This window comes from Symphalangus syndactylus, chromosome 2, assembly GCF_028878055.3.
Source record: "Symphalangus syndactylus isolate Jambi chromosome 2, NHGRI_mSymSyn1-v2.1_pri, whole genome shotgun sequence".
NCBI classification, from domain to species: domain Eukaryota; kingdom Metazoa; phylum Chordata; class Mammalia; order Primates; family Hylobatidae; genus Symphalangus; species Symphalangus syndactylus.
This window is the reverse complement of record NC_072424.2, coordinates 82,409,709-82,655,243: the sequence shown is the minus strand read 5'-3', so window position 1 is coordinate 82,655,243 and position 245,535 is coordinate 82,409,709. Positions and strand designations below refer to the sequence as shown.

The 245,535-nt window shown below is 38.0% G+C and overlaps 1 protein-coding gene and 1 non-coding gene across 13 annotated transcripts; one reads left to right on the top strand and one right to left on the bottom strand.

Annotated features, from left to right (window-relative positions):
• The first annotated feature begins 2,175 nt into the window (after positions 1 to 2,175).
• Positions 2,176 to 129,745, top strand: HACE1 (HECT domain and ankyrin repeat containing E3 ubiquitin protein ligase 1). 12 transcript variants are annotated; one of them, XM_055259995.2, is made up of 24 exons: positions 2,176 to 2,537; positions 10,056 to 10,110; positions 11,433 to 11,522; positions 13,210 to 13,314; positions 19,142 to 19,217; positions 29,582 to 29,713; positions 51,204 to 51,286; positions 65,594 to 65,690; positions 65,863 to 65,964; positions 66,930 to 67,036; positions 73,168 to 73,318; positions 79,522 to 79,856; positions 80,361 to 80,429; positions 80,674 to 80,761; positions 87,600 to 87,711; positions 87,805 to 87,902; positions 88,088 to 88,175; positions 92,552 to 92,701; positions 93,231 to 93,427; positions 114,139 to 114,270; positions 119,453 to 119,551; positions 119,828 to 119,898; positions 127,794 to 127,907; positions 128,442 to 129,745. In XM_055259995.2, exons 1-24 carry the CDS (start codon positions 2,462 to 2,464, stop codon positions 128,542 to 128,544), a joined length of 2,730 nt encoding a protein of 909 aa, XP_055115970.1. In that variant the 5' UTR covers positions 2,176 to 2,461; the 3' UTR covers positions 128,545 to 129,745. The 12 variants fall into 12 exon arrangements, 11 of the variants coding, with proteins under 11 accessions (XP_055115970.1, XP_055115979.1, XP_055116005.1 ...); XM_055260015.2 differs by lacking the exon at positions 128,442 to 129,745 and adding an exon at positions 126,707 to 126,760 and having other exon boundaries at positions 2,201 to 2,537; positions 127,794 to 127,880; XM_055260000.2 differs by lacking the exon at positions 2,176 to 2,537 and adding an exon at positions 2,555 to 2,725.
• On the bottom strand, positions 97,693 to 97,802 carry LOC129477966 (U6 spliceosomal RNA). The gene has a single exon (XR_008656142.1). It is a non-coding gene; the product is annotated as a U6 spliceosomal RNA (small nuclear RNA).
• Positions 129,746 to 245,535: the final 115,790 nt, after the last annotated feature.

The following is a 245,535-nucleotide window of genomic DNA, read 5'->3' as shown; positions in this document are numbered from 1 at the left end:
TGGTGTGATAAGTTGCCTTGTCTAATATGGTAACCACAAGGCACATACAGCTATTTAACTTAATTAATTTCATTAATTATACTTTAATACAAATTTAAAATTCAGTTGCACCAGCCACATTTCAAGCACCCAGTAACCCCATTTGGTTAGTGGATGCTATTTTGGACATTGCAGATTATAGAATATTTCTATCATTGTAGAAAGTTCTATTGGACAGGAAGTGATAAGCTGATAGTAGTACTGCAGCTTTATACATTTTGAAGCAGAGCTATTGGGGAGACTGCATCATATTGCGGAATTTGGAACTGACAATTTACTTCAGCATTCCCTGATGTTCTTCCATTATCTTCTGCTCCTGTGGTGAACAGTGACCAGCATGAGGTGCAATGCCCACCACGGAGGCTGCTGGGGGCTCCTACCCCTGCCTGCAAACTTCAGGCTTGGTCCTCACGGGACTTTGGAGGTAATTTATATAGAGCAACAGCCTAGAGAGCAATGGTGATAACAGCAGCTGAGAGAAGCTGAGGGGCCAACTTCTGCACAGCAGTGGGAATCCTGACTTTTTGAATAGTATAAGAGGCCAAGCAAGACTGGAGCATTTTTAGTTGAAGCCAGGTTGCAAACGGTTGAGCCTGGGCTAGACTGGTTCATAACTTCTGGTATTTCTTTCTTCCTTTCCTTTTTTTTGAGACAGGGTCTCGCTCTGTCACCCAGGCTGGAGTGCAACGGCAGGATCTCAGCTCACTGCAGCCTCTGCCTCTCAGGTTCAAGCGATTCTCCTGCCTAAGCCTCCCGAGTAGCTGGGATTACAGAGGCACACCACCACGCCCAGCTAATTTTTGTATATACATATTTGTAGTAGAGACAGGGTTTTACCATGTTGGCCAGGCTGGTCTCAAACTCCTGACCTCAAGTGATCCGCCTGCCTTGGCCTCACAAAGTGCTGGGATTACAGGCATGAGCCACCACACCCAGCCTCTGGTATTCTTCTGAAACTTTGACCTCTACCACCTTGTTGCCAGACTGGTTTAGGTATCATCTGATTAGGTGAAGATTACAGAGGTCTTCCCCGAGCCTGTGGCACCACTGGCACAAATGGTCACTAGCTGGAACTGATTTAGGACGGCATTGGCAGGGAAAACACATGCCAACCACCATCTGCCCCTTCATATCCTGAATGGGCAGGTGAGACTCTCTTTCTCTTGGCCAGCCAACATACATCATCAACGTACATGTGCCCATTCATTTCAGGAACAGCTTTGTGTCTTTGAGGGAAGAGAAGCTGAAAAAGACAAGCCTTTTGTTTCTCCCTCACTCCAGCATCATCTTGGCACTGGTAATATATCCAAGATATTAATAGTCAGTGGTGTTAGCCAGACTCACATTTACCGCTTTGATTGGGTTAATTTTTTCAAGTTCCAACTTCTGTTGTTTCAAGTTTCAAGTGTTCAACTTCTGTGCAGAGCTTACGAATATGATTTTTCGCCACTGAGTTCGTTTCTTCCACAATGTAGGTATCCAAATAGTTTGTAACTTACAAAGTCAAATCCTTTGGATTTCCCACTAGGCTCTGTCATCACATAGACACTTTAGCATTGTACCAAATAAATGAAAATTTTTTTTCACGTTGTCATCATTCATATCTTCCCCAGAGCTTTAAGTTTGTGCCAGGTGCCTTGTTAAGTACAGGGATACAACACAGTTCAAGATTAAATGTCCCTGCCCTCATAAAGTCGCCCGGCAGGAAAAACAACTAATTAAGCTATTGTCAAGTTATTTACAATGAAGACAAAAGCATATTGTGCTTTTGGATTTGTTTGATTTTATTACTCTTTAAATTTGACATATGAAAATACCATACTTAAACAGTTCATGTAGGGTACCTGAAACAAAGGCACTAATACAGTACTAGAAAGGTGGTGACGGATTTAAAAACAATTGTGCCAATTTCCAATCTGTTTTATAGTAAAGTTATAGAATTGGAGAAAGCTGCTCCTGTACAACTTTGGGAAAGGGTAGGAGGAGCAGGGCATGAGAATGCCTTTCCAGGAACTTAGGAGTACGCCCAGTTGCTGCGTGGCTTCCCGCACACTCAGCCCTGCGCCCGCCTCGGCGTGGCCTGGGCGCCCCCAGCGTGACTCCGCCCAGGGCGCTCGGTTCCGCCAGCTGGAAACTACAGTTCCCAGAAGGCCACGCGAGCCCGGGAGGGACGCGGCGGCGGTGGCAGCAGGAAAGGCGCGAGCAGAGGCGGCGGCGAGTGTCCCTTAGGTGGTCGGTCCGGCAGCATCCCGGCTCCCGGACGCAGGACGTGGCCCCAGGCAGCCCTCGCAGCTCAGTGCTCTAGCCAGGGCAAGCCCGCGTCTCCGCCTGCTGGACGGGCCCAGGCGAGATGTAGGGCGCTGGGCGCGGAGGCCGCCGGTGCGGCGGGGAATCGCTGAGGTTCGCGGAGGGCGCGCCGAGGATGGAGAGAGCGATGGAGCAACTCAACCGCCTGACGCGCTCGCTGCGCCGCGCGCGCACCGTGGAGTTGCCCGAGGGTGAGCCTGGTCGCGGGGCCGGGCTGGCCGCGGGGCGGGGGGCGGCCAGTGGGGCAGGAGCTCCGGCTGCGTCAAGGTCGGGTGGAAAAACTAACTGAAAGCTGAGAAAACGCCCACTTTTACTTTCCTGAGCTGAGAGGCGGCCCCGGGCCCTGAACTCCCCTGGCCCGCCGCTCCCACCCCGGCAGGTGGGAGTTTGCGGGAGGAAACTGGGTTGGTGGGGGTTCCGCTGCTGGGAGGAGCGAGACAAAGCTCTCACAACGTCTGTCGATTAGGGGTCTTGGCAAAGGGGCAGGAATACCAGCCGGAGGCCCGAGACCCGGAGTCAGAAAACATCATAATTGCGGGTCATTTAACAGTCCCGGGGGATAGAGATGATCCAAAGATGGTGTTTACTTTAAGCTGCATCGGGGGGCCAGGCGGGCTTTTATTTTTGTTATTTTTTAAAATGTGGGGCACTGCCTTGTTTTGGTAACAGGCAAACAAAGGGTTGTCAAACATCAAACAGGTACTCTTAAAGTACTGTGTGCGTAAACACAATACATTTTTCTTTAATATGCATGCCTGCCTTCATTCTTCATTTATTCATCAGGGACTAGTATTGAGTGGGCTAGCTGGGAACTAGGACGCATCTGCATCCTAGGGACTTCATGGTCCCTGAGGATCAGGACTTTTAGTTCACCGTGCCAGGGTTCCTTCAGGACAGGTAAAACTCTGCTAATAACAAGGAGAGAAAATAAGCAGTTTTGTTTGCAGCGTCAGGAATTCAGACATTTTAGTGGTGATGGGAGATAGCAGTGCTGCTTCTAAGAAGCTTCTGGCTCTTTATGCCCAAGTGAGAGAAGGGTTGGGAGGAGGTTGTAGCTGGTGAATAGCTTTTTTCTTAATTGTAGTAGTTTATCTTATTTTTTCAAAACTCTTTTTGAATTGCTGCTGGGTGGTTTGTAGGATAGGGAAGGAGACCTTGGCAGACGGTCATGAAAGAAGTGTGGGATTGGGTACTTTGGCGATAATTTTCTTTCCTTTCTTTTATAGAGATGAGGTCTCACTATGTTCCCCAGGCTGGTCTTAACTCCTGGGCTCAAGTGATCCGCACCCTGCTCCTGGCAAAGTGTTGGGATTACAGATGTGAGCCACCGCGCCTGGCCTGGGGATAATCTTCTTGAAAAAATGGTCTCTAGTCTCTATTTAGAATTCAGATTTTGGTAACTAGATTCTAGCTTCAACTTTTTCTATATTTTCTTTCCAACTTTCACATTTGAATCCATTTCTTAAGTGTAACTCTTACTTATTTTTCGTAGTCGAATTATTGGTATAGCTTGATGAAGACTACATGTATAATTTATATTGTCTAGTTTGAATCCCGATATTTTTTACATAAATGTGATTTAGAAGACTTTGATATTGTTACTTGGTTTTAAAAGTAATATAGTTTCATTGTAGAAAATTTGGAAAATAAAGAAAAATATAAAAAAAAGTCATTCCACCATCCAATTATAAACAATGTTACCATTGTTATTTCTTTTTCTCTCCCTAACAAGTTAAAATCATATTGCATATAGTCTTTTATTTTGTGTTTAGAAAGCATCCCAATTTTTTTTTTTTTTTTGAGACGAAGTCTCGCTCTGTCTCCCAGGCTGGAGTGCAGTGGCGCCATCTCGACTCACTGCAAACTCCACCTCCGGGGTTCACACTATTCTCCTGCCTCAGCCTTCCGAGTAGTTGGGACTACAGGAGCCTGCCACCATGCCCGGCTAATTTTTTGTATTTTTAGTAGAGACGGGGTTTCACCGTGTTAGCTAGGATGGTCTCGATCTCCTGACCTCGTGATCCGCCCGCCTCGGCCTCCCAAAGTGCTGGGGGATTATAGGCGTGAGCCACCGTGCCCGGCCCCAAAAGTTTTTTTTGTATTCTTCAATAGGCTTAATGACTTCACAATTTCACAGGATGCATGTAACAAATGTTGAATCTAAATACTGTTTTTAAACTGATTTTATGAGAAACAGCTTTGTATTTAAGACATAGTCTGCCTCTAAATACTTCCTTAGGGCTTATTCTTGCAAGAAGAATATCTACAATACATCTCTAAGGCTCAATGTATCAGTTTCTCAACTTACTCCTTGGAAAGTTCCACCAGCAGTCTGAGAGTGCCCAGAAACTAGAGTATTATCAGTAAAAGTAAAACTTTTCCACATATAGGCAAAAATGGCATCTTGTTTGCATTTGCTTTTCTTTGATTATAATGAATTTGTTCATTTTGTTCCTTGAATTTAATTTACCTTTGTCTCTAAGTTCTGATGAGTCTTTGAATTCTCTGAGCTTGGCTCTTTCAAATATATCATACATACTGGAATATATATATATATATATATGTTTTATATATATATGTTTTATATATATATATGTTTTATATATATATATATATATAAAACATTCCTACTGATACAAATCCACATTTGTGCTTATATTTTAAAGGCTGAATGGAAACTCTGAGATCTCTCTAAATTTAGAAAATAATCAGATTTTTTTTGCTTTGTTAGAATTCAATAATCAATAAGCATCTAATTACAACAAACTATTAAGCTTGTAAACTTTTTAGTCAGCTTGTACTCTAAAATTAATTTTGTTGCAAAGGTTGAAACTATAGATGTTTGATAAACGGAGTTGGATGTTATGTTTCTTTGAGATGATGAAAACCTGAGTATTACCCTAAGTAATGGAGTACAGGTAGTTGAGTCATCCTAGGAAGGCCTAACACAGGAATATTCTTGAGAGAAAAGGAGGTGAAGAGTAAGAAGTTACTTTAGGGATATGGATTCTTAGTAGTGTTTAAAAGGTGGAGGCCGGGCCGAGTGGCTCACACCTGTAATCCCAGCACTTTGGGAGGCCGAGGTGGGTGGATCACCTGAGGTCGGGAGTGTGAGACCAGCTGGCTAACATGGTGAAACCCCGGCTCCACTAAAAATACAAAAAATTAGCTGGATGTGGTGGCGGGTGCCTGTAATCCCAGCTACTTGGGAGGCTGAGGCAGGAGAATTGCTTGAACCTGGGAGGCGGAGGTTGCGGTGAGCCGAGATCGCGCCACTGCATTGTAGCCTAGACATTAAGAGCGAAACTCAGTCTCAAAAAAAAAAAAAAAAAAAACACATAAATAAAAGAAAGGTGTATGGTGTATGTTGTTAGTGTATGTAAAGTTTGAACTACTATATAGTGAATGCAGTTTGTTTAATAAAATAATAAAATTTGAGCCCATTTTAGCATATGTGATTAGGATAATTGTGTTTAAAAAAATTACTCCATGTGATGGTTTGAAGAGAGATTGTATATAATTAATTACTCTGAGCACCTTTTATTTTGGTAACAGTTGGGTTTTGAAACTGTAGTGATAAAAATGGCAAACATGTCTAATAAATTGATAGATTAAACTTTTCTTGTCACCCTGGAGACTTTAATTATATACCTAATTCTGAAGGTGTCTTCAAGAGTAGACAAGGAAGTATCTGGCAACAAATTTTGTTCTGTCCTTTCTTAGTATAGTATTTCTTGGATAGTCTCCTTCTAGCATCACAGTTGTGGTTAGAATTTCTTCATACTTACCTGTTAATGTATGTGACCTATTTTTTTCTTTAGGTTAGATGTGACTTAAATAAGATGTAAATCCAATTTTTATCTAAAAAATAAAAACCTTACAAATACAACCACTGTGAACCTTATTATGCTCACTAATGCTTACTTAAAATTATGCACTATCTTGATTTAAAGTTTATCTTGATTTAAGTTTAAACCCACAAATAACAGTGTTTTTTGTTTGTTTGTTTGTTTTAACAGTGTTTTTTTATGACTTTATTATGGAGTGACTTAATGGAAATTCTCATGGTTTAGAAGTTCAGATTTTTATTGGGACATGTATTATTATATGAACGATAAAGAATGTTGTCATGCCAGGGGAGGCTTAGTATAGTATTTTCAACTCCTGGTGGTGACTCATTGGTAGTTTCTGAGAGCAATTAGTGGGTTGCAGTCAGCATTTAAAAAAAGAAATATAAAAGGATAAAACAGAGTCTATTTTACATATTAAGAGAATAGTATTCTATTGTAGACCTTCTGGTTATGTAGTATATACTAGGTGCATTGTAGGATATATTATCTTTTTATTTTTTATCTTTATTTTTATTTTTTTTTTTTCCGAAATGGAGTCTCGCTCGTCACCCAGGCTGGAGTGCAGTGGCACAATCTCGGCTCATTGCAAGCTCTGCCTCCTGGGTTCACGCCATTCTCCTGCCTCAGCCTCCTGGGTAGCTGGGACTACATGCGCCTGCCACCACACCTTTCTAATTTTTGTATTTTTAGTGGAGATGGGCTTTCACCGTGTTAGCCAGGATGGTCTCGATCTCCTGACTTCTAGTGATCTGCCCGCCTCGGCCTGCCAAAGTGCTGGGATTACAGGCGTAAGCCACTGCGCCCAGCCAGGATATATTATTTGTAGAGGCTCTGGAATCAGCCACTTAATGCTGCTGTTACACAGCTTGTTACTTAACTAGTACTTCAGTTTTCTCATCTGTAAAATGAGGATAATAGTACCTACTTCATAGGGTGGTTGTGAGGAGAAAAGCAATGATATATGCAAAGTGTTTAGAAAAGTGAAACCCCGTCTCTACTAAAAATACAAAAAAATTAGCCGGGCGTAGTGGCGGGCGCCTGTAGTCCCAGCTACTCGGAGAGGCTGAGGCAGGAGAATGGCGTGAACCCGGGAGGCGGAGCTTGCAGTGAGCCGAGAGGGCGCCACTGCACTCCAGCCTGGGCGACAGAGCGAGACTCCGTCTCAAAAAAAAAAAAAAAAAAAAAAAAAAAAAAAAAATAAATAAAAAAAAAGAAAAGTGCCTTTAAGATAATGGTTCTTAAATGTTAGTTATTAATAGGATTTATTAGTATTTTACTTTTATAATGAAAAAGTTGTTGCATCTGCATACTGAACTTGTGAATGTTGACAAGGACTAAATTGCTTTTCATGTATACGCTCACAGTAAAATAATGAACAAATATGTGAAGGAATATTGATAACTTTTTTTCCATTGCCCCTATGAACAGCTCAGTTTATATTTCTAAACATATGAATTATGTTTTTCAAACACAATTATAATACCATTACTAGAGCCAATACAGTTAACAGTATTATTGTTTTATCTTGAAATAAAATACCAAGTCCATAAACAGTTTGTCCTCATCTCAAAAATTTTCTCAAAAATGTCCTTTTACAGTTGGTTTTTTTGAATCACTATCCAGATAAGGACTACATATTACATATGGTGGATGTGTCTCTTAAGTCTCTTAATGTATGACAGTTCCTCCTCCTTTTAAAAAAAGTATTTTTTAAAGTAATTTTAAACTTACAGAAAACTTACATGAATAGCCCAGAGTTCCTCCCATGTAACTTTCACTCACCTTTCCCTAAGGTTAACATCTTGTACAACCACAGTACAGTTGTCAAAAATAAGAAATTAACATTTGTATATATTATTAATTATACTACAGAGTTTATTAAAATTTCACCAGCTTTCCCAGTAATGTCATTTAAGGATCCAATTCAGGATACCACATTGCCTTTAGTTATGTTTCTTTAGTCTCCTCCAAACTGTGATAGTTCTTTAGTTTTTCTTTGTGTTTAATGGTCCTGAGACTTTTAAAGAGGACCGATCAGGTGTTTTGTGGAATTCCCTTTAATTTGGGCTTATCTGACATTTTCTCATGATTAGATTGAAGTTATGCATTTTTGGCAAGAACAGTAGTCCACCCTTATCTGCAGCTTTGCTTTCCGAGGTTTCAGTTGTGGGAGGCACAGCATAATATTTTGAGAGAGAGGGAGAGAGACCACATTCACATAACTTTTATTACAGTATAGTGTTATAATTGTCCTATTTTATTATTTATTGTTGTTAATCTCTTACTGTGCCCAATTTATAAATTAAACTTTATCATGTAGGGAAAAAAATTGTATACATAGGGTTTGGTACTATCCACGGTTTTAGGCATTGACTCGGGGTCTTGGAATGTGTCCCCTGCGGGTAAGTGGGGACTGCTGTACTGCAAAAGTGATGTGTCCTTTTCAGTGGATCATATCAGGAACTATATGATATTGAATATATATTATTTTTGGTGATGTTACCCTTTGTCAGTTGATTAAGATAGTGTCTGCTGGGTTCTTCACTATAAATTTTCTTTTTCCTTTGTAATTAGTCAATATTTTTGAGGGGTACTTGATACTGTGTAAATATCCTGTTTCTCCTTCAACTTTAACCTATTAACTGAGCAGCAGCATTAACTTTTAAAGGGCTGAGTGGGGGTTGTCAGAGTTTCATCTTTGTAAATAATTTCTTAAAAAACATAAACCTCCAAAATACATTGAATTGAGAAATGACCCTTAGTGATATATAAAAATCAATTCAAAACACTAGCTAAAATGTACATAAGTATAATATGGCATCATAGATACTGATTTTTAACCTTTTGGGTCATGTTTTTGTGAATTTATTGTGTAAAGGGTCTCTCTTAGCCTGTTTTCTGCTGATACAACAATACCACACACTGGATAACTTGTAAAGGAAACAAATGTATTTCTCACAGTTCTGGAAGCTGGGAAGTCCAACAGCGTGGCACCAGCATTGAGTAAGAGTCATCCCATGGTAGAAGGCAGAAGGGTGAGAGAGGAAGGGCTAGAGGGAAGGGGACTGAACTTCACTATAACTAACCCACTCCTGGATTAACAGAATTAATCCATTCATGAAGGAGGAGCCCTCATGGCTCAATTGCCTCCCCAAAGCCTCACCTCTTCACACTGCCGTAGTAGCAACCAAATTTCCAACACATGAACTTTTGGTAGATGCATTCAAACCATAGCACATGTGAATAAAAATGTTGTGAGTAAAGTGATAAGTACAATGAAGACTTCAGTGCTGTTTCATAAAAGCATCTAAACTAATTTCTTTTGTAATAATATTGACAAGAAGCCAGTATTGTGTATATTTAAGGTTTTAAAATTATTTTAGCATATATATATTTAATATCCATATATATTTAAAATTCCCCTAAACTACATCTAAGTATGATAAAACATGATGCCTGTAAATACCTCTTTGGAAGTAAAAGAAATTTCAATTGTTAAAGCTACAGAAAGATTTTTGGATGATGATGTGCGGGCTACCATACTACACTTAGAGAATTGTTTTTTGGTGGATAATGGGGCAAAACCTTCTGAAGAATCAGTCTTTAATTTTCCTTTTACATCCAGAAGCTAAGCTCTTTTGTAATGATGTAAAAGGGATCAGCAGTGGAGGGGATGAAAGATTCTGCACTATCATAAATTCTGAAATACCTCTGGTATTCTGCATTATTCTTTCCTCCTTCTTCCTCTCCTTTTTGCTTTTTGTATAGAGTTAGGAAAATTCTAAACTTATCTTAAGTATCACCCCTTGGACAAAGTAGGGGATAAATGAACTCTTTCTGTTTTTTTTTTTTACTCAGATAATGAAACTGCTGTTTATACATTAATGCCAATGGTTATGGCTGATCAACACAGGTGAGTGCTTGTTTCAAAAATTTTTGCTTTTTAAGAAGCATATATTGTTCTAAATGTATACCACATGCCCGCGCATGCACGCGCGCGCACACACACACACACACACACACACACAGTTTGGACATAGATGTTGTTCTGGGGCAAGTTATTTAACTTCTCTGTTGTAATTTTGTGTGTGTGAAATAAGGAATAAGATTTTCCAAGATCTATATGAGCTGTAGAATCTTATGGTGAGAGATTTTCTTAATGAATATTGAGATATTAAGTATTTGGTTGGTCACTGACATAGAAAAATACATTGTGATGATTTAGAGGTCACTACTGATGTTTATAGCAAAAGATTATGGCTGAGGGACGACTTATTTCCCTTATGTGCTACTTACTTTTGTGTTCCTTTTATTGATGTAGTGTTGACACTCTTTTACAGGGCCATATATGAAATACAATTATTTGGCTTTGTGAGGGGATCTTTACACTTAAACCAGTCAGCTCTGCCATGGCTAGCCATTGAATTTTTTGATATAATAAGAAGAATGTAAAGAGAAACTATTTTGAAACAAGTTTAAAATTTTTTTTTTTGTTTTAAATTTCCTACCTGGTATAATTAAAAAATGTTTTTTGTCTGATTTTCTTTATTTGGCCAAAATTAATAGAGCTAGGCTCAACTTTTGGCAAGGGGAGCAGCCAGTCCTACACCCTTTGTTTCTCAAGAACCTAAGGAAAGCTAAAGCCAGCTTACTCTGTTGTGTGTCCTAAGAGCAGGTAACATAGGATTATCCAAGTGGCAGATGAGGAAACCTTCAGCACCAGCTTATTGATCAAGGCATTTGGTTTTTGGATAATACTGTGCCGGCTAACATACTAAGAGAATAGTGCAGTATTTTGTGGTGGGTGTGGGACAAAACCTGAAGAATCAGTAAGAGTAGCTAAGCCGGGTGGGGTGGCTCACGCCTGTAATCCCAGCACTTTGGGAGGCTGAGGCAGGCGGATCACGAGGTCAAGAGATTGAGACCATCTTGGCCAACTTGGTGAAACCCCGTCTCTACTAAAAATACAAAAATTAGCTGGGTGTAGTGGCATGCGCCTGTAGTCCCGGCTACTCAGGAGGCTGAGGCAGGAGAATTGCTTGAACCAGGGAGGTGGAGGTTGCAGTGAACCAAGATCTCGCCACTGTACTCCAGCCTGTGACAGAGCAAGACTCTGTCTCAACAAACAAACAAACAAACAAACAAACAGAGCAGCTAAAGAGTTGTTAACTTGATTTATTGTGTTTTTAAAAACTTTTTTTTACACGTTAATTCCTCTTTTTTATTTTGGCATAGGTCTGTTTCTGAACTACTATCAAATTCAAAATTTGATGTCAATTATGCGTTCGGACGTGTGAAAAGAAGCTTGCTTCACATTGCAGCAAAGTAAGACTAAAGATATTTTGAGTTAAACTCTGATCTAGGCCAAGGATCAGTGAGCTTTGAACAGCATTGTCACACAGTATTTCTGGGGAGAGATGAGAACAGACAGCTGAGTAGTTCTTTATCCTGTTTGAGGGCGTGGTGTGCTATCCGTTCTGTCTCTAAACTGTTAACTTTGGGATTGTGTGTAAATCTCATGTCCCTCTTGTCTTAGTTTGTTTTATATCAGATCAGTAGGTTAGACATGGAGATTGTCTTTCCTGGATGTACTTACTGGTACAGTTCACCAAAATTTTCTTTTTATCCCAGTAATTTGAGATTTTATATGCTGTCTGCAGATGAAGTCATTGGCTTTATATTTTTTACATAGGTGGGATAATGAGTTTTATCTACAGTCTCCTGGTATGTAATCAATCAGTTAACTAATTGGTACCTACCCTCTTTTCAGGATTTAGGTAGGTGTGTTGAAATTAATTGTTCATGAATAATTTGGCTTATGAAAGGCCAGAAAGTTGAAAGTATCATATGGTTTCTTTGAAGTATTTGAATTTCTCAAATACTTAATAATTTTCATAGTAGAATGGACCATCTTGAAAGTAGAGAATGTTTACTATTTGTGTCAGAAGTTAAATTTGTGTCAGAAGTCAAATTATAGGTAAAAATAATGTGTTTAAAAGGCCGCGCAGAGAGGCTCACACCCGTAATTCCAGCACTTTTGGAGGCTGAGGTGGGTAGATCACTTGAGGTCAGGAGTTCGAGACCAGCCTGGCCAACATGGTGAAACCCCATCTCTACTAAAAATACAGAAATTAGCCAGGTGTCCTGGCATGCACCTGTAATCCCAGCTACTTGGGAGGCTGAGGCAAGAGAATTACTTGAACCCTGGAGGCTAAGGTTGCAGTGAGCCAAGATTGTGCCACTGCTCTCTAGCTTGGGTGACACAGCAAGACTCTGTCTCAAAAAAAAAAAAAAAAATGGCCGGGCGTGGTGGCTCACGCCTGTAATCCCAGCACTTTGGGAGGCCGAGGTGGGTGGATCTTGAGGTCAGGAGATCAAGACCATCCTGGCTAACACGGTGAAACCCCGTCTCTGCTAAAAATACAAAAAAAAGTAGCCTGGCATGGTGGCAGGTGCCTGTAGTCCCAGCTACTTGGGAGGCTGAGGCAGGAGAATGGCGTGAACCTGGGAGGCGGAGCTTGCAGTGAGCTGAGATCGCACCACTGCACTCCAGCCTGGGTGACATGCGAGACTCTGTCTCAAGTAAAAAAAAAAAAAAAAAAAATGTGTTTAAGCCCGGGCATGGTGGCTCACGCCTGTAATCCCAGCACTTTGGGAGGCTGAGGTAGGAGGATTGCTTGAGTTCAGGAGTTTGAAATCAGCCTGGGCAACATAATGTGGCCTCTTCTCTACAGAGGAAAAAAAAAAAAAATTTACCCAATTGTGGTGGCTCATGCCTGTAAGTCCCAGCTACTTGGGAGGCTGAGGTGGGAGGATTGCTTGAGCCCAGGAGGTCAAGGCTGCAGTGAACTGTGATGGTGCCACTGCACTCCAGCGTGGGCGACAGAGCAAGACTCTGTCTGAAAAACAAAAAGAAAATTGTGTTTAATAGAATATTTTGTTTTTTAATTAAACTACATCAAGTATGGCTGTATGTTGAATGTATCTGAACTGTCTTTTAATATTGTTTTAGTTGTGGATCGGTGGAATGCTTGGTTTTGCTGTTAAAGAAAGGAGCAAATCCTAACTATCAAGATATTTCAGGCTGTACACCCCTTCATTTGGCAGCAAGAAATGGGTAACTATTTAGTTTTCTTAAGTGGCTTAAGCTGTATTATCAGTTATTCAAGGCACTTTTCCTTGATTTGATGATTCCTCCTGCACCCCCGATATTTACCTTGGGAAAAACTACAATAATGGTGCATATTTTATTTTCTATATATTTTTTTGTCTCTCGAAGATATTATTGATGATATCGTTCTTCTTTATAGTGGATCTGGGGTCATTATATTCAATTTAAAAATACCTATCATATTTATTAATTTATTAGATTCTCACTAATTTTCTTCTTGAAAATATTATATGTGGAAGTTCATTATTACTTGTATTATAGTGACATTGTATTTTCTGAAAAGCATAATTTTCATCTCTATTTTAGTGTGCTTTTTTCCTGCTACTCTTTTGCCACTCCTAACTCCATGGCTCATTTTGCAAATTGCTTGTTTAGTTAATTTTATTAATGGAATTATACGTAGACTTAATATATTGTACACAGTTTATTTGTAATTATTGTGGATGAGCTGTACCAGAGTAATCTTCCTAGATACTGGGGTAGTTTACTCCTTTTAGTGCAAACATTAGTTTTTATTTGGTCTGAGAAATCAGACCAAAATGATTGGAATTATGTTTAAAATGAAAATAAATATTTTTTGTTTCAGGACTTGAAGAACTTATATTTTATAAACTCTTTCTTTTTTTTTTTTTTTTTTTTGAGATGGGGTCTTACTCTGTCACCAGGCTGGAGTGCAGTGGCACAGTCTCAGCTCGCTGCAACCTCTATCTCCTGGGTTCAAGCGATTCTTCTGCCTCAGCCTCCTGAGTAGCTGGGATTTCAGGCACGTGCCACCATGCCCAGCTAATTTTTGTATTTTTAGTAGAGACGGGGTTTTACCATGTTGGCCAGGATGGTCTCGATCTCCTGACCTCAGGTGATCTGCCCACCTTGGCCTCTCAGAATGCTGGGATTACAGGCGTGAGCCACCACACCCGGCCTAAACCCTTTCAAACACTGTAAAACTTCTTTATGGAGTCCAGGCCTGTAATCCCAGCCTTTTGGGAGGCCAAGGCGGGCAGATCATTTGAGGTCAGGAGTTTGAGACCAGTCTGACCAACGTGGTGAAACCCTGTCTCTACTAAAAATACAAAAATAATCCAGGCATGGTGGTGCATGCCTGTAATCTTAGCTACTTAAGAGGCTGAGGCATGAAAATTGCTTGAGCCTGGGACGCTGAGGCATGAGAATCGCTTGAGTGCCCGGGAGAGCTAGGTTGCAGTGAGTGGAGATTGCGCCATTGCATTCCAGCCGGGACAACAGAGGGAAACTCTGTCTCAAAACAACAACCACCACAAAAAAAAACCCTAAAAACTTCTCTGTGGATATGGTATACAAATGCATTGTGTCTTTTTTTTTTAAATTACCCTTCAAGATATTTTTGTTTCCTATTCTCAACTGTGCATCTAGATATTTGAGTTGGCTGCCTAATAAGATGGATATGGAACTAAAAATTGTCCATTACATCAATCTGAGGCCAAATTTTTGCATATAAAGATTAAAATAGAGCAAAAAAGACAACTATAGTGATGCCTAGGTTGGACAGGCATAGTCCTTTGACTCTTGCTGATCTGCTCCATTTCCTGATTTAGCATGTGAGCCAGTTTAATTGTCCACTGTTCTCATAGGTAACAATGTGCTGATTAAACAGTTGTTTTTATAATTAGCCATGTTAGGTATCTTGTAATGTGTCACACCCAAGGTCATAGAGTAAATCATTCATTCCCTTGCTGAATTGATCTCAGGTCTAGGTACATTATCCCAAGTGTTGATGGGGTGTTGACAAAGGTCTTGAAAAGGTTACATGTAGAAAAATATCTTAGAACTCTGTTTCAACAACTATGTTAATGAAAGCAGAGATTAGTGCAGAGCAGGGATAAAAACTGCTGTCATTTCAGTAGGCGACTTAGTCATAAGACTTCAGTGTGAGGAGCAAGAAATAGGTCTTAGACTTGAAAGACAGGATGTTCTTGGTCTGCTAAAAAGAATTTTCATGTACTGTTTTTCAGAAACAAATAAAGTGGCACAGAGAAAAGAAATAGTTTTGATCACTCTTTCTGTCAACAGTGATTGAAGACCATTACATTTTAAAGGTGAAGAAATATGGCAGATATTACACGATTCACATAGCCATTCAGCAAGAAGAAAAGGAATAAAAAGAATTCATGACTCTCTTTAATTTGGATGCCTTTCTGTTTCTATAAAGATTACTCTTGATATTCAATACTTAAATATTTTGGTTTTTATTATTTATTGAGTGGAAGCCTTGTACAGCTTAGAGGTGCTCAATGTTTGCTAAGTGTTTGAGTACTTCCTGTAGTGGCTGATGGTTTCAGAAATAGCTTTTTACTGTAATTTTTTTATGAATTCACATTTATCCATACTGAAGTAGAAGTCGTAGTAGAGTTCTTCCCATTTTGTTGGTCAATCTGTGTTTTGGGGCCAGCTTTTTGTTTTGTTCCCTCAGCTGTCATCAGATGGCTGCTGTATTTCTCTTGGCCTGCTTTAGCATTTTTCTCTTTGCCATTAGTGCTGTATTGGATTGTCCTTCTTTCCAAAAGAAACCCCATTAAGCTTCCACAGAGCACGTGGGTGACTGGTCCCTGTGTAATTTGGGTTGCCATAAGCTCCCTATAATTGGGCAATATCTGAGCAGGAATATAGTTGCTTCCTTGTACAGGGGGATTCAGCATTGCTCATGCTTATGTGAGAATGTTAAAAGGAGAGGCTTTAAAATTATTGTGTGTTCTTAGGTTGTGTTTTGGTCAGTTTTGAAAGAAGAGTTTTTCTTTATTTTTTAGGTGATAGGAGCTCATAAAGGGTAGGGCCCATATGTTACATAATATTTTAGTTCTGTTAGCAAAATAGCTACTTATTTATTGGGTTGATTTGACTTATTCAGACCCTGGAAAATAGTAATAATGGTTGTTCAGTAGAAAGATAGGATATATTTCTCTCCTACATTCCCTGTGCCTTTTGCAATCCATTTTTGGAAGGGAAAGCATTATAGATTACTGCTTTTCTTCAAGAACCCCTACCATAAACATTTTTTGGGCCTATTTCCCTGGCTCATTCCTACCTAATGATTTATTTTGGCATTATTGGCTTAGGCCATGGTCCATAATAGGCTTCTGAAAGGTTTTAGAAATCCACCCATATGGGTATAGACACATGAACACACATTTAAACAATGCATTTATTTTAATGGGACTTTCTGGTTTGTGGTCTCATGATTATTGAATATTTATTTCTTAAGGTTTTCCTAACAGTGTGTTAGATAAAGGAACTTTGTAAATGTTTTATCTTAAAAGTTTACCCAGAGTAGGCTGGGTGCGGTGGCTCAAGCCTGTAATCCCAGCACTTTGGGAGGCCGAGGTGGGCGGATCACGAGGTTAGGAGATCGAGACCATCCTGGCTAACACGGTGAAACCCCCGTCTCTACTAAAAAATACAAAAAATTAGCCAGGTGTGGTGGCAGGTGCCTGTAATCCCAGCCACTCAGGAGGCTGAGGCAGGAGAATGGCGTGAACCTGGGAGGCAGAGCTTACAGTGAGCCGAGATCACGCCACGGCACTCCAGCCTGGGCGACAGAGCGAGACTCCGTCTCAAAAAAAAAAAAGGTTACCCAGAGCTTTATTTTCTTCAGTTTCTTTGATTATAATGCTAATTTTAAGTGACATTTAACTTCATTACATGTACAAAAAGCAAGAAAAGTAACTTGTCAGTTCTTTTTTTCTTAAAAGTTTTATTCAATCAATGAGAATTTTAGCTATTGACTTACAAGATTGAATATTAATAATCAAAGTTTTATTGAGAGCTACTATGAGCCTGGCTATGCTTAGTACTGAGTTGATTAAAGAAATGTGATATAATCCATGGTATGAAGATGTTTATGATGTAGTTGAATAAATAGTAATATATTCATGTATACTATATACTCTGCCATTCAAAGTAATGGCAAAAACCACCATTACTTTTGTACCAACCTCATATTATATTACTACTATATTTATTATATAATATGTATACAATACATATGTATTTAATATATACACACTATATTGTATGTATTACTGTTTACTCACTGGACTATTTACCAGTGAACTATACACTTAAAAATGGTTGTGATGGGGGCCAGGCGTGGTGGCTCACGCCTGTAATTCCAGCACTTAGGGAGGCTGAGGCAGGTGGATCGCCTGAGGTGAGGAGTTCAAGACCAGCCTGGCCAACGTGGTGAAACCCAGTCTGTACTAAAAATATGAAAAATTAGCTGGGCATGGTGGCGGGCGCCTGTAATCCCAGCTACTCGGGAGGCTGAGGCAGGAGAATTGCTTGAACCCAGGAGGCAGAGGTTGCAGTGAGCCTAAATTGTGCCATTGCACTCCAGCCTGGGCAACAAAAGTGAAACTCTGTCTCAAAAAAAAAAAAAAAAAAGTTGTGATGGAGGCTGGGTGTAGTGGCTCACGTCTGTAATCCCAGCACTTTGGGAGGCTGGAGGGGGGGGTGGATCACCTGATGTCAGGAGTTCGAGACCAGCCTGTCCAACATGGTGAAACCCTGTCTTTACTAAAAAATACAAAAATTAGCCAGGCGTGGTGGTGCATGTCTGTAATCCCAGCTACTTGGGAGGCTGAGACAGAAGAATTGCTTGAACCTGGGAGGCGGAAGTTGCAGTGAGCCGAGATCATGTCACTGCACTCCAGCCTGGGCAACAAAGAGTGAAACTCCATCTCAAAAAAAAAAAAAAAAAAAAGTTTATGATGGGCCACTGTGGTGGCTCACGCCTGTAATCCCCACACTTTGGGAGGCTGAGGCGGGCAGATCACGAGGTCAAGAGATCAAGACCATCCTGGCCAACATGGTGAAACCCCGTTTCTACTAAAAATATAAAATTAGCTGGGCATGGTGGCCCATGCCTGAAATCCTAGCTGCTTGGGAGGCTGAGGCAGGAGAATCACTTGAACCCAGGAGGTGGAGGTTGCGGTGAGCCAAGATCCGCCACTGCACTCCAGCCTGGGCAACAAGAGCGCAGCTCCATCTCAGGGAAAAAAAACAAAACCCCATACAAAAATTAGCTGGCATGATGGGCACACGCCTGTAGTCCCAGCTACTCGGAAGGCTGAGGCAGGAGAATCGCTTGAACCCGGGAGGCGGATGTTGTAGTAAACCAAGATCGCGCCACTGCATTCCAGCCTGGCAAGACTCTGTCTCAAAAAAAAAAAAAGTTATGATGGCAAATTTTATATGTATTTTACCACAATACAAATAACTGAAAAAAAAAAAATCTCTACATCCCCCTCCTCACCCTCCTGAGTAGAGGTATGCATAGACGTGTATTTTATTTATATTCTGAGTATGGTTTTATAACATCTTAGTGTTATCTTTTAAATATTTTGCTGTCAAGAATGTAGGATACAATGTTGAGACATCATTTTTCTCTATCCATTCCCCTTCCATTAGACTTGTATTTTGTTATATTTCTAATGAATATTACTATTTCATGAACTTAGTCAATACTAGAAATTTCTCTACAGTTTGAATGATGATTTGTCCCAATGATATGAAAACCTGACTGTGTCATTGTTTTATCCTGTTATCTTTGAGTCATAGAAGCAGTTTTGTATCTTGCGTCAAGTAGTGTTTGTTTAAATATTGCAGATATGGCTTGATATTACAGATAAAGATGTTAGGATGTCATCAGCTGTTATTGATTGTTTCTAATATTTCAGTAAATTAATTGTCATTTGCATATTTTTTTTAGTACCAGTTATCCATGACTCTTTTTTCTTTTCAGGCAGAAGAAATGTATGAGTAAATTATTAGAATATAGCGCTGATGTCAACATTTGTAATAATGAAGGCCTTACAGCAGTAAGTGCTATCAATTTCATCTGATGTTTTAAAAGTATGTTTTAGAAAATGATATTGAATGTGACCGTTAGGCAAAGTGTAGTACAAGTGTTTCTGCGAGTTACTTTTTTCTGAGACAGAGTCTCGCTCTGTCACTCAGGCTGGAGTGCAGTGGTGTAATCTGTGCTCACTGCAATCTCTGCCTCCTGGTTCAAGTGATTCTTGTGCCTCAGCCACCCAAGTATCTGGGATTACAGGTATGCGCCACCATGCCCAGATAATTTTTATATTTTTAGTAGAGGTGGGGTTTCACTATGTTGGCCAGGCTGGTTTCTAACTTCTGGCCTCAAGTGATTCACCTGTCTCGGCCTCCCAAAGTGCTGGGATTATAGGAGTGAGCCACCGCACCTGGCCTGTGTTACTTCTTTATAGGGATTAAAAAGGTGTAGAATGATTTGAGATAAAGTTTTAAGCTATATTAAGTTATGGCTTACCATATTTCTGTCTTCTCCTTTTTAAGTTTATGACTTTCATTTATTTTGAAGCTTATTCCCCTAGCCTTTGTCACTGACTTTTGAGGGACTTCTTAGGAGCATCTCTGCTGAGGTGTGTTATGTGTTCATTCTTGGAGAGCTGTTTTTCATTATGTTCTTTTAAGTACTTTTAATATGTTCATTGTAGAATTAGATAGTCAGAAAAGAAGAAAAAAGGTAACAGAGGGAATGAGCACTCCCTGTATTCCTTGCACTCTGAGATAATCATGGTTAAAAAAAAAATAAACTTTTGTATTTTTAGTAGAGACGGGGTTTCACCATGTTGGCCAGGCTGGTCTTGAACTCCTGACCTCCGGTGATCCACCTGCTGGCCTCCCAAGGTGCTGGGATTACAGGTGTGAGCCACTGTGCCCGGCCAATAAAACCTTTTTTTAGAGACAGGGTCTCACTGTCACCCAGGCTGCAGTGTAGTGGCATGATCATAGCTCACTGCAACCTCAAACTCTTGGGCTCAGGAAATCATCCAGCATTATCCTTCCAAGTAGCTGGGACTATAGGTGTGTATCACTACCCTTGGCTAGTATATTTTATATTTTTTTATGGAGGTGGGGTCCTGCTTTGATACCCAGGCTAGTCTTGAACTCTTGGCCTCAAGCAGTCCTTTAACTTCTGCATCCCAAAAATAAAATTACTGTTAACATTTTGTCCTATTATTAGACTTACATTTTATATAAAGTAGTATTGGCCATTTTGCCATACCACTTTCTTTGCAAATATAAGTTTATATATTTTTGAATCACATGGAGGTGGTATGGGCTATTGCTAAAGAGATTGTTGAAATCCCAAAGTTTTAACCAAATTGTCATTATTTAATGGAGCATTATTAATTTTGGAAGTAGAGATAACATAGAATTATGTTACTGTTGAGCAGTTGTTTTGAAATCATGGCAGAAAATGTTTTATTTATTAAATTATACATTCCTTTGATAGTATTTATATTTTGAATCTTTTAATTTTTGAATAAAGAATAATACTGAATATTTACTTACCATGCTGGTTTTCAAGGCCTGTATGATTAAAAATTGGGGGATGAGATATAGAAAAACAACTTTCCTAAAATTTTGAATGGCTTATTATATAATAAACTCAATCATGATTATTATGTGGAATCTACAATTCCTGTAAAAAATTCAGATTTTGTTATGTATTAATAATATAATCCCACCTATTCTGTAAGGAAAGACTGTATTCTGAATATCCATAGGATGCTTAGTGACATGGTACGTGCAACAGAGGGTTATGAAACCCTAGAAATGACATAGATCTTTACTTAGGACACTAACCAGTTTAGGCATGATGGTTCAGTGTTAATATAATCTGTTTTAATTGCATAAGATGTTCTCTGTTAATTTCTTCCCTTCCTTCCTATACTTTAAGGGAGGTGGAATAGAAAATTTGTAAAAATAAAATTTTTATTTAACAAAATTATTCATGTATGTATTTAAAGAATCAAATATTCTACCTGGCTTGTAGAAAACAGTCTCTTGGGCTTCCTCCCCAACCTCCAAACTTCCCACTCCCTAAACAACTTCTTTCAGCTTTTTTTTTTGTTTGTTTGTTTGTTTTTTTGAGACAGAGTCTCACTGTCACCCAGGCTGGAGTGCAATGGCGCAATCCCGGCTCACTGCAACTTCCACCTCCTGGGTTCAAGTGATTCTCCTGCCTCAGCCTCCCGAGTAGCTGGGATTATAGGCTCCTGCTACCACGCCCAGCGAATTTTTTTTTTTTTTTTGAGACGGAGTTTCACTCTTGTTGCCCAGGCTGGAGTGCAATGGTGCTATCTTGGCTCACTGCAACCTCCACTTACCAGGTTCAAGCAATTCTCCTGCCTCAGCCTCCTGAGTAGCTGGGATTTCAGGCATGTGCCACCACGCCCGGCTAATTTTGTATTTTTAGTAGAGACAGGGTTTCTCCATGTTGGTCAGGCTGGTCTTGAACTCCCGACCTCAGGAGATCCACCCTCCTCGGCCTCCCAAAGTGCTGGGATCACAGGTGTGAGCCACTACGCCCAGCTTTTTTTTGTATTTTTAATAGAGACGGGGTTTTACCAGGTTAGCCAGGCTGATCTCGAACTCCTGACCTCAGGTGATCCACCTGCCTTGGCCACCCAAAGTGCTGGGATTACAGGTGTGAGCCACCGCGCCCCGCCTCTCTCAGCTATTTTAATGGATTTTAAAATGTTGTCTCTATATCGAAATAGCATGCTAAATACTACTTCCTGGTTTTTTGGTTTTTAGGTATCACCTGTTGACTTTCTGGAAGATGAGGCTATTCTCTTTTTCAGTCTCTCCTCCCACCTGTCCTGTATAAGCACATTAGCCTCATATCCCTCCAATACAATTATTGTAATTTTAGTTAGATCATTTTTGTGTGTTATTATTTTTTTGAGTACACGAAAACTATTCATAGTTAAGCCAAATAGTTGGTTATAGTTGCTTTCCTTTCTTGCATAACATTTTATTTTCCCTGTAGTTAATGATTTGTCTTTTTTTAAAAATTAAGATAATTGTAGATTCACATGCAGTGCTAAGAAATAATAGAGAGAGAGAGATGCCCTGCACTTTTTGCCAAGTTTCCTCCAGTGGTAACATTTTGCAAAACTATAGTGTAATATTACAGTAGGGACATGGACATTGATACAATCCATCTTACTGAGATTCCTCAGTTTTATTTTATTTTATTTTTTTGAGACGAGTCTCGCTCTGTTGCCCAGGCTGGAGTGCAGTGGTGCAATCTCAGCTCACTGCAACCTCCACCTCCTGGGTTCAAGCAATTCTCCTGCCTCAGTCTCCCGAGTAGCTGGGACCAAAGGTGTGTGTCACCATGCCCAGCTAATTTTTGCATTTTTAGTAGAGATGGGGTTTCACGACGTTGGCCAGGCTGGTCTTGAGCTCCTGACCGCAGGTGATCTACCCGCCTTGGCCTTCCAAAATGCTGGGATTACAGGTGTGAGCCACTGTGCCTGGCCTTCCTCAGTTTTAATTGTATGTGTGTGTGTATGTTCATGTATTTTAAGTTTTTTCATTTTTATTACCTGTGTAGGTTACCTGTGTAGTTTTATTACCTGTGTACATGGTAGGTTTTCACCACCATAGTCAATATTCTGAACATTTCTAACACCACAGAGATATGTCATGTTGCCCTTTTGTAACCATACCTTTCCCTTTGTCCTTCACATCCCATGGCTAACCTATAGCAACCATTAATTTGTTCTCCATTAGTCATTTCAAGAATGTTACAGAGATAGAACTATATTGTATGGAACTTTTGGGGATTGGCTTTTTTTGTTTGTCATATTCCCTGGAGACTTATCTGGGTTATACTTATCAATAGTTTGTTCCTTTATAATGCTGAATAGTATTCCATCCAGTAGTGGATATACTACCATTTGTTTGACTGTTCACCTGTTAAAAGACATTTGGGTCACTTCTGGTTTGGGGCTATTATGAGTAAAGCAGTTAAAAACATTAGGGTACACATTTTTGTGTTAACATAAGTTTTCGTTTTTCTGGGACAAATGTCCAGGAATGCAGTTGTTTTCTATAGTGACTATACTAATTCACATTCCCATCAACAGTGTATGACGGTTCCTGTTTCTTGACATCTTTGCCAGCATTTCTTATTGCCTGTCTTTTGGATATAAACCATTTTAATATGGGTGAGATGATACCTCATTGTAGTTTTGGTTTGCATTTCTTTGATGATCAGCGATGTTGAGCACCTTTTTATATACCTGTTTTCCAGTTGGATGTCTTCTTTTGAGAAGTGTCTACTCAGATCTTTCATTGTTTTTTTAATCAATTTTTTTTTTTTTTTTACTATAGAGTTGTTTGAGCTCCTTATATATTCTGGTTATTAATCCCTTGTCAGATGGATAGTTTATTTTCTCCCATTCTGTGGGTTGTTTCTTTACTTTGTTGATTGTTTCCTTTCCTGTGCAGAAGTGTTTTAACTTGAAGTGATCCTATTTGTCCATTTTTGCTTTGGTTACTTTTGCTTTTACTAAAAGCAAATTTACTCGAGAAATTTGCTCAAGGGGTATTACTTAAGAAAGCTTTGCCCAAACCAATGTCCTGGAGAGTTTCCCCAGTGTTTTATTTTAGTAGTTTCATGTCTTAGATTTAAATTTTTAATTCATTTTTATTTGATTTTTGTATATGGCAAGAGATATAGGAGCCTAGTTTCATTTTTTGTGTATGGATGTCCAGTTTTCCCAGCACCATTTATTGAAGAGATGGTCCCTACTTCCAATGTGTGTTCTTGGCACCTTTGTAGAAAATGAGTTCACTGTAGAAGTGCGGATTTATTTCTGGGTTCTCTGTTCTGTCCCATTGGTCTGTATGTCTGTTTTTATACCAGTAACATGCTGTTTTGGTTACTATAGCTCTGTAGTCTGATTTGAAGTCAGGTAATGATATTCCTCCAGTTTTGACCTTTTTACTCAGGATGGCTTTTGCTATTCTAGATCTTTTGTGATTCCATATAAATTTTAGAATTATCTTTTCTGTTTCTGTGAAGAATGTCATTGGTATTTTGATAGAGATTACACTGAATCTATAGATTGCTTTGAGTAGTATGGACATTTTACAGTATTGATTCTTCCAACCCTTAGGAATATTTTTCCATTTTTTTGTGTGTGTCTTCTTCAGTTTCTTGCATCTTTTTTTATAGTTTTCTTTTAGACATCTTTCACTTCTTTGGTTAAGTTGATTCCTAGGTATTTTATTTTATTTGTAGCTGTCATAAATGGGATTACTTTCTTTACTTCTTTTTCAGGTTGTTTGCTGCTAACATCAGAATGCTACTGATTTTTGTATGTTGATTTCGTATTTTGCAACATACTTATTTACCAGTTCTAACAGTTTTTTGGTGGAGTCTAAGTTTTTCCAAATACAAGATCATATCATCTGTGGACAAGAATAATTTGACATCTTTCTTTCTAATTTGAATGTCCGTTGTTTCTTTCTTTTGCCTGATTGCTCTAGCTAGGTCTTCCAGTACTGTTCCTTTTTTTTTTTTTGAGACAGAGTCTTGCTCTGTCACCCAGGCTGGAGTGCGGTGGCACGATCTTGGCTCACTGCAAGCTCCGCCTCCCGGGTTCGCGCCATTCTCCTGCCTCAGCCTCTCCGAGTAGCTAGGACTACAGGCGCCCGCCACCACGCCTGGCTAATTTTTTGTATTCTTAGTAGAGATGGGGTTTCACCGTAGTCTCGATCTCCTGACCTCGTGATCCGCCCGCCTCGGCCTCCCAAAGTGCTGGGATTACAAGTGTGAGCCACCGTGCGTGTTAAGAGGGTCTTTTGAAGAGCAAAATTTTAACTTTGAAGTCAAATTGATCAGTTTTTCGCATTACGGATCATGCTTTTGATATCAAGAACTCTTTGCCTAGCCCTTGATCCTGAAGATTGTCTCATATCTTTTTTTCTACAAGTTTTATGTTTCTGTGTTTTACATTTAAGTCTATGATCTTTTTTGAGTTACTGTTTGCATAAGTTATGAGGCTTAGGTCAAGGTTTACTTTTTTTTTTTTTTTTTTTTGCCTATGAATGTCCAGTACTAGCACTGTTTGTTGAAAAGGCTGTCCTTCCTGCATGAATTTGCTTTTGCATCTGTCTCAAAAATCAGTTGGGCATATTTGTGTGGACCCACTTGTGGACTTTCTATTCATTCCACTGATCTGTGTGTCTCTGCCAATCTCTCTGCTAATACCACACTGTCTGGATTACTGTAGCTGAAGTCTTAATACCAGATAGAATAATTCCTCTCACTTTATTTTTCTTTGTCAAGATTGTGTTAGCCATTCTGATTCCTTTGCCTTTCCATATAAATTTTAGAATAAACTTGTCTATGTCTACAAAAAAACCTTGCTGGGATTTTGATTGGAGTTGCTTTAAACTGATAGGTCAATTTGGGGAGAATTGTTATCTTTACTGTGTTGATTGAGTCTTTTAATCCATAAACACAGTATATCTCCAGACTTACTTAGGTCTTTGATTTTTCCCATTAGAATTTTGTACAGCACAGTCTAGGGATTTTGTGCATGTTTTGGTAAGCATATAACTGTTTCATTTTCTTTGGCATAATTATAAATGGCTTTGTGTTTTTAATTTGAGTTTATGCATGTTCAGATGGAAATGCAATTGATTTTTGGTTTTGCAATCTTGCTGAACTCACTTGTTAGTTCTGGGGGACTTTGGGCAAATTGCTTGGGATTTTTTACATAGACAGTCATGTTGTCTGCACGTAGAGACAGTTATTTGTTTATTTATTTATTTAGACAGAATCTCACTCTGTCACCCAGGCTACAGTGCAGTGGCGCAATCTCAGCTCACGGCAACCTCCACCTCCTGGATTCAAGCAATTCTCCTGCCTTAGCCACCCGAGTAGCTGGGATTACAGGTGTACGCCACCACGCCCAGCTGATTTTTGTATTTTTAATAGAGACGGGGTTACACCATGTTGGCCAGGCTGGTCTTGAACTCCTGACCTCCGGTGATTCACCCGCCTCAGCCTCCCAAAATGCTGGGATTACAGGCGTGAGCCACTGCACCAGGCCTTTATTTCTTTCTTCCTGGTTAGTATGTCTTTTATATGTTTCTTGCCCTACTGCAGCTTTATTACTTTAAAGTTTTCTTACAACTTTTTACTAATTCATTACCAAGGTCTCTCTCAGCTTTGTAAATATCCTCTTAATATGTATTTGGTACTTTTCATGTCCTTGATTATGTCTTGAAGGAGTCTCTTAGGGAGACTTCTGTGCTCTCTTGGCTGGATTGGTTGATACCTAGGTCTGCTGCACAGTTGTTTGGAATGTCTCATCATCATCCTGGGGATTCCTTTTGCTTTTTTCTTGCTTTGGGTTCTCTGTTATGTGGGTCTCATATCCATCTTTTCTGATAACTGTTCTGTCACTCTGATGGAGCACAACCCTGAGAGTTTCCTGAGAGTGTGCATGGGAGATGTGTTGCCACCTTGCATGTTTGATATGACTTGAGTCTTTGAGTCTGATTATGTAATTGACAGTTTAGCTGACAATCTAGATGAGACATCATTTTTCCTTAGAATTTTGAAAGCATTGCTTTGTTGTCTTCTAGCTTTGTTTTGAAGTTTAGTGCGATTTGGATTCTTGATTCTTTATATGAAACCTGTTTTGATTTTTCTCTCTAGAAACTTATAGAATCTACTTTGTCCTTAGTGTTCTAAAATCCTGTTATTATTATGTCTTGGTTTGGATTTATTTTATCCATTTCGCTGGATAAAATTGAGACCCTATCAACCTGGAAACTCATGTAATGGGAACTAATAAGAAATATTCATAAATTATTACTTTCATGATTTCTTTTTCTGTCTTTTCTGTTTTATTTTTTCCCCAACTTCTATTATTTAAATGTTAGACCTATTCACACTGGCCCTTTAATTTTCCTTTTTCTCATTTCTTAATTTCTTTTCTTTGTACTTTTAGGGAGACTTCCTCAATATTATCTCCTAATTCTTCTTTTGAGTTTGCACGTCTCTATCATAGTATTAATTTCCAAGAGTTTTTTTTCCTTGTCTCTTTCAAAAAACAGTATCCTTTTCTCATTTCAGGGATGCAATCAGTATGTTCTCTCTCTCCGACAGTATTAAATATAGTTTTTTCTTGAATATTCATGGTTCCTTTTTCCCCCTACTTTTTGCTTTAAAAAAATTTTGTAGTTTGTCTTTCAAATTAGATGCGTTTATCAAATGTTTGGTGGAAATGGAAAAAGCTATTTGAAGGCTGTCAGCATGAGTGAGGTTTGTTCACTAGAGGCTTCAGTGTAGGATGATCTCCTTGGACATTTGCCTCTTAGACCTTTCCAGTGTCGATTTCTTTAGGCATTTACTCTTGAGCTGGTCATATTCCTCAGAGAAGACTCTTCCAACTGCCCGGAAGATGTTAACGGTCTGCGTGCTGGATAGAGAAGAATGCTGTGTAAAATCAATCTTCAATATTTAAACTTGCACTTAATCTCCCCTTTTTAGTGTGGTATTCTTGGTTCAACGTGCCTGGTGTCTCTTACCTAGAGACTGTTCTCAAGCCTCTTGCATTCCATCTGATTGAGTGGGGGCCATTACTGGCCTTGCACAGTTGGGGAGGGGTAGAGATATGAGGCTCTAAATCTTACTAGATAAACCTTCAGCCTCTTTTCAAGAGGTGCATGGTACTTACTATTGATTCTTGAGCCTTTTGGGAGTCCTGTGATCTGAATCACATTTTTTGGGGGGTTTCTCTAATACTAGTATAGCATTCTGACAAGTCAACAAGTATAATCTGACAAGATAAAAAGCATCATCTACTTTCTTTGCTTCCAAAACTTGCTGTTCTCTCCTCTGTATCTTTATGGATTTAGTCTTTTAAGGAAATACTCTTTACTGTCATTTATGTGGGGTTTAGGGAAGAAGTAGAGACTGATGCATGGATTAAACCTGCCATTTTAAAACAGGTATTTCATGATTTTCTTTTTAATGAAAAAAAAATCATGTGGAAAATTAATGGATAGTGTAGTCCAAAGTTTTAACATTGATTATCTTTGTGTGGTAGACTTATAGGTGTTTTATATATTTTTTATCCTCCTTTTTTTATTTATGTAAGATACATGTTTACTTGTAAAATACAGGAAGTAAGGAATGTAGCATTGCTATGTTAATCACTTTTTAACTTATATTTGCTTCTGGGAAAAGAAAAATATCTAACACCTTTTCTCCAGAGACAAACTATGCATAGAGTCCAGGATCATCTGAGAAGCAGAGTATTTGATGATCGGGAGCTTAGTATACTTAATATTTTGAACCATTGTGAGTTATTTTAAAACAATTTTTTTTTTTTTTTTTTTGGAGACACGTTGTCATTCTGTTACCCAGGTAGGAGTGCAATGGCACAATCATAGCTCATTATTAGCCTCAAACTCCTGGGCTCAAGGGATCCTCCCACCTTAGCATCCCGAGAAGCTAGGACCATAGGTGTATGCCACTATGCCCAGCTAATTTTTTTTTTTTTTTGAGGCAGAGTCTTACTGTGTTGCCAGGCTGGAGTGCGGTGGCACGATCTCAGCTCACCGCAACTGCCGCCTCCTGGGTTCAAGTGATTCCCCTGCCTCAGCCTCCCAAGTAGCTGGGATTACAGGCACACACCACCATGTCCAGCTAATTTTTTGTATTTTAGTAGAGACAAGGTTTCACCATGTTGGCCAAGATGGTCTTGATCTCCTGACCTTGTGATCTGCCCACCTCAGCCTCCCAAAGTTCCGGATTAGAGGCGGGAGCTACCGCGCCTGGCTGCCCAGCTAATTTTTAAATTTTTTGTAGAGACAGGTTCTTGCTACATTGCCCAGGCTGATCTTGAACTCGTTGCTTCAAGCAATCCTCCTGCCTCAACTTCCCAAAGTGCTGGGATTACAAACGTGAGTCACCACTTGCAGCCCCACTTGAGTTCTTGATTTTGAAATCTGTGGTAATGTAATCTGCATCTTGATACAGAAATTTTCCTCATGTAAAACCTAGTTTCAGCTATTTAGGGGGCTGAGGCAGGAGGATCACTTGAGCCCAGGAGTTTGAGTCCAACCTGAACAACACAGCAAGACCCCAACTCTAAAATACCCCCAAACCTGTAAATAAAACTTAAACAAATTAAAAAAAGGAAAAAAATGACATAGACTTAAAATACCTTTAGTTTTAAACCATTACATGGACTTAAAATACCTTTAGATTTGCATGAGCAAATCACACCCAGCTGAGAAATAACATTATCTATCTGCTGTTTTTATATAAAACACTATTACACAAATGTTAAGTAACTAAATGGCTTCACAGATACATTGGCTGGCTGTGAATGGGAGGACAGAACTACTCCATGACCTTGTGCAGCATGTCAGTGATGTTGATGTTGAGGATGCCATGGGGCAGACAGCACTGCATGTTGCCTGCCAGAACGGTCACAAGACGGTAAGTTGAGCCATGAGGACTTTAAGCTGCATGTGTTTGTTTTTTAAAACTGAATTCATGAAAAGTTTTTCACTATGCATATTTGGGAACATGAAGCATTATAGCAAAATCTTATTTTCTGCATCATATGGACTTTTTTTTTTTTTTTGAGACAGGGTCTCACTTTGTTGCCCAGGCTGGAGTGCAGTGGTGGGATCCTAGCTCACTGCAGCCTTACACTCCTGGGCTCAAGTGATCCTCCCACCTCAGCCTCATGAGTAGCTGGGATTACATGCGTGAACCACTGCACCTGGCCCATATGGACTTCTGATAAATATATTCTGTATGGTTAATAGAAATAGAAAATAGTGCTTTTGGGCTGGGAGCCGTGGCTCACACTGTAATCCCAGCTCTTTGGGAGGCTGAGATGGGTGGATCTCTTGAGCTCAGGAGTTCAGCCTGGGCAACATGGCGAAACCCCATCTCTACTAAAAATACAAAAAAATTTAGCTGGGTATGGTGGCATGCACCAGTAGTCCCAGCTATTCCGGAGGCTGAAGTGGGAGAATTGCTTGAGCTCAGGAGTCAGCAGTTGCAATGAGCTGAGATTGTGCCACTATACTCCAGCCTGGGTGACAGAGTGAGAGCCTGTCTCAAACAACAACAACAACAACAACAACCAGGAAAATAGTGCTTTTCTATCTGTTCAGAATATTTGTAATTTGCATTTTGATTTTATTTCCACTTCATAGGTTTTAATAGCCAAACATACTAAATTTTTAAATGTATATTCACATTTAATTTTAACATATATAATGCTCATTCTGTTCTCAGTTTTAGCAAATAAAGCTTCATATTTTATTTTATCTTTTGCCATTAAGCCTCAGTGTTGGAGATTAGATAGTGAGGAAAGTGAGCAATGACACTGGTTAAGAGTATGAGTCAGGTTATCCTATTTTTCTACTTGCATTGTGTATGGTACAAGTAACAGTTCTTTTCTTTCTTTTCTTTCTTTTTCTTTCTCCTTCCTTCCTTCCTTCCTTCCTTCCTTCCTTCCTTCCTTCCTTCCTCTCTTCTCTTCTCTTTCTCTTTTTTTTTTTTTTTTTTTTTTGATGGAGTCTCACTCTGTCCCCCAGGCTGGAGTGCAGTGGCACCATCTCGGCTCACTGCAAGCTCCACCTCCCGGGTTCACGCCATTCTCCTGCCTCAGCCTCCTGAGTGGCTGGTACTACAGGCACCCGCCACCATGCCCGGCTAATTTTTTGTATTTTTAGTAAAGATGGGGTTTCACCGCGTTAGCCAGGATGTTCTCAATTTCCTGACCTCATGATCCGCCCGCCTCAGCCTCCTAAAATGCTGGGATTACAGGCGTGAGCCACTGAGCCCAGCCTCTTTCTTTCTTTTTTTTTTGAGATGAAGGCTTGCTCTTGTCACCCAGGCTGGAGTGCAGTGACATAATCTCAGCTTACTGCAACCTCTGCCTCCCAGGTTTAAGTGATTCTTGTGCCTCAGCCTCCTAAGTAGCTGGGATTACAGGTGTGTGCCACCACACCCAGCTACTTTTTGTATTTTTAGTAGAGATGGGGTTTTGCCATGGTGGTCAGGCTGATCTTGAATTCCTGGTCTCAAGTGATCTGCCTGCCTCAGCCTCCCAAGGTGCTGGGATTACAGGTGTGAGCCACCATGCCTGGCTATTTTCTTTCTTACTCTAGGTTTCTAAAATCATGCATTTCTTTTATGACAGTGCTTTCCGGTTATTCCTGTGTCCAGACATTTGGCTTTTGAAATTGCTATTTCTCTGTCATTAGGAGACTTTACTGTTTTATATAAAGATTGAGAGTTTAAGATTTTAGATTGAATTTCTGCTTTGCTATAATTTTCTACCTTGTTTATGTTTTTAAGTTTTTTTTTTTAACATTTAACATTATTGGTAATAGAATGTACATGTGTGTGCCAGTAGTCTCAGCTGTCTGGGAGGCTGAGGTGGAGAGGTCAAGATTAGGTGGAGAGATCCTTTTAGCCCAGGAGTTGTGAGTTGTAGTGTGCTATGCTGGTTGGATGTCCACACTAAGTTTGGCATGAATATGGTGAACTCTCAGGATGCCAGATTGCCTAAGGAGAGGTGAACCAGACCAGGTCAGAAACAGCAAGTCAAAACCCCCATGCTGGTCTGTTTGTGGGATTATGCTAGTGAATTACCACTGCACATCGTCTCTTCAAAAAAAGAAAGAAAAAGAAGAATGTAATTTATTTTCTTGCTGACCATAATAACAACAACAAAACCAACTCAAAACAAAGTCAGTACCATTAACTACAAGGATACAAAGTTTGTTTTTTTTTTGTTACAAACTTTCTGAGTCTTATCTCTTGTTGGGAGAAGGGAGAATTCCTAGTGGAATCTGAATTTTTATTTCTTCAAACACTTTTTCCTTAACCTGGTTTCAGGATGTATGGTCACAGTTCACTTGCTGAATATTGGACTTCTTCAAGATAGTAGGCAAAGGTGACATTGTCTTATGTTTAATATGGTGTTGGAAAAATGGAGGGATATAGGATCCTTTTTCTGTTTCCTGGAATTTTTTCTGGACACCATTGTTCATTTGCATTTTTTGTCTTTTATCATCTGAAAACCAATGCAGTGTTTTCAGGTATATTCTTCTCATTAGTTTTTACTTGGAGTCAATATTATTAAATTTAAAAAGTATTTTATTTGGGAAAAAAAGATGCGAAATGTTCTAATCTTGAGTGACCCAGGTTTTTAAGGCACTATTGCATATTAGAGAATGAGTCCAGCCAATAGCTCTCAGAGGACAGAAGAGCACCTACTTTAATATAAACACCCTTTGCTATAACAGATGAGCAGAGGTGTCATTTACTAAGACTTGCACACCCTACCTGTTGCCCAGGAACTTGGATAGGAAAATACTGGGATTCAGATTAGAAAAAGATTTATAAAAGCTAATTTTAGCTGCTTCGAACCAGTATAGAAGCAAGAATTACTAAGAAAACCTTGTTCAAAACGTGCATTACAGGCTGCATTAAAAATTTAGAATTGCCTTCTGAAGTTACTGAAAATTAGGTGGTATAAGTATAATATACTCCATATGGTTTACAACCTAAAGCAAGTGTGGTAAAATAATGGAGAATTCCTCATAGTCAGATGCCTTTGAACAATTGTATTCTCAGAAGATTTATAGGGAGTCTGACTTCATTGTGGTGATGAGTTTCACAGAACGAGATTTTGCAGACAGAGTAGAGGAGGAAGGGTACAAAAAGTCATGTTGACTTGTGGTTGATTATGTAATGGCCAATGGGATTTATTCTGTCATAGTTGGTCAGTTACAGTTACCTGCAATGATCATATAAACATAAAGGGAATGCTCAGCACTGATTATTTTCTGAATCGTTACCTATGATGATCATATAAACATAAAGGGAATGCTTAGCACTGATTATTTTCTGAATCATTGTATGTATCTTTATTCCTTTTTCAATTAGGACAAGAGGGAATCTTGAAAAATTAGTCTATTTCTTTGCCTCCTGGCTGAATTATAGTTCTACAAATCTGTGTTCATAGTTGTGCTAATACTGCCTGTTTCAGAATTACTCATATATTTCTGGGACACATTCACATCTCAGTGTATAAGTGTATTGTTTTATCTTGAATTGCATGTGATTTACTGGGCTATGAAATATGTTGTTATAGGATAAAGGTTACTGATTTATTAAAAACCATTTGTATATCTTTCCTTAAGTTGAACACTGAGTATATAATGCTTTGTCAGGTATCCTAGTGACTCAGTGGCAAGTCAGAATGGCCTTTTTGTTGTTCAGAACTGGTGTCCATGTAGACATATACCAGTGCATGTAAGTTTCAATGTTTTATTTTTAAGCTTAGGAGCTTACATAATTCTGATTATATATATTTTATAGAATAAAGTAGAAAACTTTAAATGGGGAAGAAATTCCATTAAGAAATAAAGCACATGAGCTCTTTTCAAAGAGGCATGGATGATAAATCCTCTGAAATTCGCCTTCTAATCTCATTTTAGAGTAAATCTGAGGAGTGCATGAAAACATTTTGAGCAACTAGCTAAGCGCCCTAAAACTTTGTAGAATGTATAGCTAAATGCTATATTCTTGCTTCGATGACAAGAAGTGCTTTTTCAAATTTATATTACCTTTTTTAAGGATAAAAGATTTAGAAGATCATTTTTGTCATAACTAAGAAATTGAGTAATCTTAGCTATGATTTCATATAGATGCAGCTGTTGCATTAGAGGTAAACATGATAAAGGTCTCATTTTCCTCTTGTTGGAAGGAAGTGGTTTGGGCAGTTGAAGAGTGCACTCTGTTTTTTGTCATTGTAGCATAATAGCACCATGATTTTAAACTACTTCTATCCCTGTTTAATAATGATCAGATGCAAGGAATCATAACAACTTCTTAATAATTTTATTTTTACATAACTTTTCTTAGATCAACTGATAAACTCCATTCTTAGCTGTATAATATCAGAATTCTGGCATGTCTTTGGATACTAATTTCAAAAAATCATTTCAAAGTTTGGTTATTCAACTGGAGATGATATAATTTTACTGGTGATATAATTAAGGAAAATGTGAACACTTTGGAAGGCATTTAACAGCAATAATACCTACTGCTATTATGATTGTTATTAATATGCGTGATGTGATTCTGTAAAAGTACACAGATCAGTGTCTAGACCCTTTATTTATTTATGCTTATACAAGAAGCTGGGCCCAGTGTGTTGTTTTTTAATTTCAGTTTTAGAAAGTTGAGTAAAACCGAACACTATTCTCTGTAGGTGTAATTTATTAACACTTTTTGGACTGTAAATTAAACCTAGTTTTTGGTAACTTTTTCTTTAAGATTTATAAATGTGTTGAATTGCCAAAAATGATTAATTACAGTCTTCTCAGAATAACGTGGATTTAGAAACCGTAGAGAACTGTCAAATAGTTCAGTCTAAATTTCTGTAAGTTAGATTACATGCCAGGATTAGTTAGGGACTAATTTGTAATTTATTTAAAAATAAATTTCACTTTTATCAGAATAAACGATTAAGTTTATGTAACTAAATACAAAGCTTCACAAACAACATAAAATGATAGTTGAACCCTTAGTATAATAGACTATATTAGATAGAACTGACTGCATTTTTTTACTAAAATCATAGACTTGTTAAGGAACAGTGCTCAACTACGTTCAGTTAGGTCTCTTGGTATCTTTAGCCAACTTCCAAGTTTTTCATCCAGTTACGGACAGCCATGCAAACTTAATTGAAAACATTTTCCAGACATTAATTAGATTCAGCCTTGAGGCACAAAGGTAGGTAGACTAACATTTCAGAGTATATTTCTAGGGTCAGAGTAATTGTATTTATTCTAATGCTAGAATTCTCCTTTAATCATTTCTAAGAAGTTGAAGCAAATAGTAGAAAGTTCTCTTACCACTGTTACTTTTATAACACAACCAGATGATAATGATTTTTGCTGGATACTGTGTAAGAGTTCAAAGTCCTCAATAGGTGAAGGTGGACAGGTTTCAAGAGAAGATGTGTGTAAACCAGTCACTGATTAGTGAGTTGGGAGTTTTACTTAGTGTATAAGTTATTTGTGCATTGCCATAACTCATGTCTTCAGAATTATTTTTAATAAAAAAATTAAGTAAGGACACATTTTTTGTTGTTTGGTCTCCTTTTAGCTAGTGATAATACTACAACTTTGATTTTTACTTTGAGTTTTATTATTGAATATCTATTCCTTTTTACTTTGATCACTGTTTTGAGAGTTGACATTGATAAAGCAGGGCTGCCTTGGATTTCTTGCTTTGTAATTTAGCAGTGTATTGGGCACAGGTGGTCTTGGTTAGTCACTGCCTTCAATTAAATGACTTGAGATTGACCCACACATTAGATTTGTACATTCGTTTTCCACTCAGGATATTGTTTTATCACTTGAAAGGTTATGAAGTCTGTTGAAATATGTTATTTCTTCTTAAGAATCTCTTGAAGGCCATATGAAAATCCCCTATGCTTTTCTTTTTCGGTTCCTCCGCAGTAGTTTCTTATTCTGTAAGGAGGAGGGAACCCCATTCTAGATAATCAATGACTAGGGGAATAGATAGTTTTTTTGGTTGGGAGAGAAGGGGCAGAATTGGGCAGGGAATTTGCAATTCTAAATTTTTTTAAAAGTCTGTTTTGTCAATCTAATTTTAGGCATATAGCTCTTAAAATTATGTATATTAATGTATCATAGCTCTTAAAATTATGTATATCAACTTGAAAAATACATAGGTAATCATTTATCAGTCACATATTTATGTTGGCATGCTTTTACGTGTTTACATTTAGTAAATTGTAAGCCACTGCACTTAATTTCAGCAAGTAAATGAGAAGCCATATAATTTTAAAAATAGAAGGTATGACCATCATTGTAAATCACAATTGTTAGGTTTTTTGGACTTCATGGCTTATAGATCAGTGCATTTTTCACAGAAGTATTTGTGGGATTTTAGGGGCAAGAAATTTGCTAAAATAAATTGAATCCAAATCATAGAAAATCCTGGTTTATTTTTCTGGATAGCACTGATCACCATCTAGTACGCTACAAATTTTGTTTATTTACATCTTGTCACTTTATCTTCCCTTTTCATGAAGGCAGGTTTTTTTTGTCTGTTTTGTTCATTGTTGTAACTCGAGTGTCTAGAGTAGCGCATAGCACATAATTTAGAGCAGTGGTCTCTAACCTTTTTGGCACTTCCAGTTTCATGGAAGACAAGCTTTCCACAGTCAGAAGTCGGGGGGATGGTTTTGGGATGAAACTGCTCCACTTCAGATCATCAGGCATTAGATTCTCACAAGGAACTTGTGCCTAGATCCCTTTCCTGGGCAGCTCACGATAGAGTTCATGCTCCTATGAGAATCAAATGTTGCTGCTGATCCGACAGGAGGCAGAGCTCAGATAGTGATGTTCACTTGCCTGCCACTCACCTCCTGCTGTGTGGCCCGGTTCCTGATTTAGAGTAGTGCATAACACATTATCTAGAGGAGGGCATAGCACATAATGGGTATAGATTTTTGTTGAAAGATGGAAGAAACTGGTGGAGGGTGTCCAGATTCTTGGCATTTTCAACAAAGAATTGGACAAAATGCACAACTAGTAAAGAATGAAGCAGCAAAAGCAGATATTTATTGAAAACAAAAGTACACTCCACAGGGTGGAAATTTGCCCCAGCAGCTGCTCAAGGTTCTGGATATAGAATCTTCTGGGGTCTAAATACCCCGTATACGTTTCCCATTGGCCACTTGGTGTTTGCCTCATGTAAATGAAATGGTGGCCTGCAATCAGAGGCTGAAGTTACAAAGGTCACACCCCTATGCAAACATCTGATTGGTTGTGGGAAGCAACCAATTAGAGGCTAAAGTGAAGTTACAAAGTTGTACTTCTATGCAGTTGAAGACTTGGCCCTCAGTCTCACTGCTTGCACATAGCTACCTTCAGTTAGTCTGATTGGTTGCTATGTGCAGCCAATGAGAGGTTGGTTGCTGAGTGCAACCAATCCGAGGGTGAAGTGAACTTATAGAGTTAGACTCCTATGCAAACGTCTGATTGGTTGCTTTTTACAACCGTCAGTGGTGCTTTCAATTTCCCATCTGCCTTGCAAAGAGGTGGGGGTTTGCAAAGGTCTCTGGTTGTTTTGTTACTTCGGCGTGGAAAGTTAGGGTTTTCCTTTCAATTTATTTCTAGGAAGTCAGGGTGAAGTGGCATTAGGTTCCCTGACTCCAGACCCTATTCTCCTGCCTCAAAACCACTCAAGTGCAGGATCATTTTTATCAATATATTCTGCCATTTTCTTTGCGTTTCTTTCTTTTTTTTTTTTGAGCCGGGGCTTGCTCTGTCCCCCAGGCTGGAGTTTTGTGGCGCATCTCAGCTCACTGCAAGCTCCGCCTCCCAGGTTCACTCCATTCTCCTGCCTCAGCCTCTCGCGTAGCTGGGACTACAGGCGCCTGCCACCACGCCTGGCTAATTTTTTGTATTTTTTTTTTTTTTTAGTAGAGATGGGGTTTCACCGTGTTAGCCAGGATGGTCTCGATCTCCTGACCTTGTGATCCGCCCGCCTCGGCCTCCCTAAGTGTTGGGATTACAGGCATGAGCCACCGTGCCCGGCCTTCTTTGCATTTCTAAATGTTAGTCACTTTTTTTCCTTTTATATCTTTAGGTGGAGTGTATATTGATAGTGCTGATTCTTACAAAAGGTTGTATCTGTTTGTATCTATTGCTGAAAATTTCTCCTTTTGAGAATCCTTAGGGATTTTAAAAGTTTAATCCAGAATTTATTCTCTTGAATTATGTTGTGCCTTATGCTTTGATACAATTTAAAACTCTCAGGTAGTGTTGTTTCTTCAAGAGCCTTTATGTATTTATTTTAGCTTAATAAATGCTCAGGGTACATTTTCTTCTATCTAAGTTTTAACCTTTGGGCACACATGAACAGTTTTCACATAGTTGAAAACATTGATTATCTTGTAGCACTTTGGAAGAGTGTATATTGGGTCTTGAAACTCCGTTGTTAAATTCCAGTTGTTAAGACCAGGCAATAAATACATCATTACAGTTCTATGTAGCTATTTATCATTCATGATATCTCAATATCATATCTGTGTATTGTCAACAAGAAAATAATTTGTTATTGTGGTTAGACCTTTTGCTTTACCACTGAAATATTGTTACTCTGGATTATTTGAGAATGAGACTCCATTTTGCACACTACTGTATGTCCAATTAAGGAGTGGTAAGAGACTTGGGAGGGCTCACCTTCCGAACAAGGCTCAGTAGAAACAGCCAGAATAGTAATAGGATGAGTTGGATAAGTGTTAACAGCCTCTGTCCCCTCGCCTAACACTAAGTAGACCTTCCCTATTATCCTTACTACTCATCACTGTGCAGTCTGCTAATTGTTGAGGTGAGTACATTTTAGGTTCCTTCTGTACTTGAATTATCTTTACTTGCTGTCCTCAGAGAAATGACTGGAGAGTTTCTTAAAACTGATTCAGGTTGTCTGTGACTTTCTAGCAGCTTTTCTTATTATGCCATTTAATCAATAATTGACTGAATTCTGCATTTTCCTTTCCCTTCCTATTTTAGAGCTTTTACAAAAAGAAAACCGCAAGCAAACATCTTTTTTTTTTTTTAATTCACAAAGGTAGATGACTTTGCATTCATTTCAGTGCTGCAAGGCAATTTTTTATTCTTTCAAATTCCTTTATACATTTTTATCCTAATTCTAAGGGAAGTAGGTTTTTCTCATTTTTTGATTTTTGGTTTTTATTGGGGGATTGGAGCAACATTTTATCTGCAAGTGCAGCTATTGAAAACTTTAAAAATATGTTTCTTTTAATAGTTGCATATTTTGAGGATCTTCATCGGGCTGTTTTTTTTAAAAAAAATAGAAAAGTAGAAAGATTTATGAATGGAAAATAAAATGCTGGAACAAGTAATTTCCAATTTTTTTTTTTTTTTTTTTTTTGAGACAGAGTCTTGCTGTGTTGCCCAATCTGGAGCAGTGGCATGATCTTGGCTCACTGCAACCTCTGCCTCCCGGGTTCAAGCGATTCTCCTGCATCAGCCTCTGAAGTAGCTGGGATTACAGGTGCCCACTGCCATGCCCAGCTAATTTTTGTATTTTTAGTAGAGACAGTGTTTCACCATGTTGGCCAGGCTGGTCTTGAACTCCTGACCTCAGGTGATCCACCTGGCCTCCCAGAGTGCTGGGATTGCAGGTGTGAACCATCGTGCCCAGCCTCTGATTTTTTAATCAAGTGTTTTTCTCTCTTAAAAAAAAATTAATGTCTTTGTAGGATATATTAAAAGTGATAGCAAAAACCACAATTACTTTTTCATGCTTTTTTTCTATGATTTGCTTCAAGTTTGTCTCACCAGTTTGATGAGAACAGTAGAGGAGTATGTTAGCCTAATGGCTAAATTGTTTTTATATTGTAAGCTCTACAGTATAAATAGAAATACAGAAGCACTATAAAAAATACATGGTTAAAAATACCATTACTTTTTTTTTTTGGAGACAGAGTACAGGCTGGAGTGCAGTGGCGCGATCTCTGCTCACTGCAACCTCCGCCTCCTGGGTTCAAGCAGTTCTCCTGCCTCAGCCTCCTGAGTAGCTGGGATTACAGACATGTGCCACCACGCCAGGCTAATTTTTGTATTTTTAGTAGAGATGGGGTTTCACCACGTTGGCCAGGCTGGTCTTGAACTCCCGACCTCTAGTGATCCAACTGCGTTCGCCTCCCAAAGTGCTAGGATTACAAGTGTGAGCCACCGCGCTCGGCCTACTCTTTTTGTTTTTTATTTATTTAGAGACAGGGTTTCACTCTGTTGAACCGGCTGCAGTGTAGTGGTGCGATCATAGCTCACTGTAACCTTGAACTCCTGGGCTCAAGTGATTCTTCTGCCTCAGCCTTCCAAGTAGCTAGGGCTACAAGCACACACCACCACACCTGGCTAATTTTTTTTTTTCTTTTTTTTTGAGATGGAGTCCTGCTCTGCCACCCAGGCTGGAGTGCAGTGGCGTGATCTCCGCTCACTGCAAGCTCCGCCTCCTGGGTTCACGCCATTCTCCTGCCTCAGCCTTCCGAGTAGCTGGAACTAGAGGCTCCCGCCACCACGCCTGGATAATTTTTTTGTATATATATATATTTTTTTAGTAGAGATGGGGTTTCACCGTGTTGATCTGGTCTTGATCTCCTGACCTTGTGATCTGCCCCCCTCAGCCGCCCAAAGTGCTGGGATTACAGGCATGAGCCACCGCGCCCAGCCCATGCCTGGATAATTAAAAAAAAAATTTATAACTTTCTTTTGTAGAGATGGTGGTCTCACTATGTTGCCCAGATTGGTCTTGAACTCCTGGCCTCGAGCACTCCTCCCACTTTGGCCTCCCAAAGCCCTGTGATTACAGGCATAAAAATAGCATTACTTTAAAACCGTACACAAGTAGCTGTCTAGGTACTTACGCTTGACTCTGTAATAGTTATTTAGTAGGGAGTTACTAGATTATCTGTGATTAATGTAGTTTATGAAGATATGTCAGATTAGCCATAATACTATTTAGTAATCTGAATTCAGAAGAATTATAATTCCTACTTTTTGATAAATAGAATAGTGATTATGAACATGGGCTTGGGTTTTAATCCCTGCTTCACTGTTTACTTATGTGTTGGGGTACAAATTACATGATCTCTTTGACACTCAGTTTCCTGCTTATAAAAGTGAAGAGAATATCACCTTCCTCACAAGATGCATTAAATGAAGTGATAAATGCTTATTAGCACACTGGGTACATATTAGTGTTATTTACGTTATATCATTACATAGTTTTAACAGTATAGTTTATATAAATAGTATATTTTGTTAAAATTACTTTATTACAGTTTCTGGATTGCTAGATTTTAATTGCATATTAATATATATTTTCAGTGTATTGAATTTCATCTCTTCTGAGCCAGTTGAGAGTTGAAGACATTTTCTATAATTTCTTTTTTTTTAAACTTTTATTTTAAGTTCAGGGGTACAAATACAGGTTTGATACATAGGTAAACTTGTGTCATGGGGCTTTGTTGTACAGATTATTTCATCACGTAGGTAGCCTAGCATACATTAGTTATTTTGCCTCATCCTTTCCCTCCTCCCACCCTCCACCCCTTTGAAAGGCCTCAGTGTATATTGTTCCCCTCTGTATCCATGTGTTCTCATTACTGAGCTCCCACTTATTAGAGAGAACATGTGGTATTTGGTTTTCTGTTCCTGTGTTAGTTTGCTAAGGATGATGACCTGCAGCTCCATTGATGTCCCTGAAAAGCACATTGTCACGTTCTTTTTTATGGCTGCATAGTATTCCGTGGTGTATATGTACCTCATTTTCTTTATCCAGTCTACCATCGATGGGCATTTAGGTTGATTCCATGTCTTTGCTATTGTGAATAGTGTAGCAGTGAACATATATGTGCATGTATCTTTATAATAGAATGATTTATATTTCTTTTGGGTATATACCCAGTAATGGGATTGCTGGGTCAAATGGTATTTCTGTCTTTAGGTCTTTGAGGAATCACCACACTGTCTTCTACAATGGCTGAAATAATTTACTCCCACCAACAGTGTTTAAGCCTTTGTTTTTCTCTTCAACCTTGCCAGCATCTGTTGTTTTTTGACTTTTTAATAATATCCATTCTGACTGGTGTGAGGTGGTATCTCATTGTGGTTTTGATTTGCATTTCTGTAATGATCAGTGATGTTGAGCTTTTCTTTCATATGATTGTTGGCCACCTATATGTCTTCTTTTGAGAAGTGTCTGTTCATGTCCTTTGCCCACTTTTTAATGGGGTTGTTGTTTTTTGTAAATTTGTTTAAGTTCCTTATAGATGCTGGATATTAGACTTTTGTCAGATGCATAGTTTGCAAAAATTTTCTCTTGTTCTGTAGGTTTTCTGTTTATTCTGATGATAGTTTTTTTTGCTATGCAGAAACTCTTTAGTTTAATTAGATCTCAACTTTCAATTTTTGCTTTTGTTCCAATTGCTTTTGGCGTCTTTGTCAGGAAATCTTTGCCCGTGCCTAAGTCCTGAATGGTATTGCCTACATTGTTTTCCAGGGTTTTATGGTTTTGGGTTTTACTTTTTTTTTTTTTTGAGACGGAGTCTCACTCTGTTGCCCAGGGTGGAGTGCAGTGGCATGATCTTGGCTCACTGCAAACTCCACCTCCCGGGTTCAAGCGATTCTTCTGCCTCAGCCTCCTGAGTAGCTGGGATTACAGGCGTGTGCCACCATGCCCAGCTAATTTTTGTATTTTTGGTAGAGATGGGGTTTCACCATGTTGGTCAGAGTGGTCTCGAACTCTTGACCTCGTGATCCACCAGCCTCGGCCTCCCAAAGTGCTGGGATTACAGGCGTGAGCTGCTGCATGTGGCCTGGGTTTTACATTTAAGTCTTTAATCCATTTTGAGTTAATTTTTGTATATGGTGTAAGGAAGGGTTTCAGTTGTTTTCCTATAGCTAACCAGTTATTACAACACCATTTATTTAATAGGGAATCCTTTCCCCATTGCTTGTTTTTGTCAGGTTTGTGGAAGATCAGATAGTTGTCAGGGTGAGGTCTTATTTGTGGGTTTTCGATTCCGTTTCATTGGTCTATGTGTCTGTTTTTGTACCAGTACCATACTGTTTTGCTCACTATATCCCTGTAGTATAGTTTTAAGTTGGGTGGTGTGATGCCTCCAACTTTTGTTTCTGCTTAGGATTGCCTTGTCTATTTGGGCTCTTTTTTGGTTCCATATGAGTTTTAAAATAGTTTTCTCTAGTTCTGTGAAGAACATCAATTGTAGTTTAATAGGAATAGCATTGAATCTATATAAATTGCTTTGGTTAGTGTAGCCGTTTTATTGATACTGATTCTTCTGTCCATGAGCATGGGATGTTTTTCCATTTGTTTGTGTCATCTCTGATATCTTTGATCAGTGGTTTGTAGTTCTCCTTGTAGAGATCTTTCACCTCCCTACTTAGTTGTATTCCTAGGTTTTTTATTCTTTTTGTGGCAGTTGTGAATGGGAGTTCATTCTTGACTTGGCTCTCAGCTTGACTCTTGGTGTATAGGAATGCTAGTGATTTTTCCACGTTGATTTTGTATTCTGAGACTTTGTTGAGGTTGTTAATTGGCTTAAGAAGCTTTTGGGCTGAAACTGTGATATTTTCCAAATATAGTGTTATGTCATCTGCAAACAGGGATAGTTTGACTTCTTTTCTTCCTATTTGTTTGGCCTTTTGTTTTTTTCTCTTGCCTGATTGCCTTGTCGACAACCTCCAATACTGTGTTGAATAGGGGTGGTGAGAGACGGCATCCTTGTCTCATGTTGGTTTTCAAGGTAATGCTTCCAGCTTTCGCCCATTCATTATGATACTGGCTGTGAGTTTGTCATAGATGGTTCATATTATTTTGAGGTATGTTCCTTCAATACCTAGTTTTTTGAGAGTTTTTTTTTTTAAACACAAATGGATGTTGAATTTTATCAAAAGCCTTTTCTGCATCTGTTGAGATAATCATGTGGTTTTTGTCTTTAGTTCTGCTTATGTGCTGAATCACATTTATTGATTTGTGTATGTTGAACCAACCTTTAATCCTTAGGTTGAAGCCTACTTGATTATGGTGTATAAGCTTTTTGATGTGCTGCTGGATTCTGCTTGCCAGTGTTTTTGTTAGGGATTTTTGCATCAATTTCATCAAGGGTATTGGTCTGACATTTTCTTTTTTTTTTTGTATCTCTGCCAGGTTTTGGTGTCAGGATAATGCTGGCTTCATAGAATGAGTTAGGGAATAGTCCCTTCTCAATTTTTTGGAATAGTTTGAATGGGAATGGTAGCAGCTTTTCTTTGTATATCTGGTGGAATTCAGCTGTGAATTCATCTGGTCCTGGGCTTTTTTTGGTTGGCAGGCTTATTTTCTATAATTTCTATAACAGTAGTGAACACTTGCTACTCTCCATCTCACTCCTATTTTGGGACCTTACAGACACAACTTCTAGGTCAATGATCAGAGGAAAGCCATGATTAGAAGGCCCACGTAGTCCTTCTCTTATAAAATAGTGACCAAAATACTTGTTTCTCTTATATTTGAAAGCTATACTTGACTACTTGTTTTCAGTTTAGAGGAATTACATAGATTATAATATAGTTTTATATAACAGTGTTTTTATTACATAGATTATAGAATTCATGTTGGGTAGAAGTAAATTTAAATAGACATGTGAATACTATGTCTTAAAAATATTTTATTAGTATTAAAATCTTCTGATAAGAATGCTAGTCCCTTAAACCACCCTTCCTCTTTGTTAAGTCATGATCACCAGAGGCAACAATTTTCAACTTTCTAAACTTTTCCTTTAATATGTATTTCCAAATAATAAGCTTCCATGGCTCTTTCTCAGTTTATGACTTTTAGATACTATTTAATCATTTCTTGTTATGGTAAATGATGATTTATAAGTTTTGATTAGACAATATTGGTTATATATAGTTAAGAAAGTATTATTTACTGCTCAGTCAAGTAGTGAACTGTAATAATGTTCTTTTTTGAGGATGACTATTTTTCTTGAAGTTAATAATTGGGTTTGCTCAATTTTCTTTGTATGAATCAGCATTTCTTTATCTGTATGCTCCCATAAAATATCTCTTCATACTCTCTTCTACAAAGACAGATTCATTAGATAGTTTGTCAGTTCCATCTTTCTTTCTCCTCTATATTAATTCATGTTCGCCTGATATAAAGCACTACCTGAGTTATGAAGAAGAATTTTAATTGACTCACAGTTCTGCAGGCTTAACACGAAACATGACTGGAAGGCCTCAGGAAACTTACAATCATGGTAGAAAGTGAAGGGGAATCAGGCAGCTTCTTCACATGGCAGCAGGAGAGAGAGAGTGTATGTGAGGGGGAAGTGCCACACTTTTAAACCTACAGGTCTTGTGAGAACTCATTCACTATCACAAGGGCAGCAAGGGAGAAATTTGCCCCCATGATCCAGTCACCTCCCCCCAGACCCCTCTTCCAATCTGACATGAGATTTGACGGGGACACAAATCCAAACCATATCATTCCACTCCTAACCCCTCCCAAATTTCATGTTCTTCTCGTATTGGAAAATACAATTATCCCTTCTCAACAGTCCTCCAGTCTTAACTAATTTCAGCATTAACTCAGAAGTCCACAGTTCAAAGTCTTATCTGAGACAGGTAAGTCCCTTCTGCCTGTGAGCCTGTAAAATCAAAAACAAGTTAGTTACTTCCACGATACAGTGGGGGTACAGGCATTGAGTGAGTGCTCCAAGTGGGAGAAATTGGCCAAAACACAAAGGCTACAGGCCCCATGCAAGTCTGAAACCTAGCAGGGCTGTCATTAAATCTTAAAGCTCCAAAATAATTTCCTTCGACTCCATATCTCATATCCAGGGCACACCGATGCATGGGTTGGGATCCTGAGGCCTTGGATAGCTCCAACCCTGTGGCTCAGCAGGGTACAGCTCCCTAGACTGCTTCCACAGGCTGACATTGAGTACCTGTGGCTTTTTCAGGTGCACTATGCAAGCTGTCAGTGGGTCTCCTATTCTTGGGTCTGGAGGGTGGTGGCCCTCTTCTCACAGCTCTACTAGGCAGTGCTCCGTGTGGAGGGTTCTAACTCCACATTTCCCATCTGCACTGCCCTAGTAGAGGTTCTCCATGAGGGCTCTACTCCTGCAGCAGACTTCTTCCTGGACAGCCAGGCATTTCCCTACATCCTCTGAAATCTAGGCAGAGGTTCCAAAACCTCATCTCTTGCCTTCTGCACACCTTCAGGCCCAACACCACGTGGAAGCTTCAAGGCTTGGGCTTGCACCCTCTAAAGCAGTGGCCTGCGCTGTACCTTGGCCCCTGTTAGCCATGGCTGGAGCTGGAGCTGGAGCATCTGGGACGCAGAGCACTACGTCCCGAAGCTGCACAGAGCAGTGGGGCCCTGGGTCCGGCCTGTGAAGCCATTTTCCCTCCTAGGCCTCCAGGCCTCTGATGTGTGGGGCTGCAGTGAAGGTCTCTGACATGCCCTGGAGACATTTTTCCTGTTGTCTTGTTTATTAACATTCAGCTCCTTGTTACTTATGTACACTTCTGCAGCTGGCTTGAATTTCTCCCCAGAAAATGGGTTTTTGTTTTCTACTGCATGGTCAGGCTGCACATTTTCCAGACTTTGTGTTCTGTTTCCTTTTTTTTTTTCTTTTAGGTTGTGGTTTTCCTCTTGTTGCTCAGGCTGGAGTGCAGTGCGGTGATCTCGGCTCACTGCAATCTCTGCCTCCTGGGTCCAAGCAATTCTCCTGCCTCAGCCCCCTGAATAGCTGGAATTACAGGTCCCTGCCACCACGCCTGGCTAATTTTTGTATTTATAGTAGAGGTGGGGTTTCACCATATTGGCCAAGCTGGTCTCAAACTCCTGACCTCAGGTGATCCGCCCGTCTCAGCCTCCCATAGTGCTGGGATTACAGGCGTGAGCCACTGTGCCTGGCCCTCTGTTTCCCTTTTAAACATATTCCAATTTCAAACCATCTCTTTGTGAATGCGTGTAAGTGAATGCTTTCAGAATAAGCCAGGTCACATGTTGAATGCTTTGCTGGTTAGAAATTTCTTCCACCATAGTCTGGGCATGCTGAGTCACGCCTGTAATCCCAGCACTTTAGGAGGCCAAGGTGGGTGGATTCACTTGAGGTGAGGACTTCAGGACCAGCCTGGCCAACAGGGTGAGACCCCATTTCTACTAAAAACAGAAAAAATTAGCTGGGTGTGGTGGCACATGCCTATAATCCCAGCTACTTGGGAGGCGCGAGAATCACTGGAACCTGGGAGGTGGAGGTTGCAGTGAGCTGAGATCATGCCATTACACTCCAGCCTGGGAGACAGAGTGAGACTTTGTCTCAAAACAAAAAAAAAAAAAAAAAAAGAAATTTCTTCCACCAGATACCCTAATTCATCTCTTTCAAGTTTAAAGTTTCACAGATCTCTAGGGCAGGGACAAAATGCTCCAGTTTCTTTTTGCTAAAGCATAGCAAGAGTGATCTTTACTCCAGTTGCCAGTAAGTTCCTCATCTCTGTCTGAGAGCACCTCAGTCTGGACGTCATTGTTGATATCACTATCAGCAGTTTGATCAAAACCATTCAACAAGTCTCTAGGAAGTTCCAAACTTTCCCACATCTTACTGTCTTCTTCAGAGCCCTCCAAACTGTTCCAACCTCTGCCCCTTACCCAGTTCCAAAGTCGCTTCCACATTTTCAAGTGTCTTTATAGGATTGTCCCACTCCTGGTACCAATTTTCTGTATTAGTCAATTTTTCACGCTGATATAAAGAACTGCTTGAGACTGAGTAATTTGTGAAGAAAAGACCTTTAATTGACTCAGAGTTCTGCTGGCTTAACAGGAAGCATGACTGTGAGGCCTCAGGAAACTTACAATCCTGGTGGAAGGCAAAGGGTGGAAAGCAAGCACCTTCTTCACATGGTGGCAGGAGAGAGAGAAAGAGCATGAGGGGGGATGTGCCACACACTTTTAAACCATGAGATCTCATGAGAGCAGCAAGGGGGAAATCTGCCCCCATGCTCCGGTCACCTCTCACCAGGTCCCTCCTCCAATTCAACAGGAGATTTTGGCAGGGACACAAATCCAAACCATATCACCCTCTAAACCTAGAAATAATCTTAGTGTCTCTTCCATGTTTGATCTCCATATTCTGGATTCCATATCTTCTATTATGGTTTATTCTCTTTCTTTGGAGGAGGATATGCTTCAGTAGCTTCTTGAGAAAAGGTGCATTGAAGGTAATTTAAAAAATCTTATAAAGTAGTTAAACATGTTTTTTATTTATAACCATCTATTTGAATAATAGTGTAGTTGGCTATAGAATTCTGCATATAGAGTAATTTATCTTACAATTTTGAAAGCTTTTTGCCTTTTAGATTTCTGTGTTGCTGTTGAGAAGTTTAATGCCCACATGATTTCTGTTTATCTCTGGAATCTTTTATCCCTGATGTTATCATGAAATTTCCTTTGACATGCCTTGTTGAAGGTCTTTTAATTTAATAGACTAGACACTTGTTGAGCCTTTTAAACCTGGCACCTGATGTCTTTCAGTTCTGGGAACTTTTTTGGTATTATTTCTTGGTTATTCCCCTTTGGTCCCTCACCCACTTTCTTTTCTTTTTTCTTATTTTCTGCAGTATGTCTCCCTTGATTCACAAATTTTCTCATCTTTCCTATTTTCTACTTTGTCTTTTTATTCTACTTTGTAGAATTCCTGAACATTTTCTTTTTAAACTTCTGTTGAATTTTTATTTATTGCTTTGTATTTTTGATTTCTCATTCCCTGAATATTTTCTACCCAACATCCTTTTTATCATTCCATAGTATAATTCTTTTCTGTTTGAGGTTATCAGTTACTTTTCTAATTTTTCTTGTTTTCTTTGGTTCCCTTTACTTTGTTATTCTGAGTTTCATTTTTCGGTTTGTTGTAATTTTTGTTTTTCAGGTTAGAGGCCTACTTCAGTTGTATTTTAAATATTGTCTGTTCATTCATGTGTAATGGTGAGGCACTCAAATGTTGGCTGGAAGCGTTGTGTACATGAGTTGAGTTTGTTGACTACTTGGTTTGACTGTACACCAATGTTTCTCAGTCTCAACACTTGATATTTTGGATCTGATAATTCTTTGTTGTGGGGGCTGTCATCTGAATTTTAGGATATTTAGCTGCATCCCTGACCACTACCCACTAGCTGCCAATAGCATTTTCCCTTCCCCGGTCATAAAAATAAAAAAGTTGCCTCATGTTCCCAGGGGAAAATTTAACCTTGGTTGGGGACGACTGCTATAGAGCCATTGTCCCGAATTGGGCTGTTTCTTTATTTTTAATTTTTATTTCTTTTTACAGATAGGGTCTTGCTTTACAGATAGTGTCTTGCATGCAGCACCATGCCTGGCTAATTTTAAAATTTTGTTGTGGAAATGGGATCTCTCTAAATTGCCCAGGCTGGTCTTGAACTCCTGGCCTCAAATGATCTTTCCACCTTGGTTTTCCAAAGTCTTAGAATTACAGGCATGAGCCACTATGTCTGGCTGAACTGAGCTGTTTCACTGGGGACTTTCTAATGCCAATATCTGTAAGATTCTTTTCTGATGCCAGTCTTGAGAGGAAGCTTTTAATTCCTTCTACTTGAGGTTTTTAAGCCTGCCTGCTGGATTTCTGGGAGCCTAGTTGGAACATGGAGGCTGGAGGTTTTCACTTAATTTGTTGTTTTCACGATGGCTCCTCATCTTTGCTCTACCTGTGTGTCTTGTCTCCCAGTCCAGAGCCTCCCTGTTCACTTTGTGCAGAGAATAAACTTCCCATCTTCTGAGACAGTATAAAGAGGGATAGTAACTAACTGGATGGGATGGGAAGAAAGGTCCTAGGGGAGAGTCTGTTTCTTTTATTGACTTTCAACTATTCCTCCTATTTTTAGCTCTACATAACCATTCCTATATTCCAAGGTACCTGGTACTTCCAATTCCTCTATTCCTTTTTTGTTTTCTTAATGTGTGTGTTCTGTAGTAAGAATTTAGTTGCTTATTGTTAGAATCCCCATTTGTGGGCAGTTAGACTTCAGCTTTCTTTGATCTGCTAAGTCAGTTACTATTTCTCCATTTGCTTGCTATCTTTCCAAAACTTACTGACTTATCCAGTACGCTGTTTTCTTTCTTGTTCTTCCTTTGGGTGTTTAGTTTTATTATTTTACTGACATTGTACTTTGTTTAAAAGCAGCAAAAACGATGAACAGATAGGTTAAATCCAGAAGTAATAAGTATCTAATTTCAAACTATTTTATTTTTTTTTTAGACGTGGGTTCTTGCTCTGTTGCCCAGGCTGGAGTGCAGTGGTATAATTCATAGTAGCCTTGAACTCCTGGGCTCAAATGATCCTCCGGCCTCAGCCTCCTGAGTAGCTAGGCCTACTACTATGATGTGCTACCATGACTAGCTCATTTTTTAATGTTTTTGTAAAAATGGGGTCTCACTATGTAGACTAAACTGGTCTCAAACTACTGGCCTCAAGCCACCTATTGCCTCATGTTTTATGTTTTTACGTTTTCTTCCTTTTTGCAGGAAAAACTGAAATGAGGATTTTAGGAATAAAACCATAACATTTTTTTTTAAAGGTTTTCAGCTGGGCCCTGTCCTGTCCTTTATCAACAGATATATATTTTTAAGATTTTATATTAGTGTTCTCTCTCTTAGTATGAGTCAAATGATTGGAGGAGTAGAGCTTAGGAGACTAAGTATGTATTAATGGCAATCAGTGAAATTGAGCCTGTATATGCTACTGTTAATAGCAAAAAGACTTCTTAGCTTTTTAAAATTTTACATTTTAATAATTATGCTCTTGACTTTGGGAAAGTTATTATTCTGGTGCTTATTTTTTTAGAGGTGAAAAATTCTGGTATTTAAAGCAATTTAAATTCAAGTATCTAAAGCAATAGGGTCCAATTCACTAGCCACATGTGGCTATTTAGATTCAAATGACCTACAATTAAATACAATTAAAATTTTAGTTCCTTAGCTGTACTAGCCACATTTCAAGTACTTGGTAGCTATATGTGACTACTGACTACTTTTGATACAGTGCTGCTCTAAAGACTTCCATATTAACCCAGTTTCTTTTACATTGATAATTCCACATATATTGTGTTGTGCCTGAGAAACTTAGAGCTTATAAAAAGTTGAATTTGCTCAGCCATAGTAATTGTCACGTGCCCACTCAGTTCCTATGTAAAGCTTCAAGATGTGGGAAGAACTTTCCTTATATGGATTAGAATTGTGGTAATCGTATCTTTTGTTTGATTCCTCTGGCTTTACTTTTAATTATTTTTTTCCCCCTCAGACAGTGCAATGCTTGCTAGACAGTGGTGCTGATATTAACAGGCCAAATGTATCAGGAGCAACTCCATTGTACTTTGCTTGCAGGTATGATATTTTATATTTCTAGATGCTATATATACTCATATATATATATATATATATAAAGAAATATATATATTTCCAGATGTATATATACTCTATTTCTAGACACACACATTTCTGTGTATTTTCCAAAGCTCTCATTTTCCCACAAATACTGTGCTCTCTTTTAAGAGGAAGTATAATCTCTCTTTTAAGTTGAAGCATTATGGTTCTATTACTTAACTGTATGAGGAAAAGTATTTTCTGTTATATTTATTTGCCATTGCTTTTATGTTACATGTGGAGCTTTTGATTTGCTTGATTACTTCAATTTTAGACCAAGTACTTATTAACAAAAGATAAATCAGTAATCTGGTAATTCCCGTCGTTTACTGTGTTATGTAACCAGGTCTTTTCCAGTGGGATAAGCTGTTGGAATATATCTTGATCCAGAGCCATGTCTTTTCTTTCTCTGTATCTATAACCAAAAAAAAATCTTGAGTCAGTCTTGTTAGATATTGTTATACATTAAGTTATTTTTGTATTTCTATATTGGTTCATTTTCTTGACGTGTACATTTTGTTCACTTATTCATTAATGTATCCAGCAAATGTTTAGTTAACACTCACTGTGTCATGCATTGTTGTAGGTGTGTAATGCAGTAATAAATAAACTCTAGTCCCTAAGGAGCTAACAGTATAATTATACACATGCTGTCACACCCACACCCACACACATATATAAAAATATATACACACCTATATATTATATATTATGTAAATGTAGTTTGCAGTTAGCATCAGTTCACAGAACACTATAGTGATTCTTTTTTATTTAAATTATATGAATTATTATATTTATTTAGGCCTTCATATTCCGATATAGAGCTCTCCAGAAAGCTCCTCTCTTCTTCTTTTTTTCTGTTTTATATCATTTTATTGGAAGTTGGTTTTAGGTTGAAAGACGTGCTTTTTTTCTTGTTTAGCTTCTTGTTGGGGGTCTCTGATGTTCCTTTGATGAGACCGATTCAGATCATCTATTTAACAACCCTGTATTAGAATTCAGGGACTTTTGGGTTTCTAGACTTCCAGATCTTTCTGATTCCAGCCATTTTCCTACATTATATGTATGATTTGGTTGCTTGGCTAGAAAACCAGTTCCTTCCATAGTGTCCTGAATTTATGAATAATATCATCATTTGATTCCCTGTAATCATATCGTATCTTGAAGGGTTATCTTTAGATCAGACCTTTTTTTGAAGCTCCAGATTTGAATGTCCATCTGCCTGATTAACATCATCACTTAGAAGTACCGCAGAATCTCAGATATTAACATGTCAAAATACAGCTTCAGATTTTCCTCCTCAAACATTTCCCCCAGTTTTTCCTCATCTTAATCAATAGAAACCTTATCCTCTCAGTTGTTTAAATTAGAAATAATTAGGCTATTTTTTATTTCTCTCTCTCTCTCTTTGTGAACTTGGAATTTATTAGTAAGTTCTATAAATTCTATCTTCAGTATATGTTTGGAATCTGAACTTCTAACTCAACCAAAACCACCTTAATGTTGTTAACTTTTGCCTAGAGTACTGCAGTAATCTCTTCACTGGTCTCCCTGATTCCTATGTTGTTTCCCTCCAATCTCTTCTTTCCTCAGCAAAGTGATCTTAAAAAAAAAAAAAAAAAGAATCGGCTCTTGTCACTTTGTGTTCAAGTCTTGTATATAAAACTTTTCAGTGCCTCGTTGTTACATTTTAAATATAATTCAAGTTCTACCTTGGCCTGTGAGACCTCCATGATTTCACTCCTGTTTAGCTCACTGTACTTGAACCACAGTGATTCTCTTTGCGTTCCTTAAATGCAACCAACTCTTTTCAGCAGGCTTTTCTACATGGTATTTGTTTTGCCTGAAATGTTCTTCCCTAGGCTTTTTACAGGGCTGACTGTTTCTTATTCATGTTACTGCTTAATTAAGTTACTTTTTAGGAAGGCAGTTCCTGACCAATCTAAGCAGGTCGTTCCCCAGATTTTTGATCGCAGTATCACAGTCATTTCCTTCATAGCACTTCCTATTTTGTAGTTGTTTATTTACTTGCTTATAGTCTGTCTCCCCTACATGCCTAAAAACTCAATGAAAGCAAGAATAGTGTTTATTTTGTTTACCATTTTATGTCCAAAGTGTAGTACAGTGTTTTGCACTTAGATGCGTAGTAGATGTTTTTGAATGAATGCATCACTATGAAAAATATCTTATAAAAAACAATGCCATTTATAATAGTTAAAATAGAGATATGTTAGTGTTGTGCAGAACTGGGATATCCCTATAGTTAGTCTGAGCTTAGGGATATGGCAGAAGGATTTTGAAGAAATACTTTCTCCTGGTACTGTATTCCCATCATTTAGTTTTAATGTAGCAAATATTAGATCTTTTTGAACAAGTATGGTTAAGCAAGTCTGTGATGAAATGTAAAACCAAAAAATCATTGTTGTAGAAGAATAATAGATATGGAACATGGTTCTTCTGCAGGCACACTTTTAATTTTACTTGTGATATCTTGATACAGGTATAAATTAAAAATATAAGTTATTCCCAATGTGTTATTTCTCATAAATGAAAGGGAAAGGAATATAGGAAATAGAACAAATTAACCCCCAGGACAAATTATAGGGCTCTAAGATAAAGGTTAAATGGAATATATAGTTTTTATTGGTTGAGAAGTATTACTAGATATAATATATTCAAGGGTCAACTACTGAAACTATTTTCTTTGTATTTGAATTTTGCAATTAAATTTAGAATGGTATTAAGATACAGGGGAAAGAACCTAGTTTGTGTAGGCAGGTTCATATCCCAGCACCAGAGCTATACAACATTAGTCAAAATTCTTGATCCCTGAAGTTTTGTTTGTTTGTGAAATGGAAGTGCTGATATCTGCCTGGTGAGATTATTGTGAAGATTAAATGTGATGGCCTCTGTGAAGCATGCTGCAGAGTATTCAACACTTAGTAGTTGATAGGTGCTCACTAAGTTCTGACATACTTCTTTCACTCTTCAGTGAGCATAAAGTCGTGTTGTCCTCATTTAATTTAATTGCTCTACAGGGGTTTCTTTTGTTTCTTGTCTAATTCTGAGCACTGTTTTTTTTTTTTAATTTTTGACACAGATCCTCAATCTGTTGCCCAGGCTGGAGTGCAGTGGCGTGATCTTGGCTCACTGCAATCTCCGCTTCCTGCCTTCATGCGATTCTCCTGCCTCTGCCTCTCGAGTAACTGGCATTACAGGCATGCGCCACCACACCCAGCTAATTTTTATATTTTAATAGAGATGGGGTTTTGCCATGTTGCCTGGGCTGGTCTCGAACTCCCGACCTCAGGTGTTCTGGCTGTCTCAGCCTCCCAAAGTGCTGGGATTACAGACATGAGCCACCATGCCTGGCCCTGAGCACTGTTTTATAATGTAGTGTTTCTGTGAGTCTTTTTCAGATGGATTTTGACCTAAAATTATGATAGAAAGGGTTTTCCAGCCAGTTTTCTTCTCTGGATACTCTGGACAGGACATCATAACTCATGTAAACTATATAACTAATGAACTCATTCCTTCTGTCATGTAAAATATAGGCACGCATTGATTTTTTTGCCCCTGCCATCTTTACACACCTTTGTTTTTAAGTCTTTTATATGACTTCTACCAGTATTTCAAATCCTGAAATTATTAGATTGATTTTATATTCAATCCTTATGTTCCCAGTTCCTTCGACTGGGTTCTTCAAATAAAGGTTGGGATGTATAATGGTTTTCAGGTATTTTCTGTGTTTGTAGATAACTTTTATTGTATTAGGAAAAGCAAGATTTGGTTAGAGCTGTATGGATACAGTAAATTAGTAAGATGTTAACAGAGTTTTAGAGGTCTCTACTAGAGTCAGAAAGGGCTAAGATTTAGAACGTGGATTTGTAGCTACTGTGAAGCAACTCGTTTAAATTAGAGTATTCAAAATCAAAGTAGCCATATAAAAGAGTTCTCAGACTGGGCCAGGCACAGTAGCTCACACCTGTAATCCCAGCACTTTGGGAGGCTGAGGCGGGTGGATCACGAAGTCAAGAGATCAAGACCATCCTGGCCAACATGGTGAAACCCCGTCTCTACTAAAAATACAAAAATTAGCTGGGCGTTGTGGCATGCGCCTGTAGTCCCAGCTAGTCTGGAGGCTGAGGCAGGAGAATCACTTGAACCCAGGAGGCGGAGGTTGCAGTGAGCCGAGATTGCACCACTGCACTCCAGCCTGGGTGACAGAATGAGACTCCATCTCAAAAAAAAAAAAAAAGACTTCTTACACTTAAAATTGTAAACTTTCAGCATAGGAATGGACCTTTAGAAAATATGATCTGTTTCATAAGCCATCCCCAATAATATTACAACTGTCTGGACTATTTACACTTACGCCAAATTCTCAAATTTATAAGGATGAAAGAGTCCAAAGTTAGGGGGCTGAAAGTGTTTGAGAAATCAGATCTAAGTGCTTTAGGAGCCACCACAAGTTTCTTATTAGTTAAATTTTTGTTGACTTCTTAGTTTTCATAAAATACATTGGCAATTTCTTGAAGAGAGTATTATCTCAATCAATATTAAAAAATTGAGACTGCCTCAAAAACAATTAACTTCATTTATAAAGAATGATTATTTGTTGAGTAATTTTTTTTAGTTATTTAAACTGAAAAATCTTTTATGCAGCACTCTGAGCAGTCTGAAAGAGGATCATTGTAATTGAATTACAGGTGAGGCACTTGAGTCCCTAACTGCATTGTGCAGATTTTATATGTTATTAGCTATTTATTGTTTTTAAATCTATTTTAAAATTTATTCTTATTTTAAATTACTAGTTTTTAGAGACAGGGTCTTGTTCTGCCACCCAGGCTGGAGTGCAGTGGCGTGTTCATAACTCACCGCAACCTCCAACTCCTTGGGTCAAGCAATTCTCTCATCTCAGCCTCCCAAGTAGCTGGGACTATAGATGTGCACCACCACACGGAACTAATTTTTTAATTTTTATTTTTAATAAAGTCAAGGTATGTTGTCCAAGCGGGTCTTGAACGCCTGGCCTCAAGTGATTGTCCCATCTAAGCCTCCCAAAGTGCTGAGATTACAGATGTGAGCCACGACACCTGGCCCTTAATCTGTTTTTGAAATGAAATGCCAACTGATCATAAATGAGATTTCTGTGTAGTTTTAGAAATTACTCCAGCTTTCTGAAAATGTTATAGTAGTATTTCTTTTTCTTCATGCTGATTATCCTTTTTAGTTATATATGGTACAGAGTTATTTTGAGGCTTTATTATTTACCTTGTGTATTAAACATTGTCCTGCTTATACATGGTGATCTTGTCTGTTCATCCTGTCTGATCCCCAGTCCATTGTTCTCATAGCACATATCCTCCTGTGTATGATACCATAATTTTTTGAGTACTAATTGTTTTTTTTTATTATACTTTTAAGTTCCAGGGTACATGTGCACAACATGCAGGTTTGTTACATAGGTATACATGTGCCATGTTGGTTTGCTGCACCCATCAGCTCGTCATTTACATTAGGTGCTTCTCCTAATGCTATCCCTCCCCCAGCCCCCTGACCTCCCGACAAGCCCTGGTGTGTGATGTTCCCCGTCCTGTGTCCAAGTGTTCTCATTGTTTAGTTCCTACCTATGAGTGAGAACATACGGTGTTTGGTTTTGTGTCCTTGTGATAGTTTGCTGAGAATGATGGTTTCCAGCTTTATCCATGTCCCTGCAAAGGACATGAACTCCTCCTTTTTTATGGCTGCATAGTATTCCATGGTGTATATGTGCCACATTTTCTTAATCCAGTCTATCATTGATGGACATTTGGGTTGGTTGCAAGTCTTTGCTATTGTGAATAGTGCCGCAATAAACATACATGTCCATGTGTCTTTATAGTAGCATGATTTATAATCCTTTGGGTATATACCCAGTAATGGGATGGCTGGGTCAAATGGTATTTCTAGTTCTAGATCCTGGAGGAATCACCATACTGTCTTCCACAACGATTGAACTAATTTATACTCCCACCAACAGTGTAAAAGCGTTCCTGTTTCTCCACATCCTCTCCAGCATCTGTTGTTTCCTGACTTTTTAATGATCGTCATTCTAACTGGCGTGAGATAGTATCTCATTGTGGTTTTGATTTGCATTTCTCTAATGACCAGTGATGATGAGCATTTTTTCATGTGTCTGTTGGTTGCATAAATTTCTTCTTTTGAGAAGTGTCTGTTCATATCCTTTGCCCAATTTTGATGGGGTTGTTTGTTTTTTTCTTGTAAATTTGTTTGAGTTCTTTGTAGATTCTGGATATTAGCCCTTTGTCAGATGAGTAGATTGCAAAAATTTTCTCCCATTCTGTAGGTTGCCTGTTCACTCTGATGGTGGTTTCTTTTGCTGTGCAGAAACTCTTTAGTTTAATTAGATTCCATTTGTCTATTTTGGCTTTTGTTGCCGTTGCTTTTGGTGTTTTAGTCATGAAGTCTTTGCCCATGCCTATGTCCTGAATGGTACTGCCTAGGTTTTCTTCTAGGGTTTTTATGGCTTTAGGTCTTACATTTAAGTTTTTAATCCATCCTGAATTAATTTTTGTATAAGGTGTAAGGAAGGGATCCAGTTTCAGCTTTCTACATATGGCTAGCCAGTTTTCCCAGCACCATTTATTAAATAGGGAATCCTTTCCCTATTTCTTGTTGTCAGGTTTGTCAAAGATCAGGTGGTTGTAGATGTGTGGCATTACTTCTGAGGGCTCTGTTCTGTTCCATTGGTCTATATCTCTGTTTTAGTACGATTACCACGCTGTTTTGGTTGCTGTAGCCTTGTAGTACAGTTTGAAGTCAGGTAGCATGATGCCTCCAGCTTTGTTCTTTTTGCTTAGGATTGTCTTGGCAATGCGGCTCTTTTTTGTTTCCATATGAATTTTAAAGTAGTTTTTTCCAATTCTGTGAAGAAAGTCATTGGTCGCTTGATGGGGATGGCATTGAATCTATAAATTACCTTGGGCAGTATGGCCATTTTCACGATATTGATTCTTCCTATCCATGAGCATGGAATGTTCTTCCATTTGTTTGTGTCCTCTTCTATTTCGTTGAGCAGTGGTTTGTAGTTCTCCTTGAAGTCACATCCCTTGTTAGTTGGATTTCTAGGTATTTTATTCTCTTTGAAGCAATTGTGAATGGAAGTTCACTCATGATTTGGCTCTCTGTCTGTTATTGGTATATAAGAATGCTTGTGATTTTTGCACATTGATTTTGTATCCTGAGACTTTGCTGAAGTTGCTTATCAGCTTACGGAATTTTGGGCTGAGACGATGGGGTTTTCTAGATATACAATCATGTCATCTGCAAACAGGGACAATTTGACTTCCTGTTTTCCTAATTGAATACTGTTATTTCTTTCTCTTGCCTGATTGCCCTGGCCAGAACTTCCAACACTGCATTGAATAGGAGTGGTGAGAGACAGCATCCTTGTCTTGTGCCAGTTTTCAAAGGGAATGCTTCCAGTTTTTGCCCATTCGGTATGATATTGACTGTGGGTTTGTCATAAATAGCTCTTATTATTTTGATATATGTTCCATCAATACCTAGTTTATTGAGAGCTTTTAGCATGAAGGGCTGTTGAATTTTGTCAAAGGCCTTTTCTGCATCTATTGAGATAATCATGTGGTTTTTGCTGTTGGTTCTGTTTATGTGATGGATTGCGTTTATTGATTTGCATATGTTGAGCCAGCCTTGTATCCCAGGGATGAAGCCAACTTGATTGGTGGATAAGCTTTTTAATGTGCTGCTGGATTTGGTTTTCCGGTGTTTTATTGAGGATTGTTGCACCGATGTTCATCAAGGATATTGGTCTAAAATTCTCTTTTTTTGTTGTGTCTCTGCCAGGCTTTGGTATCAGGATGATGCTGGCCTCATAAAATGAGTTAGGGAGGATTCCCTCTTTTTCTATTGATTGGAATAGTTTCAGAAGGAATGGTACCAGCCATTCAGAGGAATGGTACCAGCTCCTCTTTGTACCTCTGGTAGAATTTGGCTGTGAATCCGTCTGTTCCTGGACTTTCTTTGGTTGGTAAGCTATTAATTATTGCCTCAATTTCAGAGCCTGTTATTGGTCTATTCAGAGATTCAACTTCTTCCTGGTTTAGTCTTGGGAGGGTGTATGTGTCCAGGAATTTATTCATTTCTTCTAGATTTTCTAGTTTATTTGCATAGAGGTGTTTATAGTATTCTCTGATGGTAGTTTGTATTTCTGTAGGATTGGTGGTGATACCCCCTTTATCACTTCTTATTGTGTCTGTTTGATTCTTCTCTCTCTTCTTCTTTATTAGTCTTGCTAGCAGTCTAGCTATTTTTTGTTGCTGTGTTCAGAAAACCAGCTCCTGGATTCATTGATTTTTTTGAAGGGTTTTTTATGTCTCTGTCTCCTTCAGTTCTGCTCTGATCTTAGTTATTTCTTGCCTTCTGCTAGCTTTTGAATGGGTTTGCTCTTGCTTCTCTAGTTCTTTTAATTGTGCTGTTAGGGTGTCGATTTTAGATCTTTCCTGCTTTCTCTTGTGGGCATTTAGTGCTATAAATTTCCCTCTACACACTGCTTTAAATGTGTCCCAGAGATTCTGATACGTTGTGTCTTTGTTCTCATTGGTTTCAAAGAACATCTTTATTTCTGCCTTCATTTCATTATTTACCCAATAGTCATTCAGGAGCAGGTTGTTCAGTTTCCATGTAGTTGTGCAGTTTTGAATGAGTTTCTTAATCCTGAGTTCTAGTTTGATTGCACTGTGCTCTGAGAGACAGTTTGTGATTTTTGTTCTTTTACATTTGTTGAGGAGTGCTTTACTTCCAATTATGTGGTCAATTTTAGAATAAGTGCGATGTCGTGCTGAGAACAATGTATATTCTGTTGATTTGGGGTGGAGAGTTCTGTAGATGTCTGTTAGGTCCACTTGGTCCAGAGCTGAGTTCAATTCCTGGATATCCTTGTTACCCTTCTGTCATGTTGATCTGTCTGTTATTGACAGTGGTGTGTTTAAGTCTCCCATTATTATTGTGTGGGAGTCTAAGTCTCTTTGTATGTCTCTAAGGACTTGCTTTATGAGTCTGGGTGCTCCTGTGTTGAGTGCATATATATTTAGGATAGTTAGCTTTTCTTGTTGCATTGATCCCTTTACCATTATGTAATGTCCTTCCTTGTCTGTTTTGATCTTCTTTGGTCTAACGTCTGTTTTATCAGAGACCCGGATTGCAACCCCTGCTTTTTTTTTTTTTTTTTTGGCTTTTCATTTGCTTGGTAGATCTTCCTCCATCCCTTTATTTTGAGCCTATGTGTGTTTCTCCATGTGAGATGGGTCTCCTGAATACAGCACACTGATGCGTCTTGACTCTTTATCTAATTTACCCATCTGTCTTTTAATTGGGGCATTTAGTCCATTTACATTTAAGGTTAATATTGTTATGTGTGAATTTGATCCTGTCATTATGTTAGCTGGTTATTTTGCCTGTTAATTGATGCAGTTTCTTCATAGCGTTGATGGTCTTTACAGTTTGGCATGTTTTTGCCGTGGCTGGTACTGGTTGTTCCTTTCCATGTTTAGTGCTTCCTTCAGGAGGAGCTCTTGTAAGGCAGGCCTGGTGGTGACAAAATCTCTCAGCATTTACATGTCTGTAAAGGATTTTATTTCTCCTTCACTTATGAAGCTTAGTTTGGCTGGATATGAAATTCTGAGTTGAAAATTCTTTTCTTTAAAAATGTCAAATATTAGCCCCCACTCTCTTCTGGCTTGTAGAGTTTCTGCTGAGAGATCCACTGTTAGTCTGATGGGCTTCCCTTTGTGGGTAACCTGACCTTTCTCTCTGACTGCCCTTAATATTTTTTCCTTCATTTCAACCTTGATAAATCTGACAATTATGTGTCTTGAGGTTGCTCTACTTGAGGAGCATCTTTGTGGCGTTCTCTGTACTTCCTGAATTTGAATGTTGGCCTGCCTTGCTAGGTTGGGGAAGTTCTGGATAATATCCTAAAGAGTGTTTTCCAACTTGGTTCCACTCTCCCTGTTACTTTCAGGTACACCAATCAAACATAGATTTGGTCTTTTCACATAGTCCCATATTTCTTGGAGGCTTTGTTCGTTTCTTTTTACTCTTTTTTTCTCTAATCTTGTCTTTTCACTTTATTTCATTAATTTGATCTTCAATCACTGATATCCTTTCTTCCACTTGATTGAATCGGCTATTGAAGCTTGTGCATGCTTTACGAAGTTCTCTAGCCATGGTTTTCAGCTCCATCAGGTCATTTAAGGTCTCTCTACACTGTTTATTCCAGTTAGCCATTCGTCTAACCTTTTTTCAAGGTTTTTAGCTTCCTTGCGATGGGTTAGAACATCCTCCTTTAGCTCAGAGAAGTTGCTATTACCAGCCTTCTGAAGCCTACTTCTGTGAACTCGTCAAAGTCATTCTCCATCCAACTTTGTTCTGTTGCTGGCAAGGAGCTGTGATCCGTTGAAGGAGAAGAGGTGCTCTGATTTTTAGAATTTTCAGCTTTTCTGGTCTGGTTTCTCCCCTTCTTTGTGGTTTTGTCTACCTTTGGTCTTTGATGTTGGTTACCTACAGGTTAAGTTTTGGTGTGGATGTCCTTTTTGTTGATGTTGATGCTACTCCTTTCTTAGTTTTCCTTCTAACAGTCAGGTCACTCAGCTGCAGGTCTGTTAGAGTTTCCTGGAGGTTCATTCCAGACCCTGTTTGCCTGGGTATCACCAGCAGAGGCTGCAGAACAGCAAATATTGCTGCCTGTTCCTTCCTCTGGAAGCTTCGTCCCAGAGGGGCACCTACCTGTATGAGGTGTCTGTCGGCCCCTACTAGGAGGTGTCTCCCAGTTAGGCTACACAGGGGTCAGGGACCCACTTGAGGAGGCAGTCAGTCCGTTCTCAGAGCTCAAAGGCTGTGCTGGGAGAACCACTGCTCTCTTCTGAGCTGTCAGACAGGGACATTTAAGTCTGCAGAAGTTGTCTGCTGCCTTTTTTTCAGCTATGCCCTGCCCACAGAAGTGGAGTCTATGGGGGCAGTAGGCCTTGCTGAGCTGCGGTGGGCTCCACCTAGTTCGAGCTTCCGGGTCGCTTTGTTTACCTACTCAAGCCCCAGTAATGGCAGACGCCCCTACCCCCACCAGGCTGCATGCAGCCTGGCAGGATGATCTCAGACTGCTGCGCTAGCAGTGAGCAAGTCTCTGTGGGCACGGGACCTGCCGAGCCAGGCACGGGATGGAATCTCCTGGTGTGTTGTTTACTAAGACCTTGGGAAAAGCGCAGTATTTTGGCAGGAGTGTCCCGTTTTTCCAGGTAGTCTGTCACGGCTTCCCTTGGCTAGGAAGGGAAATCCCCTGACCCCTTGAGCTTCCCAAGTGAGGCGACACCCCACCCTACTTTGGCTCACCCTCCATGGGCTGCACCTACTGTCCAACCAGTCCCAATGAGATCGACCAGGTACCTCCTTTGGAAATGCAGAAATCACCCGTCTTCTGTGTTGATCATGGTAGGAGCTGCAGACTGGAGCTGTTCATATTCGGCCATCTTGGAATGGGAGTCTTGAGACTAAATTGTTTACTTTTAAAGGTCATAAAACATAAAGGGCAATCTCTGTTTATCTTGCTAGAGCAGCATGATATCATTGAAGGATTTTGGAGTCAGACTGATGCAGATTCAAATTCTGGTCTGCCATGTAACTCCTCATCATGAGCAACTCCATTATACTCTAGAGCTATGGTTTTCTCATCTGAAAAATTGGGTGAATACTGTTAAAATAAAAATTTTAGAAAAAATAAATTTAAAGTTTATTTAAATGAAAAACGATTCATGAATCAGGCAGCACTCAGAATCAGAAGCGGGGGAGAGAGCTCTTCCCAGCAATTTGTAAGTAATGAGCTTTTGTAGGCTGAATATGGAAGCAAAGTAGAGAAATCACCTGACTGGCTACCCTTATGTGTGTATTTGCCTAATTTGGTCATGGTGTGAAGAATTGGCTATCTGATTCGTTGAAACTGCTCTTTGTTGCAAAATATATACTCCCAAGTTACGTTGAAGTTTGTTACAGAGGAACTCAAAAGTATAGTGACAGTCTCAGGCTGGTGGCCTCCTGTTTGCTTAATTTAACGATGCTTATAACAGTGTCAGCATTAAGTCAGACTTTGCACAGAGGATTCAGCATAATGCTTGTTACCTAGTATATCCGAAATAAATTGTGTTTCAGGTCTCTTGTTATTTTCTATAGTGCAGCGTTGTCTTTAATACTTATTTGTCAAATGAATGGTGTCTGAAGTTAAAGCCTATAATACAATTCATTGAATGTATTGAGTACATGTTATAAGACAACTGCCATGGTTGGTGCTATGGAACAAGCCTACTGTCAAGAAGTTTACAATTTAATTGGAAAAAATTGGACACATGGATATTAAAGAACTGTAGAAGAGATATCATTAAAATTGAACTCAGCAGTTTTATAAGATGGATTCCTCAGAACCTTGGCTACTAGCAAAAGTATCACTATATCCCTAAATAAATTAAGCTCAAGTTAGTTGCTTTTCACTTGGCCTCTATTTTTAGGCATGTTAAAGAATGGAACAGTGTAAATGAAACATTAACCACTGTTAGCTATTGTTTATAACATCTTGACCAACACTTTGAGCTTAATGACAAGTGATGCTTGATGAGGAATTCTTGCTTGATGCCGGTAAAGCTGATCATTGTTGCTTTCAAAGGGATTGCTAATTTACTTTTCTGATTTTTCTAGAATAAATTAGATATTATTCTTAAGTTATGGCTTATTGGTATTAAGGAAGATAATCAGTATAATAATAAAGTATCAAGAGAGTGATAGACCTATAATAACTCTTGCAGGGTTTTCTGGCACTAGATACTATTAAGGATACTATTAAGTTTTTTTTTTTTAAAACTTTAATTCCAATTGGTTTTAAATTATTCTTCATACAGTGCCATTTTGTGAAAGAGAATGAATAGTGTTTTGTTTTTTAAGTTTCTGAGAAATCTGTGTAATGTTTTTCTTTGTGAAATGACATGCCTCTTTAGGTAATGTAGTTGTGGAAAGGGTATTGGTCTAGAAGCCCAGGTGCCTGAGTTCTAGTTTCCCCTGTGCTTTGATTACTTGCTTTTCTCATCTATAGAGTTCTTTTTGGATTCATGCTCTTCCAAACTGTACAACTTATTTGGGCATTTCTTTCTTTTCTTTTTTTTTTTTTTTTTTTTTGAGACAGGGTTTTGCTCCCAGGCTGGAGTGCAGTGGGGCATTCTTGGCTCACTGCAACTTCTGCCTCCCGGGTTCAGGGTTCAAGTGATTCTCCTGCCTTAGCCTCCCAAGTAGCTGGGATTACAGGCGCCTGCTACCACGCCCAGCTAATTTTGTATTTTTAATAGAGACAGGATTTCACCATGTTGGCCAGGCTGGTCTGGAACTCCTGACCTCAGGTGATCCACCTACCCTGGCCTTCCAAAGTGCTGGGATTACAGGTTTGAGCCACCATGCCTGGCCCTGGGCATTTCTTAAGAATCAGCCGTTAACATTAATTTCCCTGGAGTGATAGTTACACAATTCTACTTCTACAAGAAAGAGAGCAATCAGGGAATGAGGCATATGGATAGGAGAGTTCATTCTAGAGCAGAATGAATACCTATCTGCAGAAGCCAAACTGAGTGGGTTGATAAAATGAAGACAGAAAGTTAGATAGTATTTTTGGCTAATAACCCCGCTTCATGTTCCCTTTTTCCCCAGATTCTCTTACATTGGTTTTACTTTTCTCCTTCCTTCCTTTTAATTTTTTTTTTCAAAGTTTTACAAGTGTGCCATAAAATGTACTCTTGTTTTGACTCTTGAAGTTCTTTTGGATTAAGAAGCCTAGAGACTTAGATGTGTGTGGTAGGAAGAAGGTCAGGCTAAAGTTGCAAATGGTCAAGTTAAGGTGGAGAGAGGGATTAGGAAGTGAATGTAAGAAAAAAATAAAGCAGAAGCCTGAGTAGTAGTTACTTATCCCCAAAATATTATGACTTATTTTAGGAAATGTGACACAAATTCAATTCTAAAATTTAATAGGTCATGTTCTGGTCTACGTAGTGAAAGCATGGCTTAACATTGAGAAAAGTTTTTGTGATTATGAAGATGTGTTTTACATCCTCTTAATTTTTAAAAGTGATACTCTTCCATTGACTCATATTAACTATCCATAATTCATAGAGAAAGACTTTAAAAAGATTGTATTTTTAACTTGTTTCTATTTCCACACAGTCATGGTCAGAGAGATACAGCACAGATCCTACTATTACGAGGAGCCAAATATCTGCCAGATAAAAATGGAGTAACTCCTCTGGATTTATGTGTACAGGTGTGTTTTTCATTTATATTCTGAGCCCCTTATCTTTATAATAGAAACTAGAATGGTAAAAATTATTATTTTTTCAATGAAGGGGTAGGTGCAAAGATTTTTATTGTGTAAAGAATATGAACTTTAAAAGGGACTGTTTTTAAACCTGGATAATTTTAAGTCTTGTTTTTAGGGTGGATATGGAGAGACTTGTGAAGTATTAATTCAGTATCACCCGAGGCTTTTTCAGACTATTATTCAAATGACACAGAGTGAAGACCTCCGAGAAAACATGGTAATGTATTTGATAGTAGCTTGTAAATGAAGAAGCTTTATTCCTGCTCAGCATATATGACATTTTACAAATGTGCTTAGCTTAGTAATTTTGCTTATTGTCACATATATCTTAATAATTAGCTTATCTGCATTATAGGATAAGTGTGAATTAGATAATAATTAATATAGTTTTTGCTAATATTTGGCCATATAAATCTTCTGCCCTCTAGGTCTTTGGTCTCTCCTTAAGATAACTAGAATAGGCTGGGCGCGGTATCTCACGCCTGTAATTCCAGCACTTTGGTAGGCCGAGGTGGGTGGATTGCTTGAGCCTAGGAGTTTGAGACTAGCTTGGGCAACAAAGACCCAGTCTCTTAAAAAGAAAATTACAAAAATTAGCTAAGTGTAGTGGCATGCATCTGTAGTCTGAGCTGCTTGGGAGGCTGAGCTGGGAGGAGGGATTGAGCCCAGGAGGTTGAGCCTGCAGTGAGCCGAGATCATGTCACTGCCCACTACACTCTAGCCTGGGCGATACAGTGATGCTCTGTCTTTAAAAAAAAAAAAATAGTAATAACAATAATATTCCCATGGCAAGAGGAAAAGACTCTGTGGGGGAATATCATTATGATTGATAATCACTAGTTTACTCAGCTATGTGTTTGTGATAATTTTAGTCTTAGAAAAATTGCAGAGTTTAAATTTCTCTTTTATTTTAGAGGTTTAGAATTAAATTTCCAAAACTATACTTGGTGATTTTTAAATTCTATCTATATTTACTATTGTTTTGTACTGGGTGATTTTCAACAAAGATTTTATTATGTATCATCATATCTCTATATTAGCTTTTAAACTTATGCAAGACAAAATAACTAAAGGACTTGATTTAGACTAATTGGCTTTAAGATACATAATAGGTACTTAATTGTTTGGTAAGATTTAATGGATTACTATGTAATCACATTTTTTTATTTGTGAAAAATTTAGTTACGGCAAGTTCTGGAGCATTTGTCTCAGCAAAGTGAAAGCCAGTACCTAAAGATTCTAACAAGCCTTGCTGAAGTTGCTACAACAAATGGTCATAAACTGCTTAGGTAAGTGTTTCGCAATAAGAGGAAATCAATAGGTAGCAGTATCTGTTGGCTTCACCTCCTGAGTAGTTTATTCTGCGGGATGCCTTTTGTCAGTGATAACAATGTTATAAAAATTTGCTGACTTCTGGTTTGTTTTGTTTGAAAGGACCAGGGTAATCAACTATTGCTAAAGAGATTTTAGTCTCTCTAAAGAGACTATAAAGAGACTAAAAATAGAGCATACTTCAGTGAATTTGGGCATATGTGTCTAGAATTTTGTGAAATGATTACTTACCTAGACATATAAGTAAATGTACATGAAGAAGAATTGAGAAAGTTCAGGAATCTTGACCACTAATTAATAAAACTAGGTACAAGCTACTGTTTAACCTTCCAGTGTACTTTCATGACTCCTTATAAAGTTTTTTTCTCTGAACTGTCCCCGTCAGTTAAGTTCTTTATTATTTCTAAAAGATCCTGTAGTTTTATCATCACTAAGTTCATGGAGTTAATGCCTTTTATTACTTGAATTTATATATAAAGTGTTTTCCTGTAGCTACACTTCCTTCTGTGTGGCTGGCTACCCCAATTAGGAATAAGCAGCCACTGAGAAATGATTATTGTCTTATTATTTCTTAGCCTGCAAATTTGACCCCCTTCTAATTTGGATGCTTCCCCCTTCATATTGTTCGTTTTACTAATTACTTCCACTCTTAGTAGATTGACAGGTCCTGATCTTCTCCCATCTCTGTAGTTGCAACTGAAATTTTTTCCACCCAATACCATGCTACTTCTTTAAATCAGCTATATTATTAAATTTATTATTCTAGCCATTTGTTTCAGTCTTCTTTGGGACATTTCATGTATTTCAGAGCAGAATCACGTTCTGTACTGTTTACTTAAAAGGCCCTTTGCTAGGTTCCTTATGCTTCATGATTCCAAGATCACCTTCTTACATTCTTTTAACCATTTAGTCTTTCTTCAGCAATTCTACTCAATATACCATTTGTTCATTTTAAAAATTATTCTATTTCTACCTTTGAGACTACTCATAGACTCTGTCTGTAACAGTCATTGAATTCCAGCTTTCTAATGCTCTCACTAATTCCCGGTAATCCATGTATTTCATGGAACCCTTGTAAGATTCAGATGTACTAATTAAAAGCATGGGCTTGGAGTCAGCCAGACTCAGGCTTACATCCAGACATCATCATTTACTGTGTGACCTTAGCAACTAACTTTTTAGAGTTTACCTTCAATATCTACCCATCCATCGAATATATATGCACATATATATACGTGCACACACATATATATGTATGTGTGTGTGTATATTTGTATATATGTGTGTATATGTGTGCGTGTATATATGTATGTGTACATATGTACGTATGTATGTGTGTGCGTATATATGTGTATATGTGTGTGTGTATATATGTGTGTGTGTATATATGTATATATGTATATATGTGTATATATATATACACACACACACACACACACATATATATATAATTATTTTTTTTGAGACAGAGTCTCGCTCTGTTGCCCAGGCAGCACGGTCTTGGCTCACTGCGACCTCTGCCTCCCAGGTTCAAGCAATTCTCCTGCCTTAGCCTCCCAAGTAGCTGGGATTACAGGCACGCACCACCACGCCCGGCTAATTTTTTGTATTTTTAGTAGAGATGGGGTTTTGCCATGTTGCCTAGGCTGGTCTTGAACTCCTGAGCTCTGGCAATCCACTCATCTCGGCCTCCCAAAGTGCTGGGATTACAGGCGTGAGCCAATGCGCCTAGCCAAATACATATTTTTGAGGGCTTACCATCCATTAGGCCATCTGTGAGGTGATCATGAATAAAACAGACAAGATCTCTATGTTGAAATTACAGTCTAATCAGGATTTTATTGGATTTTATTCTATTTTGTTGGAAACTGGTAATATCTTTGAGTTGTGAGAGTGAAATAAGATAATTCTGTAAAATGCAAAGCAGGGGGTCCAGTATATAGTAGAGGTGATGATGGTTATAATTTTAAGTACCCCATAAAACCATTTAGCCTGTTTTCCTACATTAGAAAACTTGTTTTTTCTTCTTAAATATTTGTCATATTGTATATACTTCCACAGTAATTAGAAAGCATTTATGTTTTGATGTATCTATGTTTTTAAGTTTACCTCCATCACTTACTAAGCAGGTACTAAGCTAAGGAACATTCAAATATATTATTTCATTTATACCTTACAGTAACTTTGTAATTTAGATGTTATCTCCATTTTACGTGTAAAAAAATTGAAGTTAAATGATTTGCCAAGCTAATAAATAAACCTGGATTTATATCCTCAGTAGTAAATAGCAGATTCTAGGTTCCAATCTAGCTTCTAAAAATGACAGGGGTGGTTAGTGGAACAGGAGAAACAGGGTAGGGAAAAGGAACCCATGACCAAAACAATAGCAGTTTTTAAAAAATCACTCTGCTAAACTGTGCTCTCTCACCACTTACAGTGCTACCTTCCAAATGCTTTATAGAATCTTATTTTTATGGCCATTTTTGGCCTGTAAATATCTCATTGTTGGGATTGGTAGTGAGTATTGGTTATTAGTTAGAATTTATTGTACTGTTAAAAAGGTAATTCTTAAGATGATTTCAAATACAAATTGTTTCCCCCTGCTGATTAATGGTATTTTTGTAGAGTATTTCATTTGTGTTTATTTGTGAATCATTTTATGTTTCTTAACCCATTATGTGAAGTAATGTTGACCCTTGTTTTAATAGAAATTTTCATTAAGAAAATAACTGATTCAAATATATGTTAATTAGTGACAACTAAGGTATTATCTAGCACACTTTTGGAAAAATTGGTAGCCTATTATCTAACTGATTTCAGGAATATTTGCTAAAGATAATAAACATTTACTGAGGCGTTTGCACATAATGTTATGTTTATATTGAAATGAAATTTTATTGTCCTTTTTGTATATTTATGATTGAAAGTAAAGGTAGTTAACAATGTGGAAATGAATAGAGAAATCATAGCCATATGCTAAGTAAGACACTGAATAAGAATATACCCATATAAACCAAAGGCGAAGATTTTACAATGATAGGGGTTTGAGTTAGGAAATTAATTTTTTTTTTTTTTTTTGTGATGGAGTCTCACTCTGTCGCCCAGGCTGGAGTGCAGTAGCGCGATCTCGGCTTACTGTGAGCTCCGCCTCCCGGGTTCACGCCATTCTCCTGCCTCAGCCTCCCAAGTAGCTGGGACTACATGAGCCCGCCACCACGCCCGGCTAATTTTTTGTATTTTTAGTAGAGACGGGGTTTCACTGTGTTAGCCAGGATGGTCTCGATCTCCTGATCTTGTAATCCGCCTGCCTTGGCCTCCCAAAGTGCTGGAATTACAGGCGTGAGCCACCTCGCCTGGCCGGAAATTAATTTTTAAACTTTTATTTCGAGGCATGGTAGCTTTGGAACAAATAACCATTTTATGATCAACTGGAAAAGGGTATATGAAGTTTAGAGATACTTCACTGGTGGGAAAGTGAGAAAATGATATTTTTTACACCAGTGATTTATCTTAGAAGAAGTTTCAATTGAGTGAAGTAATACAAAATTGTTTGACTATTTGTAATTAATAATAACCAGATTCCATGGTTTAAGAAAATACCTCTTACCTTAAAGTAAGATAACCCATGATGTATTCCCTAAGATACTTAAAACAAATATTTGCATATGTGGTAATTTTGCAGAAGAAAATCAAATTCACATCTCTCTCACAGAATTTAGAGTCATTGTAGTTAACTTTTCCAAGAGCTGGAACACAATGAAAGAAGGAGATGGTTACAACCAAACTACATTTCTATTTTTTTAGTGTCAACAATCTTATGATATACAATTAGAATCACTATTTCATAAAGACAAATATGTAAAAATCAGTGCAAACTAAATCACTCTGTACACATTTGATTCAAAATTACTGAGCAAAAAAGGCTGTGCTAATGTGCTCTAGCTGTATTGACAGCAATAGCTATTGATGTTTTACGAACACTCGTAGCTGAAAGTTAATTTTTATTGACTTTTAAAACAATTTAATGAGTCTTACAATGAGAAAATAACATGACTATTAAAGTGAAAATGTCAAGAAATTTTGGTTCATATCACCAGGGTTGAAAATGCCCTCTAATTTGGTACTTATCAAACAAATACTTGAAAGTCGATGTTTGTCATTACCATCTTACTAATACTATTTTTTTTTAAATATTGGAGAAAACCTACAAATATCATGAAGGAAGATTTCAATGAACTGGGTAAAATATATATAAGGGAAGAGAGAGTAAGCTTTTGATAATTAAATTTATACAAATGTGGCTTACTGCCACGGTTACTATTTGAGACCGTCACTATGACAGTTACTACTTGAAACTGTCATTACGAGACTGAACAAAGTAGGATGAACACAGAAATGAAAACTTAAGACAAAAGAAACTATATATATATATATATATTTTTTTTTTTTTTTTTTTTTTTTTTTTGAGAGGAGTCTTACTCAGTCACCCAGGCTGGAGTGCAGTGGTGCAGTCTCAGCTCACTGCAAGCTCCGCCTCCTGGGATCATGCTATTCTCCTGCCTCAGCCTCCTGAGTAGCTGGGCCTACAGGTGCCCGCCACCCAGCCCGGCTAATTTTTTGTACTTTTAGTAGAGATGGGGTTTCACCGTGTTAGCCAGGATGGTCTCAATCTGCTGACCTCGTGATCTGCCTGCCTCAGCCTCCCAAAGTGCTGGGATTACAGGCTTGAGCCACCGCGCCGGGCCAAAAGCAACTGTTTTACAGGAAGGGGCCGGGGAATAAGAGAGCTCCGTGCTTCTAGTGAGCAAAGGCAGCAACAACCTTGAGCTTCTACAGCCCTTGGTATTTATTGGGTAGAAAGAGCAGGGAAGAGGAGCAAATGATTGGTCAGCTGCTTGATTGATCACAGGTTCATATTGTTGCTAACAGGCTTCAGATGTACCTAATCACAAGAAATACTTATGCCTGGGTCGTGACTGCCCTCGGCATTCCTTCTGGGTGGCAGACACAGTTTGTCAGTTTGCCAGCATCCTGCATTAATGAGAACAGTTTGCTGTTTACTCATATGGCCTCCAGTGGTATACTGAGTTGATCACAACCTTCACCCTTTCGGCCTCCAACATACAAAGATAAATCCTGCTGTTCTGTGCAGAAGTTCATGCAACTCTTTGCTTTGCTCCAACATTTGTGATATAAGATAACTGATGTTAGAGATTTCAAAATAAAACCACCATCAACCAACAAAAATATTGTGTTTAAAGATATATTATTAGATTCAATACAAATTTAGCCTAACTCGTACAGTTTTTCTGTGGAAACGTAATGATTGGTATTCATGATGTTGACCAATACCAAGGTACTGTGGGATTCTGAAGGGCTTTCTGATCAGTAAAAGTGAGTTTATGTTAATTTAATATGATTTAGTGTTAATTGAATTTTAGTCTTTTCTTTTTTCATGGTAGGCAAATATTTCCTATATTTGTGTATAGTCATAAGGCAGCCCATTATGTAGAGAACAAATCTAATGCAGATAGCAACTTTAAAATTTTTCAATTTGTGAATGTTCTATATGTGAATAATTGGTTATTATTCTGGGGTGGGAAGGGGATATGGGATTACGGATATAGTGGCAGAGAGTTCAGTTTAGCTTCTTCGTTAAAACAGTTGTGGGTTGGCCTAAGAATATGATGATTTATACCATTGCTTCTCTGTGAAATACAATCAGACTTCTAAAGTATAAATTTAATTTACAAATATACTTCTGAAAGTAAAAGTTTAGGGGTTGCTTTGAAGTTGTTGCCACAAGAAACCAACTATTCTAAAGGAGTGATTTTCTTCATGTTTTATGCTTTGATCACTGGTTATATTCTGGGTGCTTAAGAAATAGTAATTCATTTATATGCAAGTTAAATAATATAACTTCCTGTTAAACTGTTCTATCTGCTATCATGATAGGAAAGGAATTTTACTCTAGTTACGTTATAATATGAAACAGATGGTCAGTGGGATGAAAATGTTTTAAAATAAGTATTTTAAGATGTAATTTGTTTTACTCCATCTAATCTCATATTTTAATTTTTATTTTCAGCCTCTCTAGCAATTATGATGCTCAAATGAAGAGCCTTTTAAGGATTGTGAGAATGTTTTGTCACGTCTTTCGAATTGGTCCATCCTCCCCTAGTAATGGAATTGATATGGGCTACAATGGGAATAAAACTCCAAGAAGCCAGGTGTTCAAGGTGAGAAAAGTATATGGCATTGTTAGGAAGATAGACATAAAAGAGATGAATTTGACAAAGCATGCATTCATTAATCAGAAAGCTCATGAACAGGTTGTAAGTTTGGTTTATACCCATATCACTTAAAATTAGGGACACCTTTCTCCTCTCAACTCTGTCTAATCAATAGCAAGTTGGTGAGCTTTCTGTATTTTTCTTACAAATAAAATTTTTTATTCCATTGGTGTTTTATTCTAAGGGTAGAGATATTTAGTGTTTAAAATTAATTTTATTAAGTTATAGGTTTTTAATGTAATATGCAGCCATGCATATTACATGCTGGTAAAAGCCAGCATGCTTTTGAAAGAAATGTATTTCTTCTTAGTAAGGAAATAAAATGCACAGTTTTTATTTAGATTTTAATATGATATGTGTGTTAGGTGTGTGTCTGTATGTGTTTTCAAAGTAAGGTACTTTCATTTACTGGGTTTACTAACAGTTAATTCCTGAGATAACTGCAAGGAAGAGTTGTTGAGATATTTTCTTAAAATATTTTATATTGCTTCAGCTGCCTTTCTAAGCACATATGGATGAAGTCCTTGGAAGATTCATGTAAAAACCAAGGGAGTATTGCTACTCATGTTAAATTATAATTTTATGAAGTAAACAAAATGAATATGACTATCATTGCTGTTGTTACTGTTTTTTTGGGTGGCATTTTAAAGTAACAGATTTTAGAAAAATGTGTAATTTAATAACTTCGTGTTTTTTATTTATTCATGTATTTATTTTTTGAAATGGAGCCTCACTCTGTTGCCTAGGCTGGAGTGCAGTGGCACAATCATGGTTGACTGCAGCCTCGACCTCCCTGGGCTCAGGTGATGCTCCCACCTCAACCTCCCCAGTAGCTGGGACTAGAGGTGCATGCCACCATACCTGGCTAATTTTTGTATTTTTTGGTAGAGATGGGGTTTTGCCATGTTGCCCAGGCTAGTCTCGAACTCCTGGGCTCAAGCAGTCTGTCTGCCTCTGCCTCCCAAAGTGCTGGGATTACAGGCGTGAGCCACTGCACCCAGCCAACTTACATTTCTTTAAACAATCGTTTGAGTATAAAATATAGGTTATTTATCAAAAAAGTGATATAAATGCTTTTATGTGCCACTTCCTTGAAAACTAGTTAGGATTGACAGCTTTGCTGTCTGTAAAATTCAAAGCTAAACTAGTGTTCTATACTAAGTGATTCTTTTCTTACACGGAAAATTTTTGCGAAAAGGTAAAAATAAAGTTTGCAAGAACTTTGACACTAGTAGATTAATACTTAGAATAGATATGGTAGTCTTTTAGAAAGGTTATGTATAAATGTCCATCTGTTTTACTCTCTTTAAAAAAATCAGTCTAGGAAGGAAAGTTTTTAGCCATATATGTATGTGTTTGTGTGCACGTTGAGTGTGTATTTTTGTTTTCTTTTTTTTTCTTATTGTGCCACCTCCTGGAAGAATGAAATTATGCATTCTTGTAATTCATGTGGCTTTTCATGTACCACTTCCTCGAGCTCTAGTTAGGAGTGACGACTTACTGTCTTTGTAAAATTTTGATGTACATTATTGACCTGCTCTTTTTGTCAGGGCTGTTTTAAGCAAGCTTTACTGCTTCAAACATTCATATCACACAAAGTTGTTTTTAATGTGTTCTGGTGTGGCTCACGTTGTTAGTCATGGAATCTACCTATGATTTGACTTTGACTCATACTTTCTACTCATCTGTAATGATGAATATAAAATCAAATCAGGTATAGATGTGGTCAATATTATTCAAATTGAGTTAGATTATATTTAATTTTGTCTGATTTCTTTGGTTAAAATTTCAATCTGCTGCCTATTAGCTAACATCAGAAAATATGTGTTAAGTAGCTTCTCTATAGGTGATTTAAATGATTGAAATGTTGATTTAAATGTTAGTTTTCTATCTACACAGTCAATACAGACATAATAGAGTAGAAAAGGGTATCTCTGTTTCTCCTTTTTAGCTTATGTTTAAAAAATAGAACCCAGACTTTATGTTTTGTCATGTATCCATGATATATATAATATATAAATACTTTCTTATTTCAAGAATTTTGTTAGTATCTTTGTTTCATTTTTTTAAGATACTACTTTCTACAGCATTGACAACTACTATTTCTTCTCATCACTCATTTTCTCTTAAATTTTGAACTTCCATTTTGGTAAAACACTAATTGTAAAACTCAGCTAGTTTTTAAACACATTAATAAGTATTAACTGTTAAAGAATTTATTAGTCTCTTTTAAAACATCCAGTTTTATGAATGAAACGTGGAATCTTTGGGGATTGGCAAAATGATCTGCCCTTCCATTTACAAGGATAAAAATAGAAACTGTACATGGTCATCCATGTGAATCAGATCTCCTGTTCATTGTGGGGTGATTTCAAGTTGTAAAAATCTGTGCTAGTTACTGAGTTGCTGTGATGTTAGACTGGAAATACCATTTTAATTCTTACCACATTTTGTCTGAGGTAGCAATTGATCCCTAATTTCCATTTCATTAACAAGGTACTTTAATGCTACTTTATTGTTCAAATTAACTAATGGGTTTTCCATTAAGAATGAGTGGGTTTATAGGCCATGTGTTTTTAGTAGGTGAAATTGTTCAACATCCTGTTATTAGTTTTCTGATTTATTTTAGAAGTTCTTTAAGTTAGTCTTAACACGTAGCCATTCTTAAAGCATTAAGAGATGTTTATCTAGTGCCTTGGGAACTTTGGAGCATTTGAAGGAGAAGATCATTTTTATTTTTGAAGCACAGTGAACATGGGGAAGACAATTTAGGCTTCCTGAGTCTTGCTGTGTTCTTTTTTTGTGAATAGTAAGCTGTGACTATTAATGGTTTCATAGACTTACAATTTGGAAATTTTGGTAACCAAGAAAGATTGTGAAACTTTGTAACTTCAAGATCGTATCTTGTGGGTTGTGGCATTTGACATTATTAGGTTAAGAATAGTCAGACTAACAGGATATCAAGGTACTATGAATGAACATTAAGTTAATAATACTTTTCTGCCAAATTCATTCCTCATTTCAGCACTTCTTGAAATTTTAAAAAATCGTTCAGTAAGCTTGAGATTTTATATTTTGAAATATGACTGAAAATGCTTATAAATCATGTATGATTGTCATATCATTGTTACTATATGTAGAATATAATTCTTCGGTAAGGATCACTCAATAATGAATGAAGCAGTATTTTCGTGGTACCAAGAAAACTGCTAATATTTTCAGTAGTAATTAACTCATTGTTCAGTAGCAATTGGTATTTATGGTGTTTCTTATTTAATGTATTTTATTATTTATGAATATAGAAAGTATCATAGATACAGTATGCAATGGTTTATTTTTAATTTTAAAATTTATTTGAATCCTTTTTGTTGGTGGCTGCTACCATAGTTAGAAATTAAAGTTATTTTCATAGTATTCTTTTTTGTGATTGAAGAATGAATTTTCTGAATAGATCTTCAAAGAGAAAACTTACTAGGTAAACTCACCTCAAGGTTGGGATTTAGTTTTAGTGTATGTGTGATTGAAGAAATAAAAGGTAAGAAAAGAGAGAAAAGTGAAGAAAGGTCCAATGTGGCTTATAACTTATTTTTTTTCTCATTCTTCTAATTATTTGCTGTGTTCCTTTATTAAAAACTCTGGCTTTTCGATATTTTTGTTGTCATTTTTACACATATCCATTTTTTTCTTTGGTGTTATTTCTGCACCACTGAAAATTTGTCTTTCATTTTTTACACATTGTCAGTATTTGAAAATAGGATTGCTGTTGGTTTAGACTCAGTGCTCATCTGCATGATCAGCCTGTGTCATTTCTTTCCTTAGGCCTTACCTCCTTTCAGTGTGTTGATTTTCTAGGTTTTATCTTTTCTCATTTAGAGGCCAATTATTCTTTTTTCATTTTGTTTCAAGCAGTTTTATATCACCACCTGTTCTTTCCATTTCAGAAGTTCGTTTTCTGATATAAAGCTAAATAGTTTTGCTGACATAAGTTCTTTTCATCTTCTACAGCAGGTTCAGTGTTTTGCTCATAAAGAGAAACTATAGTTTCAACTTGGATCATGATTAGAATTTTCAGTGAAGGTATCTGTCAGTATTTATGGCAGCTGGGTGCTTCTTGCCCTTCTTTAAGCAGTTCAGGGACTCCAAATCTGTCAACCGTTGTGAGTATGGAAGAGCCCTCATTATGGGTGAGAGGGATACTTACTTTAACTTCAAAGGAGGGTATAATTTCTCTTAAAAAAGGAAACATTGTACTTACTGGCCTACCTAGTGCATAGTACTGGTTGAGTGAGTGAACTAGGTTTTTGTTGATTGTAGTAGTGGTGGTTTTGTTGGTTTTGTTGTGTTTTTCTGCTTTTTGGTTGAACGTGTAAATGAAGGCCTGAGGTGATTTAATTATTTGCAAATTCAGTAAGTAAAATATTTTCAAAAAGAGAATGTTACAGAAATCTGAAGAAAGGCTGAAAATGGCAGTGAAAGTATTTGTTAGATAATAATTGGGAAGAATTTCCTGGCAGAATAGGTTATTCAAACATTTTCTAAGGTTCCAAATATGGTTGTATAATCTTCCATAGCAGTCTTTAAAAGAAAGATTATTTCTTTCCTTGAAATATTTTAAAGGTGAGTCTTTCTGTAGCACATGGTCTAGTTTGTAGCATTCTGTAATCATGTCAGATTCAAAAAGTGAGATTAACTTTTATATTTATTTGCAGAAGGATAGCTAATCATTCTCAATAAGAATATTTAAAATAGTGTAGGATGAAGGGATTGTTTAACCACTGTACCACTTACAAACTATTAATCTTTATTTGGGATTAAAAATATCCTAGCAGGTTTTTTTTTTTTTTTTTTTTTTTTTTGGAGACAGTATTTCACTCTTTCACCCAGGCTGGAGTACAGTGACATGATCACAGCTCACTGTAGCCTTGACTTCCAAGACTCAAGCAATCCTCCCACTTCAACCTCCTCAGTAACTGGGACTACAAATGCATGCCCCTGTACCCAGCTAGAATAATAATAGGAAATAGTTTATTCTCTCCTCATCTTTTTTTTTTTAATAGAAAGTTGTTAATCTTTACTTGGAATTAAGAATTTGCTACTCAGTATTTTTTTTTTTTTTTTTTTTTTGAGATGGAGTCTCGCTCTGTCACCCAGGCTGGAGTGCAGTGGTGTGATCTCAGCTCACTGCAACCTTTGCCTCCTGGGTTCAAGTGATCCTCCTGCCTCAGCCTCCCGAGTAGCTGGAATTATAGGTGTGTGCCACCATGTCTGGCTAATTTTTTGTATTTTTAGTAGAGATGGGATTTCACCATGTTAGCCAGGCAGATCTCGAATTCCTGACCTCAAGTGATCTGCCCACCTCAGCCTCCCAAAGTGCTGGGATTACAGGCGTGAGCCACCATTCCCGGCCTGCTAGTCAGTATTTTAATAGAAGTTTGGTAATTGTATTTCTTGTTTTAAAAAAACACTAATTATTAGAAATGGATTGTGTCTGTAAGTATATGTATATACATAAATAAGCCACATTTTATAATTTCTTGTCAAAAATTATCCAAATTCTAGGAATTATATGTAATGAAAGGAGCACAGTAAAAAAGCTGTTCATTAGGTTCTTTAGGGATTCTCATTTTTTAATTGAAAAAAGACATTTGTTTAATTGAAAGCTGTTGACATTGATCATATTAATACAGAAAATGATAAGAGTGATTATATATAATTAGGGATTCTCATTTTTTAATTGAAAAAATCTTATTTGTTTAATTGAAAGTGGTTGACATTGATCATATTAATACAGTAAATGTTAACAGTGATTATATATAATAGTAATGTGTGCTTTTAAAACTAAACATTTGAAAATTAAAAGAATAAAGATTGCTTGTGAATTTTTTGTTAGATTTAGTTTTTCCTTTTTATTCCAAGGAATACATACATACAAATTAAATTATTGCCATAAATGAAGAAATTGTCATTTATGTAGCATTTGTATAATTTTGTTACTTACCTTTAGGCATTACTATCACATTAACTTGGGAAGATAGAAATGATTAGAGTAAATTTTCTCTTTTATAATATTTGTCTAGTTGGGTGGTTTTTTTTTTTTAATCCTGTAGTTTAAGAATGATGTTTAAAAAACACTTTTGTTTCTCTCTCAGCCTCTGGAATTGCTTTGGCACTCATTAGATGAATGGCTAGTTTTAATAGCCACAGAATTGATGAAAAACAAAAGAGACTCAACAGAGATCACTTCTATTTTACTGAAACAAAAAGGCCAAGATCAAGATGCTGCTTCCATTTCTCCATTTGAACCTCCAGGACCTGGGAGCTATGAAAATCTGTCCACTGGCACAAGGGAATCTAAACCAGATGCTCTTGCAGGGAGACAGGAAGCCAGTGCAGATTGTCAGGATGTTATTTCTATGACAGCTAACCGGCTAAGTGCTGTCATTCAAGCTTTTTACATGTGCTGTTCTTGTCAGATGCCTCCAGGGTAAGAAAGTTTTGGCTTATTTTTTTTTTCTCTGATATATGATGAAAAGCAGTGATCTTTATGTAATTTCAAAAACAGCAAATAATAATTTGTTGATTTAAAGTTTTATTTTCTCCTTGTTTTAAGATACTCATACTAATCTAGATCTAGTAGGGAATATTTAAATTTTAAATAAGCAATATATATTATTACTTTGTAGAATGGTGAATGTCACCTTGTATAAGATCTCTTAATTATGTATTTGAAATGTGTAGAGCAGAAATGTGCCAAATGTCAAGATTTTTAAAAAGTCACTTGTTGGTATTGTCTGCTGATGAGAAGTTAGAATCATTTTACAAATTGGCTAGGCATACTTCAGTTTCCTAAACTTACAAAGAAGATCCAAAACCAAATGCTTTTGTTTTGGTTTAGAAGCCAGTCCAGTTCAATATATATTTATCAAGTTTGCTATATTATATCACAGTCTTTTGCCTGTGTATTCTGATTGATATTTACCCCCCACAGAATGACTTCACCTCGTTTCATTGAATTTGTCTGCAAACATGATGAAGTTTTAAAATGCTTTGTTAATAGGTAAGCTTGCTGGGGTTTGTGGACTACCCTGCTAGCCTTTCCTCTCTTTACTTACAGTTTCATCTAAACAGAAAAAATACTATTTCTCATACTATTCAAAATATGCTCAATAACAAATGAAACTTTAATAGATGTGGATTACTATGTGTTTTTCTTCTGTTTCAGTGTCAATGTATCTGAATTTGCATTTCACTTAATGCTACTCATTCTTCCTGTCCATTTAAACAAAATATTTTTCTTTTAGAAATCCCAAAATTATATTTGACCACTTTCACTTTCTCCTTGAATGTCCTGAGTTGATGTCAAGATTCATGCATATCATAAAAGCACAGGTAGAAATTTTTCTTCATTTTTTTTATTCTATCTAATGAAATTAATTTCTAAAATTCTAATATTGTTTAGTGGAATAATTATTACACTTCAGACATTCTGTTGTAAGAGGAATGATTGCATGTTACTTTAATATGAGGAGTAAGTTTTCTTCAAGAAATATGTATTGAGTGCCTACTATGTACAGAGGTCTGTACAAAAACAACAGAACACATTGTCACATTTCCTAAAAGGAGCTTAATGAAACTCTTTAGTTCTATAAGGCTGATTGTCCTTTTGAAAAGGATTTTAGCCCCCAAATACATTTGGGAAATTACATAACATATGCCCTTTGGAAATTTATAAATCACATTGGCAGCATGTTAAAAGACTTTGAGAAGCCCTTTAGTAAAAATAGTGATTTAGCTTTGTTAATCCTCCAAACTTATTTGACCTGACCACCTTTCCCCTACCACATGTGTACCTGTTCATTCCATATATCTCATGTTACGTGAAGCTAGCTGGAGGAAAGCTTGTTTTGCTCCTTACCAGCTATGTGAACTTTGGGCACATTTCCTAACATCCTTGAGCCCTTGGTTTCTTCATCTACAAAATGGAGATAATGACAGCAGCCTCATAGAACTATTGTCCAGAATAAATTGTCAAGAATGACTGTGATATATGCTCAATAAATGGTAGTTGTTTTGGAGACAGAAAACCTACTTCCTTTCTGTAAGAGGATTCTAATTCACTCTGGCTGGGGAGATAATAAACATATGTATAAAATAGTAACTACAATGTAACCTGGATCTTTAGGAGTTTAAGGGAGGAAGTTAGAAGTTTAGGAAGAGCTGGCTCTGGCATCTGTAGTCAGGGGAAATTTCAGAGGAGGCAGATTTTAAGTTACCTTGAGAAAGCTTGAAAAAATATGCAACATTTTGATGGGAGTAAACAAGGAGGGAGAACTTTCTAGCCAGCATGTGGGCTGGAGCATGTAGACTGAAAAGTATGTAAAACTGCAGTATTGCAGCAGAAATTTTGTGTAGATAGGAGCAAGATAGAGTTCTGGAAAGGTAGATTGAAGTCATCCAATGATGAGCCTTGATTTCCAGATTGAAGAATTTTCTTTGTTTGCTAGGCTGTTAGGAGCCACTGATACCCTTGCTTTAGGAGAATGGCATAATTCTGGCAAAGTTTTAGAAAATAATTTGCCAGATATGTAGGACAGACTGTAGGCAATGGTTTGGTTAGTAGTCATAATAAATATTATAAGTGGTTTTTAATGTCCTAATAGGGACACTTGTCCTTTCAGAAGTTAAGCTATGAACTAATTTTTATAAAATTATACGTAAGTATATAGCGGGATCTTTTGACATCTGTTTAATAATGATAATGTGAAAGAGAAGGCAGTAATAATGACTTACATTTACTGATTTTAGGTCAGGTACTATGTACCTGCTTCCATGAATTATTTTATTTTCTTAACCATTGTGTAAGATGGCTACTCTTTTTTTCTAAGCTGAAGTGGTTAAGTAACTTGTTTAAGTCATTCTGCTACTAAATGGGAGAACAAGAATTTAAAAGTCTGTCTGGTTCTCAAGTTCAATTTCTTTCTTTCTTTCTTTCTTTTTTTTTTTTTTTTTTGACACAGGGTTTTACCTGTCACTCAGGCTTGAGTATAGTTAATCTTAGCTCACTGCAACGTCTGCCTCCTGGGCTGAAGTGATCCTCCCAGCTCAATCTTTCAAGTAGCTGGGACTACAGGTGTATACCACCACACCTGGCTAATTTTTGTGTTTTTTGTAGAGACGGGATTTTGCCATGCTGCCCAGGCTGGCCTTGAACTCCTGAGCTCAAGTGATCCTCCTGCCTTAGCCTCCCAAAGTATTGGGATTATGGGCATGAGCCACCACGCCTGGCCAAGTTCAATTTCTTAACTTACACTATATGATACTGTTCTGGGGCAAATGAGATAATAGGTGAAAGAAGATTTTAGTTTTTGAGAGATAGTCTGCTGTTTTTAATATAGGTTGGTGCAAAAGTAATTGCGGTTTTTGGCAGTTACTTTTAATTGCCAAATTAAAATTGTCAAATTAATTAAAATAGCAAAAACTGCAATTACTTTTGCACCAACCTAATACTGTCTCTGCTTTTTACTTTCTATTCTTTCTTCCCTTCCTGGACAATTTAGTCAAAAAGCATCTGTATTAGGTATCCACTTTGTTGACCCAGAGAGGGAGGTGTTTATTGCCTGACTAGGGTGAGGAGGGTGTCTACATGTGTAGTGGTGGCCTAGTGTGGGGTTTTGGAGTTTGGATGTGATTAAGAAGGGTGTCCGTGTAGAAGAGGGTCCCAGTGTGAGTCATGTGAGTTAGAGTGGCATAAGGAGGGTGTCCATGTTGGCGGTGGTTGCAGCTGATCAGTGCTGTCTGATGGAGCCTCAGTGGGGTGCAGGGGCCATGTCAGTCATTGGAGATTGGTTACATACCAAGGGAGTGCGGTTGCAGGTTGATCAAATAAGCAAGTATGAGAGTCTAACTCTCGTTGTTGGAGAAAGGAGTTACAAAATGGAGGAAATTAGAAGGAACCTTGTGCTGAATTGGAGTTACCAGTTTGAATTTAGTTTTAAATCTACATAGATACATGTAGCAAACCTGGCACCTAGCTCTTGCTCTCTCAGTACCATTCTCAATGAACCAGGGCTCCTTGGAGAAATGGCTAATTCCAGGGCTAGATCAGGGAAAGTATAAAATAAGCCTGCAACGTCTTATTGTGTAAGAAAGTAAGGAAGTGTTCAAAGACTGGTGGGGTTATGTTAACATGACTCGGAAGACAGGTTGGATGGACTCCCACTACCAAATTTGGAAGAACTTGAGCATCAAAATAAATAATGATGGCAACATAAATAGGAACCTATGAGTCTGTACTGAAAAAAGTTAATGAATAAATGGAAAGTCCGATGAAGGGTAGGATGATTACACCGTCTCAAATTATCTCCCGACAGAATAATTACAAAGAGAAAAAGGGTGCCTTACAGTAGAGAAGCTTAGCAGTGATCAAAGCAGACATAGCAGTGTGCCAGCTGATAGGATGCTCTGAGGACAACATGGCATCACTTCTGTGATATATTCTTGCCAAGGGTACACACCTTAAATTTAATCATCAGGAATCATCAGACTAAATACAGTTGAGGGACATTCTACAAAATTAACTGACCTGCAGTCTTTAAAACTATCAAGGTTATGAAAATTAAGAAAACATTGAAGAAATGTAGCAGAGTGAAGGAGACAGGACAGGACAATTAAAGGCAGTTCATGAATCATTTTGCAATAAAAGGACATTATTAGAAAATTGGCAAGACTTGAAATGGGATCTGATGTAGTAATGTTATCAGAATTAATTTCTGATTTTGATGGTTGTTATCTAGTTATAGAGGAAAATTCCCTTGTTTGTAGGAAATAAATGCCTAAGTGGTTTATAGGGGACTGGACATTATATTGGCAACTTGCTCTCACATCAGAGGACAAAAAAGTACTTTGTACTCTACTGTACTTAGAAGTTTTCTGTAACTTGGAGATTGTCCTCCTCTAGAAAGTTAAAAAGAACAACTACCTCTGCTAAGGGATTGACTTCTTCTTCTGTTGGTGGTTTTCAGGTGGCCAGTAGTTAAAGGGAGAAACATTTTGTATTGATGTACAAATGCAATTAAGAGGAGCCTCTATAATCAGTCCTGTTTTGTGAATTATTTATGGAAATGCAGGTACTCTAGAAAGTTTACATACGAAAATGTGCCATTTGGCTGTGTAGGTGTTTGCATATGTGTGTGTGTGTTTGATCTTATAGTTATTGTATTAGCTTTTGAAGGTAGCAGTTTGTACCTTTTAATGTTCCACTTGAATTACTTGAAAAGGTTCCATTTGTTTTTATTTCTTGGTTCACATTTCATAGATAAATGATATAGTTTAATATCTTATAGTGGACAGTAAGTTTTCTTTTAGTTATTGACAATAATTTTAACACTGCTGTGAATGACAATAAGAATAATATCTATTTATTGAGCATTCTAGGTATTGAGTATTAGAGCATTAGTATAAATGCTTTTAGTATATTTTTCTCTTTGGTAAAATGGGGATAGAAGTCCCTTTTTCTTATAGTGTTGTGAGGGTTGTATGTGGTAATGCATTGTAAAGTGCTTCGAAAAGTACCTGGCTTATAGGTGCTTAATAAATGATTGCTAGTTTATTATTATAATTATGATTATTATAATTATCATAATTATGTTCTTTATTTGAATTACTTAATTTAATCCTAACAGTTAGCTCTTGAAGTAGGTAGATTCTTTTCTCTGTTTTACAGATGAGAAAACTAAAGTTCTGTGAGGATTAATAATTTCCTTAAGATAAGTCTAGTAAGTGACAAAGTGAGGATTTCAAACCATGTTTATCTGACTTCAAAGCCCATACTTAAATAATTGCTTCTGTGTAATGTTTTTTCTCTCCTCTTAAACCAAACTTTTAGAAATAGTTAGCATTAGAATTTCAAGGACTTTATATTCCAGCTTGTTAACTGAAAATGAAATATTTAATTTATATGCACAGTAATGCATATAACATATAACACCAGTGCTTTATAAAAAATGTGGAAGACAGAAGTATGGACAAAATTACACATCTAACTTTAAAAAGGTAGCATTTATTCTTTTCTTACTGAAAGCAAATATTAAAAGGCAGAAGTTCATCTCTCATCGATCATATTATGTTTTTATTAAGAATTAATAACCAGTGATGTTTGAATCTTTTAAAACAAACCTATTTAATTTAGCTCAGATGAAGAAATTTATTGGTGTCCTAAAAGCCACCTGGAAGATAACTTTTTTGTGGTGTTGGATGGTATTCATCATATTTATCTCTTCAAACTCTTAGCTTTTGTGATGGTATTGCACCACCTTGGTTCTCCTTTGACTTTTCTTGCCATCTGTATCATTTGCTAAGCAAATTCTCAGTCATGACTTGTGATCATAAACTTCTTTTTCTTGGTATTTGTTCTCTGTATCTTTCATCTCTTGAACCTTATCCTGTCTCCAACTTTACCTTTGTTCATGGCTTTATTTTCAGTGTCTCAGCTGCATCACTGTCCAGTATCTCTTTCTAAATCCCTAATAGTTACACCCCACTATATCTTTAAACTCATGATACATAAAATCTTACTCATATTTCCACCAGTACCTTCTAGGAGTGTGGGGGTAGGTTATGGGGAAAGGGCTTTTCCACTTTAAGTTATTTTTGTTCATAAGTTCTATCTTGCAGATATCTTACCTTACTTTTTTTTTTTTTTTTTGTAGAGATAAGGTCTCACTTTGTCACTCAGGCTGGAGTGACAAAGTGAGCACACTACAATTATAGCTCACTGCAGCCTTGAACTCCTGGGTTCAAGGATCCTCCCACCTCAGCCTTCTGAGCAGCCAGGACAGTAGGCGCATACCACCATGCTTGGCTAATTAAGACTTTTTTTTTTTTTTTGGTAGAGACAGGGTCTTACTGTTTCCCAGACTGGTCTCAAACTCCTGGGCTCAAGCGATCCTCCTGCCTTGGCCTCCCAAAGTGCTGGGATTACAGGCATGAGCCACCATACCCAGCCTCTTCTCTTACTTTTAATGCTTATTCAAAGAAGTAGTATCTCTCAGATTGACTTCATTGTTCCTCTTTGCTACCACGACCAGGACTTCTATAGCTCATGCTTCATTGTTTATAACTTGACATTATATATATATATATATATACTTATTTATATATATATATATATATATATAATGTTACTCTATGTTAATCACATCTCTTTAACTGTATTAAACAGTTTTTAGCAAGTTCATGGAGTTTTTACTGCTCTTATGTTACATGCAGTGTTGGTACACAGTAAGTACTCAATACTTTCTGATTAATCAAAAATTGTAGATAACTTACAGTTTGCTTACCTGGCAGATGAACAAAAGGGAGAGACTCTCTTTGCTATTCAAGAGATCTTATTCTTCAATTTTTAGGGTGGAGAATGGGAAGGGATAACAAATTCCATTCCAGTTTCTGCATGTATTCTAAAGGATAGAAGTAAGAATAAAGTTAGGAGTAAGAGGCTGGGCGCAGTGGCTCATGCCTGTAATCCCAGCACTTTGGGAGGCTGAGATGGGTGGATCACCTGAGGTCAGGAGTTCAAAACCAGCCTGGCCAACATAGTGAAACCCCTCTCTACTAAAAATACAAAAATTAGCCAGGTGTGGTGGTGCGTGCCTGCAATCCCAGCTACTTGGGAGGCTGAGGCAGGAGAATCACTTGAACTCAGGAGGCAGAGGTTGCAGCGAGCAGAGATCGCGCCACTGCACTCCAGCCTGGGCAACAGAGTGAGACTTTGTCTCAAAACAACAACAACAATAAACCTAAATAAATAAATAAATAAGATTAGGTGTAAGAGATTATTTTCATGAAAAATTAAATGGAACATGCAACGTAATTTTTCTGGGGGTGAAAATTCATTGTAATAAGGCTTGGATTTAAAAGAAATGAGAATAAATATGTTCAATTACATATCTGATATTAAGTTCTGAGACATAACCAAATTTATCAAGTCTTTTGTGTTGAAAATGTAGGAATTTAAAAAAATACATTTCTGTAGGTAGTCAAACTATTTCAGCTAAGTTCTGCCTTTTTGTGAATAGTTATTGAAATGTTAAAACATTATCCAGTAACTCCTTATTGTAAATAAAGATCTAAGAATGGTTATTTGTAGAAAAGGCATTTAGCATGCTAGTAAATCTGGTAATTAGATAACTGACATACTGCTAACATATTTTACTCTTATTTTTTGAGCTAGCCTTTTAAAGATCGCTGTGAATGGTTCTATGAACATTTGCATTCAGGACAGCCAGATTCAGACATGGTGCACAGGCCAGTGAATGAAAATGATATCCTGCTGGTTCACAGAGGTATGCTTAACAAAGAAACATATCTGTGTGAAGCACAAAGTGCTTTTTATTGTAAATTTTAATATGTAAAATTAACCAATGCTACATATTTAGATTCTATTTTTAGGAGTAGCTGTGAAGTTGTGTCAAAAGCAAATTGTGCAAAGCTAAAGCAAGGGATCGCTGTACGGTTCTATGGAGAAGAAGGCATGGTGGGTATAAAAGAAGATGATGTAGAAATCACTGTATGTAAAGAAAGATTGAAATGCCTTTTGAATAAAGTTTAATATTTAGTTGATAAAGGAAGAAACTTTATATTTAAATTTTGTTATTTAGAAAAAAATTTTCCCAATATAACATATTTCTGTTGATGCTTAATTTTATTTCTTGAATTCAGGGTCAAGGTGTTGTGCGTGAGTGGTTTGATATTCTGTCCAATGAGATAGTCAATCCTGATTATGCATTGTTTACCCAGTCAGCTGATGGTAAGTTGTACGGTCTAGATGACTTTTTCTGCAACTTGTCACATTTTTCACAGTATTTCAGTACATTTTATTTTTGATTTCCACAGCAGACCTGTGAGCTAGGTGGGATATTCTTATTTTATAGATGAGAAAACTGAAATTCAGAGTTTTTATCTGCATTCACACAGTTAATAAGTAATAGAATCATAAGTGGAACCTGACTCAGTCTAACATTTGTTCCTCTAAACAGTTGGTTCCCAAATGCTTGTCTCAAGGACTAGGGTTGGCCCAAAGGAGGTTTCTTATTAGTCCTTTGTAAAATAAAACTAAATTTGTTCAATTTAAGGATTATCCTTGAGTCTACTTTTTTTGAGTTAAATTTTTTACTTCATAAATTAATGGTGCTAGTAGATGGCCTTAAACAAATAAAAGTCCCTATTTGGAAAAATAAAAATTTACTAACTCTATTTGAGTTTCCAAGTTTTAAAATATATTGGTTAGGAAAACCCAAGTCTAGAAATCATGATATAAAATTTCAACTCTTAATCTATTTATGTATACTAACTTTATTTTCAGTCATTTTAAGAGATCAAGACCTGGCTACTATAAAGCTCATATTTAACCATATAAAACAGATAATTAACTCTCCTTGTTGAAATGGTGCTTGTGACCTATAGAGTTGTAATTTGCTATTGTAGACTAAATGGAATTAGTTATCACCTCATTTGTGTGAGGCATATTTGAGAGCTCTCTAACTTAATAAAGACATATCAAAGTGAAGGTGAGATTTCAGTTTTCAAATGCTTTCCACAGTTACTTGTTTTTCCTAAAACTCTTTTCTCTCCCCAAATGTTTACATTCTTTTATCAGGAGAGAATACCTCATTAATTGTAGCTTCTGATTGCTTCCAACCAAACTAGCAGCAAATCCTTATTTGATAAGAAGGATGATTTTAGGGGAGGCAAGTGGGAGTAGGCTGCAGTAGAGCTAGGCAGTTGCAGGCATTCATCCCTGTGATGGGCTTCGTGGACACACTTTGAGTATTTGAAATTGCGTAGGAACATGGAACTGCCTGCTTTAACTCGGTAACCTTTGATTCTTTGCTCTGAGGTAAATTTGGTGTCTTTGTGAATGACAAGTTCAGTGAAGTCCTAAGTTTAATTATTTAGGCCTAATCGTTGAAGATAGATCTAGCATTATATTTTAGACTTACTTCTTCTCTTTATATCCTTTATTCTAAGTCTACTTTGCTTAATATCTGAAAAACAGATTTGGTGTGGAATCATTAGTTGAGGTACTTTCAAAATGTTACAGATTTATAGCAGAGCAAATGTTGAAGTACATAGACCCATAAAGTTTTTTGTTTTTTTTTTTTTCTTTGAGAAAGAGTCTCGCTCTGTCACCCAGGCTGCTGGAGGGCAGTGACGTGATCTTGGATCACTGCAGCCTTGACCTCCCGGGCTCAAGGGACCCTCCCACCTCAGCCTCCTGAGTAGCTGGTATGGCTGGGGTGGGAGGATCACTTGAGCTGGGAGACCAACCATGGCACCTGGCTAGTTTTTGTATTTTGTAATTTCTCTATTCTTTTTGTGGAGATGAGGTTTTGCCATGCTGCCGAGGCTGGCCTCAAACTCTTGAGCTCAGGTTATCTACCCGCCTCGGCCTCCCAAAGTGCTGGGATTACAGGTGTAAGCCACTATGTCTGGCCAAACATTTTGATTTATCTTTTTTGTAAGCCATATCAGTCTCCTCTTTGGGGTCATGGTATTAATAAATTAAAATCAAGCTGAAATATTTATTTTCACGTTCTTAGGTTTAGTTGACAAAGAGAATTACATATAGGAATCAAGAATTTCTAAATGTGGGGAATGTTTGGGTAGACCCGGTATCTATGATAATTTTTTTAAAAACTTGTTTTCTAATGAAATTAAGATGTTTACTGTAGTGAAATAGTATAGTTGTTATGAATTTGCCCTCTGGGTTTATACACGGTGAGAATCTTGACTGTTATTCTTTTGATACAATCTTGGGGCCAGTAAACTTAACTATTCTGCACCTTTGTGTCCTCATTTAAAAATGGTGATACCTGGTCGGGCGCAGTGGCTCATGCCTGTAATCCCAGCACTTTAGGGGGCCAAGGCGGGCAGATCACGAGGTCAAAAGATCGAGACCGTCCTGGTCAACATGGTAAAACCCTGTCTCTAACTAAAAATACAAAAATTAACTGGGCGTGGTGGCGTGTGCTTGTAGTCCCAGCTACTTGGTAGGCTGAGGCAGGAGAATCACTTGAACCCAGGAGGCGGAGGTTGTAGTGGGCTGAGGTTGCGCCACTGCACTCCAGCCTGGTGACAGGGCGAGACTCTGTCTCAAAAAAAAAAAAAAAAGATGGTAACCTATGTTTTGTAATGTGGTAAGAATTCAGTTAGCTGATATGTGAAAATGCTTAGTTGGTGCCTGGCATATAGAAAGTATAAATATTATATGCTATTATTATTACATGAAAATGATATTATTGTATACTAGGATTTTTCTGAGAGCATGAAAATAGTTGGGGGAGTCACAGCTATATATATTTTTTGAACTTAAAATTTATCATAAACTTTTAATTCTATTTAAAATTTTCAAGTTAAATACTGTTACTCCTTTTCTGAAGATTTTCTCCCTATATGTTTCCTTTTTTTTAAAAAAAAGGTCTCCTTATCTATTCTTTTTAAGCATCTAGATTTCTCGGAAAGTAATTAGAGAAGGAATTAAACACAGAGCTAGGGGAGGAAAGTAGAATCATCAGAAATCTTTGTTGGTCCATAGCCCTAATCATTCATTATTTTAACAGGTAAAAAATATTTGTGATTATTCTCAGAATGTTATATTTTTGGTATTATGATTATATTTGTCTTTGAAATCTGCCTTTATCTCACAAAGCTTTGCTTTGGCTTTTAATACCGGGTCTTGCTTCATGACAGGGAATTATTCTTCAAAGGTCCTTAACAGTGAATGATGAGACTCACATGACTTATTTAGGTTATTCCCATAGGCTTGCAAATTTGTACCTTATATCTAAATAAACTAGTCAGCAGGTTAACCTGGTGTCAGCACCGAGAAATCAAAGACCAGTGATACACAGAGTGAATTATTGTCAAAATGACTGAACATTTCACTTCCAATACATTTCTACCTTTTATTTTTCTTTGATGCTATTTCATTAGGTTTATCAGTTATTTCTTTTAGCCCAGGCATTTACAATAGTAGTATATAGCATGAGCTCATTATATCTTTGTTGAATGGATGAGTGAATTTGTAATATGAGTTAGTGGCCATCACAGAAAAATAGGAAAAATAGGGAAAGAAAGTTATTTAAAGTTGAGGTTTTGGCATTAGGTTTTAACTTTTAACTAGTAGTATTTTTTTTTGAGACTTTTTTTTAATGGTGGTGAAATACACATATAAATTTACCATTTATATTATTGAAAGTGTACAATTCAGTGGCATTTAAGTACATTCACAGTGTTGTGCAACCATCGGCCACTATCTGTTTTCGGAGCTTTTTCATCACCCTAAGCAGAAATTCTGTACCCATTAAGCAATATCTCCCATATCCCCTTTCCTCAGCCTTAGGTAACTACTAATCTACTTTACCTATCTATAAATTTGCCTATTCTAGATATTTTATAAAAGTGGATTCATATTCCATTGCACTGGATTTTCATAGTAATCGGTAACTATTGCCCTTGCCATTTGTACTTTCATCTCAGAGGTAATTGTTTAAACTTAATTGTTTGCCATTAGAAAGACTTGGTTACCTTGTGGACTGAGGTGATTTTCTAATCATTGTTAACAGGCATCAAGTTCACTGACTAGGCCTGTCACTTAAGAGCAGTTGTACATTTACAATTTTTAGTTATTCTCATAGTGTTCTACTCCTGAAGAAGCAAAAACTAGCAAATACTTACTGCACTGGCACATACAGATGAATGGGATAATGTCTGTCCTAGTGAACAGCCTATTGCCATACTGCCTAGGAAACTGTGTATATGTGCGTGTGTGTGTGTGTGTGTGTGTGTGTGTGTGTGTGTGTATGTGTGTATGATCCTCTGCTGTATTATTTCCAGAGTGTCTCTGATGATCTTCCAACTAATTTCAGTCAAAAGTACTCTAAAATTTTCTCTCTGCCATAGATTATTGTGATAAATATGTATGAATAAATGATTATCATCTATACTTCCAATTCTACTTACCACCTGTTATATTTTCCACAAAGAACATTTCTCTGGAAGTTTATACATAATGTAACCTTAGCTTTGCTGAAGTTGTATGTGAATTGGTTTATCTGCATCAAAGTAATCTTTCTTCTGCATATAGATTCTTAATAATATGTTATTTTGTATTTATTTCAATAGGAACAACTTTTCAGCCTAATAGCAACTCTTACGTAAATCCTGATCACTTGAACTATTTTCGGTTTGCTGGGCAGATCTTGGGATTAGCGTTGAACCACAGGCAGCTGGTCAATATTTACTTCACACGATCCTTCTACAAGCACATTCTTGGTATGGCTCTATTATTATTTCTGTAGACATTTATTTATATTGTTTTTCTTTCAGTTTGAGGAAAACTAGATAAGCAGTAGTATTTTGGATGAGATAATTTTTATTTTGATTGGAGACCATCTGTATATGTAAGCCATTCGGGGTTTGAAGGAGAAAAAAATGACCTACCTTTTTTTTTTCCAAACACTTCTAGCTAAGTTAGCTTTTTTTTTTTTTCAATTTTAGTGTGTATTTTTATGCTAAGAATACATTTCAGTATGAGTATACTTAAGATAATTGGCATTTTTGAAGTTTATAATAACTTCCTGAATAGCTATTTCAAAGAAAGATTACATCGTAACAATGTGAAAGAAACACAGGCTTAATTTAACAGACTTCAAATTCATTAATCCATTTAAAATACTCTGTGAGTAGGATTGTATTATATTTTGCAGTTTTTCAGAATATCTCTAGAGGGCAGTATTTTACCATTAAATAGATAAGGGAAGGCAGAAACAGACTATAACTGCTGTATGTTTGCATTTTTTAGGTATTCCTGTAAATTACCAAGATGTGGCATCCATTGATCCAGAATATGCGAAAAATTTGCAATGGATTTTAGATAATGATATAAGTGATCTGGGTCTAGAACTAACTTTTTCTGTTGAGACTGATGTGTTTGGAGCAATGGAAGAGGTGCCTTTGAAACCTGGGGGTGGGAGTATTCTTGTGACACAAAATAATAAAGTGAGTATTTCAATTTTTATCTTAACCATTGTTTGTAACTTGGCCCTGATAGTTTGCTAGTTACTCTAAATTCTTCTGGCACTTGTAGAAAAACTTTTACTATTACAGTATCATAACAGATAAAACATTTAAGTTAATAAAACCATCAAATGTTAAATTTCGAATTAGAAAGGATTATTTTGATAATTGTGCTAGCTGTGCTGAGGTGGTTCCTAAAAAAGTCTAGAGCACTTCAGCTGATAGTATAAATTGGGCATATGCATTTTGAGAAATTTGATTAGAAATATAAGCTTAAATGAAGATAATATTTGCAAAAATTGCTCTTTCATGTTTTTAAAGTGTAATATTAAAGAATTCTAATAGAGAAAAGAAATGCCAGTGTTTAAGCTTTCCACATACTTTTGGGATCCTGTAAGTTTGTTCAACCTTTTGATATTTTTTTGACTTTATAACTTGATTATTTATTTATTTATTGAGACGAAGTCTCACTCTGTCACCCAGGCTGGAGTGCAGTGGTATGATCTCGGCTCACTGCAACCTCTGCCTCCTGGGTTCAAGCGATTCTCCTGCCTTGGCCTCCTCAGTAGCTGGGATTACAGGGGTGCGCCACCACGCCCAGATAATTTTTGTATTTTTAGTAGAGATGGGGTTTCACCATGTTGGCCAGGCTGGTCTCAAACTCCTGATCTCATGTGATCTGTCTGCCTTGGCCTCCCAAAGTGCTGGGATTACAGGTATGAGCCACCACGCTCGGCCTTATTTTTATTTATTATTACATCTCCTCTATACGTATTATTTAAAAATCTTTGCATATGTTTTAAATTTCACTGTTCAAAGTCATAATATGACTTTAAGATTTAATATAGTTTGATGTTTTAATATGTTATATGAGGTATTTGGAGTTAGAAAATATCATATAAATTCTAGTTCTGTTGCTTACAAGTAGCAGCTTCTGGTTAAACAATACTAAACTCCCCGCCCCCTTTTTCTTTTAGCTGAATTATAATTCCAAGACATCTTCAGAATCAATCAACTATAAGAGACAATGTTCACTGAGCCATTGTTTAAACTATAGATTTAGTAAAATGTGGATTTTTTAAAAAGGGTTATGTTTAACAATTCTTCGAACTCAGTTTTCTGTAGAATTGGAATAATAATGCCTCCCGTACAGAATTGTTATTAGCATTTTGTAAAATGAAAAACAGCACAAAAGTTAGTTATATTGGGTAGTTTTCTATAAAAATAGATTCTTAGTTTCAGATATATAAAGGGAATTGGAAACTTACTAGCAAGCGACATAATTTTACCTTTTGAAACTTAAGATACTATAGTGTACAAAAAAAAGAGATTGAATTCTTGGAAATAAAGTCAGGAGCTGAGTTCTTACACATTCATACTTAGAAATTTTAAATTCTACCCTCTCATTTTACACAAAATGACACTAAGCCTAAAGAGTTAATGGCAAAACTGGGGCCAAAACCCAAGCCTCCTAATTTCAAGTCTAATGTTCTTCATACTATATGCAAAATTAATTGTGTCAAGGAAGAACTTACTTGATTTTTAATGTAAGTCATGTTAAGCTCTAGAAGATTACAATAGTAAAACACTTAATTTTTAAATCTATATGATTTGCCAGTGAGTGAAAATATATTTGGAATCTTTTTTTAGACTGTTCACCTTGTAGCATGTTTATTATTTTATTTTACACTGGAGACCTACCCTCAATTAAGGGTAATGAAGTCATAGAATCTTTATTAAGCAATGATTGCCTTTGATAAGAGAACCATAAACATGATTCTTATCTGTGAATACTATTATATCTGGTGGGGTTTGTCACTCCTTTCAGATATATTTTATATGACAAAGTGGAAAGATCCAGTAACAATTGTATTCCAGTGCTTTGGGAGACTAAGGAAGGGGGATTGCTTGAGGCCAGGAGTTCTAGACAAGCCTGGGCAACATAGTGAGACCTCGTCTCTACAAAAAATAAAAAAATTAGCCAGGCCTAGTTTTGTGTGGTTACAGTCCTAGCTATTCTGGAGGCTGAGGTGGGAGGATCACTTGAGCCCTGGAGGTCGAGGCTGCAGTGAGCCAAGATGACACTACTGCCCCCCAGCCTGAGTGACAGAGCAAGATCCTATCACTTAAAAAAGAAAAAAAAATTTGTATGAGGTATATCTATATTTATGCTTGCACCTCCTAGCAGCACCCCCCCTTACTATGACATGATTTTTGTTTAGTTTTTTAAATATTATTAATTTTTTGTATTTGTGTATTTTAATGAAGTCTAGAAGGAAAATATTGAATAAATAAGAATAAGTAAGAATATGCTCACATTGAGGATATACCCTTCATTGTTCATTTCACCAGAGGTGGGAATACTATTTTAATATTAAAGAGCTTGAAACTTTTGATTCTCAGTTTAATGCTTTATATATTTACATTTTGTTTAATTGCTTGATTAGAGGCTAACTTTTTTAAGTAATTAGGAGTGTTAATAGCAGGGTCTTGATTATTAATGTTATACATTTTCAGCTTTCATTTTTTTTGATATAAACATTTCTCACAATAAATTGAGCCTCTTTTTTCTAATGTTACCAGTATAGTAATTGTGTATCAAATTGTTGAGGTTTCAACATATAATGCTTATTTAATAAGCAACCTGATTCATATAAAACTCTTAAAAATCTTTAGAAACACATCACATTTTACCTTGCTTAAAATTGTTAAGATATTCAGTTTACAAAATGTTACTTTAAAATTTTCAAACCCTGTTTCTTAGAAATACTGTTGATTTTTGGTTTGTTCTTTTTTTTCTGCTTATACATTCTGTTATGAACTTTTCTGTTACTTTAGAGTCAGCTTTTTACTTTATAGGTAGAAAGTTTTTTTGTCATATTTAGAGTTCAACTTTATAATCTTGAACTATTGAAACTTAAATGACTTGTTAAACTTGTTAGAGGGCCTGTGTAAACTGATCTCCACGTTGGGGAGTCACTTATTCCCAAGTTTTATTAAAAGGCTTTGGTGATTATAAAGTGAAACCAAATAGATGAAAATACCTTTAATTTAAAAAGCAATATGTTAAATAAATACAAGTAATAAAGGCAGATGTATATATATTAGTTCCACATTTGAAATATAATGCTCTTAAATTAGTTAGATATGGCCTCTTTTGCTCATATTTTCAGTTCTAGCGTTTAGAATTGAAGCTGTAGGGGTTTAAATGTTAGCATCACTTTTATAATATTAGTCATAAAGTTCATCCAGGCTCGGAGAAAAAAAAGAAGATAGGAGTAAGATGGGGCAGGTATCAGGGAATGGATGAGGTGGTATGGAAGTTGAATTATAGAGGTGAAGCATTAAGTGGTCAAGTAGGAGTAAGGATGAGAAGAAGGAAATGTTCTGGGCTTACAGGAAGGCACAGAGGTGACAGAGCATGCTGTGTTTGGGAAACCACAAGTAGATCAGAGTTGTGGAGCTTAGCTTAGATTGAAAAGTAAGCAAGTAGAAAAAGATGATGTGGGGAAGGGAGAAAGTGGCCAAATTCTGAAAGACTTTGCGTCCACAAGTAGTACTTTGAAAATTATTCTGAAGTCTGTGGAGATGATTGCAGATGTTAAAGAGGGAAGTGACATGATCAAATTTCAGTTAAGAAAATAAAAAGAAACAACCAAACTCAGCTTGGAGTGTGAAGAATGGGTTGAAATGGGGCGGTACTAGAGTCAGGACAACTGAGAGGAGGCTGTGGCATTTTGGTTTGGGGAAGCATGTGTGAGGAATTATGTAAGGCAAGTGGCAGTGAAGATGGAGAAAATGGGATAGCTTTTAAGCTTTTGAGGATAATAGAATTTATAAAACTTGGTAATCGGGAAGATGAGAAAGAGGAAGGACTCAAGGATAACTGCCACTGTTGTGGATTGGGCCACCTAATATCTGACAGTGTTGCCATCATACTCTTCATCAGCCTCATTATTGTTAGTTCTGTTTTTTAGCGATAATAATTACTACTTATTGAGTACTTTGTGTGTTTCATGTATCTGAACCATGTTCTTTGTGTTTCTCATTTCCTGTAACAGCCTCTTGAGATAGCTATTTCTCTTTTATTTAGTGTGGAAACAGCCTTAATATTAAAACATTTGACATTTATTAGGTTTTTATAATGTGCTAGGCACTGTTTGATGTGCCTTATGGGTATTATACTTAACTCTGTGAGGTGGAGATACCCCTTTCTACAGGTGAGGAAACAGAAGCATATAGGAGCTAAGTAGCTTTCTCCATGCAGTCTGTAAATTTCAAGCCTGCTTGTGCAGGGGCCTTGCTAGTCTTCTCTGTATGGTTCCAATATTAGCATATGTGCTGCTGAGACAAGCACTTGAGCCTGCTTGTAACTACAACACTGCATTTCTTTAGAAGTTAAATAACTGCCCGAGGGCACAAAACTTGTAACTGATGTTTTCTTATTTTAAATGGATGTCTATAAGACAGTGTAACTGCTAGGCTTCTCATTTACTAAGGCAGTGAATATGAACAAAGTAGCAAATACAAATTTAGTATGTTTTACCGATTTCATTTTAATATGGTTTTATTGCTAGTCTTATATGATTAAATTTTTAGTGCTAGCTTTGCATGATTTATTTAACATACACATTTAATGCACATACAAGCACAAAATACAGACTTTTGCCCATAGATTATTGACTTAAAGTGGATGCTTTATATGCATCTTTAGAAAAGTATACAGGTTGAGCATCCGTAATACAGAGTACCCCAGAGTCTGAAACTTTTTGAGTACTGACATGAAGCCATAAGTGGTAAATCCCATACCTGATCTCATATGACCAGGGGACACTTAGAACACAAGCATACAACATACAGTTGTTTCAGCATCCCCAAAGGAGAAAAGACCCTCCCAGCCACCTTCTGCTGCATATATATTTTTTCTTCAACACACCAAGATTCCCTCATGCAAGCATGCCCACAAGGGTAATAAAATGACACATGTGCAGGACGGATATGCCAAGAGCAGGTTCCCCACTGTGCCCCACGTGGGGCCAAGGCCTATAGGCCTATGTGCATTTGTGCATTACTCAATGTCTTTTCTCTTCTTTTCTTTTGCTTATTTTCTGCTCTGTGGTGCAGAGATACTGTTGGGAATGTCAGAAAGGCCTGCAGATACCCCTATGGGTAACAGTGACAGGGAAAAGAGGGAGCATTTGTCTTTATCCATAGCACAGAAGGTCAAGCTGTTGGAGAAACTGGACAGCGATATAAATGTGAAATGTCCCACAGAAGAGTATGGTGTTGGAATGACCACACTATATGACTTGAAGAAACAAAAGAATAAACTGTTGACGTTCTGTGCCAAAATTGATGAAAAGAAGTTAATGAAAAATAGAATAACACTGCATAAAGCTAAAACTGAAGATCTCAATTGTGCATTTAAAGAGTGGATTTGTCAGCGTAACAGTGAACACATGCCACTTAATGGTATGCCGATTATAAACAAGCAAAGATCTATCATAATGAAGTGAAAATTGAAGGGAACTGTGACATTTCAACAGGCTGGTTGCAGAAATTTAAGAAAAGTCATGATATTCATTTTTTAAAGATTTGTGGCAATAGAGCATCTGCTGATCACAAAACGGGTGAAATTCAGTGAGGAATTTGCCAAGGTCATTGCTGATGAAAATCTGATGCTAGAACAAGTCTATATTGCTGTTAAAACATCACTATTTTGTTGTTGTTGCCTCAGAAAGACACTGACTACAGCTGATGAGACAGCCCCTATGGTAGGCTATAAATGTGCAGGGATGTACCAGTGCAACAGGCGAGTGTAAGTGTAAATTTGCTGTGATAGGCAAAAGCTTGTGTTCTCAATCTCTTCAAGGAGTAAATTTCTTACCAGTCCATTATTATGCTAGCAAAAAGGCATGGATCACCAGGGAAAATATTTTATACCAGTGGCTTGTGTTTACTGCATGGTGACTGCAAGACTTTGTTATTCCCTAACAACTGCTCTGCTCATCATCCAGCTGAAATTCTCATCAAAAATAATGTGTTTGCCATGTATTTTCCCTCAAATGTGACTTCATTAATTCAGCCATGTGACTGAATTAATCAGTGACATTAGATCAATGAAGAATAAATATAACACTTTTTTGCATAGACTGCTAGCATCAGTGAACAGAATTGTAATTGTGGAAAGTTTTCAAAGGGAGTTTAATATGAAGGATGTTGTATATGCTGTTGCCAGTGCTTGGAACACAGTGAGTAAAGACACAATTGTGCATGCCTGGCACAGCTTCTGGCCTGCAACTATGTTCAGTGATGGTGATGAGCAAAGGTGTGACTTTGAAGGATTCTGTATGTCAAGTGAAAGAAATGATGTTTGACTGCCTTACATATGCAAAAAAATATACCTTCAGAATTTGTTAGTGAACTGAAAGAAGTGGATATTCAAAAAGTCTGTAACACTGGTTAGAAGGCTCCAATTGCTCATTCATTGATGATGAAGTAACCAGAATGGTTCTGAATGAAGGTGATGGTGATAACAGTGATGATGAAGATAACCTTAAAACTGAAGAAGAAGTGCTTATAGATGACATGGTGAAAATATGGCATTCACAACAGAACAAGAAATCATGTTAGTTTATAAAATCAAAGAGAGATTTCTAAGGCAAACACCATTGTTAATGAGGCAGTTAACCCTGGAGGAAGCATTTAAAAATCCATCTAGCGGAATGACTCCTCATTCCTAGAAGACCCACTTGCTGTCCTCTCAACTGCTTCTTCTCACCTTAAAACATAAAATAATGTACAGGCCGGGCACAGTGGCTCACACCTGTAATCCCAGCACTTTGGGAGGCCGAGGTGAGTGGACCACCTGAGGTCAGGAGTTTCAGGCCAGTCTGGCCAATATGGTGAAACCCCGTCTCTACTAAAAATACAAAAACTAGCTGGGCATGGTAGTGCGTGCCTGTAATCCCAGCTACTTGGGAGGCTGAGGCAGGAGAATTGCTTGAACCTGGGAAGTGGAGGTTGCAGTGAACCAAGATCACAGCGCCACTGCACTCCAGCCTGAGCAACAGAGTGAGACTCTGTCTCACAAAAAAAAAGAAAAAAAAAGTGTGTAGTACTTTTTTTTTTTTTTTGAGATAAAGTCTTGCTCTGTCACCCAGGCTGGAGTGCAGTGGTGGGATCTCGGCTCACTACAACCTTTGCCTCTCAGGTTCAAGCAGTTCTGCCTTAGCATCTCAACTAGCTAGGATTACAGGCGCCCACTACCACACCTGGCTAATTTTTGTATTTTTAGTAAGAATGAGGTTTCACCATGTTGGCCAGGCTGGTCTCGATATCCTGACCTCAAGTGATCTGCCCACTTCGGCCTCCCAAAGTGCTGGGATTACAGGCATGAGCCACTGAGCCTGGTCTACAGTACCTTTTAATCAACAAAGCATTCCAGGTGGAAACGGAAAGCCTGCTGTTGCTTGTTGCTTCTGTTTAACAGCTGGCACAGATATTCTGGTGATGCCTCTGTGCTGCTTTAGCTACCCTGAACATGCAATTTTTTTCACTGTATTAATGGTATGCCTTTTTTTTTTTAACCATTAAGTAGTTAGGTGCAAGTGTAAGAAAATGGTTGCTTATTGGTAGCATGTAAATTCGGTCAGGAATAATGGTCATGTCAAACAACCACAGATTGTGTCTACATGAGTGGCTGAGATAGTGATCCCTTTACTTTCTGATGGTTCAATGAAACAAATTCATGTTTAGACTCGGATGTCATTCCCAAGATAACTCATTTTGTATATACAGATATTCCAAAATCCAAAACACTTTGAAATCTGAAACGCTTCTGGTCCCAAGCATTTCGGATAAGGGATACTCAATCTGTACTATGAGATTTTTTACTACTCTGAAAACTTTTAAAACAGGTAGTGTAAGTCTACGGTTTTTCATGTTGAGTATACGTGTGTGTTATTAGGTGGGTTTGAATGATTTTTTTGGTATCTTCCTGTCAACAATGAAAACACACTTCTCCTTGCATTTTAGATAGTACATTCTAGAAATTCACTGTAAAAATTACCAAACCTATAAAATGGTAACCTGAATGATCAGTATTTTCTTTTTATTTGCTGGGAAATTTGTTTATTTCTTACTTGACTGATTCTTTTTTTTTTTTTTTTTGAGACGGAGTCTTACTCTGTTGCCCAGGCTGGAGTTCAGTGGTGTAATCTCGGCTCACTGCAAGCTCCACCTCCCAGGTTCACGCCATTTTCCTGCCTCAGCCTCCTGAGTAGCTGGGACTACAGGTGTCCACCACCATGCCAGGCTAATTTTTTGTACTTTTAGTAGAGATGGGGTTTCACCGTGTTAGCCAGGATGGTCTCGATCTCCTGACCTCGTGATCTGCCCTCCTTGGCCTCCCAAAGCGCTAGGATTACAGGCGTGAGCTACCGCGCCTGGCCTTTTTTAAAAATTATGCTTTAAGTTCTGGGTTACGTGTGCAGAATGTGCGGGTTTGTTACATAGGTATACACGTGTCATGGTGGTTTGCTGCACCCATGAAACCGTCACCTACATTAGGTATTTTTCCTAATGTTATCCCTCCCCTAGCCCCCCACCCCCAGCAGGCCCTGGTGTGTGATGTTCCCCTCCTTGTGTCCATGTGTTCTCATTGTTCAACTCCCACTTATGAGTGAGAACATGTGGTGTTTGGTTTTCTGTCCTTGTGATAGTTTGCTGAGAATGATGGTTTCCTGCTTCATCCATGTCCCTGCAAAGGACGTGAACTCATCATTTTTTATGGCTGCATAGTATTCCATGGTGTATATGTGCCACATTTCCTTAATCCAGTCTATCATTGATGGACATTTGGGTCGGTTCCAAGTCTTTGCTATTGTGAACAGTGCTGCAATAAACATACATGTGCGTGTGTGTTTATAGTAGCGTGATTTATAATCCTTTGGGTATATGCCCAGTAATGGGATCACTGGGTCAAATGGTGTTTCTAGTTCTAGATCCTTGAGGAACTGCCACACTGTCTTCCACAATGGTTGAATTAATTTACATTCCCACCAACAGTGTAAAAGTGTTCCTGTTTCTCCACAACCTCTCCATCATCTGTCGTTTCCTGACTTTTTAATGATCGCCATTCTAACTGGTATGAGATGGTATCTCATTGTGGTTTTGATTTGCATTTCTCTAATGACCAGTGATGATGAGCATTTTTTCATGTGTCTGTTGGCTGCATAAATGTCTTCTTTTGAGAAGTGTCTGTTCATATCCTTTGCCCTTTTTGATGGGGTTGTTTGTTTTTTTCTTGTAAATTTGTTTAAGTTCTTTGTAGATTCTGGATATTAACCATTTGTCAGATGGATAGATTGCAAAAATTTTCTGCCATTCTGTAGGCTGCCTGTTCACTCTGATGATAGTTTCTTTTGCTGTGCAGAAGCTCTTTAATTAGATCCCATTTGTCAATTTTGGCTTTTGTTGCCATTGCTTTTGGTGTTTTAGACATGAAGTCTTTGCCCATGGCTATGTCATGAATGGTGTTGCCCAGGTTTTCTTGCAGGATTTTTATGGTCCTAGGTCTTACGTGTAAGTCTTTGATCCGTCTTGAGTTGATTTTTGTATAAAGTTTAAGGAAGGGGTTCAGTTTCAGTTTTCTGCATGTGGCTAGCCAGTTTTCCCAAAACCATTTATTTAAAAAGGAATCTTTTCCCCATTGCTTGTGTGTGTCAGGTTTGTCAAAGATCAGATGGTGGTAGATGTGTGGTGTTACTTCTGAGGGCTCTGTTCTGTTCCATTGGTCTATATATCATTTTGGTACCAGTACCATGGTGTTTTGGTTACTGTAGCCTTGTAGTATAGTTTGAAGTCTAGTAGCGTGATGCCTCCAGCTTTGTTCTTCTTGCTCAGGATTGTCATGGCTATGCGGGCTCCTTTTTGGTTCCATATGAAGTTTAAAGTAGTTTTTTCCGATTCTGTGAAGAGAGTGAATGGTAGCTTGATGGAGATAGCATTGAATCTATAAATTACTTTAGGCAGTAAGGCCATTTTTATGATATTGCCTCTTCCTATCCATAAGCATGGAATGTTTTTCCATTTGTTTGTGTCCTGTCTTATTTCCTTAAAGCAGCGGTTTGTAATTCTCCTTGAAGGGGTTGTTCATATCCCTTGTAAGTTGGATTCCTAGGTATTTTATTCTCTTAATAGCAATTGTGAATGGAAGTTCACTCATGATTTGGCTCTCTGTTTGTCTATTATTGGTGTATAGGAATGCTTGTGATTTTTGCACATTGATTTTGTATCCTGAGACTTTGCTGAAGTTGCTTATCAGCTTAAGGAGATTTTGGGCTGAGATGATGGGGTTTTCTAAATATGCAATCATGTCATCTGCAAACAGAGACAATTTGACTTCCTCTCTTCCTATTCGAATACGCTTTATTGCTTTCTCTTGCCTGATTGCCCTGGTCAGAATTTCCAATACTATGTTGAATAGAAGTGGTGAGAGAGGGCATCCTTGTCTTGTGCCAGTTTTCAAAGGGAATGCTTCCCGTTTTTTCCCTATTCAGTATGATATTGGCTGTGGGTTTGTCATAAATAGCTCTTATTATTTTGAGATGCATTCCATCAATTCCTAGTTTACTGAGAGTTTTTAGCATGAAAGGCTGTTGAATTTTGTTGAAGGCCTTTTCTGCATCTGTTGAGATAATCATGTGGTTTTTGCCATTGGTTCTGTTTATATGCTGGATTACGTTCATTGATTGTGTATGTTGAACCAGCCTTGCATCCCAGGGATGAAGCCGACTTGATCGTGGTGGATAAGCTTTTTATGTGCTGCTGGATTTGGTTTGCTGGTATTTTATTAAGTATTTTTACATTGATTTTCATCAGGGATATTGGTCTAAAATTCTCTTTTTTTGTTGTGTCTCTGCCAGGCTTTGGTATCAGGATGATGTTGGCCTCATAAAGTAAGTTAGAGAGGATTCCCTCTTTTTCTATTGATTGGAATAGTTTCAGAAGGAATGGTACCAGCTCCTCTTTGTACCTCTGGTAGAATTTGGCTGTGAATCCGCTGGTCCTGGACTTTTTTTAGTTGGTAAGCTATTAATTATTGCCTCAATTTCAGAACCTGTTATTGATATATTCAGAGATTCAACTTCTTTCTGGTTTAGTCTTGGGATGGTTTATGTGTCTAGGAATTTATCCATTTCTTCTGGATTTTCTAGTTTATTTGCATAGAGATGTTTATAGTATTCTCTGATGGTAGTTTGTATTTCTGTAGGATTAGTGGTGATATCCCCTTTATAATTTTATTGTGTGTATTTTATTCTTCTCTCTTTTCTTCTTTATTAGTCTTGCTAGCGTTGTATGTATTTTGTTGATCTTTTCAAAAAACCAGCTCCTGGATTTATTGCTTTGTTTGAAGGGTTTTTCGTGTTCGTGTCTCCTTCAGTTCTGCTCTGATCTTAGTTATTTCTTGTATTCTGCTAGCTTTTGAATTTGTTTGCTCTTGCTTCTCTAGTTCTTTTAATTGTGATGTTAGGGTGTTGATTTTAGATCTCCCCTGCTTTCTCTTGTGGGCGTTTAGTGCTAAAAATTTCCTTCTACACATTGCTTTAAATGTGTCCCAGAGATTCTGGTACGTTGTGTCTTTGTTCTCATTGGTTTCAAATAACATTTTTATTTCTGACTTACTTTCGTTATTTACCCTGTAGTCATTCAGGAGCAGGTTGCTCAGTTTCCATTTAGTTGAGCGGTTTTGAGTGAGTTTCTTAATTCTGAGTTCTAATTTGATTGCACTGTGCTCTGAGAGATAGTTTGTTGTGATTTCTTTTCTTTTACATTTCCTGAGGAGTATTTTACTTTCAATTTTATGGTCAGTTTTAGAATAAGTGTGATGTGGTGCTGAGAAGAATGTATATTCTGTAGATTTGGGGTGGAGAGTTCTGCAGATTTCTGTTAGGTCTGCTTTGTCCAGAGCTGAGTTCAAGTCCTGGATAACCTTGTTAACCTTCTGTCTCACTGATCTGTCTAATATTGACAGGTGTCCCATTATTATTGTGTGGGAGTCTAAGTCTCTTTGTAGATCTCTAAGGACTTGCCTTATGATTCTGGGTGCTCCTGTATTGGGTGCCTATATATTTAGGTCATTCAGTTCTTCTTGTTGCATTGGTCCTTTTACCATTATGTAATGTCCTTTCTTGTCTGTTTTGATCGTCTTTGGTCTAACATCCGTTTTATCAGAGACCAGGATTGCAACCCCTGCTTTTTTTTTGCTTTCTGTTTGCTTGGTAGATCTTCCTCCATCCCTTTATTTTGAGCCTATGTGTGTCTTTGCACGTGAGATGGGTCTCCTGAATACAGCACACTGATGGGTCTTGACTCTTTATCCAATTTGCCAGTGTGTCTTTTAATTGGGGCATTTAGCCCATTTACATTTAAGATTTGTATTGTTATGTGTGAATTTGATCCTGTCATTATGATGCTAGCTGGTTATTTTGCCCGTTAATTGATGCAGTTTCTTCATAGCGTCGATGGTCTTTACAGTTTGGCTTGTTTTTGCAGTGGCTGGTACCGGTTGTTACTTTCCATGTTTAGTGCTTCCTTCAGGAGCTCTTGCAAGTCAGGCCTGGTGGTGACAAAGTCTCTCAGCATTTGCTTGTCTGGAAAGGATTTTATTTCTCTTTCACTTAAGAAGCTTAGTTTGGCTGGATATGAAATTCTGGGTTGAAAAATCTTTTCTTTAAGAATACTGAATATTGGTCCCCATTCTCTTCTGGTTTGTAGGGTTTCTGCAGAGAGATCTGATAGTCTGATGGGCTTCCCTTTGTGAGTAACCCGACCTTTCTCTCTGGCTGCCCTTAACATTTTTTCCTTCATTTCAACCTTGGTGAATCTGACATTCTATATGTCTTGGGGTTGCTCTTCTCGAGGAGTATCTTTGTGGTGTTCTGTGTATTTCCTGAATTTGAATGTTGGCCTCCCTTGCTAGGTTGGGGAAGTTCTCCTGGATAATGTCCTGAAGAGTGTTTTCTAACTTGGTTCCATTCTCCCTGTCACTTTCAGGCACACCAATCAAATGTATATTTGGTCTTTTCACATAGTCTCATATTTCTTGGAGGCTTTGTTAGTTTCTTTTCATTCTTTTTTTCTCTAATCTTGTCTTTTCACTTTATTTCATTAATTTGATCTTCAATCACTGACATCCTTTCTTCCACTTGATCGAATTGGCTATTGAAGCTTATGTATGCTTCACGAAGTTTTCGTACTGTGGTTTTCAGCTCCATCAGGTCATTTAAGCTCTTCTCTACACTGGTTATTCTAGTTAGCCATTTGTTTAACCTTTTTTCAAGGTTTTTAGCTTCCTTGTGATGGGTAAGAACATGCTCCTTTAACTTGGAGAAGTTTGTTATTACTGACCTTCTGAAACCTACTTCTGTCAATTCATCAAACTCATTCTCCATCCAGTTTTGTTCCGTTGCTGGCTAGGAGTTGTGTTCCTTTGGAGATGAAGAGGTGTTCTGGTTTTTGGAATTTTCAGGCTTTCTGCTCTGGTTTCTTCCCATCTTGGTGGTTTTATGTACCTTTGGTCTTTGATGTATGGTGACCTGTGGATGGGGTTTTGGTGTGGATGTCCTTTTTGTTGATGTTGATGCTCTTCCTTTCTGTGTGTTAGTTTTCCTTCTAACAAACAGGCCCCTTAGCTGCAGGTCTGTTGGAGTTTGCTGGAGGTCCACTCCAGACCCTGTTTGCCTGGGTATCACCAGCGGAGGCTGCAGAACAGCAAATATTGCTGCCCGTACCTTCTTCTGGAAGCTTTGTCCCAGAGGGGCACCCGCCTGTATGAGGTGTCCAGTCAGGCTACACGGGAGTCAGGGACCCACTTGAGGAGGCAGTCTGTCCGTTCTCAGAGCTCGAACGCCATCCTGGGAGAACCACTGCTGTCTTCAGAGCTGTCAGGCAGGGATGTTTAAGTCTGGAGAAGTTGTCTGCTGCCTTTTGTTCAGGTATGTCCTGCCCCTAGAGGTGGAATCTAGAGAGGTAGTAGGCCTTGCTGAGCTGCGGTGGGCTCCGCCCAGTTCAAGCTTCCCTACCTCTTTGTTTACACTGTGAGTATAGAACCTCCTACTCAAGCCTCAGCAATGGTGGACATCCCTCTCCCCACCAAGGTCCAGCGACCCAGGTCAATCTAGCCTCAGCAATGGTGGACATCCCTCTCCCCACCAAGGTCCAGCGACCCAGGTCAATCTCAGACTGCTGTGCTGGCAGCAAACAAGGCTTCATGGGCATGGGACCCTCTGAACCAGGCACAGAAGGGAATCTCCTGGTCTGCCGGTTGTGAAGACTGTGGGAAAAGTGCATTATTTGGGCAGGAGTGTACCATTCCTCCAGGGACAGTCAGTCACGGCCTCCCTTGGCTAGGAAAGGGAAAACCCCTGGCCCCTTGTGCTTCCCGGGTGAGACGACACCCTGCCCTGCTTTGGCTTGCCCTGCACCCACTGTCCAGCCAGTCCCAATGAGTTGAACCAGTCACCTCAGTTGGAAATGCAGACATCACCCGTCTTCTGTGTCAATCTCACTGGGAGCTGTAGACCAGAGCTGTTCCTATTCGGCCGTCTTGGAAGCAACTCTTCGATCACTATTTTCAATGACTGAATTTGTTTCAAGGAAACTGAAGTAATAGGATTTTTATCAGACTATCAATTCTTATAGCTAGTTTGTGACTTTAATAATAAGTGTGTGTGTGTGTATATATATATATTTTTTTTGTGTGTGTGTAATGGAATCTGGCTCTGTCACTCCGGCTGGGGTGCAGTGGTGCGATCTCAGCTCACTGCAACCTCCGCCTGCTGGGTTCAAGAAATTCTCCTGCCTCAGCCTCCCAAGTAGCTGAGACTACAGGCGCGCACCACCATGCCTGGCTAATTTTTTGTGTTTTTAGTAAAGATGACGTTTCACCATGCCGGCCCAGCTGGTCTAGAACTCCTGACCTCGTGATCCACCCACCTCAGCCTCTCAAAGTGCTGGGATTACAGGCATGAGCCACCGTGCCTGGCTGGTCGTTTATATTTCTTTGGGGTCAGTGGTGATATCTACCTTATCATTTCTGATTGTGTTTATTTCATTCTTCTCACTTTTCTTCATTAGTCTAGCTAGAGGTCTATCTATTTTATTAATATTTTCAAAAAATCAGCTCCTGGATTCATTGAATTTTTTGAAGGGTTGTTTTGTGTCTCTGTCTTCTTCAGTTTTCCTCTGATCTTGGTTATTTCTTGTTTTCTGCCAGCATTGGAGTTTGTTTGCTCTTGGCTCTCTAGTTATTTTAGTTGAGATGTCAGGTTGTTAACTTGAGATCTTTCTGGCTTTTTGATGTGGGCATTTAGTGCTATAAATTTCCCTCTTAACACTGCTTTAGCTGCTTCCCAGAGATTCTGGTACATTGTCTCTTTGTTCTCATTAGTTTCAGATAAATTCTTGATTTCTCCCATAATTTCGTTGTTTACCCAAGAGTCATTCAGGAGCAGGTTGTTCAATTTCTATGTAGTTGTGTGGTTTTGATGAGTTTCTTAATCTTGAGTTCTAATTTGATTGTGCTGTGGTCTGAGAGACTGTTTGTTATGATTTCATTTCTTTTGCATTTGCCAAGGAAAGTTTTACTTCTGATTGTGTGATCAATTTCAGAATAAGTGTCATGTGGTGATGAGAAGAATGTATATTCTGTTGAATTTGGGTGGGAAGTTCTGTAGATATCTATCAGGTCCACTTGATACAGAGCTGAGTTCAGGTCCAGAAAATCTTTGTTAAATTTCTGTCTTGATGATCTGTCTAATATTATTAGTGGGGTGTTAAAGTCTCTCACTATTATTGTGTGGGAGTCTAAGTCTCTTTGCAGTTCTCTAAGCACTTGTTTTTTGAATTTGGGTGCTCCTGTGTTGGTTGCATATATATTTATGATAGCTCTTCTTGTTGAATTGGACCTTTTACCATTATGTAATGCCCTTGTCTTTTTTTAATCTTTGTTGGTTTAAAGTCTCTTTTGTCAGAATCTACGGTTGCAACTCCTGCTTTTTTCTGTTTTCCATTTGCTTGGTAAAATTTCCTCCATCTCTTTATTTAGAGCCTGTGTGTGTCTTTGCATGTGAGATGGGTCTCTTGAGGACAGCATACTGATGGGTCTTGGCTCTTCATCTGGCTTGCCATTCTTGGTCTTTTAATTGGGGCATTTAATCCATTTATATTTAACGTTAGTATTGTTATGTATGAATTTGATCCTGTCATGATGATGCAAGCTGGTTATTTTGCAGGCTTGGTTTATGTGGTTGCTTCATAGTGTCACTGGTCAGTGTACTTCAGTGTATTTTTGTAGTGGCTGGTAACAATTTTTTCTTTCCATATTTAGTTCTTTCTTCAGGAGCTCTTGTAAGGCAGGACTGGTAGTAACAAGTTCCCTCAGCATTCGCTTTTCTGAAAAGGATCTTATTTCTCCTTTGCTTATAAAGCTTAGTTTGGCCAGATATGAAATTCTCAGTTGGAAATTCTTTTCTTTAAGAATGTTGAATATTGGCCACCAGTCTCTTCTGGCTTGCAGGGTTTTCACTGAGAGGTTTGCTATTAGTCTGATGGGTTTCCCTTTGTAGGTGACCTGGCCTTTATCTCTGGCTGCCCTTAACAGCTTTTCTTTCATTTGGACCTTGGGGAATCTGATGGCTTTGGGGAATCTGATGTGAAGACACATCTGATTATATGTCTTGGGGTTGATCTTTTTGTGGAGTATATTACTGGGGTTCTCTGCATTTCCTGAATTTGAATGTTGGCCTGTCCTGATAATCTGGGGCAATTCTCTATATGATATCCTGAAGTATGTTTTCTAACTTGGTTCCATTCTCCTCGTCTCTTTCAGGTACCCCAATCAGTCGTAGGTTTGGTCTCTTTACATAATCCCATATTTCTTGGAGGTTTTATTCATTCCTTTTTGTTCCTTTTTCTCCATTATTGTCTGCCTGTCTTATTTTGTAAAGATAGTCTTCAAGCTCTGAGGTTCTTTCCTCTGCTTGGTCTGTTCTGCTGTTGATACTTGTGATTGCATTGTGAAGTTCTCATGTTGTGTTTTTCAGCTCCATTAGGTCTGTTACGTTCCTCTCTAAACTGACTGTTGTGGCTATCAGCTCCTGTATTGTTTTATTGTGATTCTTAGCTTCTTTGCATTGGGTCAAAACATGCTCCTTTAGCTCAGTGAAGTTTATTATTACCCACCTTCTGAAGCCTATTTCTGTCAATTCAGCCATCTCGGCCTCAGACCAGTTCTGTGCTTTTGCTGGAGAGGTGTTGCAGTCATTCGGAGGAGAAGAAGCACTCTGGCTTTTTGAGTTTTCAGCATTTTTGTGTTGATTCTTTCTTATCTTTTTGGCCTTAATCTACCTTTGTTCTTTGAGGTTGCTGACCTTTGACTGAGGTTTTGTGGGGTCTTTTTGTTTATATTGTTGTTGTTTTCTGTTCATTTGTTTTTTCTTTTAGTAGTCTGGCCACTTTACTGTATATAGGGCTGCTGTTGTTTGCCAGGGGTCCTCTCCAGACCCCAGTTGCCTTGGTTTCTCACATACCTGGAGGTATCAGCAGAGAAGGCCATGAAGCAGCAAAGATGGCAGGCAGGTCCTTCCTCTGGAAGCTCTGTCCCAGGGGGTATTTACTTACCTGTTGTTGGCGTGCATGCACCTATAAGAGGTGGCTGGAGACCCCTGTTGGGAGATCTCAACAAGTGACAAGGAGTAGGATCAGGGACTTGCCCAAAGAAGCAGTCTGGCTGCTTTTTGGTAGAGCACATGTGCTGTGTTGAAGGGGACCCTACCTTGTCTGGACCACCTGTATTCTCCAAGGCCGGCAGGCCGGAGCAGCTGAGTTGACTGAACCCCAGACATGGTGGTCACCCCTCGTCCCTGGAGCTCGGTCCCAGTGAGATACCAAAGCTCTGTCCTTAGAACCCTTAGCTAGTGTATTTCTACACAACATGAATGCTTGAAATGTTGCTGGGTAACAGTAGTGGGTGTTCATAGTAAAATTTGTATTGTCAAGATAATACTAATTTGTTTTATTCTGTTTGAAGGTGTACTGTTTAGCGAGGCAGGGAAACATTTTAGAAGCAGTTTGACTTAGATTTTTCCATTAAACACAGTTATCTTTCAAGTATTTGAGAAACTCTTGTATTACTGAAAAATTAAGGGTTTATGATAGCTAGGATTTCATTACTTTATTGAAAAATAATTTAGTTCAACTGCCATCCACATTTAAATTACTTAATTAGCATGAAGACTGGGATGCGAAGGAGCTGATTTTCAAAAATTGGTATCAATAACTATGAACTGGGTTACTGAAATACATGTGGAAAATAATAAATATTAAAATAAATGGAAGGAAAAGTGTGATAGAGTATTATATTTGTAAAAATTAATTAAAAAGTAGAATGTAGGAGGAAATAATAGGAATTAATTGGTAAAAAAGAATATATACTATTCTGATAGATACGGAATGCAATTAAAATAGGTAACGTTCACATGAGCAAATCATAAATCTTTTATTTTCATGCTTCATGACTTTTTAAGGTCTTCCACAGAGATTATTGAGTTGCACTTTAAGATCGTAAAGTCAAAACCTCTTGGGAAAAAGTCTCTTTAGGGAAGAATAGGGTCTTTCCTGGCATCTTAAAACATATAGATGTATAATTAATTAATTATATGAATGGAGCGGAAAACTTTTAGTACATCCAGTGAACAATTTTAGTGAGAGTAGACATAAACTGAAATATAGTCATGTGCTAATGCAGATATCACTGCTGTCATCACTATAAAGTATTTTATATATGTTACTTCCCGGGTTGGACTCCGGAAATTTAGTGAATGTTTCTGTTTGACTGTTGGGTACACATTTCTGTCTCCCTCTCTATAATAACTACCTGTATGTGACTTGTAGCTGATTAATTCCTATATAGTAGAGAAAAACTTGCACCTTTGGTTGGTGGGAAGTGGGATTTGGGATGAGACTAGATTGAATAGCAGAGATGGTAGCTTTCCTTGTGTTAAATTATAAAAGGAGCCACACAGGGTTTTGGGAGAGCTGTGAGGAATCTACTGTGACACTTCTGTAGCTCTGAGAGCTGTGAAGAATTCATAACTAGCAGTCATATAGAACTTGCTGGCTCAGTGCCTTTTTTTCCCCTGTTTTTTGTTTGTTTGGTTTTTTTTTTGTTTGTTTTTGAACAGAGCATCAGATTAGTGCCAAAAAAAAATAAGAGGGCTAAAACAGAATTTCTTCCCTGTTAAAGTATTAATTCCTAGTAGGTGGGAGCTATATACCTGCTATAACATATTGCTTTTAACTCACAAAGTTTCACTTATAACTAATTAAAAAATATGTAAATGATAACATCTAATAGTTTATATATGTATACACATACACACTCTTTCTCTCTCTCTCTGTATATAATTCATTTTGTTCTAAGCCAAAATACATTTTTTAAATTACCAGTTATTATTATTTTTTTTTTTCTTTAAGAGACAGCATCTTTCCCTGTTGCCCGGGTTGGAGTGTGGTGGCACGGTCATAGTTCACTGCAGACTTGAACTCCTGGGCTCAAGCAATGCTTCCACCTCAGCCTCCCCTAGTGACTAGGAGTACAGGCATGTGCCACCATGCCCTCTGCTTATTACCAGTTAAATTTTAAGTAACAATATTTTCTATGATTATCATGTATTTTAAAATAAAATGGGTGAATATATAGCTTACCTTAACTTAGAATTTAATTGGCTATGCTACAAAGAACCATTTTATCAAGTTCTAAGTATGTGTTAAGTGAATTTGATGATGGTACGCATTCATTCTTCACATATTTTTTGAATACTTTCAAAGTGGCAGCCACTTTTTAGGAGTTGGTATATATCCTGGTGAAACAAAGCCCCTGTCTGCAGAGAGATTACATTCTAATGAGACAGTTCAGTGAGAATGATCTAGAAGTATAAACACATTGGGGCCCAGACAAGCTTGTGTTTTGGGAATAGCCAGAAAGCCAGTGAAACTAGAATTGAGTGAATGAATGAACTAGGGGGAGAATGGAAAGAAGTGAGATCAGAGAGCAAGGCAGAGGCCAGATCATTTAGGGCCTTAGAGACCAGGAAAGGAATTTGGATGTTACTCCAGATGTCATGAGAAGTCATTATAGGGTTTTGAGCAAGACAGTTGCCTGATCTGAGTTATTTACATATACATACACACGCATATATATCTATGTGTATATATACATGTATATGTTTTAAAATCACTCTGGCTAAGGTGTGGAGAAGCATCAGTACAGGGGCAAAAATGGAAACAGGGACACCAGATGTTGCAGTAATCCAGATGAGAAGTGATGATAGCTTGGACTGGGGTGCTGAAATGGAGGTAGTGAGACAAGGTAAGATTGAGAATATTTTTTTAAAGGTAGATCTGATAGTATCAGCTGAAATAGGGTGTGAGAGAAGTCATGGATGATTGATTGATTCCCTGGAATTTTTTCCTGAACAGCTTAGTGAATGGTGGCTTGCTGATTTGCTGAGATGTATGAGTGTTGGTGTCAATTTTATTTTAAACCTTTACCTCTTAAATAAGAAATAATTAAATTAAGTATGTAAAAAGTTTTTAAAAAGTCATTATGAAAACTTCTTTTTCAATAGGCGGAGTACGTCCAGCTTGTTACTGAACTTCGAATGACAAGAGCCATTCAGCCTCAGATCAATGCTTTTTTACAGGGCTTTCATATGTTCATTCCACCCTCTCTCATACAGCTTTTTGATGAATATGAACTGGTAAGGAAAAACATCAGTTCTTATGTTGTAACACAACACAAAACTCTCGTTCATGTAATTCAGAAATAATTGTGGAGTACTATAATGAATGAAATAATGTATAAATGAGACAAAATGGTTTAATGTCCATTTTTAGAGATATGATATAAAATTTATGGATGCGCATCTCTTAAGCTTAATAACCAGATAAGCAACTCCTTAATGTGAAGTGAGGTGAGGTGGTGACAAACTAAAATGGAATATATTCCTGTTTCTTCTATATGGGAGATGTTGAAGGCCGGTCTTCTTATATGCGCAGTACTCTACATTATTTCTGAATTTTTTATTTGACCACGTGACGTAAAGGGCACTGATACTAACGTCTTAACTTTTAAAAAGAATTAAGGTTTTTCTTATTGTATAGTATTGTCTTCTCCAGTTTCTTATATTGCCATATATATAATTTTATAATTCTGTATTTCAAACCTATGGAGTCCATCGTCTTTGCCATCTTCTAGTCCCTAATGAATGTTTTGTTTTGCCACTTTAATTTGCCTTTATTGTATTGTGATCCAACAGAATTTCTAATTTTATATGATTTATGTCTGCATTTTTCTCCATTTTCTTTTTCTCTTTAGTTTTGGTAATTTGGAGAATTATTTTTAAACTCTTTGAGTTGTCTGAATCTTAATAAAGCACAGTATTTTAAATAGCATATAGCTGCTGCTTATCTAAAAATATATAATTTGGAATAGTAAGTTCTAGATTAGTGGAAATGTTTTATTTAGTTTTTATTCTGTCTCAGAAAATTAGTTTTACCCCATGCCTTTCATTTTAGTATGTGGATACAGATACTGATATATACCGTTAATTTTACATATATATCAGTATTTTTAATTTATCATTCATAGTATATCTTAGTAGTGAACAAAATTTGCTAATTAATTTTGAGGTCCATTGTGATTTAGTTTCATTAAATGTAAGTTTTGAGGTTTTTTTGATTGTTTTTAAGCTGTACAGTTAATGGCTTCAGTTAGCATAGATTTGTCTAGTTTTTATGTAACAATAGAAGTGATTTTCAGCATTTAAAAATGGAGGACTATTCGAGCTATTATATTATTAGATCTGACTGAAATATGGCTTTTCCTGTACTGTGCTTGGAACATTTAGTGGGTACTTTTCAGTTTCAGGCTCTTTCAAGTACTGCTGCTACAAACCTTTAGGAAAACATAAGTATGCATCCTGTAGGTTATATGCTTTGGAGTGGAATTGCTGGGACATAGGCTGTGCATGTACCCCATTTCAGTAGATACGGGCACATAGTTTCCCAAGTGATATATCAGTTTACACTCCCATTAGGAGGTGTGAGAGTTCTGAGTGTTCTGCATTCTCACTAGCATTTGATAATTTTCCATCTTTTTCATTTCCATTCTGGTAATTCAGTAGTGGTCTTTCCTTGAGATTTTGATTTGTATTTACCTGATAACTAATTAAGTTACACACCTTTTATGATTATGGCCATTTGTGTACTGTTTTTGAAGTGTCTATTTAAGTAATTTGTCCACTTTTCTATTGTGTTTTGTTTTTTTTTTTCTTTTTACTGATTTGTAGGACTCTTTATTCTTTTACAAGAGTCTTTTATCAGATCTATGTATTACGAATATTTTCTACTCAGGTCTTTTCACTGAATAAAAGTTTTGGGGTTTAACATAGTTCAGTTTATCAGTTTTTTTGTTTTGTTTTGTTTTGTTTTTTGATGGAAGAAGCTTTTTGTGTCCTGTTTAAGAAACTGTTTCTTACTCCAAGGCTGTGAAGATATTTTTCTGTATGTTCTTTTAAAAGCTTTATTCCTTTATCTTTCACATTTAGGTCTGTTACTGGTAAGTTTTTAATTGTGGCTCTTACATTAAAATTTAGATCAGGTTCCTAGTTTGTCTTGGACTCTGACTTTACTAAGTTGAGCTGATTCACATTTGGGAAGAGCGACATTGTAGGCATGGTCTTGATTTATACAGTGATAATAATAATTATTAAGCATTTAGTATTTGCCAGGTATTTTATATGTATTAATTTTAAAAACGCTCACGAAAAATCTCTTGAGGTGAGTACTATTGTCCCCATTTTACAGATGAGAAAACTAGGCCAAAGAAGATATGGAACTTGTTCATGGTCATAGAGCATGTGTTAGTGGTAGGCTATGAACCCATGTTCCCTGACCCCAGATCCCATCACTGTTGCCGGTCTGCTTCTTGGTGGCATGAGTAATCAGAGGGACTTGGCTTTAGAACTTTTTGTGTGACTTTGTGTCTTTCATAGGGGAGGGCTGTGCTGCACTGAGAAAGGAAACTTTTAAAAAATTTGGTGCAAACGTCTAAGCTAGATGTGCATCTGAGTTAAAGGATTCAGGTTAAATTCTAGAGTTTTAGTGAGGAGAAGGTATCGAGTAGCTCCAGTGTACTGAACTGGAGGTATAGTCATCCATTGTAGACAGAAGGCAATCCTAAGTCAAGAGATGACTATGGACTGTTCTTCCATACTGTGCTGCTTGTGAATTTATCCATGATAGAACCAGAATATAAAAACACTGAATCGTGTGATGCTAGGTAAGCTGATGGCTCTGAATACTTGCATGATTCAGTTTCTAACTATTAGTATGAGTTATATACCTTACACATAATTCCAACAGATGAATTCAATTATTTTGTTGTATTAAAAAAATTGATTGGGACTTAAAATATTTTTCTTAATATGTACATTTTATTCTGGAATTCTCATTTCATCTGTTTGTTTTTGGTCAATTTAGTAACCAGATGGGATAATAAAGATCCTTTCTTTTTCTTCTTCTTCTTCAAAAAAGTAACAATTAATGTGATATTCATGAAGTGCTTCAAATTTCTTGAGAGAATATAATGTTAGTCATTTTTATTTATAATTATGAATAATGAAAGCATACTTAATATTATTGAAAGCTTATCTTCAGCCTAGAAGGGAAAAGGATTAAACTCATGAATTGTAAGACATGCGTAAAGCCTGTCCCACTCCCTTTTAGCAAACCTATATCAGAGTCCTGCCAGGGAACAGAATTTCTCCAGATGGTTCAAATATCGAAACTTTAACAAAGGGAGTATTACAGAGGTATGGGCGGTGTTAAGAATAAACAATGTCTAGTGAGACATCCACAGACTGGCAACAGGGAAAGCCTTTATCATCCCTAGGACTGAAGAGACAGGTAGAGGAATTACTGTGAAGAGCCCTGTGGGAGCCTGAATCACCAAGGAGGGGCCACCTGATGGTAGCCATATTTGAGGAGCCATAGCTACTGCAAAGAAGTGCTGAAGCAGTGGAGGAGCAGAGAGTACCCTCACCTCCAGACTAACTGCCTGTGTTTCCCAGGCTGCAAACCCAATCTGAAGCCAGCTGGCAAGGCAGCCAGCAGGCAAAGCAGCCAGTCTGCGGTGCAAAGGAAGCTAGAGAATGTATTTGGGGGTGGTCAGTGTAGACTAGACTGTCTTCATCTAGGAAAAGGATTCTATAACACTGTGACTAGGACTAAAACACACCCTATACTAACTAGCAGTTCTAAAACTTTTTGGTCTTAGGACCCCTTACAACAGAAGAGTTTTTGTTTATGTGGGTTATGTCAATGGATATTTACTGTACTTGAAATTAAAACAGAAATGTAAAATATTTTATTCACATAAAATAATCCATTATTATATTAACATAGAGAACAGCTGAAAAACTAAAATTGCATTTTCCAGAACAAAACAGAAACAGTGGGAAGACTGGTACTGTTTAACAGTTTTGCAAATTTCTTTAATGTCTAGCTTAATAGAGGACAAACGGGCCCTCATAACTGCTTTTGTGTATAATCTGTTTTGGTATGTTGTTTGGTTGAAATATATGAAGAAAATTAGTAGATCTCGGAAACCCTCAAGAGTTCTCAGATGTTGCCTTATATCAATCTTATTTAAGGTACAAGGTCAGGTATATGTTATGAGCAGTTTACTATAGGAGACATGATTTTGAATCACAGGGTATCTACATCCCTGTAATAAGAAATCCTGGCCAGGCATGGTGGCTCACGCCTGTAATCCCAGCACTTTTGGAGGCTGAGGTGGGTGGATCACAAGGTCAGGAGATTGAGACCATCCTAGCTAACACGGTGAAACCTCGTCTCTACTAAAACTACAAAAAAATTAGCCAGGCATGGTGGCGGGCGCCTATAGTCCCAGCTACTTGGGAGGCTGAGGTGGGAGAATGGCGTGAACCCAGGAGGCGGAGCTTGCAGTGAGCCACGCCACTGCACTGCAGCCTGGGTGACAGAGCCAGACTCCGTCTCAAAAAAAAAAAAAAAAGAAAGAAATCCTGATGTTCTGGCTCATCAGTGTAAAGTGTAGGCCAATCATTGTCTCCCCTGACTATGTAAGCATCTCTAACTGTGAAATATGGACTAATTCAGAGAAGTGGACAAGCTCTTTTCATGTCCTCTTTTCCCTTGGAAAACAAAAAGGTAAATACTTTGCCATTCTTAATTTCATTTTTACTTATATGATTGAGATTTTGTGTCTTTGATGATCTTCCTGGATAAAAGAAACTTATCAAGTCATTAGGAAAATTGCATTTTTTTTGACTTTGGAGAAAATTGACTTTAAAAGATCCAAATTTTTCCAGAGTTGAATTCCTAAAAGGCCTAAATCTTTTTTAAAAATCGTAACTATTTTTATATTACCTCCTTTTTCCTCATGATAAGGATTTCTTAATGAGTTTCCCCTTGTTTAGTCAAGTATTTATTCAGGTCTTTGTTGTCACCTTCATGTTGAGAATACTGTCTCCTTACAGAAGTTAACAAAATTGCAAAGAATTGTAAAAATATAAAGTAAACCAAAGATAATGTTCATAAAACTTTTGCACATATAAACTGTTGTTGCATATGTTCAGATATAAACATATAAACTATAATCTCTTATGTTTTAATGAAATTGTATCAATGTGGAAACATCTCCACATCTTATAATATTTGAGATTATCAGCATCAAGGATTCTCTGTCATGTAATGCTTGTTATTGATGACATGCAGGAACTGTCACAAAAATATATCAGTTTTACGTGGGATTAGTTTCTAATTAAGGCAAATTTACCACTTAAATGTAATAACCTTTTTCCCTAAAGAAAATTATTGAAATATTTTCCTTCCCCCAAGGAGCTACTGCTTTCTGGCATGCCAGAAATTGATGTGAGTGATTGGATAAAAAATACAGAATACACAAGTGGCTATGAAAGAGAAGATCCAGTTATTCAGGTAAAATTTCTCTAGAGCTTAGAATGAAGTTAAGTTTTGCCGTTTAATTTTGTAAGCTTTTCAGCACTGTTGGATGAAAACTTACATTAATTAACAAAGTGTTTCCCCAAATTATTCTTGTGGGAATAGTGCATATGAAAGCTTTGCATGAAATCATTTTTGGTAAACAAGTTTCACAGAATAAAATGTGCTTTATGAATATTGCATATTTCTCTGGTATTGAGAAGTCTACAATTGCTCTGAAATATGAGCTAAGTTTTTTGTTGTTGTTGTTAGTGGTTCTGGGAAGTTGTAGAAGACATTACTCAAGAGGAGAGAGTTCTTCTCTTACAGTTTGTTACTGGCAGGTAAGCAGTATTTTTATGATAATATGGAAATAATTTAATGTATTCTGCTTTTAATGGCTTAGAGATAACTAAAATGAGGAATTATTACTGTGAATTGTCAGTAACTTACCACCCTTTCCACTGTTTTAGGTATTAAAGAAAGATTTATTTTGGTATCAAAGATAAGACATTTATAGTAGTGAGCAATCATGTTTATTTAATATATTCAAAAGCATCTCCAATCAGGATTATCAGTATATTGTACTTTATAATTTGGAAATCTTTTCGCTCTGCAGGTAGGTCAATGACAGTAGCCAAATTTTTAATATTTGTATATTGCTGGTTTGGTTTAATAGTATGGCAATTCAGTTTGTCCTGGTTAACTCATATGCATACTCTATATTACCCATACACAACAGTTTTTCTGTAATTCAAAGTAAACTTTAAAGTGTCAAGATTCATGGCCTAAAAAGTAATTCGTGGTACCACACTTCTCTGAAAAGTTCACTTTTGGAACCAGTTAAATATAATAGATATTAGAAAACTAGATGATTTAACCGTCTTTTAGCTTGTGTTTCTGAAAGATGTAAAAAAAAGTCTGATTTTCATTTTGGATAACAGAATTTTATCTTCTATTTGTGAAAATGTAGTTCGGTTTTTTCGTTATAAATGTACATATTTCTCCTAGGAAAGTTAGAAAATAGAAAATTAGAATAAGAAAAACCATAGCCCATCAGCCATAACCACTATAAACAATTTAATATATTTACTTCTATGTTTTTCCTGCATATTTAAAAAGCATAATTGTGAATATATATCTATATAAAATACATATATAATTTTTTTTTTTGAGACAGAGTCTCACTCTGTCCCCCAGGCTGGAGTTGCAGTGGCTTGATCTTGGCTCACTGCAACCTCCGCCCCCTGGGTTCAAGCGATTCTCCTGCCTCAGCCTCACAAGTAGTTGGGAGTACAGGGCCTGCCACCATACCCGGCTAATTTTTGCATTTTTTTTTTTGTCCGGCTAATTTTTGTATTTTTTTTTTTTTTTTTTTTTTTTTTAGTAGAGATGAGGTTTCACCATCTTGGCCAAGCTGGTCTTGAACTCCTGACCTCAGGTGATCCACCCGCCTCGGCCTCCCAAAGTGCTAGGATTACAGGTGTGAGCCACCGTGCCTGGCCTATAATTTTTAAAAACCATGTTTTTTTATTTTAAAAGTAGTGTTTAATCATTGTAGTAAATTTGGAAAATGGAGAAAATAGAAGAAAATTAAAATCCTTAATGTTAAGTGATCCCATATTCAGAGATATATACAGTTAACATTTTGCTTAATTTTTTTAGTCTTTTTACTGTATAGTTAGAAAAATAGTTGGAGTCACACTATAAATCTAATTTTAAAGAATAAATAAATAGGCTGGGCACAGTACTTCTCTTGCAGTTTGTTACTGGCAAGTAAGCAGTATTTTTATGATAATATGGAAATAATTTAATATATTGTTTTTATGGCTTAGAGATAACTAAAACGAGGAATTATTACTCTGAATTGTCAATAAGTTACCACCCTTTCCACTGTTTTAGGTATTAAAGATTTGTTTTGGTATTAAAGATAAGACATTTATAGTAGTGCCTATAATCCTAGCACTTTGAGAGGCTGAGGTGGGCAGATCACTTGAGCTCAGGAGTTTGGGACCAGCCTGGGCAACATGGCGAAACCCTGTCTCTACAAAAATACAAAAATTATCTGGGCATGATGGCGCACGCCTGTGGTCCCAGCTACTCAGGAGTCTGAGGTGGGAGGATCACTTGAGCCTGGGAGGTGGAGATTGCAGTGAGCCGAGATTGTGCCACTGCACTCTAGCTGGGGTGACACTGTGAGACCCTGTCTCAAAAAATAATAATAATAATAATAAGTAATAAATAAATAAGACATAACAACTAACAGGTTATAGACTAAAAATATAAAAGAAAAACTTGTTTTTTTGTTTTTGTTTTTTGCCTCTGAATGCCAAGAAATACTCACAGGCTTGAATAACTTAATAAAAAGGATGAAAAATAATTATATTTTTTATGTAAGAAAGTTGATAATTTGACAATTCAGATAGGAGGAAAAAAACCACTTCCAATCTGTATTCCTAAAAATAATCACATTTTTGTTATTCTTCAAGAATTTTTAACACATTATATAATTTTTACTTTTTTTTTTTGTTATTTTATCATATTTTATTTTCATTCAGACAGTTTCAATCCCCTGCAACACGTTTGAGCTGAACTGTTATAATTTTTACTTTTAAAACCATTGTTATTTTATAACTTTTTGAATTTAGCAGTATGTTACTAAATTGTTCAATTTGTAGATCTATGTAATTTTTAATGGCTGTCTAGTTCTATTTTTAGGGACTTCCTTTAATTGATTATTGCTAAATTTTCCTATTTATGAATAATACTGTACAAATAAGGAATTTTTGTGCTTCTATCCTTGTGGGACAGTCTGATTATAGAGGATAAATTCTTAGAAAGGAAACTTTTGTGTATGAGAATATATAAATTTTTATAATCTTGATACATATTCATTTATCTTCTAGAAGGGTATTGATGTCAGTAGAGAATGAGAGAACGTACTCCTTTTATCAGCACAGGGTATAGTCATTTTTACTTTTTTTTTTTTGAGACGGAGTCTCGCTCTGTCGCCCAGGCTGGAGTGCAGTGGCTTGATCTCAGCTCACTGTAAGCTCCGCTTCCTGGGTTCACGCCGTTCTCCTGCCTCAGCCTCCCAAGTAGCTGGGACTATAGGCGCCCGCCACCATGCACAGCTAATTTTTGTATTTTTAGTAGAGACGGGCTTTCACCTTGTTAGCCAGGATGGTCTCGATCTCCTGACCTCGTGATCTGCCTGCCTCGGCCTCCCAAAGTGCTGGGATTACATGTAGGCGTGCGCCACTGCCCCCGGCCCATTTTTACTTTCATATAATTTATTTTATATAGTTTTTTGTGTGTGGTATGAATTACCTATCTTTATTCTTTGGTATTCCACAATCATTTTTAAAAATTCAGTTTTAAGTGTTGTTTATATATTAGGGGTATTAACTCTGCAAATAGTTTTCTTGGTTTATCAAAGTTAAATATAGAGATTTCCATGTAATTTAAATTTATAACTTGAAAGTTTTAAATTACCATATTGCCAAATTGATTATCATTACTTTCCTTTGTGGTTTTTGTAAATTCTTCCCTACTCTTAAGATTTTATATATATGTTTATATAAATTTTTTAATGTAAGTTTTTATAATTTCTGTTTTTACATTCCGATTTTTAAACCATCTGGACCTTATTTTGGTTTATGTTGTCAAGTATATTTTTCTAAATGGTTTATACTTCAACACCATCTAGTGAATTATTATATTTTCCCCATGATTTGTCAGTATGAGTCTTTAAGATGCAGAAATCAGTTATTCAAGTTTTTTAGTACTAAGTTGTCTCTTAGGTGGCTGCTCCTATAGGGTAAAACACTAGCATTAGTAATATACAAGGCTTCTCCACTTTAAATAGTACAGTCATTGTTAGCAATGCTGAAAACAGGTGTGCTATTTATTATTTAGTTATGAAGTGTGGCAAATCCACACTTGAATGGAGGTGAAAGATGTGGGTGAAGAGTAGAAGCCAAGGAAGCTGACAACACAGAGCTAGCTTCGCCCTTGGACTGAAGAATCCACCTTTCAACATTGAGTGTAATTAGAGCTCTATATTTTGAGTTCAAACTGAGAAAGTTTTAAGCTTTTTAAAATCTTAAATTTTACCTCGAACTCCCAGTCATTAGTATAGGTATAGTACTTGTTCAAAACCAAAAGTATAATTTTTTTTTCTTTTTTAATTTTTGGAAAATTCTGATTCTGTATTAGTTTATATTTAGATACTGAAGTATCTTTCTACAGGTCTGTAGTATAATTTAGTGCAACCTTACTGAAAAATCAAATGTGTTCCAATTGTTGAACCAAGAATTAATACAAAAAGTGATTTTTGAATATTTTTATAGTATTGACATTAATATTTTGTTGCTCTATAAGGCTATCTTAAATGTTTTACTGTTTCATTATCCCTTAAGAATCAGACTTGATGATTTCTTTTTTTTTTCTTTTGAGAAAGAGTCTTGCTGTGTTTCCCAGGCTGGAGTGCTGTGGCACAATCTCGGCTCACTGCAACCCCTGCCTCCCAGGTTCAAGGGATTCTCCTGCCTCAGCCCTCCCGAGTCGCTGGGATTACAGGCGCCTACCACAACACCCAGCTAATTTTGTATTTTTAGTAGAGATGGAGTTTCACCATGTTGGCCAGGGTGGTCTTGATCTCCTGACCTCAAGTGATCCACCTGCCTCGGCCTCCCAAAGTGCTGGGATTACAGGTGCGAATCACTGTGTCCGGCTGATTTCTTTCTTTCTTTTTTTTTTTTTTTTTTTTGAGATGAAGTCTTGCTCTATTGCCCAGGCTGGAGTGCAGTGGTTGATCTCAGTTCACTGCAACTTCCACCTTCTGGGTTCAAGCGATTCTCCTTCCTTAGCCTCCAGTTACAGGTGCACACATCACTTCGCCTGGCTAATTTTTGTATTTTTAGTAGAGACAGGGTTTCATCATGTTGGCCAGTCTGGTCTCTGCTGATCTCAAGTGATCCACCAGCCTCGACCTCCCAAAGTGCTGGGATTACAGGCATGAGCCACCGCGCCCGGCCAATTACTTTTTAAATAAAATAGAAATATGCCATTTTTGTTTACTGTAATTTTATACTGTATAATGTAAGTGTCATAATATTCAGCCAAAGACTGTTTTATTTATTTTTCTCATATATACTTATGCCTGATGAATTATGATCTTAACATGATCAGATCTGATTATATAAGTATGGGGCCAGCCGTATTTATTCATAGTGTAGGAAAGGGAATAAGGTTTCAGGAATGGTTTATCAGCTTATAGAATAATTTTAATTAAGATGTTAAAACTAGAGGATCTTCTGAATTTTTAACTTACTGTTCAAAATGTACTTGTGTGGAGGACATTAGATTGATCATATTGATATTGAAATACTGTGCTATAATTTGTATAAAAATCAATGTCAACATTTATTTTCTCATCTTGCCTTGATAAAATAGTTACATTTAATTTGAAATTTGACATCATAGGAAATTCAGAATGGCTTGATTTTTATCCCTTTTTATGTTTGGTCACCTTGTTAATTTTTTAGGCAAAAGTTAAATCTATAAATTAACTAATGTTGAATTTTATTTCAACTTAAAAAGAGATATAGCCAGGTCTTCTGTATATATTCTCTTGCTATTAGTAGGAATTGTTTATGCATTAGTGTCTTATAAGCAAGATTCGGGCATACTCTTAATATTGCCTTGGTTTACTAAAGTAAGCTGAAGAATTTCATCAGTAAACCAAACCAGACGACTTCCCAGATAGAAGAGAAAATTGCTGTTTTTAGGGATTCTTTCATATTGGATTGTTAAATGTTTTTTTCCCTGTGGATGTGCATCATGTACATATCAGTGATTTCAAATAGACAATCCTGGTGCATATTTTCAACCGTTTGTGTTTGTGTATGTGTGTGTAAATGCATATCATAAAATTTATCATTTAAACAATTTTTTAAGTGTACACTTTTGTGGCATTAAGTGCATTCGCGTTAATGTGTGACTGTCACCACCATCCATCTCCTGAATTTTTTCATCTTTCCCAGCTGAAACTGTACTCGTTAAACACTAACTCCCCATCCTCCTTTCCCACCTGCCTCTAACAACCACCTATTTTATGTTTACGAATTTGACTACTCTAAGAACTTCATATAAGTGGAATCATACAATATTTGTCCTTTTGTGATTGCTTTATTTCACTTAGCATAAGGTCTTCTAGATTCATCCATTTTGTAGCACATATCAAAATTCCCTTCCCTTTTAAGGCTAAATAATACTCCCTTGTATATATACACCACACTTTGCTTATCCAGCCATCTATTGATGGACACTTGGGTTGCTTTTACCATTTGGCTATTGTGAATAATGCTGCTGGATGCGCAGATACTTCCTTGAGTCCGTGCTTTCAGTTCTTTTGGATATATACCCAGAAGTGGAATTTCCTGATCATATGATAATTCTGTATTGTAATTCTGTTAATTTTGTTGAGGAACCTGCATACTGTTTTCCACAGAGACTGCATCATTTTACATTCCCAGCAGCAATTTCTCCACATCCTTGCCAATACTTGTGATTTTCTGTCTTTTGTTTTTTTGATTTTTTGCTGATAGTCATCTTAATGAGTGTGAAGTGGTTTTGATTGGCATTTCCCTAGTAAATGGTGATGTTGAGCATCTTTTCATGTGCTTATTGGGCATTTGTTTATCTTTTTTTGGAGAAATGTCTATTTCAATTCTTTGCCCATTTTTAATTGGGCTGTTTTTTTTTTGTTTTTTTGTTTTTTTTTTTGCTATGGGAATTCTTTATATGTTCTGGATATCAATTTGGTCGTGTTCAATAAATCATTGCCAAATCCAGTATTATGAAGCTTTTCTCTTATATTTTCTTCTAAGAGTTTTATAGTATTAGCTCTTACATTTAGGTCTTCAATCCATTTTGAGTTAGTTTTTAAGTAACTTAGTGTAAAGTAGGGGTCCAACTTCATTTTTGTTGTAGTGAATATCCAGTTTTCCCAACACACTTCATTGAAAAGACTGTCTTTTCCCCTTTGAATGTTGTTGGCACTGTAGTTGAAAATCATTTCATTATGTATGTGAGGGGTTAATGGCCTCTATTCTGTTCTACTGGTTCATATGTCTCTTTTCTTGGCAGTATCACACTGTTTTGATTACCGCAGCTTTGTAATAAGTTTTGAAATCAGGATATGTGAGTCTGCCACCTTTCTTCTTTTTTTTCTAGATTGTTTAGGCTATTTGAGGTTCAACTTTTTTTTTAAGTGAACTAAACTATGCTTTATGTTATAAATCATATTTTTAAGGAAGTATTTTAAATTTTATTCAGATGTTTGCAAGTATGTATTTAGTAATCTATACACTAAATGTTCCTTTGTCATTATTCTAATTGATCCAAAAAGCACTACAGCACCTCATTTTAAAAGCAATAGAATGTTTTTTTTTGTATCAGTTTAATCATGGTACATACACAGGCAAACTTTAGAAGAAATATTAATTTTCTTTTCGATGTATATAGAACTTGAGAAGTTATAATTACATCCTCTGCAGCCATGTACCCAAGATTAAATTTTCTACTGATGTGTTACGCATTATATGTTAGCCTTCCTATGGCCTCATTATGTTAGGCGATGTTTGAAAAATATATTTGGTATTCTGAATATCAAATAAAAGAGGAACATAAAGAATTTTTCAGTTTTTCCACTATAAAAAACAAAACAAACTTTTAGGGCCTAGATATTTTTCACAAACAAGGAAATCATTTGGATTACATGTCAGAGCATTTATTGCTTGAATTAGTCAATCAAATATTAATCTATTCAACAAACATTTAATGAATGTCTACTCCAGGCATTTTGCTAGCCCCAGGGATATAGATGTAAATATGACTTGTTTGGTCCCTCAAATCAGCCCCACTTCAATAGAGAGCCACATGAAAGCAAATAATTGTAAATGTAGAATGCTAAATGCAATATTGAGGTATGTGCTGTGGCCAATTGCAAGCATAGTATAGCTTATGGAAATGTGGAGGGGTGTCTCCATGGAAGCTTGCTAACTAATCACAAAGCAACTTACAGTAATGAATTGGAGTTTCGTAGACTAAAAAAATGTCATGTTGTCATTGTCCTAGAGTTGGATATATTCCTATTCGAACTTAGAACTTGAAATTTATCTGTCACAAATATCTTTTTTTCATGATTACAATGTATTAAGATATAAACTCTTAGTTCCAGGGTCCCACATGGTGGGTTTGCTAATATCATGGGTGGAAGTGGATTGCAAAACTTTACAATCGCTGCTGTGCCATATACTCCAAATCTTTTACCAACTTCAAGCACATGGTATGTTGACTTGGTTTATTTAAATGCTTTACATGTTGTTTTGATTAATTTTGAATGATCAGAGGTCTAACTGTTGCTGCATTGAGAGGAAAACCTCAGCTGTGATCTCTCTCCAGGATTTTGGAATCACTGATAAGTAATTATGTAGTTTTTTGTGCCCCCGTTTTTGGTAGGGAAAATGAGGAAACCCTAACTCCCTACAATTTAATTGACTATAGTTCAAGTATCACTAAAGTTACACTATCATAAGTAGCACTGAGTTACACACCATCACTTCAAACTAAATTGCCCTATTGCTTGTTTATTTTAAGCTGAAAGGAATGTATTTTCTTCCACTGCATTTGCATGCTGAAAGGAACTGCAATGCAGCAGATTTTTTCTTCTTTTTAAATACCACTTTAGGGTTTTTCAATCTGAATGCAAATTTGGGAGGATGATTTTATGTTAATTATGAGTAGTGCTTTCACTGCTAGACAAAACAATCAGAAATTGTATAGATTTCCTGTTTAATGGTGGTTTATTTTTCTTTTAAAGCATCAACATGCTCAAGTTACCTGAATACCCAAGTAAAGAAATACTCAAGGACAGACTTCTTGTGGCACTACATTGTGGCAGCTATGGTTACACAATGGCATAATGAAGTCTGGAAAACTCATCTGACTACTGATGCACAATTCAGAATGGCAGAAGTAATTTGGGAAAATGTCAACAAAAAAGCAGCCTAAATGCAACCCATAGGCAGGGCTGATGCTTCCAATTTATAAAGGATCATCAGGTTTTCTGTTTCTCTCTTTTCCCTTTTATGTTTTCTCTGTTTGTGATACAATTAGAAAATATAAGATCACAGTAGATTTTATTTTTAAAAATGCTAACTGAAAGTAATAGAGACTGTCCTTTTTCATAATTAGTTTTATCCAAGATTGTATTAAGGCAAAATCTGATTCTACATTCCACCTCTGCTATGTAACTGTCTTGTTAAAAGGGTGTTTTCTCCTAATTTCTGATATATGAGGTCATCCAGCTGGTGTGTTCTTTTGCATGTAAAGTGCCATTTATATTTTAGAAAACTATTGTATAGAATGGATTAATTTAGATTGTCTATAAAGCCACAAATATGTATTTTCCCAGAGTGTATTCTATATTGCAATTTTTTTTAGCATTTTAATATTTTAATATATATTGTAAAATTTAGACTGATGATACTAACAGTTGATGAAATGACATCTAATTTATATATTAAAGCTTACACTATGTTGTATGAATTATTTGCATCTTTCAGTGGCCAGTTTTCCGTATGTATATATTATGGTCTCAATGTTTTTGTTATGCCTCGTTTTAATTTATAATGAAGGTAAAATTAAAATGTATTTTACCACATTTCTTTTCATTACTTTTATCTGTGAGCTCTGACACATCTGAAAAAGTAATCTGATGTGCAAATTATAATTTAAATATGTTAATTTTTTTGCCTCTTAAATTTGCTTTTCGTCATTAAAATGTCAAGTTCAAGTGATATGTGCCTAATATCACTTGGGTGTTGGGTTTTTAAATTTTTGGGTGGTTAATCAGTTTTATTTTGAAAAGACGTACTTGAATAGCTACAGCATATGTTTGAACAGGAAGTAGGAACATGCATACACGAAGAAATGCTAAAGGAAGGATTTGTAATGTTTAGGATCTTCCCTTGGAAACTAAAAGTAGAATATTAATGACATTACTGTTCGTAGAATGACATATGCAGATTTTCTCATAAGCAGTCATTATGTTTGTCAGTAATGTTTGAGAGACATGTAAGTTGAAAGTTTTGCTAAATTATAAAGCTCCTTTAATTCATTGGTTTTGGTTCTCTTGTTCTCTTGTCTTTTCTAAATGTTAACAAAATATATCTTAACAGATTACATGAAATTTAGGAATTATCCATTAGCTCTAAAATTAAGATTCAGATGCTTTATTTATGGTAACTGAAGCTGATAATGTTTTATGTTTTGATTTTTTGAAATTTAATTGTAGAAGTCACTGCCTTCTGAGTTTTCAAATAGATAGCCACCTTTAATATTACACTGCTTATAATACTAATGTTTACAGATATGTTTCTGTTTATAACCATACAATACATTGGCTTTGTCATATTAGTTTTTTTGCAAGTAGTTATTTAAAAGAGATAGATAATAAAATATTAAATAACTGAGCGTGGTGGCTTATGTCTGTAATCTCAGCATTTTGAGAGGCTGAGGTGGGAGAATTGCTTAAGCCCAGAAGTTCAAGACCAGCCTAGACAACATAGGAAGACCCCATCTCTACAAAAAAATAAAAATAAGCTGGGCATGGTGGCATGTGCCTGTGGTCGGAAGGCTAGGTGCGAGATCGCTTGAGCCCAGGAGGTCAAGGCTGTAATGAGCCATGATCATGTGACTGCACTCCAGCCTGTGAGACTTTGTCTCAAAAAATATATATATGTATATATTCATATACATATATGTGTGTATATACATTCATATACATATATGTGTGTATTCATATACATATATGTGTATATATATTCATATACATATATGTGTATATTCATATACATATATGTGTATATATATTCATATACATATGTGTATATATATTCATATACATATATGTATATATTCATATACATATGTATATATATACCCATATACATATATGTATATATATACCCATATACATATATGTATATATATATATACCCATATACATATATATAAAATAGTATTTTAACCGTGAATTTGAATATTTTAAAATATAAATCTGGTTATTTCAGGATTTATCTTTTCACATTTTTAAAATAAGAGTGTAGTTAATATAAAGAGATTTTACAAAGATTAAAAATACTATTTAGAGGTAGCGTCTTTCTAATTTACTCCATTCCCACAATTTCTTCTATATGTAGATGGATATGTTGAATGCAAGGTAGTATAGAAAAATGATTAGATTTTCTCCTTTGGGAAAAAGAAGATTATATTAATAGGAAAATGACTCAATTCTTAAAACATAGTAGTTTCATATAAGGAAGAAAACAGAAATAAAACACTCGAATATAAAGCAAGGGAATGTATTATAGGAAACTGATTAATGAAACTATCTGGGCAGAGTAGATTAAGTTATCCACATAGTTTGAGGGGATAGTTATTAACTACATAGTTAATAAAATCCATTTTTGTGTTAACCCCAAAACAAAATGTAATAGAAGGAAATCCTAGCCTGGAAATAATCTGCTGAACACAGCCTCTACTATTCAGGCAGCCTTTTGGGTATCAGGGGAAACGCAAGCTTTAAAGGATAGGTCACAATTTGGAGGCCCAGGAGATGATTCCTACTCACATGTTTTGTTTGTCATACTGTTTCTAAAATTTTGAATGAGTTATCAACATTTTACAAAACCTGAAGATTTCATGTGGAAGTCAGGAGTTTTGGGTCCTTTTGAGTAGTGAGACAATCTGACAATATTGGGTGCGTGGGTGCATATTCCTACAAAGCATTATTATTACTCTGGAATTGAGTAAATGCTGCTGCTTTGAATAACTAAATGCCTTCTCCAGTTTGCCATTTCCTCCTCTCTCTCTCTCCCCCCCCCCTTTTTTCTACCCTCTTTTTTTTTTTTTTTACTCTGTTGCCCAGGCTGGAGTGCAGTGGCATGATCTCAGCTCACTGCAAACCCCTCCTGGGTTCAAGTGATTCTGCTCCTCAGCCTCCCGAGTAGCTGGGATCTTAGGCATGCACCATCACACCCGACTAATTTTTGTATTTTTAATAAAGACAGAGTTTCATCTTGTTGGTCAGGTTGGTCTTGAACCCCTAGGGACCTCAAGTGATCCGCCCACCTCAGCCTCTCCAAAGTGCTGGGATTGTGCCACCACACCCGACCAGTTCGCCATTTTCTTAGCCCAGCATGCTTCACTACTCTATGTTATCTTCCTGGCCATTGAAAGCATTGGAGTCTGCTTTAAAGAATCTATGTTGATCAGAAATGTTCCCTTAGATTGTAAATTGGTACAGATTCTTTGGAAGGCAATTTGGTAGCACCACCAGATTTTTTCAATGTACTCATAGTCTTTGACACACAAATTCTAAGAATTTATATCTTAGGGATCCACTTGTTCATGTATATAAGGATATTTGTCTAATAATATTCATTGAAGCCTTGTTCATGATAGAGGAAAACAGAATAACTTCAGTGTCTATCAGTAGGGGGCTGACTAATAATGTGTTACAACCATAGAATAGAATACTAATTAGTATATATAAAGAATAAAATGGATCAATACATACTGATATGTAAATGTTTCTAAGGTATAAGTGAAATAAAGTGTATAGAAGAATGACTAATGTGAAATAGAATATATATGGGATTATGTGCAACAAAAATTTCTGAGGCGGTGAATAAGAGACTATTGCTATATCTGGGAATGAGTTGTATAGTGGGATGGACTTCTCGCACTTCGTAACTTTTTTTTCCCTGTTTCTCCAAATCATATGCCTATGTTATTTTCTGTATGATATATATATATATATATATACACACACACACACACATCTAAATCATATGCCTATGTTATTTTCTGTATGATACATATATATATGTATCATATATATATACACACACACATATATATATAAACATCCACTATCTTTAATCCAGAAAAGAAGTATCATTAATAGGTTTTTTGAATCTATAAAGTGCCATAAACAGTATTTTATGTAGTGATAAACAGTATTTTCATAATCACAAAACTCATGATTTTGTTTAATGTGTTTAATTTAAAACAAGTTTATTTAAACTCTTTGTAAACAGTTAAAAAAAATAAAAGGAATGCTCTCTTGCCCACAAAGTAGTTTCCACGTTGCCTGATAATTAGGACTGTTTTTAGCTCTCTATACTTCTACCAACTAGAGATTTATGAACATTTCTCTCCCTTAACTTTTTTAAATAACAAAAGGGGTACTTAATATGGGAACATCTGCAAAACATAGATTAGTGTACGAACTGGTAAAAAGCAATAAATTATAATTCTACTACCCAACAATTGTGTTATATTTTCTTCTATAGCAATTCATTTTTTACACAGTTGAGTTCATAAAGAATATAGCATGTAGTATCTTCTTTATTTACTTAGCATTTTGTTTTAAACATTTTTCATCTCATTAAAACTTATTTAATTAAAAAAATGCTTTATCTAGAGATGGAGGTCTCTCTGTATATGTTGCCCAGGCTGGACTCGAACTCCTGGGCTCAAGCGATCCCCCCACATCAGCCTTCCTAGTGGCTGGGACTGCAGCTGCATGCTGTTGTGCCTGGCTTGTTTGTAAACATTTTGTGGAATGGTGGCATAATGTTTTGTTGTATGGATGCATCATAATTTACTTGACCATGTCTCTAAAATTAACATTTAGATTTCTAATATTGTTGCTTTTATAAATAACAGATAGCATCTTAAAAACTGCTTATAGTCTAGGAGGGATAATATTGTCTGGGTTATTTGTTGAAATGTCCATCAATTGCTCTGTGGTCATAGAATTACTACTTGAAGGCTCAAGAAAGGGGTGTTGGAAGGAGGAACCCTTTGGTAGGTAGGACAGTAGCACAGTTAGGGCTAAGTGCCCTACCAGAGTGTAAAAAGTTATAAAGGGAGCCCAAGCTGTGTGACGAAACTAAATTATTTTAATCATTGCCAACCTCCAGTCTACTACCCAAGAATGGGAGGAAACTCATCTTCTTTATGACACAAGCCCCATTCACAGGACTCAGCACTTGAGCACTTGCTATTATAATATATTGTATATAGTTCAGCTATGTCAAGGATCATTTATGCTCTTGTGAGCTGAACTAGGAACTTAGCCTTCATTTATAATGTTTCCAAAACTTAGACTTACAAGCTTTTGGAGTGCAACCCTTTTGTCAATTAGAGAGTGTGTAATAGTTGTCTTTATGAATAGGTACTTAGCTAATAATGAAATTTTGAGGCCAGGTACAGTGGCTCACGCCTGTAATCCTGGCATTTTGGGAGACCAAGGCAGGAGGATTGCTGAAGGCCAGGAGTTCGAGACCAGCCTGGGCAACATACCCTGTCTCTGTAAAAAAAAATATATAAAAATTTGGTTATTTTTACCACAATTTAAGATACATCAGTGTGTATCAGTAGTCAAGATTTTTTCATGTGAAACATGTTTCTATGTTCTCCTGCATTTCCACAGTTCTTAGACAACAAAATTCACTTTTAAGGTTAACAATAGCAACAGAAATTCCAATGTTATGGTTTGTTTTAAGCTATTTTAATGTGAGCAGGTATCTGTTAGAATGTCCTTGGTAAAAGTCTTAGTTACTGAGTTATTGTAACCTGCCTACTGGTCTGGTGTAAATTGGCACATACTTATTTCTTCAATTTATAATTAGTGCCTTCATTTTACAGGTGAGAAAATTGGAGACCCAGAGAGGTGGTGACTTGTGCAAGGTTTCTGGGATACTTGTTAACCAAATGAGAATTTAAAACTTAGACTTTCTGATTGTTAGTCCACTAGGGTTTCTGTTATTCCATGCTGTCTTTTTATGACATAAGTGCATTATAAAAAGACTTTTAGAGAAACACCTGCAGCCTATTAATAGTCATGTATGACAAGCCTGTTGAGAAACTATAACTTAATAAGCTGATACTTAAGAGTGATTAATAGGACTGTATTTCTTCTCTCTCAGTGTGCCACAACAAGCTAGTGTGGGTATTTTATCATCTCAAAATTAGAAAGAACAGATGTATTGTCAGATCATAGATCATGGGTAGTCATTAACTTTTGTTATCTTTATAAAAATGTTCAATTTCGAGCATACTTGGTGCTTCAAAATATATTGTGCATCTAATGTTGCAAAACCATTAAACTATAAACTGAGAATCTAATGACTATTAGTATATGTAGTACTTGTGTGAGTGAATCGAGTCTGTTTGACTGAAATGGAGAAAGTGGTCCTGAGTGGGTGCTGGACATATAGTTAGTGCAGAAAACTTTTCAAATCAACAAATTCCATTGAATGCCTCCCATGTACTTAACCCTGGTTTAGGGACTGTGACCCAGTATTTACCCTTAAAGGAAATAAAATTCACTTGGGTAGGTGAAAAGTATATTTGAAACAGTTTTAAAAACTGTGCAGTATAGCATATGTTTAGGTGTAAAAAACCAGCTACAGAGACATTGGCGCGGCGGCTTGATGTAAACTCTGTGTCCAGTGCAGCTTCAGATACCTGGCTTAAGTGAATTGCTACATTATTCTCTAGATTGAGACAAGTAAGTTGATCAACCTGTTGATTGAGCAAATAAAAGGATAAAAAATGATAACCATAGTAAAATAAGGCTAATGCGTGGCAGTCATTCATTAAATTGTTCTCAAATTTTTCATTGGTGAATTAATAGTTTGCTCAGTTCTAGCTTCTGGTCATTCCTTGAGAATTCGATATCCTGGTGGTTTTCATGATTTGGAGACTGTTATGTGTTCATATAGCAATCATATTTGGAGATGGCTCTACATTTTCCTCAGAAGATTGGCTTCTTGAAAGAGGCTTATTGTAGGAGTGAGGAGGAGTAATTAAAATGCTGTGTGTACAGTATTCCTTTATATAATATTTCTGTTTTCCTAATATCTAGGAATAGAGAAAAAATAATTTTGTATTCAAATTCCAAGATTCTATATACAGTGGCCTACTTTACATCTTCACTTGGATGTTTTTTTTAGGAATCTCAAACTTTAAATATGTCCAGAGAGGAGCTCTTGTTTCCTTGTGGTCAGCTGCCATCTGTCACCCCATCCCAATCTTTCCTGTCTCAGCAAATGGGTACCACTTAATTGCTCCAGCCAAAAACTGAGATGATGACATCTTCTCTTCCTCTCATCTAGTACATCCAACCCATCACCAAGTCTTGTTGAACTTTTTAGTTCAACAAGTATATATTTTAAATTAGCCAACCCTTATTACCCTTGTCCAAGCCACCCACCTTCAGTTTCTCAGACTGCAATAGTCTAACACAAAAGAGGGCAATATAGCACCATGGCTAGGAGCACAGACTGAGGGGCTAGACTACCTGGATTTGAACTCCAGCTTTGACACTATTAGCTGTTGTCAAGGGCTCAGCTGAGCCGGGAGAGAGATGAGCTGTTAGGTGCTGGAGTAGCCAATTAAAACAAGCCAAAAATGAAAGAGTTAAGTCTTAAATCACTGTGATGGGATAAGCAAGAGGCTAAAAGGGGAGAAGGCACCGACTTCCTGTTCGATGTCCCCCAAGGAACTGTGCACTGGTTGAGGATTAGGTAGATAAGTACAGACGTGGGGTCATCTCATTGCTGAAGGAGCCCCTGTGGTTTTATGGACTCGGGTTGAGTACAGTGAATGAGAAGTTGGGGAGGAGGGTGAAGGGGGAGAGCTGGGAGTTGAAAACTACCGGGGACTGAGTCAAAGTGGGGAAACGTGTTTTCAAGCCTCCGCCACCATCACTCCCCTCCCCTCCCCTTTTGTTTGAGAAGGAGTCCTGCTCTGTTGCCCAGGGTGGAGTGCAGTGGGGCCATCTCGGCTCACTGCAACCTCCGCCTCCCGGGTTCAAGAATTTCTCCTGCTTCCACCTCTCGAGTAGCTGGGATTGCAGGCATGCGCCACCACACTCAGCTAATTTTTTTATTTTTAGTAGAGACCAGGTTTCACCATGTTGGCCAGGCTGGTCTCAAACTCCTGACCTCAGGTGATCTGCCTCCTTGGCCTCCCAAAGTGCTGGGATTACAGGCGTGAACCACCGCCCCGGCCCAAGGTTTCCCCTTCTTAAGGAGGCTTTGACAGAGAAGAAGATCTTTGCCGGAGGCCTCAGATAAAGTGACTTAGGAAGGAAGGTGCCTGGGCTAGTAATGCAAATATGTTTGTATAAGAGCATCGCTGGGCCAGGCGCGGTGGCTCACGCCTGTAATCCCAGCACTTTGGGAGGCCGAGGCAGGTGGATCACCTGAGGGCAGGAGTTCTAGATGAGCCTGGCTAACATGGTGAAACCCCATTTCTACTAAAAAAAAAAAAAAACAAAATTGGCTGGGCGTGGTGGCACACGCTTGTAATCCCAGCTACTCGGGAGGCTGAGGCAGGAGAATCGTTTGAACCCGGGAGGCGGAGGTTGCAGTGAGCCGAGATCTCGCCATTGCACTCCAGCTTGGGCAACAAGAGCGAAACTCCGTCTCGGGGGGAGAAAAAAGAGCGTGGCTGCCCGGAAATTTCTGAGTTTTACTGCAGCTCCCTCCAAAGACTGCGGTCATTTGCTGCGCACCAAGTCCAAATCCACAGGTTCCACAGGGCCCACGGCAGAACTCGAGTATTCACAGATTTTGAGATCCTTGGGGGTCCTAGAACCAGTCCCCCACAGATGCCGAGTGTAATAGAATACTATTCAGCAATGTAAAGATACAGGCAACAACATAAAAAAACGTCAAAAGCAAGACACAAAAGACGACATACTCTATGACATTTTAGAAAAGGCCAAATTACTGGAACAAAAACCAGATCAGTTTTCATCAGGGGCTCAAGATTAGGGGAGTACTTTATAAAAGGACACGGGACTTTTTAGAATGATGAAAATGTTCCATATCTGGATCATAGTACTGGTCACATGGCTGTGTGCATTTGTAAAAGACATCAAACTAAACTTTAAAAAGGTGAAGTTTATTTCTGGCCGGGCACGGTGGCTCACGCCTGTAATCCCAGGGGAGGGATGCGGAGGCCGAGGCGGGTGGATCACGAGGTCAGGAGATTGAGACCATCCTGGCTAATACGGTGAAACCCCATCTCTACTAAAAATACAAAAAATTAGCCGGGCGTGGTGGCGCATGCCTGTAGTCCCAGCTACTCGGGAGGCTGAGGCAGGAGAATGGTGTGAACCTGGGAGGCAGAGCTTGCAGTGAGCCGAGATCGCCCCACTGCACTCCAGCCTGGGCAACAGAGTGAGACTCCGTCAAAAAAAAAAAAAAAAAAAAAAAGGTAAAGTTTATTTCTATAAATTACACTTCAAGCAAAAAAAAAAAAAAAAAAAAAAAAAAAAAAGAAAAGAAAAAAGAAAAATCTGTCTACTCAATTCACAGAAAAGGCCTGGAAGTTTCAGAGGTATATAGAGGGAAAACATGAGCCATAAGCTGGAAAAGGAAGTTCGTTACATCTGTCTGGCAGGACTTCTGTGCATAAAATATTAACACCTTGTTAATAAAATTATTAAGTAAAGCAGTCTCTTTAAGAAATGAGACCTACACGCATATAATCAATTGATTTTAAACATGTTCATTACCTCCCAAAGTTTCCTGCCGTCTCTTTATTATTACTTTTATTTTTTGTGGTAAGAACACTTATCCTAAGTTCTACCCTCTTACCAAATATAAGTATACATAGGATACTGTTAGCTATAGACACTACATTGTCTGGTAGATCTCCAGAACTTATTTATCTTGCATAACTGAAACTTTATATCGTTTGACCATGATTTCCACATACCTCTCACCCCTGTGTTAGTGCTTTTTTTGTCGTATGTCAGAAATCTTTTTTAAAACATTTAGTCATGAAGATGTTTTCCAATATTATCTTCTAAAACATTTTTGGTTTTCCCATTTAGATCTATAATCCACCTGGAATAGGTATTTTTATATCTTTTGTGAGGTAGGAGCATGTTTCCTGTGTATTGATTGATTGACCTGTCATCTATTTAGTGTCTATCTGTGCATGGGTCTGCTTCTATTGTGCTGCCTTGGTCTATTGTCCTTGTATGGTCTCTTAATTACTATAGCTCCATGAGTTAGTCTAGGTATCTAGTAGTGCAAATACTCTTGTCTTCTTTTTCTTTTTGAGATCTTGCATTTCCATAGAAATTTTAGAGTCAGCTTGCAAAATTGCAGAAATGATCCTGTTTTACAGTGAGACTTACAAAACATTTAACGAACAGCCAATTCAAATTATTCCATAAAAGAGGGGATGTAGAAAAGTGCTGACTCATTTTATGAGGCTAGGGCAATTCTGATTCAAATTCCAATAGGATAATTTTTAAAAACTACATGCTTATTATGCTTACAGATATGCTTATGAAAATTCTAGTGAAATATTGGCTAATTGAATCCAACAATGACGAATTAGGTTTGAGTTCACAAGTATATGATGGTTCAGCATTGGAGAATCAGTGTAGTCTGTTACTGATACATTTTTGGAATAGGGAGAAAAATCCTATGATTACATCAATTGCTGTAGAAATAAACACTTGATAAAACTTCAGCCCCTCTTGTTAATAAAAACTATAATAAAATTCAAAATGTAAAGGCATTTCCTTGATTTTATAAAGACAATATATCACAAATTCTTCAGCAAATATCTTGTTAATGGGGAAACTGCCCTTCTCATTAAGATCTGTTTAAGATTGTTACTAATTGACATAATACTGAAGGTTTGACCAATGCTATGATGTGAGAAAAAGAATTGGTTATCAGGATTGGAAACGAAGAGATGAAATTGAAATTCTTTGCAGATGTTATGATTTTATATATATAAGAAATATGTGGAATGAGCAGACTGTTGGAACTGTTGGGAGATAAGAATGATAGCATTCATCTTTATCAGCAGTAACCAAGCAGAAAATGTAATTGGAAATTAGATACTACCTATAATAGGGGTAAAGCTGTAAAGTTTCTAAGAAATAACCTTTCAAAGAACACACACAAAAAAATCTACAGATAAAACCTTGAAACTACTTAAAGGAATTATGGCCTGAGGGTGGGGAAAAACATAAATAAGACTCCAAAAGCACAAACCTTAGGGTGAAAATTGATTACTACAAAATTATGGGTTTTTTTTTTCTCACTTGAAGGATATCACAAAGTTAATAGAAGATGGCAGATTGGGAAAGATATCCATAATGTCTAAGTCCAATGAGGGGTTAACATACAGAATGTATAAACAAATCTTGCATAGTGATAAGAAAGACAGGAAACTTGATAGGCAAATGGACAAAGGATATGGCTAGGCATTTTATAGAAAGATAAGTCTGACTGGCTAACAAGTATGTGAAAAGATGCAAATCAAAAAAGGCGAGTTTAAAATAAAAATTAGAAAATACCAAATTTTAGTGAGGATATAGCACAATGAGAACTCTTGAACCAGGCTGTCTAGAGTGTTAACTAGTAGGGCCATTCTGGAAAGAATTCTGAAAAAGTTTAGTGAAATTCAGTATGTATGTACCTATGACCCAGCATCTCATGCTTCGTATTTCCCAGAGAAATTTTACACATGTTCATAGGGGGACACTATTATTTGTTTATTGTGGCCTTATTTATGGTAAACATTTAGATTGCCTCCAGTTTTTACTATTAAAACAATATTGCTGGCCGGGCTCGGTGGCTCAGACCTGTAATCCCAGCAGTTTGGGAGGCCGAGGAGGGTGGATCACCTGAGGCTGGGAGTTCAAGACCAGCCTGACCAACATGGAGAAACCCCATCTCTACTAAAAATACAAAATTAGCCAGGTGTAGTGGCACATGCCTGCAATCTCAGCTACTCGGGAGGCTGAGGCAGGAGAATCACTTGAACCCGGGAGGTGGAGGTTGCAGTGAGCCGAGATCACACCACTGCACTCCAGCCTGAGCAACAAGAGTGAAACTCTGTCTCAACAAACAAACAAACAAACAAACCACAAAAAAACCCCAATATTGCTTTGAATATTCTTATACATCTATATACGTGCCAGAGTTTTTCTGGTGGAATTGCTGAGTCATAGTTAATGTACATCTCCAACTTTAATAGATGATCCCAATTGTCTTCCAAAGGGGTGATACTCTCTAGCAGTGTCTAAGAGATGTGGTTTTGCTAGATTCTTGCCAGCACTTGAGACTGTCAGATGTACAAAATCTTGCCAATACAGTTGGTGTCAAATGGCATTGCTGTATATTTTAATTTTCATTTTCTCGATTATTAAAAAGTTAAGCAGCATTTTTATAATTTACTGGCCATTTGTGCTTCATTCTATGAAGTGCTTTGTGGCAAAAAATATAACCTGTATGATATCAATCCTTTAAAATTAGTTGAATTTTGTTTCACGGCCCAGAATGTGTTCAATTTTTTTTTTTTTTTTCCTCGAGACAGAGTCTTGCTCTGTTGCCCAGGCTGGAGTGCAGTGGCATGATGTTGGCTCACTGCAACCTCCACCTCCCGGGTTCAAGCAATTCTCCTACCTCAGCCTCCTGAGTAGCTGGGATTACAGATGCCCACCACCACAACCAGCTAACTTTTGTATTTTTAGTAGAGACGGGGTCTCACCATGTTAGCCAGGCTGGTCTCGAACTCCTGACCTTGTGATCCACCCGCCTCAGCCTCCCAAAGTTTGGTGATTACAGGCGTGAGCCACTGCACCCGGCCGAATGTGTTCAATTTTTATAAATTACTGTTGCAGCTTGAAATGCTTCTCCACTCTTTGAGTAAAATGTTCTATATATGTCAACAGGTAAAGCTTGTTAACTGCATTGTTCAAATCTTCTATATCCTTACTGATATTTTTCTGCTTTATTGAGTGAGCCTTCAACCACTGAAGCGTGTTAAAATCTTCAGCTTTACTGGTATGTATATATTTTTGCTTGTAATTCTTTTAAGTTTTACTTTATATAGCTTTGAGCTATATTATTTAGAACTTAGTTTGGAATTTGTATGTCTGGCTGGTGAATTTAACCTTTTTTCATTATTAAGTTTCATTGTCTTTTGCCTTAAAGTCTATTTTGTGTGATATTAATATAGTAATATCAGCTTTACTCTGATTGTTCATATTTTAAATATATATATGTTTAAACAACTTTTATTTTAGGTTCAGGGTTACATGTGTGGGTTTGTTATATAGATAAACTCATGTCATAGGGGTCTGTTGTACAGATTATTTCATCACCCAGGTGCTAAGCTTAGTACCCAATAGTTATTTTCTTCTGATTCTCTCTAAAATATGTATATATTTTCATCCTTCTAATTTCAACCATTTGTTATCCTTATGTCACAGCCTTCTTTTTAACATACCTCAATGGTAGATTTAAAATTTTTTATTCAGTCTGATAATTTTAACTTTTAAATAGGTTTATTCTCCCATTTGCATTTATTTATTGTACATTTATATTTATTTCCACACCTTAATTTATGTTTTTTATTTGTTCAGCTTTTTTATGTTTTTTCTTTAGCAATTTAGGATTTGTCAATCTGATTTGAGTCATTCGATCTGGAAAATTCATTCATTACTTCTTTAAATATTGTTTCCTCAAAATTTCCCTATTCTGTCCTTCAGGAATTCCAATTTGACTTTTGTAGATATTTGCACTCTACCACCTTTTTCATATTTTACATATGCTTGTGTCTCTGTTCTGCATTATGCAAAATATTTTTATTTATCTTCCAGTTCATTAATTCTTTCTTATACTGTATCTATTCTTTTGTTTAACCACCCTTTGAATTTTAAATGAAAATGATTTTTTATTTCTAGAAGTTCTATTTGGTTATGTTTTCCAGATACTTCTGTTCATGTTTTATAGTCTCGCGTTCCTTATTCATATTTTCAATTCTCAAGCAGGTAGTTTCTTGAAGTAATCCCAGGGAACAGGAGTAGGGGACTGGAGAAAGTGAAACAAGGAAGAAGAGAAAGCCAACATGAGAGTGCCTTAGGTATCGTCCACCATGGGCAAGTGGGGCTTAATTTCATCGGGACCTTTTGAAGAGCTGTCATCTCAGAATTGTCCACCAAGAGTGAAAGATGGGACTTATGTATTAGCTTTCATATCCCATCAGTCAAAGATTGCCCCAGGGATGACAACGTCCCTGTGCTTCCAGATAATACAGATATGAGTGCCAAATTATTTCTTAAGGCTTCCTAACTGATATCAGAGAAGTGCAGGGACAGAGCAAGAAATAAATGCAAAGCACTACCAGGTTATGCCTCTCATTCTCTATAGTATAATTGCACTACTTGATGTCTTTTGGGGTTTGATTCTCATGATTATAATTTCTATTGGCTCTACACTCATGGTGCTTTGTTTATTTGTGTGTTTTATTGGAGCTTATTCTGCTCTAAGCTTTTATTCTTTGCTGGTTTATCTGTGGGAATTGTTTGATGACTGATTTTAAGTTTGACTCCTTTCCAGTGGATTTGCTTTTTGATTCTGCCAAGTGTCTGTCAACCTAATAATAGGCAGAGAGAGATTCTCCAAAGACAATCAGTTTATGTGAGAATGTACAGGGGATTTGCAAATTTGGGGTATGTGGACTGTGGGGACCAGAGTCATATCCAAAGTGGTTAAGGCAAGGGGAAGGTTTTAAAGGTAAAAGAGAGAAGTACACGCAATTTGTTTTTGTTCTGAAACAAGGAGAACATTGGTTACTGGGGCTTATTTCAGGAGTCGAAGTCAGTTCATTAGTTGAGATGGTGTGTCAGGTAAGTGTTCTTTTGCATCCTGCTATCTGTCCTTGTGACACATATAGCAAGCTGCAATTTTGAAAGTCCTTGGCAAAAGTTTTTGTTGCAGGCATATGCGCATGAGAGCCCTCACTCAGTCTTACCATAGGCTTGTGTATGCAAGGCTTTCTTTTCTTAACCTCCTATTGTATTTGGGTTTGACACAAGCGATTCCATCTTGATATTGACAAGTTTCACACATCTGAGTGCATTTCCAACAAAGAACGATTTTAAACCACATTCTTAACTTGAAATTTTGGGTGGAATTTGGATTAGAAACCCAAATGAAAGTCTGTTTTGTTGTTATGAATTCTTTACATTGAGGTCCCTTATTAGACTCCCCGGCTTGGGCAGGCCCTAGACTTTGCCTGGCATCCCCATATCCTATGACCTTATGAAAAACAAAAGCCAGGGTCATCAAGGACCAGTGCATATCATTAGAGTGAAAACTGACTTTGGTGTTGAGCTTGCCTCTCTGGGTCCACATTTTCATGTAATTTTAGGCATCTCAGTGTTCCTTACCTCCTGCCAGCTTATCAGCACATTTTAAAAAGTTTTTTTCTTTTAATTTTATGCATCAATTTTGGGTGTTTTTAGTGGAAGGGTCAATCAGACTAGGTTGTAATACTGCCTGAAATGAAAATATTCATTATTCTATTGTCAGAAAACTAATGAAATTTCCCATAATTCAGAAAGCCATCTCAAATTCATTATTAGCATCACACCATCATCAGAGCACAGGTTGGCTAATCAGTTTGCCTAGGTTGGAAACCTTGGCTCTAATATTTACTAGCTGTGCAGTCACATGTAAGTTAATCAACCTCCAATTGTCTTGGTTTTCTCAGCAGGACAATAGTACCTACTTCATAGGCTTGTGATGAGCATTTAATAAATTAATATATATAAAGCACCCAGATTTATGGAAAATATTAAGTGCTCAATATATATTAGCTAGTATAATTATCATTATTCTTTCAAGGTTACCTTTGAGCCAATCTACTCTTTCATTGCCCTTTGATTGAACTAAGTGTATATTATTATTTCTCTTAAAACAATCCTCCAACGGTTAATAAGAGGAGGTCATTCTCAAATAACACCTCGCCCATCTCTTAGGGAGAATTTTCAACCCTGCCCCCAACCAGACACCACTCAGCAAGTTGCTTCCCCATTTGCTGTCTTCACTTCCTTATCTAATGTTTGATAGGGTTGTCTGTGGGAGCAGAGGGACCCCAGAAACCTGACCCCAGTCAGGCACAGGACTCTCAACACTGCTATCCCACTCTATCCCCTTACTTGTTCCCTACCTCATTATCCTAGCCTGTTTTGTGCTGCTATAACAGAATACCTGAGTCTGGATAATTTATAAAAAAAATAAATTTATTTCTTACAGTTACAGGGGCAAGGAGCTCAAGATCAAGGAGCTGGCAAGTTTGATGTCTGGTAAGGTCCTGGTCTCAGCTTCCAAGGTGACACCCTGAATGCTGTGTCCTCCACCAGTGGGGAAATGCTGTTCCTTACATGGCAGAAGAGCAGAAGACGATGAATTCACCCTCGAAAGCCTTTTTTTTTTTTTTTTTTGAGACCGAGTCTTGCTCTGTCGCCCAGGCTAGAGTGCAGTGGCATGATCTCAGCTCACTGCAACCTCCGCCTCACAGGTTCAACCAGTTCTCCTTCCTCAGCCTCCCAAGTAGCTGGGATTACAGGCACCCACCATGGCGCCTAGCTAATTTTTGTATTTTTAGTACAGATAGGATTTCACCATCTTGGCCAGGCTGGTTTTGAACTCCTGACCTCATGATCCACCTGCCTCGGCCTCCCAAAGTGCTGGGGTTATGAGTGTGAGCCACTGCGCCCAGCCAAAACTCTTTTATTGCAGCATTAATTCACTCATGAAGGCAGAGCCCTCATGACTTAAACATTAGACCTCCAACCACCAACACTGTTGCATAGGTGGTTAAGTTTCCAGCACGTGTTTTGGAGGGGACAAACTTCAAACCTTACTACCCAATAACCCTAACAATAGAACAAAAACTCTAATAATATGATTTAAGCATTGGAAAGACCTTAAAACCTGAAACCATCAGATCGAAGTTTGAGTCTTAGTTCTGTCACTTACTAATAATGTAAATGATGTAACCATCTACTCACCTCTCAGTGTTGTTGTGATAATTAAACAAGGTAGAGTTCTTCAAGTTCTTGGTAACTGCAAAGGCCTACATTGATACAGGTATTATTAAGAGGTTGGAGACCCTGTTTAAAAGATAGGAGGCGAGGCTGGGCTTGGTAGTTCACATCTATAATCTCAGCATTTTGGGAGGATGAGGCAGGAGGATCACTTGAGGCCAGGAGTTTGAGACTAGCCTCAGCAACATAGCAAGACCCCAGTCTCTACAAAATATAAGTAAATTAGCCAGGGGTGGTGCCCATGCCAGTCATCTTACCTACACAAGAAGCTGAGGCAGGGGGATTGCTTGAACCCAGTAGTTTGAGACTGGAGTAAACTATGCTCACACCACAGCACTCCAGCCTGGGCAACAGAGCGAGACCCCGCCTCAAAATAAATACATAAATAAAAAGCTAGGAGGCCATTATAAACAACAACCACAACCCTTTATTTTCATCTAGGAGAATCAAGCATACTGTTGATCAGAGCTTGTGAGGACAGTGGGTTATGCAACATGAAGCCTAGTTGCTGTAACATCATTAAACATGAATTGACATCACCACACACAAGAGTGTGCTCCTCCACCAGACTAAATGCAGTGATCATTAACTTATGCACAAGAGGCTAGAGTGTGTGTGTCAACACAGAGTTCAGCTGTATGTACTTATTCCACTAAGCACTTGTGACATGCTATGTCAAGAGTTCAGTGGCTGAGTTTCACATAGGGCAGTGTGACTCATCGGGATTATTAGGATCCTCCTGAAATAACTTCCCTGAGTTGATTGTCTTTGACAGATCAGTTTGCTTAGATTAAAAAGCAATTGCTGCTGTCTAGTCAAATTTACACACTTTGGGTGGAAGAAGCTGAACTCTAACTCTGTCTAGTCTGTAGAAACACCTTGATGTGAAAATTACATCGAATGTAGTGAAGAAAAAAACTGAGTTAGCAAGACTCCAGGGTATGGTTTTGTAATAACATAAGGACGCATAGGTGCCAAACACAAGTGACCCCAGGCATATGTGAAGGAGACAGGAGTACATTGCTTTTAATAGCAACTTGATCTGTGCCCAATGTACTGCTAAGTCAATAACAATGTTTGAGGTACCACTCTGCTCTACGTTCATGTGACATTGACCACCAGTAGAATCTGGATAGAAAAGATTTGTCTTCTGGGAAGAACAATGAAAGGTATTTTGGAATCTAGGCATCTCCCTCTTTCCTCTTTCTGAATGGACTCGGGAATTTAATAGAAGAAACAATAGCATCAAGGGGAATGAAATAGCAGTATGCTGAAATCCAATTCCTGTTTTAAAAAGCTGGGTGGAACATCCAGTTTAAGTGAAATTTAAGCCTAATGCCTGAAATTACATTCCCAGCCTGCATGAGCTGTAGATGAAATGGAAGCTGAGATGACATTAAGCTGACATCCAACTTATCTTTGGTGGATCAGCAAATAAATAGAGTTTTGAAACTAGTATGAGCAAGATTTCATACATAGCCTCACTTTCATCACAGCCTTCTTTTATGTTTATGTTTCTTGATCTCTTTGACTGTGGAGGCTAACTGGGATGTTCAAAGTGGAGAAGATGAGACGCCGGGTTTGTTGGGCTCCTCTCGCCTTAGTATAAGATCCCCCAAGAGTGTAATCCTTACAAGGCTACAGAAAGCATTGGTTATACAGAATTTTGGTTGTAGTAAATTTGGTGTCCATTATCCTCACAACAAAGAGCATTGCTACCCTTTCCATTTGTTAGTATATTCATTGAATTATGCAACCGTCATGATTATCTAAGTTTAGAACATTTTAATCATCCAGAAGAAACCCAGGTATCCGTTAGTAGTCACTCCCATCCCCCTTTCCCCAGTCCTAGGCAACGACTAATCTACTTTCTGCCTCCATAGATTTGCTTATTGTGTACACTTCATTTGAGGGGAATAATGTAATATAAGATGTGCCCTTTTGATACAAGTTTCTTTTACTTAGCATAATGTTCTTATAACTCATCCATGTTTAGCAATGTAGCAGTACTTCATTTCTGTTGCTGAATAATTATATTAATTGTATGAATTAGAGAACATTTTATTTATCTACTTATCAGCTAATAAAAATTTGTATTATTTGGCTACTATGGATAATGGTGCAATGAACACTCATATACATGTTTTTGTGTAGAAGTTTGTTTTCATTTCTCTTGGGTATATACCTGAGAATGTAACTGCTGGTCATATATTAGTAGTAACTCTATATTTAACTTTTTTGAGCAATGACCAACTGTTTTCCAAAGGGCTAGAGCATTTTACATGTATGAGAGTTCCAATTTCTTCACATTTTTTGCCAATGCTTATTATTATCTGTCTTTTTGATTATAGCCATCCTAGTGGGCATGAAATGTTATCTCACAGTGGTTTTGATTTGCATTTCTCTCGTGGCTGATGAGGTTGGTTGTGTTAGTCCATTTGCATCGCTATAAAGGAATAACTGAGACTGGATAATTTACTAAGAAAAGAGGTTTATTTGGCTCAAGGTTCTGCAGGCTGTACCTGAAGCATAGTGCCGGCATCTACTTCTGGTGAGGGCCTCATGAAGCTTACAATCATGGACGAAGGCAAAGGAGAGCCAGCGTGTCACATGGCAAGAGACAGAGCAAGCAGGGGGTTGGGGTTGGGGTGGGAAGGTGCCATGCTCTTTTAAGCAACAAGATCTCATGTGAACTCATCACCTCTCATTACTGCAGGGAGGGTACCAAGCCATTCATGACAAATCCACCCTCATGACCCAATACCACGCATCAGGCCCCACCTCCAACACTGGGGATCACATTTCAACACGAGATTTGGAGGGGGCAAACATCCAAACTATATCATTGGATGAACATCTTTTCATGTACTTAGTGGCCATTTTATATCTCTTTTTTTGGAGAAATTTCTATTCAAATCCTTTACCCATTTTAAAGCTGAGTTGTTTTTATTGAGTTGAAAGAGCTCTTTATATATCTTCAATACCAGTCCTTTTATCAGATACATGATTTGCAAGTATTTTCTATCATTCTGTGGTTGTCTTTTCACTATCTTGAAGATATTGGTTTCAGCATAAAAGTTTTAAAATTTGGTGTGGTCCAATTTATCTATATCTTCTTCTGTTGCTTATGCTTTTGGCATTATATCTAAGAAAACATTGTCAACCAAGGACAGAGATTTATATCTAAGTGTTCTTCTGAATTTTATAGTTTTAGCTCTTACATTTAGGCCTATAATTCACTTTGAGTTAATTTTTGTGTGTGGTTTAAGGAAAGAGTACAACTTCTTTTGCTTTTCATGTGGATATCCACTTGTCCCAGAACCATTTGTTCAACAGACTATTCTTTCCCCATAGAATCATCTTGACACATTTGTTGAAAAATCAATTGGCCATAGATGTATGAGTTTATTTCTGGACTCTCAATTCTATTCCATTGATCTATATTCTTATCCTATTCCAGTCTTGTACTGTCTTGATTACTGTAGCCTTGTGGAAAATTTTGAAATCAGGAAGTGTGAGTTCATCAAAATTGCTTTTCTTTGTGAAGTTTGTTTTGGCTATTCTAGGTCCCTTGCATTTTTATATGAATTTTAGCATCATCTTGTCAATTTTTGTCAAAAATCTAGTTGAGATTTGACACGGATTGCATTGAATTTGTAGATAAATGTGAGGACTATTGCCATCTTAACAATAAGAAATCTTCTAGAGACCCACAAATACAGGATGTCTTTCCATTTATTTAGATCTTCTTTATTTTAACAATGTTTTGTAGTTTTCAGTGTATAAGTGTTGCATTTCTTTTGTTAAGTTTATTCTTAAGTACTTTATTCTTTTTGGTTCTATTTTAAATGGAATTTTTCCTTAATTTTACTTTCAGAATGCTTACTGCTAGTACATAGAAATAAATACAACCAATTTTTGTATATTCATCTCAAGTCTTGCAAACTTATTGAACTCATTTGTTATTTCCAATAGCTTTTTGTGAATTCCTTAGGATTTTATATGCACAAGATCGTATTATCTGTGAAGAGAGATAGTTTACTTCTTCTTTTCCAATATGAATGTCTTATTTATTTTTCTTGCCTAATTGCCCTGGCTAGAACCTCCATTATGATGTTGAATAGAAATAGTGAGAGTGGACATCCTGACATCCTATTCTTGGATGGACATCCTCATCCATTCTTGCTCTTATGGGGAAAGCATTCAGTCTTTCATCATTAAGTGTGATAGTAGCTGTAGGTTTTCATAAATGCTGTTTTTCAAGTTGAGGGAGATACCTTCTGCCATGGGTTGAATGCATCCCCTCCCAAATTCATGTTGAAACTTAATTTCCATTGTAATGGTATTAAGAGATGAAGCCTTTTGGAAAGTGGTTAGGTCATGAGGGCCTTGCCCTCATCAGTGGATTAGTGCCTTACAGAAGGGTTGGGGGGATCTAGCTCAGCAGACCTTTTTGCCCTTCTACCTTCTACCATTTGAGGATACAGTGTTCACCTCTTCTGCCATGTCAGGATGCAGCAAGGAGGCCTTCACAGACACAGAATGCGGCCTTCCCAGCCTCCAGAACTGTGAGAAATAAATTTTTATTGTTTATAAATTACCCAGTCTGTGGTATTTTATTATAGCAGCACAAATAGACTAAGTCACCTTCTATTACCAGTTTGGTAAGTGGTTTTATCCAGAAGGGTTGTTGGACTTTGTTAGATACAATACTTTTACTGTGTCTGTTGAAATGATCATGAGGTCTTTGTCATTTATTCTGTTTATATGGTTTATTACACTGATTTTTGTTTGTAAACAAACTTTGTTAACTTTCATTACTTGGATAAATCCCACTTGGTCACGGTGTTTAATCCTTTTTATATGTTGCTGGGTAAGTTTGCTAGTATTTTGTAGATTTTCTAACTTATATTTACAAGGAACCTTGGCTTATGGTTTTGTTTTTTGTGATGCTTTTGCCTGGTTCTGGTATCACAATAATACTGGCCTCATAGAATGCGTTGGGAAGTGTTCCCTCTTGTTCTATTTTTTTTTAGAAAACTGCAAAGAATTGGTATTGTTTAAATGAATGGTAGAATTCACTCAGAGAAGCTGTCTGGTCCTGAGATTTTCTTCGTGGTAAATTTAAAATTAGTAACTTAAGCTTTTTACCTGTTACAGATTTACTCAGATTTTCTATTTCTTCTTGGGTCTTGTTTTGTGTTTGCATTTTCTAGGAGTTTTTCCATTTCATCTAAGTTATCTAATTTATTGGTATATGGTTTTTCATGGTATTCCTTTGTAATGCTTTTTATTTCTGTAAGATTGATAGTGATCTTTCTTTTTTCCTGATTTTGGTAATTTGAGTCTTTTTTTTCTTTGTCAGTCTACACAAAAGTTACAGTAATAATTTATCTATAGGACTTTTATGTGTAGAGTTTGCTTTAATACAGTAATTAAACAAAAATTCCTGAAGGCATTTCTTCTCATTTCTTGGTCTTCCCAGGATGTAACCTCCCCCTTTTCTCTCTACCATGCTCATAAGGATTGCTTACTCCTTCCTTTTATCCCCCAGTTATGCCATCCTCTTCTTTGTCCTTCAGGACACAATTTTGATCTCACATTCCAACATCTAATCAAATCAAGGGGTCCAATGAAGTACATTTCAATGTCTGTGTGTGTTTCTTTGGTGTCTTTGCCCAATCTCATGTAGCACTACTGACTGCAGCCTTTTTATTTTAAATTATCACAATTCAGAAATTCACTTTACTTCATAGATGTATTCTAAGTGTCATGCTTGGGAAGTCTATTTTGTTCATGCCATTTGAATTCAAAGTTTAACAACAAACTTGCTGCATCATATTTAGACACTCAGGATTTTGTTCCTGGAAGGATTTTAGAGATTATCCAGGATTACGCAGCAGCCACTCAGTACCGGTCAGTTGTTGCCAGATGGGAATGAGAACCTACTGTGGCTGGATCTTCTCATTAAAACAAACAAACAAACATAAATCTGGATATTCGTGGGAAACCTCCAAATTTTTAAATGAAAGCAATGAATTAAAAACTCTTAAAACTCTGCTAACGTCAAGGACCCTGTTCTTTTAGTTTATTTGTATCCTGTTTTGTCCTCAGCGTGCAGTGGATTGGTGATGTTCCTGAAGAGTTTAGTTGAAGGAATTCTAGGAGATTATAGGTCTTGCTGTATCTTAAGAATGACATAAACAAAAAAAGTTATTATCTTCAGCCTTTTAATATAAATATAGGCTATTTGGAACCAGATGGGTATTAAGAAGGTATGTGAGTGAACTTTCTTTCCTCCTTAAACTTTTACACTTGATTAACTAGTCATTTATGAAGTTGGATCTTCAAAGACACTTTATATTAGCCCTGGGAGTTGTCCCTTCTACTCAGCTAGAAATTGAAGTGATACTTTAAAATTAAGCATCTGTTCTCCTATTCAGCTCAAGTTTTAAGGATTGGTGTCTTCTGGAAGTGAGGTGCCCATAAAGAGCATCCTGGGCAATTTGACATTCAAAGAAAATGGCTTGGAAAATATGCCCATGGTGAGTCCAGCTCTATTATTTGAGGCAAAGCTGTCAACATGTTTAAAGGCATCCTGGGAAGTGACTAAAGACACTCACATTTTAAAAACTGAAAATGAGTGCTATTTGTTTTGGAGCTAGAGATAAAATATCCCTTTTGATCGTTTTCTTTTTCTCGCTGGCTGATCTTGGGATTTGATTTCTCTATTCAGAAAAAGAGCGTGGTTGAACATTTTGCTCTCTTAAGAGTTTTTGAGCCCTTTACAGCTGACTGGCATAGTCTGTAGTTTCCTGATACCTTTCTTAAGATTTCCTTCCTGAGGAAACTGTGTCTCACAGAGGAGGAATGACGCCTCTGACCACATCCTGCTGTTCTTGTGTGTGGTTGAGCAGCTTTTTTCAGATCTCAGGGAAAAGCAAGGTGAAGTCACCTCCTAACACTTCTCTTTTTTCCCTATAGACGTTTAGAACTAGAAGCCTTTGAGCCAGCATAACTGGATGTGTAAATATGTTTTGCCAAGTAAGGAGATCCATTTAAACAGGGACCATTTAATGGTGAAAATGAAAATCTTGAACATTCAGCCTGGGAGATGACTGATGCTGGAGAATGCCAATAAATGTAGTATAAGAATCTCTCTATTGAAAAATCAAAGTACTTTTACATCCTTGTCTGTGACTTCTGTTTTTAATCCATTTAGGCAATGTGGATTTTTTCCCTCTTAATGAATAGCAATTGAGCTGTACATTTTACATACCAGTAAGTGACTATGAGATGCTTTTGAAAATTAGCCACTAGCAAGTACATTTCACATCTGAAGCAACATTTTGGCAGATGGACTCAGCTTAAAATTGGGACTGCCGTGAACAGTCCCAATTTCAGAATCAAGTTAATTCCATGTGGAACCCCACCAAACCTTTAGGCATTAAACGGAGCATGGTGTAAATCCTCGATGTGTACATTGCACTTGATGAGATGGCTGGCCATCCTAATAAAAAGTGAGTCCAGAGGCTAGACATCTGGTGTGGCTGTTTTTGCAAAATACATTGTCACATTGCAGCATATAGAAAAATAATAATTGTCATTCTCTTTTGCTGCCATTCCTCCCAGGAGTGTGTTTTTGTCTGCTCTTCTGTCAAAATTATGTTAAACAGTAAAAATAAAAAATATGCTTCATAGCTTTCCAAACTTATCTTTCTCAGTTGGTTGCTCTTAAGGAATGTGACTTATGACCTCTACTTTCGGATGCTGCAGTTTCTTTCTTTCTCATGCATATAAGTAAGATCTGCTCACAGGGTAAAGGAGGAGGATGTATGTTTTTCAAATACTGACTTTCTTTTATTACCTGCTTGTATTTATATCAAAGAACATGTTGTATTTCCTCCTTTTCTGAAACTCACTTACTCCATTTTGCTTTCCACTTCTGGTTAATATTTATTATTTTGAAGTCTTAATTTTCGTAAACATGGAGATCTGTGACTTCAAATTATTATTCATTTACCCATTATAAATATCTTTTTTTTGTTTTTGTTTTTGAGGCAGTCTTGCTGTGTCACCCAGGCTGGAGGATAGTGGTGCAATCTTGGCTCACTGCAACCTCTGCCTCCCAGGTTCAAGTGATTCTTGTGCCTCAGCCTCCCGAGTAGCTGGGATTACAGGTGTGCGCCACCATGCCTGGGTAATTTTTGTATTTTTCGTAGAGACAGGGCTTTGCCATGTTGGTCTCGAACTCCTGGCCACGAGTGATCTGACTGCCTGGGCCTCCCAAAGTGCTGGGACTACAAGCATGAACCACCACGCCTGGCTCATTATAAATATCTTTTAAGTGTTCAATTTACTGGAGCATCAAAATACTTAAATTGATGAAGCTAGTATGGCTTGTTTACCATGAATTCTAACTTTGAGATGTTCTGAATGTGAAGTTAAGTAGAATGTAATGATTTGATCCATATATCTAACCTCTTCAGTCCAAGGGCTGTAGGTTAGAAGTTAGAATGGGAAAGGAGTAGAGGTGTTTTTTCATCTCTCTTTTGTCTGGAAAACTTCTAACCCTATCCCTTTGTACATTTGTCAAATCCTACTTGTCCTTCAAGCATCTTGATACACTGGTAGCATTAATCATGTATTGTACAACTCCTTACACTGATGCAGTATGAAAAGCTTCTTTCATGCAATGTTTCTTTAAATATAGGAAGTTTTAATGGACATTTGGGGCCATGCTTTCAATTGCACTTTGAAGAGACTTTCCCCAAAGTGCTACTGTCAAAGAGAAACCTATGTTAAAAAAGAGAGGACAGAGCAATTTATATCAATGAAAAAAAATCTAAACTTTATTGAAATCACTGTATTGTTCACCAACAAAATGTAGACTGTATTTTGAAGGCTTCTTCTAGAGACTGAGCTGCCACTTGGCTGAATTGCCCTGGCCTCACTGTGAGTGAATCTCTGCCCCTAAAATGAAATCTCTCCCTTACTGTGGTTATAAGTTTTTGTTCTTTCATAATAAATCTAGCCCAAAGACATTTCTTTACTGTAAATTTGCCTCCACAGAAGTGCTCATAAACAGTATCTGCCTCCATTACCTGTGGTAGACCCAAGTTTGACCATTTTGTAGAGTAGGCTTATGCACTAAGAATCAATATGTGTTTTATTAGCACCAAGAGACTCATTGGATTGATTTTTTTTCTTTTTACCTTTATGGGCAATTGCTATAAAAAGGTAAATTAAAAAAGTTAACCATCTGCTACTTCACTTTTCATTTAAAATCTTTTATTTGATTACTCTTTCCAGGTAATCAATGCTTTCTATTTTGCTGTTATGCTAGCTAGTGAATGAAGGTGGTTTTAATTTATAGCTTTTATTTATCTAACGGTATTGTCAGAGTCATAATCTTTATGCGTCCTATTAGTAGTCTGGAAAATATTTCTTACTACATCGAAACAGAACAAAATTCAATTTAGAAATATAATTTCCTGCCATGGAGACACTTGATAACAGGGGGGAGATTAATGGAGCCCAGTGACAGAAACTTGATTTAAAGCAGGAGATTAATACTGCTTTATCAGCCTACACTGCAAGTGAATTGGCTCCTAAAGAAAAAAAAAATCTGTTTGAAGTTGCTGAGTTGTCTGCTTGTCGGTTGGAAAAAGGTCCCTGGACATCTATTTTGTTATTGCTGAGTATTTGCTGCAAGCTTGTCCATTTGACAACACAGGAACAAACCTGCTCACAACACCAGTCTTGCTTATTTTACAGTAGTAACATGTTTCTTATTATTCCTTTTGATCCCACAGGAAGCTTGGATGCTGTGGACGTCAGCCTCTGACTAAAGGGGATTATATTCAGTAAATCATGTCAAAATTAACGAATAGAATTGTGCTGACACTTCAGTTTGGTTGGATTTAAGTAAAATGTTTAAATGGTATTTTTAATTGCAAAGCTCCTGCTCCTAAGTCCCATTATAAATATTTTTTTTCTCTCCTTGACAGAAGTCATTAATTTCCTTTTCCAACTAGAAAAGTACGAATCTTCCAGAAGAACCTCCAGTAAATCTGAAGATTACCTTAATAGATTGAAACGCTCACTATATATGTTCTGAAACAAAATTTGGAGCTTAGTGAACTGTTAGAAATAAGTGCTAAAGGAAGTGGGTCCAAATTTTGAGTTTGATTCCCAGGAAATGAACGCATTTATATTGCTGGAATTAAATTTTTAAACTTGCTTTTGAGCTATGTGAATTTTTTAACTTGATATTTGTCTGGAAAATAAAAAAGAAATAGAATGAGTTCCTCACCCAGTGGCTTCACAATAATGGCCATGTGTTTTTCAAAAGCTAGAAATTTTAAATTAATAGCTTAGTTACCTTATTACTGAGGGAAAGAGAAATATTTAACAACTTCTGCTTGTTTTTACTGACTTTGAAATTTTGTAGAAATGAACTGAAAATGTTTTTTCATTAATTTTATTAAGTTCTGTAATAGAGTATTTTGCCAAAAGTCAGAATATCTAGATCGTAGTACTAGGTCACTTAACAACTTTCTAGGTTCTTATGGTAATTTTTAAACCACTTTCTATTTCCAAGGGAGCTGAAGGGTAGTAATACTACCTATCTTACCACACCACACAGTCATTGAGAATATCAAATGAAATGATTTCTGCAAAATATTTAGACACAGAAAGGGCTATAGGAATATAAACAGTGTTACCTAAAATATTATTAGTATGTATAAACTACTTTAAATATATTGCATTTAGGATTTTCTTAGGGGAAGATGCATAATTTCACAGACATCTACCTTAATTTTATGTTGATGTGACTGAAACCATTAGTAGTTATTGGAATTGATCCACTGAAGGTTGTTTACATTTTTAAAAATATCTGGAGAATAACTAACCTGTAGTGCATTTGTTCTTGGAACCAAACATGTGGAATAATTGAAATAAGAGAAATGTAGGGTCCATTTCATTTGCTCACTGTGAGCTCAATACATGGAAAGCAGGAATGGTATGACTGAAGAATAATGCAAATGAACAGCCTGGTGGACATGAATTCTAAGGACTCTAGGCCAGATTCTTTGGGTGCTGCCCTGTTTGATGTCAGCTGTGTGACCTCTTTAGGCTTCATTAGCCTGTCCACTTCGTTTGGTGCTTGAGAAAACACATAAACCTGCAGGGAACATTAGGCCCTGTTAAAACTATTTTCCTGGCTTGCAGGCACATACCAAACTCCCAGGTAAGCACATTAAAGTGGCTTAACATTCACTCAGAGGGGAAGGAATTGCTTTCAGGAATTTAAAATCATTTCTAAGCCTTAGAATTCAGCAGAGGACGACCTAAAAACGTTTTTAATTTCAATGAACACGCATATGCTTTTCTTTCCTCTTGTTTCACTGATCCAGAGGGACCCTCAGCGAATATGCCCCTTTGACCTTTTCCTAGTCATGCAATTACCCTCATCCTGCTTTTTCTCTTTTGCACTTCCTTTCCCAAATAGCCTTTCTTTGGTGGTGTGGTTTAAACTGTGCAGCACCTACTTCAGACATGGCCACCTGGATTAACTTTAATCCTCCACTCTGACTTGGCTGGGACCTGACCATCAAGGGCACTGCCCTCTTGGGAGCCAGTCTGAGGTTTTGCCTGAGGTTCACAGTAACCCAATATATTTACAAACATTTCGTTTTCCATCCTTGGGAATGCAGTATGGAAGATTTTAGCTTCTCTTCTTTTTTTTTTTTTCTTTTTTAACCCCCTCTTCTCTGTGCTGAGTGACATTTGGGAACAAGAGAACCAGGTATGAAGATTACCAACTGTGACAGTTCAGCAGCGGTTATGAGTTTGAGTTGGCAAATCAGGCCCAGGAGACACGATAGGCTTTAATCTAACACCACTTTTATTCAGCTTTCTGGAAGGAAACAAGGCAGGAGACACAGCAAAAAGATTCAGGATCGTCATCATGGGGAGGCCCACCAGCTACACTAGTGACAGCTTTCTTCTTTTTTTTTTTGTCTTTTCTCCCACACATGGCCAAGGTGTGACAGCCAAGGTGTGTGGGGTAACCTTGTCACAGAGAGGCCAGTCCCCTTGCCTCACCAATGTTGTGTATGGTTTTCATCAAGCCCGAGGTCTGCATGCCAGCTCGCAGATCCCTTGACCTGGGTTTTTTTTTTTTTTTTTTCACACAATAAGGAGGGAGAGACCCTCATTTATCTCAACTCTACTGTTTCCAAGGAAACAGGGCCATGCAAGCTGAGGTCATTCTCAAGCAGGCCTGCCTCAGCCGAGGCCTGATGTTAACCCTTTATTCATACTCACGCCTACTGCTGTAGAAATGGTAGCATCACTATGTACAATGCTAATGCTCAGCTTCCATGTGCTAGTAGAATGTCTTTAATACCAACTTTACCACTGTCTATTTTCTAGGGCAATAAACAGAAAGGAAAAGGCTGAGATAGAGATCTAGCCATCTATCCCTTCATCCAACCATTCAACTCCAGTTACCGAGTGTACACTGCATGCCTCACCTGCGTGTAGGGACTGAGGATGAAAAAATGGACAGAATGCAGACCTGACCACTGAATGCTTCAGAATCAGCAGGGCACTCTCTGCATGTGGGTTACTGTACTGCCAGTCTCCAAGTTCCATACAAATCAGAGTGCTGTGAGAGCACAGAGAAGAAAGCGACTCCCTTTTTGGCCAACATTTTGTATCTTATAGACTTTATTCAGCATTTCCTTAACAGACATGTCCATACAGAATGGTAACTGATCTCCACAATGGTAACTCTGGGATATTGCAAAATCCTAAGGTGCCCTCTGAATCACTGAAAAAAAGACTTTAGAGTTATCTGTATTTTATTATATTCTAGACCATAAATATTAAAATAAATTTTGTATTCCCCCCAAGAACATTAACATAGTATTATGTGTCTAGGAAATGAATAATAAAGGTTTGTTGAATTAAGTCTAAATAATACCACTAGGGACATTTCCTGATATTCAAGACATGTAGTTATGGACAAATAAGATATACTTCAAATTCAAAATTTTGGAGGTTATATCTTCCAAGAGTTCATATCTACTGAAAAGAACATTATTAAAAAAAACATGTTAAGGATGGGGGCAGTGGCTCACACCTGTAATCCTAGTACTTCGGGAGGCCAAGGTGGGAGAATTGCTTGAGGCCAGGAGTTTGAGACCAGCCTGGACAACATAGCAAGACTCCATCTCTACAAAAACAAACATGTAAAAACACGTTAGATAAGTCCATTAATTGTTTTTCTGTTATAGGCTGTGGGACAGTAGTGCTGAGGCATGTTACATTTCTAACTTTGAAACAGATGTCAAGGGTGTAACTGCTCCCTTCTTCAACACAGTTCTTGATGTCATCATCAGATGCAGTTCCAAGCTGGGGAAGCCATTGATCTGATCCAGTCATTCTGATTTCATTACTTAGGATACTTGTTTGTGACATTCACATATATTTTTTCTTTTTATTATTTTCTCTGAATGCAATACAAATTTATGAGTCTTTTGCCAGCTTGAGGGAGAATCCAAGTTTATTGTTAGCTTATAACATGATTAATATCCAGGTTTAGTTTCAACAAAGAAAGGAGGATAAAATTAAAGAAATCAGCCAGGATGTAGACCAAAAATAATTTAAATATAATTTAAAATACCCTAAATTTAAGGTTATGCATTTCCAGAATCCAAGAGCTCATGGACCGATGGGAGTGTTAAGGGACTCCAACTAATTTAGAAAACAGTTTTTCGTTGCCTGTGGAGTGGCAAGTAGGCATAGCATAAGGAAGAGTGCTATCATAACAAGACCGACAGCCTCATTTGACCGTTTAAACTGTATGCATGTATAACTTCATTAACAATAGATTATTTTAAAGAATGCTATTAATAGTTGCTTGCTTTTCATAATAATAATTACTCTTTACTGAAGACCTTCTGTCAGGCATGGAGACAAACTTTTTTCAGACATTATTTGTAAATTTTAAATGACCCTGGAAGTGAATTATTATCATCAACATTTGCAGAGACAAAAACTACCCCTAAGAGAAGTTAAATGACTTTTCTAATACTACATCTATCTTGCTGTAAAGCTCACTCTCTAGCCAGGTGCGCTGGCTCACGCCTGTAATCTTGGCACTTTGGGAGGGATCACCTGAGGTCAGGAGTTCAAGACCAGCCTGGTCAACATGATGGAACCCTGTCTCTACTAGGGTGTGGTGGCAGGTGTTTGTAATCCCAGCCACTCTGGAGGCTGAGGCAGGAGAATCGCTTTAACTCGGGAGACGGAGGTTGCAGTGAGCCGAGATCATGCCGTTGCACTGAAGCCTGGACGACAAGAGTGAAACTCCGTCTCAAAGAAAAAATAAACATAAAAAATAAATAAAGCTCACTCTCTGTCCTCCAGACCAGTCCTATTCCTCTGAGGTAGTTCCCTAGGACCTAACTTAGGAATATTCCTTTTATGGGATTCCTGGGAACTGAGGTTCACGTAACTTTGCTGTGTGACATACATTCATGATGGTGGCAGCAATAACAGGATGTTCTGAATTTGATCACAAGAAGTGACAACTTTGTTCTCTTCTAGCAGCTGGAGGCATTTAGAGGGCTTTTCTGATGGCCACTGAAGAAGAGATAGCCCTCAGATGTCAGGGGCCTTCCCAGTAGAGAAAGATACTGAGTAGAACTGCAAGGGTGGATGGCAAGTGTCAACATGTGGATGAACTATGGCTTTTGATTCCATTTTTTGGTGAGCTAGTTTCAGACTGCTGGGTTCTGTACAGGCAACTTCTAAGTAAACTAGAACTGACAGATAATAAACATATAGCTAGGGCTGTAGCAACAGAAATCAATGCATTTCAAGTTCCACATAAGAGAAAGCAGTCAAGGTGTTTCAAGTCCTTTTAGAGTGATGAATGCAATTTACACAATAAGCAAGAAAACATGATTGGGACTAGATGGTGTAAGATCTCATCTAGGAGAAGGAAAAGAAGTGTCTGATGGGGTGATGTTGCTAACCTTAGAAACCACCGGCAAAATCAGCTCTGAAAGTTATCAGAAAGACAAACACACCCAAAACCTTGTGAATATAAGAAGCTCAAGAAACAGCAAAGTTCAGGCTGTGTGTTGATCCACATCACCCTCATAAAAGATAGGGCCCAGCCTGGAACGTGCAGTTGACTGCATTTGTTTTTAGCGAGTCTACCTTTCTTGCCTGACAGAAGTGGAACCAAATGACAGCCAGATCTAGAGACACATAAAGACATTTTATGCAAGTAAGGGCAAGTGGACCCTATATGTTTCCAGAGAGCTTTTGCCATGTCACTGCCAAATCTTAGACTAGTAGCTAATCAGAATGGCACAGTCCTCTGATGGGAGGCCTTGTGGGGCACAAAATAAACTCACAGAAGTTTTTTTTTTAATGACATCTCTTATAAAATAGGCCTCATGTATCCCCCAAACTGTAAAGTCCATATATTTCAATAATCTAATAACAGAGTGGTGGGAGTTGAGGGAGATGTCCCCCTATGCCCTCCAAAGACCAAACTCCCGACGTTGGGGTAAATCCTTCCCCTTTCCCCTTCTCCCTTCTGCAGAGGAAGCTTTTCAAGGAGGCAATAGAGTGTCCCTTGGGTTGAGCCTGGGCTTTGGAGTTGCCCTAGTAGAGAGACTCTGTGTATAGTTTTGGATCAGCATCCCTGCTCTGCTATTCTGTGACCTTGGGCAAATTACCTAACCTCTCTGAAGGAGAGTATCATCTGTTGTCAGTGGAGATGGTGTGATCGCCTCCTTCAGAGCATTACTGTGAGCATTCAGTGGGGTAATGCGTATGGAACACGCAGCAGAGCCTGCACACAGCACTCAATAGATGTTACCTTTATAAAGCTACTTCATTATTCTAAGCTTCCCTTCCTAACTTTTAAACTGGACATAATACAACCCCCCCGCCCCGCCCCTACCATGGGGCTGTATGTGAGATTCAAGCTAGTGTAGGTGGGGAGTCTAGCTCACGATGAGCCCTTGATGAATGGTGGCCGTTATTCCTTAGCCCTGCAAGCTCTATCAGAGTTTAGAGATGCAAAAGGAGGGCCGAGTGCGGTGGCTCACGCCTGTAATCCCGGTGCTTTGGGAGGCTGAGGTGGTCGGATCACGAAGTCAGGAGATTGAGACCATTCTTGCTAACACGGTGAAACCCCATCTCTACTAAAAATACAAAAAAAAACTAGCTGGGTGTGGTGGTGGGTGCCTGTAGTCCCAGCTACTCGGGAGGCTGAGGCAGGAGAATGGCATGCCTGTAATCCCAGCACTTTGGGAGGCCAAGGCGGGTGGATCACTTGAGGTCAGTATTTAGAGACCATGTTAGAGATGGTGAAACACCATCTCTACTAAAAATACAAAAATTAGCCAGGCATGGTGGTGGGCACCTGTAGTCCCAGCTACTTGAGAGGCAGAGGTTGCAGTGAGCCGAGACTGCACCACTGCATTCCAGCCTGGGCAACAGAGCGAGACTCCATCTCAAAAAAAGAAATGCAAAAGGATTCAGCAGTCTGCAGGTTGATCCCAGGACACACACAAACCGAATGAAGGTGAATTAGGTAAGTAAGGTTCTGTCTCTCTTCACTCTCTACCTCATTCAATTAGGCTCTTCACGTTGATGCACCACTGGTTCATCTGGCTTCAGGTTCAGGCTCCACCCCAGGAAGTGACTTGTCAAGAAGTGCTTGTTTCCTGGGTCCCAGGGCTATGTGCTCTCCTAAACTATCTCCCTTTCTTGCTTAATTGCTAATAGCTGGAGAAAATGGACTAAAGAAGTGTTTCCACCTGTCCTTCCTTGCACCTCTCTTGTTTATTGCACACAAAAGATTAAGAACTCATGGTTTAAAAAATCAAATCTTGTCTGACATAATCCCATGTTCCAAATCACTATTGTTTTGTAAAAAATCAGCCTAAAACTTTAAGGCTTAGAACATTGACAACTGTTTTATTATCCTGCTGATCAGGACTTGGGAAGGGTTCAGGTGGGTAGATCTGGCTCTGGGTTTCTCAGGTGCTTGTAGTCAAACTGTGGCTGGAGTCTCAGTACTTCTCCATCTGGGCTATTTGAAGGCGAGTGCTCACAGGGTGGCTTTCGCTCTCTGGCATGAGTGTTCCAGAGAACGAGGAGGAAGCTGCATCACCGTTTGTGACCCACCTTCAGAAGCAGAACTGATTCTATACTTCGTGGGCCCAAGGCAAGGTAAAAATGTGGGCCCCTTGTTCAAAAATTATCAAGAAGCTCAAGACTGCAACAGCAGAGTATTATACCAAGTGCAGGACTCTTTGAGCATGCGGCCCTCTATGATTTCATAGGTCTCATGCCTATGAAAGTCACATGGTGTCACTCTAACCATACTTTATTGGTTTACCAGTCACTAAAGTTAAGTCATATTCAAGGGGGAAGGGATGTAGAATCTACATTTAAAAAAATTTAATTTTTGTGGATACATAGTAGGTATATACATTTATAGGGTACATGAGATATTTTGAGACAGGTATACAATGTGTAATAATCACATCAGGGTAAATGGGGCATCCGTCACCTCAAGCATTTATCCTTTGTATTACAAACAATTCAATTGTTTAGTTATTTAAAGTGCGAAATTAAGTTATTATTGACTATTGTCACCCTGTTGTGCTATCAAATACTAGATCTTTTTTATTCTTTCTATTTTTTTGAATCCGTTAACCATCCCCACTTCCCACTACCCTATTACCCTTCCCAGCCTCTGGTAACCGTCATTCTACTCCCTATCTCCATGCATTGAATTATTTTACTTTTTAGCTCCCACAAATAGAAAATGTGAAGTTCCTCTCTCTGTGTCTGTCTTACTCCACTCAACATAATGACCTCCAGTTCCATTCATGTTGTCACAAATGACAGAATCTTTTTTTTTTTTTGTGGCTGAATAATACTTCATTGTGTATATGTACCACATTCTCTCCATGCATTCATTTGTTGATGGACACTTAGGTTGCTTTCGAATCTTGGCTATTGTAAACAGAGCTGCTACAAACATGGGCGTGCAGATATCTCTTCGATATACTGATTTCCTTTCTTTTGGGTATATAGCTAGCAGTGAGATTGCTGTATCAAATGGTAGCTCCATCTTTAGTTTGTGGAACCTCCAAATTGTTCTCTATAGTGCTTGTGCTAATTTACAATCCCACCAACAGAGTACGAAGAGAACTCACCTTTTGCAGACAGGAGTATTGAATAATTTGAAGAGATGTATTACAATCTTCACATCCAGTTTCCTGTGATGCCGCCTCTCTTTTACTTTTCTGTGTTCTGCTGATCATTCTCTGTTTTACATTAATTCTTGCTGCCTGTGGCTTATCGTTTCCTCATACAGCCAGCGCCCTCTGTATCTGCGGGTTCTATATCCTCAGATTCCACATCCTCTGATATAAACAACTACTGATGGAAAGTATTTGGGAAAGAAAAAAAAACTGATATAACAATAAAAATAATACAAATCAAAAACAATACAATATAACAACTATTTACGTGGTCTTTACATTGTTCCAGGTATTATACGTAATTTAGAGAATGTGCATAGATTATATGCAAACACTATGCCATTTTATACCAGGGATTTGAGCATCTGTGGATTTCAATATCCTTGGCAGTTCCTGGATCCAATCCCTTGAGAAGGCAGAGGGATGACTTTATTAGGGTCCTTAGTACTAATCTGCAGAATTTTTTTTCAGTTTTCATATGAAATTCGTTAAATAGCAAGCCTTTAACAACTTTATGGAAATACGACTTTCTAATTTCCTTGACAAAATGCTTCCCACCTACCTGGAAAAGTCTTGTCAGAGTTTTCTGCCTTTCACTGAGCTCTCTGCTCCATGGCCAGCTGCCTCTGGGCTGTGTCCCTTTGTGTTTAACATCTGCCAGTATAGAGGGAGGGGTTGAATTCATTGAATTACTCAAAGAGAAAGAATAACTTCTTTATTGGGGTTAAAACTGAAAAGAAAAAATGCATGCGTTCTACCCCCACCCGAGTGCGTGTGTGCGCACACACACACACACACACACACACACACCACTCTTTGGACAGATGTGTGAACAGTGCCCTCTACTTGGACACATTGAGCATCTTTGTCTGCTGCGGCTGAGGGGTCTATTTAATCTTCATTGTCATATGGCCTTCATTAAGATTTTCCAGATTATTTTCTTCCACCCAGGCCACTGAGTTTCTAACTTCTTAAAAATTAATTAGATATTAACTAGCTTGTTTATGTCACTTTAAGTTTACATGGCATTAAATTCTTAGAAATTAATTAGATGTTAACTAGCACGTTTATGTCGCTTTAAGTTTATATAATACTTTCAGCTATATTACCCAGTTGCAACCTCAAAAGAAACCCCTGTCTTATTTGTCCCTATTGATAGTTGAGAAACTCGAGGTTCAAAAGTGTAAGTGCCCTTTTCAAGATCACACAGCTTTTAAGACATAGAACTGGGAACTAAAGCACGTCTTCTAACTCCAAATACCTACTGTGCATATGCACTGTATCATGCTAGTGCCTTCTGAATTTCAGTGCAAAATTCTTCATTATTTGTGTCAACAAGGCTCAGTGGTGCTGACAATGGATAATCTGCCCGAATATTTCAAGGCCTTGCTTAACATTTTTTCTGCCTTAATTTTTTGGTAGATAATACGTGAACATGATTAAAAATTTAAAAAAATACAAGTTTCCTCTGTCCTTGATCCTAAAATGTGCATCTATAGCTGTACACATATATGTCTAATACATACACAAATGGCAGAATACTGTAGGTTCTGTTCTACACCTTGATTTGTTTCACATAACAGTATAACTTGGAGCTCATTCAGCACACCTAGAGCTATCTCACTCCTATTAACGACTGTAGAATCTTTTTCTTTCTTTCTTCCCTTCCTCCTCCCTCCCTCCTTTCCTCCCTCCCTCCCTTCCTTCCTTTTCTCTCTCCCTTCCTAGCTTCCTCCTTTCTTTCCTTCCCTTCCTTACCCTCCTTCTCCCCCTTCCCCCTTCCCTTCCCTTCCCCTTCCTCCCTCCCTCCCTTCCTCCCTTCCTTCTACTCCTTCTCTCCCTCCTTCCCTCCCTCCCTTCCTTCCTTCCTTCCTCCCTCCCTCCCTTCCCTTTTTTCCCCTCCTGTCTTCTCTTCCCTTCCCTTCCCTTCCCTTTTTTCCTTTCCTGTTTTCCCTTCCCTTCCCTTCCCCTCCCTTCCCCTCCCCTCCCCTCCCCTCCCCTCCCTTCCCCTCCCCTCCTCTCCCCTCCCCTTCTCTTCTCTTTTCTTTCAAGACAGGGTCTTGTTCTGTCACCTAGGATGGAGTGCACTGGTGTGATTATAGCTCACCACCCCCTCAAACTCCTGTGCTCAAGAGATCCTCCCGCCTTGGCCTCCGAAAGTGCTGGGACTAAAAGCATGCACCACCCTGCCTGGCAACTCTTTAAATATTTTGTAGACATGGGGCCTTATTTTTTTGCCCATGCTGGTCTTGAACTCCACATCGGGCTCCCAAAGTTCTGGGATTACAGGCCACCAAGCCTGGCCAAGAGTATTTCATTGCATGTAATTGCTATCACTTTTTTAATCAGTCTCCAACTGAAGGATATTTGATTTGCATTATTTTCTATTACCAAAAAATATTGTATTAATTTCCCTTTTTTGTATACATGTGAAAATATTTTTATTAGATATACTAGGATCAGAATATGTGTATGTAAAGGTTTCACAGATATTTAATTTTGATGTAAGTAGAATTTGTGGGTCAAAAATATGTACATTTATATTTTTGACAGATATTCCCAAATTTCCTTGTATAAAGATTGTTCTAATCACCTTCCCACCAACATTGTATAAGAGCCCTTGTTTCACTTTTCTAATATGTCATTTTTGTTTTTCACCAATCTGATAGTTAAAAATGGGATCTTACAGTGTTATTTGAATTTCACTTATTTTGAGTGAGGTTGACTACTTTCTAATATGCTGGAAAGCCACTTGTATTTCATTTTTGTGAGTTACTATTTTTACCCATTTTTTCCTTTTGTATTGTTGATATTTGCTTAATGATTTGTTGGAATATTTTATATATTGCAAATAATTTTTTCTTTTTGTTATATGTAAGCTGGAGAAAGAGCATTTTCAGGCAGAAGGAATAGCAAATGAAAATGTCTTGAGGCATACAAGAAGAAAAGAACCATGGGGCGATTTTTCTCCATGTTGTGGTTTCTTTACATGTAGAAATTAAAAATATTATATAGTCAAATTCATTTTTTTAATATTACAGTAGATTCTACATAGTTTCAAGACCAACTGATTTTGAAGTTGTAAAAATTTATCCCATGTTTCCTTTTAGCAATTTTAATGGCTTCATTTTGCATGTTGAAATCTATCCATCAATAATTTATTTTTTGTGAAAGGCCAAAAGTCAAAATATATTTCCCTCAGATGGCTATTCAGTTGTTCTGACAGTTATTGGACAATCCATCTTTTACCTACTGATTTGAAATGACACTTTGATCATATCTTAAATTCCTGCATGTATTTGAGTCCATTCCAGGTCTCCCTGTTGTGCTCTATTGTTCTGTTCTTCCAGGCATAATACCATATTGTTTTAATTAGTATAGCTTTGTAATATCTTTTGCTCTCTACTTGGACTTACCTTCTCATTACTCACTTTTCTCAGAATATTCTTGACTGTTCATTTTTCCATATTAACCTTAGAGTTCATTTTTCCATATTAATCTTAGAATCAGCTGGTTTCATTCTAAATATTCCTGTTGGTGCCTTTATTGAGATAGCTTTGAATGGACATGTTTAATTTAATATTGAGTCTTACTAGTTATTCCTCTGAATTTTAAGATGAGTTTTCTTGAAGTCAACAACTATATGAGGACAAGCATTAATAATATTCTCATTTTACAGAGGCAGCAGAAATCTTCTGAGAGGTTCAAAACATTTCTTATTCCTCAAGTTCACAAAACTGACAAGCCTTGGAGAGGGCCTAGGCCCAGATGGTCTCCCTTATACACTTGATCTTCCATCTACTCAGTCTCATCTATGCCCTTATGACAGGGAGAGGCAGCTCCTGGAAACCAATGACACACCTGTTGTGGCATGCAGTCAAGCAAACCAGCATGGGGTGGCAAAATAGCGTGGGCTTTGTGCCTAGCAAGATCCCAGTTTCCTTCATGACTTTGCTAGTGAGACCTTGCAGAAACTGTTTCTTAGACAGTATTTAATTTGCAGAGGATTAAGAGACTATGCCCTACCTAATACTTGGCACTTGGAGGCACTCATTCAATGGTATGTTCCCCAGACCTCTTCAGAAAGGTGTTAAATTCTTTTCCCATGTGACACTGATCTTAGTGATATCTTTGTGATGTTAAGCTTACCATACTGGTGATTTTCCCTCACAGGTGAAGTTTCAGGCTACATAATAAGGGGATAATCTTTAGGCCACATAGGGAAATAATCTTTAGGCCACCTAAGCTATGCTTAGGGTGGCACGTGGCCTTGCTCTCCACAGCTTTCCCACTCAGCTGTGCTAAGGCATCCTGTCTGCCCCTTTAGGATGCTTTTTGGGGGTCTTCATTGGAGGCTTTCCCCTGCTCCCCCACCCTTTCTCTAGGGCTAATTTTTATTAGAAAACAGACATTGAAAATGAATCCACTTAGAATAGGGACCAAAACTTTATAGTAAATAGTGAAAACTGTCTAAATTTGTTGTTGGTTATCTTGGAAAATAAAACTAAAACTTATAAAAATAAGTTCTGTTTTGGGGATAAAATTAACACAATAATTATGTTTAGAGTGAACAGAGAATGAATCATGATTGATTCATTTTTGGTAAAAAATGTTTCAAAGATAATTGTATGATTATATATATTTCACATTTTTGCATCATAAGGAAAAAGTTGAGCACTTCATTAGTTTTCCTAAGGGTCTCTCTTCATCAGGAGGAATTTCAGTAACACTTGCTTTGCTGGATTGAAGAGTTTCGTCTCTGCAGGAGGTTCATTTGTCAATGGCTTTGCTCATAATTCCAGCAGCTCTCAACCATAACTTTGGTCAACTTTATGAATTCATTCATCTTTTGCAAGTTTGGCAATTTCACAGTGCAATTGTGTTGCATGAATTTGTATTGATTTTTTCAAATGAAGTTTGTGGCATGTGAGAGCCAGTGTAGTAAACTGAAATAATTGTCCCCCGATCATGTCCATGTTCTAGTTCCTGGAACTGGTGAATGTTACCTTATAGACAAAGGGGACTTTGCAGATATGATTAAATTAATGATCTTGAGATCTTAAGGATCTTATCCTGGATTATGCAGGTGGGTCTGATGTAACACAAAGATTCTTAGAAGAGGGGGACAGGAGATCAGAATGAGTAGTAGGAGGTGTGTTCATAAAAGCAAGAGATTGAAATGAGAGATCAGAAGGGACTGGAATTTCCCATCAGCTGGGAAAAGCCCACAGCCTCTAGAGTTAGAAGAAACAAGGAACAGATTCTTTCCTGGAACTTTCAGAAAGAACAAACTCTGCCAATACCTTCATCTTAGCCCTAGAATTCTTTTCAGACTTCTGACCTTCAGAACTGTAAGAGAATAAATTTGTGTTGCCGTTGGCCACTAAGTTTGTCTAATTTGTCTCAGCAACAATATGAAACGAATACTGTCAAATAGTGACCAAAGTTCTGATGAGAGCACAGGAGTGAATAAATCTTGTCATGAGGAGTGTCAGTTCATACTGAATACTTTAATAACTTTGTCTTCTTCATATAGCCTATTGTGATGTATGTGTCTGTAGGTGTACACGTGTGTGTGTGTGTGTACAAAGGAAAAGTAATATTCAAAGGGCAATTGGTATAAACTTTTCCTCTCTTCTGTCTTATCAGGAGTGGGCATTCTTCCTCGCAGGATGCCTGTATTCAGTTAGGGAAATGGTTGAAGACAAAAACTGAAGAAGCCACGGAAGACTGGTGATTGCACTTAAGAAACAGCCTGAAACTATCTGAGGCCTAAAGGAAGATGCTGACATGTTAGTGAGACATCCAGCCAAGTGATGCCAGAATATTTTCAGAGACAGAGAATGAGAATAGGTGCAGCTGTGCCAAGAGGGAGGACTCTGGGGTGGGAGGGGCAGGGTGGGGGCAGAGAGAAGTCAGGAGGATTTTAGAAAGTTTTACTGTGTGTTGTGTATTATAATGTATACCTCTGCTGCTGCCCAACCAGCCACCCTTCATGGAAATCTTTAATAACGATCCAGGGTTAGGCTTTTGCTTATTTTTAAAAGTAGCTCTGGAGTGCAGCTGGTCCTAAAGCAGGAGGAGGCACAATTTTATCTGGATGGCATGTTATCAAAAACTTCTATTATTTCTTACCAGAGGCTTCTCAGCCTGGTCTTTCTGACCTATAATCTAGGTTGGGACCCAAAATTCCTGCAGCTCTGGTCTTCGGCATTTTGAGTAAAGCCTTCTTGTTGACTGTCTTCTTAGAAGCTGCCTTTATGGCAATTTGTGCTTTCTGAGCAGCAGCTTTGTGGGAAAGGCCTTCGAGAGAGGAGCCTTTTTAACCTCAGCTTTATGCTTCTGTTTCTCATTTTCTCTGCTTTTCTGAACTTGTAACAAATATCTGTCATTTTGGAATTCCTTTCTCTGGCCACAGTCTTTTTGGTTTATCTTGTAACTGACTGTTTTGGATGGATACTCCTTTCTGGGGCAGCTCCTATACTGTTTGATGAGCACTGTGTGGAGATTTGCGAGTAGTCAATGAACTGTGTATGTTTGCACACCAAAATCTCACATCATTATACTGCTTCATACACCATCAACCAAGGTTTGGTTCTGATCAATAATAATGATGATTACAACCAGACTCCCAGCATGTGGCCCACAGGAAATGCAGACTCCCCAGCCAGCTTCCATATAGTGTTTGGTGACTTCCAGCCTGAAGCACTGGAGGCTTCTGTGCAGTTTCAGTTAGATGTCTCCTTTACTGTGTCCCTGCTTTGGCCCCAGAGAGAATTAAATATGGTTTTAGACTTTGAAATATCCTCTGCATGTTATTGGGCTTGTGGGTTCTGCTTGAAATTATCCTAAAATGTGCCATGTGATTTGAGTGACTTAATTTTATTACTACTTTTTCCCCAATTGAAGTTTGGCTGAATGATTAACAGTTGGTTAGAGAGGTCATTCACGAGGCACAACTCACTGGGAATTCCATTGCAGATCCTCATGTGTTCAGCTTCCCATTCCAGCAATGACTTCCTCCCTGGAAAGAGGGGCTCTATCCATGTATTTATGATCTGAACGGATCAAGTCAGGGAGAACATAATGGGATTTATTTTTCTCTGGGGTCTGAAAGTCCTGCACTGCAGTGTCCATATGGATCATCTTGTCTTGCCAGTGCTCCATGAAATGCGGCTGAGTCCAAAGAGCTGGGGCCTCCAACTGGCCCGTGTACCAGGAGGCAGGCACGTGGTGTGGCTGGTGTATGGAAGTTTTATGGCTTTAAGGGTATAATTAAGTCCTGAGTGATGACTACAGAAAACTAATAGCTCTGGAAGTGCAAATAAGAAAGGAGTCTTTAGCATAAATGAAAAGCAAGGACTTGTTTCAGGAAATTTTTGACAAAGGTGAAACAAATGGACAAGGCTGAGTTACTTTTTTTTTTTTTAAATAGATTTGGTGAGCAGAGGAATCTGTCACCCAACAGAATTATTTACTAAGCAAAGATGAAAATTCTTAGATAAACGTCTGTGTTTTGCCTGGTGGCTGGCATGCTAGGATTATTTTGACAGAAAGTAAATAGCAGGGTAATACGTGTGACTTGAGAGAAAAAAATTTGGGTCAACTCATGTTATTCTGTGAAAAGATCCAATCAATTTCACTCCCATTGCCAGAGGAAGAAGTTATGTAGCCACATTGGGTAAGGCTCACAAATTGCTCTACAATCAAGAAGTAAATAATATCTAAACCCTACAAATTGAATTTTTATTAAGAAATTCATCTCTGCTTACCTCAGGGTTTATAAAATCTTTTACAGCTTGTGAGAAAGGCAATATATCTCAATGTACAAAACCAGATTGATTGGGGTGAGGAATTTTAATTCTTAGGGTCAGGAATATGCCTCACCTTTTAAAACAGGCTTAATGAGAAAGGAGCAGACAAACGTTGCTTTAAAAGAGATTCTAATTCTTCTTGTGTTGTCTTTTGTCTATCTTACCACTCCTGTTGCTAGTTTCATGTACTTTACAAATTAGGATTAATGGCTTTTTTTGCATAAGAGTTTCAAGGTCACAATTTCATAAATTGAGTAAATAAATAAATCCCTCTCTATCATTGACTTTCTGTATACTTAACATCTATATATTTATTACTTTCTGCATTCGTAAGATGCCAGTACTGCTATTAATAAAATTTGTATTTCCTGTACCAGGGCTTGTTGTTTAACCAAAAAATATAAGTGGCAAGGCTTAGCATAACCTTTCTCAAAGGTGAACAAGTGAAAATATTTATTCTGCTTTTGCGCTGCCCATTGTCAGATTCTCTTCTATAAGAATGGATGATAAAAATAGCAGCTACAGTTGGAGAAATTATGTGAAAGGTATTTTGCTTGTAAGTGCTCATTTAAGAAAGGTATTATGATTCCTATTTTATGGTGGAGGAAACTGAGATTGAGAGAGTTTAAGGAACTTGTCTGTGTAATTAAGGGTGGTTTCAGAGCCAAATTTTGAATGCTGGGCTGAAAGCCTGGCTCTTTCTACAATTTCCCACCATCTTTCAAAAACTATATCCCTTCTGACCTATGATCGAGGTCATATATCCCTTTACAGCTCTGCCCCTTGACCTCCTTCCCTGACCTCTACCAGTTACAGAGGTCTGGATCATGGAGCATTGTTGAGGCAGGAATTTCTGATGTGTCATCAGTCAGGGTAGGCTGGATTATGCTGTGGTATAAGCAACCCTAATATCTCAGTGGCTTGAGATAGCAAAGACTTATTGCTTGTCATTTGTCCAAACTACATGTCCAACTTGGAGGTGTCTCTGATGCAGGATTTCCCTAGGATCAGGCTGTTGGAGCGTCCAACATATGGTACATTGCTGGACCCTGTGACAGGGTGAGGGAACAGGGTCAATCAGGCATGGGCTTTCCAAGGCTTCTGATGGGAAGTGACACATGGACTTCCTCTCTCATGTCCTTGTCTAAAGCATTTCACTTGGCCCCGCCTAACTTCACAGGGGCAGGCATGGTACTGCCATGTCCCCAGAAGGGAGGGAACAAGCAATGTCACACTACTTGGCACACTACTATGTAGATCCAAAATAAAGCTATGTTGATCTTAAAATAAATACATGTTAGCTTTAGAAAATTGCAATACATAATAGTTACAATGTAAAGAGTTCCCTAGACCCATTCCTAAGGACCAGAAAAGACATGACTACTCCAGAGATCGTTCTAATTCAGTAACCTACATTAACGACTTCCTTGTAGCAGAATTGAGAGGTGACATGTTTTCCTTCTCTAAAAAGGCACTATTTATAATGACTTGTTTGTTAGCTGGATTTTAAAGAAGAGATAGAGGTAGATTTAAAAGTAACCAGCACAGATGTGTTGAAAAAATAATTGAAAGGACAGAAAAATTTTCCTAGTTCATCTGGGCTTCTCCCCAAGGGTTCCCATTTATATAATCCATATAAGACTGAAAACTGGAATTTAGTGTTTTAATTCAAATGAGATAGATCGCTAGGTACCTTCTTCTAGATTGTTTTTGTAAAACAGGAAGGTGTAAATTAACTCTCAGGTGTCAATTTGAACGAGCCCATGAGGCAAATGACAGGAAGATTGGTTAGAGAAATTTCTCCAGCTACGTTGGTTGGGGCTTGGAGGCAAGAGAAACCTTAGCTGTCCTAAATAAAAATTCTGTGCAGTGATTGCAATTAATAGCCCGTCACATGAAAATAGAATGAAATCACCTGGAACTCTGTCCTGTAGTTGAGTTCAGAATTTGTGATTTTTAACTTCGGCATTTTAATTTTGTGCTGCTTTCAACATAAGCTAAGCATAGCAATCCCACAAAGGCATAATGTAACTACTGGAGCTCTTAGCTTCTGCCTTGCAGTGCCCGGCAGTGCTCTTGCATGCTCTGTGAAAGATGCAATCACACAATCAAAGTAATATTTTCCCGGAGGTTCCCTGGGGCAGACTGGTTCTGCAATTTTCCAGTAATTGTTTTAGAAGGACAGCCCTGGATTTGGTTTTTCTATTAGATCTTTCCCCCTGGATTCTTCACACTGAAGGATCTTCTCTGTTGCCAGCCTCACTTAAGTACCCGAGATTGGGATGGAGTGGCGTGTAACATTAATTACCCAGTGGGATTTGGTGCCTCTCTGAATGGACTCCCTACTCCACAAATCCCCACTATCTGTGCAGGCTGGAACATAAGTATCTTTCCGAAGTACGTGATAAGGCATCCAGATTCTGTGGTGTAAGGAGTGAGTTGCCCTTTAAGATTAATATACTTCTTTTGAGTTCACAACCCCAGAAATAACTAAGGTTTGTGCTTATAGATCTTTTTTTTCCCCTTTTATTTATCAGCCTCCATAGCAAACCTGTGAAGTTGATAAGCCACACACCATTGCTACGATTATTTTTTCCTTCCATTTCATAGCTAAGAAAATAAATGGAGGCTCTGGGTGTTTGGCCAAGTCAAAAAGCTACAAAATGCTAGAATCTGGCTTTTCAGACTCCAAGTCCTGTGCTCTTTTTTTATACAATGTTTGTTAGTGTTCTGGCCGTGAGGTTTAATAAATAACTTGGGAGCAATAATAATAATCCAGTGTCCCCTCCCTTCATTGTCCCCAGAGTTACCAGTGGTTACAGACCCGGACTTCCTGTGAGGCGCCGCTGGTGGTCTGGCGCCCTCTGCTGGTAAAGCTGCCTGGCTTTCTAGTTACTTGGTTTCCTCTGGATTTTTATCTCCCATCTTCCTGGCGCAACATCTTTCAGCAGAATGTGCCATTCTTATACGAAGGTAAGAAGCCATTCTGCTGGGCACCTTATTTGAAGAAACACTCAAAGAGAATCAAAGAAAGCAGGACTTGGCATTTCTTCAACAGTATACCCCTGTGTGTGAATGCTCCCCTTTTCCTGCCATCCGCCGAGGGGGCACTTTCCAGTACTCAGTTCCCAATGTGGCCCTGGCCCCCCTCAGCTCTGGCACTCTTTAAATTCCCTTTGAAAGAGAGTGAATATTCTTCTCCAGAACACACCAGGGGAGGCAGCCAAGAGGAAGAGAAGTCTGGGAGCCCTGGAAGAAGTTAGGCAGGAGCGCCTCATCCTCAGGGAGCCAAGATGGAGACGACCCATGACTCGACCCTAGAAAGGCCGGTCAGCTTCTGCAGAGTGGTAGTGAGCACGGGCTCATGGTGGAAAGAGGCAGGTCTTCATGGACTGGGACCAAGTCCAACACATCAGCTGAGACGACAAGGCAGGCAAGTAGAAATTGAGTGGAAGTGCTTAAACCAGAGACAGATGAATGACTCAACTGGTTAAGATTTGGTTAGTAAAAGGCTAGGGTTCTCACATGCTCACTTGAAATTTTTGTTTCATAGTCTTCTCTGGGAAAATAGAAAATAAATTGTGTGGTGGCTCTGCTGCTGTCAAAAGGAGTTGTCAATTTGCATCAGTTGTCAGTTTGCATAGTTTCTAATACACCGTCTAGAGGTTGTTATTAATAATTAGGATTTTCACTCTGATGAGTCATGGAGCAATTTATATAAATTACAACACACAACATTATCTGGAACAAGCATCAGAAGAAAGATGGCAAATTACCTATATCAGTGGTTCTTAAAGTGTGGTCCCTGGACCACCATCATCATCATCATCTGGGAACACATTAGAAATGCAAATTCTCAGGCCCCATCCCAGACCCATTGAATCAGAAACTCTGGAGGTGGGCCCGGCAGTCTAGTTTAACAAGCCCTCCAGGTGATTCTGAGGCACATTCAAATGTGAGCAGCACTACCTTAGATTATAGTATAAATGATGAATACTAGATCATTTTCACTAAGGAAGGCCTATAAATGTGATGGTTGGAGGGAAAGGAGGCAGGAATAGGAGGCAACAATTTGAAAGACACATGTCTGCTATGTACTGAATAGTAAGGATTGCTTGAAGTTTGACCGTGAGATAAATTGAGCTAGTAACAATACCATACAGCTTAAAGTTAAATTGCCATGATCACAAAAGGACAAGGTGGAGAGTCTGAAAGAAATGATGATAACTGGGATTGTTCAGGTCCATTCTGTGATTGTTCTAGGGCATTGCTGTGAGGCTGCCCTGTGTTCTGACACTGTGACCTTCTTTGATAGAAATGCAGGAAAATTATATCTTCTTGAAAAGGTCAAGACCAAAACGATTTCATAGAAATTAATTTTCTTAGAGGGAAAAAGGAATTGACAATGTCATGTGAAAATTTTATTGAAAAATGTTTATTCAATTTAGGTAATAGTAAATGATAAAGCATCAGAAATGTCTTCTTTAATCTTTTATTAAAAGTGTGATTCATAAGACTTTAATGAAAAACGATACAAAGGGGCCATAAGCATCATTCTCGTCTTCACCATCCAGTTATTTCTTTCTTGAAAAAACAGCATTTCTTTAACATAGTGTGAGATAATAAAGGGCTTCTGGAGAATTTAGTCCTTATGGCTGAGATTCCTGAAATTGCCAAATAAGTCACTGACTGTTGTTTTGTGTGAAGGAGATGAAGAAAAACCTGTTCTCAATTACTGGGCAGCTGGTATGTTTTAATTGTTTGCTTTTTATAAGCAGTAAAATAGAAGGAGTATTCCTTAAGTATCCTTATATGCTATTAATGCAGTGCTTCTCACACGCATTGTGCATCATGATCCCCAGTGAATTTGTTAAAAACGCAGATTGGTTGCCTTTTGAGGTTTTGATTTAGTAGGGATATGATTTTTAACAAGCATCCAAATGATTTTGGTGTAGGTGGTTTGAGGACCACACTTTAAAAAACTCTGCCCAGAGCCTACCCATAATTTATGTGCTCATTATTTGAGCGTATCTGAAAGTGACTGACAATTTATAAAATGCCAGTTTAGTGTAGATAAAGACTTAACAGTGAGCAACAGCTGCTTATTCCAATAGAGCCTTGTTGTTTGGCATTTGGGGAAAATGAGCATTATACATAAGATAATTTTTTTAAATTAATACTTAATTTTTTTAGAGCAGTTTTAGGTTTACAGGAATTTGAGCAGATAGTACAGAGAGTTCACACATATTTCCTCTCACCTACGTCTCAGTTTCCCTGGGTACACTTGTTACCATTGTACGCTAACACTTGTTAATATCAAACTGATACTGATACCTTATTATTAAATGAAGTTCAGAGTTTAGGGTTCACTGTTTGTGCTGTACATTCTATGGGTTTTGACAAATGTATACTGTTCTGTATCCACAATTACAGTGCCCTACAGAATAGTTCCAGGGCTCTAAGAATCCCCTGTGCTCCACCTATTCATCTCTTACCCACTCCGCTGTTCCAAACTTTTGGCAACCATTGATCTTTTCATTGTCACTATCCTTTTGGCTATTTCACAGTGTCTTCTTGTTGGGGTTCAATTAGGTTGGTGGTAAAAATATTAAAGATAGTTATAGTAATAGTCAAAAACTCTCTTGGAAGGCCTGAGAGTTTTTGACTATTACTATAACTATCTTTAAAGGTCTGAGAGTTTTTGACTACTACTATAACTATATTTAATATTTTTCCCACCAGCCTGATTGAACCCCAACATCTTCTATAGTTGAATCATATAGTATAGTATATGTATAGTATAGTAGCCTTTTCAGATGGTTTCTTTTCACTAGGCAACATGAGTTTAAGATTACTTTACGTCTTTAAGTGGCTTGATAGCTCATTTCTTTTTATTGCTGAATAATACTCCATTATATGGATATACCACAGTTTGTTTATCCATTTGCCTTTTGAAGGACATCTTAGTTGCTTTCAGTTTTCTTGCAATTATGGGTAAAGCTACTATAAACATTTGTGGGCAGGTTTTTGTGTGGACTTGAGTTTTCAACTTACTTGGGTAAATACCTAGTTGTGCAATTGCTGAATTGTATGGGTAAGATAAGGTTTAAGCCTTGTTAAGAAACTGCCAAGCTATCTTCCAAAGTGGCTGTACCATTTTGAATTCCCACCATCAATGAATGAGATATTGTTCCACATCCTTGCCAGCATTTGATATTGTTAGTTTTTTTGGATTTTCACCATTCTAATAGGTATGTGGTAGTATTCTACTGTTATTATTTTATTTTATTTTATTTTATTTTATTTTATTTTATTTTATTTTATTTTTTTGAGATGGAATCTCACTCTGTCACCCAGGCTGGAGTACAGTGGTGCGATCTTGGCTCACTGCAACCTCTGCCCCCCAAGTTCAAGTGATTCTCCTGCCTCAGCCTCCCGAGTAGTTGGGATTACAAGCGCCTGCCACTGCACTCGGCTAATTTTTGTGGAGACAGGGTTTCACCATCTTGGCCAGCCTGATCTTGAACTCCTGACCTCGTGATCCACACACCTTGGCCTCCCAAAGTGCTGGGATTACAGGCGTGAGCCACCGCGCCCGGCCTATCCCACTGTTATTTTAATTTAGAATTCCCTAGTAATATATCATGTTGAACATCTTTGCATATATTTATTTACCATCTGTATATCTTTTTTAGTATATCTTTTTTAGTGAGGTGCTCTGTTCAGATATTTTGGCCATTTTGTAATAAAGCTGTTTGTTTTCTTGTTGAGTATTGGGTTCTTTGTAGATTTTGGATACAAGTCTTTATTGGATATGTTTTGCAAATATTTTCTCTCAATTTGTGGCTTGTTTTTCATTCTCTCAATAGTTTCTTTTGTAGAGCAGAGTTTTTAATTTTCATGAAGCCCAGCTTACCAATTTTTTATTTCATTGATTATGCTTTTGGTGTTGTATCTAAAAAATTATTACCATACAAAATGTCATCTAGAGTTTCTCCAATTTTTATTTCTAGGAGTTTTATAGTTTTGAATTTTACATTTAGCTCTATGATCCATTCTAAGTTAATTTTTGTGAGGGTGTAAGGTCTGTGTCTGGCTTCATTTTTTTTTATGCATGTGGATGTCCAGTTGTTACAGCACCATTTATTGAAAAGACTATCCTTTCTCCATTGAATTATCTTTTGCTATTTAGTTTAATATCAGTTGACTATATTTGTGTGGGTCTATTTTTGGGGTCTGTGTTCTGTTCCCATGATCTATTTGTCTGTTCTTATACAAATACCACACTGTTTTGATTATTGTAGCTTTATAGTAAGTCTCAGAGTGAGGTAGTGTCAGCCCTCCAACTTTGTTCTTTTTCAGTATTGGCTTTTGTAGTCTTTTGTCTTTTCATTTAAACTTTAGTTTACATGTTTGTCGATACACAAAATAAGTTGTTGGGATTTTGATTGGTATTGTGCTGAATGTATGTTAGGAAGAACTAACATTTTAACAATATTGAGTATTCCTATTCAGATAAGTTTTTTAATGTGTAAAAATATTTCTCTGTAAGCTTTAAACCTTTAAATATAACAATATTTTAGCTAATACTTATAAAATATGTTAATTTCCTTAATTTTCCAAAAGTTTATGAAACAAAACTTGACCTTTTCCTTATGACTTGGGATCATCCCTGTAAGCTTTATTGTATTGGATGTTAATACAGTTGTATCAACTGCTTATTCTTCTGTCTCTCAATTAGGTGTTTAGTTATCATTATGGTTGTTTGGGTGTCTCTGCCACCAGCTGCACTGTGGACTCCTTGAAGGCTAGGATCGTATTTTGGCTGTTGATGCTTCCCCAGTCCAGTAGACACTTTATACATGTTCGTTGAATGCATTGTGATTGTCTCCAACATCCATTTATCTTTTCTTATTTTTCTGCTTCTAATATGTTGTACTCTAGAAAAACAGAAAAACTTCATTAAGAACTGCATGTTTAAAAAGAGTCAATTAGGTTCAAAACAAAGCCCCTCGTACAATCTTTGTGGGAGCTATTGTGGCTTTCAGGGAAGTACAGTGCTACTGTGTATATTCAAACATATAGAAAATTTAAATATCCATGTGTCTTCCATCTAAAAATTATTAATGTCTTGTCATATTTTCATGTCTCCCTTGCATATATTAATACATACATACACATGTGCTATACCATGTGAAAATTAGTAATGAGTTGTATATAATATAATTAAACATGCATCATCTAAGAATAAATATGATGGAGATACTTTACTATACTTAAGAAATTAATCATAACAATGTAACATCATGTAGTAGACATTCCATATTTAATTTTTTTCAATTGTTACAATAATATCTTTTTTTGTGATCCATCCTAAATTCCCACATTGCAGTTGGCAAGTGTGGTGTGATGTGTTGGGTGGTATGATACGTTGGTTGTGCTGTGTAGCCTTATGTAAGTAATTTCACATTCCTGGTAGTATAGGATGATCCCTAGTGTCATTTTGAGCTCTGAGAGTCTATGAGTCTATAATTATAGGCCATTTTAGTTCTATAATGTTGTGATTTTATTTATTTATTTGTTAGAGACAGAGGCTTGCTCTGTTACTCTGAAGTGCAATGGTTTGATAGGAGCTCACTGCAACCTCAAACTCCTGGGCTCAAGGAATCCTCCTTCCTTAGACTCACAAGTAGTTGGGACTACAGGCATGGATCACCATGCCTGGCTAATATAAAAAAATGTTTTGTAGAGACCAGGTCTGGCTATATTTGCCTAGGCTGATCTCAAACTTCTGGCCTTAAGCAAAACTCCCACCTCAGCCTCCCAGAGTGTTGGGATTACAGGCAGCAGCCACTGTGACAGCTTTTGTGATTTATTTTATTTATCTATTTTTCTTTTCTTTTTTTTTTTAAATTATACTTTAAGTTCTGGGATACATGTGCAGAACGTGCAGGTTTGTTACATAGGTATACATGTGCCATGATGGTTTGCTGCACCCATCAAATGGTCATCTACATTAGGTATTTCTCCTAATGCTATCCCTCCCCTTGCCCCCTACCCCCTGCCAGGCCCCAATGTGTGATAGTCCCCTCCCTGTGTCCATATGTTCTCATTGTTCAACTCCCACATATAAATGAGAACATGCAGTGTTTGGTTTTCTGTTCCTGTGTTAGTTTGCTGAGAATGATGGTTTCCAGCTTCATCCATGTCCCTGCAAAGGACATGAACTCCTTCTTTTTCATGGCTGCATAGTATTCCATGGTATATATGTGCCACATTTTCTTTAGCCAGTCTAACATTGGTGGGCATTTGGGTTGGTTCCAAGTCTTTGCTATTGCTAGTAGTACTGCAATAAACATACGTGTGCATGTGTCTTTATAGTAGAATGATTTATAATCCTTTAGATATATGCCCAGTAATGGGATTGCTGGGTCAAATGGTATTTCTAGTTCTGGATCCCTGAGGAATCGCCACACTGTCTTCCACAATGGTTGAACTAATTTACAATCCCACCAACAGTTAAAAGCATTCCTATTTCTCTACATCCTCTCCAACATCTGTTGTTTCCTGATTTTTATATGATTGCCATTCCAACTGGTGTGAGATGGTATCTCATTATGATTTTGATTTGTATTTCTCTAATGACCAGTGATGATGAGTTTTTTTTCATATGTTTGTTGGCTGCATAAATGTCTTCTTTTGAAAAGCATCTGTTCATATCCTTTGCCTAATTTTTGATGGGGTTGTTTGTTTTTTTCTTGTGAATTTGTTTAAGTTCCTTGTAGATTCTGAATATTGGCCCTTTGTCAGATGGATAGATTGCAAAATTTTTCTCCCAGTCTGTAGGTTGTCTGTTCACTGTGATGATAGTTTCTTTTGCTGTGCAGAAGCTCTTTAGTTTAATTAGATCCTATTTGTCAATTTTGGCTTTTGTTGCCATTGCTTTTGGTGTTTTAGTGATGAAGTCTTTGCCCATGCCTATGTCCTAGGTTTTTTTCCTAGGTTTTTTTTATGGTTTTAGGTCTTACGTTTAAATCGTTAATCCATCTTGAGTTAATTTTTGTATAAGGTATAAGGAAGGGGTCCAGTTTCAGTTTTCTGCATATGCTAGCCAGTTTTCCCAACACCATTTATTAAATAGGGAATCCTTTCCCCATTGCTTGTTTTTTTTTTCAGATTTGTCAAAGATCAGATGGTTGTAGATGTGTGGTGTTATTTCTGATGCCTCTGTTCTGTTCCATTGATCTATATATCTGTTTTGGTATCAGTACCATGCTGTTTTGATTACTTTAGCTTTGTAGTATAGTTTGAAGTCAGGTAGTGTGATGCCTCCAGTTTTGTTCTTTTTGCTTAGGATTGTCTTGGCTAGACAAGCTCTTTTTTGGTTCCATATGAAATTTAAAGTAGTTTTTTCTAATTCTGTGAAGAAAGTCAATGGTAGCTTGATAGGGATAGCATTGAATCTATAGATTACTTTGGGCAGTGTGGCCATTTTCACGATATTGATTCTTCCTATCCATGAGCATGGAATGTTTTTCCATTTGTGTCCTGTCTTATTTCCTTGAGCAGTGGTTTGTAGTTCTCCTTGAAGAGGTCCTTCATATCCCTTGTAAGTTGTATTCCCAGTTATTTTATTCTCTTTGTAGCAATTGTGAGTGGGAGTTTGCTCATAATTTGGCTCTCTCTTTGTCTATTATTGGTGTATAGTCATGCTTGTGATTTTTGCACATTGATTGTGTATGCTGAGACTTTGCTGAAGTTGCTTATCAGCTTAAGCAGCTTTTTGGCTGAGATGATGGGGTTTTCTAAATATACATTCATGTCATTTGCAAACAGAGATAATCTGACTTCCTCTCTTCCTATTTGAATACCCTTTATTTCTTTCTCCTACCTTATTGCGCTAGCCAGAACTTCCAATACTATGTTGAATAGGAGTGGTGAGAGAGGGCATCCTTGTCTTGTGCTGGTTTTCAAAGGGAATGCTTCCAGCTTTTGCCCATTCAATATGATATTGGCTGTGGGTTTGTCATAAATAGCTGTTATTATTTTGAGATATGTTCTATCAATACCTAGTTTATTGAGTGTTTTTAGCATGAAGGAGTATTGAATTTTATCAAAGGCCCTTTCTGCATCTATTGAGATAATCATGTAGTTTTTCTCTTTGGTTCTGTTTATATGATGGATTATGTTTATTGATTTGCATATGTTGAACTAGCCTTGTATCCCAGGGATGAAGCCTATTTGATTGTGGTGGATAGACTTTTTAATGTGCTGCTGAATTCAGTTTGCCGGTATTTTATTGAGGATTTTTGCATCAATGTTCATCAGGGATATCAGCCTAAAAGGTTGTTGTTGTTGTTGTGTCTCTGCCAGGTTTTGGTATCAGGATGATGCTGGCCTCATAAAATGAGTTAGGGAGGGTCCCTCTTTTTCCATTGTTTGGAATAATTTCAGAAGAAATGGTACCAGCTCCTCTTTGTACCTCTGGTAGAAATTGGCTGTGAATCCATCTGGTTCTGGGCTTTTTTTGGTTGGTAGGCTATTAATTACTGCCTCAATTTCAGAACTTGTAATTGGTCTATTCGGTGATTTGACTTCTTTCCAGTTTAGTCTTGGGAGGGTGTATGTGTCCAGGAATTTGTCCATTTCTTCTAGATTTTCTAGTTTATTTGCATAGAGGTGTTTATAGTATTCTCTGATGATAGTTTGTATTTCTGTGAGATCAGTGGTGATATCCCCTTTATCATTTTTTATTGTGTCTATTTGATTTTTCTATCTTTTTTCTTTATTAGTCTGGCTAGTGGTGTATCTATTTTGTTAATCTTTTCAAAAAACCAGCTCCTGGATTCACGGATTTTTTGGAGGGTTTTTCATGTCCCTCTCTCCTTCAGTTCTGCTCTGATCTTAGTTATTTCTTGTCTTCGGCTAGCTTTTGAATTTGTTTGCTCTTGCTTCTCTAGTTCTTTTAATTGTGATGTTAGAGTGTTGATTTTAGATCTTTTCTGCTTTCTCCTGTGGGCATTTAATGCTATAAATTTCCTTCTAAACACTGCCTTAGCTGTTTCCCAGATATCCTGGTATGCTGTGTCTTTGTTCTCATTGGTTTCAAAGAACTTATGTAATTCTGCCTTAATTTTGTTATTTACCCAGTAGTCATTCAGGAGCAGGTTGTTCAGTTTCTATGTAGTTGTGTGGTTCTGAGTGAGTTTCTTAATCCTGAGTTTTAATTTGGTTGCACTGTGGTCTGAGAGACTGTTTGTTATGATTTCTGTTCTTTTGCATTTGCTGAGGAGTGTTTTACTTCCAATTATGTGGTTGATTTTAGAATAAGTGCAGTGTGGTGCTGAGAACAATGTATATTCTGTTGATTTGGGGTGGAGAGTTCTGTAGATGTCTATTAGGCCTGCTTGGTCCAGAGCTGAGTTTGAGTCCTGAATATCTTTGTTAATTTTCTGTCTCATTGTTCTGTCTAATATTGGCAGTGGGGTGTTAAAGTCTCCCACTATTATTGTGTGGGAGTCTGTGTCTCTTTGTAGGTCTCTAAGAACTTGCTTTATGAATCTGGATGCCCCTGTATTGGGTGCATATATATTTAAGATAGCTCTTCTTGTTGCATTGATCCCTTTACCATTACGTAATGCCCTTCTTTGTCTGTTTTGATCTTTGTTGGTTTAAAGTCTGTTTTATCAGAGACTAGGATTGCAACCCCTGCTTTTTTTCTGCTTTCCATTTGCTTGGTAAATCTTCATCTGTCCCTTTATTTTGATTCTATGAGTGTCTTTGCATGTGAGATGGGTCTCCTGAATACAGCACACAGATAGGTCTTGACTCTTCATCCAATTTGCCAGTCTGTGCCTTTTAAGTTGGGCATTTAGCCCATTTACATTTAAGGTTAATATTGTTATGTGTGAATTAGATCCTGTCATTATGATTTTAGCTGGTTATTTTGCCCATTAGTTCATGCAGTTTTTTCATAGTGTCAATGGTCTTTGTGTTTTGGTTTGTTTTTGCAGTGGCTGGTACCACTTTTTCCTTTCCATATTTAATGCTTCCTTCAGGAGCTCTTGTAAGGCATGCGTGGTGGTGACAAAATCCCTCAGCATTTGCTTGTCAGTGAAGAATTTTATTTCTCTTTCACTTATGAAGCTTAGTTTGGCTGGATATGAAATTCTGGATTGAAAATTCTTTTTTTTAAGAATGTTGAATATTGGCCGCCACTCTATTCTGGCTTGTAGGATTCCTGCAGAGAGATTTGTTAGTCTAATGGGCTCCCCTTTGTGGGTAACCTGATTTTTCTCTCTGGCTGACCTTAACATTTTTTCCTTCATTTCAACCTTGGTGAATCTGACAATTATGTGTCTTGGGGTTGCTCTTCTTGAGGAGTATCTTTGTGGTGTTCTGTGTATTTCCTGAATTTGAATGTTGGCCTGTCTTGCTAGGTTGGGGATGTTCTCCTGGGTAATACCCTGAAGAGTGTTTTCCAACTTGGTTCCATTCTCCCTGTCATTTTCAGGTATACCAATCAAACGTATATTTGGTCTTTCCACATAGTCCTATATTTCTTGGAGGCTGTGTTCGTTCCTTTTCATTCTTTTTTCTCTAATCTTGTCTTCATGCTTTATTTCATTAAGTTGATCTTCAATCTCTGTTATCCTTTCTTCCGCTTGATCGATTTGGTTACTGATACTTGTGTATGCTTCACGAAGTTCTTGTGTTGTGTTTTTCAGTTCCATCAGGTCATTTATGTTTTTCTCTAAACTGTTTATTCTAGTTAGCAATCACTCTAACCTTTTATCAAGGTTCTTAGCTTCCTTGCATTGTGTTATAATATGCTCCTTTAGCTTGGAGCAGTTTGTTATTACCCACCTTCTGAAGCCTACTTCTATCAATTCATCAAACTCATTCTCCATCCAGTTTTGTTCCCTGGCTGGCGAGGAGTTGTGATCCTTTGGAGGAGAAGAGACATTCTGGTTTTTGGAATTTTCAGCCTTTTTGTGCTGATTTTTCTTCATCTTCGTGGATTTAATTACCTTTGGTCTTTGCTGTTGGTGACATTTGGATGGTGTCTTTGTGTGGTCGTCCTTTTTGTTGATGTTGATGCTATTGCTTTCTGTTTGTTAGTTTTCCTTCCAACAGTCAGGACCCTCTCCTGTAGGTCTGCTGGAGATTGCTGGGTGTCCACTCCAGACCCTGTTTACCTGGGTATCACCAGCAGAGCCTGCAGAACATCAAAGATTGCTGCCTGCTACTTTGTCTGGGAGCTTTGTCCTGCCAGATGCCAGTGGGAACTCTCCTGTATGATGTGTCTGTCGACCCCTGCTGGGAGGTGTCTCCCCATCAGGAGGCATAGGGGTCAGGGACCCACTTGAGGAGGCAGTCTGTCCCTTAGCAGAGCTTGAGTGCTGTGCTGTGAGATCTGCTGCTCTCTTCAGAACCAGCAGGCAGGAATGTTTAAGTCTGCTGAAGCTACACCCACAGCTGCCCCTTCCCACAGGTGCTCTGTCCCAGTGAGATGGGAGTTTTATCTTTAAGCCCCTGACTGGGGCTGCTGCCTTTCTTTCAGAGATGTCCTGCCCAGAGAGGTGGAATCTAGAGAGGCAGTCTGGCTACAGCAGCTTTGTGGCACTGTGGTGGGCTCCACCCAGTCTGAACTTCCTGGAGGCTTTGTTTACACTGTGAGGAGAAAACCGCCTAATCAAGCCTCAGTAATGGTGGATGCCCCTCTCCCTACCAATCTTGAGTGTTCCAGGTCGACTTCAGACTGCTGTGCTGGCAGCAAGATTTTAAGCCAGTGGATCTTAGCTTGCTGGGCTCCATGGGGGTGAGATCTGCTGAGCCAGACCAGTTAGCTCCCTGGCTTCACCCCCTTTCCAGGGTAGTGAATGGCTCTGTCTTGCTGGTGTTCCAGGCGCCACTGGGGTACGAAAAAAAACTGCAGCTAACTCAGTGTTTGCCCAAACTGTCGCCCAGTTTTGTGCTTGAAACCCAGGGCCCTGGTGGTGTAGGCACCCAAAGGAATCTCCTGATCTGTGGGTTTCAAAGACTGTGCGAAAAGCATAGTAACTGAGCTGGGGTGCACCATTCCTCATGGCACAGTCCTTCATAGCTTCCCTTGGGTTGGGGAGGGAGTTCCCCAACCCCTTGCACTTCCTGGGTGAGGCGACACCCTACCCTGCTTCTGCTCACCCTCTGTGGGCTGCACCCACTGTCTAACCAGTCCCAATGAGATGAGCTGGGTACCTCAGTTGGAAATGCAGAAATCACCCACCTTCTGTGTTGGTCTCGCTGGGAGCTGTAGACTGGAGCTGTTCCTATTTGGCCATCTTGCCTGGGAATCCCCCATTTATTTATTTAGACAGAATCTCATTCCGTTGCCCAGGCTGAAGTGCAGTGGCACAATCATGGCTCACTGTAGCCTCAAGTTTTCAGGCTCAGGTGGTGATCCTCCTACCTCAGCCTCCCGGGAAGCTGGGACTACAGGTCATACCACTATACCTAGGAATTTTTTTTTTTTTTTTTTTTCACAGAGATGGGGTCTCACCATGTTGCCAGGCTGGTCTTGAACTCCCAGGCTCAAGTGATCTGCCCACCTTGGCCTCCTGAAGTGTTAGAATTACAGGCAAGAGTCACTGCTCCAGTCTGTAATTTATTTTTAAGGAGTCACAGATGTTAAAATGTTATGCAGTATTTTGACAGCAACTGATAAACTACCAAGTAAAAGAGCAATGTATTAAATAAGATTTCAAACAACCAAACTCAGGCTTATCTCCATGGAATTTTTAAATATTTCTTTTATGTGGAACTCAGCTATATGAAAATAAAAATATATCTATTTATTGATATCTTTAAAGACTACGGAGAACCAAGAAGAGAATTGAGGCTACTGACCACTTGCAGAAGCTTTTTTTCCAGCACAACAACCATTTTAACTATACTATGACCCTGTTGAGAAAATAAATTTTTTTTTTAGGTAATTGAATTGATTTCTCATGTCAAAATAGTCCTTTTTTTTTTTTTTTAGCTAGAAATTTTCTCTCTCTCTCTCTTTCTGTCTCTCTCTCTTTTTTTTTTTCTTAAAAGTCCAACTTTTAAGTTCAGGGGTACCTGTGCAGGATGTGCAGATTTGTTATATAGGTAAATGTGTGCCATGGTGGTTTGCTGCACAGATCATCCCATCACCCAGGTATTAATCCCAGCATTCATTAGCTATTCATACTGATGCTCTCCCTCCCACACACAACCCTCTGACAGGCCCCATTGTGTGTTGTTCCCCACCATGTGCCCATGTGTTCTCATCATTCAGCTCCCACTTATAAGGGAGAACACACGGTATTTGGTTTTCTGTTCCTGCATTCATTTGCTAAGGATAATGGCCTCTAGCTCTATCCATGTCTCTGCAAAGGACATGATCTCATTCCTTTTTATGGCTGCATGGTATTCTGTAGTGTACATGTACTGCGTTTTCATTATCCAGTCTAATATTGATGGGCATTTAGGTTCATTCCATGTCTTTGCTATTGTGACTAATGCAGCAATGAACATATGTGTGCATATCTCTTTATAATATAATAATTTTTATTCCTTTGGATGTATACCCAGCAATGGAATTGTTGGGTCAAATGGTATTTCTGGTTCTGAATCTTTGAGGAATAGCCACGCTGACATCCTCAATGGTTGAACAGATTTTTACACTCATACCAACGTGTAAAAGCATTCCTTCTTCTCCACAGCCTTGCCAGCACCTGTTGTTTTTTGACTTTTTAATAATACGCATTCTGACTGATGTGAGATGGTATCTCATTGTGATTTTGATTTGCATTTCTTGAATGATCAGTGATCTTGAGCTTTTTTTCATATGTTTGTTAGGTACATATATGTCTTCTTTTGCGAAGTGTCTGTTCTTGTCCTTTGCCTACTTTTTAATGGAGTCATTTGTTTTTTTTTCTTGTAAATTTGTTTAAGTTCCTTATAAATGCTGGCTATTAGACCTCTGTCAGATGGAGAGATTGCAAAATTTTTCTCCCATTCTCTAGGGTTTTCTCCCATTCTGTAGGTCTATTTACTCTGTTGATAGTTTCTTTTGCTGTGCAGAAGCTCTTTAGTTTACTTAGATCTCATTTGTCAATTTTTGCTTTTGTTGCAATTGCTTTTGGTGTCTTTGTCATGAAATCCTTGCCCATGCCTATGTCCTGAATGTTATTGCCTAGGTTTTCCTCTAGGGTTTTTATAGTTTTGGGTTTTACATTTAATTCTTTAATCTATCTTAAGTTAATTTTTGTATGTGGTATAAGGAAGGTGTCCAGTTTCAATTTTCTGTATATGGCTAGCCAGTTCTCCCAGCATCATTTATTAGATAGGGAATCCTTTCCCCATTGCTTATTTTTGTCAGGTTTGTTGAAGATCAGATGGTTGTAGGTGTGCAGTCATATTTCTGGGTTCTCTATTCTGTTCAGTTGGTCTATATGTCTGTTTTTGTACGTGGACCATGGAGTTTTGGTGACTGTAGCCCTGTAGTATAGTTTGAAGTCGGGTAGCGTGATGTTTCCAGCTTTGTTCTTTTTGCTTAAGGGTGCTTTGGATATTCAAGCTCTTTTTTGGTTCCATATTGTATTAGTAAGGGTTCTCTGGAGGGATAGGACTAATAGGATATATATATATGTATATATGAAAATATATATATGAAATGGAGTTTATTAAGGAATATTGACTCACATGATCAGAAGGTGAAATTCCACAATAAGCTGTCTGCAAGCTGAAGAGCAAGGAAGCCAGTTTGAGTCCCAAAACCTCAAAAATAGGGAAGCTGACAGTGCAGCCTTTAGTCTGTGGCTGAAGGCCTGAGAGCCCCTGGTGTAGGTCCAAGAGTCCAAAAGCTGAAGACTTGGAGTCCAATGTTTGAGGACAGGTAGCATGCAGTAATGGAGAAAGATGGAGGCCAGAAGACTTAGCCAGTCTAGCCCTTCCATGTTCCTCTGCTTGCTTTTATCCTATCTGCACTGGCAGCTGATTAGATGGTGCCCACCCAGATTGAGGGTGAGTCTGCCTTTCCTAGTGCACTGACTCAAATGTTAATCTCCTTTGGCAACACCCTCCCAGACACACCCAGGGACAATACTTTGCATCCTTCAATCCAATAAAGTTGACATTCAATATTAACCATCACACATATGAATTTTAAAATAGTTTTTTTCTAATTCTGTGAAGAATGTCAATGGTACTTTAATGGGAATAGCATTGAGTCTATAAACTGCTTTGAGCATTATGGCCATTTTCATTGATACTGATTCTTCCTAACCATGAGCATGGAATGCTTTTCTGTTTGTTTGTGTCTTCTTTGATTTCTTTGAGCAGGGGTTTGTAGTTCTTCTTGAAGAGGTCCTTCACTTCCCTTGTTAGCTGAATTCCTACGTATCTTATTCTTTTTGTGAATGGGAGTTCATTTGTCATCTGACTCTTGGTTTGCCCGTTGTTGGTATATAGGAATGCTAGTGATTTTTGCACATTGATTTTGTACCGTGAGACTTTATTGAAGTTGCCGAGATTTTGCTGAAGTTGCTTATCAATTTAAGAAGCTTTTGGGCTGAGTTGATGGGGTTTTCCAGATATAACATCATGTCATCTGCAAACAAAGATAGTTTGACTTCCTCTCTTCCTATTTGAATAAACTTTCTTTCTTTCTCTTGTCTAATTGCCCCGGCTAGAACTTCCAATACTATGTTGGATAGGAGTGGTGAGAGAGGGGATCCTTGTCTTGTGCTGGTTTTCAAGGGGAGTGCTTCCAGCTTTTGCCCATTCAGTATGATATTGGCTATGGGTTTGTCACAGATGGCTCTTATAATTTTGAGGTGTGTTCCTTCAATACCTAGTTTATTGAGAGTTGTTAACATGAAGGAATGTTGAATTTTATCAAAGGCCTTTTCTGCGTGTATTGAGATAATCGTGTGGTTTTTGTCTTTAGTTCTGTTTATGTGATGAATCACATTTATTGATTTGCATATGTTGAATCAGACTTGCATTCCAGGGATGAAGTCTACTTGATCGTGGTGGGTAAGCTTTTTGATGTGCTGCTGGATTCAGTTTGCCAGTATTTTGTTGAAGATTTTTGCATCAATGTACATCAAGGATATTGGCCTGAAGTTTTCTTTTTTTCGTTGTCTCTCTGCCAGGTTTCAGAATCAGGATGATTCTGGCCTCATAGATTGAGTGAAGGAGGAGACCCTCCTCCTTGATTTTTTGGAATAGTTTCAGTAGAAATGGTAGCAGCTTTTCTTTGTACCTCTGGTAGAATTCAGCTGTGAATTCATCTGGTCCTGGACTTTTTTTGGTTGGTAGGCTATTTATTACTGCCTCATTTCAGAACTGTTGTTGGCCTGTTGAGGGATATGATTTCTTCCTGGTTCAGTCTTGAGAGGGTGTATGTGTCCAGGAATTTATTCATTTCTTCTAGATTTTCTACTTTATGTGCATAGAGTTGCTTATAGTATTCTCTGATGGTTGTTTGTATTTCTGTGGGGTCAGTGGTGATATCCCGTTTATCATTTTTTATTGTGTTTGTTTGAATCTTCTCTTCGTTCTTCTATATTGGTCTAGCTAGCAGTCTATCTATTTTATTATTATTTTTTAAAGTCCAGCTCCTGGATTTGTTGATTTTTTGATGGGTTTTTCATGTCCTTACCTCCTTCAGTTCAGCTCTGATCTTGGCTATTTCTTGTCTTCTGTTAGCTTTCAGGTTTGTTTGCTCTTGGTTCTCTGTTTCTTTTAATTGTGATGTTAGGTTGTTCATTTGAGATCATTCTAACTTTTTAATGTGGGCATTTAATACTATAAATTTCCCTCTTAATGTTGCTTTAGCTGTGTCCCAGATTCTGGTACATTGTATCTTTGTTTTCATTAGTTTCAAATAACTTATTGATTTCTGCCTTAATTTTATTACTTACCTAAAAGTCATTCAGGAGCAGGTTGTTCAATTTCCATGTGGTTGTATGGTTTTGAGTGAATTTCTTAATCTTGAGTTCTAATTTGCTTGCTGTGGTCTGAGAACTGTTATGATTTCAGTTCTTTTGCATTTGCTAAGGAGTGTTTTACTTCTGATTGTGTGATCAATTTTAGAATAAATGCCATTTAGTGATGAGAAGAATATATATTCTGTTGAATTTGAGTAGAGAGTTCTGTAGGTATCTATCAGGTCCACTTGATCCAGCACTGAGTTCAGGTCCAGAATATCTTTGTTAATTTTCTGTCTCAATGATATATCTAATATTGTCAGTGGGGTGTTAAAGTCTCCCACTATTATTCTGTGGGAGTCTAAGTCTCTTTGTAGGTCTCTAAGCACTTGCTTTATGAATTTGGGTGCTCCTGTGTTGGGTTAATACATATTTATGATAGTTAGCTCTTCTTATTGAATTGAACCCTTTGTCATTATGTAATGCCCTTTGTCTTTTTTGATCTTTGTTGGTTTAAAGTCTGTTTTGTCAGAAACTAGGATTGCAACCCCTGCTTTTTTTGTTTTTGGTTTGCTTGGTATATTTTCCTCCTTTTCTTTATTTTGAACCTATGTGTGCCTTTGCATGTGAGATGGGTCACTTGAAGATAACATACCAATGGGCCTTGGCTCTTTATCCAGCTTGTCATTCTGTGTCTTTTTTCATTTTTTATTTTATTATTTCAATAGTTTTTCGGGAAGAGGTGGTGTTTGTTTTACATGGATAAGTTTTTTAGTGGTGATTTTTGAGATTTTGGTGTGCTTATCACTTGAGCATGGTACATTGCACTTAATGTGTAGTCTTTTATTCCTCTCCCCCTCCCATACTTTGCCCCGAGTCCCCAGAGTCCGTTATATTATTCTTATGCCTTTGTGTTCTCATAGCTTAGCTCCCACTTATAAATGAGAACATAGGATGTTTGGTTTTCCATTTTTGAGTTACTTCACTTAGAATAATGGTCTCCACCCCCATCCAGGTTGCTGCTAATGCCATTGTTTCATTCCTTTTTTAGTGTCTGAGTAGTATTCCATGGTGTATATATTCTACATTCTTTATCTACCCCTTGGTTGACGGGTATTAAAGCTGGTTCCATAGTTTTGCAATTGCAAATTGTGCTGCTATAAATATGCATGTACAAGTTTCTTTTTCATATAATGACTTCTTTTCCTCTGGGTAGATACCCAGTAGTGGGACTGCTGGATCAAATGATAGTCCCACTGTTAATTCTTTAAGGAATTTCCATACTGTTTTCCGTAGTGGTTGTACTAGTTTACATTCCCAGCAGCAGTGTAAAAGTGTTCTCTTTTCACCACATTCACACCAACAGCTATTATTTTTTGGTTTTCTAATTATGGCCGTTCTTGCAAGAGTAAGGTGGTGTTACATTGTGGTTTTGATTTGCATTTCCCTGATAATTAGTGATGTTGTTTTTTTTATGTTTGTTTGCCATTTGTATATCTTCTTTTGAGAATTGTCTATTCATGTCTTAGTCCACTTTTTGATGAGATTTTCTGTTTTTTTCCTTGCTGATTTATTTGAATTCCTTGAGATTCTAGATATAGTCCTTGTTTGGATGCATAGTTTGTGAATATTTTCTCCCTCTCTTTGGGTTGTCTGTTTACTCCACTGATTATTTCTTTTGCTGTGCAGAAGCTTTTTAGATTAATTAAGTCCCATCTATTAATATTTATCTTTGTTTTTGTGGCATTTGCTTTTGGGTTCTTGGTCGTAAACTCTTTGCCTAAATCAATGTCTACAAGAGTTTTTCTGATGTTATCTTCTAGAATTTTTATGGTTTCAGGTTAGATGTAAGTTTTGATCCATCTTGAGTTTATGTTTTTATAAGGTGAGAGATGAGAATCCAGTTTCATTCTTCTCTATGTGCCTTGCCAATTATCTCAGCACCATTTGTTGAGTAGGGTGCCCTTTCCCCAATTTATGGTTTCTATTTGCTTTGTCAAAGATCAGTTAGCTGTATTTGGCTCTATTTCTGTGTTCTCTAATCTGTTCCATTGGCCTACATGCCTGTTTTCATACAAGTACCATGCTGTTTTGATAACTATAGCCTTGTAGTATAGTTTGAAGTCTAGTAATGTGATGCCTCCAGATTTGTACTTTTTTTCTCAGTCTTGTTTTGGATATGTGGGCTCTTTTTTTGTTCCATATGAATTTTAGGATTGATTTTTCTAGTTCTGTGAAGAATGATGATGTTATTTTGTTGAAAATTGCATTGAAATTATAGATTGCTTTTGGCAATATGGTCGTTTTCCCAATTGATTCTACCCATCCATGAGCATGAGCATGAACATGGGAAGTGTTTCCATTTGTTTGTGTCTTTTATGATTTCTTTCAGCAGTGTTTTGTAGTTCTTGTAGAGGTCTTTCACCTCCTTGGTTAGGTATATTCCTAATTATTAGTATTATTTTTTGCAGCTGTTATAAGAGGGGTTGAGTTCTTGATTTGATTCTCATCTTGGTCACTGTTAGAGTATAGCAGTACTACTGGTTTGTGTACATTGATTTTGTATTCTCAAACTTTACTGAATTTATTTTTCAGATCTAGGAGCTTTACTGTTTTCTAGGTATACCATCATATTATCAGTGAGCAGTGACAGTTTGACTTCCTTTCTACTGATTTAATGCCCTTTGTTTCTTTCTCTTGTCTGATAGCTCCGGCTAGGACTTCCAGTACTATGTCGAATAGAAGTGGTGAAAGTGGGCATCATTGGCTTGTTCTAGTTCTCAGGGAGAATGCTTTCAACTTTTCCCCTTTCAGTATAATGTTGGCTGTGTGTTTGTCATAGATAGCTTTTATTACTTCAAGGTGTGTCCCTTCTATGCCAATTTAGCCAAGGGTTTTAATCATAAAGATGTTGGATTTTGTCAAATGCTTTTCCTACATATATTAAGATGATAATGTAATTTTTGTTTTTAATTCTGTTTATGTGATGTATCATATTTATTGACTTGGATATGTTAAACCAACCCCAAATCCCTGATATGAAATCTATTTGATCATGGTGTATTATCTTTTTGATTTGATTTTGGATTCAGTTAGCTAGTATTTTGCTGAGGATTTTTGCATCTATGTTTATCAGGGAAATTGGCCTATAGTTTTCTTTTATTTATTATGTCCTTTCTTGTTTTTGATATTATGGCAATATGGGCTTCATAGAATGATTTAGGGAGGATTCCTTATTTCTCTATCTTTTGGAATAGTATCAGTAGGATTGGAACCAATTCTTCTTTGAATGTCTGGTAGAATTCAGATTTGAATCCATCTGGTCCTGGATATTTTTTTGTTGGCAATTTTAAAATTACTGTTTCAATCTTGCTACTTGTCATTGGTCTGTTCAGGGTTTCTATTTCTTCCTGGTTTAATCTAGAAGGGTTGTATATTTCCATGAATTTATCCATCTCCTCTAGGTTTTCTCATTTGTGCACATAAAGGTGTTTGTAGTAGCTTTGAATGATCTTTTGTATTTCTGTGGTATTGGTTGTAATATCTCCTGTTTCATTTCTAAGTGAGGTTAATTGGACCTTTTCTTCTTTTGGTTAATCTTTTTTTTATTTTTTATTTTATTTTATTATTATACTCTAAGTTTTAGGGTACATGTGCACAATGTGCAGGCTTGTTATGTATGTATCCATGTGCCATGTTGGTGTGCTGCACCCATTAACTCGTCATTTAGCATTAGGTATATCTCCTAATGCTATCCCTCCCCCCTCGCCCCACCTCACAACAGTCCCCGGAGTGTGATGTACCCCTTCCTGTGTCCATGTGTTCTCATTGTTCAATTCCCACCTATGAGTGAGAACATGCGGTGTTTGGTTTTTTGTCCTTGTGATAGTTTACTGAGAATGATGGTTTCCAGTTTCATCCATGTCCCTACAAAGGACATGAACTCATCATTTTTTATGGCTGCATAGTATTCCATGGTGTATATGTGCCACATTTTCTTAATCCAGTCTATCATTGATGGACATTTGGATTGGTTCCAAGTCTTTGCTATTGTGAATAGTGCCGCAATAAACATACATGTGCATGTGTCTTTATAGCAGCATGATTTATAGTCCTTTGGGTATATACCCAGTAATGGGATGGCTGGGTCAAATGGTATTTCTAGTTCTAGAACCCTGAGGAATCACCACACTGACTTCCACAATGGTTGAACTAGTTTACAGTCCCACCAACAGTGTAAAAGTGTTCCTATTTCTCCACATCCTCTCCAGCACCTGTTGTTTCCTGACTTTTTAATGATGGCCATTCTAACTGGTGTGAGATGGTATCTCACTGTGGTTTTGATTTACATTTCTCTGATGGCCAGTGATGATGAGCATTTTTTCATGTGTTTTTTGGCTGCATAAATGTCTTCTTTTGAGAAGTGTCTGTTCATGTCCTTTGCCCACTTTTTGATGGGGTTGTTTGTTTTTTTCTTGTAAATTTGTTTGAGTTCATTGTAGATTCTGGATATTAGCCCTTTGTCAGATAAGTAGGTTGCGAAAATTTTCTCCCATTTTGTAGGTTGCCTGTTCACTCTGATGGTAGTTTCTTTTGCTGTGCAGAAGCTCTTTAGTTTAATTAGATCCCATTTGTCAATTTTGGCTTTTATTGCCCTTGCTTTTGGTGTTTTAGACATGAAGTCTTTGCCCATGCCTATGTCCTGAATGGTATTGCCTAGGTTTTCTTCTAGGGTTTTTATGGTTTTAGGTCTAACATGTAAGTCTTTAATCCATCTTGAATTAATTTTTGTATAAGGTGTAAGGAAGGGATCCAGTTTCAGCTTTCTACATATGGCTAGCCAGTTTTCCTAGCACCATTTATTAAATAGGGAATCCTTTCCCCATTGCTTGTTTTTGTCAAGTTTGTCAAAGATCAGAGAGTTGTAGATATGTGGCATCATTTCTGAGGGCTCTGTTCTTTTCCATTGATCTATATCTCTGTTTTGGTACCAGTACCATGATGTTTTGGTTACTGTAGCCTTGTAGTGTAGTTTGAAGTCAGGTAGCATGATCCCTCCAGCTTTGTTCTTTTGGCTTAGGATTGACTTGGAGATGCGGGCTCTTTTTTGGTTCCATATGAACTTTAAAGTAGTTTTTTCCAATTCTGTGAAGAAAGTCATTGGTAGCTTGATGGGGATGGCATTGAATCTATAAATTACTTTGGGCAGTATGGCCATTTTCACCATATTGATTCTTCCAACCCATGAGCATGGAATGATCTTCCATTTGTTTGTATCCTCTTTTATTTCATTGAGCAGTGGTTTGTAGTTCTCCTTTAAGAGGTCCTTCACGTCCCTTGTAAGTTGGATTCCTCAATAAAATACAGGCAAACCAAATCCAGCAGCACATCAAAAAGCTTATTCACCATGATCAAGTGGGCTTCATCCCTGGGATGCAAGGCTGGTTCAACATACGCAAATCAATAAATGTAATCCAGCATATAAAGAGAACCAAAGACAAAACCCACATGATTATCTCAATAGATGCAGAAAAGGCCTTTGATAAAATTCAACAGCCTTTCATGCTAAAAACTCTCAATAAATTAGGTATTGATGGGATGTATTTCAAAATAATAGGAGCTATCTGTGACAAACGCACAGCCAATATCATACTGAATGGGCAAAAACTGGAAGCGTTCCCTTTGAAAACTGGCACAAGACAGGGATGCCCTCTCTCACCACTCCTATTCAACGTAGTGTTGGAAGTTCTGGCCAGGGCCATTAGGCAGGAGAAGGAAATAAGGGGTATTCAATTAGGAAAAGAGGAAGTCAAATTGTCCCTGTTTGCAGATGACATGATTGGATATCTAGAAAACCCCATTGTCTCAGCCCAAAATCTCCTTAAGCTGATAAGCAACTTCAGCAAAGTCTCAGGATACAAAATCAATGTACAAAAATCACAAGCATTCTTATACACCAATAACAGACAAACAGAGAGCCAAATCATGAGTGAATTCCCATTCACAATTGCTTCAAAGAGAATAAAATACCTAGGAATCCAACTTACATGGTTAATCTTACCAATGGTCTATTGATTTGTTTATCTTTTCAAAGAATCAGCTTTTTGTTTCATTTATCTTTTATATATTTTTTTCAATTTCATTTAATTCTGCTCTGGCCTTGGTTATTTCTTTTCTTCTGCTGGGTTTGGATTTTATTTATTCTTGTTTCTCTAGTTCCTTGAGGTTGGAGCTTAGATTGTCTGTTTGTGCTCTTAAGACTTTTTGATATAGGCATTTAATGCTATGAACTTTCCTTTTAGTATTGCTTTTACTGTATGGCAGTGGTTTTGGTAGGTTGTGTCATTATTATCATTCATCTCAAATAATTTTTAAATTTCCATCTCAATTTCATTGTTGATCCAAAGTTCATTCAGGAGCAGATTATTTAATTTCCATGTATTTGTATAGTTTTGAGGATTCCTTTTGGAGTTAATTTCCAATTTTATTCTACTATGATCTGAGAGAGTACTTGATATAATTTCAATTTTTAAAAATTTATTGCCTTGTTTTGTGGCCTATCATATGGTCTGTCTTGGCGAGTATCCCATGTGCTGATGAAAAGAATGTATATTCTGCACTTGTTGGATAGAATGTTCTATAAATATCTATTAAGTCCATTTGTTCTAGGGTATAGTTTAAGTTCATAGTTTCTTTGTTGACTTTTCTGTTTTGATGACCTCTCAAGTGCTGTCAGTGAAATATTGAGGTCCACTAATATTATTATGGTGCTATCTATCTTATTTCTTAGTTCTAGTAGTAATTGTTTTATGAATTTGGGAGCTCCAGTATTAGTTATATGTATATTTAGGATTGTGATATTTTCCTGTTGGACTAATCCTTTTATCATTATTTAACAGCCCTCTTTGTCTTTTTAAACTGTTGTTGCTTTGAAGTCTGTTTTGTCTGCCATAAGAATAGCTACATCTGCTCACTTTTGGTTTCTATTTTCATAGACTATATTTTCTATCTTTTTTCACCCCTTTACCTTAAATTTATGTGTGTCCTTATGTGTTAGGTGAGTCTCTTAAAGAACACAGATACTTGCTTGGTGGGTTTTTATCCATTCTGCCATTCTGTATCTTTTAAGTGGAGCACTTAGGTTATTTACATTCAATATTAGTATTGAGGTGTGATGTACTGTTCTATTCATCATGCTAGTTGAATACCTTGTTGTTGTTGTTTTTTTAATCTTATATTGTTGTTTTATAGGCCCTGTGAGATTTACGCTTTGAGGAGGTTTGAATTTGGTGTATTTCAAGGTTTTGTTTCAATATTTAAAACCCCTTTTAGCATTTCTTGTAGTGCTGGCTTGGTAGTCAAGAATTCTGTCAGCATTTGTTTGTCTGAAAAATATTTTTATCTCTCCTTCATTTATGAAGCTTAGTTACATTGGATAGAAAATTCTTGGCTGGTAATTATTTTGTTTCAGGAGGCTAAAGATAGGACCCCAATCCCTTCTGGCTTGTAGGGTTTCTGCTGAGAAATCTGCTGTTAATCTGATAGGTTTTCCTTTATAGGTTACCTGTTGCATTCGCCCCATAGCTCTTAAGATTCTTTCCTTCATCTTGACTTTAGATAACCTAATGATTATGTGCCTAGGTGATGATCTTTTTGCAATGAATTTCCTGGGTGTTCTTTGAGAATCTTGTATTTGGATGTCTAGAGCTCTAGCCAGACCAGAAAATTTTTCCTTGAGTATTCCCTCAAATAATTTTTCCAAACTTTTATATTTCTCTTCTTCCTCAGGAACACCAATTATTCTTATGTTTGGTAATTTAACATAATCCCAAATTTCTTGGAGGCTTTGTTCATTTTTTAAATTCTTTTTTCTTTGTCTTTGTCAGGTTGGGTTAATTCGAAAGCCTTGTCTTTGAGCTAGGAAGTTCTTTCTTCTACTTGTTTGGTTCTATTAACTTTCCTGTGTATTTTGCATTTCTCTAAGTTTATCTTTCATTTCCAGAACTTGTGGTTGTCTTCTTTATGACATCTATTTCTCTGGAGACTTTTTAATGCATATCTTGTATTGTTTAAAAAATTTCTTTAAGTTGTTTTTCATCTTTCTCTGGTACCTCCTTGAATAGCTTAATAGTCAACCTTCTGAATTTTTTATCTGGCAATTCAGAGATTTCTTCTTGGTTTAGATCCATTTCGGAGAGCTAGTATGATCTTTTGCGGGTGTTATAGAACCTTGTTTTCTCATATTACCAGAATTACTTTTCTGGTTCCATCTCACTTGGGTAGACTGTTTCAGGGAAAGATATGGAACTCAAGGGCTGCTGTTCAGATTCTTTTGTCCCACAGAGTGATCCTTTGATGGGGTGCTCTCCCCCTTCCCCCAGAGATAAGGCTTCCTGAGAGCCAGACTGCAGTGAGGGAGTTTGCTATTGCCCTTCTGGGTCTAGCCATTCATTGGGGCTACCGGGCTCCAGGCTGGTGCCAGGGAATGTATGCAAAGAATCCTGTGATGTGATCTATCTTCAGGTCGTTCAGCCATGGATACCAGCACCTGCTCCAGTGGGGGTGGTAGGGGAGTAAAGTGGACTCTGTGGGAGTCCTCGGTTGTAGTTTTGTTTAGTGCCCTGGTTTTCTCGAATGCTGGTTATGCTAGCAGTGAAGTTGTCACAGGGACAGATTCAGGACCTCTGGTTAGTCAGGCTATTGCAGGTGGTGGAATTAGCTGTTGTTTTCTTTTTTGGAGCAGGGTTGTTCTGTTATGAGTTGCTGTAATGGGCTGAGTTTGTTGACCTCCAGCCAGGAGTTGGTGCTTTCAGGACAACACCAGCTGCAGTAGTAGAAGGGGGATATCTTCTTGCCCTACATTAACCAGGTTAAGTACTTGGGTTTCTCAGGTGGTGGGTGGGGCCATAGAGCTCCCAAGAGTTTATGTCTTTTGTCTTTGGCTACCAGGGTTGGTAGGCAAAAAACCATAGTGGGGGCAGAGTTAGACAGGTCTGAGCTCTGACTCTCCTTGGGTAAGGCTTGCTGTGGCCACTGTGGGGGATGGGAGGTGGTTCTTAGGCCAGTGGAGTTATGTTTCCAGGGGATTATGGCTGGCTCTGCTATGTCATGCAGGTCACCAGGGAAGTAGGGGAAAGCTGGCAGTGAGAGGCCTTACTCAGCTGCCATGAAGCCAGCAAGGCCAGTCTCAGTCCCACCGTGCCCTACGAACAGCACCAAGTTCATACCTGGGCAGCTGGTCAGCAAGGCTGAGATCTTGCCCTAGATTATAAGCCTTCCGGCTGAGAAAGGAAGCAGGGCTCTCAGGCCCCACCCCTCTCCACCTGCCTGCACCTTTGGCTGTGGCTTCTGTGCTCATATCTGCACTTCTGGTTTGCCTCCTGGGTCCTGCTCAGAAAAATTCATGCTTAGTTGAAATTATTACAAACTTCAGCTAGGAGCTTCCTTCACCCTGTGGCCCCTCCCCAATTCTACTGGTGGCCTTTCCTGAGGGTCCCTGTGAGATAAGGCAAGGGATGGCTTCACTGGGTTCGAGCTGGGGACCAGGACTGCCTGCAGGCCTCTTCCCACTGCTTCTTCTACTTTTATATTTTGCTTGGCTCCCTAAATCCATGTCAGCTCTAGGTAAGTTTAAATTCTTCTCTTGTGATCTGGATTTTTAGGTTCCCCAGTGGGGATTGTGTTTGGAGGCAGACATTTCCCCTCTTCCGCTTTGGGAACTCACATTTTTTTGGCTAATGGAGTTTGCAGCAGCAAGCCACTGCTTTCAAAGGCGCTGTGAATTTTTTCAGTTTCCCTGGTGTGTTCCTGCAGTGGTTCTTGGAGCAAAAGTTCACAATGTGAGTCTCCACATGCCCCACCACAGTTCTGTCTGTCCAAGTGGGAGCTGCAGGTTAGTCCTGTCTCCTATCTGCCATTTTTCTGGCTATGATTCCTTCCATTCTGTGTCTTTTAATTGGGAGATTAAACCCATTTAGATTTAAGATTAGAATTGTTATGTGTGGTTTTGATCCTGTCATCACGATGCTAGCTGGTTATTTTGCAAACTTGTTTATGTGGTTGCTTCATAGTGTCACTGGTCTGTGTACTTCCTTGTGTTTTTGTAGTGTTTGGGAATGGTTTTTCCTTTCCATATTTAGTGCTTCCTTCAGGAGCTCTTGTAAGGCAGGTCTAGTGGTAATGAATTCCCTCAGCATTTGCTTGTCTGAAAAGGATCTTATTTCTCCTTCGCTTATGAAGCTTAGGTTGGCCAGATATGAAATTCTAGGTTGGAAATTGTTTTCTTTAAGAACGTTGAATATTGGCCCTCAATCTCTTCTGGCTTGTAGGGTTTCTGCTGAGAGGTCCACTGTTAGTCTGATGGGCTTCCCCTTGTGGGTGACCTGGCCTTTCTCTGTGGCTGCCCTTAACAGTTTTTCTTTCATTTTGACCTTGGAGAATGTGATGATTATGTGTCTTGGGAATGATCTTGTAGAGCATCTTACTGGGGTTCTCTGCATTTCCTAAATTTGAATGTTGGCCTGTTTTGCTAGGTTGGGGAAGTTATCCTGGATGATATCCTGAAGTATGTTTTACAACTTGGTTCCATTTGTCCTGTCTCTTTTAGGTACTCCAGTCAGTCATAGATTCAGTCTGTTTCCATGATCCCATATTTCTTGGAGGTTTTGTTCATTTCTTTTCTTTTCTTTTTTTGAGACGGAGTCTCACTCTGTCGCCCAGGCTGGAGTCTCGCTCTGTCACCCAGGCTGGAGTGCAGTGGCACAATCTCGGCTCACTGCAAGCTCCGCCTCCTGGGTTCCTGCCATTCTCCTGCCTCAGCCTCCTGAATAGCTGGGACTACAGGTGCCTGCCACCATGCCTGGCTAATTTTTTTGTATTTTTAGTAGAGATGGGGTTTCACCATGTTAGCCAGGATGGTCTCGACCTCCTGACCTTGTGATCCACCCACCTCAGCCTCCCAAAGTGCTGGGATTACAGGTGTGAGCCACAATGCCTGGCCTCTTTTCGTTCTTTTTTGCCTATAGTTATCTGCCTGTCTTATTTCAGAAAGATAGTCTTCAAGCTCTGAGATTCTTTCCTCTGCTTGGTCTATTCTGCTATTAATACTTGTGATTGCATTGAAAAGCTCTTGTTGTGTGTTTTTCAGCTCTATCAGGTCAGTTCTTTTCCTATCTAAACTGGCATTTGGCTGTCAGCTCCTGCATTGTTTATCATAATTCTTAGCTTCTTTGCATTGGGTTACAACGTGTTCCTTTAGCTCAGAAAAGTTCATTTTTGTCCACATTCTGAAGCCTACTTCTGTCATTTCAGCCTAGTTCTGAGCCCTTGCTGGAGAGGTATTGCAGTCATTTGGGGGAAAAGGGGCACTCTGGCTTTTTGAGTTTTCAGGTTTTTGAGTTGATTCTTTTGCGGCCTTATCATCTAACTTTGATCTTTGAAGTTGCTGACCTTTGGATGGAGTTTGTGTGTGTGTGTGTGTGTGTGTGTGTTTTGTTGTTGTTTTCTGTTTCTTTGCTTTTCTTTTAAAAGTCTGGCCACTATTCTGTAGGGCTGCTGTGGTTTGCTGGGGGTCCGCTCCAGACTGTAGTCACCTTGTTTTTTCCCATACCTGGAGGTATCACCAGGGAAGGCTGTGAAACAGCAAATATGGCAGCCTGCCACTTCCTCTGGAAGCTCTGTCCCAGGGGGATACTGACTTGTTGCTGGCCCACACACACCTGTAGGAGGTATCTGGAGACCCTGGTTGGGAGGTCTCACCCAGTCAGGTGGAACTGGATTAGGGACCTGCCCAAGGAAGCAGTCTGGCTGCTGTTAGATAGAGCAACTGTGCTGTTTTCGGGGTCTGTTCAGACCTTGATCAGTTTGGGTTCTCCAAGGCCCACAGGCTGGACTGGCTGAGATGCTCAAACAGCTAAGGTGGTTGCCTGCCCTGCTTTCTGGGCACTCCATCCCAGGGAGAAATTTGACCTCTGTCGGCCATAGAACATGGGTGGAGGTGGCTGGAGGCCCTGACTGGGAGGACCTGCCCTGTGAGGAGGAGTGGATAGGAGTCCCACTCAAAGAAGCAGTCTGGCCACACCTTAACAAAACAGCTATGTCATGCTGGGGAACTGCCTCTGCCTCTGTTGGCTTGGACTCTCCAAAGCCTGCAGACTGGGAAGGCTGAGTCCTCCAAACAACCAAGGTGGCAGCCTGCTCCTCCTCCTGCACTCCTCCCAGGGAGAGATCAGAGCTCTGTCCATAGAATACAGGTGGGGCGGTGGCTGGAGGTCAGGCTGGGAGGTCCTGCTTAGTGAGGAGAAATGAACTTGGGTCCCACTTAGAGAAGCAGTCTGGTCACGTTCTGGCAAAGTAGCTGTTCTGCTGAACTTGGTTTGCTAGTATTTTTTGTTGTTGTTGTTTTGTTTTTTGGGGACAGAGTCTCACTCTGTCACGCAGGCTGGAGTGCAGTGGTGTGGTCATGGCTCACCCCAGGGTCAGGCAATCTTTCTCTCTCAGCCTCCTGAGTAGCTGGGACTACAGGCATACACCATCACACCCAGCTACTTTTTCTATTTTTTGTAGAGACGGTGTTTAGCCATGTTGCACAGGCTGGTCCCAAAATCCTGGGCTCAAGCAATCCTCCTGCCTTGGCCTCCCAAAGTGCTGGGATTACAGGCATGAGCCACTGTGCCTAGCCACTTTGCTATTTTGTTGAGAATTTTTGCATTGATGTTCATCAAGGATGTTGGCCTGAAGTTTTGTTGTGTCTCTGCCAGATTTTGGTATCAGGATGATGCTGGCCTCATATAATGAGTTAGGAAGGAGTGCCTCCTCCTCAGTTTTTTGAAATATTTTCAATAGGAATGATACCAGCTCTTCCTTATACATCTGGTAGAATTTGACTGTGAATCTATCTGGTCCTGGGCTTTTTGTGGTTTTTATTACTGTTTAGGTACCCTCCACCTGGACCCTCCAGATGTTTACATTTTGCATAGCTAAAGTACAGTTATCAAAATTCATTCAAATTGTCCTTAAAGAAAATAGTTTCTTTTTTAACTTAAGGAATAGCTCCATTCGGTTTCATGTTAGGCTGTCTGCTAATCTTGTACTTTAGAGATCTCATGCCCACTTTCTAGCCTGTGTAAGACTGTTCTTTATCATATCTTCATAGTTATCTCTGAAAGTCCTAATCTTATCTCCCAAATTCTTCATTACAAGGAGCTAGAAAGACACTAAAAACATGAGAGGGTGGGTTCTGAATAATTTGCTTTTGAACTTAGCTTAAGGTTTTGTTCTGGAGAACTCCCCTTAGAGCATAACACAGGGACAAAAAAATTAGTAAGGCACTTGTGTGACAAAATTGGCTCTAAACTTCAGAAATGAATGTTGACATCTCAGCTTTTTCGCAATTCGAATTTTTAAAAATAGCTATTGCCCAGGGATGCTTAAGAGATTATTGCCTTTACTTTTTCATTTAAGAGCAAAAAAGTCCTTAGAATAATTTATATTTGAACTGCTTATTTTTGTTACTTTTGAGATGAATATGTAATGTTTAAATAATGTTAGGTAGTGGTGCCCCCTAAACCCCCTGCAACTATACTATACTGTTATATATTTCATACATAAGCATTTCATTTTTATTTTAATATGATCCAGCCTAAATAAGCCTAGCGTCCTCAAGCAAAATATTTAAAGTCTAATTGTAATTAACCTTGACTTGTGTTATGATTTGTAATTAACACAGGCCTTTCAATTACTCTAGTTGATTTTATGAATTCTGACACTTGTCTTGATAAAGTTCACACAGAGAGACATTCAGAAGTGATATTGATGAAAAGATGGCATAAAATTTAGAAATTTTGGCAGGAAGTTATATAAATTCAATGTCATTCCTATTTATTTTTATGTATACAATTTAATCATTTCAAAATGTAATAGAATGTTTTTATATGAAGTTCACCATTATGTTCATCTTCCTTAGGGGATTAGTAAGATTAAGGGAATAATGTTAACTCAAAGCTAAGAAATTAAACTGTGAAAGCCAAACAGTCAGGCTTCAAGGAGTTGCTGTAATGAAAGTTTATGAAAAAAAAATTGAGATAAGAATTAGAAAGCTTCCACCTATAACTCATTTTTTTCTTTCTCTTTATTTTAAATAGGGAAAAAGGATCTTTGGTTAAAATGAACGTGTTTGGCTATCATAAAACACTATAGTCTCATACTGATTTTTCTATGGCCTTAAAAATATAATTTGTTCCCGATAGGTATAGTAACCACGTATCTTTGATAAGGACACTTTCTTATAGTAGATTCCCAAGGTAAAATATAAAACATGAAGATAAATTTACATCTACCACTGAGGAAAGCTAACCTCTACCTTTAAAGAAAAGTCAGTAGCAATGAAATCATGTTAAGAATATTTAAAATGTTGGTTGGGTAGAAGAAGAAAGGGGTAACAGAGATAGCTAATCTATATGTATCAGTTTGGATGAGTTTAGCTTAGTGATAGGAAACCCTGACTCAAAATAACTTCAGCAATGAGGAAGATTTATTATCTAACACAACAGGAAGTCTGAATGTGGAACAGCCCCAGATTGATTCAGTTGCTCATTACTAGCACACCCCTAAATTCTTTGCATTTTTCTGTTTTGCCGTCCTAGACTTGTTGACTTAGTTTCCCCACATGGTTGCCACAGCTCTGGAAATCATCATGGGCACAATGACATCCAGCAGCAGAGGATATTTATCTTCAATTATCCTTTTTTTTTCTGTTGATAAGAAGAGCCTTTCTTATATCTCCTACACAGTATCCAGAATTAAATTACATGCCCACATCCGAACAAATCCTTGGCAGTAGGAAATCAGGGCGTGGGAAGCATGCCCCCCATCTCCTGAGCACCAGGATATATAGAAGAGGGGGGACATCCAAACAGCACAGGCACTCTTAGCAAGGGGGAAGAGAGAATGGATTTTGGGTTAGTAGTCTCTCTTCTATTAGGGGTAACTTCATTTATCTCATCTGTAACAAAACAAGTATTTGGTATGAAGGAATTAGGAAGAACTATCAAATGAATTGGCCATATATGGGCCTACAAGTTAATGTTCTCAAATGAACTCAGCTTGAAGACATTGATGGAAAGAAAGAAATTGGAACTGATTCAGTCAGTGATTTTTAAAAGTTCAGCTGTGCTCTGAGGCTGAAGCACATCAGTGCTATGACCCACAAAAGAGCGGTTAACCTTGTTCATCTCAAAATCTTTCTTTAGTTGTCTCTAGAAGATATTTTCTATTTTAAGCTGCAAAGCCTTCTGCAAAATATCTGGCCATGGAGTTTATGAAAAGGATTCAGAAAAAATGATGTGTTTGGTCTTATCTTAATAATATATACTATCCTGAGGCTCGTTTGAATTTGTTAAATAGAAATATGTATTTCCAAAAGAGATTTTGGTGTACATACTTATATGAGAAATGTGGAAATTTTAAATACTTCTGAAGTGTAAAAATATAGCTCATTACTTATCAAAATATATTGAAGACGAGACATGTGACTGATGCTTTTTACCCTTTACTTTGAAACTATATTGCATGGCTTGGCCCATACTTGTTCTTCTACTTAATATAACAATAACATAAATAATCTGATAGAACTCTTGACTTCACTGCCCACTCCTGTATAATGAATTACATAATTTTGCTTAATTGCTTTTCCATCCCCACTAAACTCGACGCTCTAATGATAGTTTCTGAATTTTTATATAGGATGGGCTTGAGACAGCAATTCATTTGAAGGGAAGGGGTGTGTACAGGCTTGAAGTTTTGTTTTCCCAATGCTAAAATAATTATGAAAAATCAAAATAATGGTAGAGAGGGTAGGCATGGGGTTAGTTGAGATTGGGGTTTAAAGCACCCCTCAAACCACACCTTAGCTTATGGTGAGCTCCTGAAAGGCAGGGTGTGTGTCAGCCTTCTTATCCCCAGTGCTAAGCAGTGTGATTCAGTTGTATTGTCTAAACACTTGCTGAATGACAGAATTACCAGAATCCATTCATATTTGCCAAAAGTAGGCACTTACTAACTTGCTACATGAAGAAATGAGTGCTAATCTTGTTTGTTTTCCTAATTGTGAACTTCCTAAAAGAGGAATAACAGTTTTTTTTTTTTCAACTTGAGAGACCCAATTGTGTAGACAGCCCCATTTCCCCCCTTTCTGGCATAAACTTCATGCAGGTTTTTTCTTTTTTTTTTTCTTTTTGAGTTGGAGTCTTGCTTCGTTGCCCAGACTGGAGCGCAGTGGCGCGATCTCTGCTCACTGTAACCTCAGCCTACCAACTTCAAGCGATTCTCCTGCCTCAGCCTCCCAAGTAGCTTGGATTACAGGTGCATGTTACCATGCCAGGCTAATTTTTGTGTTTTGAGTAGAGACGAGGTTTCACCATGTTGGCCAGTCTGGTCTCGAACTCCTGAGTTCAGATGATCTACCCACCTGGCCTCCCAAAGTGCTGGGATTACAGACACGAGCCACCATGCCTGGCCTTCTCTCTGAATTTGAGGCCATTGTTTTGCTATCTTCTAGAATTTAGTGCAACTGATACGTATATAAATATATATGGCCGGTCTTCGAAATTGTCTTTGGTCAAATGAGCTACCTGTGAATTCAGCTAAAGATCTGTCAGAGCTGACATAGTCGATGGAGATAAGAGTCTTCATAATGCAAGTTCAAAATCACAGGATAGAACAAGCAGTAGAGTTTGGTGGTTGTGAACATGACCTTTGGAGTCAGACAGACCTAGGTTTGGGCCTTAGTGTCCCGACTTCTTACTAACTATGTTACCTTAGGAAATTGCTTAATTTCTAAGTCTCAATGTCCTCATGCATAAAATGTAGGAGATAATAGTATCTACATCATAACCGTTGTGACAATTCAATGGGAGTGCTCAATAAGCCTTTAGCACATAAAAAGCCCTCAGTAAAATGTAGCCATTATTCATTGTTACTGTTATAATTAATAATAAGAATACTTACATAAATATCTTGATTAGAATTTATGAAGCAGCCGACCTATACAAGAAGCACATTTCTTTTTAAATTCTAAAAATGCATACGAACATTGAAGTGAAAATTCAGGCAATATGAATGTGAATAAGATAAAAATGAAAAGACTTTGTTGCCCTGCAAACTTAACCTTGCTTCCCAGAGGAAGCCACTAAAACGTGTTTTAAGATTGATTTTTATGCAAAGTCTGTGCCAACCTTCATTGAGATGATTTATCAACTTTAAATATCAAGCGTTTTTATGGCTAGTGTCAGTTGACTTCATGCCATAAAAATTGGTGAATGTCACCTGTTTATACATACCCATACCCATTTGGGCTATTATATTTTAGCTTTTCAATTGATTACTTTTGTAGCTTTAAATTATTTACATATTTCTTTGTCTGTCTTACCTGTTTCTTTGTCTGTCAAACATTAGGCAAAATCCTCTCTCCCCACTATACTCAGAGGAAATTAGCACTTCTATTCTTCTTTCCAATTCCCCTTCCCCTACAACCAACTCCCAACTATCATCAGCTCTGTTATTACTTTTCTATTGCCAAGATATGTCAGATTTATATTCTGTCTGGTAATTCTATTTATATCTTCTCTCTTTTATAGGTTGATTCTGAAAATGGAAAATCAATAAAGAATTTTTATAATGTTATGATTATATAAATATTCTCTGCAGTACCAAATTGTATGATTGAACCTGTAGAGAAGATAAAATCTTAATGTGGCAAAGCTTGTGTTGTTCAAAAAAAAAACCATTCTAAGTATAAAACCCAAGTAGATTTTAATTTTTAAAAAGCTTATCAATTTTTGAAAATCATGCCACTGTTTCTTTGGTCAACAAATTTTTCTACATCTGTTTGTTTCTCCTGTTATTTCTAATTCTTTTTCTTTTCTTTCTTTTTTTTTTAACATGAGAAAGATATCTTAAGGGTATCTAGCTGCTTAATCACAATATTTCTTTAATGTACGCTAACCATATTAGGTACAGATTAGGGTACAGGGGAAATAAGCTTTCTCAGTTATTTTATGTCTGAAAATATCTCTGTCTTCCCCCCACATTTGTTAGGATTCCTTAGTATTGGATTTCAGATTTAAAATTAATTCCTCCAAATTTGAGGCTGTTGCTGGCTGTCTTCTAGTGTTGAATGCAATAGATAATGGATCTGATGCCACTGTGGTTCTCATTCCTGTGTAAGAAACCTGTTTTTTGTTGGTTTGTTTTATCCCGAGGAAGGCCTTTTGGAACTTTTGCTTATCTTTGGGATTTTTAATTTCACAAGGATTTGTTCATGTCTTCTGTGTGGTTCTCCCTGGGACTCTCAGTATGAGGACCCAGCTCTTTCTTCAGTTCTGGGAGATATTCTTCAGTCATTTATTTGATTATTTCATCTCCATTTCTTTTTTTGGTCTTTCTTTTCAGAACTTTTATTTGATGAATGTGTGTTCTTGAGGATTTATCTCCTATGTTTCAACTTTTCTTTCATCTTTTTGATATCTTTTTGTTTTGATTCTGTAATATGTGTGTATTTATTAAACATATTTTTACTTTCCAAGAACACTTAGTTTTCTGTTTCCTTAGTTTTTTGGAGGGTGTGACATCATCTGTCATCTCAAATATCACTGGGAATATTAGGTAGTCTTCTTTCATATTGGGTAGGTTGTTTTCCTTGCTCATGTTGGTCCTTTTCTTTTGGATTGTTGATGCTCCATAGACACTATTAATGCTTGATCGTTCAGATTTATGGATAAAGAGCAAAGCTGATAAGTATAGGTAGCTGATGTGAGTTTTCTTTATCACTGTGATGAGACACTGATTTAAAAAAAAATCTTAAATTAAAAAAAATTTTTAGAGACAAGGTTTTGCTCTGTTGCCAAGGCTGGAGTGCAGTGGTGCAATCATAGCTCACTGTAACGTCAAACTCCTGGGCTCAAGCATGCTCTTGTTTCAGCCTTCCAAGTGGTTGGGGCCACAGACATGTGCCACCATGCCTGACTAATTTTTATTTTACTTTATTATGGAGATGGGGTCTCGCTATATTGCCCAGGCTGGTCTCAGACTCCTGGCTTCCAGTTATCCTTCTGCCTCAACCTCCCAAAGTGTTGAGATTATGTATATGAGCCACCACACCTGGCCTAAAAAATCTTTCTATAATTAAAAAATTAATATGAACCAAGATAAAAAAAACTAAATGTAAAAAGGATATATAATAACAAGTAAATTTTTGTCTCACCCAAAATTACCAGTTTCTCAGAAATCCAACTAAACCACTGTTACTAGTTTCCTTTGTCTTCTAGAATATCTCTAAGTAGATGAATACACATTTTCTTGTCTGTCTGCCTGCCTATCTATCTATAGCTATCTATCTGTCTGTCTATCTATCCATCCATCCATCTAAGCACATACACATTTTGCAAAAAGTGGTAACATGCTGTATATATATTTTAATTTTTTTGTAAAACAGTTTATCTTGCAGAGTATTTTGTTTGTGGCTATATTACTCTTTATCATGGTTGCAGAGTTTTACATTGAATGGATATGCTAGAATTTATCGAACCATTCTCCTATTGGAGAGAAATTAGATCCCATCTAATCTTTTGTATTACAGACATTACTGCACCAAATATCCTTATACAAACTTGTTGGCATTTATTTGTACATACATTTAAAAGAGAAATATCTGTGTTACAGGGTATGCGTATTTGAAGCATAGGTTAAAAAAACTGTAATTCATATTTATTAACTTCTTGAATATGTAATGCACATTTATTGGACAAAAGCCCTGAATGTACAAAAGAATATAGTAAAAATTAAATGTTTTTCAACTCTTCTTTGAGTATTAGCCCCCTCTGAGCTGAGTGAAAGCCTTGGGAAGTGTTCCTTTTTAAAAGTGAGTACATATTTTCTGTGAAAGGTTTTCAAATTTGACTACTTTTAAATTGAGCTGTTTGAGCCCTCCCAGGAGTGTGCCATGAGAGGGGTCCTGAGAGTTCCTCCTATGCCTCCTTCCTTCACTGCAGCTGACCAAGCCCCACATTCCATCTGGATGCCAAGGGTTTTTCCAGGGACACACTTTATCCTTACCAATATCAGAACAGAGCAGATACTTATGGCTTTATAATCTCTACTTCTTCCTTCTAGTGTTGGAATCCATGGCAAATGACAATAATAAAGAAATGATGCTTGGCTTTTTTGGTCCTCTCTTCAGCATTATAGAAGGTAAATAGTGCAGTTAGATTTTCGCATGACAACATAAAGAGGCCAATGTTTGATGTTGGACAGCTTTCTGTGCAGAACATTGTAATTGCTGAAATGCTGTTTGTCTTCCTACCTTTTCATTACTATCATTTTTGTTCAGTTCCAGTGCCTTTTACAAGCTTTCATTTCTCCGTCTTCAAATAGTCTTGGTATATCAAGTTTATAATAACACTGATCTACAGAGAGGCATATGCCCCTTATTACAGCTCTCAAAGAGAATGATGTCACTAAGGAAGCATAGCTTTTGCAGTGAAATCCTCAAAGACGGGTAGTTTATTTTATTAATTTTCATTGTGAGTTTTGGTAAACAATGTGGAGGTTTACATTAGTAAATAAAGCATGACTGGGTAGTAAAATGTTAATGGGATTTTAAAATCAGAAGATCTGAGACTGAAAACCATGTGTATTTGTGTAAAAGAGTTGAAAGAGATTTAGTTTTTACTGTATGACGTGTGTGACCTTGGGAAAGTCAAAATAATATCCTTGGGCATCAATTTCCTAATTTGCAAATGTTCACAGGATTGTTGTGTGGATTAAAGAGATAATATAAGCAAAGCACTTTGTCAAGTGCTATGAAGTCTTATGTAAAATTATAATCATAATGTTAAAGTGAGAAATGGGCAGGCTTATTCAACTCAACAGGAATAATTTTCATTAAAGCTTCCAACGTTGTACATCATACTGGAGTTCTAGCTTCAGAAATGTGTTTTTATAGTTCAATAAGTGGAAAATAAGAAAGGCCATACTCTTTTTTTTTGGATGGGGTATCTCAGTGATTCAGATTCTTCTTGGTCTTAATAAATGTTGCAAGCAACCCATTAGGATTAGAGCACATGGTAGTGTATTAGTCTGTTCTCACGCTGCTAATAAAGACATACTGGAGACTGGGCAATTTATAAAGGAAAGAGGTTTAATGGACTCACAGTTCCACATGGCTGGGGAGGCCGCACATGGTGCAAGGCAAAGAGGCACATCTTACATGGTGGCAGGCATGAGAGCTTGTGTAGGGGAACTTCCCTTTGTAAAACCATCAGATCTTGTGAGACTTAATCACTATCATGAGAACAGCATGAGAAAGACCTGTCCCCGTGATTCAGTTACCTCTCACCAGGTCCCTCCCATGACACGTGGGAATTATAGGAGCTAGAATTCAAAATGAAATTTAGGTGGGGACACAGCCAAACCATATCAGGTAGGTATACAGGTACAGAGGGAGACAAGGCCAGAAGGATTTATGAAGCCAGACTGGAAAGGCCTGGAATGCCAACTCAAGGGACTATGCATCTTAATTGTTGGGTACTGCAGATCTATGGGGCCATCACTTTGGGAGAGTGTTGTAGCATGTAGAAAAATGACAGCAGATGTGACGAGATGATAAAAAGTCCTTCAGAGGCAAAGGATGCACAAACATATCCATCTGGAAGTATAGTTCTCCCTCAGTATCTATGGGAAATTGGTTCTAGGACCCCTGCAGACTCCAAAATCCACAGTTGTACACGTCCCTTGTGTAAAATGGCATAGTATTTACATATAACGTACCAACATTCTCTCATATACTTTAAATCATCTCTAAATTACTTATAATACCTAATACAATGTAAATACTATGTACATAGCTGTTATGCTGTAGTTTAAACTTGGTATTATTTTTAATTTTAAAAAATTATTATGTTTAGGCCAGGTGCGGTGGCTCACGCTTGTAATCCCAGCACTTTGGGAGGCTGAGGCGGGCAGATCATGAGGTCAGGAGATCGAGACCACGGTGAAACCCCGTCTCTACTAAAAAAATACAAAAAATTAGCCGAGCATGGTGGCGGCTGCCTGTAGTCCCAGCTACTCGGAGAGGCTGAGGCAGGAGAATGGCGTGAACCCGGGAGGCGGAGCTTGCAGTGAGCCGAGATTGCACCACTGAACTCCAGCCTGGGCAACAGAGCGAGACTCTCAAAAAAAAAAAAAAAAATTATTATGTTTGATCCATGTTTGGTTGAATCTGTAGGTTCTGCATCCTGAGTACACAGGGCCGATGATAGCTATGAAAGCAGGAGACTGGTGTGTTCCCCAGATGGAGGCATGGGTCTCCCAAAGTTCATACAAAGGGCACTTTGGATTCTCCTGGCTGAATTCTCACTCACAGAAGTAGATTCAGCAGCAGCAGAGTCTCCTTCTGTAGGTGAGAATTCGGCCAGGAGGTAGAAGCTTACCCTTGCATTCTCAGGGGATTTTATAGCCTCCTGGCCACCTGTCTGACTGGTCAGAAGACTCTGGCTCTAGCCCCACCTGCTCACCAGGTGCAAGAAACTATGCAAAACAAGCCCAGCACATCCCTGAGTCTTTAATGGAGATGCTGGGTGGTGGAGTGAGGTACCTCAGCAAACTCAGGCTGTAGGTGTCTAAGTCTATTCCTGCAGGGTGCAAGAAAGATTTGTAAGAAGGAAGACACACAATCACAGAGCACAATGCACTGATTGAGGAAGAGGCTGGGAGCAGGGAGATTACTGAGGACCACTGCTGTGGGCCAAGCATGGAGCAGCAATGTCTTAAGTTGGAAGGTGGTAGTGGACATAGGAAGGCACAGGCAGATGGCAGAAAGAGTGGAAGAGCAAAGACCCAGTATTATCTGTAAAGGAGAAACTAGAGGAGGAGTCAAGGATTGTGTCAGGATTTCCCACATTAATGGGTGGAAGAATGAAAACATTATTATACAGTAATGGAAAATTGAGGGCAGTTGGACACACAGGAGTAAAGTTCGTAGGGTATGCAGAGTTAGGGAGATAGGAAACAGAGTTGCAAGGTTTCCATTTAGAAGCCATAAGAAAAGTCTTCATGGTAGAAAGTTTTCACGTTATACTACAGCGAAATAAACACTTTACTTTCGTGGAAAAGTTTATTTAAATGATCCAAGATACAATCTGAGAGAGGAAGTTCAGCAACCTGTGTTGGCTCGGCCAGTTCCCTTGCCTTCCTGTAGTCCCATGGCAAGGATACATCAGAGCACTCAACAATACTCGTTGAGTGATTCAGTGGAGCTGCTCTGGCTGGCAGACCTGGAAAGCAGCAATTTGCATTAGGTGGAACTCATCAATTTTGAGTAGTCACTTAGCCACCATCTACACCAGTGGTGCTCAACTTTGCTGCATGTTAAGAGTCACCTGAGGGGCTTTTAAAAAATCCTGAGGCTAGGATATAGCTCAGACCAATTAAAACCCAACCCCCTTCCCAGATGATTTTATTGCACATCCAAGGATCAGAAACACTGCCACATCTCTTCCTTTGCAGGCAAAGTACAGTTGATGCTTACCTTAAACAACATTGTCCTCTGAAAAGTTGCCCATGTGGAGTTCATTTCCCAGGCCTTCTTTACATATGAACTTCCCACACATGTGGCTGACTGCATCTCCAAGGTAGCATAGAAGGGTGCAGGAAGTAAAGAGCAGGAAGAGGAACTGGTGAAGGAATAGTCAATGAGGGAAGAAGACAAACAGGAAAACACCATGTCGTGGAAACCAAGAGAGGGGACTTCTAGGAGTGTCAGTCACTGATGTGAAATGCTACGGCAATTTGGGGATAGTAAGGACTGAGAAGGAGCCAGAGAGGGTTGCAGTGAGTTTCAGTATGGGGGTGTGATTGGAAGCTGGACTGCAAAGCAAGTAAGGAGTAGGACTCTGAGGACACGGAGGTAGCAATGGTAGGCAGCGGCAACAGGCAGGGTGACCGCAGGCCTCACAGATGTGCTTTGATTGAGGTCCACAGAGTGTTCAAAGATTTTTTAAATATTAGTTATCAACATTTACAAATTGGGAGGCTTTATATAAAACATAATTTCTGATTTCTCTTGAAAAACGGGGAGATCTGACAACACTAGGACTTTGTCCCCTCTTGGCACCAGAGAGAATTGGTTGTCCACCTTAGGAATGACATCCTTTCTCCCCACTCCTCACACAGTCTCCATGCCCGGAAGTCATCCTTTAAACCCAGTTCACTTCTCTCACTTGCATGACCTCCCTGGCCTCCGTAGGCAAGTGAATTTGGGACTTGGACTTGATCCAAATAGCTGTTAGGTGGTTTGTCAGAAAGGGAAAGGAGAAGTCCTGATCACCTTTGTAGGATGACGGGGAACAGGCAGAAGGGAAGATGGAATAAAGGAAAAGCTTCTCAAGGGTAGTCTGGAACAGGAAGGACCCACAACTGGGGAAGGAGAAGAGAATGTATGAAGACATAAAGAGATTTTGGGGAGGAGAGAATGGAAAATGAAAGCCTGTTAGTGGCAGTAAAATGAGCTAATCACTGCAAGTTAGGTGGGAGACAGCACTGAGGTCTGAGCAATATGAAAAAGATTTGGAACAATCAGAATAGGAACTAATGAAAAGAAAAACATGGGGGCAGTTGGTAGAGGTGGAAGGAACTGAGTACTGAAGAGTACTGAGTACATAAGGATTTCAGATGACTTATTTAGCAGCAGATTTTTCTTATTTAGTTGGAGACAATTTTAAAGTAGAAAATTTTCTAGCTTTTGTAGTCATGTTATTTTAAAACCAATCTTTTTCAAATATATAACCTCAAGGGCATTAAGGAATAAATCCCATATAAACGATTTGTACTATAATGAAGCTTAATTATCATTCAATTGTATGTTGCAAAGTTTTCGGTTTCATTGTTTTTCCAATAGTAGTACAGTTTTTATTAAATCATGCAAAGGAATTGTTTAAAAACACTTATGCCAAAGTATTCAAATGTTGTGGTTCAATGCCAGTATTTGTATTTGTCTGACCCCTTTCAGATAAGAGAAAAGCAATTTGTTTTTATTGAATGGAACAAATGTTTGTTTGTTTCTTAAATAATTTTTTTATTGTTATTCAGGTCTGCTTATTTTTAGAGATGGAAGGCATTATATATAGCCAAAATGGTGTTGCATCAAAATTATCCTTCATCAATTTGTTTTACATCACTTATTTTTAATTGATGCTGGCAGCGCCCAGGTTGCTCCTGGGTAAATTTGTTTTGCTGATTTAAGTATTTGGAGATTGTTACATGGAGTCTGGAGAGCACTACAAATGCTAAGTCTGTAGTCGAGGAGGCTATGGTTTATAGAAAAACAGGACAGTCAAAAATTATACCGTTTTATCAAAGACTTTATAAGTTAGGGAGAAAATTGACTTTCATAGTACAAGTTTACATATCTATTTTTTTCTTCCCCTCAGAATGGTGTTACAGAATGTACCATTTAACTTGCTTCATAAGGAGAGAGATTTTTCTATGATTTACAAGGCAGTCTCATAAATAGTTAACTAAATTACATAATTTAAGGGACGTTGGGTTTGGGGATTTTGGGGGGCCAATTAGTCCATTCCATCTTTCCTCTGAGTTCTGAACCAATTGACACAGGAAACAGACACAGGAAATAGACACTGAGACTAGAACACAGAAATAGACATAGGAATTTTATGATGACTAAAACTGAAGAATGTGGCTTTGATACGGGGCCAAAATGGGCTTCCTATTCCCCTTCCCCATAAGTTTAGTTGGTGGGATCCTCATGGGAGATGGGTTGGGCCTGCAGAGTGATATTCCTCTAGCCATCTTCTTGAAGGACTATGGCCTGACCCACACCCATTGTGCTCAGAGAACCTAAGTGAGAGGCCATTCATGAATAACAATCATGAGCCCCCTAATTCACCCAACAGAGGAAAGTAGAACAATGGATGTCAGACTCTCAGCACAACACAGAAAAATTGCTCCTCCTGTGAGAAGGAGGATCCAGGTAGTCACAGTGTCCATGTAATCTTTCTGTTAGAGCAGAAGTTCTTAGCTTCTGAGCCAGGAGCAATGTGAGAATATGAAAGGAAGTTTCCCCTTACATTCTAGGAAACTCAACTACTTACCTCCAAACTAAGTGCCACACTGCACAAAGTTTTACATTTAGACCTGAATACCTTTGGGCTAAATATTCCAGTTTTTGTCCCTGTGATCCATTTAACATGAATTAATGGAGAGAAGGGCAGTCACAGTTAGAGAATCACCATACTGTGCTATTGTGAGTAGTGCTGCAATAAACATACGTGTGCATGTGTCTTTATAGCAGCATGATTTATATTCCTTTGGGTATATACCCAGTAATGGGATGGCTGGGTCAAATGGTATTTCTAGTTCTAGATCCTTGAGGAATCACCACACTGTCTTCCACATAGCACAGACTTGGAACCAACCCAAATGTCCAACAATGATAGACTGGATTAAGAAAATGTGGCACATATACACCATGGAATACTATGCAGCCATAAAAAAGGATGAGTTCATGTCCTTTGTAGGGACACGGATGAACCTGGAAACCATCATTCTCAGCAAACTATCGCAAAGACAAAAAACCAAACACTGCATGTTCTCACTCACAGGTTGGAATTGAACAATGAGAACACTTGAACACAGGAAGGGGAACGGCACACACTGGGGCCTGTTGTGGGGTGGGGGGGAGGGGGGAGGGACAGCATTAGGAGATATACCTAATGGAAATGATGAGTTAATGGGTGCAGCACACCAACATGGCACATGTATACATATGTAACAAACCTGCACGTTGTGCCCATGTACCCTAGAACTTAAAGGATAATAAAAAATATATACATATATATAAAAAACTTGGTAAAAAAAAAAAGAATCACCATACTGTGTGTTTATTAGCTTTTTCACATGTTGGGAGAAGATAATGTAGCAGGAGATATGGATTGTTTGCCCTTTTCTTTCCTTCCTGTTTCCCACTCTTCTACTTCTCTTCTGGCTGTAACGCTGAGGCAGGTAGCAAATCCGCTACCTTCTAGGTCCTCTAGCCCTAATTCAAAGCTCATTTCTGTGACCTAGTTATTGGGTCTTGTTATGGCGAGGCTTTTGATTCTTGCCCTGATTGAATAGTTGCCCATGATTTAAAAAAACAAAGAGGCAAAGACACTGGAAAAGAAAAAACTGTGATGAAAAGGCCATTTTATAAATTTATCTGTTGCCAACATTTTATTTAATGAAACATGATCCGGTGGCTACACAAAGCACTTATTAATGATAATCAGCCAAACTCAGACCTATCCTGTGTTTCTTAGCTGGTCTCCTGGCCTCTTTCAAATCTTCTTCCACAGTCCACCAGGAAAAGCTACCAAATGATACGGAAAAGCAATCATAAAGTTCAGAATAGTGGTTACTTTGGGGTAGGTGAGTGAGTGTGGGCAGTTGTAGAATTTGAGGAAGTCTTATGGGGACATCAGAGGCACTGGTAGATTTTTTTTAAATTGGGTGGTGTATTAGGCTGTTCTTGGGTTGCTATAAAGAAATACCGGAGACTGGGTAATTTATAAAAAAAAAAAAAGAGGCTTAACTGACTCGTGGTTCTGCAGGCTGTCTAGGAAACATGGCTTCTGGTAAGGCTTCAGGAAGCTTTTGCTCATGGCAGAAGGTGGGTTGGGAGCTTCTATGTCACATGGCAAAATCAGGAGCAAGAGAGGGTGGGAGGGGAGGTGCCACGCACCTTTAAATGACCAGATCTTGTGTGAACTCAGAGCGAGAGCTTTACTTGCACCAAGGGGATGGCCCAAGCCATTCATGAGGAATCTGCTCCCATGATCCAAATCCCTCCCGCCAGGCCCCACCTCCAACATTGGAGATTAAAATTCAGTATGCGATCTGGAGGGGACAAACGTCCAAACTATATCGGATAGTAAGTATACACGTTCATTTTACTGGTGCTTTTCTACATTTCACAAATATTACTTATATCTTTTACACATATTTTAAAATAAAAAATATCTTATAATTTAAAATTATGAAAATGATTTTAGAAATAATCCAGATTGCTTTTCTTCTTGGCTCTCTGAAGCCTCTGTTCACCAGCCTCTGGAAGTATGAATTTAAAAGCTTCCTTATTAATCCACATATGCCTAGCATATGAGGCTCTACCAGTCAGTACTCTGGTTGCAAGTGACAGAAATCCAACTCAAATTATTTAAGCTGTCCGCCAACTCAAAGAAAAAAAGAAAAAAAGGAGAAATTGTTGACTTACATAACAAAGAAGGACAGGTGTGCAGTTAATTTTGAGTCTGGCCACACTCAGGAGCTCAACAACGTTAGTTCTCTCTTTTTTTTCTCTCAGCTATGTTTCTCTTTGCATGCTGGCTTTGATTTCTCTTACTACAGCTAACTTAATCCATCTGGCCAGGCAAGATAGTCACATGCAACTCCAGCTCACGTTGTTCTTATAACTCGGGGTCCTAGAAGTAAATAAAGGATCTTTCCTGATAGTCAGGGCTAGCAACATAAGTTATGGGGTCCCATGTTCAAAAAGCAGGAAAAAAGTGTACTAAATATATTAAACTGGAAAGTTTTTTCTTTTCTCCTGTGTTCTTTTAGTTTGTCATGGTGTTTTAAAAATTTCCCATTGAATATCTATGTAAAGAAAAATTAAAAATTTAAATTATGAACATGAATCTTACCATTTATATTGTGTGGTGCCAGTTTCCAATGCAAATATAAGAGCCTTTAATTCATATATGGAATCACTGCAATTACACAATTTATATTTGGCATATGTATTTTGTTCTTACTAGAACAGTGGAAATGATTGCAAAACTAACTTAACTGTTTATATTTCACTTCCTGATGCACTTACATCTACCAGTGCTCTTCAGCTTACTGATGAGTAAGGAAGGACTGAAAGGGAAAGGAACTATGGGTGGCCCTATCTTTCTCTCTTCTTCTATGCCATCATTTTCAGTGAGCTTGTGTAATAAAGAGAAGTAACACAAGTGAGAAAAGGATGTGATAAAGTTATCTGCAGTTGTTTCTTAAAACACCATTGCTTGTCTTCTGCATTGGAAGCAAGTTCTGGTTTGAATGGAAGACACGACCCTCTTGGGGCTGGCAGCACCACCATTTATTCAGTTTTAAATATAACATACTTATTTGCACTCACTTCACGTCTTGTGGTACTTCCATGAAAAGTGAGTCTACTGGACTGCTGTGCTCACAGGGTGTCATAAATGCTATATTGCAAGTGAGGTGTGTATTTCCTTGCTCATGTGCATTCCCTATTGTCCCATTGGACATCACCTATAAAACATAAGATCCAAGCTGAAATTATTGAGAATTTCAAAATGGCAACAGCTGAGCAGTGAACCAAGTGCCAGACTCTTCTAAGCACAGGGGCTTTGCAACTAACAGGTCACATGCATGAGGCTGGACCTGCTGATAACCCTGATGGGGATTCTGATTGTCCCAGTTTGGGTCATGCATCTATGTATGATCCTTTTACTTGATCTAAGTGCATATGGAGCACTCAGATTGGCCAGGCCTGGCTCACTTGCCCACAGCTGGAGCTGAAAGCAGAGTGTTATCAGCCTCCTCCACTAGGAGGAGTAGGGGAGTGCTTCCTCAAAAAAATTAACAACGGGCAGACAACATATGCTTACTGTCAGGGGCCTTATATCTGCCCCTTCCTGCCCTTCACTTTCATTTCCTGCCAGTATTTTAATCCTCAAACATTTCACATGATTGTTTCAAGGACTCTTTTTTGATTGTTCCTAAGATAACCGGGTTCTTGTATGACTGTGCTGTTGTACATGCTGTTCCTTCTTGGAACGTATTTCCTCATCTCCTGGAAGACTAACAATTCTTTGGCACTCAGTTCAAATTCAGTTCCTCTCTGGGGTCTTCTCTGACTTCCTCAGGCATAATAGTTACTCAGACCTTAAATACTTACAGTTTTTTAATTTGTTTTTTTTTTTTTTTTTTTTTTTTTTTTTTTTTTTTTGAGTCACAGCATTTATTGCTTTTATTTCAAAGTATCTGTTTTCTTGTCTACTCCCTGGACCACCCCCGACTCCCACCACCACTGGTCTCTGGGCTCTTTGAGAGCAGGAACTGTGTCTTATCCTTTTAAAAAATCAATGCCCAGGGTAAAGCAAATGCCTGTTACATAACAGGTACATGTCTGTTGAATAAAGAAATGAAAGGGTATCATCAAATAGCGTTTTCAAGTTACTGTCTCTAACATTAATCCTGTATCCTAGATGAATCACATATTTAGAATATCATTGGGAGCATCAGAGAATTTTCAGATTCTTCTTTCTTAAGCACTGGGCTGTCTTCTGATTAAACTGAAGTATTTCTTGGTTAAAACTCTGAAAAGAAACTAGTTAAATGTATAACTCAGAAAAGTAACATTTTGAATTCAAATAAATCTCCAAGAGTCTATTTCCTAAGATGAAGCACACTGTCTAAGGGTTGGTCCTTGGATACTAGATGAGACGTCAAGATGCATACTCTCTGCAGACAGGCAGAGGAGGTTGCTTCCCACCTTGCCCACTAAGCAGACCAGCCTGGGCTTTCGGGAACTCAGCAGCTACACTGTCATGAATATGAGACCTGCCATATATCACTTTTTGTCTTGATGTTCATTCTCACATAATATGCTTTTTTTTTTTTTTTGTATCAGTGCCATCTAGGGAGTGTGAGAAACCACATATGAACCTGTGTTTTCCCTGAGACCCTCTTTCCAGACACTGCATAGTTAGAAGCTGCAGTCCAGCACATGCCAACATGAAAGAACTGCTGCTCAAAATTCTGCCTTTGGAAAATGTTCTGCAGGGAAGGAGCAGCCATTGGAACTGTGGGGGCAATTTTCTTATGTGAGAAACGGGGTTAAGCTGAGAGTTTGGAAGGTCTTCTGAAACTGACTATATAATTCCTGGGTTCTAATAGAAAGGATTAAAAAAATGGATCTAAGGTATGCAAGAAGAAAGAGGCAAAAAAACAGAATGACATAATAAAAATCAATCGATTAGCCATAAGATAATGGCATATGTGTGAATTAGGCTGAAGAGTGAAAACAAAAAGAAATATGACAATTCAGAATTGTGGAAGGGAAGAAAAAATCTTTATTGTCACAGTATCTGTTCTGCTTAGCAAAATCTTGATCTATTTCTTTCTACTGTACTTCAGGTTTAATCTTTAAATCTTGGCTGCTTTCTGAGGAAATGAAACATACAGATCATTTTATACAGTTCTACTTAAAATATTGTTTTCTCTGGATAAATCACACTACTAGCTATTATTTGCAGTTTGACATCACATTAAAGTGCAGAAAAAGCTCCACAGTTTGAACTTATTTTTCAGTGCATCATAATGGTAAAAACAAGCTGATAAACCCTTACATATAAACTAAACTAAATGGAGTTTATAATTAAAAGACTGCCGGAATTTTAAAAACATAAAAATCAAGCTGGTCTTGTCTCTGCTCCCATATCTCTAGTCCTGAATACTTTTTTTTTTTTTGCTAGTTTATTGATTCATAAACTGTTCACTATCCATCATACCTAAAAGAAAACTGTAAACCATGATTAATGCACCCTGTAAACATTCTATTTGATTGGTCAGGATGCTGTACCCTCATAGAAAAATTAATCACTTAAATCAATATCAAATTGAGATATATGGTTAGGATATTTTAAAAAACCGCTGCCTCTAATCATTGTTTGGTGATTTTTCTAGTCCTGAAAGAAGATGAATGTTGTATCAGCTAATGACATCTGATTCAGGGCATCTTGTAAGTAACAGCCCCAAGGAGAGAAAGTCCACTAAAGGATGTTGTTTTAAAGGGAAAGGAATGAATATGACAAAAAAACATTCAGAGGTACCAAAAAAAATTGGCTGTAAATTGATAGTAATGAGTGTAAAGTTTTCCTCTTACATGGCAACAATAATCTATCACCTCCCAGACCCTTCTCAGATGAAAAGCCTGATTGGCCTTGGAGGTAACTTCCGCTAAATGTAGTGTCAGAATAACAGGTGGTTAGAAATGTGTTAAATAGTACACTATTTAAATTGGTGCCCATACATTTTCAAAATTTTAAAACTTACTATTAAATAAATGATTGCATACATTTGAATAAATCCATGGCTTTTTTTTTGAGATGGAGTTTTGCTCTGTCACCCAGCAGTGATCTTGGTTCACTGCAACCTCTGCCTCCTGGGTTTAGGCAATTCTCCTGCCTCATTCTCCCAAGTGGCTGGGACTACAGGCATGTGCCACCATGCCCGACTAATTTTGGTATAGTAGAGATGGGGCTTCACCATATTGGTCAGGCTGGTATCGAACTCCCAACCTTAAGTGATCCATCTGCCTCAGCCTTCCAAAGTGCTGGGATTACAGGCACGAGCCACCGTGCCTGGCCTTTTTTTTTTCCTTTTTTGTAAAATGGAGACACCTAAATTCAAACACAATAAAAAACTCTCCATTCCTGACTTTGTGCTGTTCAGAATACCTGTCTATATTCTTAAGTCTCCATTGACTTAAGTTGGTAATTAAAGTAAAACTCACTTTTTAACCTTTTGATACTTTATGACAATAAAAAGAGAATTCTTGGGTGAAAAAAAAGTTGAGTTGAGCCACTGAACACTCAAAGGCTTTGTGTATCCATGTGAATGTTGAGTACATACAATCAAGTAAATATTACAACATTGTCCTACTATGATTAAATGTAGCATATACGTGAACACCAGGCATGAACAGACATTTTTTACTTTCAAGTTTGGCCATCATTTAGCCTGGTGTTTATGTTTTGGAATTCTGTATTTCAAGTCATTCCTTCATTTATACAATAACACGTGAGTCCCTGCTGTGTATAAGACTATTCCTTTTCTAGAAAATATGTTTCAGAGGACGATGAATTACCTAATTCCACTTGATTCTGAATGCAGAATACTGGTTCCCAGGTATATTGATACTAACAGGAAAAAGGGTTCTGTGCTGTACTGATTTTGCAAAAATACCTGGTAAAAACTAAGGTAAGGTAAACATGTTTCTCTAACATATCACTTCTTAGAGCCTACAGTATGACTGGGGTACATTTTGACTCTCTGAGAAGGAGATATGGTACTTAGCATTGCCATAAGTGTTTTGAACATACGAAACTCTGCACAATGGAATCCTTGACCGTAGGGATGGAGGAATGTATTACCCAAAACCAATTTTCCTATTTGTGAAGGTCATTGTCTCCCTCAGAGGAGGGTAAAACCTGAATTATGAGTGAGGAAAGGGATACCTTCCTATTAAGCCAGCACCCCTAGCCTGGACCCCAAAGTGTTTTCCCTATTCATAGGATGATACACATGGATGATACAGACAGGTATTCTGAATAGCACAAAGTCAGGAATGGAAGAGGCTGGGTGAGGTGGAAGGGGACCCTTCCTCCATGTTACAGTTCACGCTGTCCTTTCGGTTTCATAGAATTTATTCTGTAGTATTTACATTGTATCAATTTTTTATATTGACCTATCAACTGATGCTTAATGCATAAAAGAAGGAATGGTGAGGGCAAACCGGGGCCTGATCCTAATGGAGAAGCTGATGGCCGATTTCTTTGGTCTGAGGAGGTTGAAGAGCTGCCCCTAGAACAGTCTTCTCTTCATTCTGTGGGACTCCCATGTACCATCTACTCAGGGCTCCCTCGGCCAACCGTATCACTCAGAAGTACTTTGAACTGCTTTTCATTCATTGCTACCCATTTTTGTATCCCTTGCTAAGACCTCAAATGTTTTCCTATGTCTCTCCAGTATTATTTCTACCTCCAGTGACACTATTTGTGGCAGTGATTTGTGTCATAGGATTATTTCTAAGTACATCTCCCATGTTGGCCCCCGAAAGTGGCCCACCAAGGGCAGTGGTGGGAGCTGTTGGCCTCCAGTACAGTCAGTTAGCGGGTGCATTGTCTGCAGAAAATATAAAAACAATAATAAAACCAGGTTGGTCTGCTTTTTATTGTCATCATGCTCCAGTGATTCTAAACAATGCCAGTATAAAAATATTCCTACCTTCAGGGGCAGATGCTCCCTCCCCACAAATGGCTCTCTATTAGAAACTTGCGTTGGAGAAATTCAGCATACTTTATTTTTGCATTTTATGCTTTCCCTTTCTAACCTATGTCAAGGACAATTTAGTTTCTCTTACTTGGTAAAATGGAATGATTTAAAATTGGGACTCTTAGCCACGCAAATCTAAACCCAGTTCGTCATTGTGTTGCATCTCTCCTTGATTATTTCTCTGAAGGAAAAAGAACTGATGTAACAAAAAGCACTAGGCTTGAACTTCATTAAAGCTTAGGCTTTTTGTTGTTGTTGTTGTTGTTGTTGTTCAAAGAGGCAGGGCTGGCACAGTGGCTCAGGTCTGTAATCCTAACACTTTGGGAGGCTGAGGTAGGAGGATTGCTTGAGCCAAGAGTTCGAGACCAGCCTGAGCACCATGGCAATACTGTCTCTACCAAAAATTAAAACATTAAAAATAAAAAAAATTAGCTGGGTGTGGTTGTGCAAACTTGTAGTCCCAGCTACTTGGGAGGCTGAAGTGGGAGGATCACTTGAGCCTGTGAATTCGAGGCTGCAGTGAGCTGTAATTGTGCCATTGCACTCCACCTGGATGACAGAGTGAAACCCCATCTCATATAAATTAATTAATTAAGTAAATAAAGGAGGCAGCATTATATAGTAAGATTTACTCTCGAATGCAAAGACCTTACTGACCTAGGGTGTGGCATTAGATCTCTGGGTCTTAGTTTCCCTCTTTTAAAGTTAGGCTGATGTACTTAAAGGTATTTAGAGAAGGAAATAGCCAGATTCTTTAACAACGTGGTCAATCCAACTGATTATGCCAATTATGGTAATTTAAAAAAATCTGAGTTGAAGGAATAATTGATTATATAGCCATTACAGCTTTGTCCATTTTCAGAAAAATAAATACGTAAGGCCTACCAATTCTCACATACTAAACTCTTGGCATTTGAAGATGGTCTGTCAGATTTCTTAAATTCTTAAATGGGAAGTGATATGGTTTGGCTGTGTCCCCACCCAAATCTCATTTTGAATTGCAGTTCCCATAATCCCCACCTGTTATGGGAGGGACCTGGTGGGAGGTAATTTAATCATGGAGACAGTTACCCTCATGCTGTTCTCATGATAGTGAGTTCTCATGAGATCTGATAGTGTTATAAGGGGCTTTCCCCCCTTTGCTCAGCGCTTTACCTTCCTGCTGCCATGTGAAGAAGGACATGTTGGCCTCCCCTTCTGCCATGATTGTAAGTTTCCTGAGGCTTCCCCAGCCATGCTAAACTGTGAGTCAATTAAACCTCTTTCCTTTATAAATTACCCAGTCTCGGGCATGTCTTTATTAGCAGTATGAGAAAGGACTAATACAGGAAGAGAAGGAATTCCTTTATGACTCAGAAATTCTCTTCTAGACTTTAGGAGGTAAAAGTCCTCAGAAAGGCGTGTTGTTGGCAGATGGCAGATGCATTATAATCAGGCTGAAATTGGGCCACCATAAAGATTTTGCTACTCTTGCTGCCTCCGTGTTTTGCCTCGTTGTTTTCTTTAAAGTTTCTCCCCGATCACTTCTCTATTTTGGAACCCTCCAGAGTATACAAAAGTATTCAGAATCCATGGTGGACATCACTGAATCTTTCTAGTTTTCACCTGGGAATGGAAGCTTTGACATGGTTCCCAAGGATCCATGAATGGCAGCTGCTTTTTTTCAGTGATTGAAAAGACTGATTTTTATTCATTCATTAAAAAGGAAATTGCTTGCTTAGTCTGTGCCAACACTGCTTTAGGGGCTGCAATACAACAGGGAGCAAGTCCTCTGCCTTTGAGGAACTTGCCTTCTCCTTATGGGATGGGTGTAGCAAAAAAACAGATGGAACTAAGATGTGCAAAGGTAGTTTTCAGATTCATTTAGAGTCCTTAGACAATAAACCATACCCTGCCTCCCCACCCAAACATTGAGCATAGCAATGTAAAAGTAATGTAGTTTTAGGGGTCAAAGTCCCTACAAACATTTCCAGATGTCAGTTGGACCTTATATTTTGACTTAAACTAAGCAGCCTCTCTGCCTACCTTTCAGGTCAGGCCAGTCCAAATTCCCTAGGCCTGGCCTTCATCACTGTCCCTAAGTCAATATGGTCAGAAGCTTTGTTTCTTGCTCTATATCAGTGCTTCCCAAACTTGGCTACGCCTCAGAATTACATATAAATTCACTTAAGGTACCAGTTTTAAAAATATGTATTATAAATATATATGTGTTATGTATTTAAATAATATACATATTATTTTTTAGGCATGTGAATTGGAATTTCTAGGAATGAGGGACCTGGGATCTGTATTAGCCACAGTGCTCCAGGTGATTCTGATTAAGCCAGCTGGCTTTCGTTTTCTTTTCCTTTCTTTTTTTTCTTTTCTTTTTTTTGAGGTGGAGTCTCGCTGTGTTGCCAGGCTGGAGTACAGTGGCACAATCTTGGCTCACTGAAACCCCTGCCTCCCGGGTTGAAGCAGTTCTCGTGCCTCAGCTTCTCAAGTAGCTGGGACTACAGGTACACATTACCATGCCCAGCTAATTTTTTAAATATTTTTAGTAGAGACAGAGTTTCACCATGTTAGCCAGGATGATCTCAATCTCCTGACCTCGTGATCCGCCCACCTTGGCCTCCCAAAGTGCTGGGATTACAGGTGTGAGCCACCACGCCTGGCTGGCTTTATTTTTCAAGCCAGATTTTAGGAGCCCGTCACTACCAGATTAGATTTTTTAATGCAAGGATTCCTTCAATATTCTCTTCTGAATGCTCAGGACTTTACTATGCTGTAAGGGATGGGGTATTTGAGGAGTCTGTCTACCCTTCTAATGCCATCTCTCATTGCTTCATTACTGGTGCCCTCTGCTTCAGGAAAACCCACTTGCTGACTTTTTTTGGGTGCCATCTGCCCTCCTGCTTTCAGAAAGTCTTCTTCATGCCTTTCCTCAAATCCTCAACACCCTTTTCCCTCTTCTCTAGTCTCATCCATTTTTCAAGACCCACTCAAGTCCGACCTCTGAAATGGTAACCTTGCCACCCTGCCAACCTGCATATCATTATTTTTGGATTCCCCTAACCTTTATCCTTTGAGACACTCACTTGTCATTATATCGTAGAAATTTGTGATCATGAGTTTTAGTTCAACCTTGGGAAGGCTTCTAGGTGACGTACACACAGCATATCATTTATAGCGTATCATTAATGATAAAGGAGTAAAGAACGTTTATTAATACTCTTTAGAAATGAATGCTTCTATTTTGTATTTCGAAAGACATTTTATAAATTCTGCAAAGGCATGCACTATCCCTGTCTTATTCACTAGAACTGTCTATAATTATTTGTTGAACTAAGTTAGGAAAAAGCCTGTATTATTGTCTCAAAGTCTTTGGGGCTGCTTTTTGTTAATTTTTGGTGCCTGCCATAATGAGAGTTGGAAGCTTTTCTTTCTGCTGTTGTGTCATTGTTATTTCCTTTTTAGCACCCGGCGGGAGTTTAAGCTGCCCACTTGACTCTATGCCTAGTTCCTGTCCCAGAATGATGCTGTTTATCATGACTTCAGAAGGTACAGAGAGTAACCTAAATTATCCTGTTATTAAAGTAATAGATAAACCTAGAGGCTACTCCACAATGAACATTCCATTAGCTCAAAAAACCCACTGTGCTCCATAAAACTGATCTTGTTGGCTATCTGGGCTTATTTATTGTTATGGGATTTAAGGCAACTTTGAAGATCTGACTTTGATTCACTAGAGAAATTTCTGTTTTATATTCTTTCCAAGTACACTAACTTAAATTCTTCTGATTTTAGTTTTGTTCATGCCTTGTACTCTATCTTCATTGGATTTGATCTTTCTGATAACTATCAGAAATACCCCGGGTATATTTGAAAGCAGACATTCCATCAATTCTCACAGTAAATTGCATACAAAAAAAAAAACAAAAAAACACTTGGGAAAGCAGTAGCCTACACATACCTGGATTTAGAAGCCATCTTTTGCGATCAACTTTGTAGTTCTAAGTATTCTTCTGTTATAAACATACCTCGTGTGAATGGCAGCCAGACTTTGCTTACTTTGGTGTGCATATTTACTGGAAGCAGAAAAGTGGTTTCTTGACGTATGTTGCCAGTTTGCTAAACTACACAATGACCACAGTTTGATTCTACATGGACCCTTGAGATTCAGGCTGGTTTATGCAGAGCTAAAGCATAAACCCTGATATTTTACCTGACAGCAACTGAAGGTATCATTCATTAATTTATTCAATATTTATTTATGGGGTGGCTTTTCTAGGTCAGATACTGTGGGAGGACCTATAATGCAAAGATGAACTAGACAGGTACATCTTTGTCCCAAGGAAGTTATAGTTTATTCACATAGACATTAAGCAGGGTATTATACTAGTAATAATTTAGTTACTCTTGTGATAGTGGTATGAAGTAAAAATCTAGTGCATAATGAGAGAATATAATAAGAAGCCCCAACCTCATCAGAGATGGTGAGTTCCAGGGAGGAATGAGAGTGGGAAGTGTTCAGAACGGCTTCCCAGAATGGGTGTTATTTACTCTAGGGGTTGAAAAATAAGTGGGAAACAGCAAGGCGGAGAGAGGAGTTAGCAACTCCACAAATATGAGAATAATGAATGCTTAGAAAACCTACATAGTTATGATAAAATCTCAGTTATGCTTATCTAATCCTCTATTTGTTCTGTCACTGATACTAAGTGAGAAGGACTGTATGATCTGTGAAATCTGTTTAACCTGGTTAGAATAAATTATGAAGAACTCGAGTGGTGTTAAGGAAACTTTGAAGGTCAGGAGATGAGGCAGAGATTATAATTGTTTGCAAGAAAAAACTTCCTGTTATAGATATCCCGTGAGGGTTCTAACCCATTCCAAACAGAATTATTTACACTAAACAAATGAATTTTTTTGGATATATTTGTTGACATGTGGATTATCACGTAATTTAGCACCATAGATCAAATCGAACCTAATATATTATCCAACTATAAGAAAATACTTAGCATTTTGGGTGTTTAATAATGTAACTATTGCGTTCTCTATATGTCTAAAATAATACAAGAAAGAGAAACAGAAAGAAGGAAAGTCAGATACAAAGGAGAGTCAGAAGGAAAGAAATAAGCAAGGTGGGTACATTTAACATTCTATGAAAAATGTGTTTTAAATCAAGTAACATCATTTTTAATTCTCCCACTGAAAAATGCTCATAAGGACTGGAATCATTTTACATTGACAAGAACAATAAACATATGTTAGCTGGAAAATAATGTATAATTTTCTCTATCCCTCACTTTGTAGCTACTAGGCCTATAGGTGAATCCAAAATACAGTTCCTATGTAAAATTCACTTGTGTTCCCTCTCAATTATGGATGCTTTACCTGCTTTAAGGGCCAAGAGAGAGAAAAGGAAAATAGTATTGTAATTGCAGTCAACTGTCGGCTAGAGCTGCAGTCATCTGAGCTAACTACTTTACTTATGTTATTGAACTTAATTATAATGGCAACTTCTTTTTTTACATGTGGGAAAACCAAAGGTCAGAGAGATTAACTAATTTGCTGAACATTTGAGGTAGAATTCAAATGCAGTCCAAAGCCCATTTTATATCTTCTAAATTAAAGAAAAAATGTTTTTCCCCCTGGAGAAAGAATGCCTGATTTTCTTTATTATTTGGGATTACTGGCTGTCTATAAAATTCTGAAAGGTCTCATAAAGGTAAACTTACATCTGGTGTGTGGTTCAAAGAGAATTTTCTTAACTAGACAGTAAAATGTTCCTTCAAAGGGCTGAGCATAGAAACATTGTTAATGACTTTTTGTTCACATTTCCTCTTAAATTTTTATTTTTCATTACAGTTATAAATGTTTATTCTAGAAAATCAGAAATACATAAGTGCACAAAGAAGTAAAATCTCAACATGCGAAAGATAACCATTAAAAAAATTGATAACATTTTCTCCTATCCTATTTCCTTTGAATATATATTTCCAAAGATGTATTAGATACTAAATGTAAAATTTTGTATCATCTTTCACTTAATCTATTGCTAGAAACTGTTTATAAATATAACTTTCAATATGTGCATATTGTTTCATTGTATAACTTAGAAATATGGGAAATATTCACTTTATAAATCAATTATTATGACATGTTTAGAACTGTTAAGGGAAATATAAAGTATAATTAGATTTAATATTTTCTTTGAGTGAAACCCTTCTAAAAATAATTAACTTGTTTCAGATTAGGTCATTTGCCAAATGGGTTGAATTTGCAGCAAACCTCCTCAGTCAGGCTGTGTATCTTTCATCCACATTTTTGGAGAAAATTTTGACTTTCAATTCTTTAAACTTTACTGTGATTTGGGACAAGGCATTGCTTATTTTTTCTGCTTCTTAAGATATATTGGGTAGCAATGCTTTTTATTTTTTGCTTTTTGCTTACATAAAGCAAATAATTCAGCAATTATATTAATAGAAAATAATAAGCATATCCCTTTTCTTGACTTTTAATCAGCAAATATTTTATCCAGGAAAACCTGAAGCATTAAGATCCATTTCATATATATAGTTCTACCTATAGTCTGACATTTCCTTAACTGGCTACTGAGTAAAGGCATGGATTCTAGAATTAGACAGCCTGGTTCTGCCACCTAAGCATTGTATGAATTTGAGCAAGTTACTCAAACTCTGACCTTATTTCTTTGCCTGTAATGTGAGCATAACGACTGTTAGCTACCTCCGAGGGATACTGTGAGGATTAAATAGATTAATAAATATAAAGGATTTCAAATAGCACCTAGTATTCTGTAAGTGCACAATAAATATCAACTATCATTATTGTATGATGCCCTTATCTTTCATTTGGTAATAAAAATTTCGTTATGCTGATCTTTGGTTAAAACACACCATTTTCAGATTAAAGCCTAAGCCAGTCTGTAATGCTTTGAGGGCACAGAATCTATATCCCTCAGATAGGCTATTCGTTGTTTAGCTCAGTACCTGGTGTTGGGTGTCTATTTCTAGATGTTTCTTTCTGAGATTACTCTTTGGCTGAGTTGCTAATTTGATTATCTACAATATGATTTGAGCATCTGGGACTCACTGTAATGGTGCAGAGTAATGGAGTAATGGAGTAATGGAGCTGATTCTGAAGCAGAACTGATTCTCCAGCAAAACTTCTGCCTGGCCCTGTCTCCACCTGGGGGGAAAGAAGAAAGCATGAACTGAGGACAATGATTATGCTAGTCTGGTTGGGGTAAAGGCTTTGTTATGGGGGAGGTGGGATATGGATTAGGACTAGATGATAGAGGACCTTGACTGCATGGGCAAAGCCATTGGATTCTGTTCTTTACAGTATAGAGAAAAATAAGGGAAAAGAGGGGCATCTTTCTATAGGACCCAGAGTCTGAGTCCAGTCTGTTTATATTCACAAGTCCCCTGATTCTTGCATTTTTTAATTTGATTCATTTCTTTCTCAGTTGCAGTATGTCAGAGGGCATTGTTTTATATTTCCACTAATAACCAAGTGGTCTGGTCATTGAGGAAAAAAAAATGGGCGGCAGATAGTTCTTCCACAATCCTCAAGTCATCATATGCAGATGGCGGCCTCTTTTGTTCCTGTAGTGTTGGCCTTGGCCCCCAGTGATTTTTTGTAAAATTTCTGTTCTTTAGGAGCCCCTGAAATTGAGATTTGACTGTTATAGATGCATGATTATGTGGATGATCATTATTTAATCCTTTAATGATAGTAAAATTTTATTTTTATGAGTAGTTATTTGCTAGGCTATACATACTACATACACATGCAAAACAGATGCTCTGTATTTTCTAAGTACTGTAGTCAGAATCCCTGAGAGTTGTGCCTAGCAGTAAGTGGCCATAGTAGTCCAAAAGGTTAATTATTTTATCAGCTAAAGAAGTTCTCAAGCATCTTCCAGAACAGAAATGTCTATGTAACAATTTTGCTGGATAATGACGGGAAACATTTCCATTAATAATACAGTGTGGGAACCGGGAGGCAATTGAAATGAAGTTAAAGGATAAGGACAAAATGCCAGAAGGATGTAGTTAATCGAAAGGCTATCTAATTTTTATTGTGTTTGCAACAAATTCTGTGGAGCTTTTATAAACCACCTCAGACAGAAAATGGCAGAAATTAATTATATCCAGCTCTGTATTTTCACAATTTGTTCATGCCCTCATTTTAGCCCTTCCACAACATGTTATAATTTCATATCATGTCAATCAAGTTATATCTGTCTTCCCTACTAGATTGCTGATCCTTTACCTTGGAGATGGGCCACTTATTTCATGGTCTCCAGCACCTGACATAGGCATGACACATAGTAAGTGCTAAAATGCCTGATTCTTGATGTATTTATGAGAATCTGTACTTATGAAAGTCGATATAAAATAATAGATATTTGCAACCAGTCAGTGGTGGCAGCAGCTTAAAAGAAAACACTGCTCATTACAGAGAGTCTGCTTTGGAAACCAAGTATTCCACAGGGGCATAGTCAGCAATGATGGGGGCTGAAACTGACATGTGATCGATTCTCTGTGACTAAGAAGTAGATCTACTAGGTTACATCCACAAATTACGTCATGTGTCATTTTTGGTGAAAAGTAGGTATAAATGACATAAGAACCTGACGCAGGCTTAGGAGTGGATCAGGACTGCTTTTCCCGTGGAGACTGATTGAGTGCCTTCATCAGATAGCAAAGAGGCAGCAGTTGGAGTAGAAATCGGCTGCAGCTTTGTCCCATGTCCAGAATTCCTGGGGTCCCTAGAACTACTAAATATGGGGTAGCGCTCTGCTTTCGCTGGACTGGGGTTGGTCTGGGAAGCCCACGTGAAAACGCTCCCCCAGGAGTGCTTGCCTCAGCTCCTTCCTGTCATTCCACACATACTCTCTGACTCAGACAGTCTTTGGGTCCTGCCCTGCTCCATGGCATGAGAATACATGTCCTGCCTACAGTTGTGCCCTGGGGTTAGGTATAAAAAACGTGTTGCAGGCAATGATAGGCAAAGGAAAGGGAACTAATCATTACAGCATGCTCTAACAGACCCAAACTGAGATTCACTCAAATTTTGCCCACCATTTCCATCTTCACCACCAGCTCTAGTCTCATCCACCATCTCCCATATGTTAATGGTGCTTGCTATGTGCTTAGGTGCTGTGTGATGTTCTTTGTGGAGATTGCTGCATTGAATCCTGACAGGGACCCTGTGAAGGAGAAGGACCCCATACCTTTAGGATCTTGGCAAAATTGGTCATTATGAGTCCAGAGATCAAGTGTTCTACCAAAGAATAAAAAATTAGGCTGGGCATGGTGGCTCGTGCCTGTAATCCCAGCACTTTGGGAGGCTGAGGCAGGTGGATCACTTGAGGCTAGGAGTTTGAGACCAGCCTGGCCATCATGGTGAAACCCTGTCTCTACTAAAAATACAAAAATAAGCAGGGTGTGTTAGCACATACCTGTAATCCCAGCTACCTGGGAGGCTGAGGGATGAGAATCTCTTGAACCCGGAGGCAGAGGTTGCAGTGAGCCGTAATTAAACCACTGCACTCCAGCCTGGGCCACAGAGTGAGACTCTGTCTCAAAAAAAATTAATTAAAAAACAATCTAGAATGGCCTACTCTTTGTACAGCTGGATGCTGATGGCAGAATGCACTTTTGAAGCTCACTTGAGGTTATAGAAAGCAATATAGCACATATATACCATGGAATACTATGCAGCCATAAAAACTGATGAGTTCATGTCCTTTGTAGGGACATGGATGAAGCTGGAAACCGTCATTCTCAGCAAACTATCACAGGGACAAAAAACCAAACACCACATGTTCTCACTCAGGGGTGGGAATTGAACAATGAGAACACATGGACACAGGAAGGGGAATATCACACACTGGGGCCTGTTGTGGGGTTGGGGGAGCGGGGAGGGATAGCATTAGGAGATATACCTAATGCTAAATGACGAGTTGGTGGGTGCAGCACACCAACAAGGCACATGTATACATATGTAACAAACCTGCACATTGTGCACATGTACCCTAAAACTTAAAGTATAATAATAATTTAAAAAAAGAAAGCAATATAGCAGTAAGGGACATTTAAGCAGGAGAAAAATCTTATGATTTGTGTGTTTTCCTCTTTTCATTTAAAAAGTGCAGATGCTGATCAGGATAAAAACCACACAAGCAAACTCTGGTCTGAAATATCATTTTACTTCAGCCTCTTTAGTGTTATGCAGTGTGGTTGCAAGATATGCTGAAATGGAAATTTAATGCTACTGTATCCTGAGATGTATTTACAGGGTATTTTTGTAGTCTGTGCATGTACCTTCTGCTTATTACCAAATAAGCTGTGTATTCATCGTTGTTGGTTCAATCTAAGACTGACATACTGACATTGAAAAGATGAAGCAAGATTGTATCTCAGAGTAAAAACATGCAGGGAAGAAAATGAAACTCAGGAGTAAATACTGATATCTGTGAATAAAGAAGCAATTTTCAGTTTGCTTTACATGATTCTTAAGGAGCCTATCATGTTTACATCTGTGTACGTTATTTCTCACTACAAAACTAGTGAATGCTTGTTTAATAACTTCAGATAAAGGTGCGGTTTTAGGGAGGACTTGATTCTTCCAGAAAAGCAAAGAATAATAAGAAAAAAACCTCAAACAAACAAATGCATCAAATGACTGCCTGTACTGATTGCAAATAGCTTTTTTCCTCAAAAGAAGGTTTCTGGTTGTTGCAAACCTAGTGTCAAAGGAGTGATTTGTTCAGAGCTGTCATTTGTGGAAGTTGCCTCTAAATTTTAGGCTAAAGATATGTCAGGACATGAATAGAAATATTCTCTTCCTGAGAAACACATATTCATGTTCCATGTGTGATTCGAAACATGCCTATTTGCCCCATAGGTTCTTAATTTTCCTCCATTAACCTCTTTAACTTTTTGTTTCAGATTTACAAAGAAAGGAAATAGAACTGAATTTTATATGAAAATGGTGGGAATTTCTTTCTTTCTTTTTCAGAGTTGAAAGATTTTTTTTCCCAGAGGGATTTGCTGCCACCTGTATCTTTGGGCTTCACATAGCTGACAAACAGCTCATGGATTATACAGACATAACTGTATTTCCATTACCTATCCTCGACAAATTGCAGCCTGCCAGTAGAACTGCCATAGCAGAGAGCAGGCATTTGATTTTAAACTGTCTTCTTTTTCTTAAATCCTTAAAACAAGACCATGATTCTTCATACTCAGTGGAAATAGAAAACGCTCAGGCTCAATGCACACAAGGAAATTGCAACCTTGCTCTCTCCCTCCCCACCCCCTTTCGTTTGAAAGCGACCCTTTACTGCATTGCAGTCCTGCAGAGCTCTCAGGGAGCCGGAACCACGGGCTGTGGGTGGAACTGCACGACGAGCCCAGCCGCCTCTTTTATAGGCAAACCACAGATTCTCGCTGGAGGTCATCTTTTACATTGTATTTCGATTTTATAGAGCCGCTTTCCATAAAGAGAATACAGACACATTGCTGAGATGTGTGCAGCATGACAGTTTTATAAAAAGAAAGGAAAAACCCAAAGGTTATTCAGTTACCTACCAGTCTCATTCAATGCTGAGTTTTGGAAGAGGTGGTGGGAGAAAGAAAAGTTTTCATTTCAATGTGTGATGGTAGATACGAGAAGCTGTTTTGGCCTGATTAATTTGGTAATTTTTCTTGAAGAAAGTATTTAATAAAAGAGAATGTGTTAGCTATTCTGCTCCCTTTCTTCCTCTCAAAATTTAATTTTTATTATGAAATAATATCAGGTTTTGAAATAAATTTACCTGGTCTGTTTTTGACAATGTGCGTTAGTAAGATATTCTTACGTTCTGCTTGGGTTTTCAGGATTGTGGAGTGGGCTCCTTCTCCATTTGGACCCCAGAGGGAAGCCTAATCTCACATTTTCCAGGCTGTTGAAGGAGGAGAGGCTTGTCCTGGTTAGGGGAAAGTTACCCTGGATTGGCCTCTCCTGCACCCATGTCACCTAGGCAGCCCAGCAAACCCTTCTCACCTGGGTGGGGGTGTATGACTGCATTGGGCCCCCTTCAGTGGGGCTGTGCAAAGAAGGATCCATTGCCTAGGGGCTGGGACCTTAGTGAAGGCCCGTTACTCTCTGGGCCTCAGTTTCCTAGACTAAATAACCTGGATGTTAAACATTAACCCACTTAGCACCCAAAGGTTGTTGTGAAAATTAAAAGCATGTGGGACAATGCACGTGAAATACCTTCTGTCACAGAATGATCTCATCAAATAGCATTTTTTGAGTTATTTTTGCTGTTATTTGAGGAAATGAATGTTCCTCTCCTTACTTACCCTCCTGAATGTATGTGAACCTCTTGTGTAGGCTGGCTCTGCATTCTGAAATTCTTCTTTCTAGCAGGTATCAGAGGATAAATAAAATATGTGGTTTGTTGTCTGTCTCGCCTGCTAGGTGTTAACTGCAGGAGGTGAAGCACTGCATCATTTTGCTTAGCAGAATGGTTTTCTTGTAGCCCAGTGCCAAGCACATGCTAGGCATTCAGCAAGTATTTGTGGTGTGAACTCAGAAAGTTCGTGAATCTACCTGCTGAGTGTAAGGATGCCTTCTGTTTTGTTCCTCCACTTTCCCTTTCCTGTAAAGGCTGCCTTACCTTTACTCCAGTAAGGGACTGTGAAGATGTACAGATATTTTGGGCAAGTTTGAGATATTGTCTGAAATAGTCTAATGATTTTATATTTCACCACAATATTCCCCAGTTCCACTATGGTTTGATTTTTTTTTTTTTTTTTTTATTATACTTTAGGGTTTTAGGGTACATGTGCACAATGTGCAGGTTTGTTACATATGTATCCATGTGCCATGTTGATTTCCTGCACCCATTAACTCGTCATTTAGCATTAGGTGTATCTCCTAATGCTGTCCCTCCCCCCTCCCCCCACCCCACAACAGTCCCCGGAGCGTGATGTTCCCCTTCCTGTGTCCATGAGTTCTCATTGTTCAATTCCCACCTATGAGTGAGAACATGCGGTGTTTGGTTTTTTGTCCTTGCGATAGCTTACTGAGAATGATGGTTTCCAGTTTCATCCATGTCCCTACAAAGGACACGAACTCATCATTTTTTATGGCTGCATAGTATTCCATGGTGTATATGTGCCACATTTTCTTAATCCAGTCTATCGTTGTTGGACATTTGGGTTGGTTCCAACTCTTTGCTATTGTGAATAGTGCCGCAATAAACATACGTGTGCATGTGTCTTTATAGCAGCGTGATTTATAGTCCTTTGGGTATATACCCAGTAATGGGATGGCTGGGTCAAATGGTATTTCTAGTTCTAGATCCCTGAGGAATCGCCACACTGACTTCCACAATGGTTGAACTAGTTTACAGTCCCACCAACAGTGTAAAAGTGTTCCTATTTCTCCACATCCTCTCCAGCACCTGTTGTTTCCTGATTTTTTAATGATGGCCATTTTAACTGGTGTGAGATGGTATCTCACTGTGGTTTTGATTTGCATTTCTCTGATGGCCAGTGATGAGGAGCATTTCTTCATGTGTTTTTTGGCTGCATAAATGTCTTCTTTTGAGAAGTGTCTGTTCATTGAAGCCTAGATTGTTTTTTTGAAGGTTACAATTAACTTCAAGTCATGGATGTGAGAAGAAAATGATACAAATGTTCAGTATATTTCTATGCATGCTTAGAACTTCTGGGGACCTGTGTAATAGACTGTGGTCTGTAAGTGTAGTACATTAATGATTTGATGGATTTAAAGAGTAATTGTTTTTGCTAATATGTGATTATGTTGACATCTTAATAAAGTATACAACTCTTATGAACTGTGGAACTGCTGTGATGTTTTAAAAGTTGTTTCTTATTCTGTGTTTCACTGTGTGATACTGCAGAGAGCTTTGTGAGCTTTATATGTGGATATTTAAAACTCAGATAATATGTAACACTTTTTAGCTGCCCTTTTGAAGGGCTATAGAGCGAAAAAAGACATGATGATACTTTGCCACTTTATTGCAAATGTTAAATGTAGCCAAATGAATGACATCTCCTTTGTAGCACCCAGAAACAAGCTGGGTAGGGTAACATTCTGCGTTGAAGGATTGTTAATAGGTTGGCTAATAACCTCGGCCCCTCCAGGCACAGGGTGAACCCCAATGTTAGTGTGGTCACTCCATCCAGAGACCAGGAAGGATTATGAAGACCAGGAGAGTTTCTTTAACTCAGGTTTAAGCCAATAAAGGTATTAATTGAGAATGATTGAATGTAGACTGTGGAATATGATTCGCATAGACTTTATTTTACTGTTGGCTTAAGTGCAATCATATTAAACAAAAATACCAAATGGTATACTAGTGCACTTAGCTATTCATTCCTGGCTCTTCCTGATAAGAAATTGATGCCTCATAGTTTTGTATCTCTAATGATGATGCGAATTATTTCTGTTCTGGTCTGGTTCCAATTTCTCCTGTTTGGTAGTTCAGCTTCCCCACATCCTCTTCTCTCTGTGGCATTCTGTTCTTTTTCTATTCATTTGTGCTGGAATCAGAATCATCTTGTTATTAGAACTCTTCTCACTAATTCCAGAGAATTTTCATCGTCTGTATCAGCAGTTACCCTAAGTCTAGATTTGATCTCTTGTGACTTTGTCATCTGTATTGCTTCCATGGGTTACTTCCTCTAGTATACTACAAAGTGTTTGTACCCATTATTATTTGAATATAACTTTTCTAACTATTTTTCCCAATTCTTCATTTTTTCCACTTCCATTTGAGTCATTCCCTTGTTTACCTTTGTGCTAAAGTGGAGAGGGGTTTATGGATTCTTAAGCTTTTTGGTAGGAAGAGTAATTTCTACAACGGGTTTGAGCTGACAGTGGGTTTCTTCATTGGGCAGACATGTAGATACCATTACACTTTGGCATAATTAGGTTTCACTATTTATTAAGAGATAATATAACATGTCTGCCAGTCACAAAAGCTTCAAAAATCTCATGAGTCAAGATATATATATTCATTCTGTATGTAATATTTCCATGGAAATAATGAACATAGGTAAGTTCAATATTTTGCTTTGTCCATGAATATAGATTTTTCACGGTGTGTGGTTTTTAAAATGCTTTACTATTTTGGAGAATTCTGTTCAAGAAATAACTGCTTTCTCTGCCTTTCTGTGATCAAAAATAGATGTTGGTATAAGGAGACTTTGAAAGGCCTTGGTCTAAATGAGAATACAAATACATTGTTCTCGTGTTGGAATCCTGACTCTTTTGCTTTAATGTGGTCTCTAGAACTATAAAATAGGCTTAATGTCAGAAGTCAATTGAGAACATATGTTCTCTGTTAATTGCATGTTTATGAATAGACTCTAAATTAAATGTTAGAAGGTTTTTTCTCCAATTGCCCATCTTAAATTGAAATTCAAAGAGTAGTTTTTTTTAAAAAACCTTTATTTTGAAATAATTTTAGAGTTACAGAAGACTTGCAAATACAGTACAAAATTTTTGTATTCCCTTCACCCAGCTTCACCCAATGGTAATATCTTACATAATGATGGTATATTTATCAAACAAAGAAATTAACATTGGTACAATACTGTTAATTAAATGACAGACTTTATTTGGACTTTACAAGTTTTTCCTTCTGTAAAGGACAGGTTTTAAAATCATTTTTAGTGATAGAATATAGAAAGAATATTTTATTAAAAAAATTCAATAAAATTGTACCTGTAAGAGATTTGGCAGTCTAATGTACATAAAATTTGAGGAGCTTCTCAGAGAATGTTAATGATGCATTCAAATAATTTTATAAGATGAAATATTTAAAAACATTGACATCTTAATTTTGATGTAGAGAACTGATTATTCTGACCAACCAGTGTAATGAATACAGTATCATTTATATGAATATTTTTTCAAATGAATGCGGTTTTGCTTTTCTTAAAATTTGGCAGTGAGGATATAAGGAAATTTCTATAGCAATTTCTCCTTTCATTCTGCGATCTTTAAATTCAGTGAATCTCATAAGCTTTTTCCTGTAAACTTAATAAATTTTGCACGTTGTGGAAAATACTGCCCGTTTTGAGAAAAGCTGAAATAATTTTTATTTTTAAGAGTACATAAAAAGAACAACCAACAATCTGATGAATAAAAAGAGATAAATTCAAAGATGTGGGAGGGCCAGGTGTTATGGCTCACACTTGTAATCCCAGCACTTTTGGAGGCCGAGGTGGGCAGATCACCTGAGGTCAGGAGTTCGAGACCAGCCTGGCCAACATGGCGAAACCTCCATCTGTACTAAAAATACGAAAAAAAAAAAAAATTAGCCAGGCGTGGCGGGTGCCTGTAATCCCAGCTACTTCGGAGGCTAGGAATCGCTGGAACCCAGGAAGCAGAGGTTGCATTGAGCCGAGATTGCACCACTGCGCTCCAGCCTGGGCAACAAGAGCAAAACTCTGTCTCAAACAAACAAAAACAAAACAAAAAAAACCTTCCAAAAAACCAAAGGTGTGGGAGGACATAATGTATTATTTAGTTTCCTTTTCTTCATAAAAAGTCATTATATGAACACAGGAAGCCATCTTTTTAAAAATTGTATTTGATTGCTTAGTAGCATTAATACATATAAAAATTAGATCATCGTCTCTGCCTCACTTTGCCCTTTGGTGCTCTTTTGTGCTTGGTACAGGCATGATACCTTGAGATCACTGACTTTTCAAATGTTCTGTTTTCATAAATACCTGAGCACTAGGTCAGTAGAACATAAAGCAACTATGTGCAGCATTAAAAAAAAAAGAAAAATGAATTTCTAACTTAAAAAATCTCCTAATGGACTCGATATATGAGGGAGTTGGAGGTTTAGTCTTTGGGGCTTCTGGTAAAATTTGAGGCTTTGCTCTCACCTTTTTTTTTTTTTTTTTTTTTGAGACGGAGTCTCGCTCTGTCGCCCAGGCTGGAGTGCAGTGGCGCAATCTCGGCTCACTGCAAGCTCCGCCTCCCGGGTTCACGCCATTCTCCTGCCTCAGCCTCTCCGAGTAGCTGGGACTACAGGCGCCCGCCACCACGCCCGGCTAATTTTTTGTATTTTTAGTAGAGACGGGGTTTCACCGTGGTCTCGATCAGCTGACCTCGTGATCCGCCCGCCTCGGCCTCCCAAAGTGCTGGGATTACAAGCGTGAGCCACCGTGCCCGGCCCGCTCTCACCTTTTAACTACAAAGCAAATGCTATATAGCAATGTCGATATTAAAGTGAAATTTAAATATGTATATTATATATATATATACACATAGATATATTTAAAGAACTTCCCAAACTTTAACCCTAGGAGAAACATTGTGATTTTCAATAAGAGAGAGATTTAAAATGTAGATGCTGAAAAGGATTCTCAGCAAGGTAAAAGTGAGGGTTATCAGTGCAAATCTAATGGGCATAGATTAAAAAGTAGATGCCTGAATTTTTATTGAATCTGGCAAAGGAAACTTTATAATTGAAATTCGATTTCTTCTTTTGTACATGAAATATATCAAGGAGAGGTTTACAGGAAAAGCATGTTTTTCCATTGCTTCCCACAAAGTTTCATTTGTGAAGGTAAATTTTAAATGATGGCAAGGATGATCGGTGTTGTTAGAGCCAAGTTCTAATTTAGGTATTCTTACTTGGCATTCAGTGATTTCACAGCAGAGAGTTTGGCCTTAAATCTATAGCTGTTCCCGGAATGGAAGCCTATTTACAAGAACTGTTGATTATGAAAGGTTGGCTTATATATTGATTTTTATGTAGGCCAGTGTTGTGGAAAGATTTAAACAAAGAGCTGGAAGCAGGGGAGTTCTCCAAGGCTTCTCTCCTTTGGATTGGCTCTGTTGGACTGGTTCCCCTCACAGTGAGGCCACGGGGCAAGGGAGGAATGCTTTCCAAGGTCTTTTAAATGTATTTTTTTTCTTTATATTTGGAAGTTCTCCATAGTACAGAACTGCCTGTTTGAATTTACAAAGGCCGATATCACTGGTGTTGCTGTGGTCAAGTAGACCTACTGTGTAATGCCTTGCTGCTGATAGCCAGTGACAGGTGCTATATAGGGGCTGTCTCTTTTGATTAGTATTGTATTTATTTTGGGATGATAGGAGCAACCTTGTACAGGTTCTGGAGAAATTCCTTAGCTTTTCAACAATAAGCAAGGAGGGTTGTCTTCGTCCATTTTCTGTTGCTTATAACAGAGTACCTGAAACAGGGTAATTTATACAGAGAAGGAACGTATTTCTTGCAGATATGGTGGCTAAGTCCAAGATTGAGGGGGGTACGTGTGATGAGGGCCTTCTTGCTGGTGGGGACTCTCTGCAGAGTCCTGAGCCAGTACAGGGCATCACGTGGAGAGGGGGCTAAGTATGCTCTTCATGTCTCTCTTCTTCTTCTTATAAAGCCATGAGTCCCACTCCCATGATAACCCACTAATCCATTAATGCATTAATCCATGAATGGACTAATCCATTCTTGAGGGCTCTATTCACCTCTTAGAGGCCCACCTCTCAACCTCTCAATACTGCCACACTGGGTATTAAGTTTCAAGGTGGGTTTTAGAGGGGGCATTCAAACCACAGCAAGCATGTTATTCATTTACATGCTTATAAGGATAGCTCCTTTTTGGTTCACCTGAAGTTAAATTTATATTAGAGACATGATGATGTTTAATCCAAAAGTAATTCAGTTTGAATTCCAAACTCTTAATGATAGTAATTGATTTAATTCTCTTTCCTGGTATTGGTTGGGAGCTTGTCATATTTTATTTGCTTCTGTGAGTGGTAAAGTCAAGTTGGGAACTTCAGGGGCCACCAAGAAAGAGCTGCTGCTGGAGAGATTGGCTGTAATACTCTCGGGCAGTGGGAGGATGGGGATTTGGTTCTCTTCTTTAGGTGGAGAGGGTGTGGTATCCCTTGGTTGCTTGAGCTTAGTGATGCCCAAATTAACCCCAGAAAAGAAAATCATCAGGATCTGACTGGTTAAGCAAATAATTACAATTATAGACAATAGTCACTTTGCTAGGGTTTTACCATGTGATATTGTTATGGAATTAGGAATGAAGTAGAATTTAATGACCAACTATTGTTATTATTCTTTAACTTGCCACCTTTGTTTCCAGTCCCACCTTGGTCCCAACCTTCAGCAGATCCTCAAGGAAGCATGGGAGAGACAGAATTTTACCCTATCAGCAGGACCTGGGGGAAAGCATAAAACACCAAAAGGATGAAACCACAACTTGAAAGTACTTTCAAGTGTATATTAGTTGTCTGTTGCACTGTAACATGTTACTCCAAAACTTAGCAGCTTAAAGCAACAAACATCTACTATCTCACTGTATAGGTCAGGAATCCAGATGTGGCTTAGTGAGGTACACCCGCCTGTTTCTCTCATGAGGCTGCTATCAAAGTACTGGCTGGAAATGCAGTGTCATCTAAAGTTAAACTGGGAGAAGATCCACTTCCAAACTCACTTATGTGATTGTTTGATGGGATTCAGTCTGATATGGTTTGGCTGTGTCCCCACTCATATCTCACCTTGAATTGCAATAATCCCCATGCGTCAAGGGGTGGGACCAGAGGCAGATAATTGAATCACGGGGGTGGTTTCCCTCATACTGTTCTTGTGATAGTGAATAAGTCTCACAAGATCTGATGGTTTTAC

Excerpts from the sequence above, each read along its gene's own strand:
- HACE1 (XM_055259995.2), top strand. The coding sequence starts at position 2,462 with ATGGAGAGAGCGATGGAGCAACTCAACCGCCTGACGCGCTCGCTGCGC. Across the intron at positions 19,218-29,581 it reads ATAATGAAGGCCTTACAGCA|ATACATTGGCTGGCTGTGAA; the intron begins GTAAGTGCTATC and ends ATGGCTTCACAG. Across the intron at positions 93,428-114,138 it reads TTGTGACACAAAATAATAAA|GCGGAGTACGTCCAGCTTGT; the intron begins GTGAGTATTTCA and ends CTTTTTCAATAG.